At 35.5% G+C, this 214,652-nt stretch overlaps 3 protein-coding genes and 1 long non-coding RNA gene across 7 annotated transcripts; 2 read left to right on the top strand and 2 right to left on the bottom strand.

Moving 5' to 3' along the window:
- Nucleotides 1-9,931: 9,931 nt before the first annotated feature.
- LOC128548402 (uncharacterized) lies at nt 9,932-11,585 on the bottom strand. Its single transcript, XR_008367014.1, has 3 exons — nt 11,505-11,585; nt 10,692-10,887; nt 9,932-10,272 (listed from the first exon to the last, which is right to left on the bottom strand). It is a non-coding gene; the product is annotated as an uncharacterized LOC128548402 (long non-coding RNA).
- Nucleotides 11,586-37,769: 26,184 nt separating this feature from the next.
- On the bottom strand, nt 37,770-50,267 carry LOC123563395 (transmembrane protein 72-like). The gene is made up of 6 exons (XM_045356152.2): nt 50,051-50,267; nt 44,409-44,469; nt 43,147-43,218; nt 40,319-40,452; nt 39,260-39,362; nt 37,770-38,607 (listed from the first exon to the last, which is right to left on the bottom strand). Exons 1-6 carry the CDS (start codon nt 50,136-50,138, stop codon nt 38,484-38,486), a joined length of 582 nt encoding a protein of 193 aa, XP_045212087.1. The 5' UTR covers nt 50,139-50,267; the 3' UTR covers nt 37,770-38,483.
- Nucleotides 50,268-66,295: 16,028 nt separating this feature from the next.
- On the top strand, nt 66,296-89,805 carry LOC123562000 (hypoxia-inducible factor 1-alpha inhibitor-like). Its single transcript, XM_053524669.1, has 7 exons — nt 66,296-66,451; nt 69,087-69,340; nt 70,078-70,226; nt 71,017-71,162; nt 71,984-72,090; nt 73,637-73,700; nt 89,734-89,805. The coding sequence occupies exons 1-7, from the start codon at nt 66,326-66,328 to the stop codon at nt 89,803-89,805; spliced, it is 918 nt and encodes a 305-aa protein (XP_053380644.1). The 5' UTR covers nt 66,296-66,325.
- A 12,085-nt stretch (nt 89,806-101,890) lies between these two features.
- On the top strand, nt 101,891-200,707 carry LOC123562001 (transient receptor potential cation channel subfamily M member 2-like). Of its 4 annotated transcripts, none has more exons than XM_053531197.1 (33): nt 101,891-102,020; nt 105,384-105,530; nt 107,425-107,597; nt 116,858-117,015; nt 119,370-119,955; nt 120,941-121,023; nt 123,430-123,619; nt 126,207-126,387; nt 126,679-126,845; nt 127,580-127,784; nt 128,917-129,082; nt 129,636-129,786; nt 134,011-134,190; nt 135,620-135,754; nt 136,082-136,144; nt 148,925-149,051; nt 156,971-157,078; nt 171,087-171,125; nt 174,195-174,341; nt 174,733-174,832; nt 175,319-175,544; nt 176,023-176,190; nt 178,541-178,579; nt 182,224-182,421; nt 183,153-183,284; nt 184,047-184,210; nt 184,583-184,673; nt 185,128-185,302; nt 185,795-185,954; nt 188,262-188,449; nt 191,001-191,133; nt 194,736-194,882; nt 195,216-200,707. In XM_053531197.1, the coding sequence occupies exons 2-33, from the start codon at nt 105,401-105,403 to the stop codon at nt 195,391-195,393; spliced, it is 5,088 nt and encodes a 1,695-aa protein (XP_053387172.1). In that variant the 5' UTR covers nt 101,891-102,020; nt 105,384-105,400; the 3' UTR covers nt 195,394-200,707. The 4 variants fall into 4 exon arrangements, with proteins under 4 accessions (XP_053387172.1, XP_053387178.1, XP_053387184.1 ...); XM_053531203.1 differs by lacking the exon at nt 178,541-178,579 and adding an exon at nt 179,111-179,134; XM_053531209.1 differs by lacking the exon at nt 178,541-178,579.
- Nucleotides 200,708-214,652: the final 13,945 nt, after the last annotated feature.

A 214,652-nucleotide genomic window follows, 5' to 3' on the forward strand; every position in this document is an offset into this window, starting at 1 on the left:
TTGAATCCTTCGATATAAATGACTTTGGAATTATGGTGATGACACTAAAGAACTATTCGGTCGTAATGATATCAAAGAATGTTTATATGTAACCCCGTTGAATCTATCGATATTAATGACTTTGGAATTATGGTGATGACACTAAAGAACTATTCGGTCGTAATGATATCAAAGAATGTTTATATGTAACCCCATTGAATCCTTCGATATTAATGACTTTGGAATTGTGGTGATGGCACTAAACAACTATTCGGTCGTAATGATATCAAAGAATGTTTATGTGTAACCCCATTGAATCCTTCGATATTAATGACTTTGGAATTATGGTGATGACACTAAACAGCTATCAGATCGTAATGATATCAAAGAATGTTCATATGTAACCCCGTTGAATCCTTCGATATTAATGACTTTGGAATTGTAGTGATGACACTAAACAACTATCAGATCGTAATGATATCAAAGAATGTTTATATGTAACCCCATTAAATCCTTTGATATTAATGACTTTGGAATTATGGTGATGACACTAAACAACTATTCGGTCGTAATGGTATCAAAGAATGTTTATATGTAACCCCATTGAATCCTTTGATATTAATGACTTTGGAATTATGGTGATGACACTAAAGAACTATTAGATCGTAATATTATCAAAAAAATGTTTATATGTAACCCCATTGTATCCTTTGATATTAATGACTTTGAAATTATGGTGATGACACTAAAGAACTATCAGGTCGTAATGATATCAAAAAAATGTTTATATGTAACCCCATTGTATCCTTTGATATTATTAAATGACTTTGGAATTATGGTGATGACACTAAAGAACTATTAGGTCGTAATAATATCAAAAGAATGTATATATGTAACCCCATTGTATCCTTTGATATTAATGACTTTGGAATTATGGTGATGACACTAAAGAACTATTAGTTCGTAATAATATCAAAAAAATGTTTATATGTAACCCCGTTGAATCCTTTGATATTAATGACTTTGGAATCGTGGTGATGACACTAAACAACTATTCGGTCGTAATGATATCAAAGAATGTTTATATGTAACCCCGTTGAATCCTTTGATATTAATGACTTTGGAATTGTGGTGATGACACTAAACAACTATTCGGTCGTAATGATATCAATAAATGTTTATATGTAACCCCATTGTATCCTTTGATATTATTAAATGACTTTGGAATTATGGTGATGACACTAAAGAACTATTAGGTCGTAATAATATCAAAACAATGTTTATATGTAACCCCATTGTATCCTTTGATATTAATAAATTGGAATTATGGTGATGACACTAAAGAACTATTAGGTCGTAATAATATCAAAACAATGTTTATATGCAACCCCATTGTATCCTTTGTTATTAATAAATTGGAATTATGGTGATGACACTAAAGAACTATTAGGTCGTAATAATATCAAAACAATGTTTATATGTAACCCCGTTGAATCCTTTGATATTAATGACTTTGGAATTGTGGTGATGACAATAAACAACTATTAGGTCGTAATGATATCAAAAAAAATGTTTATATGTAACCCCGTTGAATCCTTTGATATTAATGACTTTGGAATTGTGGTGATGACACTAAAGAACTATTAGGTCGTAATAATATCAAAAGAATGTTTATATGTAACCCCGTTGAATCCTTTGAAATTAACGACTTTGGAATTGTGGTGGCGACACTTAACAACTATTAGGTCTTAATGATATCAAAGAATGTTTATATGTAACCCCATTGAATCCTTTGAATTTAACGACTTTGGAATTGTGGTGATGACACTAAACAGCTATTCGGTCGTAATGATATCAAAGAATGTTTATATGTAACACCGTTGAATCTTTTGATATTAATGACTTTGTTGACCTTTTTCCTTGTTTTCGTTGACATTGCTAATGATTTTACCATGAAATGTGAACTGGAAATAAAATGTTCTTCAAGTTTTGCCATTTCTATGGATTGATGCTGTTTGAGGTAATTCTGATTCATTCCGGGATTGTTGACTTCCATGTACTTGCATGTCATTGCTATTGGACTGAACCTCAATCTCATGCAAGAAAGACATCCAGCTGGTACCATGCTCATGCCTGGAGGTGAAAACACCAATTCAAAGTACAATGTACTTAGAATGTCGACCTAAATAATGACGATTTCACATAAAGCTCAACAAATTCAAAACAGTTGATTCATTTGTATAATCATGACTCTTAGGTAGTAAATGTAGTCGAATTTAGAACAGTATGTGTCTCTGAACAGGAAGAGTTATGCTTAATCTCAACAACATTAATTCATTTATAAATCAAAATTAAAAGACTTTAATAGGAAAGATAAAAACTGTCAAAGGAGGCAGTATGCTTGATTAAATATTTCGAATTTTAATATTGAAATAGGGTATCCCTGAGAAAACTAGGGTTGTCACTGGAGTGATTAATATTCCCTGTATGGATGATGATGTGGGACTGCAGTTTGAGTCGTAACATAAATAGAATGAAATTGCTTTGATTTCTAAGTATGAAAGGGACATAATAATGGAATAATGTATTTGTGTCCTATGTTGAACAACTGTGTTAAGTTTGAATCAAATCTGTTTAGTAATAACAGATATTAGAAAGAAATTGCATAAAAAACGGGGCATAATTCATGAAATATTGGTGTGGGAGTTATGGCTCTTAAGTCATCTGATGTGGGTGATGATGAGGAACAATATTTTAAATTCGAAGCAAATCGCTCATCAGCAATATAAGCTCGAAAATTATACGAGATCGAGCACCACAACGAGAACATGGTCATTTATTTATTCAAGCTAAATCAAATAATGAGCTTAGAATTTACTTGACTAACGATGGGAACTAATATGACACACCAACTAATTATCCATAGAAAAATTAACTGCACCTAATAAATTACCTGCTAGTTCAGTCCATCTTGCGGTCAGTGTAATACATGCACAAGTAAATAATAAGGTGGCCATGATGGCCCAATATCGCTCACATAACTCAAATGGGTTTAGGCTGCTTATAGTTCATCTGGTACGGTATACGAAAGGCAAATGTTCATGATTTTATGCTTTCCAGGGTGTAAAAGTATACAACATAATTATATTTGTATTATCAAAGTTTTTAAAACAAGCGGTCCCATTGGAATGGGCCAATTTTGACCAGGGTAGGGGTAGGAGGGGCTTGAACTAACTTTGTAAAGAGCCTATACACAAAGCTACATGCCAAATATCTAAGCTCAGGGCATTACAGTTTTAATTGAGAGGATTTTTTTCCAATATAAATCTATGTGAAACAAGTGAATCTCGGTGTGGGGCCATTTCAACCCCAGTGGTATTATTTGAACAACTCTGGAAGAAGAATTCTTAACAATGTTATTGCCAAATATCTATCCTTGGGCATGAGGTTTTAGACAAGAACATTTTCAAAGTTTTCTTTTACATACACCAAAAAGACCCACATGCAAATTATCTATAACAATTTTAAACAAGAAGAACTCCAGAGCAGGGCCAAATTAGATCCAAGAGGCATAATTTGAACTGGCATGGTACAGGACCACTACACTAGGCCATTACAGTTGTAGACAAGAAAACTGTAAAAGTATTCCCTATTTACTTCTATGTAAACAAGTGATAAGTTTGACCCCAGCTGCATGATTCGAACAAATTTAGTAAAGGTCCACTTTACAAAGCTACATGTCAACCATCTTAACTCAGGGCATTACGGTTTTAGACAGGAATTGTTTTTGAAGTTTTTCATGATTATATAAGTCTGTGTTTAACAAGTGAACCAAAGGGCGGATCCAGTTTTGACACCAGGAGCATGCTTTGAACAAACTTGGTAGAGGACCACTATCGTATGAAAGTCAATGGGAAACAAGTGAACACGAGGACGGGACCAATCGACCCTAGATGCATGATTTTAACAATTTTAGTAGAGGATCACTATGCAGTACAACATGCCGGGTAATCTATTTAAGCTCAGGCGATAATTGTTTAAGATTTCTAAAGTTTATCTAATAGAGGACCATTAGACAATACCTCAGTCTGCGCCTTTGGATCCGGAGAAGACGATTTTGATTTTGATTTTCCACTGCCGTGGCCACCGCACATCTACATAAGAGGGCCTTAATCATAAAAACACCAAATTTTTATTATCATGTTAGAATTTTCTTGCTTTGAGAACAAGATTCAGTCAAAAGTCATGACGTCAGAAAATTTTAAGTCTTCCTTTAAACATTTAATCAGAGATGATACTTTCCAAGTTTTTCGTTCAAAGAAATGTTTACTGTATTAAACTGACAGTAGGAAAGAGATAATATTGATAAACACACCTGCATCATAAAACATAAATTATGAAAAATATTGTTGCGTCATCTGCAGAGGTACTTCGTTGAAAAAAGGAAGAAAAACTTGATAAATCATCCAAAACAGAAAGTTGTAATAACTTTAAAAACATATTGTCTGATTCAAAAGGACAAAAATTTAGCTACTGATTATTAATGTCAGACGACAACCAATTACCAATTAATAAACATAAATAATAATCGTCTGGTTAAAGGTGCAACAAACTATGACACCTTGATAATGATTGATTTTTATTTACATACAAACACTCTACCATTGTAAGACAGTGCAGAATGTCCCTTTTGTGATCTATGGGCAGGCGGGTGAAATGATGTGACATGGCATGCATTTTCTCTGTACTGTCTCTTTTCTGTTTACCAGGTTTCATGAAAACACTCGTTCTTTAGATGTTAGCGCAGGATCCATTTTTGTCATACTTTTAACTACTTGTTACCTTAGAAAACGGGCCTAAGTCGCTCACTTGAAGAGGACCGTGACCATCTGACCTTGTTTCTAACCAGGTTTCGTGTGAAGTCGTTATTATAAAAAGTGTTTTATTTTTAGCCCTAGCCATCCCTAAAAGCTATAGCGGCCTATAAAAGGGACCAATCGCCTCTGAGAGGTGACCTTATTATGATGCTACATACCAAGTTTGATGAAAATCTATGAGAAGAAGTCGTTTAAAGGTATTTCTAATTTTAGCTCTATTGGCCCATAAAAGGAGCCGAGCACCCCCATTGTAATTAGGAGAGGACCTTATATTAATCCTACAAACCAAATTTATTGAAGATCTATCAAATGGTTTATAAGAATCGGTTGTGTAAAGGTTTTTCTATTCTTATCTCTGGAGCCAAGGTGACCCATTTGAACAAACTTGATAAAAGTCAGTGCTAGGATACTACCGACAAAGAATGGTACAATTCTGACCAGGGGTTCAGAGAAAGAGATGTTTAAGTAAAAATGTTGACGCAGGACGATGGACAGCTGTAAGTGAACGACGGACGATCCACCTATACTAATAGCTCACTCTGAACAAAGTTCAGGAGAGCTAAAATTCATAACCAGATCTCTTTGAAAATAATAGCAGACTAGAGTCTGTTCATGAGAGGTAATGGAAAGTGCAACACCTCTCACGCCCCTTAACAAAAAAAAAACGAATTCTATTTATACACAGATATTGAATGGACTCCATGATCCCATAGGAACAGAAAATATAACAACATTTTGATAAAGTATATTTGTTAAGTTACATTTCAGTTGGATTGAGTACACAATGTTCTAATTTTGTTATAGTATTTAAAAGTAAAGAAGGGTCATAACTCCGGAAAAGTAATCAGACTTAAATTTCCATATAATATGTGAATGTCCACTTCATGTTGATGACGTACGAGGGCTGTTCAAAAATAACGTAGACTTTTGCTGTCAAATGTTGCATATTGTGTAAATAATAATGTGACATATATCGTTGTAATTCGGAATCTTTCTGTAATTTGGTCATACATTTTTTGTAACATTTTTGCTGATTGGCGAAGTTCGTCGAACGTTTTTATTACCATAGCTACGCATAACCGGCGCAGTCGCTTTTTGATCCGTCGTGATTTGAATTCGATCGCTAATGTTCGCACTAATAATACACTTGTTTGCCCCAAAATACACCAAAGTGCAGCAACACGTCAGGGCGACATGCACCTAGAGTGTGGCGTCATTCCGATGTGGGAGGCAGAGGAAAACAACGTTTAAACAAAGCGAGTATTACTGTTTATAATGCATGTAATGTCGTCATCGACTCGCACGGATACTAAGACCGTTGCTTAGTTATGGAGAAATTTTGGCGAACAGCAACTGAAATTCATACTCTAATAAACCGGATACGCATCTTTCAAAAATGGTAACTGAATCACTTATCCCTCACCAATATGGGTCCAACTTCTTCGTGTGAGAAAGCTATACAGCTGGCTTAGGTTCTACTGGTGTCCACCCATGCCCGAAACAACGTCAGAAGTGGTAAGTGTGGTCTTCTCCATCGTCAAAAGCTGGAAAGGTCGTCATATGACCTTTATTTTATGATAATATAAGAAAGGATAACTTTATTTTCTGAAGGTTACATACTAAGCGTACAAATACAAATATCATACAACTTATTTCCAGTATGGCCTTCTATTAAATTTCATATACATTCATACATTACACAATCATACAATCAATTTATAATCAAACATATATACAAAAATACATATATCAGAATTTCTTCGACAAACACCGGTCTCAAATTATAGTTACAAAAAGTGTAAGTATAACAGTAGGCCTAGTAACTTGGTTTTAAAAGAAGTCTAGAATTCTTTGTCACAGTCCCCGCATACAGGTATTTGATGCTCATCAGATTTTACATTAAAGATATAAATGTAACAATACCCGCATGTATAGAACAGAAAAGTTGCCATAATTTGTAACCGCAAAAGTTGGATAAGGTTATCGTTCTTGTTTCATCACATATTGTAATATCAAACGATAACAAACATTCGGGCTTTAAAATTCAGACCCTTGCGACATATTTCATGAAAATCTACCTATTGCAAATTTACCACGCGTCACAAGATTAATTCACAACAATTAAGACGTGCAAAAAGGACAGTCTGTCCCATGAAATAATATACATGTTTCAGACTTGGATTATAAGATAATACAATTATTATTATTATTGTTAACCGAATTGTTCAACATTCACGTTCATTTGAAATCCTAATAACATTAATGCAACAGATGAACGTGAATCTTGAATAATTCGGTTAACAATAATATTTTTTTATATATGGCGACAAAGAGGACTACAAATTTTGGTTCCACATCTCATTTACATCGAAATAAAACATGAGGTATGGAATCAAAATTTGCACACCTGTTGAAATCACAGAGTTACTGCAAAACCAAGTGTTAAGACCCTATTAGTCGCCTCTTACGATCATGCAAGGTAAAGGCAGTGGTTAAAAACGTGCATAAATGACCTAAAAGTTTGTGACGCTTACATCTCATAACGTACTTGACCGTTACAAATTTAACGATTTGAAATTATGCTCAGCAAATTAAGTTGTGCAGCTGGGATTTTATTTAGGATTTAACTCCTCAACAAATATGTAGCTTTTATGTTTTTACTCTTTCAGTTTCTTTTATCTTATGTTTCTTGATCATTTTTGTAGTATCCATACCCCAACCTAACCCATCTGTGAGCCGCAAGTAATAGATAAATAAACTAATAAATGAAGGCATAAAGTAGACCCAGTGGCAAGCCATGTACTTACTACAGCTACATAATTAAATATATACGCCTTTATTTTTTTGTGTTATCGTAGAAAAATACACAATAAAATGTTAGCCGTTAAGCGCAGTTTTAATATTTTCTTTAATAAAATGGACTTTAATTATAAGCCCTTCGTGCGTCCGTGACACAGTGACATCATTGTGCTGACACAAGTTAGGCTTTATATAAATATGTGATTCATCAGGAACAATAGAATGCCTCAAATATACTAGAATATAATTTCATATGCATATGAGACATTGATAGACATTTTGTTAATTTTGTTTAATGCTGTCCGGATGTCACAGAAGAAAAGTAAAACAAATTTATCTACATAAAAGTGACATACTTTCTCTGCTATTAAAACAAAGCATGCGGTACAAATATTTGAACCGTACTTCACTAATTGGGCTGTTAAAATCCTTATTTTCAGGGGTGGTATAGTACGTCATCAACAGGTGCGCGCAACACTTCCCGATGCGGCTTTTTTATGTCAAAACACCTCGATTCGGTGAGTAAACTTGCGATTATTTCATTGGTAACAAATAGATTTGGAAATGACATATAGTCTAAAGTACCCGCATGTGTCTCTAGTTTATCACTGACGTTTGCATTTTTCAAGAAAATCTTATGTTTAAGTAAACATTCGAGCACAATGCACTTCATGGAAACACTTCCCCATTCACCACACCATATTATATCGCATAAAAAGAGTTTTCATGCATTTCTAATGACTAAATGCCTTGACGGGTGTTCTTTTCAGGCAAACAGAGGTCAGTGATACCTTAATTAACTATTGGAATCTATAGTTTCAAAGAAATCAGTAATATAGAATTTCGCCTTCCCGGTTCACCAGGTAAAACGATGCACTTCCCGGCTCACCGCCCGTGTGGCATCGTGTTTGACTTAATCATATGTACAGTAGCCTTTCAATTTATTTTGACGCATGGTACTTCGGTTGTCATACCAGCAAAACTAGTATTTAGCAATGAACGTTTATGTCAGTAAAAACAGTGTTTAATTTACTTTTAAGGGCTATATTATGACAGATTTACTCTTTCTTTTTCAGATCACAACAGAAACACCTGAGATATTCTGTTTATCAGAATTAAATTATGAAGCTAAACACTAGGGGTTCAGCAGTATGATATCCGTAGACAGATGAACATAAACTGCATATAGTAATTCATGCATTTCTCGGAATAAAATGACACGTCAAAAAAATCAGAATTGTAAAAAGAACAATACCCCTTGTTGAGGATGTTTGTGAAAAAGTCAGAAATGAAGACCACAAAAGTAGTCGTTGTTTGAGGTTCACTCACTGGCAATATGTGCAGACACCGTTTGAAACAGCTCAATGTTACGTGTGACCACTACCGTACAATATTTAGCCATGAACAGCTTTTGTAGACGGAATTTAATGTGATTTTGCGTGACTTCAAACAATTGTGATTTTTTATTGAAACATGTTTTGTTTTGTCTGTCTGTGTCACAGAGTCTTGTCAGTGTCTCTCCTTTCTTCTAAATAACATCTGACAGATTTTGATGAAAGGCAACAGCAGTATTAAACTTTGTATGAAATGTAGTTGACACTAATGCGCATAACGGGTAAAACACAACAATGTAAATATTCTTGTTATCTCTATGTTTCGGTCAATAAACGTTCACAGATTATACTACATTGTCACTTTATCAAGTTTTGTGTGTTTCTAATGAAATTTCTGAGTTATAATTAGTGTAGTTGCGCAAAACCTCAACATTTTCCAGTTTAATGGTTTCAAGAGTTATTATATTCTGATTTTTGTTGATTTTGAAGTTTAGGCAGTGCATCTTCACTTCGCGTCTTTCTGTCGTGTCTGAATATTTTCAGTTGTTGAGAATATGTGACATAGAGATGTAACACTGCTTCTTGATCGAACAAAAAAATAAAGCATACAATGTGGACAGAATTTGTCATATATGCGATCTTAATGAAACTTAAGGTGAATTTCATTTTTTAAATGCTGAGTTATAAAGAATTACGTCCAAAGTTAAAGAAACGTTTTCATTATACTCGTATTTATAAGTGTGTATAAATTTATAATTGCTACAATCAAGTAATAAATCTACTTTGTTGATTTGTGTAAATATATAACATTAGCTGATAAAAGGAAGATGTTGCTATGTCTTAAAGTGTATGTGCGTATGTTTATGTCACAACGGCTTCCACTGTGTAAGGGTTTAAATAAAAAAATCAGTAAAATTTCCTATTTTAAATATATCTTTTTATACAACAACATTTTCAACAACTAAACAGTTTAAGAAAAGCAAAGTAATTTACATTGCAGGTAAAATTGTTCTACCACTGTTCAAGCTCACTTCGAGTTTTAACATGTAATTGGGTGCACTAAGATTTGCAAGCAAAATCTGAACATTAGTAAAATGTTAAATCCTCAACCGCTTTCTAGTGTAGATTCAATGTCCCATTCTACTACGTGGTAATTATAATTCGGTTGTAGTCACTCTTGGTCTTTCCCTGCGCACATCTAAAACTCCTTAATAAGAACATTTCGTTGGCGCGATACAGTAATTTCTCATTTTTTCCCGAGCAATTGTGATGACCACGTGGCCCTGAAACGTTAAACAAAACTAAATAGTAGCATATCATTAAAAACTAAACTGCATTGGTGCGACTTTATACCTTTAAAAATATATTAAAAGGTTGCTACTTTAAAAATCAGCACATGATAATAATTTAACTATATAATTTTGCTTTACTTAGCATATTATCAATGCATATTCTTATTTGTCTCATCGAGTCTTGCCTTGAACTCAAGTTCGGAATCAAAGCCATCATACTCGACTATTTTCGATGACACGCCATAAATAGTTATCATGAAAAAATAATTAGAGTAACAAGTTAACTAATGGTTTCCAAAATACTTTCTATTAATATTATCATGTGTCGAAGTGCCTATCTAACTATACCCCTTATTAAGGTTTATCTACTGTAACATTATTGAAATTAAATCAGTTATTTATATCCATACCTTCAAACAGCAACCGACATAATCGTGACAAAGTTTGGTACGGAGACCTAGTTGAGCGTTGAAATCCTTGTCTGGGGTAATTCCGTTAGAGGATGTTCTCCACTTCTCAAATCACTCAGCAATCCTTTTTAACATATATTGACAATTCCATTGATGCAGACTAGAAGTTTTGTTTCCTTTTTCATCTTTCATGTACCTAAAATAACAAATATAAGGACATGATAGAACATAATTATATCATACATATGCATGTTTGTAGTATACAACATATGTTCAAGATATGCCTCGTTCTTTCAATATCATCTCCAAATGCTTAAATGAAGTTTACAGACCATCTAGTGCAAGCACTCTAACAATTAGTTATTCGAATTAATAGAACTTCCAGGCAAGTGTGATCACATTTACATGAGCACCAGCCCGATGTTAGTCATGCTGGAAATTGGTGAGCCGGGAAGGACATCAATTCAGTTGGTGAATCGGGAAGGCGAAATTTTAGTTAACTGATTTTTCGGAAAATTTAAATTCCAATGAGTAATCAAGGTATCACTGACATCTGTTTACCATAAAAGAACACCCGTCAATGCTTGGATTTATCAGAAATGCATGTAAACTCTTGTTATGCGACATAATATGGTGTGGTGAATAGGGAAGTGTTTCCATGAAGTGCATTGTGCACGAATGTTCTCTTAAACGGAAGGCTTTCTTGAAAAATGCAAACGTAAATAATAAACTAGACGTATGTGCGGGTACTTTCGACAATATGTCATTTCCGAATCTATTAGTTATCAATGTAATAATCGCAAGTTTACTCACCGAATCGAGATGTTTTGACATAAAATAGCCGCATCGGGAAGTGTTGCGCGCACCTGTTGATGACGTACTATACCACCCCTGGTATATATAAGCCTTTTAATCAATGCGAAAGTATCAAGATATGAAAAAAAAAATATAAATATCACATACACAGAAAAACAAAATAGCGCTGTTGCGCATGTGATATGAAATTATGGATCATAGCACATGCGCAGATATTGAAAATAACTGGGGAATATGATATATTATCCAAGTTAAACTAATGGGAAATTTGCATTGGACATTTATGTGAGGTATAATAAAGAATGTTGATTTAAACATATTTTATTTCAAACATATGTGCATATTACATTTTACAATTTACAATATCAATATTATACATGTTGAAAAAGGATAAGATCCGAAAGCTAAGCTTATAAAGGTCTTCTCCTATATGGGATAACTTACAGTAAATTTGGCGGTATTACATAATTTGTTTGAAATGTATCATCGAACAAACATTTAGCTAATATGCATTGAATAGAAAAAATGACATGAAACAAAATATTAGTATCAAGTTAGGAATTAGCAAATTTTGAAAAGAATCGAGATTAGAAATCGAAGTTTATAGTATATATAACAATAAAAAAATAGAGAAATTTTATGTATAAGAAGATTCCGTCCGTTAATATGAACTCCATAGACAGATAATATTAGTCAAATATAAAGTGTCCTATAGAAATGAGAGGAAAAAGAAATAAATGTATGAGATTTGATTTGATTTGGATTGATGAAGGTTTGGAGCAAACTGGAATGTTAGTTAATGTAGTTTTAAGCTCATGGAAAACGTTTACTTTCCCTGATGTAATTTTGAACTGCTAGGAATATGCTGTTATTGATGTCGTCGCTAAGATTCTGGTCACCATACAGGAGTGTGTACAGAGTGACAGTGCAGAAGCTGGAGGTTGTTTGGAGGAGCCTTCTACGGATATCATTGTAATCTGGACATTCAAAAAAGAAATGATGATTGTTCTCAGTGCTTCCGCACTGACAAAGGGGTGAAGGAGAAATGTTTTTCATGTAAAGATGTTGGTTCAGAGAGCTACACTCGGTACGCAGCCGGGCATGATAAATTTGCCATTTCCGTGCACCAATGTAGAAGTGTTTTGGACATGTGGAGTGTTTTCGCTTTAGCTGTGATTTAAAGGAAGTCAGGGTTGGTGAATTCTGTATTTCTGACGGTAAACTATTCCATTCTCTTAGAGCAGATGGTAGAAAAGAGTTGTAGTAAAGAGAAGTTCGAGTGCGTATACCCTGTATATCATCAACATTGCGTAGGTTGTATCGGGTTGCTTCACCAACAGACGGAGGAACTAGAGCTGAAAGGTAGCCTGGAGAAAGGCCATTTTTCATTTTGTACAGTAGTATGAGTTTATGGTTTCGTCTCCGGGTTTCAAGAGATTCCCAAGGAACTTCTTTATGAAGTTCACGAAAAGAAACTAGCTGTGTAGTTCCAGATACAATTCGAGATGCTTCATTCTGTATTTTGTCGAGTTCTTGTTTCTCATACTGAGTGCAGTTTGAAAAGATAACATCAGCGTATTCAAGAAGTGGTCTGATAAAGAAAGGTATATTATTTCCAGAGATTTCCTATCAAGTTGAAATTTTAATTTGCGCATAATATGGATGCGTTTCCATGCCTTTTCTGTAATATAGGTGATATGCGTGTGCCAAGAACCATCTTCAGACAAGTGAACGCCAAGGTGTTTATGGGAAGTAACAGAGGCTATTGGTTGATTGTGCATAAGAAGGGGTGGATGGAAAGGTTTTGATTTTTTCGTGAAATTATCATTGTTTCTGATTTAGATGGGTTAAATGTGACTAGCCATTTGTCAGCCCAATCTGAGATTTTGTTGATATCGGACTGAAGAATACCTGCAGCAGATACCGGGTGATCAACAATTATGTGAAGACTAGTATCATCGGCAAAGAGGTGAATATGAGAACCCATGTCTTCCACTATGTCGTTGATATACACTAAAAACAGGAGAGGACCAAGGATAGAGCCTTGGGGAACTCCTGCCTTTATTGAAGACCAACCAGACATGGTACCTGGTAGAACAACAGCCTGACGTCTATCAGAAAGGTAATCATGAAACCAATTAAGAAGAGGTCCCTGCACACCAGCTTTCTGGAGCTTGAGAATTAAGCCTTGGTGCCAAACTTTATCGAAAGCTTTGCTTATATCAAAAAAGACTGTGCGAACTTCAAGGCCATCATCTAATGCCTTACAAAAGCTATTATATAGATATGTGAGTTGGTTAACTGTTGAGTCTCCAGGTTTGAATCCAGACTGAACAGAAGAGATTAAATTGTAAAGAATGTTGATATATAACCCCGTTGAATCTTTTGATATTTATGATGGCCTTTTTCCTTGTTTTCGTTGACATTGCTAATGATGTTACCATGAAATGTGAACTGGAAATAAAATTTTCTTCAATTTTTGCCATTTCTATGGATTGATGCTGTTTGAGGTAATTCTGATTCATTCCGGGATCGTTGACTTCCATGTACTTGCATGTCACTGCTATTGGACTGAACCTCAATCTCATGCAAGAAAGATATCCAGCTGGTACCATGCTCATGCCTGAAGGTGAAAACACCAATTCAAAGTACAAATGTACTTAGAATGTCGACCTAAATAATGACGATTTTACATAAAGCTCAACAAATTCAAAACAGTTGATTCATTTGTATAATCATGACTCTTAGGTAGTAAATGTAGTCGAATTTAGAACAGTATGTGTCTCTGAACAGGAAGAGTTATGCTTAATCTCAACAAAATTAATTCATTTATAAATCAAAATTAAAAGATTTTAATAGGAAAGATAAAAACTGTCAAAGGAGGCAGTATGCTTGATTAAATATTTCGAATTTTAATATTGAAATAGGGTAACCCTGAGAAAACTAGGGTTGTCACTGGAGTGATTAATATTCCCTGTATGGATGATGATGTGGGACTGCAGTTTGAGTCGTAACATAAATAGAATGAAATTGCTTTGATTTCTAAGTATGAAAGGGACATCATAATGGAATAATGTATTTGTGTCCTATGTTGAACAACTGTGTTAAGTTTGAATCAAATCTGTTTAGTAATAACAGATATTAGAAAGAAATTGCATAAAAAACTGGGCATAATTCATGAAATATTGGTGTGGGAGTTATGGTTCTTAAGTCATCTGATGTGGGTGATGATGAGGAACAATATTTTAAATTCGAAGCAAATCGCTCATCAGCAATATAAGCTCGAAAGTTATATGAGATCACACATCACCACAACGAGAACATGGCCATTTATTTATTCAAGCTAAATCAAATAGTGAGTTTAGAATTTACTTGACTAACGATGGGAACTAATATCACACACCAAGAAATTATCCATAGAAAATTTAACTGCACCTGATTACCTGCTAGTTCAGTCCATCTTGCGGTCAGTGTAATACATGCAAAAGTAAGTAATAAGATGGCCATGATGGCCCAATATCGCTCACATAACTCAAATGGGTTGAGGCTGCTTATAGTTCATCTGGTACGGTATACGAAAGGCGAATGTTCATGATTTTATGCTTTCCAGGGTGTAAAAGTATACAACATAATTATATTTGTATTATCAAAGTTTTTAAAACAAGCGGTCCCATCGGAAAGGGCCAATTTTGACCAGGGTAGGGGTAGGGGGGCTTGAACTAACTTTGTAAAGAGCCTATACACAAAGCTACATGCTCAATATCTAAGCTCAGGGCATTACAGTTTTAAACGAGAGGATTTTTTTCCAATATAAATCTATGTGAAACAAGTGAATCTCGTTGTGGGGCCATTTCGACCCCAGTGGTATTATTTGAACAACTCTGGAAGAAGAATTCTTAACAATGTTATTGCCAAATATCTATCCTTGGGCATGAGGTTTTAGACAAGAACATTTTCAAAGTTTTTCTCACATACACCAAAAAGACCCACATGCAAATTATCTATAACAATTTTAAACAAGAAGATTTTTAAAGTTTTACTTATATCAGTCTAGTAAAACAAGTGAACTTTAGAGCAGGGCCAAATTAGATCCAAGGGGCATAATTTGAACTGGCATAGTACAGGACCACTACACTATGCTACATGATAAACATTTAAGCTCAAGGCCATTACAGTTGTAGACAAGAAAACTGTAAAACTGTTTCCTAATACTTCTATGTAAACAAGTGAACAGTTTGAACCCCGGGCCCAGCTGCATGATTCGAACAAATTTAGTATAGGACCACTTTACAAAGCTACATGCCAACCATCTTAACTCAGGGCATTACGGTTTTAGACAGGAATTGTTTTTAAAGTTTTTCATGATTATATAGGCTAAGTCTGTGTTTAACAAGTGAACCAAAGGGCGGATCCAGGCATGCTTTGAACAAACTTGGTAGAGGACCACTGTCGTATGAAAGTCAATGGGAAACAAGTGAACTCGAGAACGGGGCCAATCGACCCTAGGTGCATGATTTTAACAATTTTAGTAGAGGGTCACTACGCAATGCTACATGCCAGATAATCTATTTAAGCTCAGGCGATAACTGTTTAAGATTTCTAAAGTTTTTCTAATAGAGGACCATTAGACAATACCTCAGTCTGCGCCTTTGGATCCGGAGAAGACGATTTTGATTTTGATTTTCCACTGCCGTGGCCACCGCACATCTACATAAGAGGGCCTTAATCATAAAAACACCAAATTTTTATTATCATGTTAGAATTTTCTTGCTTTGAGAACAAGATTCAGTCAAAAGTCATGACGTCAGAAAATTTTAAGTCTTCCTTTAAACATTTAATCAGAGATGATACTTTCCAAATTTTTCGTTCAAAGAAATGTTTACTGTATTAAATTGACAGTAGGAAAGAGATAATATTGATAAACACACCTGCATCATAAAACATTAATTATGAAAAATATTGTGTCGTCATCTGCAGAGGTTCTTCGTTGAAAAAAAGGAAGAAAAACTTGATAAATCATCCGAAACAGAAAGTTGTAATAACTTTAAAAACATATTGTCTGATTCAAAAGGAGAAAATTTAACTACTGATTATTAATGTCAGACGACAACCAATTACCAATTAATAAACATAAATAATAATCGTCTGGTTAAAGGTGCAACAAACTATGACACCTTGATAATGATTGATTCTTATTTACATACAAATACTCTATCATTGTGCGACAGTGCAGAATGTCCCTTTTGTGACATATGGGCAGGCGGATGAAATGATGTGACATGGCATGCATTTTCTCTGTACTGTCTCTTTTCTGTTTACCAGGTTTCATGAAAACACTCGTTCTTTAGATGTTAGCGCAGGATCCATTTTTGTCATACTTTTAACTACTTGTTACCTTAGAAAACGGGCCTAAGTCGCTCACCTGAAGAGGACCGTGACCATCTGACCTTGCTTCTAACCAGGTTTCGTGAGAAGTCGTTATTATAAAAAGTGTTTTATTTTTAGCCCTAGCCATCCCTAAAAGCTGTAGCGGCCTATAAAAGGGACCAATCGCCTATGAGAGATGACCTTACTATAATGCTTCATACCAAGTTTGATGAAAATCTATGAGAAGAAGTCGTTTAAAGGTATTTCTAATTTTAGCTCTATTGGCCCATAAAAGGAGCCGAGCACCACCATTGTAATTAGGAGAGGACCTTATATTAATCATACAGACCAAATTTATTGAAGATCTATCAAATGGTTTATGAGAATAAGTTGTGTAAAGGTTTTCCTACTCTTATCTCTGGAGCCAAGGTGACCCATTTGAACAAACTTGATAGAAGTCTATGCTAGTATACTACCGACAAAGAATGGTACAATTCTGACAAGGGGTTCAGAGAAAGAGATGTTTAAGTAAAAATGTTGACGCTGGATCACTCACACGAGTCTCAAAGCTTTGCGATAGGGATGAATCATAGTATAATGTCATCACCACCACATTACCCGACCTGCTACTCAAAAAACAAAGGTGACCCAGTTACAAATTTATCCTATTTATGCTATATCACATGGTTGTACTGAAATCACGCAATGATGACTTTTTAAATCCCACCAGGGCTGAACTGACTTGATTTGTCTTTTGGCCTGTTTCGTTGGGCCCTTACGGGTGTTTCTCTTGATGCTATGTCTTCTGCAAAGGCATTGAGTACAAAAGTTTTTGGTTCTTAAGGTTTGCTTTTTATATAATTATACAGGAGCATTTTTGTGTTTTACATGCCATGCATTGTTTCCATTGCCTGTTCGGGGATTACTTTTATTTACAACGTCTTCGTGACTTTGGAGCAGGGAAGGGGGGAGAGGGGGTTAAGAGTCACAGTGAGGTTGGATGCGCACAATAAACTGTTTTGATCCTTTATTTGTTCGTTTTGTCCTCGTGTTTGCTTTGCATGTGTGTTGGTAGTGTGCATATCTGCATGCTGTACGTTTCATTTTAGGGAGATTGTTAACCCTGTTAGATATTTACGCTTGTTTTTTTTTCAACAGAAATACAGATATAGTTTATTAGAAAAACAGTTTTGTACTATGTTTCAATTACTATGTTTTGGAACGACACCGTCGATACGCTATCTAAACGTTGGTACATGTATGGATAGCGAAAGTTTCACTTTAATCTTAAAGTTATTGGGAGTCACTTCTATTTTTAGTAACAGAGACCTTTAAGTCTACATGTAAGCTACCTCTAGGCATTTAAGTCTACATACAAGCTACCTCTGGGCAAGCTTCATGTTAAAATATTTATATAAGTTCAAGTTTTTGAGCAGACTACTCTTAATACCACCTACATACCACCTAGTCCCAATCCGTGATTCTAGTTACTTCCCCTGACTGTCCATGAAATTAAAGTGATAAAGTATCTGCCCAATTAGTGTTCCCCGAAGTAATTACTAGTTTTAAAACTTGACAAAAACTGTAAGTTTCCTAGCTGAAGACATTTCAAGCCGATTTAAAACCAATAACAGTTCCATTGCAATGCATGAAGGGGTAACATGCATAAATAAGATATGGCCAATGGCTCATCTTAACAGCTCTTCGGAGCTCATACAGGACAAAAAGGTTATGGAAAAAAACAAAACAGAAACATTCAAAAATTGATACCTTTATTGTGAAAAGTACCAAACATTTAATTCATCAATAAAAAAGACAAAAGCGCAATAGAATGGAAACAATATAACATAAGCAAAATCCACCAATTTGTTCTAATGTAAACAAGAGGGCCATGATGGCCCCATATATCGCTCACCAGAGTTGATCTGGCCTACTGACCTAGTTTTTGACCCCACATGACCAAGAGTTGAACTTGACCTAAAGATCATCAAGACAAACATTCTAAAATTCATAAATATTTGGTTACAACTGTGGCCTCTAGAGTGTTAACAAGCTTTTCCTTTGATTTGACCGATGACCTAGTTTTTGACCCCACATGACCCAGATTCGAACCTGACCTACAGATTATCAAAACAAACATTCTGACTAATTCTCATGAGTTTCAAACTTAAATTGTGGTCTCCAGAGTGTTGAAAAGATTTTCCTTTGATCTGGCCTAGTGACCTAGTTTTTGACCCCACATGACCCAGATTCAAACTTGACCTGGAAATGATTAAGACAAACATTCTGACCTAGTTTCATAAGATTGAGTCACGAATGTGGCCTCTAAAGTGTTCAAAAACTTTTCCTTTGATCTGACCAGGTGGCCTAGTTTTTGACCCCACATGACCCAGATTCAAACTTGACCTAGAAATCATCAAGCCAAACTTTCTAAGTTTCATAAATATTTGGTCACAACTGTGGCCTCTAGAGTGTTCACAAGCTTTTCCTTTGACTTGACCAGGTGACCTACCTTTTTTAATCCAACAAGACCCAGTTTCGAACCTGACCTAGAGATCATCAAGACTAACACTCTGACCAAGTTTCATAAAGATTGGGTAACAAATGTGGTCTCTAGAGTGTTCACAAGCTTTTCCATTGATCTGACCTACTGACCTAGTTATTGATCCAACATGACCCAGATTCAACTTGACCTAGACATCATCAATATTAACATTCTGATCAAGTTTCATAAAGATTGGGTCACAAATGTGGTCTCTAGAGTGTTTGAGTGTTTACAAGCTATTCCTTTGATCTGATTTATTGACCTAGTTTTTGACCCCACATGACCCAGTTTCGAACTTGACCTAGAGATCATCAAGACAAACATTCTGACCAAGTTCCATAAAGATTAGGTCACAAATGTGGTCTCTAGAGTGTTCACAAGCTATTCCTTTGATCTGATCTACTGACCTAGTGTTTGACCCCACATGACCCAGTTTCGAACTTGACCTAGAAATTCTCAAGACTAACATTCTGACTACGTTTCATAAAGATTGGGTCAAAAATGTGGTCTCTATAGAGTGTTCACAAGCTTTTCCTTTGATCTGACCTACTGACCTAGGTTTTGACCCCACATGACCCAGTTTCGAAATTTGACCTAGAGATCATCAAGACTAACATTCTGACCAAGTTTCATAAAGATTGGGTCACAAATGTGTTCACAAGGCAAATGTTGACGGACGCCTCATGACTGACGCCCGACGCCGGACAATGACCGGTCACAATAGCTCACCTTGAGCACTTTGTGCTCTGGTGAGCTAAAATTACTAACAAGCACATGGATAGTAAAAGGGTGTTCAGTGCCTTGGTATTTTTTTGTTTTTAATACTTTTATTTCATGTCTTCTTTCCAATACACAATAATCAAGTGAGACTAAATTATAAACTAAATACTGCAGATAGATATTTCAAATAGTTTTCTAAAGAATAAATTATACATGTAAGGTAGAATCAAGGACATCTCTTTTTTGACTATAAAGTATAATACATGTATTGTAGAATCAATGATATCTTTACTAAAAGCATTATACATATATTGTAAAATCAAGGATAGCTTGACTAAAAAGTCTCCAAGGGAGCATAATGGGGGCTATATTGCTTAATCTTTAGCCTGCTGGCAGCAAGTGATTCTGTATTTGCGACCAGTGCAGACCAAGATCAGCCTGCATGTCCATGCAGGCTGATCATGATCTGCACTGTTCGCTCTTCAGTCAGGAAATTTTCAGTAAACACCCCTTCGAATAATGAATGGTATTGCCTAAATTGAAAGATGGACCAGTCCATTTTAGAAATTTAGCAGGGTAAAGGCTAATACAGCAAATATTAATGTTTATCTGACTTGTTAATGATAAGAAAATCTGTAGGTAGTCTAAAATTACCATTTACAGTGTGCATGAGATGCACTTTTTGTTAATTTTGAACAGATCATGATAAACATCTTTTTCATTAGGTTTTGTTAATATCTATAATTTAATACAAAAACAAATTCCAGAATTCAGATCTTTGAAATAAAGTTAATCAGCATAACTTAAATATAAATCCCACACAAATCCAGAGATAACAAGACAAACCACATATTAACATATGGATATCAGATCATCAGCTTTCCTAACAACTAAACACTTAACAACACCTAGACACAAACTAAATGTATTTGTGCAGATAAAAAAAAATATATAAAAGTTTTCCTAAAAAACTGAGCTAGACTATATCTGAATAACATAAATTAACTGATCTGCTTTGAAACATAGACATTTAGGTCATATGGCAACTTACCGCTTTTAATGATGAAAGAACACCAAGGTACCAAATTGGAATAGATTTAGGCTCAGACAGGAACTTGGGTAGAACAGACAACCTATCTGCATGTCAGCTGGATGACTTCCAGGGAGAAGAATTCTACAATCTCCACTGTGGTTTCAAACCTACAGCAATGCGTGCCAAGTGATTTAACACAAGTGTTGTTAACCACATGGCCACAACCTCCACACAAAAAATCAGCATCACGTAAATGAATAATAACAGGTATTGGGTCCAATAATATAACCGTTAATAACATTACCTTAAAAATGCTGATATTTCTGTGGTGATAAAATTAGACACTTCTGATCTTTATTCCTAACTAAGTTTTGAAAATGTCATTAACAGCAATTAATCTATTAGCAAAAAATAATATGTGCAATGGTCACTGAACAAATTTAAAGATTGTTTTCCAGAAGTGTATTTGGGACAAATTTTATAGTAAGGTACTGACAGACAGACAAGACAAAATGAGCCCTGCCATAAGAAAACCAACATAGTGGCTTTGCGACCAGCTTGGATCCAGACCAGCCTTCGCATCTGCGCAGTCTGGTCAGGATCCATGCTGTTCGCTAACAGTTTCTCTAATTCCAATAGGCTTTGAAAGCGAACAGCATGGACCCTGACCAGACTGCGCTGATGCGCAGGCAGGTCTGGATCCATGCTGGTCGCAAAGCCACTATGTTGGTTTTCTCATGGCGGGGCTCAAATCAATATCTCTCTCCCATAGGGAAACATAATTAAGTTCTGGCTAGCAAAAGGATACAGCTCCTTTTGTTCAAATTAAAAGTTCCATTACTAAATGTTCCATTTCAACTTTTAAACTCCGCACAGCACTTTGCTAATATTTAGGCATAGATATAACTTAAACATTATGAAGACGAAAAAATACTTCTGTTTTTTTAATGTCATTTTGTAAAATTGGTAAAATCCTTTTGAGGAAAGCTTTACTTTGACAGGGAAATTAGGAATTTAAATTGAATGAAATTTGACTTTTAAAAACTGGAGATGCAGCTTTTACTGTGTTTTCTTAAACATGTTCATTATTTTGTTTCGTTATAAAGTTATGAAATTAAAAGCAGTATCTTTAACAAGATGATTCCTGAAGTCTTTCTGATGTCTTAAAGCAGAAAATGCATTTGAAAAGCCATAAAAAAGGCAGCCATTAAAATGCATCAAGAAGTCTTAAAGCATCTTAGCTCATTTGCAAAGAATTACTGATTAATTACGTATTGACATTTGAGAAAATGGATAAAACAAGCATTTAGAAATTTGCTGGTTGAAATTTTAATTAAAATTGCATCTTGAATAAACTAGATCCCACGCAATAATCATAAAACAGCCAGTTTAGAAAACATATTCCCTGAAATTATCGCCTACATAAAATGTTATGCACAATTAGAGACGATTTTATTGAGTTACATTACCAAGAAATGCAGCAAAGCCATGAAAAAGGTTTTTAAAGTTTGAGGAAACCATTTACTATTGAAGTACACGTAACCGTGATTTTGACCTGGGTGTCCGAAATACATTCCGACCTTTTGTCTTAATAAATCTTATCTACGTACTAAGTTCAGAGACATTATGTCTCTCAAAACTAAAGATACTGAGCAGACACTATTTTCTACTTTTAGTAACAATGACCTGAGTGACCCCTATTACAATACAAACTTTGACTCCTTATATAAAAGCTATCTAAACACCAAGTTTGGCAACAATACATGTACCCAAACTAAAGTTACTGAGCAGAACTTAATATTTAGCAACAGTGACCCAAAATACAATCCAAAGCAAGTTCTTCTAATCAGATTGCTATACACCAAGTCTATTAACAGTATGTCAATCCTACCTGAAGTTATAAACTGGAAAGTACCTTCTTGATGATCCCAGGTACTTTTTTTTATTTCAGTAAATGTGTCCTTAACCATGACCCTATGGCTTCTTAAGGACGTATGCTAGAATTTGGTGCGAAAATTTTCCCAATAACAGAATTTCTTCAAACTTTGGATATTAAAGGACAATCATCTAAGAAACAAAAAAATGCAATAAAAATCATAGGTCACCGGTATCGAAAAAGACTTATGGTCCTTGACTTAGTTAAAAGTACATGTGAAATGCTTAAAAAATTAATGTTGCCTTTGTCCGAAAAAGATTCACCTAGAGTCATTAAAGGCATACGCTAGAATTCCCTGTATATGAGATGGGCGAAAATTTTCCCAATAACAGAATTTCTTTAAACTTTGGATATTGAAGGACAATCATCTAAGAAACAAAAAAATGCAATAAAAATCATAGGTCACCGGTATCGAAAAAGAGTTATCTGCCCTTGAAAATGGCATTTCCCCCAAAAATGATGTTTTCAAGGGTAGATAACTCTTTTTCCAAATGCAATCCCAACTTTTGTCTGAATATAAGCTATCAGTATGTTTTACTGTTCTTATAGCTGTCAGTTATCAAGTTTGGTAATCTTTTTCCAACACTCCTCCCCCAAATATGATCAAAAGCTAGTTTTTCATGTAAGTTTAGTTTGTCATACACAAAATTAACAGACAGTATGTCAATCCTTACTGAAGTTATACACCTGAATCCAAGTTCTGGCTGTTTTTATTGCGCTAAAAAATGGCCAGACTGGGATTAGAACCACTACCAGTCCCCTGCCCTCCAGAATTTTTCAACTACAAAAAGGTAAAACATACCTAAGCTTTGGGCTACAGTGTCACAGTGGAATTTTCAAAGTATGCACATTAATTAAGTTATGCTGATCTTTGACTTGACTACATGTATATAGTCACAAACTTTTATTTACTAAAAGCTACCCAAGCCAAGTTTTAATTTAATATCTCAACCTAACCTAAAGTTATTGAGCAAAAACCATCTGTCTATTTGGACAATGACATTCACCATTCTAATAACCAAGTATTTCTGAAAAGCTGGTTAAAAAGGACATATACATCAATATCTCCCATTCTACCTTAATTTACTTTAGTTCCTCTAGAAATCCTTCTTTATCAGCATTAAAGGGAGAAAGCTTGTTTTAACAGAATTTATGCAACATTATACAGTAAGTCTAAGTCAGTTTTACAGAACTTAGGCAATACAAGATTACAAATTCAGGTCTTCATTTAATCATAAACTGACCAGATAAGAAGTGTTTTCCATAAAAACCTGATTGATTCAAAAACAGGACTATACAACAATTTCTTAATTTGTACAGAAAGTCTAACTGAAACAAGTGACTTGTCAATCCCTTTAGTACAGTTTCTGAACAAAACTGGGGACTTGGGGAAATTTATTATGACAAAGTGCAACTACTGATTTGAATGCTGTTTAGTTATTTATAAATTTACTAGACCCCATGTTATTTTCTACCAAACGAAATGAAAAACAAAATGCAAGCTGACTAGCTTGCACAACAATCTGTTTCAAACAAACTACAAAGTCATTTTCTTTTAACAAAAACATCCTACTGTAAGCCTTGTAAGCAATGATATGTACTTCTTTTAAATGGAAAAGGGTAATATAATAACTGAGTAACTATCTTTTCTTACATTATCATTTATCTCCCTTAAGTATACATTTCTAAAATTACTGGAGTTGCCCATTTATGTAATTGCTGACAGCTACAGAGGAACTTTGAAATTTGTTTGGGCTACTGACAGTTTCAGCCATGAAAAAACATAGATTATATATGGCTTTTGCCTGGACCTGACAAAGCATTCGAGCAAAGGGTGGTGTCTAAATTATCCAATTTTAAGTGAACAAGTTTGATGGTACACCGTAACTTGGATGTGCAGATTAACTTAGAAATGAAAATATTTCATCTGAAATGGTCAAGTCTCTGGTTTAAAAATCTCTTTAAAAGGGACATATAAAAATTTCAGCGGTATGTCTCTTCTGCTACTGATTAAAAAATTTCATCTTATGATTTTGCATTAAGAAGCACTTTTGAAAAAATATTCAAAAATACATTATTTTGCAAAAGATTTGAACAGAATGGTGATAAGTAAATATAAACTTGTCAAAATGCTTTTATCCATATTCAACAGCAAATTATGAGAAATAAAAGCTGAAGTTTTCCAGGACAAAAATAAAAACATATATCAATATGTTGTAAGAATCTGTTACTCTAAAGATGCAAAAACACAATCTCCTCTTCCCCTCTCCCCACCCACCAAGTAAAATGTATATTGAGGGACGATAAGTTCAACCAGGAAATTCCTAGTTTAGTCAGGCACTTTTACCAGTATATGAATACAACAGTTGATAAAAATATCAGTATAATTTAAACTATACAGAATAGTAGAAAATATATTTATAATATTAAGAGCTGATACAGGAATAGAAAGCATGGCACCATTTTGAATGAATATAATTAACATTTTACAAAATATACGAGTTCAACATATCATTTACAGTGAAACACCGCTCGCTCGAGGTCGCAAGGGGATGAGCAAAATGCTCGAGTTATCCATGGTTTCGAGCGACCCAAACATTGACCAACATACGAAGAAAATTGAAGTTTGTTTTACCAATTGTCATCGAGATCATTTGCAGAGGCAACGGTGATGCGTAATAATAACACACTCGTGACATTTTCAAAAAACGTATTACAAACGTTATTTATGAGAGATCGTAAATGGCACATGTGAAGAAACAGCTAAGACATTTATTTTTTTTTTGAAATACTGCTATCGAATTCCCAGTTTACTTCTCCAAATTAAGATCTCATAATTATCGTCTCTATTTTATGAAAAGGCTATCTATTTCCTTTATTTGCATGCAAACAACTGTTGATTAAAATATTAAGATGTCATAATTATCTTCTAGATCCCGCAGAAAAAAGTAATAATTAATAACAAGTGTGATCAATAAAATTTTTCTTCCACCTTTTCATCAATAATTAATCTCATTATCAGATCAAATATACCGACAAACAAACATTTAAGATAGTCGGGGAATAGACCATGCAATTCTCCCAACGTGCGAAAATTTTAAATTAACCGATACATTCTGACCGCCGAAGGTGTGAAAAATTTTGACACCTCTGCTCGAGTTTGCCATAAGCAACAAAGAGTAAACTAATACACAGGGACCAGGTGTCATGCTCGAGCGATCGAATTATCGATGCTCGACCCAGCCATGGTAATTTCACATAGAAAATAGAAGGAAATCGGCCGGGACCACATGAATTGCTCGAGCGAGCCCGGGTGCTCGAGTCATCGATGCTCGAGCGAGCGATGTTTCACTGTATATGTAAACAGTTTTTTACAAGCTTATTTTTTTGAAGATTTACAGTCATAATGAATAAATGACCCTGCTAAATTAGGCCTGAGTTTAAACGACTATTTGTACACAAAAAATTGAGGTCCAACTTCGGTTTTTATAAAATTACGTTTTAGTGGTTTGTGCTACTGGAATTGGACAAAATTCAAAAATTCTTTTTTGGGATGATGTAAGTACTATGTGATACACAAGAAATAATGATAAATATAAAACTGAAACTGTTAACAGTATTTTGGAACCAATATGCATGCATCAAAAAGCACAAAATGTAAATTCCTTAGTAGTGATGCTAATTTGAAGAAATGATACACTACTTATGGACTGTCGTAAATGTTATAACACATTACCCATTTCACCTCTAAGCTCTTGTTATTCATAAATGATTTACAAGACAAAACTAGAAAATGCTTTTGTAAAAAAGGGCATGTCTCCCCCAATGCAAAGTCCTGTAGGCAAGAAGTCAATAGGGGTCAGGAGCAGAAGTCAAAGAGACACTGATGGTTGGCTGCAATAGGGATCATCTACTTGGCATGTCCAGTCATCCCGCTAAATTTCAACACTCTTGGCCTAGTGGTTCTCAAGTCACTGTTCAGGCTCCTGTGACCCTGACCTTTGATCAAGTGACCTCAAAATAAATAGGGGTCATCTACTCTGCATGTCCAATCATCCTATTAAGTTTCAACATTGTAGGTCAAGTGGTTCTCAAGTTATTTCCAAAAAATGATTTTACATGAACAGGCCACTGTGACCTTGACCTTTAATAGATTGACCCCATTATCAATAGGGGTCATCTACTCTGCATGTTCAATCATCCTATTAAGTTTCAACATTCTGGGTCAAGTGGTTCTCAAGTTATTGATCGGAACTGGTTATCAATGTTCAGGTCTCTGTGACCTTGACCTTTAATGGAGTGACCCCAAAAATATTAGGGGTCATTTACTCTGCATGAGCAATCATCCTATGAAGTTTCAACATTCTGGGTCGAGAGGTTCTCAAGTTATTGATTAGAAATGGTTTTCCATGTTCAGGCCCCTGTGGCCTTGACCTTTAACGAAGTGACCCTAAAATCTTTAGGGGTCATCTACTCTGCATGACCAATCATCCTATGAAGTTTCATCATTCTGGGTCAAGTGGTTCTCAAGTTACTGACCGGAAATGGTTTTCAATGTTCAGGCCCCTGTGACCTTGACCTTTCACAGAGCGACTCCAAAATCGTTAGGGGTCATCTACTCTGCATGACCAATCATCCTATTAAGTTTCAACATTCTGGGTCAAGTGGTTCTCAAGTTACTGACCGGAAATGGTTTTCAATGTTCAGGCCCCTGTGACCTTGACCTTTAATGGAGTGATCCTAAAATCTATAGGGGTCATCTACTTTGCATGTACAATCATCCTATGAAGTTTCAACATTCTGGGTCAAGTGGTTCTCAAGTTACTGACCGGAAATGGTTTTCAATGTTCAGGCCCCTGTGACCTTGACCTTTAATGGAGTGACCCCAAAATCAATAGGCGTCATCTACTCTTCATGACCAATCATCCTATGAAGTTTCAACATTCTGGGTCAAGTGGTTATCTAGTTATTGATCGGAAATGGTTTTCAATGTTCAGGCCCCTGTGACCTTGACCTTTGATGGAGTGACCCCAAAATTAATAGGGGTCATCTACTTTTCATGACCAATCATCCTATGAAGTTTCAACATTCTGGGTCAAGTGGTTCTCTAGTTATTGATCGGAAATGGTTTTCAATGTTCAGGCTCCTGTGACCTTGACCTTTGACAGAGTGATCCCAAAATCAATAGGGGTCATCTACTCTTCATGGCCAATCATCCTATGAAGTTTCAACATTCTGGGTCAAGTGGTTCTCTAGTTATTGATCGGAAATGGTTTTCAATGTTCAGGCCCCTGTGACCTTAACCTTTGACGGAGTGCCCCCAAAAACAATAGGGGTCGTCTACTCCAGCAGCCCTACAACCCTATGAAGTTTGAAGGTTCTAGGTCAAATGGTTCTCCAGTTATTGCTCGGAAATGAAGTGTGACAGACGGACGGACGGACAGGGCAAAAGCAATATGTCTCCTGGGGGAGACATAATTACCCAACTTAATTCAGTTGCCGCATGTATAATTCTGAGACAAATCCATATAAATTTAAATGAGAGTAACATATATTTATGTAAAATTTTCGTTTTTCTTGTTTAAACAAGTGAATGAAGTATTGCCATGCAATACAAAGTCCCCTACTGGAAGGCACCTAATTTTTTCTACTGCAGTATAACATAATGAACTGATATCTGTCAATGATGTATAAACAATATTGTACTACATATACAATATGTTATAACATTATAACAACACACTTGGATTAAAATGTGCATATATAAAAACCCACAGTTGTTTTCATATTGAATTTTTTTGGCTGATTATAAAAATGTTATCATGTAAGTTATTTATAGTAACAACAAAGGGAAATTAATCTTTATAAAAAAAAAAAAAAAAAAAAAAAAAAAAAAAAAAAAAAAAAAAATTAATAATATAAGTCCACAAGAAACTCTTTACCAGGTAGAGATAGGTCAAAATACACCTAAAAATTGGATGTAACATGCATGCTGTACCACAGAAAAGTGGTCTCGACTTTTCTCTACTGCCAGTAATAAAAAAGTTACAATAAAATCTATTTATAGTAACAACAAAGGGATGTAATTCTAAAAACAAGGGTGCCTCATGGTGGTGAACATTTGGTCCAAGCTACATCAAAATCCCTCCATGCATGAAGAAGAAATGTTCCATACAAAGTCATTCTTGAATTTGACCTTTGACTTCTAAATATGACCTTGACCTTAGACCTAGGGACCTGGTTCTTGCGCATGACATGTTGTCTCATCCAGGGGAATATTTGTGCCAACTGATATCTAAATCCTGCTTTGCATGACAAAGTTATAGACCGGACAGGAAAAAAATCCTCTTGACCTTTGATCTCAAAGTGTGACCTTGACCTTTAAGCTAGGGTACTGGGTGTTGCGCATGACATGTTGTCTCATCATCGGAAACATTTGTGCCAAGTAATATTAAAATCCCTTCATGGATGGCAGAGTTATGGACAGGACAGGAAAAAAACTCTGTTGACCTTTGACCCCCAATTGTGACCTTGACCTTTGAGCTAGGGGTCCGGGATTTGCGCATGACACGTCGTCTCATCATGGGGAACACTTGTGCTAAGTAATATTAAAATCCCTTAATGAATGTCAGAGTTATGGACCGGACACGAAACAGACCCTGTTCATGCTATGTTAACATTTGACTGCTAAGTGTGACCTTGACCTTTGAGCTAGGGGTCTGAAAGTTGTGCATGACATATCGTCTTATTATGAGGTACATTTGTGCCAAGTAATATTAAAATCCCTTCATAGATGGGAGAGTTATGGACCGGACAGGAAAAAAACCTTGTTGACCTTTGACCTCCAATTGTGACCTTGACCTTTAAGCTAGGGGTCCAGGTTTTGCGCATGACACGTCGTCTCCTCATGGGGAACATTTGTGCCAAGTAATATTAAAATCCCTTCATGGATGGGAGAGTTATGGACCGGACAGGAAAAAAGCCCTGTTGACCTTTGACCTCCAATTGTGACCTTGACCTTTGAGCTAGGGGTCCGGGATTTGCGCACGACACATCATCTCATCATGGGGAACATTTGTGCCAAGTAATACTAAAATCCCTTCAAGGATGGGAGAGTTGTGGACCGGACAGGAAAAAAGCCCTGTTGACCTTTGACCTCCTATTGTGGCCTTGACCTTTGAGCTAGGGGTCTGGGTTTTGCGCATGACACGTCGTCTCATCATGGGGAACATTTGTGCCAAGTAATATTAAAATCCCTTCATGGATGACAGAGTTATGGACCGGACACGAAACTGCGGACGGACGGAATGACGGAATGACGGAAAGACGGAATGACGGAAAAGAGCATTCCTATAATCCCCAAAACTGGTTTTCAACCAGTAGGGGACTAATAATGATATACATGACTGTGTAAATAAATGAAATTTAAAAATGTACTTCAGTATGCAGACCCTGTTAATGATATTCATGTGTTTTAACCTTTAGCCTGCTGCCGGCAAGTGATTCTGATTTTGTGACCAGTGCAGACCAAGATCAGCCTGCACAGATGATCAAGGTCTACACTATTCTCATTCAGTCAGTTAACCTTCGAATAATAAATGGTAAGCCTGTACTGAATGATATACCAGTCCATTTTAGAAATTTAGCAGGGTAAAGGTTAAGGATGTACATGAGGTTATATCATGTTATGAAAGGCATGAAAACTGCTTTTGTTCAATGAAAACACTGGATTGACTAAAACTTTATAATACTTCATATTTAGTTCAATACTCCTCATCCTAAACACTGAACCATCTGAAAACACAAGGGACAAATAAAGAAATTCAATATTGTCTCAGGTCATGTCAAAATGAAGAACAGATAAAATTTACAGATCCAAGTTTTCTGAAATTTCCTGAAAGACATGGTGCTACTTTAAAAATTCTTATCTACATATTTCAGATTTGACATTTAGGCAAAACTGAAGCAAAGATTTCTGAAAACACACAAAATATGAGGATGTTTGCTAATTATCAGTGTTAATTTGCACAAAAAAGAAAAGAAAAAAAAAAGAGTTACTAAGCATGACAATAAGCAACAATTCCAGTACACATGTACTGGTACCAATTGTTAGCACATATGAGCCGTGCCATGAGAAAACCAACATAGTGGGTATGCGACCAGCATGGATCCAGACCAGCCTGCGCATCCGCGCAGTCTGGTCAGGCTCCATGCTGTTCGCTTTTAAAGCCTATTGGAATTGGAGAAACTATTAGCGAACAGCATGGAGCCTGACCAGACTGCGCAGATGCGCAGGCTGGTCTGGATCCATGCTGGTCGCATACCCACTATGTTGGTTTTCCCATGGCACGGCTCATATATTGTTAAATTGTACAATAACACCCATCTTCGTTCAAAATTTTTTTAACATTATTGACTATATTTTAAAATCATTGTAACACTTACTCAGATCATTGTAGAGCATTATATATAAATAAAATATTACACTTTTAATACAAATACTGTAAGACTTATACATAACTTGCCAATGAACACAAAATGTAAAGGAATTTCCCAACAATAGTCACTAACAAATCAAAATAACATAAACAAGATCATATCCACAAATTTGTCACGAAAAAAAGGTGTACACGAGATTCTATAAATAGAGCAGATGAGATTACTCAAAAGATTCATAAAAATAAATTCAGCTTTCTTACCCTAAAAACACCCCTAACTAAGGACAAGTAAATCCTTTAACAAGATAAAAAAAACTGTCTTGTTTTAAAATTTACTTTTAAATTCATTTTTTGTATATTTGACTTTCAAGGATTTCAGTGCTATACATTTTTTGTACTTATGTAAACGTATTTTAAATAATAGGCACAACGCCTGGTTGAAAGAAGCACAAATCCAACGGTTTTATTTCTAATAAAATCTAAGTTAATGTATCAAGTATCAACGTAATGCATTCTTTTAACTTACTATGTTTTTAAGGAATTTTTAACCCTCAATTCAGTAGCAAGTTGTCTGCAGCTTTGGCTATAATGTCATTTTTATTTTCAAATTTAGTTAGCAGAACTTTTCTTTAAGAACTTAAGTCTGAGAACCAAAAGATTTCTTTTAACTGCCTACCTAAAAGCATGTTACACAAAATATTAGGCAGATATAATGATTCTTACAATGAGTCATGCAAATGAATCACTTGTGGGGAAAAAGCACGAGCATTTCTAACTAGAGAGGTCAAAAGATTTTAATAATTTTAGACCTACTGACCTAGTTTTTGACCGCAGTTGACCTAGTTTCAACTTGACCTAGATATCTATCAAGATGAACATTCAGACCAACTTTCAACAGATCCCATGAAAAGTATGGCCTCTAGAGAGGTCACAAGGTTTTTTATTATATTGACCTACTGACCTAGTTTTTTAAGGCACGTGACCCAGTTTCAAACTTGACCTAGATATCATCAAGGTGAACATTCTGACCAATTTTTATGGAGATCCATTCACAAGTATGGTCTCTAGAGAGGTCACAAGGTTGTTCTATTTTTAGACCTAATGACCTAGTTTTTGACCACACATGACCCTGTTTCCAAACTTGACCTAGATATCATCAAGATGAACATTCAGACCAATTTTCATACAGATCCCATGAAAAATATGGCCTTTAGAGAGGTCACAAGGTTTTTCAATTATTTGACCTACTGACCTAGTTTTTGACGCATGTGACCCACTTCAAACTTGACCTAGATATCATCAAGATGAACATTCAGACAATTTTCATAACAGATCCCATGAAAAATATGGCCTCTAGAGAGGTCACAAGGTTTTTTCTATTATTTGGACCTACTGACCTAGTTTTTGACGCACGTGACCACTTTCGAACTTGACCGAGATATCATCAAGGTGAACATTCTGACCAATTTTCATGAAGATCTCATGAAATATATGGCCTCTAGAGAGTCACAAGGTTTTTCTATTTTTAGACCTACTGACCTAGTTCTTGACTGCACATACCCAGTTTCAATCTTGACCTAGATATCATCAAGATTAACATTCAGACCACTTTCATACAGATCCCATGAAAAATATGGCCTCTAGAGAGTCACAAGTTTTTTGCTATTATTTGACCTACTGACCTAGTTTTTGATGGCATATAACCCAGTTTCGAACTTGACCTAGATATTATCAAGGTGAACGTTCTGACCAATTTTCATGAAGATCTTGTGAAATATATGGCCTCTAGAGAGGTCACAAGGTTTTTTTTTATTTTTAGACCTACTGACCTAGTTTTTGACCGCACGTGACCCAGTTTCGAACTTGACCTAGATATCATCAAGGTGAACATTCTGACCAAGTTTCATGAAGATCTTTTGAAATATATGGCCTCTAGAGAGGTCACAAGGTTTTTCTATTTTTAGACCTACTGACCTAGTTTTTGACCGCACGTGACCCAGTTTCGAACCTGACCTAGATATCATCAAGATGAACATTCTGACCAACTTTCATAAAGATCCCATGAAAAATGTGACCTCTAGAGTGGTCACAAGCAAAAGTTTACGGACGCACGGACGATGGACGACGGACACCGCGCGATCACAAAAGCTCACCTTGTCACTTTGTGACAGGTGAGCTAAAAATAGTTAAAATAATAATCCAAAAAATCAGGCAAATATACTGTCAAGACTCCTCCAGAAACTAAACAAAAATGATATAGTACAAAATTTTACTATTTAAATAACACATTAACATGTATAATAAAAGCACTAACAGTGATGCTAAATTTACAATGTGATACATGAAGAAACAATTTATTTATTTGGGTTTTACGGCGCACCAACACAGTATAGGTTATATGGCGCCAAACAAGACTACAAATTTTGGTTTCACATCTCATTAACATGAAGAAACAATAAATAAAACTAGTTTGCTGAATGGATCAAACTTCTCGAGATCCTACTAAAGCTTAAATATATTACAGAAAATTTCGGAGACTTGGTAATGCTAATAGTAAACTTTCAATTTGTTTGGAAATAGTCAAGTAAAACTTCGGCCATTGTTCAATGTCCCAATGCAAGACTTACATAAAACAACAAGTACATGTACATTTCTTGTACAACACTTGGTTCAGGTGTTTGCAAATATTGGCAAAAATCGAACAATTGAGAATATTATCAAATTTGCAGTACATGTTTATTAAAAGGAAATTCAAGTAGCGTTAGAAGAAATGATTGCCTACAGTTATGAGGTTTGAATATGGTCAATAAAAATACAAAATTCTGTAGTATACAATATAAAAGGCTGCCATTAATATTTCATTCTAGTAATGGATATATAAATACTGCATGTCAATAATATCATGTGACAGAAATAGTACAATACTTCAAAACTGTTCCCAGGTATATTATTCACATCACTGTAGGACATTTTGTAAAAAAAAAAAATGGGTTTTGATGTCTGACATGGTTTGGCAATGGTTTCTGTAACTCAGTAAATGAAACCATGTGCACTCTGTTGAAACTTACAAAATTAATGGTTTTAAACAACAGGAATGCAAGTCTGATACACATCTAATGAAATCTAGATTATCATTCCTGGTCCAAAAACAATCTGTGTACAACTGCCTATACAATTACTACAATAAGCCTTGACAATCTACAGCCAGAATGTACAACATCTGTTAAACAAAAACAAGTAATTCAAAATATGATGCACTTAAACTGAATCACTTCTTCTATACCCAGACTTCATTTGACTATTGTATTTAATATGAAATTTTTTTAAATAAAAATGACAATAGTCCAAATACACAAGTCCATCTTTTGGCAGCTATTTTTGGGTTTGTGTACCCAGTACTTTTTTAATCAAAAACTTTCATAACATTAGCTATTTAAAGGAAAATTCAAATTTTAGCTGTTATATTCCATAGACTAAAATAAAAGATTCAGAATGCAGACAACACAGATTTGAACACTTGTTTTTACTTTCAATAAATTGAGCACTTCAAATATTTGAAGAAAAGTGGTGCAATAAAGACATTTAACTAAATAAAGCAAACTAATCACTTTATAACAACAGAAGTCTACAGTTTCACAACCTTCATGTCTGTTAAATGTCACATTAAACACTAGGTGTAAAAGATATGTCAGAGGAGATAGCACTCAACTATTTTGATGCTGAATATGGGAATATGGCATATCTAAACAAGAGGGCCATGATGGCCCTATATCACTCACCTGTTATCATTGCCTTTCAGGACAAGAAGGTCCTCAGAAAAAATATCTAAGTCCAAAGGACAGGAACAACAAAGGCAAGAAATTTAACCAAAAAGAAAAAAAAAATTCTTATAACGTACAGATATGTCAATATACACCTTAAAATTGGAGGTATCATCCATGTTGTACTGCAGAAAAGTGGTCTCGGTTTTTCCCTACGGCCAATAATAAAAAAGTTACTAAAAATAAGCTATTTATAGTAACATAAAAGGGAAATAATTAAAAAAATATATTATAAGTGAAAAAAAGAAGGATCTGTCAAATAAATCTGTTGGCATAAATGAAATTTCAGATCAGTATCTTCATTAGTTATGGAGATATACCCATTTTAATTTGAAATAAAGTAAGGTAATTTGACATAAAATCAGTCCATAGTTATCTACCCTGATTGTCTCAGTCCAACTAATAACAATAATGAAATTTCAAATGAGTCCTATAAGTACTTACAGATATAAATCCATTTTGATTATAATCAGGGGAGGTAATCGGATATAAAATAACTCTGGAACCTACGATTGGATCTGATTTGTCATGGAATCCAAGATTTTTTGTTGTTGAAGATATTTTGGAAGTTTGTATCAAATAAAACCATAAATGAAGTCTCTATATGGCTGCAAAAGCCGAAACAGCCAATTTTAGACCTTTAAGGAGCCATAACTCTGGAACCCATGATGGAATCTGGCCAGTTGAAAAAAGGAAGCAAGATCTTGTGGTGATACAAGTTGTGTGTCAGTTTGGTTAAAATCAAATCATAAATGAAGCTGCTATTGTGCAGACAAGGTCAAAATAGCTAATTCTGGCCCTTTCAGGGGCCATAACTCTGGAACCCATTATGGGATCTGGCCAGTTCAAGAAAGGAACCGAGATTTTATGGTGACACAAGTTTTGTGCAAGTTTGATTAAACTGAAATCATAAATGAAGCTGCTATTGTGCAGACAAGGTCAAAATAGCTTATTCTGGCCCTTTCAGGGGCCATAAATCTGGAACCCATAATGGAATCTGGCCAGTTCAAGAAAGGAACCAAGATCTTATGGTGATACAAGTTGTGTGCCAGTTTGGTAAAAATCAAATTATAAATAAAGCTGCTATTGTGCTAATTTTGGCCCTTTCAGGGGCCATAACTCTGGAACCCATAATGGGATCTGGCCAGTTCAAGAAAGGAACCGTGATCTTATGGTGATACAAGCTGTGTGCAAGTTTGGTTAAAATTAGATCAAAAATGAAACCACTATCGTGCAGACAAGAAATTGTCAACGCACGGACTGACGACGGACGAAGGGTGATCACAAAAGCTCACCTTGTCACTATGTGACAGGTGAGCTAAAAACTAGAGCTACCCTTGGGAGTGATTTTAATGTCAAATGAGTAATGGCCCTTGTTGAATTTATGTGTGATGATGAGAAACAGCTTAGGTCTGAAGCAAATCCATCAAGTAATAACAGAGATAAATGGAATTGCATCAAAACTTTAGCTCCGTATGCAGTTGGCAACATATAGGCGAGTAAGATAGCTCTGCCATACTTGGTCCAGTCAAGCTTAAAATCATCATATCATAACATCTAGCTGTGTGACAGGTATTTTCAGGCATTCCAAAAAGTAATTTAAAACAAGAGAATAATATTATTCTAACTGATGTCTAATACAGAGCCTGTCTTACTTTGAACAGTCTTAGTTAATATAGGGTGACACAGGTTGAACAGATAAATGCCTTAAGCTGTTTCCATTCTTTTTTTGTAATGACAGTAAAACTTGTACATTAAGAACATTCCTAGGAGAGGCAGAAAGTGGTCTTCATTTACAAATGGTCTTTATTCAAAGTTAAAAAAAGATTTCACTGCCAATGGAGTCATTGGTCTCTGAAGCAAGGTGACCTCTTTTAATGGTGATATTTAGGACAGGTCTGACTGTACCAAAGCAAGTTGACTGGGTTGGCAATATCATCATTATATCCTTCTCATGACTGAAATTATTGCGCTACTACAACATTTTAAAAATATCTTTATCTACTATACAGGGTGGCAACACACATGACATCTGGATACCATACATGCGGAGAAAACGTCCTGATTCTGATAACATTTTGCCTATCTTTAACCAGGGAAACTGTGGTCTAGTGGTTAAGGTGTTGGCCGCTCAACCCGGGGTTGTGGGTTCCATCCCCACTGGGGTCATGACCACCTGTTCTCACATGACACCAGTACTGGTTTTTCCAGGAAGCGGACTCGAGTGGTTCAAATAAGCTTTAAGCTTTCATCACAATCGAGCTAAAATGAATTTGTATAAACATTCAGAAGCAGAAGCTTTGTTTGGAGGAAAGCACTGGTTTTGCTGTCTTTGACGCACTATATCTTCTGAAAATCCGGTCAAGTAATAACAAAAAGATATTTTCGTTATTACTTAACAGGATTTTCATAAGATAAAGGGTGTCGAAGACAGCAAAACCAGTGCTTTCCTCCAAACAAAGCTTCTGCCATCAGTTCCCTGTACTTTCTCAAACACTTTGCCCAACTGCATTTCATGTAAACACTGTTTAGATAATGTACTAAGTGTTTGAAGCATAGGTCATGTACCTGCATGATCTACATAATGCGCTCTATTCACATACCAAGATTTATGAACTTAGCTTGAATACTTCTTGAGTTATCGCAAGATCCAGATTTGCGGACGGACAGACTATATAGTTTCACCAGTAGGGGACTAATAACAAATTATAGGCAAAATGTTACTAGAATTTTTTCTAGAATAGTTTCTCCATGTGTACAGTACCCTACAGTCACACGGGTTGGCCAACCTGTTATATGTATTTCACACAAGCAACTGCAGCAAAAGACAACTTGTATAAACAGATCAATATGATACAATTACGACATATCACGCACATACTACAGTCACTTTCACTTGCAGACTTGTCTGTGACTGGAGCTGTAAAAATTTGGATGGAATAATAATGAGGTTTGGTTAGCACAACAGTGGTTACACCACTTAATAAATCTATGGAAGGTATTATCACACATGGCTGGGCAAAGATATGCAAATGATCCTACACAGGTAAATGAAACATAGATCTAGTCTACTGAGATTATCACATTAATGTTGGTGAACACATTTTCATGTAGATTCAGACTTCGAGAATTTCTTGCTGGTCACCAATATCGTCATCCATGATTGTCATGGTCCCTGGCTGTGTGATCACATGATCATCTTCGTCGTCGTCATCAATTTCTTCCTGTATTTCATCAAATCTGTAACAACATTGTATATCTACATTTATCTAAATATCTACCAATACTATCCTCATCCATTACTAAAATATTTTCTCATAAGGTATTGACTTAAATCTACAGAAACTTCATAAAATTATTTAACTTGTCAAAATATATTCATAAACTATTCCGTCAATTGAATGCGTTTACAAATAGAGAAATGACTACAGTTATAAATTTATTACTTTAGATACCATATTTGGTTAAAGGGAGATGACTACTGTTAACTGCAGGATTACAGATGAGTGACATGAGCATATCTCAAATTTTTCTATCAACAAAATTCTGTGATCAAAAATTTTGTTTTAAATCTAGAAGCATAAATAAGAAATTTAAGTCTGAAAATTTGTTTTTTAAGGAAAGCTTAACCAAATAACACATGTCCAGTAAAAACTTATGTAAAATCATTAATTTTCATGAGGGACTAATTTTTGTGGATTTCGTGGTTGACAAAATCTATGAAATCAAATCCTAATGAAGAAATATAATTCCATTTCATAAATATTAAAAATTTATTTGAAATCATGAATTCATATCCACATGAAATAACAGTTTTGGTATAACCCATGAAATTTTGCTCCCCTGGAATTAAATGATTTAACAGTAGAGTGTATTTTAAACTCATACTTACTTATCATATGAAGGTGTTTGAGCTAATGTTTTTCTCTTTTTATCTACTATAGTTTTAAAAGTTTTCAGCACATAAAATAGTCCGCTTAAAATCATCATCATACCTACAACAGAAAATGAAAGACAAAATGTTGTTGTGAAAATTAAATATCAGAAAACAATAATAAACTTCAAACTTCATAAAACTCTGATTAGAAGGTGTCTACTGTTATGATCCATCTAAATGGTAATTGAGTTTTTTTGTGATTTTTTTTGTGTGTGAATTTCTGAGCACTTTATTATGCAAGATCTAGAACTAAGTCTCCAGTGGTGGTAGCTGCAAGTTTTTATATTTTTAAAGAAACTTTGATTAATTTCAATTTTATAGCCAAAAATTAGTTTCCCTCTGTAAAAGTTTGGCCAAAGCAAAGTCTCGGATAAACTTTTTTTCAAAATTTTACAAGTTTTACATGGAAAAGTTGCTTTTATTTTACCTAAAATCTCTTGACAGTTTTCTAACAATGCATTGACAACAACTAAGGACTAATAAGTGAAATATCAAATATAATTTCACTGATAAGGAACTGCCATTTTAATGCGGAAACCACCCCCCCCCCCCCCCCCCCAAAAAAAACACTTAAAGTTCTTGTCAAGAAATATTTCAGTAAAACATAGACCATTATCATTTCTTCCACGAGTCCCAATTTATATCAAAATGTAATAAAAATCCATTTATCTACAATGTATTAGACCTATATAACCTTTTCCAACATAAACACCACACATGACATTATGTGCAACTTTGAGCAAGCAAAGTCAGTAAACTTTGTTTCAAACCATTGAAAGGGCATGAAATAAGAGTTAGACTGTTTTGTTTAACACCAAGTTCAAACAATCTTTCACTAATATATTTGTATTTTGATCTTTCTGATGAAACAAATATCCTCTACATATTTTTGTTTATTCAACAGAACTGAAAAGCATCTTTCGCAAGAAATATACATGTAGACAGAAAGACTACAAATCAACAAATACTCCTACAAAATACAGGTACTTGCTGTAGAAACAATGAATAACTTACCTCCTATAACCGCTAGCCATACAGCCATAGGTTGTATAAAACATGGTATAGACAAAGCAAAATAAAATACACCCTTCTTCCAATCATCTAACAATAAAACAACATCCCAACAACCTTTCCATCGAGAATCAACACTGAAATAAATGTTAAACATACATATCATTATGGAACAATACAATAATGACAAAACAGTTCAAAAGAAGATTTTTTTTCTATCTGGCTTTATTTTAATTAACACATTTAAAACACACTCACTTAGTTCAGTAAGGAGAGCGCAGATGTAGGATATTGGGGTCGTGAGTTCCATACCTGGGAGCAGCATATGTTTTCTGTGATGATTTGATAAAAGACATTGTGTCTGCTATCATTTGTCCTCCACCTCTGATTCACGTGGGGAAGTTGGCAGTTACTTGGAAAGAACAGGTTTGCAGTGGTACAGATTCCAGGAAAACTGGTTAGAATAACTGCCCGCCATTAAATAACTGAAATACTGTTGAGAACAGCGTTAAATCCGAAACAAAATACATTTAACATACAGAAACCTTTCGGTTATTCTAATGAATCATATCTAATGCCAAAAATTGAATATTTACTTTCCGAAATAATTACACAGAGTAGCCATTTCTGTACAAAAGCAATTCAATTATTATTAGTTTAGTAAGTTTAAAGACAAAGCAAAAACCACAGTTAGGACACATGGCAACTTCCTGGCACCCGACTTAATGCCCGTATACTCAATGACTTCCTTATACAAAAGAAATCAGCCCGACTTGGCCTGAAAGTAACTGGTCTTAGCCACTTGGCCGCAGGGGAATTAGTACAGGGTTCTAGCCAGGCTATTATTGCCTGTCGCGTGCGACATGCCTTCAGGCTTCGAGTTGTATATTCGACATCCCTTATTTCCCCCGTCATCCCTTAATTGCCAAAGCAACATGTCTTAAACGCATTCAAATAAACACCTTGATTAATCCGATAATGTATTCGAAAGTTTAGCACGTGCTCACCCGATAGTTCAAGTAAAGCGATGTCAGTTAAGATATACGATAAACCAATGAAGCTTCCTATGTAGAAATGTGTGACGTAAATTTCATCGTAGCTCAGCCTTTAAATCCTTTGACAGACGGTATCTTGTGATGTGTACATAAGTGTTTTAAGATTTTTTATGTAATCTGAATTAACGACAGATGACTTTCAACAATTATTGTCCGAATGGAATTTCAACAATTATTGTCCGAATGTTTTTCGCAATCAAGGAAAGACAATGGAAGGTACTATGTCAAAAATTTTCGCAACACATTAAAGTGATTTTGAACAATTCTCGGCGTAATATTAATGTATTCACATGAATGAATTGTGTTTTCTCGGGTGGAATATCAAAAGACAATGCCAGAATTAATGTTTTCTGTCGTCACTTTCAAAATAGAACTTGAAGAGAAAAGTTTGAAATATTGTGGATCTATTACTTATTGATGATGCCTGGAAATAAACGTAAATCAGAGAGTGGAACATTGTTAAATATGAAATATTTCAAGAAGCTCCGGAAGGAGAACAGTGTTAGTGACTCAGTAATAGACGAGACAGTGAGATGTGAAAAGCAAGACATATCTGTGAATGACATTCTTCCTGGCCTGAGAAAACGGTCACAAATTCAGAATCCCACCCAGCCACGCCAGATGGCAAAGGAGATCAGGCATTTATCCAAAATGGAAACAAGCGTTTCCCTGGATGACAGTCTCAGAGAACGGTAATTTTAAATTATTTTTAAGTAATCCCAAAAATAATGAACGGTCTATTGAATGTATCATATCAAGCGATCGGTGAACATACTATTTAAAAAAAGTGCAAACTATCATGTTGGAATTCTTTATGATGACACATTATCTCTATTTGTTCTTGTTGAGCGTGTAAATGATGCTTATTAAACATTGAAAATAAAACTGTGTTGTTTTCACTCTGAAATGCACAAGAATGCACCAAAATGAGTTGTAGTAATATAAAATTTTCTAGGGGTGGCCCCCCAGCACCCATCCCTTTGTCGTCTATGCTTTTTTCAAAAATACCCTTCAGCAACATGCCTTCAGAAAAATCCTGGCTAGAACCCTGTAGTACAAATATCAAATTAAGCTAGTAGCAAGATTACTTTATCATTAGTCTATGTTAATCATACTAATTTCGCTAGCAGACAAGAAAAAAAAATTGAATTTTTCCGATTAAAGCGCCAACAATTGTTAAAGGCTTTCGACAAGTTTCAAGACTCATAAAGTGGTTTGTATGTTTGTTTGGTTTTAAGTCATATCTGCAAAGTTCAGGTGAACAATGATACCAGAATCTTCAGTCGACATGGTGGAGGACAATACCAGCATTTTCAAATGACATGGTGAACAACAATGCTAGAATCTTCAAATGACATGATGTAAAGCATTGCTGGGCACTTAGGTATAACCACCAACCTTATGCAAGCTTAATGGTCTCCTCACATAACCCGTGCCAAGGTAGGGCAAGTGGTTCCAGGTCAGCAACATTAACCACTTGGACTCACAAAGATCCAAATTCACAAAATATACAATTATAGACCTATATGTATGTTAACCCTTACCCTGCTAAATTTCTATAATGAACTTGTCCATCTTTCAACTTGGACAGTACCATAAACTGTTTAAAAAGGGTGCTTACCAAAAAGACACTGACTGAGTGGTGGACAGTGCAGACCATGATCAGACTGCATGAATGTGCATGCTGATCATGATCTGCACTGGTCGCAAAGGAAGAATCAATTCGTGTAAAGCATGTTACGGGTTAAAGTATAAGCCCTAATGCTCGCAACTTACCTAACACATAAATCAACACAGTATGTTATAGCAAACACAGACTCTAACAAGGTGATAAGAACTGCTAATGTTCTGAAATGAAAGAAACATAACTAAATATAAATTTATATCTTGAATAGCATTATAAAAGTCAAGAGGAAGGAAATATGCCTAACCCTGTTTAAAATATTTTTGGATCAGAACAAACATTTTCCCTACAACAATATTCACTGCAGAAATATAAACTAACAGACAGCAGCAGAACAGCACTGTAACAGACTGTAATAGATTTCAAGTTATCTTCTAGGACAATATAAACAGAAGTCTTAAGATGTATGTTACAAACCTGTTTTAACCTATTTCTTGCGAAATAATTTAACTTTGTTAAACAATGCGAAAAGCAGCCTATTATCGTGTTTGTACAACTTGTTAATTAGCAGTATACAGCTTATGCTGTATTGTTATGTGTCTTGCCGATCATTACTGAAAACTAAAAATTAATCATTTATTTTATGTGCTTGACACGTTTATATGAGTCGGTCGGCCGTTACGATCTGTAGCATTTTATTTAATTTATTATCATTACTGAGGCTTTGTTTGGGCCAAAACAAATAAAAATGCTTTAAATAAGCAGAAATTATAAGCATTCAATAGGTATAATAGAAAAAAAAGAATTTTGTAACATGTATTTTATCAAGAATTTAATGTTACTTTCGTTTTCCATAATTTGTCACCCGTTTTCACGGCCGTGATTTTCGAACATTTTTAACGAGATTTTCTAGTGCAATCTTAATAAAAAGTCAAAAAAAGTCTGCATTTAAGAAAAAAATGACAACTGTTGCAAAAAAGCTCTTATTTTGAAGCATTTTTCGAGAAAAGGCACCAAACCCCACCCACTTTTCATATATGGCCCGCAATGTATAAAATAAGACAACTTAAAATATGAATTGCTGAAAAACATTTCTTTATTGACATCTTTATTTCGAATTTTGATTTTCAAATTATTTTCATTAATTAAATGGCAGATGTTTATCAAAATAATAATATAAAAATCATGTTTTGCAGTGTTTGTAAAAAGTACTCCATGGCAGAAGAGGGGGTCTCATATGTTACCGGTTGCGTTAACTTAAAAAAAAACATCCATCTAGGTAGGACCACCTGAAATTCTGTTGGACCAACAGTTTGCAAAAGCTGCTGGTCCTTCAGACCACCACTGGAAAAAAGTTAGTGTCTAGTCCTGATATTCAATGCAGACCATGTGACTGTTACACAGTGATACTTACAAAATATAGAAGCCTAGGTAATGCCCATAATATGACGTTTCCACACCAACTCCCCATAGACCTGTTAAATAAAACAAAGATTTATTGAGTAAATCATCAAAATGTTGCACACATTTTTTACCATCATGAAGTTTATCAACATAGCAAAACAAAGTCTGAGGATACCAGAATCTTTTAAGCTAAAATATCTCCTTGGCAATATTACAGTTACATCATGTTCCATCATCTATAAACAAATAAATAAGCATGCAGTCTATCAAGTGATGACAATTATACCTTGTAGATCTTTTGAGCTAAAAGAGGACCTACCTTTTATGACAGAAGGATGGACAGAGTGATGGATGAATTGATGTTTAAAGCGACAAGAAAAAGAGATAATTATATTCTACATATATTGCTTTTTACAAAATGTACAGAATGTCTCAAGTTCATGAAAAAATATTCTTTTTAACTGACAGGACAGGCAGACAGACAAATGGGTGGCCAAGCAGAGAAAATGAAACAACACGCACGTTCTCCACGTTGATTTCTAAATATTTACCGAACTTCATGAAGGGGATCTTCTTTCCTTTTAAATATTGCAGAATCCAGTTTTTTTTCTTCGAAAAATCTGAGTGTTATTCTGTAACTTTCATAATTTGAGGTAGTGAACAAAAAACAGAGTATTAAATTTGTAAAATTTTCTTTATTGAGCTGGGACAAGAGTTTACACCAAAACTCAAAGATAGATTATGAGTCCAAAAACCCCTCATTTATTAAGATTTTTGGTTTTGCTATGACTAGGGAATTTCAAAATTAAATGGTCTCGAACTTTACAAGGTCATGACTCATGAACTTTGGCTGTATGACAATATTTTCTTTTATAAGGTACCCTGGCTACATTATCTTACAGTGAATCAGCAAATCTGTATCTTTGACAATAAGAATTATAAGATCTGTCTTTCATATCAATGTTTTTATAGACATTCTTAAAACCTGCATACAATCCATAAAGTTAAAGACCTTTAACTCAAAAACCCCTGTTTAAAATTTAATGATTTACAGACTGCATTAATAAATGGCCAGTGTTCCCACAACTTTTTTCTCTGAGGGTTTTTTGCACCCCCTATGACTGACCTATTCCAAATTTTGGGGGTTTTCTGTGAAAACTGGGGGTGCAAGCATAAAATATGTAAAACTGTTTGGAATCACAAATATAACCCTTTATTTAGCTTCAGTTGAAATTAAAATAAAGCGAGTCAAAATAAAGAAATAAAGCTATTTCAGAGTTAACTTCTTTGCGTAGCCAAGAAAACAGGTGAGCTAACAGCTTTGACATTTCTTGGTTCTAACTATTTTGGCTGTTCAATGACACTTGATGTACTAGCATCATGTTCACTAGTCACTTTGCGATGGTTCTTGGTGGACAGCGTCGGCGTGCGTGTTTATCTTCCATAACCTGGTCAGCTTTTTCCAGCCATTTTAATTTTTAGACGAAAATACAAGTCATGTAAAACACCTATGCCCCCCCCACCCCTACTGGCTGGCGACCACCAATCCGGACAGTCCCGTAAATGCTAAATTTTGGTCTTTAACCTTGCTTATGTGTTTACGATCAAATGGACGCTTGATTTTCAACAACACAGCGAAGATACAACGGTTAAATTTAAGTATTTTACAAGAAATGCTACATTTCATGTCATCTGCACTTACGAAGCATGTTTACATGTAGGGGGGAAGTCGAAAGTGGCGCGATGCACATGCACAGTATTTCCATAGGGTCCTGCCATCAAATCTAAAGGCCTCATGCAAATTTGAGGTAAGCAGACGAGACGTTTAGCAAACGCTTAAACCGGGAAATACAGATTTGATAATTTAGTGCATGATTTTAATACACTCTAAAACACATTTTCATATCAAAATATCCACTTCTAACAGTGAAATTGTAAAAGATTTTTCGGGACAGATACTATCAAATTATCGATTCAAGAGAGGTAATTCATACAATTCTATGACTTACTGTACGACTACTTTCCCTTGGTTGAAAATAAAGTTTAATTCAATGTTGAACGCAAACTCTCTAAACTGTCAGAAACATGGTACTGTTAGACCATAAAACAACGTGATTCAGTGGCCCTTCGTTCGGGCCTCGAAAAAGTACTTTACCTACTTTCAGAAGTAAACAAGCTAGCTCTTTAGTTGGGAGGAGAACTAGCTTTGTTCACGTGAAATTTAAACCACTACTGGTTGCCGACCCAGATTCAGACAATTTTACAACCTTTTCATCTGTCATATTTTAATTTTTAATTCAGGATTCATGAAATGATACCTGAATCAAGTTCAGTTCTTCGGTGTCGCTAAACACAAATATGTTTGTATATAAAAATAAACTGAACACGTCACTGAGGCCCGAAAGAGGGTACGTAAATTTAACGTTTTCAGCGTGTTGCAGGACCCAGAAATTGGACATTAGGAAAATTCTAATTATCATCACTTCTGATTGGCAGAATCATGTTTAGGTTAGTTTTAATGATAAAAAGACATTTTAGGTATTGTTAACCTTGTTTATATTCAGCTGTAAATGTTTGATGCTGCTGAGTTTGAAAAATCCAGCTGGCCTACATACGACACAAAATTTTTAGGTAAAACAATTTGGTTTAAACGCATTTAACTTGTGGTATTTATGGGAAAACATTGATCAGGCTGGGCACATCTCCCGATCGGGGTAATTTAGCTCGCTCGGGGTATTTAACCCCGATCGAGGTAAAAACCTAACAAAAGAAATCATAAATATCAAAATTATGACCAGGAGCGTGTAAAAGCGATTTCTCTTCCATGTCTCGATGTTTTCTAAGTGTAAAAACAAGGCAAAATAAACTCATGCATGTACATTTTTCTTTCGCATAAAATGCACATTTTGGGTAGAAAAATCACAATTTTTGAAAATACACACAAGAGTGACCCAGTACTATCACTTACGCTGTAATATTAGCCAAAAAATGTTTCTCATTCAATCCAGCATCTCAACAGCGACCATTTTAAGTGAATAAATTTTATCCGTGATGCACACTACAGAATATTCTACTGTTTTGTATTAATTAGTACAGTGTGTGCGCAAAATTATTAAAATATACAATTTAACTTATGAAAAAGAAGTTAGTTACTTAAAACAATGTGGTTATAAAAAATCAACATTTTATGTCCTTTATCTGTCATAACGTTTGAAGTGATATCTGCGACCAACTGATTAGCGAATTCAAAACTCTGTCATGACAGCGGGAGTTTTTTGTGACCAATCAGAGCACTGCATTTTTAAGTACCTGCCAGTTTCAACTTCGACGTTTCTCATTACAGATCAGTGCAGCCGTCAAGCGCATGCCCGGAATGATTTATTGGAGCGCATGGCAAAATTGTGCATTTTTTTTACATGTCCGCGCGCATTTATTGTATAATATGCTTAATATACTGACTAAAATCAATAAATATCACACTTTTTCAGTCTAGAAAGATTTTTGACTGCACATGTCCCAGATGATGCTACAAACTACAAAACTTCGAAGTTTTATCCGGATTTTTTATGGATTTAACGGTTTTATTTTAGTTTAAAGTTTAAGATTTTACACAAGGATTCTATGATAAAGTCCGAGTAAAATGTTATCATTACCTAAATGAATTTTAGTATCATTCCGCAATGTCTCGCACATGTTAAAATTATGGATACACGAGTTAGTGATTTATATATATACCGATATTACTAACCAGTAGCGTCATCGACAGTGACTTGCATTATCTGTCATTGTATTATGTAATTAAATATAAAATATATTAGGAAAGTGTGGAAAACGTGTTATTTAGCATAGTGACGGAGACCTTTAAATAATACAGAAAATTGCTTCAGGTTCCAGAATAAGATAAAAAAATAACATGATGGTTCAATGATTATGAGTACAGGCTGTACTTATTATTAAAAACAATGGAAATAACGGCTTGTGTGCATCACGAAAAATATCCATTCACTTCAAGATGGCGGCGATTGAGTTGCTGCGTTGAACTGTCGAATAATAATTCTCGATCTGTAAGTGTTAGTGATAGTATGGGGTCATTTTAGCCTGTATTTTCAAAAATTGCTATTTTTCTACCCAAAATGCGCATTTTATGCGAAAGAAAAATGTACATGTATGAGTTTATTTTGCCTTGTTTTTACACTTAGAAAACATCGAGACATGGAAGAGAAATCGCTTTTACACGCTCCCGGTCATAATTTTGATATTTTATGATTTCTTTTGTTAGGTTTTTACCTCGATCGAGGTAAAATACGCCGAACGAGCTAAATTACCCCGATCGGGAGATGTGCCCAGCCTGTTGATACTTGTTTTATAACACGCAATTTTCTCGGGTAGTCCGAAATTCTTGGTTGCAACCAGTAGATATAGCGATTTCCCCCCCTCCCCCCCCCCGCCCCCGAGTTATCATGAAAAATATTCCAAAAGTGTACGGTTGTAGGATGCTAGCCAGTACCTTCTGCACACCTCGGTTATTTCAGTTTTGAAAGAAAAGTAAACAACTGGGTGAACAATGGTATATATATTAAAACTATTTAGATCCAAGTTTTAAGTGAACATTGGTTAAGTCTTATTTGTTGTTTCATTTTTTACAAAATCTAAAATGTAAATAACCCTTTATCTCTAGAAAAAGGAGGTCTGTACCACTAGAAACCCCTGACAGGCTTGTCTAGGGGTACGGATCCGTATCTCTAGAATCAAATTCTAGCGGTAAGGATCCATACCCCTAGACACTTCCAAAAAATAAAGCAGTTCATACCCTAAAGCACTGTATCTGTGCATGAGTGAAACTTTGGTTTAGACTTAAATTGTAATTTCAACAGATTTCATACATCCGTCCACAACTCGAGTATTGCTCATCCATCTGGCACCCCTGGCAAAAGTCCCTCTCATACAAAGTCGAAAAAGTGCAAAGATCAGCTGCACGGTTTATCTTTAACGACTATAACTATACAAGCAGTGTAACCCAGTTGATTAACACCCTAAACTGGCAAACTTTAGAACAACGGCGCATACAATCTTCTCTCATCTATTTTTACAAAATCCGAACAAATCATGTATGCGTCGACCATAATCATCTAACTCCGACCAGAAACCTGAACTACCTAATTCCACAGTCCCGTACTCAATACCACATGAATTCCTTCTTCCCCCGTACAATCAGACTATGGAATGGCCTTCCCCAATATGTACAGTCCAGCCCCAGCCTCAACATATTTGCTGAGCGACTGGCCACTGTACATCTGCAGTAACTTCCTTCACTATGTTTTTTAACTTAGCACCTGTAGTAATTTTTATTCTTTGCACCTAATGAGTTTTCTCATTTTTAACACTGCCCAGACAAGTGCATTCCAGTCATAATCGTTAATGATTGTTGGAAGTATCATGTAGATGTAGCATCTATTTTCAGAGAGCAAATTCCTTGACGAGATTACTGCAAGGTTCTAGAATCAGAATTTGATACTATTTACACTTGGTGAATGAATGGAACCAATTTAGCACGAGGATATTTAGGAGGTCTGACCAATGAAATGAAAGATAGGACAGAAGTCAGTACACATGACTGTCATGCTTTTGCGGTTTCTTAGAACTTTCGCTTACCCACTGCAGTTGCTAAACCCCAAATTCGACAGAGCCATTCAAAAAAGTCACCAGCGCAACTTGAACATATATTGTAACAAATTCCCATGTTAAGTGAATGAATTTAAACAATCAGGCCGTGATCAACGTGAATGTCTCATTTGCATCATCGCGTGTTTTGAGAACCATAACACTACCATAAACCTATGAATTTGATTGGTTAGCCGAAGTCGAAAGATTTTAGTTGGAAAGAGTCACCTGCCCCTGGTCAGCTAGAGTCTGCTATCCGTAATCAGGTTAAGATAGTTTAATTAACGGAACCCTTTCTATACTATAAAAGTGTTATTTTCATTAAAATTGTACCAGTAATCTAAATAAATGAAAAAATACCAGTTTCAGTGTGATTTGTTGTAGTCTAATTGACTTTGCTGGTACCCATTTACAGTTGGGTCGACTGAGGCAATTGTGACAAAGTGCCTTGCCCAAGGACACACCGCAAAGGGAGTAGCTAGGATTCGAACCAGGGGCCTTCACCTCCGTAGGAAAGCATCTTAGCCCTCTCAACCAATGCATCCACTTTAAAGATGCTTATAACTTTCTCATTTTTACTCCGATTTTGAAAATTCTTTAACTTCTTTAAATGATTTAAGAAATCCCAGCCCATGAAATTAAGGTAAGAACAACGTTGCCTTTTCCTTTAAAATAAATCTTATCTTATTATCTTATCTTAATCTATAAGGTTTTACGGCCTTTTCAGTAACGGTCGGCGTGACGTCACATCCGGAGCAATCGATTATGCAAATTACCTTGGAGGTGAAAGCAGGACCTCGCAATTCGTAGCGAATAAACTAGCGGTGTGGGTTGTGATGTTTTAATTCTCAAATAAAACAAATCAAGAGTCATCTTTTTTATCATCTGCAGTCCTTACGCTATGGTACAATCTATATATTTTTCAAAAAAGTAGGGTTTTTGTGATAATTGATTTTGTGGCATTTTAAAACGGTCTGGAAAAAGTGACAGATTATGTATTGTCTGCTCTTCGGCGCTACGGATCAGATATAATTAAAACAAGTTCCCAAGCTTCCCAACATTTTCTCAGTTTGCTAAATATATAATCTAAACTAAATATCTGAGAACAAAACATTTTTTTTATTCAACTTCTTTGCTTGAAATCGTAGCAGTTGTTTCTTTCATCTCTTTCAAGTGTCTTGAAATATATATATTTTTTTCTTTTTAAGAAAGAACAGATCAAGTAAATAGTAAATTAATTTTCTGATATTTTTATGTCTTTTTTAAATAAGCTGAATTTCTAAATGTTTTAATGCTCTGAAATAATTATATTGTTGCCATTTTCTTAAATGTACTTTGTGCGATATATTTTATTTAGTTAATGTAAAATGCTATAATGTCGAAGTACATTAAGTATGAAAGTCATTTAAATAAAGTTGAAAACTTATACTTTATTCTATATGTAATCTTATGGCAGACATTTTTTTTTTTTTTTGAAGAAATGTCCTTCCAGCCAAAAAATAGTTTGGTGAATTAATTTTAAAGTTTCAAATGAACTAAATGTTCGGGCATGTGTATTGGTTAAAGTTTTTTTTATGTATTAGCTCTATTAATCCCTTTGTCAATTGACACGCAAATAACAATAATGTGCATCTTCCAAATATCATAAGACCCTGAAGGCATACATCAAACGGATAAGACAGGAAATTACCATAAGGCCCCGAAGGGGTACATCAGAGGAATAAAACAAACAGGAAATCAATCTATTAAAGGCCTAGATTCACTACTATATAAGTGCCCCCCCCCCCCCCCCCACAAATCCAATATACAGCTCCCATCTTATCTGCTGCTTATCAGTGATTATGTAATAGCAACTGATTAGAGGGCAATTAGCACAGCAGGGACCCCAACTAGACCATGAAGATGTGTGCAGTGGAGTTTAAAGAAATTAATTTTTCTTCTGTAAATGTGGAATGATAATAATAATAATTATTATTTTGATATTATGTAGATGATAATAACTATTACTTTAATGTTATTGGTATAGTATTATTATTATTATCATTATTATTATTATCATCATTGGTATATTATTATTATAATTATTATTATTATTATTATTATTACTATTATATTACTTATAGAATGATAAAAGATACAGTAATAATATTGAAAATAATAATGATAATAAACAGGTATAGTGAAAACTTCCTGTCAGCAAGTTTTTTGTGCTGACAAAGAATATTTTTCGATTAGGAAATGGATTTTCTTGTATTCATGTAATCAACATTATTTGAATATAAAATTATTGTGTTCCATCTATATTCAATTTTCATTTTCAGTATGTTGTCAAAAGGGACTTTTTTCATTCTTTGCCTTGTAACTTTGAAATTCACATTCTGTTTTCAATTTAGACAAATGTTATTTATAGTATTCTGCAAGCTTTAGATGAATGAAAGTCACATTTTTCAGAAATATCACAATTCTCCAGACAGAATTTGAAAAAATAAAAATTTGCATGTTTCTTTCAGTAAGTTTCTCATTATTTCATTATTGTGAAAATAAGTTTCTGATTATTTTATTATTGTGTTTGATCAACAAATATTTTTTTTTACAGAGAAATGCAAAAAAACTAGTATAACTTTAAAAATTACCAAATTATTCATTAATTTAAAATAAATTACATTGTTTCCCCTTCTCACTAATAGATACACTTGTAAGGTAGACTGACTCTCTAATAAACAATGACCCTTGTTTATTGGTGCCATACTGTGATGGTCATTAGCCCCCAACTGTGCTGGTGAAGACAAAAATCCCTTGGCCCACTGCCAAAATCTAGGCCTTTAATAAGTGATAGTCATTAGGAACTGGTCAAAACTGATTTTCATCAATATACCACATACTGATTGGTTTCCATAGTGATTTATGACTGGAATGAATGCTTTAATTTTGTGGTATGTGAAAGCAGTCAATTGTGACAGTCTAGCAATTAACAAAAAAAAAATGGATATTGAAAACTACAAGATAGGACTAACATTATTCTAGACAAAGCGTGCAAATTATCGTTCTCAGTTTTAAATAATTGACAAAACAGAGATCAGTATTTTTTTTTTAGCATTTTCGTAATTGGAAGTCATCAATTTATTGATACGTCCTGGCTTTTCGTAAAAAAGAAACTAGCATGCAGTTATTATATATATCATTTTATCTCCGCGTGTAACACGGTAGCTCTAGATGTCATATTACATTTAAAACAATTGTAACATATAAAAAACCGCTTTGTGTTATAAATGCTATCCTGATACCCTTCGAGGGAGAAAAAAATCCCTTCTCCAGTATTTACGCATAATGTGCTATTAAGCTTTAAATTATGACACCTCTCATTAAATTTCATACGAATCAGAATTTAGGTAAGAGGTGTTGATTTGATTAAATTTGGAGTGACTGAATCACTTTTGACACCACAGTGTAAGCTATCTGGCTTTCAGAACTATTTTAATGGCAGGCTACTAAATAAAACGAGAAAAGTGAAACGAATGGAGAAACCTAATTAGATGAAATAGATTTTCTGTTTTATTTACTTTAAAAAGACCTCCGATTTTTTAAATTATAATTTTCATCCAGTCCGTCACAAATATGAGACCTTGCAGCTTACACGGATCAATGATGAATATCACGTCTGAAACCTAAAAAAGAAAGGTTTCTTTCTCGGGAGTGATTTCTGGAACATCATGCTACATTATAAATTCACTGACTTATTAATATTGTCCAAAATTTTACTTTAAGCAAAGAAAAACAACCAGCACTAGTGAAACATGAAACGCTTTTCAATTACAATTTAGCGTTTGCTGTCACCTCCGCTTGTTGCTACGCAACGCGATACGCTGAAGTGCCCGGATATCCGACCTGATCAATACTAGTATGCAAAATTTCCTTCAAAGTAGCTGTCGCAAGACAATTTATGACCACTTTTCCTTGCTGGGGCTTATTTTTGCCATATTTTATCATTTCTAAATTCTAATGTGCACTCGTATCACATACATTTACTGTAAAATATATCCAATCTCACCTGACACCTAATTTGGCAATATTTAGGCTATGAATATGCATTAAAAATACACGCTAAACAATGAAATTGAAATATTTTTTAGTTTCTCTGCAAAATTGCACTAAAATTGTCATTTTCTATCACAATCCGCCCAAACTTTCCCATTTACAACCACATCTAAACAAGTTTCAATTTTTACCCCCAGCTTAAGCTTCTAGGTTACACTATACCAATTCAGTTCCTTCTTTATTTCATAAAAACAATGAATTCTTGAGACATCGTTTTCAATACTTTAGAGAATTTCAATGATATGATTACCATAGATAGCCATTTAGTATAGCATGTCTTCTTACAAAAAATAATATTAAAAATGAATAAAATTAAAAAAATATTGAGATGTTATGTTACATATAAGAAAAGTAATCTGTTCTGAAAAACATCACTCTCTGAAAATGCTCCCATGAACAGGTACGCCTATGTAGACATTTTCTCAAACCTGGAATTTCACAATGAAAATGGCCTAGATCTTTTCACAATAGAATAAGCAATGAAATATAACTGCCACATTCTCATATGACTCATTATACCAGATTTCATCAACAGCATGGAACTACATTTTGGACTATTTCACTGAGTAGTCACTTCCTATTTGGTGTAATCTGTCCATTAGCAAATAATAGACCTGTGACGAAGTTTGTACAGCCCTCCTCTTTTCGCTGAACAACATATTTGCCCAGTTTTTAATGCAGTTTTCCAACAGATAATTTGCATTACTGATAGAATTTGATATTGTGCACCATTTGTCGCAGATATGTTTTTGTATTGTTATGTAATGCATTTTTTTGTCAAGTCTTTCTCTAGATACATAGTCACATGTTATCAATGAATTAGTTCAAAACTATGACTATAGTTTCCTCCCCAGACGTTTCATAGTCTAACATAAATTTGTTTATGCTGTGTGATGGGCCCTCAAACATATCCTTCTCGCCTGTACATTTTGTCCGTATCGTTTATACATCATTGGTGCGTACTTACTCTTATTTTATCTGGAAACTTGTGAATCAAGTCTCGTGCACATTCAATTGTTCTTATAACATTTAATTTCATTGGTTCGTGCAACGTCCAATGAAATCCTTTTTTTTTGTTACAGTATTACTTAATAGTCACTTCTTTTACGGACATTGCCGAACATTTGTTATGTCCAGTGGCTAAGTTTTATGGCCAATGACTTTACATCAGTGTTTCCTCCACGGTAATTAGGCGGGAAAAGTACATAGATATTGTCAGTTTTCATGTTATCTCGTAGAGGAGCTTGGGCGCTGCTTTAAGGGGTGTTTCACCCACTTGTATCTTTTCTTTTGTGAAATATGAATTAATTTACTTTATTGTTTTCTTTTGATTTGTAAATATTGGGCATACATAAAATAACGTTGTAAATATTCAGTAGTTTTTTGCGTGTGAGTCACATCTCTGTGTAACACAAGGGTCGGGATTCGAACACCCTTCAGCCCGTGGTGTTCAAGCTAGGGTATACATTGTCATTGTCGTGTCCAGTTTGTAAGTTCTATGATCACAGTTGTTGGTGACATACTCTGCTTCATTACAAGCTTAACAAAGCATCTTGCCGTGTATACGGAGCACTCTGACAACGGACTTATATTTAAAAGACTTTGTCCGACTAGGTGGTCGCAGCATTCTGAAAGTGTTTCAGCCTTTCTGAAGAATTACAGCAATATAAATGAAAATACTCTTGCTAAATTACAGACAAATTCTGATATTTAAACGTCTTCCACAGCAAATTCCCTGCACAAGGCAATGTTGACCTTTGACTTTATTATAGCTTTGAATGTTGTCGGAAAGCCATTATATATACTTACCCCATTTTCAAATGCAATGCAAGATCCAACATGTAATCTAATGAAAGCATCTAGCCACGCACAAAGTTTGCGGGATGTAATAGAGCTGAAGAGAAATGATGAGGTGTATTTTGACACAATTTGGACATCTGCTGAGATTTTGGCTGTAAACAAAGTGTTACTGTATCTCTACCTTGAATTGCAGGTAGAGAAATGAAACGCATAAACATTCAAGCGGATACATTAAACGATTATTGGCGGTTGAACCTGTATCTCCCGTTTATGGATCACTTACAATCTGAGCTAAACGAGAGACTGTGTGTAGCAAGTTCTAGGCTGTTGGCACAATGTCTTTTGACCAACAAATTTGACCAACTTACCCCTCAGGTCTGGGAAGACATCAACTTAGAGTATGATTCATTTATACAGTGGCAGCTGATAACGAACTTGAAATCTGGAAACACGATATCCTTCATCAAATCTTCATTGGAGATAGGCTTTGTAAGGCTATGGACAACAGCTATCTTTTATTTCCGAATTTGTACAGAAGTATTACTCACAGTGCCAGCTTCGATTGCTACAGTAGAGAGACCGTTCAGCTCATTGAAAAGAAAAAAGATATATCTAGGAATAGTATGTCTGTTCGTAAGGGGACACCGCTTATACACTAAATAGATTCTATGATTACAAAGGATCATAACATATAACAAAACAAGAATAAACACACACACGCGCGCGCACAAACACACGAGGACAAAACAAACAAATAAAGGAACTCAGTGGGGCATCTCTTTTGAACGGTCAGTGGCAAAAACACGACAGGGAAGCTTAAACCATTTTATAGTGCGCACTAACCTCGATCCAACCCCACCAGGTTAAAAAAGGGATAAATATCAAACAGGGAATACCGCGATAAAAAAACCGCATCCTCCTCAAATCCCCGACAGTAAATACTTGCACACCATCACATGACACTTACAGCCTTTTGTTTTGATAGTTAAAGTAACACGGTTGGCACCGCATCGGGACGGTATATGGTAAAAACACCATTTCAGAATGGACTAATGTTTGGAATATCCGAGTCCTTAGAACGCGGTCTCATTAAAACGAACCCCTACAATAGTCTATGTATTGATTTGTTAATGATTGACATATACAAGAAATACATGCCTTGGACAGAATAAAACAATAAGCCAAGGAAAAAACAAATAAAAGACTTAACAGCTCCATACTATCGGTCCTTAAATTAACCACCCTCGTCTAGACAAGGCAGATATGTGCATTTTCTATGATTTGACCTGATGATCTAGTTCAGCGAGAGCTCACCATACCACCATTAAAAGCAGCCAGACTGCATCAAATGTAGTCAATATTCCAGAAAGTTTCCAGGGGAGATCCCCGGTATCCCCACCGACTGGAGGGGAACGCCCCCTCCCGCATCCACCATTTTTCCCGTGCATATAATTCATATCGGCCTTGGCACGCCCTTGTAAATCATGGGTACATTTTGACGTGTGATATAAAACATGAGTACATTTTGACTTCTTGTTGGTACATTTGAAATTAAATTAAATAAAGTTGATTATTTTTTTTTGAAATCTGTAACAACCAAGTTATTGAATCCCAAGACTCAGTCAAGTATTTGGGCCATTTGTTAGATAGTTCACTTTCAGGTAGTATATGTGCCAAAGATATTATTAAAAAGGTAAATACCGGACTTCAATTTATGTATAGATATAGTAATGACCTTGATTTTAATATTCGGATGACACTTTGTAATTCTCTTCTTCAGCGTTTATTTGACTACACTTGTTCTGCCTGGTATAATAATTTGGGCAAAACTTTGAGGTCCAAACTCCAGGTTACTTAGAACAAAGTAGCCAGATTTATGCTGAATATACCTGTTCGGACATCTCCTACTTGTTCAATTTTCATAATATTGGGCTGTTAAAAATTGAGGATAGAGTCAAACAGCTGATTCTAAATCAAGTTCATAAGATTTATCATGACAAATGCCCATCATACATGAAAGATCTGTGCTTCCGAGAAATCTACCCTTACCTATTATCTCTTGTCAGAAAAGCCCATGTTCACAACTATTTTAAAAGGAGACACAAGCTCATTTTTTGTCGAGCCCGCTTGCGGAAGCGAAGACATAGTTGTCCAAATGGCTGTTCGGTGTATGTGCGTGCGGCCGTGCGTGCGTGCATGCGTGCGTCCGTCCGGATTTGTTTGTCCGGACCATAACTTTGACATGCATGGAGCAATCTTGTTTATAGTCGGCATGAGTGTTAACCTCTGTGAGACGGAGTGTCATGCGCAAACCCCAGGTTCCTATCTCAAAGGTCAAGGTCATACTTAAATGTCAAAGGTTAAATTCAATAATGACTTTGTCTGGATCATTTCTTCTTCATGCATGGAGGGATTTTGATGTAACTTGGCACAAATGTTTACCACTGTAAGACGGAGTGTCGTGCGCAAGAACCAGGTCCCTAGGTCTAAGGTCAAGGTCACACTTAGAGGTCAAAGGTCAGATACAAGAATGACTTTGTCCGGAGCATTTCTTTTTGATGTAACTTGGCACAATTGTTCACCATCATGAGAGGAAGTGTCATGCGCAAGAACCTAGAATTACTTCCCTTTGTTGTTACTATAAATAGTTTATATGGTAACTTTTTTATTAATGGTCTTAGGGAAAAATCAAGACCACTTTTCTGTAGTACAACATGCATGTTACATCCAATTTTGATGTGTATATTGACCTATCTCTTCTGGTTAGGATTTTTGTGTGGACTTAGATTTTTTTTAAAGATTTACTTCCCTGTGTTGTTACAATAAATAATTTATATTATAACTTTTTACAACAATTTTTTTTTATTTGGCATAATTGTTTGCCTCAATGAGACAGAGTGTCATGTGCAACTCACAGTCCTTTTGACAGCTGGCGTGCTCGACATGTTGCCCGTGGGCATCTAGTTTGTTCCTTCTGTTGACTCTGCAGCAGCCACGACTTTTTACTATAATAACATTTTAACATTGAATTCACTACCTGAATCAAAACAGTCCATAGGTAATAAAAACTAGATCTAAGAAGCTTATGACAGTTAAATTATTGCTTGTCATTTTGTTTGTGTGATAAATTATATGTGATATGTTGATGTAAATTTGTTGATAGACTAGTAGAGAAATGTCATAAACATATTTAAGTATTGAAAGTATTCATGGCATATTTTTCTTATAAGTATTTTTAAATCATTTGAAGTATAATTGATTTAGGAAAGTGTTTCAAATAGCTGCTTTGAATATAGTACTGATCTTCTTTCCCTTTTTCTTTAGTAGTATAAAGGACCCCACTGGAATTAAGTCGTAAGACTTAATGGGCTAACCTGGCACTGCATGTCAATTTTTTTAGTTTTGATTAATTTAAAATTTCTTTCCAAAATATACTGATAAAGTACATTTGATTTTCACTGTTGGTTATTTTAAAATAGAAATAAGTGTCTGTGATTGTATTCTGTTATGTTTAAATTACAAGTATCATTTATTTATTTTTATTTTTTAAATGCAGAGTAATAAATATTTTTAATTATTTCTTTTTACAGAACAGAAATTTGGTTAAGTCTTATGCATATACAGAACAGCGACATAAACCAATATAAATATAAATAATAGCATGATCATGACAATAATGGCAACAATAGTAATATGACAGTCACAGAATGACAATCAAATTAATGAGAATGTTTAAAAAGTACAAATTTAAAAGGATTACTTGCATAAAACATTTTACACAGTCATGTCGCATTCAATATATTTTGTCTTTGCTTGAAAGCTTTCCTTATGCAACAATGGTTTACTATCAGTTTTCAACATGTATACCGATTTAGCCATACTTGGTCTAACTTTATAATATCTTGGTAAATGAATAATACGTAACTCTTTAAATGTTTCACACTCCAACACAAAGTGATATTCGTCTTCAGCAACTCTTTTATTACAAAGTTCACATACTCTGTTCTGTCTTTCTGTGCCTCTATGACAACCATATTCAATATTAAGCCAAAGAGATGAAATTCTCGGCTTTGTTAAAATGTGCCGATGTTTCTTATTTTCAATTGTTAACAAATATTGAAACATTCTATAGGTTTCTTTCAGCTCTTTAAATAACATTAAGCTAGGACTATTGTTAACACTAGTCCCCATTCAGAAATGTAAGTGTCTAACATTCTACTTTTGAACACATGTATAAATTGTTTAACATCTACCGAGGATGGAAATATTTAAACCATATTTCACCAAATCCTGAAAGGTTTAACATATTTTTTACTTTATAAAGCCAGTTATTATCCCCATTCTCACAGCACTCAAGCATATTACTATATACATTTTGTAAAATATTATTGAAAATGTGTGTTTTGTATATATTACTATGAAATGGACATGTTTGTCAAATAAAACTATACTATATATACTATATTTACCTTTTTATTTTGGGGTATATTTTGGTTTTGGTACGTTTTGACCTACACCCAAGCCGAGCTTTCTTATATAAAAGTTAACACCTATTTTTTCTATAGAAGCGATATAATTCTTTATATGGATATAAGGCTTTGAAAATCTGATATTCTAGAAAATGAAGTGGATTTTATTTAGATTTAACTTTTATAAGGGAAATTACGCCTCTGCGAGACAAGAACTCTCAAATTTTAACTGGGACAGTATTGAGTCCGATGGTATAAACACTTTTTGGGGCAATTTCACATCTGTATTAAACGATTGTGTCAAAGCGAACATTCCTAGAGTAAAGCCTTCCAACAAAACAAAGAAAAAACCTTGGGTTGATAAAGAAACACTATCTGCTTTTCAGGTAAAAAAAAAGGTTTGGAAGCAATACAGTATGTGTCAAACAAAACAAAACTACCAAACGTATCCTGCTAAAAGAAATCAAGCAACGAAGATTTGCCGACAATCAAAGTTAAATTTTGAACGTCTTCTCGCAAAGAACATTAAATCCGATAGCAAATCATTTTGGAATTATGTCCGTTCACAGTCAAAAACTCATAATAGTATTAGCGGCTTGAAAACAGAGGATGGATCATTATCAACATCAGACCGACAGAAGGCAGAACTTCTGAACTCGTTTTTTTTTCAAGAGTTTTTGCCGATGAGGATCTGGATGATGTTCAAGTTCTTGAAGATGGGGGGTTTATTAGCTCGTTGATTAGTATTAATATTAATGCATCTCTTGTAAAAAAAGAAATTAGATGCATTAAAAACCAATAAATCTCCAGGTGTGGATCAAATTAACCCTTTGTTTTTAAAGGAATGCCGTACTGAGATTAGCGACATTGTTTCCAAGCTTTTTGCGACTTCTTTAGAGACTTGGGTCTTACAAGATACATGGAAAAAGGCTCAAGTAACATCTATTTTTAAGAAGGGGGACAAACATGTATGTGCGAATCACAGACCCGTAAGTTTAACAGTAACATTATGTAAAGTCTTGGAACCGTTTGTTCGTAATGCCGTTATGAAAAATATGGAAACCTTTGATCTTTTCACAAAACAACAACATGGTGGGGGTAAGAGTGAGGTTGGGTGCGCACCATAAACCGGTTTAAGCTCCCCAGTGGTGTTTTTGCTACTGACCGTTCCAAGGCGGTGCCCCAATGTGTTCCTTTATTTGTTCGTTTTGTCCTATTGTGTTGGCTTTGTGTGTGCGCACGTGTATGTGTATGTGTGTGTGTGTGTTTATGGTGTACGCGTCTGCGTGCTGTGGGTTTCGTTTTGGGGAGGCTGCGTTTTTGGTACGTGGCATTCCCTATTTGATATTTGTCTTTGTTTTTTTAGGTTAAATAGGTCTTGAAAGAGGTGATAATCTGGACTGCATATACTTATATTTTGCGAAAGCATTTGATAATGTTCCACACAAGAGGCTTTTGAAGTAAACTGTATGCTTATGGTATATGGGGTAATGTGTTAAGGTGGATTGAAAACTTTTTAAACTAAACTGAAAAGTGATATTCCTCAGGGCAGTGTTTAGGCCCAGCATTAGTTCTGATATACATTAATGATTTGCCCGAGGTTGTTCAAATATGGTAAAAAACACAAAGTTGTATCGTGAAATAAGAACTGACACAGATAGACAGTGTATACAGTCAGATTTATCAGCTTTATCAGCTTGGTTTTAATGCCGGAAAAGTGTATGCACCCAGGGAAGGGCAATGCTGGCACACAATATTATATGTCTGATGTCTGATAGTTGTGGAGATATCCCTTTTGAAAATATTAAAAAAGAAAAAGATTTGGGAGTTATTTTCGATGACAAACTCAATTTCAATGAAAATATTGCACAAAAAGCGAAGAAAGTCAATCAGTCACTGGGGATGATCCGTAATACTTTTACTTCCTTGGATGTTGACATTTTTCTTCCTCTTTAGAAAAGTTTTGTCAGACCTCATCTTGAATATGCAGGTGTAGTGTGGACCCCAAAATTCGAGAAAAGACATCATTTCAATTGAAAATGTCCAGAGGCGTGCTACAAAACTTGTGAGTGGAATGAAGGACTTAACATATGAAGAATGACTCAGGAAATTAGGTCTGCCCACTTTATATTATCAACGTGAACCAGCCGATGTCATACAGCTTTTTAAGATAATGCATGGTTGATAAAGCCTACATTCCAAACATTAAGTTTTCAACATCTACAAGAGCACACTGTTACAAGTTATCAAAAAAAATCACGTAAATAGTCTAGTGAGTCAACATAGATTCTCAAACAGAGTGATCAATCAGTGGAACAATATGTCTCAACAAACAGTAAAAGCAGAGGATGTAAATGCCTTTAAGACTGCACTTAACACTACATGGAACGATAAAGATAATAAGTTCACCCTTCAGTAGACTATAATATTTCACCATTCTTAATGTGTGCGTATGTGTAAAATAACTTTCTACTGTGGAAAGCAGATTAATATTGGGCCAACTCGAGTTTCATCTCAAAGACGGCTATCAATATCAAGGTAAATCAAGGTAAATCATTAGACTCTTCCACGCGTTATACTACATATTATCTGTATTTGCTAAGACAGATCAGTGTAACAGACTAGGTAAATCATATAGGCTGATCACTACCAAATAAACAAGTAGTCCAGATATATATATAGTACTCATCTTTTTTCCTTTCCTAGTACATTTTCTCGGCAGCAACATGCTTTCTTTTACCCTACCGTATTTCAGTATGTATCACTTTGCATTCTATTGAAATCGGCATGTTCCTATCGCATGCTAGGTAAAAATGGCGGTGTAAGAATTTAATGACTCGAAAAGAGAAATTGAAAGAAGCGAAAAGTAGTAAATTCAGCGTGTTGTATTTAACGAACTGTAGTTTTCTTATATAAAAGTTAACACCCCATTTTCTTTTTGTTTTTCGAAAGTAGCGATCTAGTTCTTTGTGGGAATTCAAGTCTCTGAAAATCTGATATGCTAGAAAATGTCGAAAAACCGTTATGAAATAAGTGGATTTTATATGAAATAAAGAACAGCTGGATTTAGTGGTGTTCAGCTTATAACTGAGTTTAGTGGTATTCAACCTACAGAAAATTATCGGTATGACTGAATAGCGAAATCTAGTAGATTTCGCGAAATCTAATCAAATTAGCGAAATCTAGACATAAAATTCAAACTTATGAATATTTTTAAAAATCGTTTAAAGCTTTTATTAAAGATATAAATTTACGTGTGTATGCCAATTTTCAAGAAAATATATTTATATTTAAGGTGTTTTTGAAGCGAAAAACGAATACGGGTCTAGATTTCGTCCGATTCTACATGCGCGGAAATCTCAAGTGTCGGGCAAAATCAAGATATAAAATTTAAAGTGATGAATTTTCTTTCTAAATCTTTTTAGGTTTTTATTAAGAATATATTAATAAGTTTACATGTCAATTTTCAAGAAAAAATATTTATATATAAGGTGGTTTTGAAACGAAAAACGTATACGGGTGATGATTTCGCCAGAGTTTATATGGGCAGAAATTTCAAGTGACAAGTAAAATCAAGACATAAAATTTAAAGTGATGATTTTTAAAAAAAATCCTTTAAAGGTTTTATTCAGAATAAATTTCTACGTGTGCATGTCAATTTTCAAGAAAAAATATTTATATAAAGTTTGGTTTTAAAACGAAAACGTATACGGATGTTGATTTCGCCAGATTTTATATGCGAAGAAATCTCAAGTGACAGGCAAAATCAAGACATAAAATCTAAAGTGATGAATACTTTTTAAAATCCTTTTAAGCTTTTATTAAGAATACATTTCTACGTGTGCATGTGAGTTTTCAAGAAAAAATATTTATATTTAGCAAGGTTCTGAAAAGAATATCCTATGCGAGTGTTGATTTCGTCCTATTCCTATTTTGACCGAATGATTACCTGCTGCATTTCGCACCTCTTTAAACGTGTGAGAAAACCACCTTTAATTAAATTATCGTTTACCCCCGCTTAACTAATTGGATTAAATTTAATTTGATTAACTAATCAACTCTATGTGCCGACCAGTGTGACGACCGTTGTATCTTCTGTGAGGTAAGATTAGAAATATTTAACTTACAGAAATCAATTTTTTGTAGAAAATTATAGTCTCTGTATATCAACTGATTGCAGTTCCGTGAAAATTGTTGGAACGAGCGTAAAACACAATCGCATTATTTAGATACATCTGGGGTTATTTTCGTCATGTTGAAATCTTAATTTCAAATCCAAGTGATGTTTAAATATTAGTGTACTGATTATACATTCATAGACTTTTAAAATCGGTCACGACTATAACTGCGATATTTTTAATAATATTTAAATTACACGACTGAAATTTCATTCCTTAAAACTTAAAAGAGTTGATTTTGCCTCTCAGTTGAGATTTTAGCGCATATAAATTCTGGCGAAATCAACATCCGTATAAGTTTTTCGTTTATTAATCGTACTAAATATAAATACTTTTTCCTGAAAATTGACATGCGCACATAGAAATATATTCTTGATAAAAGCTTAGAAGGATTTTCAAAAAATATCCATCACTTTAAATTTTATGACCTGTCACTTGAGATTTCCGCTCATATAGAATCGGGCGAAATCTAGGCCCGTATAATTGTGTTTTTCGCTTCAAAACCACCAGAAATATAAATATTTTTCTTGAAAATTGACATGCTAACGTATATTTATATTCCTGATAAAAGCTTTGTGTATTGTGTTGTATATTGCCACCGCGTGCATTGCATGTAACACTGTCCCACTGCAACATGGTCCAGTTATTATCACACCTTCCTTATTTGATTAAATTACCAGATTATTATGAAAATAAGTAGCAACTTTAAAACCCAATTTAGATTTAATATTGGAATAATTCATCAAGATACACCCGTATACGTTATACAAAACAATACTATTTTTCGACATATAAATGTGGAATTATATAATAAATAATACAAACTTATAATTAACGATTTGATTTTGCTTCCGCGCAGAATAGGATGAAAGGAACACTCTTATAGGATTTTCTTTTCAAAACCATGCTAAAAATTAGTATTTTTTCTTTAAATTGACTTGGACAGGTAGAAATACATTCCGAATAAAAGCTCAAAAGGAGGTTTAAAATAAACCTAAAAAGATTTAGAAAGAAAATTCATCACTTTAGATTTTATATCTTGATTTTGCCCGACACTTGAGATTTCCGCGCATGTAGAATCGGACGAAATCTAGACCCGTATTCGTTTTTCGCTTCAAAAACACCTTAAATATAAATATATTTTCTTGAAAATTGGCATACACACGTAAATTTATATCTTTAATAAAAGCTTCAAACGATTTTTAAAAATATTCATTAGTTTAAATTTTATGTCTAGATTTTGCCTGCCACTTGAAATTTCTGTCCATATAAACTCTGGCGAAATCATCACCCGTATACGTTTTTCGTTTCAAAACCACCTTATATATAAATATTTTTTCTTGAAAATTGACATGCAAACTTATAAATATATTCTTAATAAAAACCTAAAAAGATTTAGAAAGAAAATTCATCACTTTAGATTTTATATCTTGATTTTGCCTGACACTTGAGATTTCCGCGCATGTAGAATCGGGCGAAATCTAGACCCGTATACGTTTTTCGCTTCAAAACCACCCTAAATATAAATATTTTTTCTTGAAAATTGGCATGCAAACGTAGATTTACACTTTTAACAAAAGCTTAAAAGGATTTTTAAAAATATTCATTAGTTTACATTTTATGTCTAGATTTCGCTAATTTGATTAGATTTCGCGAAATCTACTAGATTTCGCTATTCAGTCATACCCGAAAATTATGAACGGTACGAAACGGGTTCATAAAATATGGCTACAAACGAAAATCAAAGTGAAAGTAGAACATCTCCTGTTACCTCATACGATTTCCCTTTAAAAAAGATACCAAAACGTTCTTGTAAAGATCCAGAAGCAATAGAATTTATCAGAAAATCGGTCAGTATCAAGTTTTGTGTCAGAGTCCATGATCTTTATGTAGAAATTATTTTCGTACTCCTATTGATTCGTACCTGGTCAGTAATCATCTATCTATCTTCCGTTGACCTCAAGCCCCTTGCGGGAACGTAGACGTTTTGCACGTCAAAATCATAAAGAGAAAGTATATAGTGATAAAAATGGAAGAGTGGAAGAAACTAAAAAATAACTTTGGCGATATAAAAAGTTTAAATTTGAGTTTGCAGGATAAGTTGAAAACTAGGGCGAGGCGTGTTCAAGGCTGCAAACTGCAGCACTGAACTGTTCTAGGGTAGGGAGATGGGCGACACTGGGGGGGGGAAGTTGGTTCCAATGGTACACTGTTCTCGGAAAATAAGAAAACCTGTTATAGTCAGTGGTTGCAGTAATTCACCTATAACTTAGGGAATGGCCATAGCGGACACATCGGGTCATTGGGGTAAGGTAATCTATGATTGGGGATAGCAGATCATGATGAATCTTATAGAAGAGTGATAACCTAGAATCTATATGCCTTAAATCCAGTGGACGAAGGTTTAGGGAGTGTAGCATATCTGTTACATAAGGTGTCGCACCCCACTAGAATTACGGCCGTAGTCAGTCTTGATCCAACGGGTGGCTCTCCTTTGGACGCTTTAAATTTGAATACGATACAATAACAATGCAATAAATTTTATTTAAAGTCGGCAAGACATGATAACAGAAAACATGAGCTCGAGAAGAGCTTTTATCATCGACTGCAAATCGGTAATACAGATCTTTCGCGCAACTTGAGCATTCTCGATCGGCAGAATTGATTTTACAGGATAATTTTGTTCTGTTTGAAAATATTTCTATTCACAGCCTGATACAGGACTCAAAGCTGCAACCTTCTGCTTGCAAGCCAGATGCTCTACCAACTAAGCTAATTAGACAATCAATATCATAGACTAATTATATACATTATATACACACTGCTACAATTCTTTATAAACTGACAGAACATAGTTACATACTAATGCATCCAATGTTTCCTCCCATTTTACTAAGTACAACATTTTATTTGAACTGCAACATGGATTCAGAGAGTCGCTCATGTGAAACGTAACTCCTACGATTGGTTGTTGACCTAGTCAGAACCCTTGTTGCAGCTAGGCCAGCAGTCAGACCTTATTCACCTTAATTTTAGCAAGGCTTTTGACAAGGTTAGTCACACTAAACTACTTTATAAACTTTATGAGCATGCACGCCAGGTATTTGAGGCTGCACTCTTGATTGGATTCACTCTTTCTTAATACGCAGAACCAAGGTGGTTGTTCTCTAGGGCAAGAAATCTATTGAAGTTCAGTGACAACTGATGTGCCCCAAGGGTCTGTCCCCGGGCCTCTCCTCTTTCTTCTATATATCAATGACTTACCTGATCATATAAAATCCCAGGTCAGACTTTAGCTGATGACAAAGCTGCCTATCTTTCTATTAATAACACAACTGATTGCAATAAGTTACAACTTGATCTTGATGCCGTACGGAAATGGGAAAGTAAATGGGTTATGCACATGCCAGGTTCTTAACACCTCACAAAACAAACATACAATATAACATGATTATATATTTCATGGCCAGATCCTTGAAACTGTAACAAATGCAAAATTCCTAGGTGTAGACCTAACAAACGACCTCTCCTTTAACACTTGTATTAACAAAATTTGCACAACAGCAAACAGAACACAGAACGTAATATCCAAACTAAAAACAAAAACTTTGAAAAAGGCTAAAGGAACAGTATATAAAACTTGTCAGGCCTCAGGTAGAATACTCATCCTCAGTCTGGTCACCCTATACTAAACTTAGTATCAGTAAAACAGAAATGGTACAAAGAAGAGCAATCAGATGGATACACAACAGCTTTTCCACATATGACAGTGTCTCGGATATACAAATTCTCTTGGTTTAAGATCTTTGGAGAACATACAAACTGATGTAAAATTAAAAATGTTTTACAAAGTTGTCCATTTTGTAGTAGCTTTTCCTGTCCCAGCATATTTTGAAAAGCCTTGGAGACAGACTCGTCACACACACGTCCTGGTCTATAGAGAAATCCATACAGTCTCCAGTTGTTACAATTTTTTTTTTCCAAGTAAACTTCCATCTGAAAATATTCTCCTGCCTACGGGATTAGTTTGTGCCCTAGCATGGTATATGAGCATGCGCTAATGCTACTCTAGCCTAAAACAGGTAAAAATTTAACATATGAATATATCATCCATGAATATCATTTATTAATAAAAGGCATGGGAATGTCAGTGTTGTTTGATAATGTTGAAGTCATTTCCTTGACACTTATCTGTTATAGGACTGTAGTGTACAACATTTACGTTTTGCTAAGAAGTACACATAATAGAAAGAGGTGTGATAACAGGGATGAGCGATAGAATATCTATGTTAACGTTTACTTTGCTGTTAAAACACCCCAAGAAAATGACAAAGTCAGCAGTTTTATGCGAGAATGAGTTTACATTCATAACATTTGAAGTCTACCTGGGTTGCTATGTTACTCACTTTTTATGGATTTTTCAGAGAAATTATTTTTCGTCATTTCAAATGATAATAAAAAGTTGTACAAATATATCTATTTCAGGAACCTGTGATATTGACCGATACAAATTTGGTGGCCTCGGCCCTCCACTGGAATCTTCGCTACCTAGCGGATCATATGGGAGATGGAAATTTTACAGTGTACAAATCAAACTCGCACAAGTTCAAATATTACAGTGATAAGAAATGCAAAATGGTTAAAGAGTTTAAACCGCCTACTCAGCAAACAGAGATGACATTTAGCGAGTTTGCAGCGCTGTTGAGACAAAAACAAAAAGAAAAACATTCTAATGAAAGGTAAGTTTTTCATACTCATAGCAGTGACCTCTGTCGTTTGTGATCTATTATAAGAACAGACAGACAGGACAAATTCTTCTATGGGACTTGCTGCCTTTCCACCTACTTTTAATACAAATGTGTATGAAATATTGCCATGTTAACATATTGTCAATCTTGCTCTTAAAAACAGTGATTCCCTATTTCTTTCACTTTTTTACATTACATACATTTATACATAGCACAATCATGTTTTCAATGTATTTAAACACTCCAAAGCAGTTATGCATGGAAAAATTTATTTGGGCAATGTTATTGAAATTATTCTTGAAGAGTATGACCTTGTCATTGTGTTAAAACGTATCAAAACATTGTTCTGCTATATATTATTTCTTAAATGAAAAGTATTAGATTTACATTACCATACTGTTTTGGACATGATTATTATGTTGCCTGATTGCCACCCATACTCATAATGCCAGTCCTCTTTTTTAAAAGGTAAAATCTACAGTTAAGTTACCACTTACAGATTTTATTGCTTATTGTTAAGTACAGATTGTTCCACTCCACAGAAAACACAGCCTATCCAGAACTAAAAGGTACATTTTCTAATTCTCCATTCTTTAGGTCTTTACTGCTTTTATATACAATTTTATAAATTTTAACTTTATTTAATGGAAACATTGACAATGGTTGTAAGAAAACATTTTCAAAATTTAAGCTAAGAGTTTTAATGAAATGTAAACTTTATATTTTAGGATATATTTACAACAGGCATTAAATGACTCTGTAGGAAAGACAATAGTGTATGATTTTGTAAATTTCAACTGGGGCTGGCTGAATGAGCAACAGAAATTAAACAACTGGGGACCTCTGACATCTAACCTCTTACTGGTTGGTATGGAAGGTTAGTATTTCTATTCGCCCTTACCCTGCTTTTCTATAATGGTCATGTCCATCTTTCAATTTCAACAGTACCATTAACTGTAAAAAGGGGTGTTTACCAAAACGATACTGACTAAATGGAGAACACTGCAGATCTTGATCAGACTGCATGAATGTTCAGGCTAATCATGATCTACAATGGCCGCAAAGGCAGAGTTAATCATGTCTTGCATGATAAGGGTTCAGATTTGTCTGCTAGGCAATAATCAGAGAGGTGTTCAGACTATCTGATAATCAATGCAGAGGTAGTGAGTTTGTTCTAGCAAAGCGATATAAAAATCAGGTGCAGATCTGAATATACCTTGTTGAAGGTAATTGTATAGGCAATAACAAGACTGCCCAGTTTGATGGATCTTTATGAAACTTAATACAAAGGTAGATCACTATAGGGTAGCATTTTTCCACTTCATTTTGTAAATAGTAGGGATCAGCAAACCATTTCACGGTCTTGATTTGAGTATATCTGGAAATCAAATATCTTTAACAATACTGTCCCCACAGTCTCAAAATGATGTGTTTGACGGGAGGATATAAATTCACTGAATTTCCTTGTTAGTACTGTCCTGTCACAATTTCCTGAAGACCGATTTCTAGATGTAACTGAAAAACTGTTGAACAATGATATGACATCTGTAAGACAGATCTCCTCTTTCTTCATGTCTCATTCATTTACCACCTTACACTTTTATGCCTGATATTAAGCTAAAGTGACCATCTAATTCTTGTTTTCAAAATATACTGTTTTATTTCAGGAAATGTTACTCCTGTACATTATGATGAACAAGAGAATTTCTTTGCTCAGATTTACGGGCATAAAAGATTTATGTTATTCCATCCAGACCAGTATAAAAACCTTTATCCATATCCAGTCTATCACCCACATGATCGTCAAAGCCAGGTACGTTTTTGAGCAATCTTTTCATTTGAAACAGTCAGGATACAGTACAGTTTTTCAGAAATGTTACTGGGGTCAACCTTTTCTCAAGATAATCAAGCCATCCCTATTTGTTGAAAACATATAGTTGAAACTCGATGTCTCAAGCTCTCTTATCTCTAAATTCAGGCTTTCTCGAAGACATTTTCAAGTCCCGTCCCGAAAACACATACAGAAAATATTAATTTAAGTCAAATTTCGGTCATCTCGAAGTAAAACGCTTGATCCCTAGGAGTTAGAGATACTGAGATTCAACTATATGTACATATATGGAAGACTTCTAAAATCTCCTCCAGAAACTGCTTGCTCAATTTTTCAAATGATTTCACAGTTATGTTCTTAGGGTGACCCTCTACCAGAAGTGGTCAGTTCAGCAGTGAAACAAATGAGTTATCTAAGGCCATCATGGCCCTCATGTTTTCTGAAATAGCTAGTTTGATTTCAGAATAATTTCACACAATTGCTCATGGGTGACCATCTACCAAATTGTTAACACCATTTACAATATGGTTGCCATGATACCTGTTTCAACATGAGGGATCAAGGGCCACGATGGTTCACTTGTGGCAATATGATAGGCAGAAACTCACAAGCAGAAATAAATATAACCTACAAATATTCATATTTAATTCTGTACCTTTAACAACTATGTAATGCTTCAACCTACTTGCATTGGTATATCGTTGTAAATATTTTTTGGTTTGAATATTGTATGAAATCTTCATAAATGATATTGTTAAGCATATTATGAAATTGATTATTTTGAAAATTCTTGTATTTAACAGGTTGATCTTGACTGTCCTGACTACAAAAAATTTCCAAATGCACGTAATTTAACTGGTTACGAAGGTATCGTAGGACCTGGAGATGTCCTCTACATTCCAATGTACTGGTAAGGTTTTACCTAAACACTGTTTTTATGCCTCTCTTACCCCAGCTTTGAAGAAGAGGGATATATTGCTTTGCTCATTGCCTGTTGGTCTGTCTGTCTGTCATTCCATCTGTCAGATTATCAATAGACCATTTGGTTTCTGATCAGTATCTAGAGAAGTCATGGTCTCACAATAGTCAAACCTCGTAAGGTGATTGCCTGTGGTCAGCAGATGACCCCTATTTTGTAGGTGTCAATAAGTCAAAGGTCAAGATCACACTGACCTTGAGACTAACTAGAGCTATCACTAAAGGTGATGAATGTACCCCCCTCATGCACTGACACAGTACATTGCAATTTGACGCACACAAGATTGCATAATTATGTGGACTGTATGTATACAGTATAGTAACAAAAAACAAAGTCCCATGCAGAATATTTATCTAAAAGAACGTAACATGCACCATGCACAACTAGGGTTGGTACTGATCACTTGTGTGAAGTTTCATTAAATTATGTGCGAGGGTTTGGTAGATTAGGCACGCACAAGATTGCATATGCAGACTGTATGTACATAGTATGTTAACAAGAAACAAAGTCCCATTACTCTGCAATTTTTGTCGCTGAAAGAACCTAACATGCCCCATGCACAACTACTGTTGTTACTGATCACTTGTGTGAAGTTTCATTAAATTGTGTCAAGGGGATGAGGAGAGATGGTGCGCACAAGATTGTGTCTATGTATATAGTATAGTAACAAAAAAACGAAGTCCCATAACTCTGCAAATTTTTTTTCTAAAAGAACCTGACATGCCCCATGCACAACTACTGTTGGTACTGATCACTTGTGTGAAGTTTCATTAAATTCTGTCATGGGGATAAGGAGAGATGGTGCGCACAAGGTTGCGTGTACGGACAGACAGACAGACAGACAACCTGAAACCAGTATACCCCCTCTTACAACTTTGTTGTCGGGGGGTACAAAAACAGTTTCAGATCAATAAATCGATAAGGCTTTGATATACTACAGTCTGCATACTTCATAGGATGCTTGCCTGTGGTCAGTAGGCTAAGCTTCTTATTTGGGGGGCCAGTAGGTCGAAGGTCAGGATCATAGTGTATCTTGGTACTGACAGTGAGACAGGCTGCATGGAGGGCATATGTGTTTTACAATCAGCCTCTGTTTTGCATTGATTAGTTGGGCCTGCTTACTGCAGTATTTGTTAAAGTATAATGTCTTTCACTCTCATGTTAGCTTGACACTTGCCTATCAGGGCTGAAATTGTAATGATTCAGAATTGTTACATGTGAGGGATCCATTCAGCAGGGTAACTGAATGTTTGTGGTTCTACTTGGATGCTCTCTTGTGCCTGAAATAATGTCTAGAGAGGCACAAGGTTCCTCAACCAGTGAAATATTGTTCCCTACACTGTATTAGTGTTTCTTAAAACCAGACAAAAATTTCTAATAATACTAACACATGAGACAAAACAAAACATAAGTGAAAACAGATTGATTTAATATGTATATGTATGGCTCATTATAGATATGTGTTTGTTAATTATAGGTGGCATGATGTGGAATCTTTAAAAGATCAAGGGGAGACAATTTCTGTCAACTTTTGGTATATGGTAAGTAAGTCTTGTGAATTTTGGAGTATTATTTGGCAGTGTCTGGCCAGGTATATGTCAGATTCAGGTGCATAATTTTTTTTTTTATTTAAATTCAATAACAGGAGGATTTCTAAGAATTTCTTCCAAACTTTGCAAGAAGCATAATAATACAAAATATAAACTTTTATGTGGAATCAAGAAACAAGTGGAATCAGAGTTTTCAAAATTTCATGGCCCAAAATGACTGAAAACAGGAAAAGGTCCTTTCCAGATCCTCTTTTTAATCCCCCGCCATGGCGGAAAGATTATAGGAATGGTCGGCGTCCGTCCGTCCTTCCGTCTTTCCGCCCTTCCGTCCATAACAAAATCGTGTCCGTTCCATATCTCCTAAACCCCTTGAAGGATTTTCATGAAACTTGGGTCAAATGATCACCTCATCAAGACAATGTGCAGAACCCATGAGTCAGCCTTGTCGGTTCAAGGTCAAGGTCACAACTCAAGGTCAAAGGTTTGAGCCTGCCATTTTGTGTCTGCTCTATATCTCATAAACCCCTTGAAGGAAATTTATAAAACTTGGGTCAAATGATCACCTCATCAAGACGATGTGCAGAACCCATGAGTCAGCCATGCCGGCTCAAGGTCAAGGTCACAACTTAGGGTCAAAGGTTTTGAGCCTTCCATTTTGTGTCCGCTCTATATCTCCTAAACCCCTTAAAGGAATTTTATCAAACTTGGGTCAAATGATCACCTCATCAAGACGATGTGCAGAACCCATGAGTCGGTCATGCCGGCTCAAGGTCAAGGTCACAACTTAGGGTCAAAGGTTTGAGCCTTCCATTTTGTGTCCGCTCTATATCTCCTAAACTCCTTGAAGGATTTTCATCAAACTTGGGTCAAACAATCGCCTCATCAAGGCGATGTGCAGAACTTATGAGTCAGCCATGTTGGCTCAAGGTCAAGGTCACAACTGAAGGTCAAAGGTTTGAGCCTTCCATTTTGTGCCCGCTCTATATCTCATAAACATCTTGAAGGAATTTTATAAAACTTGGGTAAAATGATTACCTCATCAAATCGATGTGCAGAATTCATGAGTCAGCCATGTCAGTTCAAGGTCAAGGTCACAGCTAAAATCAAAGGTTTACCCTTTCACTATCCATAGCAGTGGTGGGGGATTTAGCTGTCTTTCAGACTGCCTTGTTCTGTAATTGATTTATAGTTGAAAAGTTCCTGTTACTTTGAGTTTTTCGGATGATAAATAATAACAGTCATATTGTCAGTTATTTTAAGAAAGGTCTTTGAAACACCAGTTCTGAGCTAAACGACTTAAATATTAGATTCCCTGTCTGGCTTTTAACGCACTTCAGAGTGAAGTGCTCAGGGCAAGCTATTGTAATCACTACTTGTCGTCAGCAACTGTTTACACACTGTATGTTACAATTTTCATCCATTCATTACAAAACTTGGTCTGAATAAATGCCTATATAAGATCTCAGAAGAGTTTGATACTGGGTCACCTGAGGTTAAAAATTGATGTTGCTAGGTCAAAAAAGTCAAAAAAGAAAAACATTTTTCACAATCTAGATGCCACATTTTCTACCTGAACATACAACTAGATCAGACTGTTAGTCTTTATAAAACATAGGTCAAGTTGGGAACTGGGTTGTTTTGGGTCAAAATCCAGGTCACCTGGTCAAATCATAGAAAAACCTTGTTAGTTCTCTATACCTGATATACTTGTAAATAAAATCTTGTCAGAATATTTATCTTTATGAAGTTTAGGCCAAGTTGAAACTGGGTCGTCTGGGTTACAAAAAATCTAGTAAAAATCATTGAAAAACCTCAGTACTGTTAAGACAGCATTTTCTAAATGATCTACATGAGACCTGGGCCAACTGTATGGATTTATGAAATCTAGGTCAGTTTTGCAGGCTGTCAACTGATTCCTATATTCCTATATTTTCCTATATTTTGGATCAAAATCCTATATTCTGAAAAACCTATATTTCCTATATTTTCCTATATTTTGAAAAATATTCCTATATTTTTAGTAAAGTTCTTGCCGATGAATAAGAGAGTAAATCTTGGTTTGATACTGCTTTTGGATTCTTTATTCCATATTACTCGACATAAAATAAGAACATGTACCATTCTTTGTCTTTTATTTATCTCATTGTTATACTGTTAAATGTGTTAAGATCATATAACACATTATGACGAACAAATGACTTAAAATACTTGATTTCTAAATTAATATATTCTACATCTGCTAAGGTAAATGCATCAATAGATCTGAGAAAAACATTGAAAAGTTAAGTTGGCATGTTTTTGGCCGCTCTATCTTCAAGCGAGAGGAGACCAGGCGCAAGCATGAGACAACACGCGATGCGATGACCCCTAAAAACCGCAGACGGCACCCAGCACACGGACCACACCCGAATGTATGACAGCAGACCTCAGCTCACCACGGCTCCGCACCAAAACGATGCCACGAAGCAAGTCAAGAGCTGCTACCAAACACTCAGTGCTAGAAAGCTGTTTAACAAACACCATGCGTCCTGTCTCCTCTCGATTTATTGATTTTTTCCGCCACAATAAATTTTGCAAAAATTTATCCCCCAAAAAATCAACACAAAGAAATATTAGACATTTACAATTTTCTATTAAAGCATCTCTGTGACCGCGGCAAATCTCAAGTAAAATGCAATGAATCCGCGCGAAAGAAATTATAGCGAACGCATAAAATATAGGTAAACATTCAATCCACACGGCAAGCCAACCGCTGGAGTCGAAAATATCACGCGGTGTTACCGAAAGATACTGTAATATTTCTAATACGAATGATCAGTACGTATAGGAAAAACTAATTAAGCGTATTGATGCACTTATCCCTAATAGCATAAATCTGAACAACATTTTACCGGGAAAAAAGTTGCTGTGGCATAACACATTATAGTGTGATTTGGTTAACCGTAAAAATCTTGGGCAAACTAGATCTTAACAAAATAATTCGATGTTAGGTTATTTGTGACGTCAGAACCTCTGAATCACAGTAAGTAGTCATGAAAAATTATTTGTTTTATTTGCGTGTATACATGGTAAAAGTACATACATAGTTTCAAATCACCAAAAATTCGTAATTTCGGATATTGTTTAATAGTTTACCTAAATCAATGAAGAATTGTATCAACTTTTGGCACACACAAGTTTAATTTGAATTTGTGTCCAAATTGTGAAATAATTGTCATAAATTTAAACCTCTAGCATGTAAAGCGTCGGTAGCGATGAACATTTTCTCAGAAACTGCTTGAACTATTTGGTCTTTTGAATGTTTGACTCGGGGGATATTGCCATAAGAAAATAGTATCTTAATATTTCATAGAATCGCGTTAAATTAATGGAATTATGGGCAAGCTACACTGGTTTCGTTTTGTATTTTCAACAAAATAAAATCCCCTTTCTGATTTGTCTTAGAATTTATTAAACGTATAACCAAATACTGTCCGTAAAAGACAGGTCAGCCTCTTCTCTAAATACCGGATCCCACCGACGCTTGAATCTACCAGTACACTTAATTAATCTGAATAGGTCCTGCCAAAATAGGCTAATATGAAAACAACTGTAAACATCCTTTATTCGTAGTTATAATAAATCTGCAATAAAACAGGTTTATGTCTACCGCCGCAAAAATGAATTTGATTCCGTATGACAACCCTGTAATAGATTACTTTAAAACACTCTCATATAAAAACTAATGAAAATAATGCTCGTAAGGTATGATAAATTTTGATGAGAACCCTTACACTAAACCATACGTCATGAATAAACATGATGACGTATTCACTAAGTATAGGCTATACTTTTACCGGTTATAATTGTCGAAATATTTCAAATGCTTTTAAAAGCAGTGCTACACATTATCAGAGAATCGGTAGAGATTTCCGACCAATGAAATAAAATGTGTATTTTATACTTCTTTGTTCTAAATAAAGAATGTCTTGAACTTTTCAATTTGAAGGCGAAGCAGGCCATTTCAAATGCCATTAAAACGACCAGGCACGTGATTGGTTTTGAATAAAATATTTATATGAAGGCACCCAAACATAATCGCTACTGAATTTGATTTCTTTATTCGACAAGTCGGTACCCCAGATAAATGGGGAATAATATAATAGTTCTAGAACAATTCTATCGGAAGTTATGCCACATTTATGCCACGTGTCAGGCAACAGTTTGCGTGACACCAATGACCTTTAATCCAAACCTTCACCCCAAGCATTTGCAGAAAAAACAACTGTTTACCCTGATTGGTAATCCAAAAATAGTCCTAAAAAAAAACAAAAAAAAACGGGTATACCGACTGTAATATCGCAAGAATCCTAGTATTGTTAAATCTAAATAAATCTCAACCCTTATGTGGTGATAGGCTTGCTAAATCAACAGAATGAGCCGGATGAAGCAGAGACGAAACAATCCACATACATCTGCAGTCCTGAATAAAAATTATTCTGTAAAACAATCGTTTTTTTGTTTGTTTTTTTTTTTAATTTACTTTCTGAAGTGTAGTGGTCAGAATTCGGATCACCATCTGTAGGTCTACAAATCAGGCTCTGAACCCCAAAATTTCAATCATTATTGCTTTGTTTTTTCGTTTGCCAACTGCTATCAAATCCTTAAATACATTTAAAGCCGCAAAACCACCTCCAGTAAAATCGTCTAGATAGTTCTGCTGTTTGCCTGATTTCATGTTTGATTTCAACACAAAATTCTTAAATGCCCACCACGACCTAGTAACCTTTTCTTTTTAACCACGGAAACTTCATGAAAATCATTCTTAAATTACAAGTAATATACAGCCATGATGGATAATCAAGGCCCTTCCTTAAATAAATGAGTTTTACAGCTTCGTATGCAAAAACTTATTCAATCAATCTCTTATCATCATAGTTTTAAGAGCATAGCATAGAATGACTACTTTACATTGAAGAAACCAAATGTGTTCGAAATTTAACTTAATACACTAATTTCTGTACATATTGTTACATTGATTAAATATAGTATTAAGTCATTAAACGCCTTGTTTTGGCCTAATCTATGTCACCGTCAACTTGTTACTAAATACTTGTATATTTCAATCTTTTCATGCAAATCATGTAAAACTACCGTCGTGGAAATACAAAAGAATACAGGTATTTTGTGGCGTATCTTTAAATCCTAGCAAATTTTGCAATGTTATCCATTCCTCAAAAGGAAGTGTTGTATCAAAATAAAAACTTTCTGTGTCAGTCCAGTGTTTGTGTTAGCAGAGAAGACTATTAAACGTACTAGACGGTATGCGTTTTGCGTTTTTTGATGACAAGTCCCTTGACCTAGATCTTGACCTATTTTAGAAATTTAACAGCTGTTATTTTGGGTCGATATAGTCTACTTTGACCGGTGAATTTGCTAAGTTAACTATATCGATATTTCTTCTTTTTTTTTTGAGCTCTGAGACGAAATTTCATTTGAACTTCATCTCCGGGCGCGACCCAATCTTGACCCCTAAAATGTCTCTGAAATGTTCTACTTGCAAATTATCCGGGATGTGGGTTTTGATACTTCACTGAAAAGTTATACTGACTGCAGGACACTCCCGAATGTGGAGCGAAGTATGTGCTTTTTTATGGAAAATTTGAATATTAATGAAGTAATTGCACATGCAGTGACGTGTACTCGCCCGAACCGTTTCCGCTGCGTCATTAACCTGCACACATCGCCACCACAAGTCTGTTATGTTTTAAGACCAGGATGCGGGCGATATCACCCGACGCAACTGAAACTGCCCACCGAGCACACGCCATGCTAAAACTTGTACATGTAACAAAGCATTTTCTGAACTTTATCACTGATTGGTTAGATATGTCGCCGCATAAATAATGAACGCTTACGACCACTGCATATAGAATAATTCTGCCCGAGTGTTTTCAGCCTGACCGTCGGTAGACAGTCTAAAATGTCTTTCTTACAAAAAACGTTTTGATAACTAAATGCCCCCTTTGACCGGCAATAATGCCAAATTGATATATTCGTCTCTGAAAATCTGTTCAAGGGAGGAAAGCAGATGTGCGCCAATAAGACACTGGTAAGACTAACAGAAGGTATGATTTAATTGCGCATCTTCCTACAGACTGTAACTTTTTGTTCAATATTAGACATGCTGACCATACAGACGAGCCTAGTATAGATGACCTATACACTTACACCGCCACACCCTCCTTGAAATTTTACCTCTAACCATGACATAGTCTTGTGAAATACCCGAACCATATAAAATACTTAAAAATCAATAATATTATCAATACACCCACCAGCATTATCTTGTAACTGTCTGTTTCTTCCTTCTCGATATCGTTTGCACAATTACCGGTCCCTCGTGTTCCAAGGTCATGTGGAGGTATCTGATTCCCCACCTCGTTCCTGGCCGGCCTTTTGTTTCTCTCCTCTCGTCCTATGGTGATATTCCTGTGGTTGACGATTTTGCTCTTACATTTTGCCTGTGACCTTCGTCCTTCCTTTCCCGGCCTTGTCGTTTAGGTCTAACACGTTCATGCGGCATCTCAATTTAAGATTACTTTAAGTTTATCTTTACTGAACGACATGTAGAAGAACTGTAGATTCTGTCAGTGTATAATAACGGTCTATTCGCCCTTTCAGACGCAATGTGAGAAATCTGCACGGGCTTTTTGCTTTTATATCGAACAACTGGCTGTGTTCTCGGCTCGCTGAACATGCACATCAGTACTGTATTAATAAAACGAGAACCAGTTCAACTGAATAATAAAGGCCGATTAATCCCGAATCCTTAGCAACTAACAAACATTTTAAGTCTCGAGGAATAAATGAAATTATTTTAAGGAAATAATTTATATTATTTTATAGATAAGAAAATTCCCATGTCTGCCACAGCATCACCATCCATAAGATAATGTTGTTTTGCTCTTCTTCATCATCTGTATGGTCACTTTGCAAGGCAGTGAAACAGGACATGGGTCTTTCAGGAAAATCAAAGTCTCATTCAGATGTTTTCTTTCAGATACTCCCCAATGATGAAATACAAGGCAAATCTCTGAGATCTCTGACATCAAAAAAGTATAGTAAAGATGACAAACTGGTGCAGAAGTACCATGTCTGTTTTAGTTATACAGTTCATGCAGTTTTACCAAAATTCAAAGTCTTCATTTACTGAACTGTCAACAGGAAGATTTTCTCAGAGACTTACCTACATACTGAGGGGACCATGCCTGCTCTTCCAAACTGGAATCGAAGCACATAGGCAGACTGTTTGTGCTATTAAAACAATTTTTGTACCCCCTGACAACAAAGTTGTAAGGGGGGTATACTGGTTTCAGGTTGTCTTCTGTCCGTCTGTCTGTCTGTCCGTCTGTCCGTAGACACAATCTTGTGCGCACCATCTCTCCTCATCCCCTTGACACAATTTAATGAAACTTCACACAAGTGATCAGTACCAACAGTAGTTGTGCATGGGGCATGTTAGGTTCTTTTAGAAAAAAATTTGCAGAGTTATGGGACTTTGTTTTTTTTTTTTTGTTACTATACTATATACATAGACACAATCTTGTGCGCACCATCTCTCCTCATCCCCTTGACACAATTTAATGAAACTTCACACAAGTGATCAGTACCAACAGTAGTTGTGCATGGGGCATGTTAGGTTCTTTTAGAAAAAAATTTGCAGAGTTATGGGACTTTGTTTTTTTTGTTACTATACTATATACATAGACACAATCTTGTGCGCACCATCTCTCCTCATCCCCTTGACACAATTTAATGAAACTTCACACAAGTGATCAGTACCAACAGTAGTTGTGCATGGGGCATGTCAGGTTCTTTTAGAAAAAAAATTTGCAGAGTTATGGGACTTTGTTTTTTGTTACTATACTATATATATAGACATAATCTTGTGCGCACCATCTCTCCTCATCCCCTTGACACAATTTAATGAAACTTCACACAAGTGATCAGTACCAACAGTAGTTGTGCATGGGGCATGTTAGGTTCTTTTAGAAAAAAAATTTGCAGAGTTATGGGACTTTGTTTTTTTTGTTACTATACTATATACATAGACACAATCTTGTGCGCACCATCTCTCCTCATCCCCTTGACACAATTTAATGAAACTTCACACAAGTGATCAGTACCAACAGTAGTTGTGCATGGGGCATGTTAGGTTCTTTTAGAAAAAAAATTTGCAAAGTTATGGGACTTTGTTTTTTTGTTACTATACTATATACATAGACACAATCTTGTGCGCACCATCTCTCCTCATCCCCTTGACACAATTTAATGAAACTTCACACAAGTGATCAGTACCAACAGTAGTTGTGCATGGAGCATGTTAGGTTCTTTTAGAAAAAAAATTTGCAGAGTTATGGGCATACATGCCATAATTTTTCAGAACGTTTCCGGGATTCTGAGTTAAAATTTCCGGGATTTTTACCTTTTGTCCGGGACATACACCGTGACATTGGTATTCATCTGTTTCATGCAAAAATATCATAATATACATGTAGTTTCCCGAGACTAAACATTGTTCACTCGCTTGTATTAATTTGCGGCAAATGTCGTCTAGCTTTCTAAGGGAGGTAAATACATGTATACGGGTAATACATCTATAGTTCGGCACGTGAATTTATTGCGTTCCCGAGGTGAACAGAATTAGGAGACTTACTATATACGAAGAATTAACCTGGTCATCGTGATTTAGATTCTTGCTAATTTGGTATCATTCAAAAGCTTAAATATTTATCTAATAATTAAATGAATCCTTAAAGGAATAAAATAAATCTTGTAGATAAAATCGACAATATAAAATATTTGGAGTCTGGTCAATTTTCATGGGTCGGTCGGCAAAGGCATTCAGCATTTTAATTTAAAATATGTGTGACAATCGATCTAGATCTTAAATAATTACAACCTTTTAAAATAATTATCGTTTAATTGACCGTTTTCAATAATCTCTTCCATAAAGGCTACATGTAGCTTTACCGCCAACGTGCTAAAAACAAAGTGATTTACGACTAATTTAACTATCATAAAACAGTTATTGATTGCATAATCCTGTCAGTTCTTAATCAGGGTCATCATAATAACTGACTGTAACTTTATCAGTGTCATCAAAAGATCGTCGCCTGATCAAAGCAGGCTTAATCAACACGTGTCCCGCTCGCCCGCTCGAGGGCATAAAGTGATTAGGAATAAACAATGTGACAACGGGGACTGTTTATTGTGTAAAATTTAACAAATTATAGACAAAAACAAGTTTTTTGGGGGATTGTTTTCATTTGTTCCTGTATTTTTATTTTTCCGGGACATTTTAAGACTGTCCAGGACACCGGGACGAGTATGTAATTTCCGGGACAATCCCGGACAATCTGGGACGTATCACATGTATGGTTATGGGACTTTGTTTTTTTGTTCCTATACTATATACATAGAAACAGTCTTGTGCGCACCATCTCTCCTCATCCCCTTGACACAATTTAATGAAACTTCACACAAGTGATCAGTACCAACAGTAGTTGTGCATGGGGCATGTTAGGTTCTTTTAGAAAAAAAATTTGCAGAGTTATGGGACTTTGTTTTTTTGTTACTATACTATATACATAGACACAGTCTTGTGCGCACCATCTCTCCTCATCCCCTTGACACAATTTAATGAAACTTCACACAAGTGATCAGTAACAACAGTAGTTGTGCATGGGGCATGTTAGGTTCTTTCAGTGACAAAAATTGCAGAGTTATGGGACTTTGTTTCTTGTTAACATACTATGTACATACAGTCTGCATATGCAATCTTGTGCGTGCCTAATCTACCAAACCCTTGCACACAATTTAATGAAACTTCACACAAGTGATCAGTACCAACCCTAGTTGTGCATGGTGCATGTTACATTCTTTTAGATAAATATTCTGCATAGTTATGGGACTTTGTTTTTTGTTACTATACTGTATACATACAGTCTATATATATATACAGTCCACATAATTATGCAATCTTGTGTGCGTCAAATTGCAATGTGCTGTGTCAGTGCATGCGGGGGGTACATTCATCACCTTTAGTGATAGCTCTAGTTATTTTTAACAGCACATGTAGTCTGTTGACATGATAAGATAAATATTTTCAACATTTAAGTTTTGCAGGTGTGCCATAAGACAACCATGTTGAAAAAACCATTCAGCCTGTGAGTGTGACTACCTTGTAATAGTAAGACAATGCCTGGAGGAAAGACACATTAGAATGACAAGTGGCTTGATATAGAAGACGACAATGGTGTTTAATTGTTCAAATGGTGTAAACCTATAAGGAAATACTGAAGTTGCTTACTGCATTTTATGCTGTAAGCAACAGTGGTTTCACTCAGGTTAAACAGCAAATAAAATCAACAAAACACAAACAGTTCTCAGATACTCGTTTTGGTAAAACACTGACCAAAAAGTGTTGACCAAGGGTGACAGTAAAACAGTGACTGCTACAGCCTCTGGAGCATCTAATAAACCAGCTACTGTAGGTTCAAGTGATATTGAGCAGAGGCAAATACAACATGTATTCACAAGTCACCCTTAGAAACATCAAGTCACAGAATCTGAGCTGTTGTGGTGTTTTAAAGTAGCAGCTGCTGATTTTTCATTCAGATCATGTGATGGCCTTGACAAAGTTTCAGAAGATGTTCAAGTGTGATATTGCTGATCAGTTTTCTTTGTCAAGGACAAAAGCATCATAAATAGTTTCAGAAGCCATAAGACCATTTTTAGCTCATCTGATTTTTTGAAAAAAAATGATGAGTTATTGTCATCACTTGAGCGGTTGTCGGCGTCGGCGTCTGCGTCGGCGTTGCCTGGTTAAGTTTTATGTTTAGGTCAGCTTTTCTCCTAAACTATCAAAGCTATTGCTTTGAAACTTGGAATACTTGTTCACCATCATAAGCTGACCCAGTATAGCAAGAAACATAACTCCATCTTGCTTTTTGCAAGATTTATGGCCCCTTTTGTACTTAGAAAATATCAGATTTCTTGGTTAAGTTTTATGTTTAGGTCAACTTTTCTCCTAAACTATCAAAGCTATTGCTTTGAAACTTGGAATACTTGTTCACCATCATAAGCAGACCTGTACATCAAGAAACATAACTCCATCTTGCTTTTTGCAAGATTTATTGCCCCTTTTGGACTTAGAAAATCAGTTTTCTTGGTTAAGTTTTATGTTTAGGTCAGCTTTTATCCTAAACTATCAAAGCTATTGCTTTAAAACTTGCAACACTTGTTCACCATCATAAGTTGACCTTGTATAGCAAGAAACATAACTCTGTCCTGCTTTTTGCAAGATTTATGGCCCCTTTTGGACTTAGAAAATATCAGATTTCTTGGTTAAGTTTTATGTTTAGGTCAACTTTTTCTCTTAAACTATCAAAGCTATTGCTTTGAAACTTGCAACACTTGTTCACCATCATAAGCTGACCCTGTACAGCAAGCAACATAACTCCCTCCTGCTTTTTGCAATAATTATTGCCCCTTTTGGACTTAGAAAATCATTTTCTTGGTTGAGTATTATGTTTAAGTCAACTTTTCTCATAAACTATCAAAGCTATTGCTTTAAAACTTGCAACAGTTTTTCACCATCATAAGTGGACACTGTACATCAAGAAACATAACTCTATCCTGCTTTTTGCAAGAATGATGGCCCTTTTTAGACTTAGAAAATCATGGGTAGGACAATATTTCTATTACACAAAAAAAATCAGATGAGCGTCAGCACCCGCAAGGCGGTGCTCTTGTTGACAGAAGCAATTGTGAAGGAAGTGATAGATGGAAATTTAGGGTATGTTCTTATGTTTGATGAAACTACTATAGCACAGCAATGTAGACAAATGGACATACTGATAAGATTTTGGAGCAATATTGAGGGAGAAGTGTCTATGAGGTTTTTGAAAGCTTTTAACTTTGGCCATGCAACAGCTGACATTGTAAGTTAAGCTTTCCTTAAATTAGGGAATGATTTTGAAGAAGACCTACCCATGAAGAATTTGATAAGTCTCTCATCTGATGGCCCGAATGTCAACAAATCCATTCACAGAAAAGTCAATGAAAGTTTGAAAGCAGATGGCAACCCAGGTTTGCTTGACTTTGAACCCTGCAACCTCCATACAGTGCACGATGCTTTTAGAAAAGGTCTCAACTGTTTCGGAAGTGATGCAGAAGAGTTAACTTTTGACATGTGTCAGTTCTTCAAGCAGCAGTCAGTCAAAAGAGAAGATCTTAAAGACCTTCAACTGGAGTATGACATGGATGAGAGCCTGTTCCTAAGACATGTACCAAGCAGATGGTTGACATTGTTGCCAGCCATGACCAGAGTATTAACAAACTGGAGGGTAAGTGTGGATTATTTCACTGTCCAACTTCCAAAATCAGTGAAATCCAAGTCTGCACGAAAACAGCTTGAGAGCAATGAAAGGTACAGAAGAATATGTTGTGGGCTTTGTAGCAGTCCTCTATCTTGTCTGGATTGTGATGCTGTTGAAGAGAATGGTAGACATTCTAGACATTGATTAATGTAGAAACAGTAAGACAGTAAGTGTACAGGTAAAAGTTGATAGATGTACCGTAACCCCAAAAAATTTACCTCTTTTTCAAAAAATGTTTTAAATTTTAAAAAAATATTTTTTGGAAATATTTTTTAAATTAAAAAAAATCCAATACTTTAACAAAAAATTTTCCCTTTTGGGAAAAATTTTAAAGGAAATAAAAATTTGGGGATTTCTATTTATAAATATAACCTTTAAAAAAAAAAACCCCCAAAAAATTTTAAATTTAAAATCTAATTTTTAAACAATTTCCATCAAAACCTATTTTAAAAATTTCCTTAAAAAAATTTTTAAAAACCTCCATAAAATTTTTTCTCCCACAAACCCCCCCAATTTCAAAAATCCATTCCAAAAATCAAGAAATTTAAAAAAACCCATTTTTTTTTCCCCTAACCCCATAAGTCCCCTTTTTAAAAATTAAACTTTTCAATTTTAAAATTTAAATTTTTGACATTTTTTTTCCCCAAAAATTTACAAAAAAATCTTAAAACCCTTTAAATAATATAAAAAATTTTAATTTCCCAAAAGACATTAAACAATTTTAATTTTAAACCCAATAAAAAAACTTTACTTTTTTTCCTGCCCCAAAAAAACCCAAACCAATTGGGAAAAAACCTAGACAATAAGGCAAAAAAAGTTGTGGGTTTGTAGATTTTTTTTTTTTGTTTGAAAAAGTAGAAAAAGTAAAAGGGGGTTAAAAGGAAAATTGTAGTATAGTACCAGTAAATCAAAAAATATGTTGTTGAAAAAATCTATATTTGCCTCAAAAAATTCCAAAAAACTCCTATATTTGTTGTGGGAAAATATTCCTTTTTTTTTTTTTTTTTATATTTTTAAAACCTGGGTTACACCTTTTTAAAAATTTTTTTCAAAAAATTTTATTTCAATAACAAAATTTGAAAACCCAAAATACCCAAACCCCCACCATTTTTTAAAATTTCAAACCTTTTACCTTTTATTAAGAGGGCCCCAAAAGGGTGAAAAAACTTTGATTCATTTCTTTTTTTTATTTTAATGCGCATTTTTTTATCCCCGGGGGGTTTTACCCCAATCCCCCCCCTTTCACCTTATTTTCTCCCCAAAATTAAACTTTAAATTACACTTTTAAATAGCAAAAAATAAAAAAAAAATTTTTTCTCATAAGAAAAATTTATTTTTCTTTTTGTTTTTTAAAAAATTTAAACCTGAAGAAAAAAATTAAATATTCCTTGAAATTTTGGCGATGATATTGGAAAGGATGCGGTCAATTTTCACCCCGGGTTTTTGATTGCCTTTTTTTTTGGGTTTAAGTTTTTGTGGGAAAAACATTCCCTGATTGGCTGAAACCTTTTTACATTAGTTTTACAAAACTAAAAATACGGGTGAAAAGTCCCAGAGGTTCAACTGGGGAAACCCAGGGGAGACCTCGGGGTAGTTAGTGAACTTTTCATTTGGGAAAAATTTCTACCCAGGAAAATTTTTTAAAATTTATTTTTGAAATGCTTGTAGGTGTATTGTATCTTTGTTTATACAAAAGGGGTTTGGGGGGGAAAAAAAAAAATTTTTTTTTGGGCTTCAAAAAAAAAGTGCCTTAGTTATAAAAACCATGAAATTCTGATTTTTAAAAAGGTTTTTTCCCTGTGTTTGAGGACAGCATAATATTTAAAACAGTAGAATACTAATACCTTTAATAACTAATATGCTATAGTTTCTAAAGCTAAAGCCTTGGCAGATTGTTTGTCTGAATCTAGGGTCAAAAAAAGTAGGTCACTAGGTCAGTTCATAAAATACCTGTGAAACACCAGAGGGCAGCTTTTTAAAACTCAATGTCCGAAATCTTTTAGGGGTTTGTGTTTTTAATCCCCTTTTACGTAGTGGGCCCATCTGTTTTTCGAATTTTTCTTGTGAAACGTAGAGACCCCCTTTTTTGCAATTGTTTTTAATATCATTTCCCACAAAATTTTTTTTAAAATTTTATCTTGGTTTTTTTTTTTTTTTTCGAAAAAAGCCCCGACCCCTTTCCCTGATTTCCCAGGGGAAAGGGCCCCCTTAAAAGGGGGCCAAAAATTTTGTATTTGGCTTTTGCAGCCATATAGAGATTTCATTTATGGTTTGTTTTGATAAAAACTTGAAAAATTTTTTTAAACCGCCCAAATAAATTTTGGTTTCCATGATGTTCTGGCAGACCCCAATCAAAAGGTTCCCGGAGTTACGGCCCCTGATTGACCCTAAAGACCCCCAAAATTTTGTCAGTTTTTACCTTGTGAAAACAATATAAGGACTTTTTTAATTTGTTTTTAAAACCACACTTTCCAAAATTTTAAAGGTCCAAAAAAGGATCTCGGTTTTTTTAAAAAACTTGCTGGGTTTCCCATCAGTGGTTCTGGGGTTATGACCCTAAAAGGGGGCCCAAATTTTTCCCTTTTTTGGCCCCTTTTTCAGCCATATAAAAATTTTATTTATGCTTTAAATTTGATAAAAAACCTTGTACAAAATGTTTATTTTGGGTGATCTCTGGGCCAAGTTTAAAAACTGGGTCATGTGGGGTCAGAAATAGGTCCCCCAGGTTAAAAAAAAAGGAAACTTTTTAAAATACTTAGGTGCCACATTTTGTTTATTTTTAACATAGTTTATGCAAAATACATTTAAAAAACTATTTAAATGATTTTTTTGTTTTTTAACCCTGTGTGGAATTGAATATTCGTCGTTTAAGAATTTTTTAAACGTAAAGGCATGCTTAAAATGACTTTTAAAAAAGAGGGACCACTGATAATTATGAAATTTGAAGTCAGTATGGGAAAATATTGACGTTTCAGGTTACATTGAAACTTATTGGAGTTTTTAAATGAGTATGTAATAATCTGGACTATGTAGGCTCAGACACTTAGTCATTCAGTCAAATAAAACAAAGACCATGTAAACAACTTAACACTTCCTTAACCTGCTTTACACCATGTCAAAATTTTTTATTTTTTTTTTAAAATTTTAGGCAATTTAAAAAAACGGGGGTCATTTTGAGTGAATATTAGGTCACTAGTAGTAGGTCATGTCATAGGAAAACCTTGTTGACACTTAATGCTCCACTATTTCTACCTGATCTGCATGAAATGTGGTCAGAATGTTTGTCTTCAAGTTCAAAATTGGATTGTCATGAATCATAATCTATATTACTGGGTCCAATAAAAACCTTGTAAACACCCTATTTTCATAAACCATTTGAAAGAATTGCAGGGAAATTTGGGTTCAAGTTTTTCTAGAAATTCAGGGAACTGTTCTTTTTTGTTAAAATGATCTTCACAAAACTAGTTTTGTAGGATTCAAAATCTAGGCAGTTCAACAACCCAAGGTCTTCATGGCTATCTTGTTTTACATATTGAAAAACTTTTTTATATATTAAAAGATATGTAGAACAGCTTTATTCTGTCATATTTTTATTTCAGTCAGGGCCAGTAGATCAGATAGAAACCCAAATTAGTGCACAACAGAAGATGGCCAGGGACAAGAAATTTTGAGAAAATGATTTTACAAGCTCTGGGATGATCCAGAAGAGGTTTGTTATATTTTCGATGATTTTTTTAAATTTATAATTGCTTTTGGTTTGTTATTCAAGGAAAATAGAAGATACTGTGATTCTGCAAGTTCCCTTGTTCTCATCCAAAAGATTCAAGTAAGAGTTGGAGGACTATAGAAAAAATATATTGACATGAAGTTTAATATTAAATCCCAAATTTCAAAATTTAGATTGGTCCTTTGGACTCTGGTGTTTCACTTTCTTTCACAAAATTGGATTATATCTTATTTGTTGAAAATGCAAGATTTAAAACATTTACTTTTCCCTTCTTTTTCGGGGGTGTGGGTCTTGGGGGGGGAAATGGGTTAGGGACGGTATACAAAAGTTATCTAGAAAAAAGGGATAAAAAAAGTGACAGAGGGGGGGTGGATGTGGTAGGAAAAGGGAAAGGAGGTGAAAATTTTCAAAAAAAATTTGACTGGGACAAAAATACGATAAAAGGGCCTAAAATTTCCAACATCACCTGCTAAATTTAAACATTTGTTAAAATTTCATCCGGGTTTCTAAAACCTTTTATGCCCCGGAAAGTACCAAAAAAGTGGGCATTTTTTAAATTCGCCTCTCCGTTTGTGTGTGCTTCGGTTAAATTCTTGTCCGGGGCGTAATTTCATCATTCATAGGGGGTTTTTTAAAAATTAATTTGACAAAAATTTTAAACCCATATTGGGGTTTGGTCACGTTTTAGGGCCCCGTGTCTCCAGGCCCGACCCCGGACCAAAACCCAAACCCAAAACAAAATGTTCATCTAACCCCCAAAGTATCCCTTGGGGGGGCATATGTAAAAATTTAGTGACGGGTCTTTTTTACAAAAAACATGGGGCAAAAGTTTTTTTTAGTTTTTTAAAATATTTTTAATGATTTTTTTAAAACTAATGATGGGCCTTTAAACTCTAGCTTGCAAAAAAGTGTTACCCTTTTTGCACAGTCCACGGGCCAAAAAAATTATTCATAAAAGGGTTTTTTGGGACACTGGGGTCGCTTTACTGTTTGAGTAATGTGACAAAACTTTTGGCTTTTTATGCTTATTTTTGAGTCAAGTCCCACCCACTCTTGTTGGCTGATTGAAATCCAAAAAAAAACCCCCAGGTGCAAACTTCAGTGATGAGCTCCCAGTTTTAAAAATTTGACAAAATAATGTGTTGTTTTTCCGGGTTCCCCCATTCTTGCGGGATGCTTTTTTGGGAAGAAAACCATGAACACGGATGATACAACTGAACGGAGGGTTTACTTTTTAAAACATTCATATCTAGTTTTATTTTGTGACATTACAAATCATTTAAAATAACCCAAAAAGTCGCCAAAATAAAAAATTTTTGTTTTTTTAAAATTTTGTCAGGTTTTGTTGGGTGCATTTTTTACGTATTGTAAATTTTGTGATTGAGTTTAAATTTGTTTGGGTTTTGTTTATCTTCGGTCTAAAAAAGCAGGGATTTAAATTTGAGTTTTAAATTTTTTGGTTATAAAGGGAAAGGGAATTTAGTTTTATTGGGGGTTGTCATGTCATTTGTCTGGAAAAGGTGGGAAAAAAAGCCGGGGCTCGGAAAAACAAAATGAAAATTTTTTCATGAATTAATGGTCACCCGGGGAGTTAAAAATTTTTTTTTATTTTTTATGTTTCTTATTTTTAAAAATAAATAAAGATATCAAAAAAAATTTAGAATTCCAAATAGTGTCTTAAAAAAAAGTGTGTTAATGTTTTGGGGCCTCTTTAAATTTTGGGGAAAAAGCTCAAAAAAAAGCAAAATGGAAATACACTTTTTATTTAAACCCTATTATAGATTGTATGTTTTTTTACAACTTCAAGAAGTTAAATTAAAAAATTTCATTGTAAAAAAATTTCTATTTTTGAAAATCTTATCAAAAAATTTTGGGTTTTCCCTTTTTTCCAAACCCTTTTGAAAATTTATTTGAGGCCCAAATCTTTGAAATCAGTCTATCAGAAAATCAAACACACAACCCTATTTTTTTATTTGCAGAATTTCTAAGTAAATTCTGAAGTCTTAAAAAAAAACAGGGTTTCACAAAATCTTCAGTGTAAAAAAAATATGATGCCGATTTGCGAAAATACTGGGGAAACTTAAATTTTTTTGGATTTTTAAAATTTCCCCGGTCTTTTTTGTTTTTAAATTGCTTTTAGTTTCCCAAATTTTCAAACTTTTCCTTTGGGTTCTTTTTGAATTTTTTCTGAAGCTCAAGGGGGAAATTTTTGACTTTCCAAAGGGGAATTTCGGGTGCAAAGAGAAAAAATTTTTTGGGGATGGGAAAATTTTTCATTTTGTTTAATTTATGAAATTTATAAAAGTTGTCTTTAATTTTACCCCTTTTCAGTGGGCATTTATACAGTTCTTTTCTGGCAAAAATTTCAAAAAATTAATTTTTTTGGAAAGAGGTTAAAAGATGGGAGTCACACATTGTTTGCATTTCTTTTTTAACCAAATTATTAGATTGGGGTATGTCGTTGGTCGGGCGGGCAGGCGTGCGGCGTCAAACTGGTGTTTTGGTCAATAACTTTTGTTTCGGTAAAAATTTTGAAAAAAAATTGGTGTGTATGTAGTTTAATCATGACAAAGGCTGGGATTGATTTTGGGGGTTTTTGGGGTCAAGGTCACGTTACTTAAAAAAGAAAAAAAGGGGTTTCCCCGGTTTAATAACTTAACTTAGGAATGGCTATCTGATGAACTTGGGGTATAGAAAAATTAATTTAAAATTGTTTGCCCTTTTTATTGATTTTTGGGGGTTTGGGAAACAAAGGGCAAGGTCATTGGTTTCTAAAGGGGTTTGGGGGGTTTTGGGGTTTTGGGGGTTTGCGTTTTGGGTTTTGCCCTTTAAAATGGTGCGTGTTTATTCAGTTTTCCCTTTTTTTTCTTATGAAAAGTGTTGAAAAATGGTTTCGTGGCAAATTTCCGCGTTTCTTGTTAATATTTTATGGCTGCGCTTGAGTAAAAGTTACCATAAATCTGAAATCTTGTTTTTGGTTTTCATGATTGAGGGAAATTTTTGGGAAAGGTCCAAAAACTTTAAATTTACATTTCGTTTAATGTGTGGTTTTGAAAGTTTGGGAGATTTGTAATGTATTTAAAAATTTAATTCTGTTTAAAAAAAAAACAGTTTTATATTTTTACTGCATTTTTAGCTCGACCCTTTTTTTTTAAGAAAAAAAGTAGAGCTTTTTGCCCCTCGCTTCAGTGTCGGCGGGCAGCGTCCTTTTGGTTAAAATTTTTGTAAAGTCAAATTCCCCCCCCCCGTAAAATATCAAAGTATTTACTTGAAATTACAATAGTTATTTTACTGTTTTAAAATCTACCCAGGAGAAACAAATTTCCCCTAATCTGATTTGAATTTTGACAGTTATACCCCTTTTTAACATAGAATTTTTTTGGTTAAAGTTTTATAAAGTTTTTACTGGCAAAGCTCTTAATTCTGAGTCAAGCACTGAATAAAGTCGAGCGTGCTGTCTTACGGACAGCTCTTGTTTAAGATACCATTCCAGACATGTGCAATTGATTGTTATTTGACAAAATTATTTTTATTGAAATTTTCTTAGTTTAATTTATGTTGGTATTTTTAATCATTTTATTAGCAATAGTAAATTATATACTGTAAGTGTGCTGCTGGCGCTATATCAAGAATTGCAAAAAAGTCAGAAAATTAGGATTTTTATGAACCCCGAATGTTTAACTCTTATCAGGCTGGGGCCCGATTGATTCTTCCTTTGCCCACCAGTGAAAAATCATGATCAGCATGACATCGTACAGTCTGTCATGGTCTGCACTGTTTTTCCCTTTAGTCAGAAACTTTTTTGGGAAGCAAACCCCTTTTAAAAAGTTAAAGGTGCTGGCCCAAAATTTAAAAAATGGACAGTCTTATTTAGGGTTTTGCCCGGGGCCCGATGGGTGGTGTTTTAATTATAGAAATAGAAACGAAAGAAGTTTAAAAACACTGTCTTTTTTTCAACATTCAGTTTTCTTCCCCTGGGGTAACCGGGTTTTAAGGGTGTGGACCTTTGTTTGAGTTTGCTCTTTGTTTTGAGGGGAACGATAAGTCAGTTACTTTTCGCTAGGAGATAACCAACAGATTTTATACATATGATAAATTGTCTGTCAGATTTATTCATGTGCTTTATAAATTAATACCTAAAGTTGAAATTCTGTATCTCGAATTCCAAGAACGTTTTACTTTGAGATATTTTAAACCGAAATTCAACTTAATATGATATTTTGTGCATGTGTTTTCTTGGCGGGACTTGAAAATGTCTGAGATAGCTAGAATATTGAGATAAGTGATTTTGAAAATATTGAGTTTTTTCGTTTCTTTTCAGAGGGTAAAATGTCAGGTAGTTTTTAAAATGTTTAAAATGCTGTAAGCTTTTTGGGTTTTTCAATAAATTTGTTTTTTCAGGCTCGTTAAAAATTTACATCTAGTTCTGTAGTGCCTGAAAAAAAGCATCTTGTTTTAAAGTGCTGATAAAGTATTATCTTGTTGTATATTGCTTATAAATTGTAAATTTGTTGTATGGCAGTGAAAATGCTTTCGTCCTTGAAAAAAGTATTAATTTGTTGTTTTGTGATGATAAATTTTTAGCTAAATTTTATTACGGGGATTAAATTTTTTTAGTTTTGATTATTTATATTTTAGTTGTAAACTGTTAAAAAGTTGTCAATTTAGTTGAGATCTTTGATAAATCATCAAGTAATTGTACAATGGTGGTAAATGGTCAGCTATTTGTATGATGAATTGTCCATACCAGTAAACTGAATACCAGTTTTGAGAACAAACCATTCTTGGCAAAACCACATAGTAAAATCCACTAATTTTCACTTGAGCATGAAGTGCTCATGATGAGCTATTGTGATCACGCTGTGTACATTGTCCGTCGTGCACCTGTCTGTTTTAACAATTTTTTTTAAATACATCTCCCAAAACCCCTGGGTTTATTTGGCCTGAATGTTTCCTTGGGTACTACCAATGTTTTTTAAACGATCTGCTTCCCATTTGGGTAAAATAGAAAAATTTCAAAAACATCTCCTTAAACCCTGGTCGGGTTTTTAAATAATTTATACAAATGGGCCCTTATTTAAAAATTTTACCAAGATTGTTCAAATTATTCTAATTTTTCAAAAAAAAACATTTGGGGTCAAGGGGGTTTTATAAATTTTTCCCATTTTTTGTAAAAAAAAACTTTTAAAAAAAACCCTTTTTTGAAACTGCTGGCCCAAATTTTTAAAAAAATTTCACACCCTTGTGCGACCTTCTACCAAGATTGTTACGTCTGGAGTTTACTGTATTAATTAAACACAGTTCATTACATTACACTGCTGCTTATAATTATTGTTGTGTTATTGGAAATTTTAGAAACTCAATTCCTGTTTAAAAGCATATATCAGCATCATGTTTTACTTTATTCCTGTGTAACAGGATATTTTAAGAATATTTCTAAATGTTTTCTGTTTAACAGGATATTTCAGGACTATTTCCATTTCTTTTCTGTGAAACAGTATATTTAGTAAATGTTTTCTTTTTATTTCTGTCTAACAGGACATTTTTACTTCATATCTTTGTTGCTTATTCTTCTTGTTTCTTTGTAACAGGATATCTTGTTTTATTCAGCTTATTCTTGTCATAGTTAGCTGAAAAGGTTAGAATATGTTTGTATAAATAGTTATGTTAGTGTACATTATCTAGTAAATAAAACTTTCCTGCACTATAAGTTATTTGGTTCTTTGTCACCGGAGAGACACTAGACAAGATCATTGTAATATAAACCACTTGTTTTATTCTTGGCCTTAGTATTATTGCAAGTTTCAGATTGATGAAAGTATATTTAACAGTGGATAAAGTTATAAATGTTCCACTTTTCAAATTATTATACCCCCACTAAACGAAGTTTAGGGGGTATATAGGAGTGAGCTTGGTGGTCGGTCGGTCCGTTGGTTTTCATGGTTTCTGGATGATAACTCTTGAAAGGCTTGACTGATTTAAACAGTTTATGGTACACAGGTGTAACATCATAAAATACAAGTCAAGTTCGACTTTGAGGTCAGTAGGTCAAAGGTCAAGATCACAGTGACTTGGAACAGTTAAACGGTTTCCGGATGATAACTTTAGAATGCTTGGGTCTAGGATCATAAATTTTTGTTACACCTTTCGACTTTGAGGCTAGTAGGTCAAAGTTCAAGGTCACAATAATACAGAACAGTTAAACAGTTTCTGGATGATAACTTGAAAATGCTTGGGCCTAGGATCATGAAAATTGATATGGAGGTTGGTTAGCACCAACAGATGACCCCTATTGATTTTGAGGTCAGTAGGTCAAAGTCAAGGTCACAGCGACTCGAAGATTTAAACTGTTTCCGGACAATAACTTCAGAACGCTTGGGACTAGGTTCACAAAACTTAATAGGGAGGTTGGTCATGACCAGCAGATGACCTTTAATGATTTTGAGTATCAAAGGGCAAAGGTCAGAGTGACCTGGAACATTTAAACCTTTTTTGGACAATAGCTTGAGAACGCTTGGGCCGAGGATCTTGAAACTTCATAGGGAGGTTGATCATGACCAGCAGATGACCTCTATTGATTTTGAGGTCAGTAGGTCAAAGGTCAAGTAAGTTCAGTTTTGATATTGGCTTAGTTCTGTGACAAGGCCATATTGTGGGGGTATAATTCCTCACTCCTGTGACAACTCGTAGTTTTGATTTGTTTTAAAACATGTCCGCCATGGGGAGTTGTCACTTTTTCCCTATATGTATATATTGGAAACTTTAAAAACGTTCTGTCAGAAACAGCAAGCCCAATTTTAAAACAATTTTACACAAATGTTTCTTGGGTGACCTGTCACGAAGATTTTACAAATGATTCTGTTTCATCAAAAGAACGGCTGCTAGGGTTTGTGGTCACTTCTCTCTATATGTATGTAGTGGAAAAATTTTCTTTTTTGATATGTAGTGGAAAAAACTTGTTGTTAGTTCATCTGATTTTTAGCTCGACTATACGAAGTATAAGGAGAGCTATCCTACTCGCCCCGGCGTCGGCGTCTTTCCGCGTCCCCACCTTGGTTAAAGTTTTGGTGCACTTTCTCTTTTTTCGACTTATCTCTGTAATTACATGATGGATTTGATTCAAACTTGAAATACTTATTCCTCATCATCATCCAAATCATTTGACATAAGGGCCATAACTCTGGCACCAATATTTCATGAATTATCCCCCCTTTTTTACTTAAGATTTTCAGGGTTTAAAATTTTGATTGCACTTTCACTCTTCTTTGTTATTACTGAATGGATTTGATTCAAACTTAAAGTAGTTGTTCAACTTCATCACCCCCATCATATGACACAAGGTGCATAAACTCTGGCACCATTTTTTCATGAATTTTCCCCCTTTTTACTTAGAATTTCAGGTTAAAGTTTTTTGGTGCACTTTCACTCTATTTTCTGTTATTACTGAATGGATCTGATTCAAACTTAAACAATTTTACAATATCATTACCCTTATCATATGACACAAGGTGCATAACTCTGGGGCCAATTTTTCATGAATTATTTCCCCTTTTTACTTAGATTTTAGGTTAAAGTTTTGGTGCACTTTCGCTCTACCCCTGTTATTAAAATGAATGGATTGATTCAAAATTAAAAAAAGTTGTTCAGCATCATCACCCACATCATATGACACAAGATGCATAACTCTGGCCCCATTTTTACATGAATTATTTCCCTTTTTACCTAGAATTTCAGGTTAAATTTTTATGCACTTTCACTCTATCTTTATTATTACTGAATGGATCTGATTCAAACTTAAACAATTGTTCACATCATTACCCTTTCATTTGACACAAGGTACATAACTCTGGGACCCAAATTTTTTAGAAAATTATTTCCCCTTTTTTACTTAAAATTTTAGTGTTAAGTTTTTAATGCACTTTCACTTTGTCCCTGTTATTACTGAATTGATTTGATTCAGACTTAAAATAGTTGTTCAACATCAACACCCACACCATATGACACAAGATGCATAACTCTGGCACCAATTTTTCATTAATTATTCCCCCTTTTTACTTAGAATTTTAGGTTAAAGTTTTGATGCACTTTCACTCAGTCTCGATCTGTTATTACTGAATGGATTTGATTCAAACTTAAAATAGTTGTTCAACATCATCACCCACACCATATGACACAAGGTGCATAACTCTGGCACCAGTATTTAATGAATTATGCCCCTTTTTGCATAGGATATACTTATATAGTGTTTTGATGCATTTTATCTTTACCTCTCTTATTACTTTAAGTTGATATTTTTGACATAGACTCAGGCTTTTGTGCAATATCTTTGGCCACAATTGGAGTCATTAAACACTCCAGTGACAGCTCTAGTTTTCTCAGATGTGCACAGTTTCACTATTCAGCATCGAAATAGTCGAGCGCGCTGTCTCCTGTGACAGCTCTTGTTTAAAAAAGGAATGATGAGTTATTGTCATCACTTGGTTGGCATTGGCGTTGGCATTGCCTGGTTAAGTTTTATGTTTAGTTCAGCTTTTCTCCTAAACTATCAAAGTTGTTGCTATAAAACTTGCAACACTTGTTCACTATCAATAGCTGACTCTGTACAGCAAGAAACATAACTCCATTCTGCTTTTTGTAAGAATTATGGCCCCTTTTGGACTTAGAAAATCAGATTTCTTGGTTAAGTTTTGTGTTTATTTCAGCTTTTCTCCTAAACTATCAAAGCTTTTGCTTAAAACTTGCAACTCTTGTTCACTATCAAAAGCTGACTCTGAACAGCAAGAAATATAACTCCATCCTGCTTTTTGCAAAAATTTTGGCCCCTTTTGGACTTAGAAAATATCAGATTTGTTGGTTAAGTTTTGCGTTTGGGTCAACTTTTCTGCTTAACGGTCAAAGCTGTTGCCTTAAAACTTGGAGCAGTTATTTGCCATAAAATGCTGACTCTGCACAGCAAGTACCGAAACTCTACATTGCTTTTTGAAAGAATTATGGCCCCTTTTGGACTTAAAAAATCATTGGTAGGACAATATTTCTATTATACAGAGACAAAAAAAATCAGATGAGCGTCTGCACCCGCAAGGCGGTGCTCATGTTTTATATTGTCATATCACATCATTCCCCCAACTTCTTACTCCACCTCGCCTCTCCAACACACACATTACCTGCCCATATTTATTTAGTAGAAACTTTAAAAATACTCTTGTCAGAAAACACTGGTACTATTTCAATATCATTTCACAGACATTTTCCTTGCATAACCATCTACCAAAATTTTTCATGCAAGCAGCGTAACTCAGATGTGCAATCTACCCCTTTTTTGACTTTATATTCATTCAATTGACAAGACGGTTGAATAGTCAAGCATTGCTGTCCTCCGTCAGCTTTTGTTTCAGTTCACTTCCTTGTTTCTAAGAATCTCTCCCCCATCTCCAGTCTTCTTCTGCACCAGTTTGAAGGAACAGTGGTGGGACCCCTACCCTTTCTAGTCTACATAAATGGCTTACGATCACAATATTAAGCCGATTCTAAAGTTAGCCTTGCATGTTACAGAGCATTATCAACTGTAAGGAAGACTTGGAACAGTTTTAAGCAAATACAGATGACCTACAGCGATGGGAAAATAAGTGGCAATATCACCCTGATAAGTGTGAGGTATTGAGAATAAACAACAAGAGGCACAATGCAATACAAACTTTATTTAATATCAGTTCGTAATATAAACAGAGAACATTGGCTATGTACAACTATTTACTTACATTTGATAATTAAATATTTTCTTTTTAAGTTTAACGTCACACTGACAAAGTTAAGTCCTATGGCGACTTGTCAGCTTTTGATGGTGGAGGAAGACCCCTGGTGCCCCTCCATGCATTATTTCATAATGGCACCTGGGTAGAACCACAGATCTTCTGTAAACCAGCTGGATGGCTCTCTCACATGAAGAATTCAATGCCCCTAGTGAGGCTTGAACCCACATTGGTTGAGGGTAAATGATTTGAAGTCAGCAACCTAAAGCACTCCACACAGTGGCTACAATTAAACATGAGGTATTCCACGTACAATCACAGCATTGGAATAGAGATAGAAAATAAAGACAAAGCAAATATTAAAGACCGGTAAGAATTGCAGTTACCTTGGCCAGATACTTAAATACTTTTCTATTAGGATGAACATAAGACATGAGAGGAAGAAAAAACAACACAATTTTGTATACCAGAAGTAATGAAAAAAGGTAGATCCTTGGAAGGGGTGGGGGTAGTGGTGCAGCCAGCATGTGACCCCTAAAATCCAGCAAGCATACAATTTTGATAGCCTAAATTTGAGATATCAGTTATTTAAGACAAAATTTTAGGGTTACTTAAATTGCAAAAGTTTATATCAGTAGTTATTAACGCCTAAGTGCTTGGAATGGACAAATTAAAAGCTATCAGTTTGGTCAATGACTGTTTGTCCAATATTGCTGTTGTTGATTGTTAACAAAGTTTATCCAATATTCATGCTCAAACTATGTCAGAATACTGTGAAATCATTTAATTTTGTGGGTATAAAATTTCCTGATTTTTGCAAATATGATTACTTCCTTTTGACATGAATTTGTGGATTTTAAACATTAAAGATACACTGAGGCAAACATGAAAATTAATTCCCCACAAGAATTAATAATTTCACAGTCCTTGCCAAAATTTTTCTTAGAGTCATACCACATACACCCACTGAACCCCCCCCCCCCCCCACCCCCACTCCACTCACACACATACATACACCCACTGAAACTCTGCACACCATTTAACAAAAATTCTTGATCTGCTCCTGCTTAAGAAATGTTAAAAAAAAACAACAGCTGTTGTCAACTATTATGAGCATGAATCTCCAAGGCACCCCAATCCATGACCTTCCATCACATGTACATAGTTTTCCTCAGTATGTAACTCTGACCAAGAGGATATATACACACTATTTTGAAAAAGAAGGATAGGAAGAAGGTAAAGACAAAAGATAACATGCATCCTTATCAAGGTCGCAGACTACCACAAACTAGCATTCACTTGGAACTTTTCCTCCTCCTAGCTTAGGACCTGCATTATTTTCATCAGTTTAGTAGTAGATATTTTTATTTTTTCATGAGTAGTATCTCATGTTTTCCAAATTAAGTGTTTCTACTTTAAATGAAATGTTGAATGATTTTATTTAGTGATCTTATACCTAATAGACAAATACTGGTTGCCGACCCAGATTCGGACAATTTTACAACCTTTTCATCTGTCATATTTTCATTCTTAATTCAAAATCCATGAAATGATACTTGAATCAAGTTCAGTTCTTCGGTGTCGCTAAACACAAATTTGTTTGTATATAGAAATAAACTGAACACGTCACTGAGGCCCGAAAGAGGGTACGTAAATTTAACGTTTTCAGCGTGTTGCAGGACCCAGAAATCGGACAGTAGGAAAATACTAATTTTCATCACTTCTGTCTGGCAGAATCACGTAGTCGGTTTTAATGATGAAAAGACATTTTTAGTATTGTTTACCTTGTTTACATTCAACTGTAGATGTTTGATGCTGTTGAGAGTTTAAAAATCCATCTGGCCTACATACGACACAAAAATTTTAGGTAAAACAATTTGGTCTAAATGCATTTAACTCGTGGTATTAATGGGAAAACATTGACATTTGTTTTATAACATGCAATTTTCTCGTCTTCATTTATCAGATTGTAGATGAGTTCCCCTTGAATAATGTTGTGGCGTCAAAAAATGTATGCGCATGCGCACTGAAAGCACATGCAGCTTCCCCCAGCGAGAGCTGTCACAACATTTCGTGAAAAAAAAAATAAATATTCCATTTTTGAAGGTTTAACTTACTAATTTGCAATTATTGCAGATGTTGCACATAATGCAAACGTCTATGTACTTGTCAAGAAATGATAAAAAATTGCGCCAAAATAAGCGTTTACGCGACTGTTCGATTTTCTGGGTCGTCCGAAATTCTGGGTCGCCAACCAGTAGTGTTGATTTAAGTCTTTTGAAGCAATAAGGGAGTTAATTTGATAGTACCGACTTAAGGCTTTTGAAGCAGTAAGGGAGTTAATTTGATATTTTCGATGCTGTAAGCGGTTAGCATAATTGGATACCAGCGAATTGGAAATCAAACAATGGTAAACAATTACATTTTAAGTGTTGTATTCACATTTAAACCACAAAAGCTGATTTAGGTATAAATATTGTTAAGAATTTCATCATTTGTTACAGTTAAGACTTAAACTAAAGCTGACACTTCGCTTCTGGTTGTGTATGCATATTTTTGTGACAAGACCACAGCCTGTGGCACAGGCACTTGGGGTCTGGAACATAGACATTTGGCGCATTTGCTTGGTCAGTAATGATACCATATCTTATAAAAACATTCATAGACAGTCCAGGACCAAAAAATAAATCCAGCGCCCATTTACTATATATAGATTGATTGAAGGTAAACAACTCCAGCAACTCAGCAGTGCTGCATTTCATGGGTGGACAGATTAGCTCAGTGGTTTGTACACTGGCTTTCCAATCCAGAGGTCTGGGGTCCGATCCCTGATAGATGCCTCAGGAATTTTCAGAAATGCTTTTCAGTGTTTCCCACCTGGAAGTGTCTAGGGATATGGATCCGTACCTAGCTCTAGGATTTGATTCTAGAGGTACGGATCCGTACCTCTAGACAAGCCTACTAGAGGTTTTCTAGGGGTACGGACCTCCTTTCTCTAGAGATTTAAAGTTATTTACATCTTAAATGTTTTTGAAAATGAAATAACAAATAAGGCTTAACCAGTGTTCACTTAAGGTAGTAGATGTGTAATAGAGTACCTCCTTTTTGAAGAGTATTCAATTCCTACCATAAACCCACATTTACTGCAATTCTCAGGGGGGCGTAGGTTCAAGCCCTACTGGGACCAAATTTTTTTCCCCCTTATTTTCGATTTTTTCTAGTAAGTTTTTACTTCTTTCAAGACTTATGATAGATTTATTGTACAAAAATGAAAAAAAAAACATTTGCTAAGCGATTTCTTGCTGTTCAAAGTGAATTTACTACTTAAACAGAAGGGGTAGAGTTACACATCTGTAAAAATATTGAGTTACATGTGGTAAAAGTTCTCTATTTTGCTTCCATTCTTTAGATTACATATTGTGGAAGAAATTTAGGTAGGTTTTACATCTGTCCCAAGGTAATTTTTGAATGAAGTAAGCAAAATTCAAAACAGAAACAAGGATTCGACCTTATTTTTTCAGCGTTGAAATAAGAATTCTGTATCATTAAATCCGTTTACTTGAGGAACACTATATAAAATGATATCCACATTTTTATTTTGTGTTTAATAATTGTTTAACAATAGTTTGATGATTCTTTTATTAAAATTAATGGTAAAATGAGTTCTCTGCAAACATTTTATATAGCGGCCATCACTTTGAAATTTTTCTCTTCTTGAGCTAGAGGAGATACCACAAGTTATACAAAATTTAGAAAAAACGGCATGGTAAAAGTTGTTTAAAATTTGCAATACAGTGCAAAACACGGTCATCTTTAAGAATATACCAAGCAAATGCCATTTTGTAAACATTGCTATTACACCTCTACTACCTTAAAACTTGGATCTAAATGGTTTACAGATACCAGCGTTCATCCGATTGTTTACCTTTTCGCCTTCTTTCAAAACCTGAATAACCGAGGAGCTCCAAATGAATACACTGCAGGGACTACCTTAGCCTGGAAAATTAGGGAGAAGTGACTTCTCCCTCCTGTGGAAATAGGGAGAAGTTTTAAAATTTTGGGTGAAGCTCAGCAAACGTGAGACAGGACATTGCTTACATGCATTAAATAACAATAATAATGTTTATTCAGTTCCATTTGTAGTATTATCTTTTTATGACATAGATAAAAATGGTGCAATGTTTCAACAATACAGTACATATTTGCACTGTTTTACTGCAAAATGTTTGACAACTTGACACAAAAAGTCTTTCCTCATATAACCAGTACTTAATATTTCTTGGATTTCTTCCTTCCTAGAGCAGCTTTTTCTCGCATGTGAGCATTTTGAGTTTAAAATTTTTATATGTTGTTCCTTCAATTTGACAAACTACAGAGTTTAAAAAACTCTCAAATTTACAGTGAAATGTTATTTATATTGATCAGTAGATAAAAGACTTAAAAAGGGGCTAAATCAGCGAAAGTTCCCCAATTAATGATGCTACTTATCATTAAAAACTGCATTGAAAGTCAGTTTTTTTAAGGAATTTTGGAAATATGCATATGACATCGGGTGTAATTAGACCCGTGAACGGACATTCTAAACTTATTTTTGCTTTCGAAATTCATCAAAATTTGTGAAGTTTCTTGTTGAAATTACGATATGATCACTAAACAATGGTCTAATTTAAAGTTAGCATGAAAAAATCTTGCAGGGCACTTTCCACATGCTCGATAATCAGCTGCTTATGATAATTTAATAATTGGCGCCTTTTTTGACAGTACACAGGATTCGCTTTATCAATTAATTTCAACACTTCATTGATTCTTGTTACCTATGTGCACTCGCCGTGACGTAACTTGCTGATAAAAAAATCAGCGAGGCATGTCTACAGGAGAAAGGGCGGGATTTAGCAGAGATCAAAGGCAGAAAGGCAGGAGGGCATGACCGCGAGTGTTTATTTTGAATACACGTGTCTATCGTGGAAATAGTTTTACCAAAGGAAATTAATGATAAGAGAAAGGATTATCAAAGGAAAATGCCCCCGGGTCCCGAAGGACGCACAGGCAAGTATTCTGCCGGGTCCTTTGGGCGTCTTTTGAAAATCTCCCGGGTCCGGTCCCGGGTCAAATGGAACCCCTGGGTCCGTATCCCTAGAAAAGCCCATAACAGTCTTGTCTAGAGGTACGGATCCATACCTCTAGAATCAGATTCTATAGAGGTGTACTGGTCAGAAACCCAGGCAGTCCTTGCTTGTATACAAAAGGCGGAAGTTATCTGAACAATACATGGTGGCCTTGTTTCACACTCTATAATTTTGCAACCGAGTCATTGCTAATTTCTGAGAAATAAGTTTTTTAAAATTGAAAAATAAACCGACAAAAAATTGACAACAGCGTTTCAAAGAAACGACCGTGGCTATGCTAATGCCCCAACTAAACAACCGTTTAGAAGCTTCTACAAATAAAACAAAACCACTGGATTAAGAGCCTTCAACACCCTCTTATTCATTTACTTTTAATCATTAATTAGTCTGATAATTAGTCTGATAAACTGTATACTGCAAAACCTTCTCCATGACAGTGGGGTCCTCCATGGCCAAGAGGTTAAGGTTGCAGATCGGTGGTTCCAGATGCCTGCCCGTAATGAAATAATTTCTTAAAGGGCACCTGTGGTCTTCCTCCATCATCAGAGCTGGAAAGTTGCCATAAGACCTATAATGTTAAACCCAGCAAAAAGAAATTCTCCATGACAGTTTGTAATACTTGTTTTCTGTTTTATATTTTGTTACAGATGTGTGATATATTAAGATGAGTAATCATGGTCCATACCAGAGAGAAGAAAGTGTTGCATCTGAAAGGACCCTTGATAATCTAGAGACAATACCCAGCAACTTACCTTCACCTGAATATTCACCAACAAACTTGAGAAATAAAACTGGTAGGTCGCAATATTTTACTGTATACGCGAATATAATCCTCATATACAGTCGAATACCGTTACCTCGATATTCAAGGGACTGTAAAAATTGCATCGACGTATCCGAAGTTCGACGTAACGATATCGACTATCTGGAACTTCTTTGTACTTGTGTTGGATGACTATATTGTCATTATATCCAATGCTTTTTTTCAGAGGGTTTGAAAGGGGGAAGAAAATATATAAAACGTTCATACGATTTTAATTTCATTTACAAGTAAAACATCTTAATTAAATACATACATACAACTTTTTAATTTTTCAAAATATACATTTAAACAGTAGCATTTTTATTCCTTCCCTAAACAAGTCTGAATGCAGCGGTAACGTTCCTAGTTGAGTAGTCATTTTGACTGTGCTTCAATAACAAAAAAAAAAAACAGTTAAATATGCATATTGTTACTCAGTCCTAAATGGCAGATTTTTTCTTTCCGTCAGACAGAAAATATTTCACCCAAATTAGTTGTTATATTTGAAACAGCTTTACTGCTTGCACGGTGTTTTATAATACTAATTATTGGGTATTAAATGCAAACTTCCTGACATTTAAATTGGATAAAAGATTAAATAACAAACAAACAAAAAACACACAAACTAACTTGAATATGATTAATACATCGCCGGACAACAATAGGTTGATTTTCACACCTTACAATTAACATGGATATTTTTTGACAAGCTGTGATATCGACAAAACCAGGTGTAAAAACAGTACAGGTAAGTTGACGGGACTGAAAAATCTCATCGAGCTAAACAAAATATCGAGCTAATCATATCAAGGTAATGAGAAATAATTACATTAAGATAAATAGGGAAAAATCGGGACCGACACAAACACATCGTGCTAACCGGAGTATCGAGCTAACCGATATCGAGGTAACGATATTCAACTGTATATTTAGTCTTACAGGTTTTAGACTGAAGTTGTAAGATCTAGTTTTTTAAAGCTTTTTTTGTGATATCTGAATAGTATTTTAGATACGATAATCAGCTGCCATTTTTAGGCTCTTAGATATATTTAAGAAATGAAATATATATATTTTTTTTCATGCAAATTGAACGACAGAATAGGGTCAGCAAATCCATGAATTGCACTAGCAATTCATGTTGAGTTTGCCTATCCTATTCTGTCAGTCATTTCGCGTGAAAACCAAAAGAAAGTTTCGTTTCTTATATTTATATTCTGTTTTCTTTCCATTTGTTAACAAGATTACATTATAAATTACACACATTTTGTTGCACTTAACATTAAAGTCAGCTTCCCAGCAATTCTGTTCACCAGATGGAACAACTGCGCTGTCATCTAAGGAATGTTCTCCCTGACTTTATGCGCATGTCGTCAAAATAGTGGTCTGTTATCACTAAGCAGCGTTGATGTAACGTTTGTGCCTTTCCTTTTCCTGTTCATACGAAATGAACGTCATTCATAATTCTCAGTGGAAAAGAATAGGGCGAATGTAAATATATATGTTTTTAAAACCTACAAGACTATCCTTTGGATGCATAGAAAACCACCACGCAGGATAATAACATAATGGTGAAATATCTGTTTATGAGAGTTGATGTAAGTGTGCAACAACCATCACCTGCTCCCCCCCTCCCTCTCAGCAGTAGTTAAGTAGAATTCTATAAATACAGAAATGTTGAATGGACTCCATGATCCCAGAGGACCAGAAAATATAACAACACTGACTCCAAGTATGGGGTTTCAACTCTTTTTGGCTACCTTATAGAACTTGCAGACTTGCTGTTGAAAAAAAACCCATTGTGGTATTCTTGTCTTGGTCATTACAAAATATTTGCACATAATGCGTACTTCATGTGCACTTCTTATTTCAATATTTTGTTTGTACAGGTCAGATGTCAAGAAATATAGGCCCTGAGTTCAGGGCAGGAGCTTCAAGACCCCCACACCATGGCAGAGTGAGTCCAATCCCCTTGGAACAATACAACTATGATGATAGAGAGAGGGAAACCAGTAGAGGGCTAGGAACCAGAGTGTCCTGGCAATCGCCAAATGTTGCTGAGGTCAGTTTAACAACATAGGTCAACATATTTTTATTAGCTCGACTATTCGAAGAATAGTCTAGCTATTCTACTCACCCTGGCGTCGGCGTCACACCTTGGTTAAGTTTTTGCATGCAAGTACATACAGCCATCAATTAAAGGCATATAGCTTTGAACCTTATTTTTTCTTTTTCTAGGTCAATTACCAACCTCTCTGGGTCAAGTCCCATAACTCTGACATGTATTTTGAGCAAATTATGCCCCCTTTTGGACTTAGAAAATTTTGGTTAAAGTTTTACATGCAAGTTACTATCTCCAAAACTAATGCAGATATTGATTTGAAACTTCACATGTGTCTTCGGGGTTATAAAACTAGTTGATAGCAGCAAGTCCCATAACTCTGACTTTCATTTTGGCCAAATTATGCCCCCTTTTGGACTTAGAAAATTCTGGTTAAAGTTTTGCGTGCAAGTACATACAGCTATTTCTAAAAGGCATATAGATTTGAAACTTATTTTTTCTTTTTCTAGATCATTTACCAACCTCACTGGGTCAAGACCCATAAGTCTGACATGTATTTTGAGCAAATTATGCCCCCTTTTAGACTTAGAAAATTTTGGTTAAAGTTTTACATGCAAGTTTTTATCTCCAAAACTAATGCAGATATTGATTTGAAACTTCACATGTGTCTTCGGGGTTATAAAACTAGTTGATAGCACAAGTCCCATAACTCTGACCTTCATTTTGGCCAAATTATGTCCCCTTTTGGACTTAGCAAATTCTGGTTAAAGTTTTGTATTTTCTTTCAAAATAGGAACCATCTGAAGTAGTTTCATGTAAATAGTCAACTGTTTTAAATGTGCTCTTAAACTTTTCAATGGCTGTTGTAACAAAATTTATGCCAGTGTGAACCCAGCTTGTAAAAAACAGTCATTTAGATATGTGCGTAAACTTTTAAAGCAGAGTTTACAGTATCATTTATTTATTCAGTATTTATTCAGTCAAGAGGTTTCATTCATTGATTTATTGTTGTTCATGCCAATAAAGATTTTTTATGGCTAGTACACTACCCTTAGAAACTCCTGTCATATGGTGGTATGTTTAGGACACACACTTATGCCTTTTTGCATTAAATTATCTGGTAATAAGATGATGTACGCTCAAGATAATGTCGTGCAGTGGAAATAAGATGTAGTGTGCTTGAGAAAGATGTTGTGTGCTTGAGAAAAGATGTTGTGTGATCACAGAGAATCACGTTATCCTGTACATCCCTGTCCTGTCCTATCCTATCCTGATTTAATTTTCTTGAATATAATTTGAACCCATATGATAAGACAAGTTCACATACCATGTCTCATAACTGACTTATTTTAACAAAATGTTTCTCCTTTTTAGCTCACCTGAGCACAAAGTGCTCAGGGTGAGGTATTGTGATCGCTCACCGTCCGGCGTCCGTCCGTCCGTCCGTCCGTCCGTCCGTCTGTCCGTCCGTCCGTCGTCCGTCCACACTTTCCTTTAAACAACATCTCCTCCTAAACCAACAGGCCAATTTTGATGAAACTTCACAGGGATGTTCCTTGGATGGCCCCCTTTCAAAATTGTTCAAAGAATTGAATTCTATGCAGAACACTGGTTGCCATGGCAACCGAAAGGAAAAACTTTAAAAATCTTCTTCTCAAAAACCAGAAGACCTAGAGCTTAGATATTTGGTGTGAAGCATTGCCTAGTGGACCTCTACGAAGTTTGTTCAAATCATGACCCCGGGGTCAAAATTGACCCCGCCCCAGGGGTCACTTGATTTTACATAAGAAAATCTTAAAAAATCTTCTTCTCAAAAACCAGAAGCCTTAGAGCTTAGATATTTGACATGTAGCATTGCCTAGTGGACCTCTACTAAAATTGTTCAAATCATGACCCCGGGGTCAAAATTGACTCTGCCCCAGGGGGCACTTGATTTTACATAGGAAAATCTTCAAAAAATTTCTAAAAATAAACCAGAAGGCCTAAAGCTTAGATATTTCACATGTAGCATTGCCTAGTGGACCTCTACAAAATTTGTTCAAATCATGGCCCCCGGGGTCAAAATTGACCCCGCCCCAGGGGTCACTTGATTTTACATAAGAAAATATTTAAAAAATCTTCTTCTCAAAAACCAGAAGCCCTAGAGCTTAGATATTTGACATGTAGCATTGCCTAGTTGACCTCTACTAAAGTTGTTCAAATTATGACCCGGGGGTCAAAATTGACCCCGCCCTAGGGGTCACTTGACTTTACAACGGAAAATCTTCAAAAGTTTTCTAAAAACAAACCAGAAGGCCTAGAGCTTAGATATTTCACATGTAGCATTACCTAGTGGACCTCTACAAAATTTGTTCATATCATGACCCCCTGGGTCAAAATTGACCCCGCCCCAGAGGTCACTTGATTTTACATAGGAAAATCTTCAAAAATTTTCTAAAAATAAACTAGAAGGCGTAGAGACTAGATATTTGACATGTAGCATTGCCTAGTGGACCTCTACAAAATTTGTTCAAACCTTGTCCCCCGGGGTCAAAATTGTCTCCGCCCTAGGGGTCACTTGATTTTACATAGGAAAATCTTAAAAAAAAATTCTAAAAATAAACCAGAAGGCCTAGATCTTAGATATTTGACATGTAGCATTGCCTATTAGACTTTTACAAAGTTTATTCAAATCATGACCCCTGGGGTCAAATTGACCCTGCCCCATGGGGTTACTTGATTGTACATAGAAAAATCTTCAAAATTTTCTAAAAATAAACCAGAAGAGCTTAGATATTTGACATGTAGCATTGCCTAGTGGACCTCTACAAAAAGTTTTCAAATCTTGTTTTTAAAGTTACTTAAAGAAAATTTCAACTATATTTTCTCATAATTCTTTTGATTGATTTCTATTATGATCTTTTGACCTTGAAGACTTGTCCTTAAGTGCAATGATAACAGGTGAGCGATATAGGGCCATCATGGCCCTCTTGTTTCAGTTGGAATTGTCCCTGAATTGACATTTGCTTCTGTATTTCTGCAAGCTTTTCATGCATTTGATTGAAACATCTTACAAACCTTTTGAACCTTAATGCAAATTGATACATAAAGTTACAAACTCTGCCTTTTATTTTGAAAAAAGAATACAATCATGTTCTTCTCTTAAAATGAGAAAATGTGGTAAAATTGTTGTTTACCTAAAAATGTTTAGACATCAAGAAATTATTGCTATAAGAAGGCTTTAAAACTTAGTTACTGACAGATTACATGTTATGGAAACACATGAGAATTAGTTGTTTTTACTAATTTTTCCATTTCAAATTGAAAAGCATTTGTAATGAGGTACCAGAGCTGAGCTGCCTTAATTATAAATCTTCATATTTAACAGTTGTCACGTACATTTTCCTCTGAGGTGTATTGGTTATGAATGCAGGAACTTTTTTATTGCCAGGGTGCCCCGGGTTCAGTTCCCAACTCGGGCATGATTTTTTTTTGATTTGGCATTTTTAGCTCACCTGTCACAGAGTGACAAGGTGAGCTTTTGTGATGGCGCGGTGTCCGTCGTCCGTGCGTGCGTGCGTGCGTCTGTAAACTTTTGCTTGTGACCACTCTAGAGGTCACATTTTTCATGGGATCTTTATGAAAGTTGGTCAGAATGTTCATCTTGATGATATCTAGGTCAAGTTCGAAACTGGGTCACGTGCCTTCAAAAACTAGGTCAGTAGGTCTAAAAATAGAAAAACCTTGTGACCTCTCTAAAGGCCATATTTTTCATGGGATCTGTATGATAGTTGGTCTGAATTTCCATCTTGATGATATCTAGGTCAAGTTCGAAACAGGGTCAAGTGCGGTCAAATAATAGAAAAACTTTGTGACCTCTCTAGAGACCATATTTTTCAATGGATCTTCTTGAAAATTGGTCAGAGTTTTTATCTTGATAATATCTAGGTCAAGTTCAAAACTGAGTCACATGAGCTCAAAAACTAGGTCACTATTTCAAATAATAGAAAAAACGACGTCATACTCAAAACTTGGTCATGTGGGAAGAGGTGAGCGATTCAGGACCATCATGGTCCTCTTGTTTTAGATAGTTTAGAAACAAAAATTCCTGTTCAAATGTTCATGATATGACCATTCATAATTATGAACTTCAGTTTTAAAGAAAGATTATTTTTAGCCAATATCTGGAGGTCAGTGCCTTTGAATAGCTCTAAAATCAAAGAAGATATTGCATTGGAACTTGGCATAAATCTCCAGGCTCATAATTTCATATAATGTTGACATTAATCTTGTAACTGCTACTACTTTTCCTGTAAAATAGTCTCCATATATTTTTACATTTTTAATTTTTAAAGAATAACTTGAAATCCAGTGAAAGGGATTCATGTACAATTTAACTTGATATATTTATTATGCATGCCAACAAGAGAAATTGAAAAGCCCAATTACTGTAATTATGCCCTGAATGATGATATCTTTTTGTACTTATTTACTTTAATTTTTAACTTTTAAAGCAATAATTTATGACTACACTGAAGGGAACTTTATGTAACTTGACACAGTAAAAGATAATAATAAATTGAATTGAAGAGCAGAAGAACAATAAATCTATCATGAATTTTGTAGGTTTGAAATATTTTTTTGACAAGGTTTAGAAAGGCCTCTTCATTACACTAGTTAAAAGAAATTGAATATGTATGAAGTTATAAATATTACTATATTACTATAATATGTATATATATATATATTACAGTAATTTGCGATAAAAATGATAGATTTTCCCATGTTTTCGCTATTGCTGGAAGAACTTGTCTTACACTCCGGTTGTAAGAGGACTCTCCTACTGTAATTTATGAATGAATGCTTAAATTTCTATGCTACTATTAGAAAATGAAGCTGAAAAGAAAATCTATCGTTTTATTTTAATTCTTTTATTTAAAGAAAAAGAATGTATCACTGGTTGAAAATATGCAAGAAAATAACTGACTCTCGGGTAACTGTTTTTGCAGTAACTCTGCAGAGCCTTGTTACCACATAAACAGAAGAACAGATATTTCAACTTGCACCTTCACTCAGTGAAAGATTCTTATATTATAACAGAGTTTTGGTGAGGTTTGATATATTATCTGAGAAAATTAATTACAGAAATGAGGCTAAAATTAATCCCCTGAGAATATTTTTATACATGTAGAGGTAAAGGTAAATTTTATTTACCGTCGCTTTGTGAAACAATGAACATAAGCTCTGTAGAACTTTTGAGCCACCCTGTTTTAAGAACAGTTAAAATCAGTTATACTTTACCCCCACTAATTTGCTGGTACCCATGTATACCTCAGGGTTGACTGAGGCAATCGTAATGAAGTGCCTTGCCTAAGGACACAGCACAGTGGGAGTAGCCAGGAATCGAACCTGGGGCCTTCACCTCCGTAGGAAAACATCCTAGCCCTCTCGACCAGTGTGTCCACTTTCTATTTAGTTTCAACACTTAGTAACATTTCTTAACCAATATCTTGATTGGAAAATAGATTATCTCTTTAATAAGTATCATATTTTTATGCCCCCGAAGGGAGGCATATAGTTTTTGAACCGTCTGTCGGTCTGTCCGCAATTTTCGTGTCCGGTCCATATCTTTGTCATCGATGGATGGATTTTCAAATAACTTGGCATGAATGTGTACCACAGTAAGATGATGTGTCGTGCGCAAGACCCAGGTCCGTAGCTCAAAGGTCAAGGTCACACTTAGACGTTAAGGGTCATATTTCATAATAGTGCATTGATGGGCTTGTCCGGTCCATATCTTTGTCATTCATGCATGGATTTTAAAATTATTGGGCATGAATGTGTACTACAGTAAGACAACGTGTCGCGTGCAAGACCCAGGTCCGTAGGTCAAAGGTCCTAAACTCTAACATCGGCCACAACTATTCATTCTAAGTGCTATCTGGGGCATGTGTCATCCTATGGAGACAGCTCTTGTTACTTAATACTTTTGACACAGATCCAATCTTCATCCACATTGGAGTCATTAAAAACTTCAGTGACAGCTTCAGCTTCCCCAGATGTGCCTAGTTTCACTATCCAGTATTGAAATAGTTGACAGCTCTTGTTTTTTATACCCCTGCCGAACCTTGTTTAGGGAGTTTGATAGGAAGCACTTTGTCCCATTGTGTCCTGTACAACCTCTGGAAGCCATAAAGATGTCATGTTTAAGCTTCCAACATGCATGTAGGACCATTAGTTAATAGACCCGGGGTGCGTTTCATAGCAATCTAAGGAATGTTTACAGACATATGTGAAGAAGTTGTTGAAAATTCTGATTGCTTTTCTGGAAAAGTTCTAAGTGCAGTTTAAAGAGTAAAATTCCTAGAGATGCCTCCAAGCACTTCTTAGTGATAATTTTGTGCATCCACCCTTCACCAATTAAATTTTGCAAGACCCAGGTCCGTAGCTCAAAGGTCAAGGTCACACTTAGACGTTAAAGGTCATTTTTCATGATAGTGCATTCGTGTCCGGTCCATATCTTTGTCATCCATGGATGGATTTTCAAAAAACTTGGCATGAATGTGTACCACAGTAAGACGACGTGTCGCACGCAAGACCCAGGTCCGTAGCTCAAAGATCAAGGTCACACTTAGACGTTAAAGGTCATTTTTCATGATAGTGCATTTGTGTCCGGTCCATATCTTTGTCATCCATGGATGGATTTTCAAATAACTTGGCATGAATGTGTACCACAGTAAGACGACGTGTTGCGTGCAAGACCCAGGTCCGTAGCTCAAAGGTCAAGGTCACACTTAGACGTTAAAGGTCATATTTTATGATAGTGCATTGATGGGCGTACCCGGTATATATCTTTGTCATTCATGCATGGATTTTAAAATTATTGGGCATGAATGTGTACCACAGTAAGACGACGTGTCGCGCGCAAGACCCAGGTCCGTAGGTCAAAGGTCCTAAACTCTAACATCGGCCATAACTATTCATTTAGAGTGCCATTGGGGGCATGTGTCATCCTATGGAGACAGCTCTTGTTTATTAACCAGGTTTTCAACGAAAACCTGAGTTATTAGATTGGGGTAGATGTCGGTCGGGCGGGCGGGCGGGCGGCAGTGGCGGCGGCGGCGGCGTCAAACTGGTGTTTCCGGTCAATAACTTTTGTTTCGGTAAAGATATTTGAATAAAACTTGGTATGTATGTAGCTTATATCAAGACAAAGGCTGGGATTGATTTTGGGGTTTCTGGGGTCAAGGTCAAGGTCACTGTTACTTAAAATAGAAAAAGGGTTTCCGGTCAATAACTTTTGTTTCGGTAAAGATATTTGAATAAAACTTGGTACATATGTAGCTTATGTCAAGACAAAGGCTGGGATTGATTTTGGGGTTTCTGGGGTCAAGGTCAAGGTCACTGTTACTTAAAATAGAAAAAGGGTTTCCGGTCAATAACTTTTGTTTCGGTAAAGATATTTGAATAAAACTTGGTACATATGTAGCTTATGTCAAGACAAAGGCTGGGATTGATTTTGGGGTTTCTGGGGTCAAGGTCAAGGTCACTGTTACTTAAAATAGAAAAAAGGTTTCCGGTCAATAACTTTTGTTTCAGTAAAGATATTTGAATAAAACTTGGTATGTATGTAGCTTATATCAAGACAAAGGCTGGGATTGATTTTGGGGTTTCTGGGGTCAAGGTCAAGGTCACTGTTACTTAAAATAGAAAAAGGGTTTCCGGTCAATAACTTAACTTAGGAATGAGCTATCATGATGAAACTTGGTGTATAGCAAACTTATATAAAGTTGTAGCTTGGGATTGATTTTGGGGTTTCTGGGATCAAGGTCAAGGTCATTGTTACTAAAAATAGGGTTAGGGTTAGGTTAGGGTTAGGGTTAGCATATCTTCTACATGCATGGAGGGATTTTGATGAAAGTTGGCACAATTGTTCACCATCATGAGACGGAGTGTCATGTGCAAGAACCAGGTCCCTAGATCTAAGGTCAAGGTCACACTTAGAGGTCAAAGGATACAAGAATGAAAAGTTTGTCCGGAGCATATTTTCTTCATGCATAGAGGGATTTGATGTAACTTGGCACAATTATACACCATCATGAGACGAAGTGTCTTGCGCAGTTCCATTCTTTAGAATTACTTCCCTTTGTTGTTACTATAAATAGCTTATATTGTAACTTTTTCATTACTAGACGTAGGGAAAAATCGAGACCACTTTTCTGTAGTACAACATGCATGTTACATCCAATTTTGAGGTGTATTTTGACCAATCTCTACCTGGTAAGGATTTCTGTGTGGACTTAAAATTATTTTTTTTGTATTTTTTTTTTTTTTTTTTTTTTTTAAGATTAACTTCCCTTAGTTGTTACTATAAATAACTTATATTGTAACTTTTTTTATAATTGACCGTAGGGAAAAACCAAGACCACTTTTCTGTGGTACAACATAGTTGTTACTTTCTAATTTTAGGTGAATTTTAAGGTATCTCTACCTGGTAAGGAGTTTTTTTGTGGACTTAGAAAAACAAAAGAATTACAGTGATTACTAAACAACCACAAAATTAAAATTACATCTGCAAATACAGGTGCTAGAGTAAAGAAATTTGCTGTGACGGGCGTATATTGTGACATTCTGGCACTCTTGTTTATTCTTATGAAAAGTGTTGAAAACCTGGTTTCGTGGCATTGCCGCGTTTCTTGTTTTATTTTAATTTGACTAGAGTCTACATACATTTTTAATGCTTAAGGCATAGATAGAAAAGGCATGTTAACATCTCATGTTTCAACATCAGTGGAAATACCAATTGTTTCAAGTCAACAAAAAATCTGAAGTATAAAATATTAATAATACAAAGGTCGCATTACTTATATACTTATGCCAAATACCTAAAATGAAATGATTAAGCAGTAAAGTACAAATGTAGGTTTATAAAACTAAGACATAAGAAATTCACAGAAACTTATTGAAGAATCATGCCTACAGATATTTAGAGTACAGTGTAGATGGATAAAATTTTCTCTGTAAGATTTAAAAACTTGTTGAGATATAACAGTTTTACTATTTATTCACTAAGTGAAAGTGCATCATTCCAAATCTATGTTTTTGAATTTCAGCAGATAGAAGGATATGATAGGATATATGTTAAATTGAATAAATAAATTTCTTGACAGTCAGGCAGTGGCATGCTGACATTATTTCACATCATTTAGAATTTTCTTTTATTAATTACTTGTATTCTTTTATGTCCGATTGAATAGTGTTCTCTTTTTCTGTCCATCCAGATACAGATAAGCCCAAAAGAAGAGAAACACACAACTAGTCAGTTTTCATTTGATTACAATGGTGAAAATGTGGCAGGGAGTTCTCATAGTTCACCAGAAAGAGGCTCCGGTGAAATGACAAGGGTTGTAACAGGGAGCGAAAGTAGTCCAATCAGAAGGTAAGTTAAATTTCAGAAGTTCTAAGGTGGTTATATCTATTAAGAAATATCAAGAAACTTAAAATCCAGCCTTGTTTTATTCTTTTTTGGTCACTTGAAGTTTACAGTGCACTTTCAGTGACTTGAATATTATGCTATACTGTTAGTGACTTTAATATTTTGGCATACTGCTGGTGACTTGAATTTTACAGCATATTGATGGTGATGTGAATATTATGGCATTCTAAGTCTGATGTTGACTTGAATATGCTGGTGGTGACTTGAATGCTATGGGATATTGATGGTGACTTGAATGTTATGGCATGCTGGTGGTGACTTGAATTTTACGGCATATTGATTGTGAAGTGAATATTGTGGTATAATTGAGTCTGCTAGTGACTTGAATATTATGGCATACTGAGCCTCATTGAGCTTCGAATGTTACAACATAGTTTAAATTACTGGTACCCAGGAAGATGGGAGGCTTGAACTTGATTTGCTATTTTAGTGTCAGCAATGGACCATATTCTGGTGATTTTTATTAGCTCACCTGAGCACGTAGTGCTCGAAGGTGAGCTTTTGTGATCACCCTGTGTCCATCGTCCCTCCGTCAGTCGTCAGTGGTCCGTTGTCCGTCGTCAACAATTTGACTGTTAACACTCTAGAGGTCACAATTTTGGCCCAATTTTAATGAAATTTGGTCAGAATGTTACCATTAATAAAATCTTGGACGATTTTGATATTGGGTCATCTGGGGTCAAAAACTAGGTCACAAGGTCAAATCAAAGGAAAAGCTTGTTAACACTCTAGAGGTCACAATTTTGGCCCAATCTTAATGAAACTTGGTCAGAATGTTATCCTTAATAAAATCTTGGACGAGTTCGATATTGGGTCATCTGGGGTCAAAAACTAGGTCACCAGGTCAAATCAAAGGAAAAGCTTTTTAACACTCTAGAGGTCACAATTTTGGCCCAATCTTAATGAAACTTGGTCAGAATGTTACCCTTAATAAAATCTTGGACGAGTTCGATATTGGGTCATCTGGGGTCAAAAACTAGGTCACCAGGTCAAATCAAAGGAAAAGCTTTTTAACACTCTAGAGGTCACAATTTTGGCCCAATCTTAATGAAACTTGGTCAGAATGTTACCCTCAATAAAATCTTAGATGAATTTGATATTGGGTCATCTGGGGTCAAAAACTAGGTCACAAGGTCAGATCAAAGGAAAAGCTTGTTAACACTCTAGAGGTCACAACTTTGGCTCAAACTTAATGAAACTTGGTCAGAATATTACTCTCAGTAAAATCTTGGATGAGTTTGATATTGGGTCATCTTGGGTCAAAAACTAGGTCACCAGGTAAAATCAAAGGAAAAGCTTGTTAACACTCTAGAGGTCACAATTTTGGCTCAATCTTAATGAAACTTGGTCAGAATGTCACCCTCAATAAAATCTTGGATGAATTTGATATTGGGTCATCTGGGGTCAATAACTAGGTCACCATGTCAAATCAAAGGAAAAGCTTGTAAACACTCTAAAGGTCACAGTTTTGGCCCAATCTTAATGAAACTTAGTCAGAATATTACTCTCAATAAAATCTTGGAGGAGTTTGGTATTGGGGTCATCTGGGGTCAAAAACTAGGACACCAGGTCAAATCAAAGGAAAGGCTTGTTAACACTCTAGAGGTCACAATTTTGGCCCAATCTTAATGAAACTTGGTCAGAATGTTATCCTCAATAAAATCTCGGACGAGTTCGATATTGGACTATCTGGGATTAAAAACTAGGTCACCAGGTCAAATCAAAGGAAAGGCTTGTTAACAATGTAGAGGCCACATTTATGACTGTATCTTCATGAATCTTGGTCAGAATGTTAATCTTGAAGGTCTCAAGGTCCAGTTTAAATCTGGGTCATGTAGGGTCAAAAACTAGGTCACCCGGTCAAATCAGACGAAAAGCTTGTTGACACTGTAGAGGCCACATTTATGACCATATCTTAATGAAACTTAGTCTGAATGTCGATCTTGATGATTTATAGGTCATTTTCAAATCTGGGTCAGGTGGGGTCAAAAACTAGGTCTCTAGGTCAAATCAACTGAAAAGCTTGTTAACACTCTAGAGGCCACATTTATGACTGTATCTTCATGAAACTTGGTCAGAATGTAAATCTTAATGATCTTTAGGTCAATAGGTCAGGTGAGCGATACAGGGCCTTCATGGCCCTCTTGTCATAATTTTTCCTATTGAAGTTGAATTTGTTTGTTTGGTATTAAAGGGCTGTTTGACCTGAAGATATATAATTAACTGTTTTTAAGTAAATGATTACTTATTGTTTTTATGTGTAAAAATATTGTTTAATTGTTAATTTCTTTGTTAAGGTTGAAGAAGAAAGAGGAAGAGAGACCAAGAGTTGAGCGAGAGTATTCAGATGCGTATATAGACAGTATATCTCGTACACCAAGATACGGACTTGGACGTCATAACACATATGACGATATGCTAACCTCTATGAATTCTGATGACCCATTCAAGGGTCAGTATGAGCCATCAGGAAAAACCCCAAGAGAGAAAAGTAAAATATCAAAACCACCAAAGAAAAGGGACCAATCTGATGAGAGGCGAGAACATTTTTTTGATGGGGAACAGTCAGAAAAACATCATAAGAAGAAGAGTAGAAAACGTAAAAAGAAAAAAGGGGACGAGTTGCAGAATGACACAACAGAATCTCACTCATATACCAACAGTGCTTACACAAGATCTCCATCTAAATTGAGGCCAAATGAGTCTGATCACGAGTCAGTAAAGAGTAACGGGACATATACTCTCGGAAATGAGAAAACGAAGGATATACGCTCGAGTATAACCAATATGACTGCTACTGTGCTGAAGAAATCCCCTCACAAAGTGATGTCTTCAGTTTGTCCATCAGTTGTCAAACATAATAGGGATAAAGAGCTGGATAATGTAAGTACTGTTAAAGAAATTGATCTCAAAGTGAATTGTTCACAAATATTTCTCCACAAATGGGATTGTTGCAAGATTTTTTTAAAGTGCACTTTGACTTGACTTGTATATGTACTGTGAAATCATCAGCCCTTATCATCCTGGACACGATTGGTTCTGCCGTAGCGACCAGTGTAGATCATGATCAGCATGCACATCCGTGCAGTCTGATCATGATCTACACTGCTCACCATTCAGTCAGTATCTTTTTGGTAAGCAACCCTTTTAACAGTTGATGGTACTGTCCAAATTGAAAGATGAATAAGTTAATTTTAGAAATAGCAGAGTAAGGGTTAATATTCATGCAGGCCTAATTTTTGTAGTTGAGTCAATCCACAAAATAAAGAACCAAAAAACTAGTAGAATTCCTTTTCATTTTGTGTTCAAAATTCCACAAATTCTTATCTCCAAGAAATAGCTGCTTTAGCCCAAACCATGGAATTACACGATTTCTTAGTAATTTTTTTTCTGGAAATATTTCTGCATAATGTAGATCTATTGTTCAAAGGACTCAACAGTATTGTGTTGCTTTTGAATTATAAATGACAACAGTTGCTGTGGCTTTAACGCATGTTGTGTATAGTTTTCACTTCTGTTTTTTTTCTCAGTGAAGGATATTTATTAAATCAGAATGCAATTTTGAAAACTTGGACACTGTGAATGAAAAGCTTTAACAACATTGTTATTGAATATAAAAACTATTTATGATTTATTTTATGCAGAAAGATCATTGTTAAAGTGGACTTGCCACAGATGAAAACTTCTGTAAGCTATAAAAAAAAATGAATATGATTGATTTTTTTTATAGTATACTACAAAGTATTGTTAAAATTTTGCTTTTTATTCCATAAAATTTTTTATCCTGTGCCATAGGAGGAAAGATATTGCTTATACTTTACAACTTTGCAAGTATGAAATGAAAAAGTTTTGTTGTTGATATTTTCAGAAAAAACTGGCAAAGTTTGTGGCTGAGGGGAACTTCATGCAGAGAGAGTGCAAGGTATATGTCCAGGATCGTAAGTCAGCCAAGTAAGTTTAAGTTTAATAAAGTGTTAGATAGTTGTTGAAAAAAATCAAGTTGGTAATTTTATTTTCAGTTTAAACAAAATAGTTCTTTTTTTTTTTCAAATCTTTCTCAGAAGAATTGGTTAGTTTCACTATTTGAAGATCACTGTTTGATACACCTTTTCTGTAAGAAGGATTTTCCTTGAATCCTGAAAATGCAAATAACTCTTCATTAACCCCCTTACCCTGCTAAATTTCTATAATGAACTTGTCCATCTTTCAATTTGGACAGTACCATTAACTGTTAAAAGAGGTGCATACCAAAAAGATACTGACTGAATTGCGAAGTGCATATCATGATCAGATTGCATGAATTATGTGCAGGCTGATCATGATCTGCACTGGTCGTAAAGGCAGAACCAATCGTGTCCAGCGTGATGAGGGTTAATTAATATCATATAACATTCTAAAGAACTCGGAGAGTTTCAAAATATCTTGATTAGTTTTAGATTTATCTTCAAAAATGATTTCTGTTGTAAATTTCAATAAAAAAATACATTTTTCACTCTATCTTTATTATTTCTGAATGAATCTGATTCAGACTTAAAATAGTTGTACCACATTATCACCCACATCAGATGACACAAGATCCATAACTCTGCCAAACAATTTTTAATGAATTATATCTTGGCAAGCAATTTTTAATGAATTATTCCCAATTTTCACTTAGTATTTCAGGTTAAAGTTGAGATGCACTTTTAGTCTCTTGCATCTGTTATTAATAATATTAATAAATGGATTTGATTTAAACTAAAGCTAATTTTCATATATCATCACATGACACAAGGTTGATAAATCTGAATCAAATATTTCATGAAATATGCCCCCGTTTTCAGGTTAAATTTTTTGTGCACATTCACTTTGTCTCAGTCAAATTACTACTAATAAATGGATATGATTCAAACTTACATACCGGTATGTCTTCCATATAGTTTCCCACATACGACACAAAGTGCTTTACTGTGACAGGAATACTCCATGAATTATGTTCTTTTATACTTAAAAAGTCTGGTTAATGTTTTGATGCATCTGCTGTCTGTGTTAATACTAAATGAATTTGAATCAATCTTAAACTGTTGTCCAACATCATCATCCACATTTAGGGTATAAGTCACACCAGTAGTAGATCCAATTTTCTCAGATATATTCCCTATTTCTATATCAAACTTCAAAATAGTCAAGCTTGCCGTCTTCTTTGACAGCTCTTGTTTTGTCTCATTAGCTCATCTGATTTTTTGAAAAAAAATGATGAGTTATTGTCATCACTTGAGCGGTTGTCGGCGTCGGCGTCGGCGTCGGCGTCTGCGTCGGCGTTGCCTGGTTAAGTTTTATGTTTAGGTCAGCTTTTCTCCTAAACTATCAAAGCTATTGCTTTGAAACTTGGAATACTTGTTCACCATCATAAGCTGACCCTGTATAGCAAGAAACATAACTCCATCTTGCTTTTTGCAAGATTTATGGCCCCTTTTGTACTTAGAAAATATCAGATTTCTTGGTTAAGTTTTATGTTTAGGTCAACTTTTCTCCCAAACTGTCAAAGCTATTGCTTTGAAACTTGGAATACTTGTTCACCATCATAAGCTGACCCTGTACAGCAAGAAACATAACTCCATCTTGCTTTTTGCAAGATTTATTGCCCTTTTGGACTTAGAAAATCAGTTTTCTTGGTTAAGTTTTATGTTTAGGTCAGCTTTTATCCTAAACTATCAAAGCTATTGCTTTAAAACTTGCAACACTTGTTCACCATCATAAGTTGACCCTGTACAGCAAGAAACATAACTCCATCCTGCTTTTTGCAAGATTTATGGCCCCTTTTGGACTTAGAAAATATCAGATTTCTTGGTTAAGTTTTATGTTTAGGTCAACTTTTTCTCTTAAACTATCAAAGCTATTGCTTTGAAACTTGCAACACTTGTTCACCATCATAAGCTGACCCTGTACAGCAAGCAGCGTAACTCCATCCTGATTTTTGCAATAATTATTGCCCCTTTTGGACTTAGAAAATCATTTTCTTGGTTGAGTATTATGTTTAAGTCAACTTTTCTCATAAACTATCAAAGCTATTGCTTTAAAACTTGCAACAGTTTTTCACCATCATAAGTGGACACTGTACATCAAGAAACATAACTCTATCTTGCTTTTTGCAAGAATGATGGCCCTTTTTAGACTTAGAAAATCATGGGTAGGACAATATTTCTATTACACAAAAAAAATCAGATGAGCGTCAGCACCCGCAAGGCGGTGCTCTTGTTTTATGATAATGCTTACATATACATGTGATTACAGATACATGTATGTTGTTGTGTACGATTTTCATGTACTTTAGCATTAAAAGAAAAATATTTTCTAATAATTTTGTTTTATTTACAGGAAAAACTGTCAGTGTGGAAGAAGTGTGGAGTGGCATGAAATTGATAATATCTCGGTTCCTGATTTACACAAGCAGTTTATTGATGGGAAGGAGATTTGGCATCATAAAACACACACGAAGGCCACACCAACGGACTCATTTGGTGTCATACAGTTTCAGGGGTTTGGACAGGAAACATACAACTCACCTGTAAGTTCTTAATGCTTTTTCCATAATGAGTCCAATGAGTTATAATTATTATCAGGACATAAATTCCTTTTTATGCCCCAGGCATCTACTGATGCGGGAGGCATATAGTGATTGACCTGTCCGTCCGTTTGTTCGTCCGTCCATTCGTCCGTCCGTACGAGGTTAACCAAATGGGACCGTTTCGTCTAGCATCAATACCCCTAACTAGAATGACTTGATACTAATGCAGATGTAACCTGTGACCATTCCTCATCTTTGGACATCACCTGACCTCAGTTTGACCTTGACCTTGACCTCATTTTGGACTTAGGTTGCTTTATATGGGCCATCTCTTGGTTAACCAAATGGGACCTTTTCGTCTAGCATCAATACCCCTTACTAGAATGACTTGATACTAATGCAGATGTGTAACCTGTGACCATTCCTCATCTTCAGAAATCACCTGACCTCAGTTTGACCTTGACCTCATTTTGGACTTAGGTTGCTTTATATGGGTCATCTCTTGGTTAACCAAATGGGACCATTTTGTCTAGCATCAATACCCCTTACTCGAATGACTTGATACTAATGCATATGTAACCTGTGACCATTCCTCATCTTCAGACGTCATCTGACCTCAGTTTGACCTTGAACTTGACCTCGTTTTGGACTTATGTTGCTATGTATCAACAAGGATGCCACCGGGGGCATCAAGCGTTTATTGAACGCAGCTTCTTGTTTTTTTTTTCTATTTTTTAGCTCACTAGAGCACAAAGTGCTCAAGGTGAGCTATTGTGACCGGTCATTGTCCCGCGTCCGTCGGCGTGCATCGTCCGTCAAGATTTGACTTGAGAACACATTTGTGACCCAATCTTTATGAAACTTGGTCAGACTGTTAGTCTTGATGATCTCTAGGTCAAGTTTGAAACTGGGTCATGTGGGGTCAAAAACTAGGTCAGTATATCAGATCAAAGGAAAAGCTTGTGAACAGACCACATTTTTGACCCAATCTTTATGAAACTTGGTCAGAATGTTAGTCTTGATGATCTCTAGGTCAAGTTTGAATCTGAGTCATATGGGTTCAAAAGCTAGGTCAGTAGGTCAGATCAAAGGAAAAGCTTGTGAACACTCAAGAGACCACATTTTTGACCCAATCTTTATGAAACTCGGTCAGAATGTTAGTCTTGATGATCTTTAGGTCAGGTTCGAAACTGGGTTCTGTTGGATTAAAAACTAGGTCACCTGGTCAAATTAAAGGAAAAGCTTGCGAACATTCTAGAGGCCACAGTTGTGGCCCAATATTTTTGAAACTTAGAAAGTTTGGCTTGATGATTTCTAGGTCAAGTTTGAATCTAGGTCATATGGGGTCAAAAACTAGGTCACTAGGCCAGATCAAAGGAAAAAATCTTCTCAATACTCTAGAGACCATAATTTAAGTTTAAAACTCATGAAAATTAGTCAGAATGTTTGTTTTGATAATATATAGGTCAAGTTTGAATCTGGGTCACCTAGTCAAATCAAAGGAAAAGCTTGTGAACACTCTAGAGGCCAGTTGTAACCAAATCTTTATGAAATTTAGTCAGAATGTTTGTTTTGATGATCTTTATGTCAAGTTCAACTCTTGGTCATGTTGGATCAAAAACTAGGTCAGTAGGCCAGATCAACTCTGGTGAGCAATATATAGGGCCATCATGGCCCTCTTGTTAGTTCACCTGAGCAATGCTCAGGTGAGTTTTTGTGATGGCTTGATGTTCGGCGTCTGTCGTTTGTCAACATTTAGCTTGTGTATGCGATACAGGCTGTATTTTTCAATTGATCTTCATGAAATTTGGTCAGAATGATTGCCTTGATGAAATTAAGGTCAGGTTTGAATATGAGTCATCTGGGATCAAAAACTAGGTCACTAGGACAAATCAAAGAAAAGCGTTTTGTATGCGATAGCCGATAGACTGTATTTTTCAGTTGAGGTGGATGAAATTTGGTCAGAATGATTGCCGTGATCAAATCTAGGTCAGGTTCGAATGTAGGTCATCTTGGCTCAAAAACTAAATCACTAGGTCAAATTGAAGAAAATACTTGTTTACACTAAGGAGACCACATTTTTGGTCCAATCTTAATGAAAATTGGTCAGAAAATTTTTCCATTAAATCACTAGGTCAAACATGTTTACACTGTTATGGTTTTTTTCTCAGGTGAGTCACCTAGGGCCATCTTGGCCCTCTTGTTAGTTAAATAAATAGTTTTGTTAACTGGTTGGTATTTAATTTCATGGCATCTCTGAATCACAGAATACCTCAGTTTATGCTAATTTGTTTTAGCTCGATTGTGATGAAAGCTTCAAGCTTATTGGAGCCACTCTCGAGACAGCTTCCTGGAAAACCAGTACTGGTGTCATATGAGAAGTCATGTCATGACCCCAGTGGGGCTCGAACCCACTACCCCTGGATTGAGCGGCCGACACCTTATACACTAGACCACCACTCCCCTTTCACAGAATACCTTCAGATTAGTTCCCTAAGAATAAAAGTGATTTCACAGTAGTTTAAAATGTGATTATGATCTATAGATTTTGCATAAATAATCTTACTAGATTGATATTTACTTTCAGTATATTCGTTTATGCCCCACTACAGAAATGGAGAACCTGTGGACCTTGCTTACAGATCACTGGAAGCTCCCGATACCTAAACTGCTGATCTCAGTGACCGGCGGAGCTCAGAGGTTTGACCTTAACCCTAGACTAAAGGCTGTCTTCAAGCGAGGCCTCATAAATGCCGCAACTACAACAGGTCAGTCCAATTTGTCATTAATATGTACCGAACACTTTTGCAACTGTTAGTCATTTTGATAGGTAACCGAAATATAATGTACTTGGCATTATTGCTAATGAAATAAACTCTTTGGAATTACACCTATCAGACTTAGCACATTGCTCATGGTCAGTTGATGACATCTTAAATAGGGATGAGGGTCCTATATGGCTAAGTGGTTAAGGTCCCTGACTTCATAACACTTGCCCCTCACCAATGTGGGTTTGAGCCTCACTCGTGTTGTTGAATTCTTCATGTGATTTTATATAGGTGCATGGATCATAACTGGAGGAACAGCCACAGGGGTGATGCAATTTGTAGGTGAAGCTGTGAGGGACCATCTCATAACGCTCGGAAGCAGTGAAAACAATATTGTTGCTCTGGGTATTGCTACTTGGGGATGTATTGCTAACAGAGAGGCTTTGGATGGAGAAGAGGTAAGACTTAAGAGAGTGTTTCATAGTACTTGGAAGGAGTATACTAGGAATTATATTTCTATTTCTACTTCTTACTCCTGAACAATTGCAAGCTGTTAAAATTAGGAAGGCATAGAGGTCTTACAAGCAGCTATTTGGGAGGCAAGAAAAATTTGCAAGATAGATTCAGATACAAGAGATACCTGGTGTCTTAGCTGTTTGTAAATAGATTTCCAGTTTCTTTAAAATGCTCAGTGTAAATCACTGAAACATGTGAAGCACTCTTTTTCTGGGTAGAACCAGTACTGGCCTGACAGCTGGATGGGAGACACTCAAGAGCATTCCACGAATCCTAACAGAGAGGCTAATTATCTTTAAGCCTGCTGGCAACAAGTGATTCTGCCTTTGCAACCAGTGCAGACCGCTATTCAGTCGTGAACACCCCGATTAAATAATAAATGGTACTGCCCAAATTGAATAATAGACCAGTCCATTTTTGAAATTAGCAGGGTGAAGGTTAACATGGAGAAAGGTCTCGCTTTGAGGAAGTGAAAACAGTAATTTTGCTTTAGGTATTGCTACTGGAGAATGAGAATTTTTTCTAACGGGGGCTTTAATTGGAGGGCTTTATATATGGAAAGAATATTATTAATATAGGTAGAGTGCAGTGTAGATAATAAGCCTCATCTGAAATTGTTGTTACTATTGCTACAAAAAACTTAAAATAGTCTTATTACAATCATCCATTTTTATAGGATCAAGGCTTATTCCCAGCCACATACAGTTTGGAAGATGTGTCTGAGGTTAAAGGTCGTGATGTACCCTTGGATCACAACCATACACATTTTATGCTTGTTGATGATGGAACAGAGGGAAAGTTTGGCAGAGAGATCGAATTCAGGTCCACGTTTGAAAGATATGTGTCAGAAAAAGTCGAAACTGGAGTAGCAGAAACACAGAGTATGTTTATCTATTTCTAACACTTGCACATTCCTGGGACAGTAATTGAAACTGTCAAAAAAGTAGTTTTCTTGTTGTTTCGCTTGTTTTAAATGAAAATTTAGTAATTTGAACAGTGTTGAGATGAGCAGAATAGAACCATCACAGTCCTCTGTTATTTATTCCAAGTACCGTATAGTGGGTTATTTCTACGAGTGGAATATTTCTGCGTTTCTGCGGTCTCTCGGTATAATCGCAAAAATATTTCAAGCAGAATATTTATGAAGCAAATATTTAAACCGCAAATAAATCTGTATTTTTTTCACCACCGTTGTTTCATGCTATGTTATCCGAGGTAATCCGAAGTTAACAATAGGATTGTCTTATTTCTGGAAATTACCGTCGTGATCTATCAGTTACCGATAATGGTACAATTGAGTGTGATGGTCAATTAAAGTCCTAACTGTTAATCCCACAGAAAACTTTTTTGTGAATAAAATGAACTGAGTGAATTTCACGTGACTTGTTCTTATTAATCCCATGTGAAGATCATCCTACCTATGCTTTAGTAACCTTTATATAACCTTTATACCCATATACTGTAGTTTGCAGTTGTAGTTTGTACAATTGTTGTTGGACTTAAAAACGGTAGAATGAGTTTCTTACGATACATAAAGAGAAAGGATACATCTGTTGTTCCTGAAAATGATAGTGGACCAAAGGATTTAATTGGCAAGAGTGTGCTTCAAGAAGTAAATGATAAATTAAGTAATGTAATCACTTCTGCGTCTACCACGGGAACTTCTGGAACTGCAGGGACCCTTAAATCTAGGGGCAAATATGTATCATACACACCATCTGACTCCGCTAGCATTGGAAAATACTGTTCTGAACAAATTTAGTTAATGGTTTTTCACGTGCTAGTAATTCTCACGATGACGCATCATGCAGGGAATTACTTCAAGGGGTCCCCCTTGGTATTGAAAACGCAGAAATTTCTCTTCCTTTTATGTGAAAACGCAGAAATAAAACAAGCAGAAATTTATTCCACCATTTTTGGAACCAAAACGCAGATTTTTTTGACCGCAGAAATAACCCGCTATACGGTACTCATAACCAGTATTTCAGTGTATACTATAAACTTTAATTGCAGGTGTGAATGTACCAGTTGTGATGCTGGTAGTAGAGGGTGGGGTAAACACCATGAAGACAGTGTGGCAGGCAGTCCAGCAGAACATTCCAGTTCTCGTGCTCAATGGTTCAGGCAGGGCGGCTGATTTTCTAGCTTATGGTTATTTACTATCTAAAGATCCTAAAAAGTAAGTAGTCTGGAGAGTGCTGTTTTCATTTTTTTCCCAAAAATAGTTTTTTCAAAGCTTGAGCTTATACAATTCCACTTTATTAATTAAGGCCTTTGAGATTTATATATATGTATGTTATTAAATATGAAAATAAAAGCATTAATTGTTTATTCAGTTTCACTACCAGTATGAGACAAAATAGTACTATTTCAGTTAAGATTCTGAAATGGAGCCAGAAATATGTGAATAATGGCAGGAATGAATAAACGTCAGAGGGAATCCAGTCAGTGCCATAAAACTTATGTATAATACACATTTATGTATGATATGCAACACCATTGGGTCTAAAATTATGGGGACTAAAATTTTTAGGACTACATTTTAGAAAGGAAAAAAATCTGAAAGTAGAAATTTATGCTTCCAGTGATAGACATCATAGTTGGAATAAGCAAGTTGTGCTGTCCGCAGCCCTCTTGCAGATTGTATGTGGGAGGTGAAAGCTTTTGTAAAAAAGTATCATTTTGTTTGTAATGTTTGACATAAGCTGATGATAGATGTTTTGCTGATTCAGTGAGGACAAGTCAAAGTTTCCATCTGACTTTGATATGGAAATGACCCATGTTGCAAGGATGAAGTTTGCATGGAAAGCCACGGATAATATTGACAAAAAAATTGCTGAATGTCTGCGTCAGCTGAAGGATGCTTTAGCCACACGTAAACTGGTAAATAATTCATATGCTTTAGAAATTGGTAAACAAATAATATGCTTAAGACACATGTAAACTGGTAAACAAATCATAAACTCTAGACACACATAAACTGGTAAACATCATATGCTCTAGACACACATAAACTGGTAAATAAATCATATGCCTTAGACACGTGTAAACTGGTAAACAAATCAAATGTAAACTAGTAAACAAATTATATGCTTAAGACACATGTAAACTGGTAAACAAATCATATGCTCTAGACACACGTAAACTGGTAAACATCATATACTCTAGACACATGTAAACTGTTAAACAAATTATGCCCAAGACACAAATAAATTAGAAAACAAATCATATGCTCTAGATACATGTAAACTGGTAAACAAATCGTATGCTCTAGACACATATGCCCTAGACACATAAATTGGTAAACAAATCATATGCTCTAGATACATGTAAGCTGGTAAACAAATCATATGCTCTAGACACATGTAGACAGGTAAACAAATCATATGCTTAAGACACAAGTAAACTGGTAAACAAATCGTATGCTCTAGACACACGTAAACTGGTAAACAAATCATATGCTCTAGACACATGTAGACTGGTAAACAAATCACATGCTTAAGACACATGTAAACTGGTAAACACCATATGCTCTAGACACATGTAAACTGTTAAACAAATCATATGCCTCAGACACATGTAAACTGGTAAACAAATCATATGCTGTACACATGTAAACTGGTAAATAAATCATATGCTCTAGACACATGTTAATTGGTAAACAAATCATATGCTCTAGACACATGTTAACTTGTAAACAAATCATACTCTCAAGACACATTTAAACTGCTAAACAAATCATATCCTCTAGACACATGTAAACTGGCAAACAATTTATTTGCTTTAGACACAGGTAAACTGGCAAACAAATTATATGCTCTAGACACAGGTAAACTGGCAAACAAATTATATGCTCTAGACACAGGTAAACTGGCAAACAAATTATATGGTCTAGACACAGGTAAACTGGTAAACAAATTATATGGTCTAGACACAGGTAAACTGGTAAACAAATTATATGGTCTAGACACAGGTAAACTGGTAAACAAATTATATGGTCTAGACACAGGTAAACTGATAAACAAATCATAGTGTAGTCTTTCTTCATGCACCTGGCTCACATTCATCAGATTTAAATGAAATTGTCCCAAAATGTGTAAAAGAATGCATGTTATTACAAACTTGGCCATATTAACATATCAGCTTACTCCTTTTAAAGCAGTAAACTTCAAAAACAAGTGTTTGAAGAGAAATGAAACATCTTTGAATGAACATAATCAAATCTTGCATGTGTTTATACATTACACTTGAAAATGTTTAATGTATTCATGAGAATCATGATTTATGATGGAAATCATGGTTTAGAAGTTGCAGCTTTGCTTACGTTAAGTTTGACTAAATAAAAAGCATATGCAGTTTACCGAATAGTGGAGTGCGCTGTCTTACAGAAAGCTCTTGTTGTAATGAAAATAGTTCATTGTTTTATTAGCTCACCTGTCACATAGTGACAAGGTGAGCTTTTTCGATCACCCTTCGTCCGTTGTCAGTCCGTCCGTGCGTGCGTCAACAATTTCTTGTCTGCACGATAATGGTTTCATTTATGATTTTATTTTAACCAAACTTGCACACAACTTGTATCACCATAAGATCTCGGTTCCTTTCTTGAACTGGCCAGATCCCATTATGGGTTCCAGAGTTATGGCCCCTGAAAGGGCCAAAATTAGCTATTTTGACCTTGTCTGCACAATAGCAGCTTCATTTATGATTTGATTTTAACCAAACTTGCACACAACTTGTATCACCATAAGATCTTAGTTCCTTTCTTGAACTGGCCAGATTTCATTAGGGGTTCCAGAGTTATGGCCCCTGAAAGGGCCAGAATTAGCTATTTTGACCTTGTCTGCAAAATAGCAGCTTCATTTATGATTTGATTTTAACCAAACTTGCACACAACTTGTATCACCATAAGATCTTGGTTCCTTTCTTCAACTGGCGAGATTTCTTTATGGGTTCCAGAGTTATGGCCCCTGAAAGGGCCAGAATTAGCTATTTTGACCTTGTCTGCACAATAGCAGCTTCATTTATGATTTGAATTTAATCAAACTTGCACAATACTTGTGTCACCATAAGATCTTGATTCTTAGTTGAATCGGCCAGATCCCATAATGGGTTCCAGAGTTATGGCCCCTGAAAGGGCCAAAATTAGCTATTTTGACCTTGTCTGCACAATAGCAGCTTCATTTATAATTCGATACCAACCAAACTTGCACACAACTTGTATCACCACAAGATCTTGTTTCTTTTCTTGAACTGGCCAGATTTCATCATGGGTTCCAGAGTTATGGCCCCTTAAAGGTCCAAAATTGGCTATTTTGCTTTTGCAGCCATATAGAGACTTCATTTATGGTTTTATTTGATACAAACTTCCAAAATAACTTCAACAACAATAATTCTTGGATTCCATGACAAATCAGATCCAAGCGTAGGTTCAGAGTTATTTTATATCCGATTACCTCCCCTGATTGTAATAAAAATGGATTTATATCAGTAAGTACTAATAGAACTTACTTGAAATTTCATTATTGTCATTTAATAGTTGGACTGAGCCAATCAGGGTAGATAACTATGGACTGATTTTATGTCAAATTACCTCCCTTTATTTCAAATTAAAATGGGTATATCTCCGTAACTAATGAAGATACTGATCTGAAATTTCATTTATGTCAACAGATTTATTTGGCAGATCCTTCTTTTGTTCACTTAAATAATTTTTTTTTTAATTACTTTCCTTTTACTTTACTATAAATAGCTTATATTTAGTAACTTTTTTATTATTGACCGTAGGGAAAAACCAAGACCACTTTTCTGTGGTACAACATGGATGGTACCACCAATTATTAGGTGGATTTTGACATATCTGTACCTTGTAAGAATTTTTTTTGTACCCCCCGACATCAAAGTTGTAAGGGGGGGTATACTGGTTTCAGGTTGTCTGTCTGTCTGTCTGTCTGTCCGTCTGGTCGTCTGTCTGTCTGTCCGTAGACGCAATCTTGTGCGCACCATCTCTCCTTATCCCCTTGAAACAATTTAATGAAACTTCACACAAGTGATCAGTACCAACAGTAGTTGTGCATGGGGCATGTTAGGTTTTTTTAGAAAAACAATTTGCAGAGTTATGGGACTTTGTTTTTTTGTTACTATACTATATACATAGACACAATCTTGTGCGCACCATCTCTCCTCATTCCCTGGACACAATTTAATGAAACTTTACACAAGTGATCTGTACCAACAGTAGTTGTGCATGGGGCACGTTAGGTTCTTTTAGAAAAAATTTTTGCAGAGTTATGGGACTTTGTTTTTTGTTACTATACTATATACATAGACACAATCTTGTGCGCACCATCTCTCCTCATCCCCTGGACACAATTTAATGAAACTTCACACAAGTGATCAGTAACAACAGTAGTTGTGCATGGGGCATGTAAGGTTCTTTCAGAATTTTTTTTTCCAGAGTTATGGGACTTTGTTTTTTTGTTACTTTACTATAGACATAGACACAATCTTGTGGGCACCATCTCTCCTCATCCCCTTGACACAATTTAATGAAACTTCACACAACTGATCAGTAACAACAGTAGTTGTGCATGGGGCATGTTAGGTTCTTTCAGCGACAAAAATTGCAGAGTTATGGGACTTTCTTTCTTGTTAACATACTATGTACATACAGTCTGCATATGCAATCTTGTGCGTGCCTGATCTACCAAACGCTTGCACACAATTTAATGAAACTTCACACAAGTGATCAGTACCAACCCTAGTTGCACATGGGGCATGTTACATTCTTTTAGATAAATATTCTGCATAGTTATGGGACTTTGTTTTTTGTTACTATACTGTATACATACAGTCTATATACATACAGTCCACATAATTATGCAGTCTTGTGTGTGTCAAATTGCAATGTACTGTGTCAGTGCATGTGGGGGGTACATTCATCACCTTTAGTGATAGCTCTAGTTTCTTTTTGGTTAAATTTCTTCCCTTTGTTGTTACTGTCCTTTGGACTTAGATATTTTTTCTGAGTCCTAAAGTGCAATGATAACAGGTGAGCGATATAGGACCATCATGGCCCTATTGTTTGTGTATGTTTATATTTTTGTCAAGATAAACATTTTCAACCTTGGTGAGGCAGAGACTAAGGATATAGACAGAGCTATCCTGTATGCTTTATTGAAAGCTAACAAGACAAATGCCAATGCTCAGTTGTCACTGGCTCTCGCCTGGAACAGATGTGATATAGCCAGGCACGAGATCTTCACACAAGATAACAGGCAATATTGGAAGGTATGTACAAAATGAAACAGGTTACAGACAAATATTGGAAGGTATGCAGACGATTACACAAGATAAAAGGCAGTATTGGAGGGTTTGTACAAGATGTATGAAAGAAATGCCATTCATGGAGTATTTCTTACAGCCCTTGTGTCATACGATGTTGGTGATGATGTGAAACAGCTACTCAAAGTTTGAATCAAATCCATTGATAGAGTATTAAAAGTGCATAAAAAACCTTATGAAAGGGGCATAATTCATAAAATATTAGCGCAAGAGCTACAGACACCGTATGACACAAGTCCATAACTCTGGCAGAAATATTCCATGAATGGTACTTCTTTTATACTTAGAATTTTGGGTTACAGTTTTGGTACACTTTCATATTGTCTATGTTATTTCTAAATGCATTTAATTCAAACTTGTAAAGTTTTTTGACAGCTACATCATATGACACAAGATCTATACATCTAGCATTTATATTTGATGAATAATTGCCCCCTTTTTTGTTGAGCCCACTTAAGGTGAGCTCGATATAGTCGCCACTTTTGGCAGTTTGGTGTATGTGTGTCCGTGCGTGTGTCCCTCCTTGCATTCATCTGATTTTGCCCGGACCATAACTTTGACATGCATAGACCAATCTTGTTTATATTTGGCATGAATGCTTACCTCAATGAGAAGGCATGTCATGGGCAAACCCCATGTTCCTATCTCAAAGGTCAAGGTCACAGATTTCAAAGGTCAAATTGAAGTTTGTCCGGAACATTTCTTCTTCATGCATGGTGGGATTTTGATGTAACTTGGCATGACTGTTCACCACCACGAGACAGAGTGTCATGTGCAGGAACCAGGTCCCTAGGTCCAAGGTCATTGTCACACTTGATAGCTGGCATGCTCGACATTCTGCCCGTGGGCATACTTGTGTTATTTTTTTTATGCATTTTCACTATATCTGTTATTAATTGATTTTATTCAAGCTTGAAAGAGTTGTTCCACATCATCTCCCACATCATATGACACAAGCTCCAATACCCTGACAGAAATATTCTATGGATTATGCCCCCTTTATACATAGAATAATGACAATATCCATGGAGTGAAAATGTGCGTAACTTTTTTTTTTTGGTATAGATGAAGATTTGACCTGTACCTCCAATTTTCTCCACTTATTTAAATATATCTTACCAATTCAGAAAATTCACACATGAAATGTTTTGTTTCCTCTGACAAAGCAGGCTTTTTTTTTTCTTTTTTTTTTTGTGGGCGGGGAGGATGGGTGGTATTAATCTATTAATCACTTCAGTGATAGCTCTGGTTTCCTCAGATATGCCCTGTTTCAATGTCCAGCATTGGAGTAGTTCAGTGTTTTGTCTCGTCTGATTGCTGTTGTTGCACTTCCCTGAAGTGACCTTTTAATAAAAGATGTACTGTAATTTTTCAGAATCTCCCACTGTATGATGCCATGTTCACTGCCCTGGTTCAGGATCGCGTTGACTTTGTACATCTATTCATGGAAAATGGTGTGAGCTTGAAGAAATTCCTCAGTATTGAAACTCTGTGGAACCTGTATGGAAATGTAAGTATAAAATATTTTATTTAGCTCTTTGTTTCTGTATGTTCATAAAAGAAAATTTTCCTCTAAATAGGGTTAACTATGCTTAAAAGGGGTCATGGTCTAGCTGTAAGACACTTCATATAAACCTGTGTCAAGGTTAAAAGTGGTTTGGTTTTATCTTGGCTATCCTGATTAATTCTGGCCAGGCACTTTTTCTTATTTCAATACCATGAGTACTTGTTATGCACCTAAATTATCATAAATTGAAAAATTCATAATTATTATGTACATTAAATTAATTCGGTGTGAAGTATTTTTTGTTATGAAGGATTTCTGTTTTATTTTCAGGTCCTCTTGGATACCTCAGACACAATGGCACAGACACTGAGTAACTTGATGTTGTACCTAAAGGTAAGAAGAAGCAATGGTCTTGTTGCAGTGTCATATAATCATTGGTAAAACAGAAGTTGCAATATTTAATAACCCATATAAGCTCCCTGTGTAGCTCTGCTTTTAGAATGACTCCGGTGTTTCAGATCATTGTTAGTCCCCTACTGGTTGAAAACCAGTTTCGGGGACTATAGGAAAGCCCTTTTCCGTCATTCCATCATTCTGTCCGTCCGCAATTTCGTGTCCTGTCCATAACTCTTTTATCCATGAAGGGATTTTATTATTACTTGGCACAAATGTTCCCCATGATGAGACGACGTGTCATGTGCAAAACCCGGACCTCTAGCTTAAAGGTCAAGGTCACAATTGGAGGTCAAAGGTCAACAAGGCTTTTTTCCTGTCCGGTCCATAACTCTCCCATCCATGAAGGGATTTTAATATCACTTGGCACAGTTGTACCTCATAATAAGACGATTTGTCATGCACAACTTTCAGACCCCTAGCTCAAAGGTCAAGGTCACACTTAGTAGTCAAATGTTAACATGGCATGAACAGGATCTGTTTCGTGTCCGGTCCATAACTCTTTCATCCATGAAGGGATTTTAATATTACTTGACACAAATGTTCCCCATGATGTGACGATGTGTCATGCACAAAACCTGCACCCCTAACTCAAACAGGGTGGCCACAGACTCTGGAAAACAGGGAAAAAGGCTAAAAAAAATTCTCTGCATGGAAAATTTAGGGAATTTGAAAATTTTGAAAAAATCAAGGAATTATCAGGGAATTTTTCAAAAACTGAAAGAAAATATTAAAAAAACTGTATAATTATGTCTTGGCTACTGGTGGTTTCTCTTCTTCATAATAGTTACATTTATTTTATATAATAGAGAATACTATACTTAGCAAATGCACTCACTGTTTGATGATTCTAAAACTGTTATTCATCAACTATAAGAGATATGTTTTTGTTTCTAAAATGCAGAGAAGCTAAAATAAAATTGAGCAACCATTGCCCCAGAGCTCAAATACTAATACATTGTACTTTGAAAGCAAGCAGAAGTTGTTGCACAACTAAAAACTAAAATGAATTGAGTGTCGGTACATTACTGACATTAACAGAATGTATACCAACATTTAAATCATGCATTAGAAGTACCTGTGTATTGGTAGTAGTTGCTTGTTAGACTTTTGCTAGTTATTAACAAACATCCACATTAGTCTTGAATAGCATAATTATGAAATGTATTTTTAAAACCATAAAATTAGCAACTTCATGAGAAAACTCTTTGGCTTTGAAACAAATAATGGAATCAAGACTAGCCCCTACATTCTGTGTACTCTGATCAGGATCCATGTTGTTTGTTTGTGCACATTAACTGTAACAGCCATAGGTCTATAAAGTTAAAATGAACAAGATGGTTCCTGATCAGAGTACAGGCTTTTTTACTCCATACTGGCCACAAAGTCAATATGCTGATGTCCCATGTCATGACTTGAGTTTTAAACTCAGTTTACCAGAAAGATGAAATTGTTGTTATGAATGCAAGGAGGTGTTGACAGTAACTGTTGTATGCTAGTTTAGTGGACTAATTCATTTTCGAAGAAACTTTTATGTCAAATCTTGAAGACCATTTGTCTAGATTTAATATTTTTCTTTTTAAGTTAAAAGTTAAAACTGCAGGAAAAGTTATTAGTCCCCTACTGGTTGAAAACCAGTTTCGGGGACTATAGGAATGCACTTTTCCGTCATTCCGTCCGTCGTCTGTCCGGTCCATAACTCTGTCATCCATGAAGGGATTTTAATATTACTTGACACAAATGTTCCCCATGATGAGACGACATGTCATGCGCAAAACCCGGACCCCAAGCTCAAAGGTCAAGGTCACAATTGGAGGTCCAAAGGTCAACAGGGCTTTTTTCCTGTCCGGTCCACAACTCTCCCATCCTTGAAGGGATTTTAGTTTTACTTGGCACAAATGTTCCCCATGATGAGATGATGTGTCATGCGCAAATCCCGGACCCCTAGCTCAAAGGTCAAGGTCACAATTGGAGGTCAAAGGTCAACAGGGCTTTTTTCCTGTCCGGTCCATAACTCTCCCATCCATGAAGAGATTTTAATATTACTTGGCACAAATGTTCCCCATGAGGAGACGACGTGTCATGTGCAAAACCTGGACCCCTAGCTTAAAGGTCAAGGTCACAATTGGAGGTCAAAGGTCAACAAGGCTTTTTTCCTGTCCGGTCCATAACTCTCCCATCCTTGAAGGGATTTTAATATTACTTGGTACAAATGTACTTCATAATAAGACGATGTGTCATGCACAACTTTAAGACCACTAGCTCAAAGGTCAAGGTCACACTTAGCAGTCAAATGTTAACATAGCATGAACAGGGTCTGTTTCGTGTCCGGTCCATAACTCTGACATTCATTAAGGGATTTTAATATCACTTAGCACAAGTGTTCCCCATGATGAGACGATGTGTCATGCGCAAATCCCGGACCCTTAGCTCTAAGGTCAAGGTCACAATTGGGGGTCAAAGGTCAACAGAGTTTTTTTCCTGTCCCTTCCATAACTCTGCCATCCATGAAGGGATTTTAATATTACTTGGCACAAATGTTCCCCATGATGAGACAACATGTCCTGCACAAAGCCCAGACCCTTAGCTCAAAGGTCAAGGTCACAATTGGAGGTCAAATGTCAATAAGGTTTTTTCCCTGTCCGATCCAGAACTCTGTCATCCATCAAGGGATTACAATATTACTTGACATAAATGTTTCCCATGATGAGACGACGTGTCATGCGCATCACCCAGTACCCTAGCTTAAAGGTCAAGGTCACACTTTGAGATCAAAGTTCAAGAGGATTTTTTTCCTGTCCAGTCTGTAACTTTGTCATGCAAAGCAGGATTTAGATATCAGTTGGCACAAATATTCCCCTGGATGAGACAACATGTCATGCGCAAGAACCAGGTCCCTAGGTCTAAGGTCAAGGTCATATTTAGAGGTCAAAGGTCAAATTCAAGAATGACTTTGTACAGAACATTTCTTCTTCATGCATGGAGGGATTTGATGTAACTTGGACCAAATGTTCACCACCATGAGGCACCCTTGTTTTTAGAATTACGTCCCTTTGTTGTTACTATAAATAGATTTTGTTGTAACTTTTTTATAACTGGCGGTAGAGAAAAATCGAGACCACTTTTCTGTGGTACAGCATGCATGTTACATCCAATTTTTAGGTGTATTTTGACCTATCTGTACCTGGTAAAGAGTTTCTTGTGGACTTATATTATATAGATTTTTTTTTTTTTTTTTTTTTTTTTTAAAGATTAATTTCCCTTTGTTGTTACTATAAATAACTTACATGATAACATTTTTATAATCAGCCAAAAAAATTCAATATTAAAACAACTGTGGGTTTTTATATATGCACATTTTAATCCAAGTGTGTTGTTATAACATATTGTATATGTAGTACAATATTGTTTATACATCATTGACAGATATCAGTTCATTATGTTATACTGCAGTAGAGAAAATTAGGTGCCTTCCAGTAGGGGACTTTGTATTGCATGGCAATACTTCATTCACTTGTTTCCCACTGCCTCATATTAGAAACTAAAGTGCTGGATTTGTAATGCTTAAAGGCTTATTTGTAACCTTTGCTTTAATATGCAGTATGATTATGAAGATTGTAGTGTCTTTGTGGCATTGTAAAGGAGAATGTTAAAAATCAGGCTCAGTTCATTTACATTAAAATGATAACTGATTAAAGCTGTAATCACATTGTTAATTTGAATAATCAATGTTATAGGCAGTAAAAGACATTGGAATTAGTATCACAACAAGTTACAAAATAAATAATGGTATGTACTTGTATGTGAAATGTAAGTCATTGCTGCTGAAGTATTGAAGTTTTCTTTTTGGAGTTGTTTTGAGTTGTTACTTACCATGCTTACTACTTTTATTGAAGTTGCTCAATGAGATATTAAATTACCTATATAATTGATTATTCAAACAGGATTCTGGAAATAAAATAAATAATGAATATATTTTCAAAATATGATAAATAAATATAATTTCATATGTATATAAAATAGATGTAAAATAAACAAGTTTATTGGTGGAGAAGGTATGGCTAGAAGGGGAGGATGGAGGCCATAGTATTACTACATTTATATTCACAATTGTTGCTACACCGAACAAAGTATCAGGGAAACTGACTATCCTGTCAGGGAAAATTCAGGGAATTATCAGGGAAATTTACTTCAGATTTTTGGTGGCCACCCTGTCAAAGATCAAGGTCACAATTGGAGGTCAAAGGTCAACAGGGCTTTTTTCCTGTCCGGTCCATAACTCTCTCATCCGTGAAGGGATTTTAATATCAATTGGCAGAATTGTATGTCATAATAAGACGATTTGTCATGCACAACTTTCAGACCCCTAGCTCAAAGATCAAGGTCACACTTAGTAGTCAAATGTTAACATGGCATGAACAGGATCTGTTTCGTGTTCGGTCCATAACTCTGTGATGTTCTCCATGATGAGACAACGTGTCATGTGCAATCCCGGAGCCCTTGCTCAAAGGTCAAGATCATACTTAGAGGTCAAAGGTCTAATACAAGAAGGACTTTGTCTGGAGAATTTCTTTTTTATGCATGGAGGGATTTTAATGTAACTTGGCACAAATGTTCACCACCATGAGACAAATTGTCTTGCACCAGAACCAGGTTGCTAGGTCTAAGGTCAAGGTCATACTTAGAGGTCAAAGGTCAAATTCAAGAATGACTTTATCCGGAGCATTTCTTCTTCATGCATGGAGAGATTTTGATGTAACTTGGCACAAATGTTTACCACCATGAGGCACACTTTTTTTAGAATTACGTCCCTTTGTTGTTACTATAAATAGATTACATTGTAACTTTTTTATTACTGGCCGTAGGGAAAAATCGAGACCACTTTTCTGTGGTACAACATGCATGTTACATCCAATAGTTAGGTGTATTTTGACCTATCTCTACCTGGTAAAGATTTTCTGATTTTCTTGTGGACTTAAATTTTATAGATTTTTTTTTTTTTTTTTTTTTTTTTTTTAGGATTAATTTCACTTTGTTGTTACTATAAATAACTTTTATGATAACTTTTTTTATAATCGGCCAAATAAATTCCAAATGAAAACAACTGTACGTTTTTATATATGCAAATTTTAACCCAAGTGCTTTGTTATATTATATTGTATATATAGTGCAATATTGTTTATACATCATTGACAAATATCAGTTCATTATGTTATACTGCAGTAGAGAAAATTAGGTGCCTTCCAGTAGGGGACTTTGTATTGCATGGCAATACTTCATTCACTTGTTTCTACTGGGATGTAGCAAGAAAACAAAAAAATGGCCATTCATTTGAGGGAAATAACACATGTTTCCTTAGAGAATTTTAATTTTGCTTTTTATTGCCTCAAGAAAAATACCAAGGCAGCTGCCAGACTGAGACTATTGTCAAATTGTGCTTGAAAATAGATACATCCTTGCTTTAGTTAACTTGACTAGGTGCATCTTCTACAAGTTGAGGTTTAACAAAAGCTGTTGTAACTTGTTCTTTAAAATCACTTAGTTACCATAGTTTTCTTTCAGCCCTCAAAGTGTTCTGGGTATAATAATTGTTTGCTTGTAAGCAGTCATAAATTTCATGTCTTCACAATTTTGTTAGCTTTCAAAGTTGTGATTTCAGCCAAACAGCTATTAAGCTGGAAAAGAATTGTGGATTTTACAAATTGTTCATAAGGTGAAATAAATCAGATTTTTGTTTGTCTCTGTATGATTTCTTTAATTCGCAGAAGCATGAACCATAAGAAATAGTTCCCCATGAAGTTTATTGAGTTTACAATAAACCTTTGTTTTTGATTTGTCATAAATCTGTCTGCATCTACATTCTCATTACATTCCATTTCATGACAGAACTTTTATGCTTATTCGTTCCCCACCATAAGTGTGGGGGGCAGGGGTGGGTTATAGGAATAGTCTCCATCCGTCCGTCTGTCAGTAACAATTGTGTCTGTTCCATATAACTTAAACCCCTTGAAGGATTTTCATAAACTTTGGTCAAATGATCACCTCATCAGGATGATGTGCAGAACTTATGAGTCAGCCATGTTGACACAAGGTCAAGGTCATGCTAAAGATCAAAGGTTTGAGCCTTCAATTTTGTGTTCGCTCTGTATCTCCTAAACCCATGGAAGGATTTTCATGAAACTTGGGTCAAATGATCACCTCATCAAGACGATGTGCAGAACACAGTCAGCCATGTCAGGTCAAGGTCACAACTCAAGGTCAAAGATTTGAGCCTTCCACTATCCATAACAGTGGCGGGGGATATAGCTGTCTTTCAGACTACCTTGTTGAATTTGTACTTTTAGATATTGTGACTGGATGCAGTCAGATATGTATTACAAAACATGACCCTTTTTTAAACAGAACATGATGGCATCATTCAAAGTTTGAAAACCTGGTTTTCATGGAATTTCCACATTTATTCTTCTTAGTTGAATTTAAGTTTTGTCTTTTAAACTTCATTTTCAATTTTATTAGCTCACCTGAGCAATGCTCAGGTGAGTTTTTCTGATCGCTCGATGTCCGGCGTCCGTCGTCCGTCGTCTGTCGTCTGGCGTCTGTCGTCTGTCGTCTGTCGTCCGTCGTCTGTCAACATTTAGCTTGTGTATGCGATAGAGGCTGTATTTTTCAATTAATCTTCATGAATATTGGTCAGAATGATAACCTTGATGAAATCTAGGCCGAGTTCGAAAATGGGTCATCTGGGGTCAAAAACTAGGTCACTAGGTCAAATCAAAGAAAAACCTTGTGAATGCGATAGAGACTGTATTTTCATTTCTTCTTCATGAATATTGGTCAGAATGATAACTTTGATGAAATCTAGGCCGAGTTCGAAAATGGGTCATCTCGGGTCAAAAACTAGGTCACTAGGTCAAATCAAAGAAAAACCTTGTGTATGCGATAGAGGTGGTATTTTTCAATTAATCTTCATGAATATTGGTCAGAATGATAACCTTGATAAAATCTAAGCCGAGTTCGAAAATGGGTCATCTCGGGTCAAAAACTAGGTCACTAGGTCAAATCAAAGAAAAACCTTGTGTATGCAATAGAGGCTGTATTTTTCAATTCTTCTTCATGAATATTGGTCAGAATGATAACTTTGATGAAATCTAGGCCGAGTTCGAAAATGGGTCATCTCGGGTCAAAAACTAGGTCACTAGGTCAAATCAAAGAAAAACCTTGTGTATGCGATAGAGGCTGTATTTTTCAATTGATCTTCATGAATTTTGGTCAGAATGATTGCCTTGATGAAATCTAGGCCGAGTTCGAAAATGGGTCATCTCGGGTCAAAACTAGGTCACTAGGTCAAATCAAAGAAAAACCTTGTGTATGCGATAGAGGCAGTATTTTTCAATTGATCTTCATGAATTTTGGTCAGAATGATAACCTTGATGAAATCTAGGCCGAGTTCGAAAATGGGTCATCTGGGTCAAAAACTAGGTCACTAGGTCATATCATGTAAAAACCTTGTGTATGCGATAGAGGCTGTATTTTTCAATTGATCTTCATGAATTTTGGTCAGAGTGATTGCCTTGATGAAATTTAGACCAAGTTCGAAAATGGGTCATCTGGGGTCAAAACTAGATCACTAGGTCAAATCAAAGAAAAACCTTGTGTATGCAATAGAGGCTGTATTTTTCAACTGATCTTCATGAAATTTAGCCAGAATGATTACCTTGATAAAATCTAGGCTGATTTCGAAAATGGGTCATCTGGGGTCAAAAACTAGGTCACTAGGTCAAATCGAAGAAAAACATTGTGTATGCAATAGAGGATGTATTTTTCAATTGATCTTCATGAAATTTGGTCAGAGTGATTGCCTTGATGAAAACTAGGTCGGTTTTGAATATGGGTTATCTGAGGTCAAAAACTGGGTCACTAGGTCAAATTAAAGCAAAATCTTGTGTATACGATAGAGACTGTTTTTTTTCAGTTGATATTTATGAAATTTGGTCAGGTTGATTGCCTTAATGAAATCTAGGTCGAATTTGAATATGGATCATCTGAGGTCAAAAACTAGGTCACTTGGTCAAATCAAAGAAAAAACTTCTGTATTTGATAGAGGCTGTATTTTTCATTGATCTTCATGAATTTTGGTCAGAATGATTGCCTTGATAAAATCTAGGTCGAGTTTGAACATGGGTCATCTAGGGTCAAAAACTAGGTCATATCTAAGAAAATGCTTGTTTTATCGCAAGAGACCAATTTTTTGGTCCAATCTTAATGAAAATTGGTCAGAATATTTGTTTCCATGAAATCACTAGGTCAAACATGTTTTACACTGTTATGGAGTGTTTCTTAGGTGAGCGACCTAGGGCCATCTTGGCCCTCTTGTTTCTGTTGATATATATTTTGGTACAAGTTTTTGTGTTTAAAATTTATTATATGCTGCAGACCAGGGTAAGTTAGCTGTTTGTAGTGAACAATGTATTGCGTGTAGTGAATTGGTCACTGATACATATTCATGTCTCACTACAATGTATTGTGTGTAGTGAATTGGTCACTGATACATATTCATGTCTCACAACAATGTATTGCGTGTAGTGAATTGGTCACTGATACATATTCATGTCTCACAACAATGTATTGCGTGTAGTGAATTGGTCACTGATACATATTCATGTCTCACAACAATGTATTGTGTGTAGTGAATTGGTCACTGATATATTTTCATGTCTCACAACAATGTATTGTGTGTAGTGAATTGGTCACTGATACATATTCATGTCTCACAACAATGTATTGCGTGTAGTGAATTGGTCACTGATATATTTTCATGTCTCACAACAATGTATTGTGTGTAGTGAATTGGTCACTGATATATATTCATGTCTCACAACAATGTATTATATCCAGGTCTGTTTTTACCTTCATTTAGTATGTCAGGTGAAAAAGGCAAAGGCAAAAAGTATGTGCTTATGGATAATAAATGTCCTATTCTTAGGTGAAGATTAAAAAGTATAGAAAAAATAATATTATTTCAGGGCAGAGTCCATGCATCCCCAGAACACCAATTATCTGAATATAGAACATGTCCAAGGGCTGTTTAGACTGTTGTATAATGTTTACATTAAATCTTCTTATTAACTTTAACAATAACCTTTTCCCTCTTAGCTGATAAAAAAAAGAGTCATGTTGAAATTTACATTTCAGATTTTAGATCCTATAAAAATGAACTCGTAGTAGATTTTGATATTCTTCTTACTCATTGGGTTGAAGACAAAACTTTTTCCTGTCTCGTGTACCATATTATAACACAATCAAGGTGAGCTTCTAGCATCACAGTTGTCCGTCTTCTGTCAGTTGTCCATAGTTTTTAAGCCAGTTTCAAAATATTCTTTGGGTGAGCACCTTTCAGATCCCTTCAGATCTAGGCCTTCTGGTTGCCACGGCAACAAAAAGCAATTCTTTAAAAAAAAATCTTCTCAGAAACTGCTAAACCTTGTTCCTTTGATGGCCTCTTCCAAATTCTTTCAAGTCATATTGACTTTAAAAAAGAAAAACATGACTGTCAGGGGATGGGGTTAGTTTTTCCTATTTGACTACACAGAAAACAAAAGTCTTCTCCACTGAAACCACTAGCCTGATTTTAAAGTAATTTCACATCAGTTTTCCTTTGGTCACTCTAAAAAAAACAAGGGCACCAGGCTTTTCTCAATATAGCTATAGGAAACCTTTAGAAATCTTCATCTCTGAAACCAAAGTGTGGCATTCAATATAATTTCACAAAAATATACATTGGGTGTCATTCCACCAAATTTCTTTAATTTTTTTCGAGAACTTGGCCGCCAGGGAGTGGACTATTTTTTTTTTCTCTATATGACTATATGGAAAACATTAGGTCTCTCCTCAGAAACTTATGGTCTGATTTCAAAATAATTGTCCCTTGGGCGACCCACCTGTTTCCTTTAAGCCATGTTGATTTATTAAAAAACATAATCATCTGGGCAGTTCTAGCTTTCTCTATGGCTTTATGGAAAAATTTCAAAATCTTCTACTCTGAAACTAATGAAATGTCCCTTGGGTGACCCTCTGCCAAATTCCTTCAAGGTATATTGATTTGTAAAATCTCTTGGCCTCAAGGGGGCAGGACTAGTTGTCTCTATATGCCAAACTTTTAAATATTTATGTCTCCAACCACACAGTGGTTTTGGAGACATACTGATTTACTCCTCTGTGTGTGTGTGTGTGTGTGTGTGTGTGTGTGTGTGTGTCAGTCTGTCTGTCTGTCTGTCTGTCACAAATCTTGTCCGCACTCTTAAGTCAAACATTTCTCCTCCGATCTTACCAAACTTGAACAAAATGTGTTTTCCAATATGTCCTCGGCCAAGTTCGATAACAAGTCAGATCAGCCCTGGCACTTCGGAATTATGACCCTTGAAACTTGTTTTTAGCTCAACTATTCGAAGAATAGGGGAGCTATCCTACTCGCCCCGGCGTTGGCGTGAGCATTAGCGTCACACAAATGTTAAAGTTTTCGTACCACCCCAAATATTTTCAAAGTCCATTGAGATATTGCTTTGATATTTTGCATACTTGTTTACCATCATGACCCCAGTCTGTAAAAAGGAGGAGGCAACTCTATCAAGCAGTTTGACTGAATTATGGCCCCTTTTTGACTTAGAATAAATGTTAAAGTTTGCGTACCACCCCAAATATTTTCAGAGTCCATTGAGATATTGCTTTGATATTTTGCATACTTGTTTACCATCATGACCCCAGTCTGTAAAAAGGAGGCAACTGTATCAAGCATTTTGAATGAATTATGGCCCCTTTTCGACTTAGAATAAATGTTACAGTTTGCGTACCACCCCAAATATTTTCAAAGTCCATTGAGATATTGCTTTGATATTTTGCATACGTGTTTACCATCGTGACCCCAGTCTGTAAAAAGGAGAAGGCAACTCTATCACGCATTTTGAATGAATTATGGCCCCTTTTCGACTTAGAATATGCTTATTGTAATGTTATAGTTTTACTCATAGCTTATATTATACTATCAAGCACTGAGAATAGTCGGGTGTGCTGTCAACTGACAGCTCTTGTTCACTGATATTGGTGGCCTGGTTTTCCAAATATTTCCTTGCAGGACCATCAACCAAATTTTTGTGCAAGCTGTGAGTCTCATTTGAGCAATATAGGGCCATCATGGCCCTCTTGTTTAACAGCATTTTTTTCTAAATATTGACAGATCTAGTCTAGGCATATTTTTTTTGTAATTGCCCAAACTTTGAGACTTCTTAATAAGGTGAAAAAGAGCCCAGTATAATTGTGAACAGTGTCACTGTGCTTGATATAAATGATTGTACTAACCTGCAGATAGTGTCAGTGGATATTTTTAACATTTTTATTCAAAAATAATGTGTCAAAGATTTATACGTTTGTCTGTATTCACAGAAGTTTAGTTTTATTCAAAACATTTTGCTTGTTCTATTAATTGATTAATTAGCACAATACTACATTACTGTTATTAAAGAACATAATGATAATTTCCTGAAAACAAAATTTTAATTTTGGTTAATATGTATATATATACTTCCCCATAAAATGGTAAAACTGATGACATAAAGTTAATAAAAAATTGACAGCAATGAAAATTATTTAAATGGTATTTAAAATGATACCAGACTAATTTGATTAGCTCGACGTTGGTTAAAGTTTTTGATAAAGTCAAATATCTCTGTTACTATCAAAGCTATCGACTTGAAACTTAAAATAGTTAGTTTCTATCAAAGTCTACACCAGGAGATACAATCCCCATAACTCTGATTTGAATTTTGACAGAATTATGCCCCTTTTTAACTTAGAATTTTTTGTTAAAGTTTTTGATAAAGTCAAATATCTCTGTTACTATCAAAGCTATTGATTTGAAACTTAAAATACTTACTTACCATCTAAGTCTACACCAGGAGAGACAATCCCCATAACTCTGATTTTGAATTTTGACAGAATTATGCCCCTTTTTAACTTAGATTTTTTTTTTTTAAATGATAAAGTCAAATATCTCTGTTACTATTAAAGCTTTTGACTTGAAACTCAAAATAGTTATATACAATCAAAGTCTGCACCAGGAGACACAATTCCCATAACCCTGGTTTGAATTTTGACAGAAATATGCCCCTTTTTATTTTAGAATTTTTGGTTAAAATTTTTGATAAAGTCAAATGTCTCTGTTACTATCAAAGCTTTTGATTTGGAACTTAAAATACTTATTTACCATCAAAGTCTACACCAGGAGAAACAATACCCATAACTCTGGTTTGAATTTTGACAGAATTATGCCCCTTTTTAACTTAGAAGTTTTTGTTAAAAGTCAAATATCTCTGTTACTGTTAAAGCTTTTGACTTGAAACTTACAATAGTTATTTACTATCAAAGTCTACAGCAGGAGACACAATTCCAATAACTCTTTAATTTTGACAGAGTTATGTCCCTTTATAACTCCGAATTTTTTTTACTGGCAAAGCTCTAATTCAGAGTCAAGCACTGAGAAAAGTCGAGCGTGCTGTCTTACGGACAGCTCTTGTTTAATTGATTATAGTGAATTTAGGTCACTGGGTGTTAGCTGTGTGTTTCACCTTGACCTAGATGGCAAAGAATTGTAAAAAAAGAGAAAGAAGATGAATAATTTCTTGAGGTTACACAAAAGTTTTACAAAGCTACAATTTTGTCTATTTTCAGCAAACTTGGGGTGCATACCTGTGTTGCCGCCAAACTCCCACCGGTGTGACTGACCCTGACCTCCTCTGTTTTATTGGAAAACTTATGGTTCATTTGCTGGGAGATGAGAACTTTAATTCATACTCTGGTAATATATTATTCTACTTTTGTCCATTTTTTATATCCCAAGTGGATGTATTGTTTGATCAGTCAGTCAGATCTATCCGTCGTTCTGTCTATCCATTACACATATTATTTATTTAACTCCTGTCGTTTTCATGCAGCTCAAATGAATCTTGATATACATCAAAAGAGCCAGAGCTAAAACAGAGAAAAAAAACCCTTTAAATGACTTCTTCACATGAACAGTATAGTAGATCTTCACCAACCAAACTTGGTCTGTATATCCTTGTATGATCTCTCATATTTGTTCAAATGGTTCTGTATGACCCCAAGGTTGTAAGCTAAAAGTAGATAAAGCTTTAAACAAATTCTTCTTATGACCTGCAAGATGGATTATCACCAAACTTGGTCTGAAACATCCTTACACCTCTTTAAAGTTTGATTGGATGGTTCTGCCAGAGCTAGATATAGAAAAACCTTTAAATTGCTTCATCTCATGAATAGCTTGAAAGATTTTCACTAAACTTGGTCTGTAGCATCCTTAGATAGACTTTTTTAGCTCATCCGAGCGCTTTGTGCTCAGAATGAGTGATGTCTGTCCCACATCATCTTTCAGTCGTCCATCCATCCATCCACACTTTTCTTCCAACAAGATCTCATTAAAATTTTTATTTGGCCTAGATATTCCTTGGATGGTCCTCTGCTGAAGTTTTTCAATGAGTTTTATTCCATGCCGGTCTCGGGCTGCCATGGCAATGGAATAAAAAGCACTTTAAACAAAAACTACTTGTTGATTTCAAAATTATTTGGCAGAAATGTTCTTGGGTGCCTCTTTCCCAAGATTGTTCAAGTTACTCCAATTCATCAAAAATTACAGCCTCTAGATGACGTTGTCACTTTTGCCTGTGTGTAAATAGAGGGAACTTTGAAAGTCTTTGTCCAAAACTGCTTGCCAAAAATCAAGTATCCGGAAAATGATCACTTTTTTCTGATCTTAGTTGCATTTGAAAGGCAAGTATATCATTTTAAAGTTTCAAAATATTCATCTTATTAATCAGAAAGTATGTTCTTTGCTCTAATTTTATATTGTACGTGTAGGTTACTAACTGAGTAGGAGGTGTTCATGAATTGAAAATACGTGCTCGTGCGAATTGTGACACCAAGAGCGCGTAGCGCTCGAGGTGTAACTGCATGAGCGCGGGTATTTTCAGTTCATGAACACCGATCTAAGAGGTAAGTAACTGACTTACACAACGTCATTTAATATTTGTTAGTTTTTAGCCCAACATCATCAGATGGTGGGCTATTCAAATCACTCTGCGTCCGTGGTCCGTGGTCCTTCCGTCCGTCCGTCATTCCGTCCGTCCGTCATTCCGTCCGTCCATCCTTCCTTTAACAATTTCTCGTTATCGCATCTCCTCAGAAACTACCAGGGGGATTTTGACCAAACTTTGTCAGAATGATGTATTGGTACCCTAGTTGTGTCCACCTGAAAATCAGACTGGTTCAACAATTTTTTAGTAAGTTATGGCCCTTTGTTTATTTCTATAATTTACATAGATTTATATAGGGAAAAACTTTGAAAATCTTCTTGCCCAAAACCACAGAGCCTAGGGCTTTGATATTTGGTATGAAGCAGCATCTAGTGGTCTTCTACCAAGATGATTCAAATTATTTCCCTGAGGTCTAATATGACCCCGCCCTGGGGGTCACATGGTTTATATAGACTTATATAGGGAAAAACTTTGAAAACCTCTTGTCCAAAACCACAGGGCCTAGGGCTTTGATATTTTGTATGTGACATCATCTAGTGGTCTTCTACTAAGATTGTTCTAATTATCTCCCTAGTGTCAAATATGGCCCCGCCCCGGGGGTCACATGGTTTACATAGACTTATATAGGGAAAAACTTGGAAAATCTTTTTGTCCAAACCACATAGCCTAGGGCTTTGATATTTGTAATGTAGCATCGTCTAGTGGTTCTCTACCAAGTTGATTAAAATTATCCCCCTAGGATCAAATATGGCTCTGCCCTGGGGGTCACATGGTTCATATAGACATATATAGGGAAAAGCTTTCAAAAACTTCTTGTCAATAACCTACAACATTCAAATTTGGACCACATGTATGGTTTTGAGTGGCAAGATGAATCTTGACATGAGTTGACCTTGATTTTGACCTAGTGACCTACTTTCACATTTCTGTAGCTACAACCTTCAGATTTGGACCACATGCATAGTTTTGTGCACTGAAATAAACTTTGACCTTGACATTGACCTAGTGATCTACTTTCACATTTTTGAAGGTACAGGCTTCAAATTTGGACCACATGCATAATTTCGTGTTCCGAAATGAAATTTGACCTTGATTTTGACCTAGTGACCTACTTTCACATTTCTCAAGCAAAATTTGGACCACATGCATGGTTTTATGTACCGAAACAAACTTTGACCTTGACATTGACCTAGTGACCTACAGGCTTCAAATTTGGACCACATGCATAATTTCATGTTCTGAAATGAAATTTGACCTTGATTTTGACCTAGTGACCTACTTTCACATTTCTCAAGCAAAATTTGGACCACATGCATGGTTTTATGTACCGAAACAAACTTTGACATTGAGCTAGTGACCTACTTTCACATTTTTGAAGGTACAGGCTTCAAATTTGGACCACATGCATAGTTCTGTATTCCGAAATAAAATTTGACCTTGATTTTGACCTAGTGATCTACTTTCACATTTTTCAAGCTACAGCCTCCAAATTTGGACCACATGCATGGTTTTGTGTACCGAAACAAACTTTGATCTTTACATTGACCTAGTGACCTACTTTCACATTTTTGAAGGTACAGGCTTCAAATTTGGACCACATGCATAATTTTGTATTCCGAAATAAAATTTGACCTTGATTTTTACCTAGTGACCTACTTTCACATTTCTCAAGCTACAGCCTTCAAATTTGGACCACTTGCATAGTTTTGTGTACCAAAATGAACTTCGACTTTAAGATTGACCTAGTGACGTACTTTCACATTTCTGTAGCTACAGGTTTCAAATTTAGACCACATGAATAGGATTGTTTACCGAAACAAACTTTGACCTTGACATTGACCTACTTTCACATTTTTGAAGATACGGGCTTCAAATTTTGACCACATGCATAGATTTGTGTTCTGAAGTGAAATTTGACCTTGATTTTGACCTAGTGACCTACTTTCACATTTCTCAAGCTACAGCCTTCAAATTTGGACCACTTGCATAGTTTTGTGTACCGAAATAAACTTTGACCTTAAGATTGACCTAGTGAACTACTTTCAAATTTCTCAAACTACAGTCTTCAAACTTGATGCACATGCATAGTTTTGTGTACAAAGAACTTTGTCCTTGAAATTGATCTAGTGACCTACTTTCACATTTCTCAAGCTACAGCTTTCAAATTTAGACTACATGCACAATGTTGTGTACAGAAATGAAATTTGACCTTGAGCTTGTCAATAAGTCTTGAAATTTGGAACGCACAAAAACGGCACATTGGTGGGCGCCAAGATCACTCTGTGATCTCTCGTAATTAATTAATTTATTTATATGTATTTCCTTCTCCCAGTTAGAAAAAAATGATTGTGGGAATTACTTTGTCTTCAGCAGGTAAATTGATATACGTAAAATGATATTAGAAATAGTTTATGAAAGTTCTGCTAATTCGCGTATGTAAATGCATTTTTGTTAGCCGATTATTTGTTGGGAGATTTTTTCTTTTTGTTTCATTTTACAGAAAATTAAACAAAGCACGACTGTGGTCTCTGTAACATCAATATTTCACTTTCTGAAGTTCACATTCCCATGAACTGATATTTAACAATTATGTTTCCGAAAATGGTATTGTCTGTTTATCTGTTTAACTGAATGAAAAGTCTGCAATTTGTTTCATTGTTATCTTTTAACGCACAACTTCACACTTTGGTTGCATGTTTATAAAACATTTTTCATGATAAACTTAGTTTCGGGCTCTGCATTTACATTTACGGTTTCATCATGGTCATGGTCGTCATCATCATTATCATCTTCTAACAATATTGATAATTATTCTGATTATCATCTTCTACTCCTCCCTTTTAAGTTCTGAGCCGGGAATGTATCTTGTAGATGAAAACATGACTATCGTAATTCAAAGGTCAAAATATACAATATTTAAAAAAAAATAAGTATATATTTTGTAAATGCTACTTGACGCAGGTATTGTCTATTGTCCGTAAGTATTGACCTGGCACTCATTAATCTTCACCAGTTTTTTCAGGGGGTTCCATTATTTTAGGAAATATTTGTATCCTAAAATAACCAATATAAATGACAAATGGCACGGTGACATAGTCATAGTGGTAGCTGTCTGACTGCCACGCACAATCCCACCAGTTCAAAATCACCTCAGACCATTTTTTTAAATTCAATGTAATGTTGTTATCGATGTTTCTTTTACTCTTACAATATCTGTGTAACATATTTCCCGAAATCTGATTGTTTTCTCTTGTAGATCTAGTATTCATTTTCAGGAAACGCTGGTCTTTTTATCTAAGATACTTTTAAATATGTTTTATTTAACATTTTCCATAACGTTTATAGACCATAAGTTATATTCAGATAAGTATATACGAAATATTTATTTCGCTATTTAACTTCAGACTCCCAGAATTGATTTAAAGAAAATATACGGAATATTTTTGAGTGTCCGGTCAATACTTACGGACAATAACCTTGCATTATATAAACATTACAGTTTGAACTCATCTAACATTATTTTCTCGTGCTCAGCAAGCCTCTGTGGCGTACATGCTGTGTATTTGCTGTGTATATGCCGCGAACACAGTAGTATGCCAGAGGAGTACATTTTACATACACCGCATGCCGCGTATTATTTCGACGAGTACACAGCATGTACGCAGGAGGTCACTAGTACACTTCAAGTACGCAGCACAGACTCTGAAAATTTAAGGAGTACACTGCATGTACGCAGGAGGGACTTGTACAAGAAAAATGTACACTGCATGTACACCGCAGATACTTTGAAATTTGTGCAGTACACTTCATATACGCAGGAAAGACTTGTACAATTTCTTTTGGCATTTATACTTAGTTTTTTTTTTATAAGTTAAAGTCTGAAGTAAACTTCATATACGCGGGAGGAACTTGTTCATTTTTCTTTTGGTGTTTATACTTTGAATTTTTTTAGGTAAAAGTCTGAAGTACACTTCATGCAGGAAGGATTTGTACATTTTTTTTTATCCCCCGCCGATGAAATCGGGAGGGGGGTATTGAAATGGCGTTGTCCGTCCGTCATGTCCGTGCGTGCGTGTGTCCGTCGGCAGCCATTTCTCAGTAACTAGCAGGTAGAATTTCATGAAACTTGAAATAAACATGAACCAACATACTGCGATGATGCCCGTCAAGTTTTTTTTTGGATTGGTCGATTTCCCTTAGAGTTATTGCTCTTGATTTAATGAAAAATGCCCAAAAATGTCCGTCCGCAGCCATTTCTCAGTAACTTGCAGGTGGAATTTCATGAAACTTGAAATTAATATGAACCAACATACTGCAGTGATGTGCATCAAGTTTTTTTTTGGATTGGTCAATTTCCCTTAGAGTTATTGCCCTTTATTTACTGAAAAATCCACGTCTGCAGCCATTTCTCAGTAACAAGCTAGTAGAATTTCATGAAACTTAAAATAAATATGAATCAACATACTTTGATGATGTATGTCATTTTTTTTTTCAATTGGTCAATTTTCCTAAGAGTTATTGCCCTTTAATTATTTGAAAATCTACAGATTTGTACATAACAAACCAACCAATTGGTAGAATTTCATGAAACTTCTTTCATTCTTTTCCGTGAACATTTATTATAAACATGTGAAGTTGTGTACCCACACCCGGTCACCACCTTGCTTTCGTCACACCCCCTCCCCCGACCAACCTCCCCCCCCCCCCAAAATTCTTTCCTTTTTATTATTATTTTTTTCAGACTTTCATGAATATTTATCAACATACAAAGTTGTACTGTTCCCCCACCTCACTCCTCCACCCAGTCATCCCCCCCCCCCCCCCCCCCCACATTTTTATTTTTTTTGTCATTTTTAATTTTCCATCCATATTTCAATATTTATAATCAACATCGATGATCAATGACAGTAATCGATGTTTTGTACCCTCACCCAGTCACCCCGCTGCCCCTCCTCCCCCAACCAAAAAATAGCATTCATTTTCTGTTAAATTGATTTTGACAAATGAAATTATTTGCTTCTTTTGCTTCTTAGTAACATCCTTAACTTTTTGCCGGATATATTTTTTTGCCATTCCTGACCACAAACCCTTTCGGCGGGGGATACCAATTCATCGAATTTGCTTGTTTTTTTTTGGAAGCAAGAACTTGATTTCTGAATAACTTTTATCTTAATAGCATAGAATAGTTCAGATTACCGGTATTCTGAACAATGAAAATTTGCCAAACTATTTGCAATGTTCATTTTTGAAGCTTACATCTTAGTGATTTCTGAGCTGCACCTTGCATGCAGTGTAAAAATATATTCTTTTTCATTTTGAATTAATCCTGGAGCTTTCTAACTTGGATAATTGAAAAGCCTTATTTGAACTTTGTTGCATTACATTTTGTAATACATGAAATAATTACCAAGATAATGCCTCAACAGCGCCCGAATGAGAAGAATTAATAGCTCTCACTGTTATTTGAATACTCTTAAGCAAAACACCATTCTATCATGTTTTATAAAGGCTTGAATGCTCATTATGTTGACTCATTAAGGCCTCGCCAAATTAAAAAGTTGTTCATCGGATTTGCCGCTCGTATATTTTCATAACGTTTTTGGCTAATTGCGCTCGCCGCATTGGAAAAAATCAATCCAAAATTTTTTGGTGCGCTACTTTTTACGGACGTAAAAGTGTATAAATGCTTATATAATTCCAGTCCTAGATTGTTCTCAGATGGATTTTAATCAAAATAAATACAGACTACGCACACATCGTCTATAATAAATCATAACACTTATATTTAGTTGCATTAAAGTTGTTTCCCCTTGATGCAGTTACGCCATTTTCTTCAGATGTTTACCAAATTACATGCTACAAAAATTGATTTATTTCATTGAAAAGTGGATGAAGAAAAGCATACTAATTTATTTGATAACATCAATCTACATTATTTTGGTAAGGGTAAATACTTATTGATGCATGTCACTTATCTTTTTTCTGTTTTTTTTTCTGTCCAAATGATCAGCATTTGCATACAAAAGTTGGTGGGGTAAGGAATTTACATTAACACAGCAGTTTCGCTACAAGAGTACACAGCATGTATGCAGCAGGAGTACACAGCATGTAAGTCGCAAGACTCGGGCCAGGAGTACACAGCATGTACGCCGCAGGAGAACGCAGCATGTACGCCGCAGGGGTAGTACACCACAGGCTCATTTGCATGTGAAAAGTGTATGTGCCGCGTACATGCTGCGTACTATTTCCTGCATACTAAATTCCTCCAGCGTACATCATGTGTACTATGTAGTCCACAGCATATACGCAGCAAGTAGTACGCGGCAGAGCTCATTTGCATGTCAAAAGTGTACTACAAACGTTCTATCGGTGTATGTGCGGTGTATATCCTGCGTACTATTTAAAGCCCTTGATTTCAGTACACATCATGTACACATCATGTACGCATCATATACGCTGTATGTACACAGCAAGAGTACACAGCAGGCCTTTTTGTTCTGTAAGGGCAGCATTTTTGGGCATGCTTCGGGGCATTTGTCACCAATAGTGACAGCTATGTTCAGTGCTAAAATATACTGAGTACATAAACATTGGACATATTTTAGAACTCTCGTTGCTTTTTGTAATTGCTTGTTAACAATACATTGATATCACATTGTTTTGTTTAAAGATGAAAAGTTCAAGGTCAACAGAAGAAGTCCTGAAATGAAATGGTTGCCAGGCAACCATGCTGCTAAATTGAATGTTAAAGGTCAAGTTCTGTCAAAATACCGATCAGGTAAGTTTTGAGTGTTATATTGTGTTTTGATTATGTAGCTATCTGTAAAGCTGTTCACATGTGCAAGATTTGCATCCCACATAAAATTTGTGCCACACAAAAGCAAAATTTCGTTATGTGCACCAAGATACAACCCATGCAAAATTTCCGTTGGTTGTATTTTTTTGCACCTGGTAGGTACTAGTTCAAATTATTTGTGCCTGTACAAATTTTGGCAGTGTACTCTTCATCATGTGAACCAGTTCATAGTTCGTGCTATATGACTGGTCAATTTTCAACACATGGTTACTGGGCTAGGAGTCAAAAATTTAAAAATAAAACTGGGAGAATTAATTTATGATGTCATGTAATAGAACACTTACTGAATTGCTTGCAGGTCAATAGTCAAAACTATCGGCCCTTAGTCCTTTGGACTTCAGGTGGTAGTTTTGACTATTGACCTGCAAACCATTGAGTAAGTGTATAATATATAATTGCGCTTATGCAAATGTTGTGTGGTGTAAACATTTTGTAATGTGAACATGTCCTGTGTAACCAGAACACATTTTGTTCCTCTTTTACTTATTAAGAATATTTTCATCGCTGACACTCCTTGAAAAAGTGAGAATATAGATTTTTTGGCAACCTGAGTACAAAGTGCTCACGTTGAGCTTTTAGTGTCATTGGGTGTCCATTGTTTGTACATCTTCCACAGTTTCTTTAAAGAATATCTAGTCTGTCAAGCCAGATTCAACCAAATTTCACAGGAATGTTCGTTGGTTAGGCCCCTTTCTGATTATTTCAAATCTAGATCATCAATACAAAATACTGGTTACTATCATGGTAAACAAAGGGAAAAACACTTTTCTCCTCAGAAACTGCTTGCTTAAACTCAAAATAATTTCATGGTGACTACCAGATTCCATCATATCATTGTGTTTCATTGTTTCGAAGAAAATCTTCACTGAAACACTGACCCAGTTTCAAAATAATTCCATAGCAATATATCTTGGGTGATCCACTACCGAAGTCTTTCAAGTTGTCTTGATTTGCCCGTTGAGTGAACTTCTACCGAATTCCTTCAAGTCATGTTGATTTTTAGCTCACCTGTCACAAAGTGACAAGGTGAGCTTTTGTGATCGCGCAGTGTCTGTCGTCCATCGTCCGTCCGTGCGTCCGTCCGTGCGTCCGTGCGTCCGTAAACTTTTGCTTGTGACCACTCTAGAGGTCACATTTTTCATGGGATCTTTATGAAAGTTGGTCAGAATGTTCATCTTGATGATATCTAGGTCAAGTTCGAAACTGGGTCATGTGCCATCAAAAACTAGGTCAGTAGGTCTAAAAATAGAAAAACCTTGTGACCTCTCTAGAGGCCATATATTGCACAAGATCTTCATGAAACTTGGTCAGAATGTTCACCTTGATGATATCTAGGTCAAGTTCGAAACTGGGTCACATGCCGTCAAAAACTAGGTCAGTAGGTCTAAAAATAGAAAAACCTTGTGACCTCTCTAGAGGCCATATATTTCACAAGATCTTCATGAAAATTGGTCAGAACGTTCACCTTGATAATGTCTAGGTCAAGTTTGAAACTGGGTCACATGCCATCAAAAACTAGGTCAGTAGGTCAAATAATAGAAAAACCTTGTGGCCTCTCTAGAGGCCATATTTTTCATGGGATCTGTATGAAAGTTGGTCTGAATGTTCATCTTGATGATATCTAGGTCAAGTTCGAAACTGGGTCATGTGCGGTCAAAAACTAGGTCAGTAGGTCTAAAAATAGAAAAACCTTGTGACCTCTCTAGAGGCCATATATTTCATGAGATCTTCATGAAAATTGGTCAGAATGTTCACCTTGATGATATCTAGGTCAGGTTTGAAAGTGGGTCATGTGCGGTCAAAAACTAAGTCATTAGGTCTAAAAATAGAAAAACCTTGTGACCTCTCTAGAGGCCATATTTTTCATGGGATCTGTATGAAAATTGGTCTGAATGTTCATCTTGATGATATCTAGGTCAAGTTTGAAAGTGGGTCACGTGCCGTCAAAAACTAGGTCAGTAGGTCAAATAATAGAAAAACCTTGTGACCTCTCTAAAGGCCATATTTTTCATGGGATCTGTATGAAAATTGGTCTGAATGTTCATCTTGATGATATCTAGGTCAAGTTCGAAACAGGGTCATGTGCGATCAAAAACTAGGTCATTAGGTCTAAAAATAGAAAAACCTTGTGACCTCTCTAGAGACCATACTTGCGAATGGATCTCCATAAAAATTGGTCAGAATGTTCACCTTGATGATATCTAGGTCAAATTTGAAACTGGGTCACGTGCCATAAAAAACTAGGTCAGTAGGTCAAATAATAAAAAAACCTTGTGGCCTCTCTAGAGGCCATACTTTTCATGGGATCTGTATGAAAGTTGGTCTGAATCTTCATCTTGATGATATCTAGGTCAAATTTGAATTTGGGTCAACTGCGGTCAAAAACTAGGTCAGTAGGTCTAAAATTATTAAAATCTTTTGACCTCTCTAGAGACCATATTTTTCAACGGATCTTCATGAAAATTGGTCAGAATTTTTATCTTGATAATATCTAGGTCAAGTTCAAACTGGGTCACATGAGCTCAAAAACTAGGTCACTATGTCAAATAATAGAAAAAACGACGTCATACTCATAACTGGGTCATGTGGGAAGAGGTGAGCGATTCAGGACCATCATGGTCCTCTTGTTTTTAAAAAGACATAGCTGCAAGGAGGCAGAGTTTGTTTTCTCTGTTTGGTTATATGGGAAACTTAAAAAATCTTCTCTGAAATTGAAAACAAATTCACACAAATTAATGTTCATGTCAGGAACTTCTACCAAAGTCCTTCAGATGATTATACTATGTTGAAAAACAAAGCTTCCAGGGGGCGAAGGGGCGTCTGTGGCCAAGTTGCTTAGGTCACTGACTTTCAGTCAATTGCCACTCATCACTGTGGGTTCGAACCTCGCTTGGGGTGTAGAGTTCTTTCATGTGAAGAAGACATCCAGCTGGCTTACTGAGGGTCATTAGTTCTTCCCAGTCCCTGCCTGTGCCTGAAATAATGCAAGGAGGAGCACATGAGGTCTTCCTCCACCAAGAAAAACTGGAAAGTCACCATATGATGTATAATTATTGTGTCGGTGTGACGTTAAACCCAACAAAATGAATCTAGCGCGCATGATAGGTTTTCTTTATATGGCTATAGTGAACACTTTGAGAGTCATCTTGTCAGAAACTGCTGGCATGATTTTAAAATAAATTCATGCAAATGTTCCTTAGGTTGCCATCTGCCTAATTTCTTCAGAACAGTTTGCTTCAATAAAAACATTGCCACCGGGGAACATGGCTGTATATATTAGAAGCTTTAAAAGTCTTCTCTGTGGAAACTACTCGCCCTATTAAGGAATACTTCCACACAAACAAAAGTTCTGTTCCTAGGTTGACCAGCTGCCAGTATTGTTCAGCTTGACAATAGATATCTTTAGACCACATTATCTTCCAGTCCCTTGTCTTATTTTAGAATTAATTCACAGAAATGTTCTTGGAGGACCCACCACCAAGATAATTGAAAGTTCTCTGGTTTGTCAAAAAACATGCCCATGAGAGCTTAAAATAGAAATATCTTCAAGTGGTTCGATTTTGAAATAATTCTTCTGTTGATTCATCATAAAACATGGCCACCTGACCTAACAACAAAAAAGTTCAGATGTAATCATCTCTTAAACTGCTAGTCTGATTTTGAAATTATTTCACAGAATGTTCCTTTGCTTACCCTCTACCAAGTTTGTTATCCCCAACCGATGAAATCGGGAGGTGGGTATTGAAATGGCGTTGTCCGTCTGTCACGTGCGTGCGTGCGTCAGTGCCATTTCTCAGTAACTAGCTGGTAGAATTTCATGAAACTTGAAATAAACATGAACCAACATACTGTGATGATGCTCGTCATGTTTTATTTTATTGGTCTATTTCCCTTAGAGTTATTGCCCTTGATTTAATGAAAAATGCCCCAAAATGTCTGTCCGCCGCCATTGCTCAGTAACTAGCAGGTAGAATTTCATGAAACTTCAAATAAGTATGAACCAACATACTGCGATGATGCCCGTCAAGTAGAATTTCATAAAACTTCTTTCATTCTTTTCCATGAACATTTATTATAAACATGTGAAGTTGTGTACCCACACCTGATCACCACCTTGCCTTGGTCACATCCCCTCCCCCTTCGCCTGCCCCCCCCCCCCAAAAAAAAAGAAAAAAAAAAGTTCTTCCCTTTTTTAGCTCACCTGTCACAAAGTGACAAGGTGAGCTTTTGTGATTGTGCGGTGTCTGTGCGCCCGTCCGTCCGTCCGTGCGTAAATTTTTCCTTGTGACATCTCTAGAGGTCACATTTTTCATGGGATCTTTATGAAAATGGGTCAGAATGTTCATCTTGGTAAATTCTAGGTCAAGTTCGAAACTGGGTCACGCGCCGTCAAAAATAAGGTCAGTAGGTCTAAAAATAGAAAAAAATTGTGACCTCTCTAGAGGCTATAATTTTCAATGGATCTTCATGAAAATTGGTCAGAATGTTCACCTTGATGATATCTAGGTCAAGTTCGAAACTGGGTCACGTGCGGTGAAAAACTAGGTCAGTAGGTCAAAAAATCAAAAAACCTTGTGACCTCTCTAGAGGCCATATATTTCACAAAATCTTCATGAAAATTGGTCAGAATGTTCATCTTGATGATATCTAAGTCAAGTTTGAAACTGGGTCATGTGCCTTCAAAAACTAGGTCAGGAGGTCTAAAAATAGAAAAACCTTGTGACCTCTCTAGAGGCCATATATTTCACAAGATCTTTATGAAAATTGGTCAGAATGTTCACCTTGATGATATCTAGGTCAAGTTCGAAACTGGGTCACGTGCGGTCAAAAACTAGGTCAGTAGGTCTAAAAATACAAAAACCTTGTGACCTTTCTAGAGGCCACATATTTCACAAGCTCTTCATGAAAATTGGTGAGAACGTTCACCTTGATGATATCTAGGTCAGGTTCGAAAGTGGGCCACATGCCATCAAAAACTAGGTCAGTAGGTCAAATAATAGAAAAACCTTGTGACCTCTCTAGAGGCCATATATTTCATGAAATCTTCATGAAAATTGGTCAGAACGTTCATCTTGATGATATCTAGGTCAAGTTCGAAAGTGGGTCAGGTACCCTCAAAAACTAGGTCAGTAGGTCAAATAATAGAAAAACCTTGTGACCTCTCTAGAGGCCATATTTTCCATGGGATCTGTATGAAAGTTGGTCTGAATGTTCATCTTGATGATATCTAGGTCAAGTTAGAAACTGGGTCACGTGCCGTCAAACCTAGGTCAGTAGGTCAAATAATAGAAAAACCTTGTGACCTCTCTAAACGACATATTTTTCAATGGATCTTCATGAAAGTTGGTCTGAATAATCATCTTGATGATATCTAGGTCAAGTTCGAAACAGGGTCATGTGCAGTCAAAAACTAGGTCAGTAGGTCTAAAAATAGAAAAAACTTGTGACCTCTCTAGAGGCCATACTTGTGAATGGATCTCCATAAAAATTGGTCAGAATGTTCATCTTGATGATATCTAGGTCAAGTTGGAAAGTTGGTCACGTGCCATCAAAAAGTAGGTCAATAGGTCAAATAATGAAAAAACGTTGTGACCTCTCTAGAGGCCATATTTTTCATGGGATCTGTATGAAAGTTGGTCTGAATGTTTATCTTGATGATATCTAGGTCAAGTTTGAAACTGGGTTAACTGCGATCAAAAACTAGGTCAGTAGGTCTTGAAATAGAAAAACCTTGTTATCTCTAGAGGCCATACCCTTGATCTTCATGAAAATTGGTCAGAATGTTCATCTTGATGATATCTAGGTCAAGTTTGAAACTGGATCACGTGCCTTAAAAAACTAGGTCAATAGGTCAAATAATACAAAAACCTTGTGACCTCTCTAGAGACCATATTTTTCAATGGATCTTCATGAAAATTGGTCAGAATTTTTATCTTGATAATATCTAGGTCAAGTTCAAAACTGGGTCACATGAGCTTAAAAACTAGGTCACAATGTCAAATAATAGAAAAAACGACGTCATACTCAAAACTGGATCATGTGGGAAGAGTTGAGCGATTCAGGACCATCATAGTCCTCTTGTATTATTAGCTCACCTGTCACAAAGTGACAAGGTGAGCTTTTGTGATCGCGCGGTGTCTGTGCGTGCGTGCGTCCGTCCGTCCGTAAACTTTTGCTTGTGACCACTCTAGAGGTCACATTTTTCATGGGATCTTTATGAAAGTTGGTCAGAATGTTCATCTTGATGATATCTAGGTCAAGTTTGAAACTGGGTCACGTGCCTTCAAAAACTAGATCATTAGGTCTAAAAATAGAAAAACCTTGTAACCTCTCTAGAGGCCATATATTTCACAAGATCTTCATGAAAATTGGTCAGAATGTTCACCTTGATGATATCTAGGTCAAGTTCGAAACTGGGTCACGTGTCATCAAAAACTAGGTCAGTAGGTCTAAAAATAGAAAAACCTTGTGACCTCTCTAGAGGCCATATATTTCAAAGATCTTCATAAAAATTGGTCAGAATGTTCACCTTGATGATATCTAGGTCAAGTTCGAAAGTGGGTCACATGCCGTCAAAAACTAGGTCAGTAGGTCAAATAATAGAAAAACCTTGTGACCTCTCTAAAGGCCACATTTTTCAATGGATCTGTATGAAAGTTGGCGTGTATGTTCATCTTAATGATATCTAGGTCAAGTTCGAAACTGGGACACGTGCGGTCAAAAACTAGGTCAGTAGGTCTAAAAATAGAAAAACCTTGTGACCTCTCTAGAGGCCATATATTTCATGAGATCTTCATGAAAATTGGTCAGAATGTTCACCTTGATGATATCTAGGTCAAGTTTAAAAGTGGGTCATATGCCGTCAAAAACTAGGTCAGTAGGTCAAAAAATAGAAAAACCTTGTGACCTCTCTAGAGGCCATATATTTCATGAAATCTTCATGAAAATTGGTCAGAACGTTCATCTTGATGATATCTAGTTCAAGTTTGAAAGTGGGTCACGTGCCTTCAAAAACTAGGTCAGTAGGTCAAATAATAGAAAAACCTTGTGACCTCTCTAGAGGCCATATTTTTCATGGGATCTGTATGAAAGTTGGTCTGAATGTTCATCTTGATGATATCTAGGTCAGTTTTGAAAGTGGGTCACATGCCTTCAAAAGCTAGGTCAGTAGGTCAAATAATAGAGAAACCTTGTGACCTCTCTAAAGGCCATATTTTTCATGGGATCTGTATGAAAGTTGGTCAGAATGTTCATCTTGATGAGATCTAGGTCAAGTACGAAACAGGGTCATGTGCAATCAAAATTAGGTCAGTAGGTCAGATAATAGAAAAGCCTTATGACCTCTCTAGAGGCCATACTTGTGAATGGATCTCCATAAAAATTGGTCAGAATGTTTACCTTGATGATATCTAGGTCAAGTTTGAAACTGGGTCACGTGCCTTAAAAAACTAGGTCAGTAGGTCAAATAATAAAAAAAACTTGTGACCTCTCTAGAGGCCATACTTTTCATGGGATCTGTATGAAAGTTGGTCTGAATGTTCATCTTGATGATATCTAGGTCAAGTTTGAAACTGGGTCAACTGCGGTCAAAAACTAGGTCAGTAGGTCTAAAATTATTAAAATCTTTTGACCTCTCTAGAGGTCATATTTTTCAGTGGATCTTCATGAAAATTGATCTGAATGTTCACCTTGATGATATCTAGGTCAAGTTTCGAAACTGGGTCATGTGCGGTCAAAAACTAGGCCAGTAGGTATAAAAATAGAAAAACCTTGTGACCTCTCTAGAGGCCATATTTTTCATGAGATCTTCATGAAAATTAGTGAGAATGTTCACCTTGATGATATCTAGGTAAAATTTAAAACAGGTTCAAGTACCTTCGAAAACTAGGTCAACAGGTCAAATAATAGAAAAACCTTGTGACCTCTCTTGAGACCATATTTTTCAATGGATCTTCTTGAAAATTGGTCAGAATTTTTATCTTGATAATATCTGGGTCAAGTTCAAAACTGGGTCACATGAGCTCAAAAACTAGGTCACTATGTCAGATAATAGAAAAAACGACGTCATTCTCAAAACTGGGTCATGTGGGAAGAGGTGAGCGATTCAGGACCATCATGGTCCTCTTGTTATTTTTTTAAACCTTCCAAGAATATTTATCAACATGCAAAGTTGTACTGTTCCCTCGCCTCACTCCTCCACCCAGTCATGCCCATCAACCCGATCATGCATCGACCCCCTCGCCCCCATTTTTTTTTTTTTTTTCATTTTAATTTTCCATCAATATTTATAATCAACATCGATGATCAATGACAATAATTGATGTTTTGTACCCTCACCCAGTCACCCCCACTGCCCCCCCCACCTCCCCCAACCAAAAAATAGCATTCATTTTCTGTTAAATTGATTTTGACTAATGAAATTATTCGCTTCTTAGTAACATCCTTAACTTTTTGCCAGATATAATTTTTTGCCATTCCTGACCACAAACCCTTTCGGCAGGGGATATCAATTCATCGAATTCGCTTGTTCATATTATTCCAGTTCTTTAAAACAAAATCTTTTATGTAAATTTTGATTCCTATAAACTTTAAAAATCCACCTGTCAGAACCTGCTGGCCCATTTTCAAACAAATTTCAAAGATATTTTCATTGTACGACCCTCTTAGACTACCAAAATTGTTAAACCTTGCTTTGAAACTCAGGTGAATGATATAGGACCATCATGGCCCTCTTGTTTCCTGTATGCATTAAAATTTTGTCTTTTTATTTTTCTTGAAATTTCAAAATGCATGTTTAATTTGTTGTTTTTATGCTTAAATTGATGCATTCATTGTTAATTTATTTCTTGCTAGAGGCAATTATTACAATGTATACTGAGCTTTGCTTTTGTGCCACTCCCCTACACGTAGTTTTTTCTTAGGGGTGAGCTCTTAGTTTGCCTGTGTCAGCATGTCTGCCCACATTTGTGTTGTGCATATCTCAAAAAGTGTTTGAGCTCCAGTCATGAAACATTATAGATGTGTTAGTCAACATGTGAATTTGTGTACCTGGGGGTTTTGTTTCGGATTTCACTTATCCAGACCAGAGTTGTGGCCATTGACTTGGTTAAAAATACTCATAAAGGGCCATAAAGTTTCTGTTGAACATTTCACAAAAGTTATCATAGAGTCATAAAACTTTTATGGAATATTGTTCAGCATATGAAGTTGTGCACCTGGGGTTTTATTAACACACCACATATCCACCTCCAACCCCAAGAAAAATGAAAGAAAGAAAAAATTACAAAGTCTGATATTTATTTTCTGTACATATTTAGTTTCTTTTTACTTAGTGCTCGATTATTTTCTTCAGCACCTTTATCCCTACCATAAGGTACTGTGAAATCATTAATATTCAAGGATGACTATATTTAGTGGATTTTGTGATTGCACAGAATTAAGTCCCAACAAACAAATTCTCACACATCTTCTCTTTGGAAGTTGAGGAAATAGCCATTTGACCAAACTGCCAACAAGTATTGCATTGTTCACAAGTAACATACAGGATGTGGGGGCATCAGTGTCCTCTGGTTACACATCTTGTTTTTGTGCTATTTAGATATCAGTTTTGTTGTTTTTATGCCACCGAAGGGAGGCATATAGTTTTTGAACCGTCTGTCTGTCTGTCGGTCTGTCAGTCTGTTGGTCTGTCCGCAATTTTCGTGTCCGGTCCATATCTTTGTCATCGATGGATGGATTTTCAAATAACTTGGCATGAATGTGAACCACAGTAAGACGACGTGCAGTGCGCAAGACCTAGGTCCGTAGCTCAAAGGTCAAGGTCACACTTAGACGTTAAAGGATAGTGCATTGATGGGCGTGTCCGGTCCATATCTTTGTCATCGATGGATGGATTTTCAAATAACTTGGCATGAATGTGTACCACAGTAAGACGACGTGCAGTGCGCAAGACCCAGGTCCGTAGCTCAAAGGTCAAGGTCACACTTAGACATTAAAGGATAGTGCATTGATGGGCGTGTCCGGTCCATATCTTTGTTATCGATGAATTGATTTTCAAATAACTTGGCATGAATGTGTACCACAGTAAGACGACGTGCAGTGCGCAAGACCAAGGTCTGTAGCTCAAAGGTCAAGGTCACACTTAGACGTTAAAGGATAGTGCATTGATGGGCATGTCCGGTCCATATCTTTGTCATTGATGGATGGATTTTCAAATAACTTGGCATGAATGTGTACCACAGTAAGACGACGTGCAGTGCGCAAGACCCAGGTCCGTAGCTCAAAGGTCAAGGTCACACTTAGACGTTAAAGGATAGTGCATTGATGGGCGTGTCCGGTCCATATCTTTGTCATCGATGGATGGATTTTCAAATTACTTGGCATAAATGTGTACCACAGTAAGACGACATGTCACACGCAAGACCCAGGTCCGTAGCTTAAAGGTCAAGGTCACACTTAGACGTTAAAGATCATTTTTCATGATAGTGCATTGATGGGCATGTCCGGTCCATATCTTTGTCATTCATGCATGGATTTTAAAATAACTGTGCATGAATGTGTGACACAGTAAGACGATGTGTCGCGCGCAAGACCCAGCTCCGTAGGTCAAAGGTCCTAAACTCTAACATGGGCCATAACTATTCATTCAAAGTGCCATCGGGGGCATGTGTCATCCTATGGATACAGCTCTTGTTCTAATTTATGTTGTTGCTATGCGCTTAACATATCTCGGAAAGAGCTCTATGTATGCTTTATATGTGCCAGTTGTGTTGTTTTTGTAATTATTCATTTTTAGCTTGAATATAGGTAGAGCTGTTGCACTCACCAGTTTGTCCGCATCCTGATTTGTTGAAGTTTTTATGTTTAATCTGATGGAAATGGATTAAGACTTCACACACCTGTTAACAGCAATGACCTTACATAATTGTACAGATTCTTTAGCTCTAGCTATGTGACAGGTTGAGCTTTTGTGATTGCCCTTCGTCCATTGTCCGTCCGTCATCTGTCCATCCGTCAACAATTTCTTGTGAACACGATAGAGACCACATTTTGCAATTGGTTCCAATCAAACTTGCACACAACTTGTATTGGCATAATATCACTGCTTTTTCAAAAACTGGCCAGATCCTATCATGGGTTCCTGAGTTATGGCCCTATGGGCCATAATTTGCTCTTTTCGCTTGTGAACACAGATAGAGACCACATTTTTCAATCAGCTTTAATCAGACTTGCACACAACTTGTATTGGCATAATATCTCGGTTCCTTTCGAAGACTGGCCAGATCCCATCATGAGTTCCAGAGCTATGGCCCCTTAAAGGGCCAAAATTTGCTATTTTGGCTTTTTCAGCCATATAGAGACTTTATTATACCCCCACAAAATGAAGTTTGGGTGGATATATAGGAGTGAGCTTGTTGGTCAATCTGTCTGCTGGTCTGTCTGTCGGTCTGTTGGTTTTCATGGTTTCTGGACAATAACTCATGAAAGGCTTGACAGATTTAAATAATATTTGGTACACAGGTGTAACATAATAAAATACAGGTCAGGTTCGACTTTGAGGTCAGTAGGTCAGTCACAATGACCTAGAACAGTTAAATGATTTCCAGATGATAACTTGAGAATGCTTGGATCAGAAATTTTCGTACACAGGTGTAACATCATGAAATACAGGTCAAGTCTTAGTTTGAGTTCAGTAGGTCAAGGGTCAAGGTCACAGTGACCCGAAACAGTTTCTGGATGATAACTTGAGAACCCTTGGGCCTAGGATCACAAAAGTTTATAGAGAGGTTGATCATGACCAGCAGATGACCCCTATTGATTTTGAGTTCAGTAGGTCAAAGGTCATGGTGACAATAACCTGGAACAGTTTAACCATCTCCAGACGATAACTTCAGAACAATTGGGTCTAGGATCATGAAAATTGATAGTAAGGTTGGTCATGACCAGCAGATCTCACCTATTGATTTTGAGGTCAGTAGGTCCAAGGTCAAGGTCACAGTAACCCAGAACAGTTAAACCGTTTCCTGACGATAACTTGAGAATGTTTGGTCCTAGGATCACTTAACTTATAGGGAGGTTGATCATGACCAGTAGATGACCCTTGTTGATTTTGAGGTTTGACTTTGACATTGGCTTACTTCTGTGACAAGGCTGTATTGTATGGGGTATGATTTGTCACTCCTGTGACAGCTGTAGTTTATGGTTTGATTTGATACAAACTTGCAAAATATTTTTAACAACAATAGATCTTGGATTCCATGATGAATCCGTCAGATCCAATCATAGATTCTGGAGTTCCCTGATAGACGCCTGAAAGAGCCAAAATTTGTGAACACGATAGAAGTGACATTTTACAATTGATTTTAACCACACTTAATCAAGTCACAATCAGATCTCGGTTCCCTTCGAAAACTGGCTAGATTCCATCAAGGGTTCTAGAGTTATTGCCAAAATTTTATATTTTCAAATTGGCACTTTCAGCCGTACAGAGATTTCATTAATGCTTTGATTTGATACAGACTTGCACAGAATGCTTATCCTGATGATCCGTAGGCCTGGTTCGAAACTGGGTCATGTGGGGTCAAAAACTACGTCAACCGATCAGATCAAAGGAAAAGCTTGGTAACACCCTAGAGGTCTTCATTTATGACCATATCTTCATGAAACTTGGTCAGAATGTTTATCTTGATGATTCCTAGGTCAAATTTGAAATTGGGTCATATGGGATCAAAAACAAGGTAACCTTGTCAAATCAAAAGAAAAGCTTGTTAACACTTTTGAGACCACATTTATGATCCTACCTTTATGAAACTTGGTGAAATTATTTGTCTTGATGGTTCCTAGGTCAGGTTCAAAACTGGGTCATGTGAGGTCAAAAACTAGGTCACCAGCTGAAATCAAAGGAAATGCTTGTTAAGACTCCAGAGGCCATATTTGTGAACATATCTACATGAAACTTGGTAAGAATGAATATCTTCATGATTCTTAGGCCTAGTTTGAAACTAGGTCATGTGGGGTCAAAACTAGGTCATCACTGAAATTAAAAAGCTTGTTAACACTTTATAGGCCACATTTATGACCCTATCTTCATGAAACTTGGTCAAAATGTTTATTTTGATGATTCCAATGTCAAGTTTAACAGGTGAGCGATCTAGGGTTATCATGACCTCTTGTTACAAAGTTATGCCCCTTGTATGACGTAGTTACTTTTGGTTAAGTTTTTGTGTGTAACTAAAAGCATGTATCTCAGTAACAACTAAGAGAATGGATTGAAAAATCACATTTTGCTTTTTCATTAACTTACTTTCTGTTTAGCGAATAGGTAGAGATATTGGACTCATTTATTCATCCTCCACAGTGTCCCAGTCCCAATTTGGTTAAGTTTTTGTATGTAAGCTAGTATCTTAATAACCACTAGTGGGAATGGATTGAAAGTTTACAAACTTATTCACTGTGATGAACTGACTTTAACCATTGAGCAGGTTCCATAACTCTCTTTTGCTGTTTTACAAAATATGCCTCTTTTTTGACCTAGCAATTTTTGTTTAAATTTTTGTTTGTATGCTGGAATCTCAATACCCACTAATGGGAATGGATTGAAACTTCACAAACCTGCTTTTATGTGATGATTAGACATGCAATTCACAGGTTTCATAACTCTACTTTGTATTTTTACAAAATTGTGCCTCTTTTTTGACCCTGATATTTATTCACTAGACAAAGCTGTTGAATAGTTGAGCTTTGCTGTCCTTTGACAGCTCTTTTTTTTTTAAATATTTTACTTGTTTCAGTGACAAGGATTTTGGATAGTCCACAGTTGCTGTCATCTAGGAACTGTTGTTGATTAACAATTTACAGACCATTAAATCAGAAGTTTTGTTGTCATTTATATTGTGTTGCTATTAATATGTTGTTGTTATGCAATTTACAGACCATAGAAACAGCTCTATATACACCGGTTCTGTATCAGGTAGTCTCTCCTTTATCTTCTTTAATGCAGTGTACTTACTGACATATTTCACCCCTGCACATTTATATGTGAGATAATCTGTCATGAACACCAGCACTTTCTTCAGTAAAATCAAGGCAAAACCCTTTCTTAATACATTTTAAAGCAATTCAAGCAATATCTGTTTAGAATAGACTTGGGGTGATTTGATTTTGATTAGTCATTTTTAGAATAAATACATTTTAGCTAACCTAATAGGTATTATTCAAATAGTATACAATACTAACCCTACAAACATTTTTGCACATTTGCAACATTGTAAATATGTTTATCTTGAGTTTAAGACTTTTTGAAAGCAATATAAAGGAAATTAAACTAGTATTTAATAAGTTTTATGTTAAGTATCATGTTGCCAAAAATTTAGCTAGATATTACATATCAGTCAACATTTCCATTAAAATGAAGCAGTAACTAGTATTTAATAAATTGTATCATGGATTTGCTAGGGAGGCATGTGTCATATTGTTGACATGGTTCTTGTTCCTTTTGAGCTATCTGTGACAATCTTCCAAAGTTGAAATTTGTCGTACACAATGTGATACTTGTCTACTGGTAATTCTTTTGTATTAATTAATTGAAAACTGTCTTTCAGGATGTAAAATAATATAGAATTAATATGTTGCCAAAACATTTAGTCAGATATTACATATAAGTTAACACTTATATCAAAATAAAGTAGTCCCTTGTTATTTAAACAGAAATTCTGGCTGAAGTTTTACATTGTATGCAGGTTCTCAGAAACTGTCTCAAACTAATCATGTTTTCAGTATTATAAGATGACCTAACATTACACTAGCTTACAAGTCATAAAATTTTTGCCCCTTTAAACTTAGAATTTTTGTGATAGTATTGCATATTAAAGCAGGTGTCATACAAACAATTTGACTGAATGTTTTTACATCACAAGTCTTTGGCATCATTAGCTGATCTCACTGAACAGGTTTTATAACTGTAGCTTACATTTGGCATTTTTTTTTTTGCAATTATGCCCCTTTTTCATAGTTTCAAGTTTATGTGATAGTTTTGCATGTAAGTACACATCATCAGCAGAAGTGGACATGAACATATTTTTATGACTTCTATGTCTGATCATTTTTTCTTGAGATATGGCCTTTTCTTGGATTTTGAAAAGTTACAACTACATCTCTGTATACTCATGCCCTACTACAATTTTTCTCCAATTTAAATGAAACTTGGTTAATATCATCAGCATCAAGTAAACAGGTATTTTGTCTGGAGTTTCATGCAGATTTTTTAAAAATTCTAGACTATGTAACAGTATTCTATCACAAATTTCCAGGGGTTGACTGTTGACATCATTCTTGTTCCTTCTATTGGTAGCACTTGAGTCAATTATTCCGATCTTCCAAACTGTTGAAATTAATCCTACACATTCTAGTTCTCTCATCTTAAATAATTGAAAACTGTCTTACAGGAAATGGAAGTTTCCAGTTTCTTTTATAATATGAATGTGGCATTGGTCGTCAAAAATCTTGGTTTAGGTTTCTGCTTTCTCTTTCACATTTTTATTGATCATGAACTGTCATACATATAAATAATTTGCTTTTGAAAGGCTCTATATGGGATAAATACAAGAAATGTCAAGTTCTGAGAAATATATGAGAAATCATAATGTTGTTTGCATTATACTGTTGCAAAAATAAAAGTGTTTACATGGTCTAAGTACTAATTATCTTGAGTTTTTAAATAATGAATAGTTTTTTGTTATCAATAGAAACAAATTTCAAACTGTAGAGCAAAAATGTTCTAGAAGCTTTTAAAAAGAATTTTTTAAGGTTCTCCTTGGCCTTTGATAAAAATTTACTTAGGTATAATAGTTGAGCTCTCAATATGATTATAGTACGGTAGATACCCATGTATAATGCGCAGTTTTTTGACCCCCTGGGACCACCCACGAATCGTGGGTGCGCATAATACACAGGTATAGATAATTTTCCAACTTCAAAGCAAGTTTGTTACCGATGTTCGCCATTTTGGTAAAGGGAAACTACTCCCCGTGCTTACTGTCTCCGCTAAAATCTAAGATTGCCGTTAAGTTCCGTAAAAGATTGAATTGTTTATTTTTCTTTCAAACAAAATTAATTTCATATAAATTTAAAAGTATTTTGACGAAAGAAATGTTTATAAATCACAAAAATTATGATACTAATTAAAGATCGAGAATTATCTTTAACCGAGATCAAACTGTGAACAACATAATTGACACGAGTTGACATGTTAATTGCCGGTAATTACTGGCTATTTGATCGTGACAAAAAGACTATCACACCTTTTGTTATCAGTTTGAATTGAGAAGCTCATGTCATTTTGAAAGATACCATTCCGAAATATTGAATCAGCTGCTATTTATTTATTCAAAATAGTGAATTAAAAAAGGTAAAACAACAAATATAACAATATTTTACTGGTTTTATTTTCGAGAGAACAAAAATCGATAGTACCACGAGACCGATGCTGCTCTCCGTTGCGGAGATAAAATTTATTACCGGTGTCGATGTAAACTCGACTTTCGTTTTCCATCCACCTCAAAATTGACCAAAAATGTTTTTTTTCCCAGGATTTTGGGCTAAGATTGGGGGTGCGCATTATACACGGGTGCCCATTATACATGGGTATCTACGGTACTAATATTATTATTTCTTTATTATACCCTTCTAATTCAAGTGGTGCACATAATTATCTTCAATTCAGTTCAGTTCATACATCCCATTATTACTTGCTAGTCTGTAGTTTGTACTATTGACTGGTCTATAATTCTACTGAATTGCTTGCCTGTCAGTTGTCAGAACTATTTGCTCTCGGTCTTTCTAGCTTCAGGCAATAGTTTTGACTATTGACTAGCACGGCATTCTCTGATTCAGTGTATACATCTGTTGGAGAAATGGAACAGTTCTAAAGTTAGATTAAATCAAAATGATACTTTTTTAAGAAAATAAAAACTGACTAAAATGTAAAGACTTCTTTTTGGTAATGCTACCATTTGCCTTACTTTTGTGCTTTATTTTTCAGCTGAAAGTGCAAAACAGTTTTTCAAAAGGAAGAGACAAGAGTATGACTTTAACAAACAGGCTGAGAGAGAGCTGTTTCTCTGGGCTATCCTGTTTAACAGAAGAGAACTAGGCAAAATGATGTGGAGGGCTGGAGAGGATCAGCTAGGTATACAGCTTTTTAGCTCACCTGAGCAAAAACTGCTCTTTGTAAGCTTTTAGCTTCTGTAGGATCTTTGGCCATTTGTCATCCGAAGTTTCTTTAAAGAACATCTCCTTAACCACCAAGTCAGTTTCTTTTGAACTATAAAGGCAAGTGTAAAATATTTACAACTATAATGATGATGATGTTGACACCAAAGCAGAGGTGATGTTGATGATGACAATGCTGTTGATGATGATGAGGAGGAGGAGGACAATGATGAATGATGAGATGATGATGATGCTGCTGCTGATGATGATGATGTTCAATTGCAGATTCAGTTCTTTTAGTGTGTGCAATTGTAAGGGCATATGATATTGTAACTGTTATTTGTACTGTTGATGATTTTGTGTTACAGGCGCAGCACTGGTGGCTTGTGCGATCTTGAAGGCACTGGCATCTGTAGCTGATGATGATGAGGAATTAGAACTTAGTCAAGATCTAGAAGATCATGCAAAGTGAGTGAATCTGTTACATTTTAAATCTGAGGAAAACTTTCACTAGTGATGTGAGTGATTGATGTGTATGGTGGAGAACATTTTGTCACATACATTTTAACATTTCTGTGATATTTATTAGTGCTTCTCTTCATAGAAGAAGTGGTATATGGTTTGCTTCGTGTCAGTCTGTTAACCCTAACCCTGCTAAATTTCTATAATGAACTTATCCATCTTTCAATTTGGACAGTACCATTTACTGTTAAAAGGGGTGCATACTAAAAAGATACTGACTGAATGGCGAACAGTGATGATCATGATCAGACTGCATGGATGTTGAAACTGAAAATGGTTAAGGATCTATTGCTCAAGAATGCGGCTGTAAGGGGCAAGTGATTTGCACACAGCCACCTTAACCACTTGGCCATGGAGACCCCTTCTTGTTCAGATGTAATCAGGATATAACTTGGGAATATAACTTTTAGAAAAAACATGTTAAACTTGCAGTATGTATGAAGATATGGCTGTGGGTGTTGTATCTGAATGTTACAAGAGGGATAAGATGATGGCCCATCAGTTGTTGGTACGGCGACTAGAACACTTCGGAAAAACTACACTGTTCACACTAGCTGACACACATACTCTGATGAAGTTTATGGGAAATACTTGCTGTCAGACAAAACTGAATCTCATTTGGAAAGGACGTATGGCGCTGTATACTCAGTCCTGGAAGGTAAAATGATTAGGATATTTTGACTTATCCTGTTTTAAAAGTGAAAGATTTTACTTGTTTTCGGCCAGCCACATTGATAGATATATGTATTTGGCTACTTTGTAAGGTTCATATTAAAAAAAAAATCATACTGAATACTTAGTATAAATGAACCTTAAAATCAGAAATTTTCTCAAAGGATTAATTTTTACCAATTTAGCATTTAAATTGTGGTACTTTACAAAAATAAATCCACTCAAAAACTCAGACTTTAAGTACTGTCACAGAAAAATGTACAGCATATTTGAGGATTAAACCTTGCATTATCTGACTGTTAATAAATTTTGTGAAAATTTTGTTCTTGCAGCTTAATCTGATAATAAAGTAATTAAAATTGTTCTCAACCTTAATATATTTGCAGATAATGTTGGTGGTGGTGTTTTCATTCTGTGTACTAACCATAAAAATTAAAATCATTTTTATCTTAATTCATTTGCAGATAATGTTGTCGCTTGTGTTTCCATTCTGTGTACCAACTATAAAATTTACAACGAACGAAGGGTTGTTGCCAGGGTCTGGTCAGGATAACGATGAGTTTGATGACCTTGACGAAGGTGAAGAAAGCATGGAGCCTCAAAAGGAAAATGTTGTCGTTATTTCAAACAAGGTATACACTAATATTGGGTTGTACTTGTCAAATCTGGTATATAGTATTCAATAGAAAACTAAGAAATGTAGATCTACACTGTCTGTTAGATTGAACCAAATGCTTTCTTTCTTATGTTGTAGATGTAGATAGCACTAAAACTTTATAATACTTTGCAGTGACAATTTTAATTTTGCTGCAGAAGTTTTATTATCTTGTGTCCTTTTTAGCTCATCTGATTTTTTGAAAAAAAAATGATGAGTTATTGTCATCACTTGAGCGGTTGTCGGCGTCGGCGTCGGCGTTGCCTGGTTAAGTTTTATGTTTAGGTCAGCTTTTCTCCTAAACTATCAAAGCTATTGCTTTGAAACTTGGAATACTTGTTCACCATCATAAGCTGACCCTGTATAGCAAGAAACATAACTCCATCTTGCTTTTTGCAAGATTTATGGCCCCTTTTGTACTTAGAAAATATCAGATTTCTTGGTTAAGTTTTATGTTTAGGTCAACTTTTCTCCTAAACTATCAAAGCTATTGCTTTGAAACTTGGAATACTTGTTCACCATCATAAGCAGACCCTGTACGTCAAGAATCATAACTCCATCTTGCTTTTTGCAAGATTTATTGCCCCTTTTGGACTTAGAAAATCAGTTTTCTTGGTTAAGTTTTATGTTTAGGTCAGCTTTTATCCTAAACTATCAAAGCTATTGCTTTAAAACTTGCAACACTTGTTTACCATCATAAGTTGACCCTGTATAGCAAGAAACATAACTCCGTCCTGCTTTTTGCAAGATTTATGGCCCCTTTTTGACTTAGAAAATATCAGATTTCTTGGTTAAGTCTTATGTTTAGGTCAACTTTTTCTCTTAAACTATCAAAGCTATTGCTTTGAAACTTGCAACACTTGTTCACCATCATAAGTTGACCCTGTATAGCAAGAAACATAACTCCGTCCTGCTTTTTGCAAGATTTATGGCCCCTTTTTGACTTAGAAAATATCAGATTTCTTGGTTAAGTCTTATGTTTAAGTCAACTTTTCTCATAAACTATTAAAGCTATTGCTTTAAAACTTGCAACAGTTTTTCACCATCATAAGTGGACACTGTACATCAAGAAACATAACTCTATCCTGCTTTTTGCAAGAATGATGGCCCTTTTTAGACTTAGAAAATCATGGGTAGGACAATATTTCTATTACACAAAAAAAATCAGATGAGCGTCAGCACCCGCAAGGCGGTGCTCTTGTTATCTATCTTGCATCAGAATTATATTTTATATATATGTACATATTTATATATGTAGTGGATAGTAGGTTTGTACAGGGGTATCTTTTTAAAGCTTAAGGAATCTTAAAGGGATTGTTTCTGCCCTGTCCATCCAACATACTTCATTTCCTTCATAGGGTGATAGATACCCCTAATGTTTTTGGGGTCATTCCATCAAAGGTCAAGGTCACAGGGGCATGAACATGGAAAACCATTTTTGATCAGTAACATGAGAACCCCTTGACCCAGAATGTTGAAAATTCATAGGATGATAGGATATGCAGAGCAGATGAGATGAACCCTAACGATTTTGGGGTGATTCCAGGGTCAAGGTTGCAGGGGCCTGAATATGGAAAATTGTTTCCATCAGTAATTTGAGAATCACTTGACCTGGAATGTTTAAACTTCATGGGTTGATTGGACATGCAGTGTAGATGACCCCTAATGATTTAGGAAATCAGTAACTTGAGAACCACTTGACCCAGAATGTTTAAACTTCATAGGATGATTGGACATGCAAAATAGATGACCCCTATTGATTTTGGGATCACTCCATCAAAGTTCAAAGTCACAGGGGCCTGAACATGGAAAACATTTCCTATCAGTAACTTGAGAACCACTAGACCCAGAATGTTGAAACTTCAAAGGATGATTAGACATACAGAGTAGATGACCCCTATTGATTTTGGGGTCATTTGATTAAAAGTCAAGGTCACAGGGGCCAGAATATGGAAAATCATTTCCAGTCCATAACTTGAGAACCACTTGACCAAGAACATTGAAACTTCATGGGATGATTGGACATGCCTAGTAGATGATCCCTATTGCATTTCAGTCACAAAGTCAGCCATCAATGTCTGTTTGATTTTCGCTCCTGTCCCTTATTGACTCCTTGCCTTATTGCTTCTATGCTTTGGGGGGAGACATGCGCTTTTCTACAAATTTTAAAGCATCTTCTAGTTGGACTTTGGGTCACAGGTGCATTTCCTATCATGAGAAGACTTTATTGTTTCCCAATCAAGGTGCATGACTTAGCAAAATTGTTTAAATAGAATTTGTCATCTTTCATGGCCATAAATATCTATCTATACATGTACCATATTTAGGTAAAACCAGATGTTGGGAGTATTGCTGAAAACTATAAGGTACATGTTTTTTTTTATTGTACATGACGTTGTAGTACTGCTGCATGAATTTTGTTTTGTTTTTGTGGTTTTGGTGTTTTGGAAGTCATAGCAGTAACATTAACCTTTTTGTTATATCTGTCATTCTTTGCAGAAAAAAATATTGTCATGTTGATGTGAAATTAGCAAGTACTATATGAGACTGGCTTTACCAGATGGGTTTTGCCGGTATCACCAGTCCAGTGTGCAAGAATGGGCAGTTCAGACCGTAGAACTGTCTTCAAGGTTATAAAACTTGAGTTTTGAGTCCAGTCTTAGAATGCTTTCCTGTCATTGGTCAATATCAAATTTGAACCTAGAATCAACCAACCAGATACTGTAAATTTTGACTGGTCTGAAGACTTATCTTTTTTATCTGGGTTTCTGGTGTTTTTAGAGGCAGACAGGAAAGTTATGCAACACAATTTGTTAGCTTAGAAATATAACGTCATAAATGCTATATAATTTCTATAGATCAATGACCTTATGAATAAGTATAGCTAACTGTTTCAGAGCAAAATTGGATTATGTGGAAAGGTAGTATTTTTTTTCTTTCCCATGGATACTAAAGCTGTGGCAACTTTAAGATTTGTTTTAGATTTTTGAGAACACAGTTTGCAGATAAAGGCATTTGATTTATAATCCTTAATACTAGGAAGAAGAATAAACCATTGATTTTTTTAACCTTCCTTTATTCTGCTAAACTTCTAAAATGGACTGGTCCATCATGCAATTTGGGCAGTACCACTTCTTATTCAAAGGGGTGTTCACTGAAAATTTACAGACTGAATAGCGAACAGTTGCAGACCGTGGTAAGCACTGGTCGCAATAGCAAAATCACATGCCGTCAAAAGCAGGCCAAAAGTTGAAATCAAAGTCTGGAAATTTGAGTGATAAGTTGACACAGCTTTTAGACATTTTGTAATTGTTTTCAAAAATCAGAAATTGTTCCACATATTTGCATGAACCACCTTTGTTTAAGTCACCCATAACAGTTCTCACCTGTTATTTTCTAACAAGTCGTGTGTTATACCCAATATACAGTAAAACACAGATTGCTCAAGAACTCAAGGGGAAGAGCAAAATGCTCGAGTTATTCATGGTTTCAAGGGACCCAAACATTAAATATTTTAGTTTGATTACCAATTATTTCATTGGAACAAAAGAGTGATGAGGATTAATAATTTACATGTGACATTTTTTCAAAAAATGTATTACAAGTTATCTGTGATAGACATTTCAATATGATATTTGTAAATGGCACATGTTAAAAGATAGGAATATTAACTGTTATGGCATCAAAACATAGTCCTAGTGTTGTTCATGATGTGGAAGTTAAACAGTTATCTTCTTGTACATGTTGTAGGTATGTCTCTAAGAGTAACAGATTGAAAATGATAAACATATTTGATAGAGTGTGCTTTAGCACACCTGAACTTTGTTCAGGGTGAGCTTGGTCCTTATATATACCCGTCTTAAATACTCAAAATGGTATCGTTTAGCCTCTTTTAGGACTTTCCAGAGCTAGATATAGAAAAAAACTTTTAAGACTTCTTCCAGTGACACACTTGATGGATCTTCGCCTAAGACTTCTTCCAGTGACACACTTGATGGATCTTCGCCAAACTTTTTCTGTGGCGTTCTGATTACCTTTCTCAAATGGTTCGGCTTGACAGCACCAAAAAGGAAAACCTTTAAACAACTTCTGCTCATGAACCACATGATTGATGTTTGCTAACTTGGTCAAAAGCATCAGCTTCATATATATCTTATTTCAGAATGATTTTTTTTCTTCACACTTAAAAATGTTGCATTTAGTTGTGGTGTGTCATGTCATAAATTTGAAGTTAAAAGGTCAAGGTAAGGTGAGCGCTTTTTTTGGTCATCATGGTCCTCTTCTTTTAAATTGTATACCCAGAAACTTTTCTTTTCTGTAAAATATTAGATGACTAAATTAATTACTTGCATGCTTATAAAGTTTTTGGTTGAATTTACTTAGTTTTTAGCTCGACTATTCGAAGAATAGTCTAGCTATTCTACTCACCCTGGTGTCGGCGTTGGCGTCGGCGTCGGCATCACACCTTGGTTAAGTTTTGCATGCAAGTACATACAGCCATCAATTAAAGGCATATAGCTTTGAAACTTATTTTTTCTTTTTCTAGGTCAATTACCAACCTCTCTGGGTCAAGTCCCATAACTCTGACATGTATTTTGAACAAATTATGCCCCCTTTTGGACTTAGAAAATTTTGGTTAAAGTTTTACATGCAAGTTACTATCTCCAAAACTAATGCAGATATTGAATTGAAACTTCACATGTGTCTTCGGGGTTATAAAACTAGTTGATAGCAGCAAGTCCCATAACTCTGACATTCATTTTGGCCAAATTATGCCCCCTTTTGGACTTAGAAAATTCTGGTTAAAGTTTTGCGTGCAAGTACATACAGCTATTTCTAAAAGGCATATAGATTTGAAACTTATTTTTTCTTTTTCTAGATCAATTACCAACCTCACTGGGTCAAGACCCATAACTCTGACATGTATTTTGAGCAAATTATGCCCCCTTTTGGACTTAGAAAATTTTGGTTAAAGTTTTACATGCAAGTGACTATCTCCAAAACTAATGCAGATAATGATTTGAAACTTCACATGTGTCTTCGGGGTTATAAAACTAGTTGATAGCAGCAAGTCCCATAACTCTGACCTTCATTTTGGCCAAATTATGCCCCCTTTTGGACTTAGAAAATTCTGGTTAAAGTTTTGCGTGCAAGTACATACAGCTATTTCTAAAAGGCATATAGATTTTAAACTTATTTTTTCTTTTTCTAGATCAATTACTAACCTCACTGGATCAAGTCCCATAACTCTGGCATGTATTTTGAGCAAATTATGCCCCCTTTTGGACTTTGAAAATTCTGGTTAACGTTTTACATGCAAGTTTCTATCTCCAAAACTAATGCAGATATTGAATTGAAACTTCACATGTGCCTTCGAGGTTATAAAACTAGTTAAGAGCAGCAAGTCCCATAACTGATATGCATTTTGGTAAAATTATTCCCCTTTTGAACTTAAAACTCTTTTGATATTTAACCTTTTTGGGTAATATTTTCCTGCTTCTGGGACAATATTTCGAATAGTCGAGCTTGGCTGTCTTACGGACAGCTCTTGTTTTTTTCCTTATCACTTCCACTCCACCAACATCAACATCAACACCTTCCTTACTCCTCCACTCACACAAAATCACAAAAATCACTATCAGTTTTCTTGCCATAGTTAGAAAATAATTGAACATCTGTGTTTATAATCAACCATTTTTAAGATAAAAGACTTCTCCATGGAGAAAGATTTTCAGGGACATTAATACAAAATGTCAAGATAATGGGTGCTGCCTTTTCAAGAGGTGTTTGTTCCTTGGTACATATACTAGTTGAACCTGCTGTAGTCACCACCTATATTAAGCCAGCTCTTGTCTTAGGCAACATACTCCATTAATTGATACTTTGTTCTTTTAAGCAGACACACTGTGTTACTCCCTTTGACTGACTTTGCAATACATTAAATACAGGTGAGATTGTATACTAAATGACTGTTTGTAATTTATAGTAATTTTATGTATTTCTTTAACAGGTAATGCCAAACACAGTATCTGGAGAGGGGCCAGAGGAGGAGATCTTTGTACGTTCAAAGTCCCGTCGGGGAAATAAAAAGAAGAAAAAGTTGTACAAAGTTCAGATGTTCAGTGATACGAGAACTGGAAGTATTGGACTTCTGGACGCCTTCTATTTCTTCTATACAGCGCCTGTATCAGTGTTTATCATCAATACAGTATGTATAAGATATAACCTATAAGGAAATCGCTTGAAGCATAGAATGCAACCAAGCAAAAAAGTAGCAGACACGGTTTGTGAGTGGTATTCAAATGTGCAACGCCACTCATGCCCTGTAGCACTGGCCTTAGCAGAACTCTATTTTATATACATAAAGATTGAATGGACTCGATGGTCCCAACAGACTGGAAAATATAACAACACTAGAGTCAAGCATTATTTTGTTTGTTCCTTTGTTAAAATATTGGACAAGATACATTGGTCTTTGCTCATCCCTCCAAACATCTCAAATACATTTTGTGACAAACACGGTAAAATTTGAATATCCCAAACTAAAACTTGTTTAACTATTTGTAATGAAAAGAAGACTTAATAATTTCAAATACTCAGCTTTACCATATCTCATTTACAATAGTTCTAACCTATTTTCAGAAAAAGAATAATGATACGTGAACGGCTGCAGAGCCTGATATTTTGGCACCCTATATTTAAATACAGCGCATTGTCATGGAAGGCATGAGTAGTATAATACATATGCAAAATCATTTAGTCCATAGATTTGTCATTTAATTTTTTCCTCAGTGGTGAAACATATGAGAATAATTGTTTAGCCAAGCTGTAGTTTTTCAAACCTCTTTCTGCCTGCATACTATCTGCAGATAGTATGATAATTTTCTGTTTATTGATTTTGCATTATTAAAAACAAAGAAATTATATTTTTTATTGCAGATATCCTATCTTGTTTTCCTGGCACTGTTTACCTACTTTGTGCTCACCAATCTCTATCCAGATAGAAGATCAATGATAGAGTATATTGTCTGGGGTTGGACAATTACAATGTTGATAGAAGAAATCCGGCAGGTAGGTAACCTTTTATAGCTCACCTAAGTGACAGAGAGTCAGGGTGTTTTCTTTTTTAAGTGGTGGGTATTCTGCATTCTTTGTCGCCCTCTTTGAAAATATTAATTATCAAAATTTGTACCAGTCTTGGTCTGAAGCATCTTTGCGTCAGATTTCTGGTTTCTTTGTTTTGGTTTGATGGTTATGTTTCACTTTACACATAGCTAAAGTTGTTAAAGCATTAACCCTTAGCCTGCTGCAGGCGAATTTAACAGCCTTTGCAAACAGCTTGGAACCAGATCAGACGCCGATTAAATCGGCGTCTGATCAGGTTCCAAGCTGTTTGCTACTCTGACAATATTTCTTCCAATTTTGGAGCAAATTGAATGAACTTTACAATTTTAGCAGACGACAATTTATCTAGCATGCTAAGGGTTAAGCAATTTACCATCACCATTGGTTACAGCTACAGGAGAGACTTGTAGAGCAAAACAAATCTGCATTGTAATAAAAACTGTTGATATTTAAACTATTTCTTAAACATTTTTAAACTTCAGTCTGTATACCATGATACATTTCATATGCTTTCCAATGACATAAAATCATTCTTGTAGTTTAACATAATATCAAACCAGTACTATCTCATGATATTCTTAATTTCTATTTTTCCCTGATATTAAATTTCCTTGTTTTTCATGTTTTGTCTTGTGACAAATGACCTTGACTTTGCGGTACATAACTTTAAAAATACTTCATCAGTGATCTTTGTCACTCTATTGTCAGGTTTTATCCAACGACAAGCGATCATTGTTGTACAAGTTACGAGGCTGGTTTGGATCTATGTGGAATCGGTTTGATTTGGCAATGTACTTGATATTTCTAATTTCTGTGATATTACGGTTTACCTTACCCAGTGAAAAATTTACATATGCCAGGGTGTTTTACAGGTAAGTTTATGTCATTATTGATGTAAAATATTTGGGTAATATACTATGTTGATAGGAACTGATATTTGTCTTGATTAGCGGAAAGATTCTCAGTTGTAACATTATCTGAAAACATTTATCTATTCATGCTTTTAACAGATTAGCACAAGTTTACAAATATCATTTTGATATTTTACAAGAAGTAGAGCAGGTACAAGAATACATGTATAAGTAATAGCTACATCAATTAAGTAATAGTGTTTTGATAAGATAACTTGTATTTACTGAAAGGAGAAGGTTCATTGAACTCGTACTGTATCAGATTTAGTATTAAAGGTAAAAAAAAAAATGTTGGTGTATTAGGTAAGACTGATATTTTTGTTTTTATTTCAGTATTACTGTGGCCATGTATTATTTGAGGTTTATGCAAGTATTCTTTGTAGAAAAGAACATTGGGCCAAAAGTTATCATGATCACAAATATGGTAATTATTATTGTTGATTTACTGATATAATGATATCAGTTCTTTAGCTTCTTAAATAAGAATGACATTATTGTAGTATTTAAGCTGGTAGCTATAGAATAAGAAATATATTTGAGGGATGAACTTTTGTTATTTAATTAGTGCTTTAAGTTGATTTTTCGGGAAAATAATCCTATGTAAAACCTCAGAAAAAAATATACATCCATTGTGAAAATTTAGTAATTGTTCATTATTAAGTTCATTAATATGAGGAATCCAGGCTCTCTTGAGCAAAGTTCTATGTCTTACACTGTGCACAGCTGTGCCTGAAATAATTCTAAGAGAGGCACATGTGGTCTTCCTCCTCAATTCAACAGGGAAAATTAGCATGTGATTTCAGCTGGAGACTTAAAACCCCACAAAAAGCTAAAAACGTTTATGAACTAATAACAGAATAAAATGATGTGTATTTCAGGTGATAGATCTGATGTTTTTCCTTGGTATTTTCCTGTTTTTCCTGCTCAGTTTTGGTATAATGTACCAGGCAAACTTGTTCCCAAACTCCCCAGCTAGCTGGTACCTACTCAAGAGTGTATTATACATACCATACTGGCAGATGTATGGTGAACTTTTCCTCGAAAATCTTGAAGGTATCTAATTTTTCTTAAAGGGTTTAATTGTTTTTGATATTTTATGTTGATTATTGTTGCAAACGGTTTTTATTGTGTAATAAGTGCAAAGATAAGGTTCATTATATAACTACGGAGTCAATAGTTTCCTGTCACATTCTGGACATGGAAATCTGTATCATCTTTGAACAGTGTCAGAGGATGTGATTTCATAAATTTTACATCAATTTTACCCTTACAAGAATGCTACTTCTTTTGAAACATTAAAACCATTAGATTGCCAGTAGTGAAATATTATTTTGCAAAAAAATGTTGAACTCTCAGCTACAGAACTACCCCGGTAGTGGATGGGGCTATATCCGAGTGTAATTAAAAGCCTTATGGCTAGACTTTCTGCATTTTTGGTACATGGTAATAGATATCTCTCAAGATAGTGAGATAATGCTGATTGAAATTCCATTGAAAGTGCCATAGAATGATGGTTTCAATGTATCTAATATTTAAACATTTCAGGTGAACATCCTGCTGGCTGTACAAGTGATGAGAGTATCTGGCGCCCGGCTGGTGGTGCAGATAGATGTCCAGAGCAGAATGCTCTGGTTCCCCTTCTTGGTGCTGTTTACCTCATACTGACCAACATTTTGCTTGTCAACCTTCTCATTGCAATGTTCAGGTGAGTGATACTGCTTGGTACTCAATAAAGACTGTTAGTTGTTGTTCAGGAGTCATGTTTCAGTTAAGTATTTGCTTTATCATTTCCGATCAATAACTCAAGAACCATTTGACCCAGAACATTCAAACTTCATAGGGTGATAGGACTTACAAAGTGGATGACCCCTATTGATTTTGGGCTCACTTGAGCAAAGGTCAAGGTCACAGGAGCCTGAACGTGGAAAACTCTTTCCAATCAATAACTTGTGAACCACTTGGCCCAGTGTTGAAACTTCATAGGATGATTGGACATGCAGAGTAGATGACCCCTATTGATTTTTGGGTCACTTGATCAAAGGTCAAGGGCACAGGGGCCAGAACATGGAAAACTGTTTCCAATCTATAACTTGAGAACCAGTAGGCCCAGAATGTTGAAACTTCTTAGGATGATTTGACATGCCAAATAGATGATCCCTATTGCAGCCAACCATTGGTGTCTCTTTGACTTTTGCTTCTGTCCCATATTGACTTCTTGCCTATTACTGCTATGCATTGGGGGAGACATGCGCTTTTCTACAAAAGCATCTTCTAGTTATTTGTTATACTAGTACTTTGTTCTTTTGAGCAACAATTTTGTGCAAAATTTTCATTTGTCTTCCATGTCAGTTTCATGTGTAGAGGTTATGATTTGCTTGAAATTGATTATAATACCCAGGAAAATGACTTTTGTTTTGAGCCCGCTTGCAGAGAGCAAAGACATAGTCGTCCAAATGGCTGTTTGGTGTATGTGCGTTAGTGTGTGCCTTAGTTCGTGCATCCGTCCAGATTTTTTTTGTCATTCATGGATCAGTCTTGTTTATATTTGGCATGAATAATTACCTCAATGAGATGGAGTGTCATGCGCAAATCTTTAGCTTCCTATCTCAAAGGTCAAGGTCACACTAAGGTCAAAGTTCATGTCGGATCTGGTCTGGACCATCACTTTGACATGCATAAAGGAGTCTTGTTTATATTTGGCATGAATTTTTACCTTCATTAGAAGGAATGAGACCAGGTTCCTATCTCAAAGGTCAAGGTCATAATTCATTTTAGAGCATTTTAGAGCTTGTCCTGGCTTAACTTTGATAAATATGGAGCAGTCTTTTTTATTTGTCATAAATATTCACCTCCATGAGACGGGGTGTTGCAGGCAAACCACCGGTCCCTATCTTAAAGGTCAAGGTTACACTTAGGGGTCAAAGGTCATTTTAGAGCTTGTCCTGGCTGTAACTTTGCCATGCATAGAACAATCTTTTTTTTTTCGGCTTTAATGTTTGCCTCAATGAGACATAGTGTCGCTCATAACTCCAAGACCCCTACCTCAAAGGTAAAGGTCACATTTAAGAGTCAAAGGTCATTTTAGAGCTTGTCCGTGCCATAGCTATGACATGCATTGAGCAGTCTTACTTTTATTTGGCATAAATGTTTGCCTCAATGAGACAGAGTGTCACGCGCAAACCCCTCAAAGGTCAAGGTCACAATTAGGGGTCAGAGGTCATATAAGATCTTAGGCCATAACTTTGACATGCTTTGATAAATCATTTTTAGTTTTGCAGATCCCTTTTTTGTGGACTTACAATTTTTTTATATAAATACAATGTACTTCCCTTCGTTGTTACTATAAATAGCTTATTTTGTAACTTTTCTATTATTGGCCATAGGGAAACATAGAGACCACTTTCCTGTGGTACAACATGGATGATACACCAAATTGTTAGGTGTACTTTGACCTATCTCTGGTAAAGATTTTTTGTGGACCTAGAATTATTTTTTTTTGTATGTGTGGATGATTGTTTCTGTTGAATAACATTAGTTCGGGTCAAGATATTGAAATGAATCTTCTTTTTATTGGCTGAAATGTTTAAGTCATTCAGGTGGTGTGTCAACAACTAATTGACTGGATATTTTTGCTCTTTGGGCTTCAACAATTTAGTTGTTTGTTGTTGTTGTTTTTTTTGTGGGGGAGAGGGTAATACAGATTGGATCATCAAAAGATGGTTGCCAGTTTTATGCATAACATTTATATTTTCGTCTGCTTTTATCACTCTTCAGCCAATGTACAGAATAGCTGACATGTTTAAAAAACCTTGTTTCCATGGAATTTCCACATCTCTTGTATTAATTTTATTTCAAAGCTTTTTCTGTGGTAAGGTTGCACAAGTTTTTTGGCTGTTTGTAGAGGTGTACATCTTGCAGGTTTAGGCTGATGATACAGTCCAGCACAAAATTCTTTATACAGTTATTTGTTCATCTGTTTGCTTACATTATTTATTACAATTCTGTGTTACAGTTACACGTTTCAAATGGTACAGGACAAGTCGGAGCAGGTGTGGAGATTTTACCGTTACAGTCTGGTATACGAGTTCTACGACAGGCCAAAATTCTGTCCACCATTGATCATTTTCAGTCACATCTATAGATCTATAGTCTGGATCACCCGGAGGACTTGTTCCACCCAGAAATACCATAATGAATTCAGTATGTCATTTTCATTCATATGTCACTATTGGCTAGAAATCTGGTACATAATATCAAATGTTATATTGGTGATTAAGTTATTCATTTTTATTAGCTCACCTGTCACAAAGTGACAAGGTGAGCTTTTGTGATCGCGCGGTGTCCGTCGTCCGTCGTCCGTCCGTGCGTCCGTGCGTCCGTGCGTCCGTGCGTCCGTAAACTTTTGCTTGTGACCACTCTAGAGGTCACATTTTTCATGGGATCTTTATGAAAGTTGGTCAGAATGTTCATCTTGATGATATCTAGGTCAAGTTCGAAACTGGGTCACGTGCCTTCAAAAACTAGGTCAGTAGGTCTAAAAATAGAAAAACCTTGTGACCTCTCTAGAGGCCATATATATCACAAGATCTTCATGAAAATTGGTCAGAATGTTCATCTTGATGATATCTAGGTCAAGTTCGAAACTGGGTCACGTGGGGTCAAAAACTAGGTCAGTAGGTCTAAAAATAGAAAAACCTTGTGACCTCTCTAGAGGCCAAATTTTTCATGAGATCTTCATGAATATTGGTCAGAATGTTCAACTTGATGATATCTAGGTCAAGTTCGAAACTGGGTCACGTGGGGTCAAAAACTAGGTCAGTAGGTCTAAAAATAGAAAAACCTTGTGACCTCTCTAGAGGCCAAATTTTTCATGAGATCTTCATGAATATTGGTCAGAATGTTCACCTTGATGATATCTAGGTCAAGTTCGAAACTGGGTCAGTGGGTTAAAAACTAGGTCGTAGGTCTAAAAATAGAAAAACTTGTGACCTCTCTAGAGGCCATATTTTTCAATGGATCTTCATGAAAATTGGTGCAGAATGTTCATCTTGATGATATCTAGGTCAAGTTCGAAACTGGGTCAGTGCAGTTAAAAACTAGGTCAGTAGTCTAAAAAATAGAAAAACCTTGTGACCTCTAGAGGCCATATTTTTCAATGGATCTTCATGAAAATTGGTCAGAATGTTCACCTTGATGATATCTAGGTCAAGTTCGAAACTGGGTCACATGGGATTAAAAACTAGGTCATTAGTCTAAAAATGAAGTAAAACCTTGTGACCTCCTAGAGGCCTATTTTTAATGGATCTTCATGAAAATTGTCAGAATGTTCACCTTGATGATATCTAGGTCAAGTTCGAAACTGGGTCACGTGGGTTAAAAACTAGGTCAGTAGTCTAAAAATAGAAAAACCTTGTGACCTCTCTAGAGGCCATATTTTTCATGAGATCTTCATGAATATTGGTCAGAATGTTCATCTTGATGATATCTAGGTCAAGTTCGAAACTGGGTCACGTGGGTTAAAAACTAGGTCAGTAGGTCTAAAAATAGAAAAACCTTGTGACCTCTCTAGAGGCCATATTTTTCATGAGATCTTCATGAAAATTGGTCAGAATGTTCACCTTGATGATATCTAGGTCAAGTTTGAAACTGGGTCATGTGGGATTAAAAACTAGGTCAGTAGGTCTAAAAATAGAAAAACCTTGTGACCTCTCTAGAGGCCATATTTCTCAATGGATCTTCATGAAAATTGGTCAGAATGTTCACCTTGATGATATCTAGGTCAAGTTCGAAACTGGGTCACGTGGGGTTAAAAACTAGGTCAGTAGATCTAAAAATAGAAAAACCTTGTGACCTCTCTAGAGGCCATATTTTTCATGAGATCTTCATGAATTTTGGTCAGAATGTTCACCTTGATGATATCTAGGTCAGGTTCGAAACCGGGCCACGTGGGGTCAAAAACTAGGTCAGTAGATCTAAAAATAGAAAAACCTTGTGACCTCTCTAGAGGCCATATTTTTCATGAGATCTTCATGAATGTTGGTCAGAATGTTCACCTTGATAATATCTAGGTCAGGTTCCAAACTGGGTCACGTGGGGTCAAAAACTAGGTCAGTAGGTCAAAAAATAGAAAAACGTTGTGACCTCTCTAGAGGCCATATTTCTCAATGGATCTTCATGAAAATTGTTGAGAATGTTCAGTTTGATGATATCTAGGTCAGGTTCGTAACTGGGTCATGTGCAGTCAAAAACTAGGTCAGTAGATCGAAAAATAGAAAAACCTTGTGACCAGTCTAGAGGCCATATTTTTCAATGGATTTTCATGAAAACTGGTCAGAATTTTTTATCTTGATGATATCTAGGTCATGTGCTCAAAAACTAGGTCACTATTTCAAATAATAGAAATAACGACGTCATACTCAGTTCAACACTGAGTCATGTGGGGATAGGTGAGCGATTCAGGACCATCATGGTCCTCTTGTTGTAATTCTGATACAGTAAATTTGGTACCTTGTAATGAAATTTCGAACTTGTAAGGTTGTGCATATGACATTGTATAGAATATCATTCAGTGTTTAAATAATTGAAATTTCAACATTGTTTAGTGATATATATTCATAATACCCTTGTAAAGCCCAAGTCTGAAGTTTAAAACATGAACATTTACATTGTTATTGTTTGTTATGATTTTATATATGAAAAGAATGTAAATTTGCCATACTTAACCATAGCAATTGTTGGTTTGTGATTTCAGAATTGAATCTTGATGAAAAAGATAACAATCGACTGACCTTGTTTGTACGATCAGCAACTGAGAATTATCTTAATATTTCCCAGAAAGCTCAGAAAGAAGAGCTGGGTGCCAAAGTAGCTGACACAGCAAATAGGTATGTGGTGGCAATGGCCTGATCAGTAATTTGATTCACATTCTTGCCACTGGTCTTTTGTCACTGAATTATTTTTAGCTCACCTGTCACGTAGTGACAAGGTGAGCTTTTGTGGTCGTCCGTCCACAATTGCTTGTGAACACGATAGAGACCACATTTTGCATTCAATTTTAATCAAACTTGCACACAACTTGTATTGGCATAATATCTCGATTCCTTCTGAAAACTGGCCAGATCCCATCATAGGTTCTAAAGTTATGGCCCCTTAAAGGGCCAAAATTTGCTATTTTTGGCTTGTGAACACGATAGAGGCCACATTTTGCAATTGATTTTAATTAAACTTGCACACAACTTGTCTTGGCATAATATCTCAGTTCCTTTCGAAAACTGGCCAGTTCACATCATGGGTTCCAGAGTTATGGCCCCTTAAGGAGGTAGGTTACCTTAATATTTGTATGTGCGCATGTCAAACCGGAAGCTAACGTGACGATTTACGACGACGTTTACGACAAACTAAATGTGTTTGTATATCCATTCTTCAGAAAACAAATCCTGAACCTGTCTCCGATCTGATGCTTTATGGTTTAATAATGCAGAAATAATGAATAATTTGCCACAGAAACGCTTCAAAACAGTGTTGCCTTAAAATGATGTCATGACGTTACATGTCAGTTACTGCGCGAAATTAATAGCTCTTAATTTGAAAGTACGTAATTCTGTGCATTTTCTTTATTTGAACTATTTTCAGATAACCATTATTTGCTGAAATATTTTTTATGAGTCTTTTGCTTTTAATAATAATATTTTCTTTTATGTAGTTATATTGAAATCTTACGCGGAATGTAAGAAAATGGATGATGGTAACCAATGTTATTTGGAATATAGTTGAGTGAAAAGTTACTTGTTACGGCTGTTTTTCAAATAAAAAAATCTAGCAGTTTGATTTGTAATACCTATTTTTCAGTTTCCATTGATAATTTGTTACTTATATACTAAAACTAAGATCTAAAATTGTTCAAATTTCAGTAGAAAATTGTGGTTTCTTCAATTGAATTGATGTTACCATGGAAACGAAGCCCGTGACCTATATATCTAAATGTAAAATTCAAAAGCCTTGACACTGGTCTGTTTAAGGAACCCAGCTTCAGCTTTTTATTTTCATTTCAGCAATATCCATAAGAATAATAGCAGCATGCTGAACGATTTTTCCATGAAAAATGCCAGATGAAGGGTACTGCTGTAACTATTTTAAGCTGTGAAATTTGTTTGAATAAATGCAAATAACACGAAAATATAACTTACGTTAGAAATAATGTTTTAAAGCTACACTAACAAGAAAGATAATTTTATTCAATATTTTTTATAAGAAATTACGACAAAAAGCAAGATATAAGCTATTTTAAACATCTCTGTTGCCATGGTTACTTTAAACTTTAAGAAAAATAGGGTGCCATGTAAAGTGCTTGGTATTTTGCTAATAATATTACCCAAATATTCCATGTTGGGCCGGTGGTCTAGTGGTAACACGCTTGACTGTCAATCCAGAGGCCCGGGGTTTGAATCCCTGGAAATTTCTGAGATGCTCATGAGTGTCTCCCACCTAACTAGAGGCCTGTACTGGTTCTTCCCAGGAAAGACGGCTTCGCGTGTATCGGTGCTATACACCGGGCACGTTAAAGAACCAGACTGTCTATTCGAAAAAAGTAAGCCGGACACGTCTGTATCTGAAAAGTTCTCTCTGCCTGTTCTGGGGGCTTTATCTCACTCTGTCCCTCTGGTCAGATCGTTCTGTGTCTGTACTAGTAGAGGATGATTTCGCGCCCTGTGTGGCTGCAGTATATGTAAAGCACCTTTGAACGTGTTTATCATGAAAAGGGTGCTATATAAATCTGGTATAATAATAATAATAATTAACAGAAAGGCACTGAAGCCGTCGAAAAACACCTTTTACATAGTTGTTTAAAAATGAGAGAAAATGCATTACCATGGAAACACGAGCCCCGCAACATATACATTTTAAGCTTATATTAGAAAGCTAACGCGCATACTTGTAAAATTATCAATTATGCAGACTTCTACGGATATCATTGAAACTAAAATACACTGAAAAGTGTTAGATATCCGTATTTTCCTTCTTCTTTCAATGTAAAATACCTTTGGAGGGTCATGTTCTTCAATCCTGGATAAAAATTGAACTTGAAGGGACTGAGATAAATGAAATTGAGCTATTTTGGCTTTTGCAGCCATATAGAGACTTCATTTATGGTTTGATTTGATGCAAACTTGCAAAATATCTTTAACAACAATAACTCTTGGATTCCATGATGCATCTATCAGATCCATTCATAGGTTCCTGAGTTACGGCCCCTGATTGACCCCTGAAAGAGCCAAAATTTGTTAATTTTTACCTTGTGAACACAAAAGAAGTGACATTTTATATTTGATTTTAACCAAACTTACACACAACTTAAGTCACAATTAGAGCTTGGTTCCTTTCCGAAACCGGCTAGATTCCATCATGAGTTCTAGAGTTATTGCCCCTGAAAGTGGCAAATTTTTTAAATTTTGGCCCTTTCAGCAATATAGAGGTTTCATTTATGCTTTGATTTGATACGAACTTGCACAAAATGTTTATCTTGATGATTTCTAGGCCTGGATCTAAACTGGGTCATGTTGGGTCAAAAACTAGGTCATCGGGTCAAAAACTAGGTCATCAGGTCAAATCAAAGGAAAAGCTTGTTAACAACCTAGAGGCCACATTTATGACCCTATCTTCATGAAACTTGGTCAGAATATTTATCTTGATGATTCCTAGGCCAAGTTCAAAACTTGGTCATATGGGATCAAAAACTAGATCACCCGCTCAAATCAAAGGAAAAGCTTGAAAACACTCTGTGGGCAGTATTTATGACCCTACCTTCATGAAACTTGGTAAGAATGTTTTTCTCGATGATTCCCCTGCCAAGTTCAAAACTGGGTTATTTGGGGTCAAAAACTAGGTCACCACTCAGATCAAAGGAAAAGCTTGTTCACACTGTAGAGGCCACATCTATGACTCTATCTTCATGAAACTTGGTCAGAATGTTTATCTTTATAATTCAAAGGCCAAATTTAAAACAGGTGAGCGATATAGGGTCACCATGACCCTCTTGTCTCCTGATACACTTTTTATCCAGTTTGAGCTTTCTTTCTACAGAATGTTACCATAAGATACTCATGCCCCACCAATTAGTCTCATAAATAAGTCTTACTGAAATAACTAAAGCAGATTTGTAAACTGGGTATTTAAGGATGAATATGGAAGATGAAATTGCATATTCTATAAACGAATATCATATCAGGCTTAAAACGTATAATTAACATTTTAACCCTTATCATGCTGAACATGATTGATTCTGCCTTTGCGACCAGTGCAGATACTGATCAGCCTGCACATCTGTGGAGTCTGATCATAATCTGCACTGTATGCCATTCAGCCAGTATTTTTTTGGTAAGCACCCCTTTTAACAGTTAATGGTACTGTCCAAATTGAAAGATGGACAAGTTCATTATAGAAATTTAGCAGGGTAAAGGGGATAATGAAGAGTTATTTACATTTTCAGGATTGAAAGGGTAATAGAAGAGTTAGACAGTATCAAAGAACATGTTAAGCTGTCGAGAGTGTCCCCTATCCTAGATGAGAGTCGACCTGGAACAGCAGAACCAATGCTGATGGATACCACAGATACTATTATTCCATTATCAGCAAGGTATACTGAATAAAATCTAAACTGTCTCATTATTTTACTTTTATTAATTAGGATTTGTATGTATACGTGTTAGAGTGGGTTGAGAGTGTGTATTGAGGTAAACCAAGGATATTTAGGAACTCTTCATTCCAAAGAGTACCTAGACTCCAACAGTAACACTAACTCCTTTCATTTTCTTTCTGTTTAAATCTTGAGTAAGAAAATGGTCAAAGTTGGAAAATTACTAATTTTTGTCATCTGGAGCTCATACATGAAAGTACAAGTGCCTTTTGGCTTTATTTGTAATAACCATATTTGTAATATTCCATTATTTAGTGACAACTTGTATTTTAGGAAATCTTCCAACTTACATGCTACTGTTGAGATGATGCAGGCACATATGAATGATCTTAGTGACCAGGTGGCTCAGGCAAACTTGCAGACGGAGAAAATGATGTCCATGATGCAGCAGATACTGTCGCAGCGAACACCGCGTCATGGGACGCTTGAAATCAGCGAAGTTAATCAGTAATAGACTTTTTGAGGAAGTCCTGTTATAATAAAAAAGTATTTATGTATGATTTGATATTATGACATGGTTGTGTTAAATACAGTGTTGATGAAAAGAGTCTTTCAGTATCTACACTAACTCTGATACAGGTTGTGAAAAATCAACCAGCATTTAATAGTTTATGATTGAGAAAGACATGTATGCAAGTAAATTATTGGTAATAAGCTACTGTATACCTCCCAATATTTGCCCCTGGGGTATTGCTTTATGCAAAGGGAGGGTGTTTATTTAGGAGCCCAGTTGGTATAAAGTTTGGTTGAGTGTTTATTAGGGGATGTATGGTATTAGTGAAATGTAGGGTGAAGGTGCTATATGTTAGCCTTTCAGTTTTTGAATTGATGAATATATATACCGGTACATATGTAAAATTGTGTATATTTTTAGACTATGCTGTGTGAATTAATTTGATTATTTAATGAATTTTTTACTCATTGAAGATATATTATGATAAAAACAGCAAGTATTCTCAGTTCAAAATATTTTACACGTATTTCTTTAAATAGTCTTATATGTAGTATTGATTTCAGCAGTTGTATTATATGATGAAAGTGCCAATTATTTTTATTTAACCTGCAATGTTGTTTGTGATACAACCTGTAGATTGATATAAAGATACTTTTTTTCGCCTTGGCAAAGAAAAGTGGTAAACTACATTGATGTAAAGAGGTAGTTACCAACTTTTTGCACTGAGGTGACAACATGTGTGTCTTGTATTATGTTATATACTTTTTATGTCATTCTTTGTATATCTAACAAAATTTAATGTCACCCCAGAACATTGCTTCTTTTAAGTTCTGGGCCCGTATTCACAACTGATCTTTCACTATTTTTTTTGTGTTTGTGAGTCATAACACATACCAAGAAAAGAATAGTCTTTTTATAAAACTATAAAATGTCATCAATTTTTAGCTCGACTTTTCATAGAATAGTACAGCTATTGGACTCGCCCATGCGTCGGCGTCCCGATTTGGTTAAGTTTTTGTATGTAAGCTGGTATCTCAGCAACCACTTGTGGGAATGGATTGAAACTTCACACACTTATTCACTGTGATAAACTGACTTACATTGCACAGGTTCCATAACTCTATTTTGCTTTTTTACAAAATAATGCCCCTTTTTTGGCTTAGAAATTTTTGGTTAAGGTTTTGTATGTAAGCTGGTATCTCAGTAACCACTTGTGGGAATGGATTGAAACTTCACACACTTATTTACTGTAATAAACCGACTTACATTGCACAGGTTCCATAACTCTATTTTGCTTTTTTACAAAATTATGCCCCTTTTACGACTTAGAATTTTTTGGTTAAGGTTTTGTATGTAAGCTGGTATCTCAGTACTCACTAATTGGAATGGATTGAAACTTCACACACTTGTTCACTGTCATGATCTGACATGCACAAAGCAGGTCCCATAACTTTATTTTGCTTTTTTACAAAATTATGCCCCTTTTTCAACATAGAAATTTTTGGTTAAGTTTTTGTATGTAAGCTGGTATCTCAGTATCCACTAATGGGAAAGGATTGAAACTTCACACACTTGTTCACTGTCATGATATGACATGCAGTGCAAAGGGTCAATAACTCAACTTTGCATTTTACAAAATAATGCCCCTATTTAAACTTAGGAGTTTTGGGTTAAATTCTTATATGTAAGCTGGTATATCAGTACCCACTAATGGGAATGGAATGAAACTTCACACACTTGTCCACTGTCATGAGCTGATAAGCACTATGCAGGTTCCATAACCCTATTTTGCTTTTTAGCTCACCTGTCACAAAGTGACAAGGTGAGCTTTTGTGATCGCGCGGTGTCCGTTGTCCGTCGTCCGTCCGTGCGTGCGTGCGTCCGTCCGTAAACTTTTGCTTGTGACCACTCTAGAGGTCACATTTTTCATGGGATCTTTATGAAAGTTGGTCAGAATGTTCATCTTGATGATATCTAGGTCAAGTTCGAAACTGGGTCACGTGCCTTCAAAAACTAGGTCAGTAGGTCTAAAAATAGAAAAACCTTGTGACCTCTCTAGAGGTCATATATTTCACAAGATCTTCATGAAAATTGGTCAGAATGTTCACCTTGATGATATCTAGGTCAAGTTCGAAACTGGGTCACGTGCCTTTAAAAACTAGGTCAGTAGGTCTAAAAATAGAAAGACCTTGTGACCTCTCTAGAGGCCATATATTTCACAAGATCTTCATGAAAATTGGTCAGAACGTTCACCTTGATGATATCTAGGTCAAGTTTGAAACTGGGTCACGTGCCCTCAAAAACTAGGTCAGTAGGTCAAATAAAAGAAAAACCTTGTGACCTCTCTAAAGGCCTTATTTTTCATGGGATCTGTATGAAAGTTGGTTTGAATGTTCGTCTTGATGATATCTAGGTCAAGTTCGGAACTGGGTCACGTGCGGTCAAAAACTAGGTCAGTAGGTTTAAAAATAGAAAAACCTTGTGACCTCTCTAGAGGCCATATATTTCATGAGATCTTCATGAAAATTGGTCAGAATGTTCACCTTGATGATATCTAGGTCAAGTTCCAAAGTGGGTCACGTGCCATCAAAAACTAGGTCAGTAGGTCAAATAATAGAAAAACCTTGTGACCTCTCTAGAGGCCATATTTTTTATGGGATCTGTATGAAAGTTGGTCTGAATGTTCATCTTGATGATATCTAGGTCAAGTTCGAAAGTGGGTCACGTGCCTTCAAAAACTAGGTCAGTAGGTCAAATAATATAAAAACCTTGTGACCTCTCTAAAGGCCATATTTTTCATGGGATCTGTATGAAAATTGGTCTGAATGTTCATCTTGATGATATCTAGGTCAAGTTCGAAACAGGGTCATGTGCGGTCAAAAACTAGGTCAGTAGGTCTAAAAATAGAAAAACCTTGTGACCTCTTTAGAGGCCATACTTGTGAATGGATCTGCATAAAAATTGGTCAGAATGTTCACCTTGATGATATCTAGGTCAGATTTGAAACTGGGTCACGTGCCTTAAAAAACTAGGTCAGTAGGTCAAATAATAAAAAAACCTTGTGACCTCTCTAGAGGCCATACTTTTTATGGGATCTGTATGAAAGTTGGTCTGAATGTTCATCTTGATGATATCTAGGTCAAGTCCGAAACTGGGTCAACTGCCTTCAAAAACTAGGTCAGTAGGTCTAAAATTATTAAAATCTTTTGACTTCTCTAGAGACCATATTTTTCAATGGATCTTCATGAAAATTGATCTGAATGTTCACCTTGATGATATCTAGGTCAGTTTCGAAACTGGGTCACGTGCGGTCAAAAACTAGGCCAGTAGGTATAAAAATAGAAAAACCTTGTGACCTCTCTAGAGGCCATATTTTTCATGAGATCTTCATGAAAATTAGTGAGAATGTTCACCTTGATGATATCTAGGTAAAGTTCAAAACAGGGTCACGTACCTTCGAAAACTAGGTCAATAGGTCAAATAATAGAAAAACCTTGTGACCTCTCTAAAGACCATATTTTTCAATGGATCTTCATGAGAATTGGTTAGAATTTTTATCTTGAAAATATCTAGGTTAAGTTCAAAACTGAGTCACATGAGCTCGAAAACAAGGTCACTATGTCAAATAATAGAAAAAACAACGTCATACTCAAAACTGGGTCATGTGGGAAAAGGTGAGCGATTCAGGACCATCATGGTCCTCTTGTTTTAAATTATGCCCCTTTTTCGCCTTTCGTATTCATTCAATCAACAAGGCTGTTGAATAGTCGAGCGTTGCTGTCCTCTGACAGCTCTTGTTTCATATCTAATTGCCATGCATACTTTTCTACCCTGATAGTTATTCTATCAAAAGATATATTTTGATAGCCAGAATACTCCGAAATAATTTTATTTTATTAGCATAAAATTTCTTGGTTTTCTTTGAAACAGTTATTTTGTAGGGGCTTAAACTCTTGCAGTTCATACTTAAACTTCACAGTAAAATAGACAGGAGTTTCCTTTGCATGTTGGGATTAAATGAACTGACACAACAACAAAATACTCAAATTAGTCCCCTATAGATGTTAATGATTTCATTGTAGACCTTTCCGTTTATCTGTAAAATTCAGCGTTTTTTAACAGTTAACAAGATGGTCCTCCTTACTACGTTGACTGGATGTATATCTGTAAAAATGATGTTCATACTATAATATTGTAAATTATTTCTCTGTAACATTTTTTACTTTTTCTTACTTATTATTTCAATAGCACTTTTTACTCACAGCTGTGATATTGTCTTTTATATGAAAGTCCGTCCACTGTGTATTGATACCAAGGTTTTACATTATTGATTTCTCTTACTGAACAAGTAGGTTTGTTACATGTTCATAGATATATATATATATATATTTTATATGTTCCATATGTATATTAAGCACATTATAAATATTTTATATGTTATATAAGTATATTAAACACCTGTTGTTGTAGTTTTAAGTAAATTTTAAGGAGGAATTTTATCAAACGCTCATAACTAGACAAGTGTCTTTATTGATAAGCTTTACTTATCATCTTTAAATTGTTTTATTTATCCAGGTCATGTTTTCACAATGAATATAGAACCAATGATGTTTATACATAGAACATGATGATGTTTATAAATTAAACATTCCAGTACTGTGATACAGAAATGTTTCTACTTGTGATTAAGGACTTTTAGTTTGTAATTATTACATAGTTAAAGATAAACAGTCTAAAAGTTTATAAAATGGATGCAATATTGCTTTTAAAAAATGTGTGAAAGGTCTTAATTTTAACTCCTTGTTTAGACTTAAACTAGATTGAGTAGTCTACCTCAGTGTATTTCTATTTTAGTTCTAATTTTGTTTTATTACACAGTTTTTGTATGTTTGTATGGTGTTTTTATTTATTTGGTATGGTAGTTATATTGTGATCTGTAGTGAAACACTACTTGCTGGAGTATCAGTGGATCAAGTACCAAGGCGCACTCAAGCATCAGTGGCTCAAGAACCAGGGTGCGCACGTGCATCAATGACTCAAGAACCAGGGTGTGCACGTGCATCAATGGCTCAAGTACTTGTGACCTTGACTTTGAAGAGAGCCATCTAAAACGGTTGCTCTGCATGCCGTCTCAATGTGGTGAACATTTGTGTCAAGTTTCTTCGAAATCCTTCAAGGAGTTCAAAAGTTACAGAGCAAACATGACATTGCTAACAGAAAGACAGAGACAGACGGAACATTGGCGTCATAACATAACATCACTTTGGGCGTATAAAAATGAGTTTTGCTAAATGATTGAAGATAGAAATGAGATATTATGATAAAACTTTTATATGTAGTTTACAAGATTAAGGTTTCCCACTGGGGGGGGGGGGGGGGGGGGGGGGGCGGCGACATCAGTTTGCAGTTAAAAGCTCATGTTTACTGCATATACATTGATTTGTAGATGTTGAGACATATCTCTGTACAATTTTGTGTATAATATTAATTTATGTATTTAATTGTTTTATAGACAACATTAAAAGAATAGTAAAATAGAAATAAATAATGTTCAGAATTAGCTTGTTTATATTGAATTCCAGACAGGCATTATGCCAAGAAGAGCGATTGTCATACAGCCATTAATATAGGTTTGTTTGTTGTTGCCAAGAAATGTGTAGTATTTACAGCAATACAACATTGACTTACATTTAGAGTGATGTTTCATACCCACACCAGCTAGAGGTAAGGTGATTAAGTGATAGGTCTGTGAGCTTAAACACCTAGCCCCCAGAAATAAATCTTATTTATTTTACCAACACTTTTCAGTTTCACGTTCAACAGGGGCCATAAGTTTTGTACTAATATTTTATGAATTATGCCCCCTTTTTACTTAGAATTTAAGTTTAATTTTGATGCTTTTTCACCAGATTTCTGTTATTACTGCCACTAAATGGATTCTTCCACATTGGAGTCATTAAACACTCTAGCGGCAGCTCCAGCTTCCTCATATGTGCACAATTTCACTATCCTGCAACGAAATAGTCTATATATATGCTGTCTCGTGTGACGGCTCTTGTTTTTAGCTCACCTGTCACAAAGTGACGAGGTGAGCTTTTGTGATCGCGTGGCGTCCGTCGTCCGTCCGTCCGTGCGTGCGTAAACTTATGCTTGTGACCACTCTAGAGGTCACATTTTTCATGGGATCTTTATGAAAGTTGGTCAGAATGTTCATCTTGATGATATCTAGGTCAAGTTCGAAACTGGGTCACGTGGGGTTAAAAACTAGGTCAGTAGGTCTAAAAATAGAAAAACCTTGTGACCTCTCTAGAGGCCATATTTTTCAATGGATCGTCATGAAAATTGGTGAGAATGTTCACCTTGATGATATCTAGGTCAAGTTTGAAACTGGGTCACGTGCGGTCAAAATCTAGGTCAGTAGATCTAAAAATAGAAAAACCTTGTGACCTCTCTAGAGGCCATATTTTTCATGGGATCTTTATGAAAATTAGTCAGATTGTTCACCTTGATGATATCTAGGTCGAGTTTGAAACAGGGTCACATGCGGTTAATAACTAGGTCAGTAGATCTAAAAATAGAAAAACCTTGTGAACTCTCTAGAGGCCATATTTTTCAAGAGATCTTCATGAAAATTGATTAGAATGTTCATCTTGATGATATCTAGGTCAAGTTCAAAACTGGGTCACATGCAGTCAAAAACTAGGTCAGTAGGTCAAATAATAGAAAAACCTTGTGACCTCTCTAGAGGCCATATTTCTCAATGGGTCTTCATGAAAATTGGTGAGAGTGTTCAACTTGATGATATCTAGATCAAATTCAAAACTGGGTCAGGTGCGGTCAAAAACTAGGTCAGTAGGTCTAAAAATAGAAAAACTTTGTGACCTCCCTAGAAGCCATATTTTTCAATGGATCTTCATGAAAATTAGTGAGGATGTTCACCTTGATGATATCTAGGTCAAATTCGAAACTGGGTCATGTGCGGTCAAAAACTAGGTCAGTAGGTCTAAAAATAGAAAAACCTTGTGACCTCTCTAGAGGCCATAGTTTTCATGAGATCTTCATGAAAATTGGTGAGAATGTTCACCTTGATGATATCTAGGTCAGGTTCAAAAGTGGGTCACGTGCCTTCAAAAACTATGTCGTTAGGTCAAATAATAGAAAAACCTTGTGACCTCTCTAGAAGTCATATTTTTCAATGGATCTTCATGAAAATTGGTCGGAATTTTTTATCTTGATGATATCTAGGTCACATATGCTCAAAAACTAGGTCACTATGTCAAATAATAGAAATAACAACGTCATACTCAGTTCAAAACTGGGTCATGTGGGGATAGGTGAGCGATTCAGGACCATCATGGTCCTCTTGTTTATCTGCTGAATTTTTAGCTCATCTGATTTTTTGAAAAAAAATGATGAGTTATTGTCATCACTTGAGCGGTTGTCGGCGTCGGTCGGCGTCGGCGTTGCCTGGTTAAGTTTTATGTTTAGGTCAGCTTTTCTCCTAAACTATCAAAGCTATTGCTTTGAAACTTGGAATACTTGTTCACCATCATAAGCTGACCCTGTATAGCAAGAAACATAACTCCATCTTGCTTTTTGCAAGATTTATGGCCCCTTTTGTACTTAGAAAATATCAGATTTCTTGGTTAAGTTTTATGTTTAGGTCAACTTTTCTCCTAAACTATCAAAGCTATTGCTTTGAAACTTGGAATACTTGTTCACCTTCATAAGCAGACCCTGTACATCAAGAAACATAACTCCATCTTGCTTTTTGCAAGATTTATTGCCCCTTTTGGACTTAGAAAATCAGTTTTCTTGGTTAAGTTTTATGTTTAGGTCAGCTTTTATCCTAAACTATCAAAGCTATTTCTTTAAAACTTGCAACACTTGTTCACCATCATAAGTTGACCCTGTATAGCAAGAAACATAACTCCGTCCTGCTTTTTGCAAGATTTATGGCCCCTTTTGGACTTAGAAAATATCAGATTTCTTGGTTAAGTTTTATGTTTAGGTCAACTTTTTCTCTTAAACTATCAAAGCTATTGCTTTGAAACTTGCAACACTTGTTCACCATCATAAGCTGACCCTGTACAGCAAGCAACATAACTCCATCCTGCTTTTTGCAATAATTATTGCCCCTTTTGGACTTAGAAAATCATTTTCTTGGTTGAGTATTATGTTTAAGTCAACTTTTCTCATAAACTATCAAAGCTATTGCTTTAAAACTTGCAACAGTTTTTCACCATCATAAGTGGACACTGTACATCAAGAAACATAACTCTATCCTGCTTTTTGCAAGAATGATGGCCCTTTTTAGACTTAGAAAATCATGGGTAGGACAATATTTCTATTACACAAAAAAAATCAGATGAGCGTCAGCACCCGCAAGGCGGTGCTCTTGTTTTAAGATTCCATGTATTAACCTAGTATTTCACTCACAATGACCCAGTTTCAAAATTTACTTTGATTTTATTAAGACAAACTTTTTAAGCTTTATGTAGATCAATTAGAAAATATGGCCTTTACAGTACTAGGATTTGATATGTACTTAAATTTCATCAAGACAAATATTCTGGCTTTATTCCTTGTAGACCAAATAGAAAATGTGATGTAGGGGTTTCAACAAGGTATTTTCCGTAACTTGATCTTATGACCCAAATTGTTGACCCAGTCTCGTATTCACCTGTGATTTTGTCATGGGAACAGTGACTTATTTTCAGCGATGACCTTGACCTCTTAAACGACTCTAGTCCCAATGATATAGCAGCACAATTTCCATCTCAACAGCTTTCTGAGAACTATTTCATGGAATTCAACCAAATTTGGCTGGAAGCATCCTGCAATGATGGGGATTATAAAACCTATACCCGATGCTTTGATTAGGCTCCTAATGGGAAAAAAAAGGACTTTAGTTGAAAAGTCTTCTTGTTGAAAAATCCTTGGATAGAATTTAATTGTGGCTTGAAGCACCCTCTACTGTTTTCAAATGATTGGATCCTGGCTCGGTTGGAGGCAAATGCTCATATGGTATATTAATGATTTCCTTTAAAAGTGTCAGCAAGAGACCTTACTTGCTCACCTGAGGACTTTGCCAAAAGGTGAACATCCATTCAAGAGTTCGTGAAAAGTTATCCCAATTTTTAGCTCACCTGAGCACAAAGTGCTCAAGGTAAGCTTTTGTGATCGCCCTGTGTTAACACTTTAGAGGTCACAATTTTGGCCTAATCTTAATGAAACTTGGTCAGAATGTTACCCTCATAAAAATCTTGGACGAGTTCAATATTTGGTCATCTGGGGTCAAAAACTAGGTCACCAGGTCAAATCAAAGGAAAAACTTGTTAACACTCTAGAGGTCACAATTTTGGCCCAATCTTAATGAAACTTGGTCAGAATGTTACCCTCAATAAAATCTTGGATAAGTTCGATATTGGGTCATCTGGGGTTAAAAACTAGGTCACCGGGTCAAATCAAAAGAAAAACTTGTTAACACTCTAGAGGTCACAATTTTGGCCAAATCTTAATGGAACTTAGTCAGAATGATACCCTTAATAAAATCTTGGACGAGTTTGATATTGGGTCATCTGGGTTCAAAAAATAGGTTACCAGGTCAAATCAAAGGAAAAGCTTGTTAACACTGTAAAGGCCACATTTATAACTGTATCTTCATGAAACTTGGTCAGAATGTTACTCATGATGATCTCAAAGTCCAGTTTGAATCTGGGTCATGTAGGATCAAAAACTAGGTCACCAGGTCAAATCAAAGGAAAAGCTAGTTAACATTCTAGAGGCCACATTTATGACCATATCTTAATGAAACCTTGTCAGAATGTTGATCTTGGTGATCTATAGGTCATGTTCAAATCTGGGTCATGTGGGGTCAAAAACTATGTTTCCGGGTCAAATCAAAGGAAAAGCTTGTTAAGACTGTAGAGGCCACATTTATGACTGTATCTTCATGAAACTTGGTCAGAATGTTACTCATGATGATCTTAAAGTCCAGTTTGAATCTGGGTCATGTAGGGTCAAAAACTAGGTCACCAGGTCAAATCAAAGGAAAAGCTAGTTAACACTCTAGAGGCCACATTTATGACCGTATCTTAATGAAACTTGGTCAGAATGTTAATCTTGATGATCTATAGGTAATGTTCAAATCTGTGTCAGGTGGGGTCAAAAACTAGGTCACCGGGTCAAATCAAAGGAAAAGCTTGTTAACACTCTACAGGCCACATTTATGACTGTATCTTTATGAAACTTAGTCAGAATGTTAATCTTGATGATCTTTAGGTCAAGTTCGAATCTGGGTCATGTGGGGTCAAAAACCAGGTCACCGGGTCAAATCAAAGGAAAAGCTTGTTAACACTCTAGAGGCCACATTTATGACTGTATCGTCATGAAACTTAGTAAGAATGTTAATCTTGATGATCTTTAGGTCAAGTTCGAACCTGGGTCATATGAGGTCAAAAACTAGGTCACCAGGTCAAATCAAAGGAAAAGTTAGTTAACACTTTAGAGGCCAATTTTATGACCATATCTTAATGAAACTATCTTGATGATCTTTAGGTCAATAGGTCAGGTGAGTGATACAGGGCCTTCATGGCCCTCTTGTTGTTGTGGCAGCCCCTAAAAGTGCCCAAGTGAAACCATTTGAACAAACTCGAGAGAGAACTGCAAAAGGATGTTACATACCAAATTGGTTTAGATCCATCATGTGGTTCGAGTTGTTTAAAAGCCCCCCCCCCCATAATTTTAGCTCTAGGCAGCCCATTAAAGGGGTGAAGTAAAATCTTTGAATAAATGTGAGAGGACCATGCAATGCTGCTACAGACCTAAAGACCAATTTTGGTGAAGATCTATCTAGTGGTTTATGAGAAGTTGTTTCTTATTGGCTCTAGTTTTAGCTGTGGCAGCCATTGCAAGGGGCATCATTTGAACAAAATTAGGAAAGTCCAGGAAAGGCTGTTTTTGGACCAAGTTTGGTGAACCTCCATCAAAGGGTCATTAAAAATTGATTTATGTAAAAGTTATGCTGGACAATGGAAGCCGGAAAAAGCATCAGCACCACAGCCCACCCTGAACCTTGGTTCAGATTAGACAAGAGCTACCAATGGCCTGTAACTGCACAGTAGCAAGGATACAGGGCTCCCCCATCTTCAGTAATTGACACCTATTATTCAGGGGTCAACAGGTCAAGACAACAATGACCTTGAGACTGAAAATGGTTTCCCCTCAATAACTTGAAGAACACTAGCCTAATTGTAAACTTCAAAGGATGGTAGATGGCAAGTGTTTTGTGGGTTCAGTAGGTCAGTCAAAGTGACCTATACATTGAACAAGAGGGTCATGTTGACCCTGAATTGCTCACCTGAGTAATATGAGCCACATGTTTAAAATGGCAAACTGATGCTAAAATATTAGAAAGTAGGTAAATAGGTCACATTCATGTTCACTGAAAGTCAGTTTTAAGATCGATGTGCAAAACTGTACATGTCATTAAAATTTCAAGGCTGTATCTTAAAAAACAAAGTAGGTCAGTAGGTCAAGGTCACAGTCAAGTAACCCCTAATCGCTTGGGGTCATCAGGTAATTATAATAGGTAGAGGGCCAATAGGGTCTACCATGCGCCCCCCACCCCCAACCCCCAGACTTTTTTTCATAGGTACCAAATTGTTCGGCAGGACCAACCCTTTCGAAATAAAAAATGTTCCATGAAAAAACTCTTGAACTATATAAGAATTCACTGTTTCCATGGCAACCGTTCATTTTTGGAAAATACGACCATATAGAGGATAATCAGTCATATCTTGGTCAGTTTTGATGATAAAACAATAAAAATGGTGTCAAAATGGAGCTAAGACATTGGCCTTCAAAAAACAGCATTTGTATGTTAATCAACTAATTTGCATATTCATGAATATTAATGAGATTGTTACAAAATGACAACATTTTATTAGAAAATAATATTTTTTAAGTTTTAAATCAGTTTAAATGTACCAAACAGTTTTGATCTGTTCTGAAAGTCTCTCAGTGTTTTCTTAAATAGTATTTTGTAACACTGATGGTAACTTTTTTACTCCAAAGTAGGTATGTTTGCATAATATTAACCATAACCACAACCAAAATCTCAGGAAACAAGATACCACTAAAATTTAATAAAATGATATAATTAATTGTTATCAATAAAATATCAATTATGTGAGCTATATTGTTTGGAAATGAAGTTTGAACAGCTTTTTGAAGAAGGAATCAGTATGTAACATACTTTACACATGCTACGTTACCATTTCAATAACCTTGTTTTGTTACATCAATTATTTAGAAAATATAGATCAGACAGCTTTGATCTGGTCTTAATGTCTCTCCTTGTTTTCTAGAATAGTATTTTCTTACTGTGAAGGTAAATAATTTTTCCACATTAGGTATTTCAGCAAATTTGCTGAAATTAACCCTTAGCCTGCTGCAGGCGAATTTAACAGCCTTTGCAAACAGCTTGGAACCAGATCAGACGCCGATTAAATCGGCGTCTGATCAGGTTCCAAGCTGTTTGCTACTCTGACAATATTTCTTCCAATTTTGGAGCAAATTGAATGAACTTTACAATTTTAGCAGACGACATTTCCAGCAGACGACAATTTATCTAGCATGCTAAAGGTTACCGGTAATCTATGCTGGAACAGATAACATGATGAACTAAACTGTGATCAATAAACTTGAGTTATTTAAGCTGAAGCACATGAAAATATAATTAAATACTTATTTGAAGGAGGAATCTGTTTGTAACATACTTTACACATGTTACGTTACCATTCCAGTAATCTTGTTTTATTGTATCATTATTTTCTCAGAAAATGGTAGAGGAATATTTAGTCATCAAGTTGTTAAATACTTCTACAAAATAGTATAGCTCCATACTTTCCAAGCAATGAGTTTTTTTCCATAACGGCCCTTTAAAGTACGTTACCACTGTACTTTGCTGTATTTAGAAATATATATGAAGAAATCTGAACTATTGATTTCAATATTATGATATCATGGATTTGTTAAAACTTTGAAGTATTAATTCTAACATTTTTTCTTCACTTTTGTCAACAAAGAAATCATCTGAAACATTCATTACACATTCGATGTTCCTTTTTCATTTTGAATTAATGCATCGATCAGTTTAATTATACTAATATCTGTTTCTTAAAAATGTTGTTCTTTAATTTGATGGTTTCAATATTGTTGTCAATACTTACATTTTACATTGATTATATATTTTCATGTATATATTCTGTATATATTAATAATGTATACATCCCTGCTATCATTCATACACTGATAATAGGGTTACAATTTTGGGCTTCCTTTCATGGAAATCGTTTTAATGGAATATTTATCTCATTTTGTGTTATTGTGAAGTGCATCAGTGCAGTTATTTACATGAGAAATAAATCATTTTGGTTTTTAGTTTCAGAAACACAGAATTGTACTGAGATATTCATGGGCTTATTGATGAAATATTCACTGTTGAAAAGCTGCACTGAACAAAAACTAAACAAGAGGGCCAAAATGGCCCTATATCGCTCACCTGTTATCATTGCACTGAAGGACAAGAAGGTCAAAAAATCATAATCAAGATCAATCAAAAGAATTATGAGAAAATATAGTTGAAATTTTCTTAAAGTTACTTCAAATAAAATTATTTTCAAATCAGGCCAGTAGTTTCATGCCTGAAGGATTACATCAGAGGAGGTTAGGAGCAAAATTTTGACTGATGAAGCCCAAAGGACAGGAACAACAAAGGGAAGAAATTAAAAATAAATCTAAGTCCTCAGAAAAAAATCTAAGTCCAAAGGACAGGAACAACAAAGGGAAGAATTTAACCAAAATTAAAAAAAATTCTTACAAGGTACAGATATGTCAAAATACACCTAAAAATTGGAAGTACCATCCATGTTGTACCACAGAAAAATGGTCTCGGTTTTTCCCTACGGCCAATAATAAAAAAGTTTCTTAAATAAGCTGTTTATAGTAACATAAAAGGGAAGTTATTAAAAAAATTATTGTAAGTGAACAAAAGGATCTGCTAAATAAAAACAAGAGCACTGCAATCGACGCAAATGCAAAGCAATATACACACAAAACAAAGTCATATGACCTTTGACCCCTAAGTGTGACTTGACCTTGAAGTGAGCCATCCGAAACATGCGCTCTGCACATTGTTTCGATGAGGTGAACATTTGTGTCAGGTTTCTTTGAAATCCTTCAAGGGGTTCAAGAGTTACAGAGCGGAAGGGAAATTGCTAACCAACAGACATACAGACAGACGGACACCGAGGCAATAACATAATATGCCCCTTCGGGCGAATTAAAAGGAATCAAGATTTTATGGTGATACAAGTTGTGTGCAAGTTTGGTTAAAATCAAATCATAAATGAAGCTGCTATTGTGCAGACAAGGTCAAAATAGGTAATTTTGGCCCTTTCAGGGGCCATAACTCTGGAACCCATAATGGAATCTGGTTCAAGAAAGGAACCAAGACCTTATGGTGACATAAGTTTTGTGCAAGTTTGATTAAATTCAAATCATAAATGAAGCTGCTATTGTGCAGATAAGGTCAAAATAGCTTATTCTAGTCCTATCAGGGGCCATAACTCTGGAACCTAAAATGGAATCTGGCCAGTTGAAGAAAGAAACCAAGATCTTGTGGTGATACAAGTTGTGTGCAAGTTTGGTTAAAATCAAATCATAAATGAAGCTGCTATTGTGCAGACAAGGTCAAAAAAGGCTAATTTTGGCCCTTTCAGGGGCCATAACTCTGGAACCCATTATGGGATCTGGTTAGTTCAACAAAGGAACCAAGATCTTATGGTGACACAAGTTTTGTGCAAGTTTGGTTAAATTCAAATCATAAACGAAGCTGCTATTGTGCAGACAAGGTCAAAATAGCTAATTCTGGCCCTTTCAGGGGCCATAACTCTGGAACCCGTACTGGAATCTGGCCAGTTCAAGAAAGGAACTAAGATCTTATGTCGATACAAGTTGTGCGCAAGTTTGGTAAAAATCATATAAATAAAACTGCTTTTGTGCAGACAAGGTCAAAAAAGTTCATTTTGGCTCTTCAGGGACCATAACTCTGGAACCCATAATGGGATCTGGCCAGTTCAAGAAAGGAACCAAGATCTAATGGTGATACAAGTTATGTGCAAGTTTGGTTAAAATAAAATCATAAATGAAACCACTATCGTGCAGACAAGAAATTGTTGACACACAAGAATAGCAAATTCTGGCCCTTTTAGGGGCAATAACGCTAGAACCCATGATGGGATCTGGCCAGTTTTCGAAAGGAACTTAGATATCATGCCAATACAAGTTTTGTACAAGTTTGATCAAAATTGCTTGCAAAATGTGGTCTCTATCTTGTTCACAAGAAATTGTGGATGGACGGACGAAGGGCGATCACAAAAGCTCACCCGGAGCTAAAAAAAAATAATGAAATTTCAAGTACCTCAAGTAATCTTTAGATTTAAACTTATAAAATTGGAAAAAGCAGTAAAGAATGTGAATGATATTAAGTCTGTGAAAACCAAATTGTTAGGAAAACAATCACATAATGCTATTCAAAACTGACAGAAAGATACTGAGTGCTGTATGAACGACACTTCTGAGTTGCTGAAAACATTTTGCAATAGACTCTAAGAAGATCCTTTTGAAGCAAAGATTGCAACCAAGTAAATAAATAGCAAACTCAGTTGGATCATGGCTGTGTGAAGTGTGAAAAGCACCTTACGCCCCCTAGCACTGGCTTAAGAGGAATTGTATTTTAAGTACAAAAGGACCCGAAATCAAACAACACTGAAAGTGAGTACGAGGAGACCATTTAAAACCATCATATGGCACTTAAAGAGTATTTAAGGGATAGCAAATTGTTTTTTAAGAATAACAACACAATTCAGCAAAATAATAGCTGACTTGATTTGATTATGTCTGTTCGTTAGATGTAGTGAAATATGAAACTGCCCTCATACCCCTAGCACTAGCTTAAACAGTGTTCCTTTATAGCGAAATAATTTTATGGATTACTTAAAATTTGAACTTAAAATCAGATGAAATGTCTGCAAAAATATGGAATGCACAAATTAAGAGGCAGTAGTGTTACAAGAATCAAATTCTGCACGTCTTGATTAAGATGTTACTTACGATGTTTTCACTTTAATGTTCCTTAATATAGCATATTTGCTCTCTTGTTGGTTACCTGTTATGAATAATATGTTGCTTTATAGCATATCATTCATAAATTAGAAAGCAAATGACAAAAGAAGATCATAGGCTCTCAAAATCACTTTATTTTTATGAATGAAATTTGATTACACTTTGATTCTGAAGCAATTTGTATCATACTCTTGAGTTTCTTGCTACAGTTTGAACTTTTGACAAAGAGAGGTCATGCCTTTGTCATAACCTTTGGTATCCCGATGTAACTTAATTGATAATCAAACTTTTTTGTTATGATTGATGCATAGTTACTCTTAGAAGAGTTTCTTTTAATGTTACGGTATATCAAGGAATATTCCAACAGATTTAGTCCTTGTCTGTACAATTAGAATACCAAAAAAATATTTTGTACATTCTGTCATTCTTGTAAATGTTTCAAAATGACTACAATAATCTTCTTTATTTCATATGTATAAAGTTTTATATATTTCTTATATCTTGATTTGGTATCGCTAAAATAGTTTTGTCCAGCTGGTTTTAGTTTTAAATCTAAAGTTTTTGCTTTAAATACCAGCATATTTTCTTTTGTTTGTTAGTTTTGGTTTAGCACCGCTTTGCAAAAGAAATTCAGTCATGTAATGTTGAGCAGTTAACCTAACAAGTGTCCATGGATTCTGTACTGGAACTACTCAGTTCTCTGCAGGCAAGTGCTTAGTTCTCCATATTGTACAGGTGGGTGTAAGTCTACTTCTACTAAGCTGACTTTAGACACGATGTCTTTATTTAATCGTCACGGAGAGCAAAGGCCTCATCCAGATATCTGACTCAGGACCCTATGATTCATCCTATAAAGCTAGGATTGGTTTTATATTCTTTTAATGCTACTTTTTCTAAAATTCAAAAAGTACTTTTTATTAAGCTTGACTTCCATTAACAGGAAGACTGAAAATATCAGCTGTATGACCATAATATTATGGATGCACAGATGGATATCATTGCATGTTTTATTGAAATTCCAATTAAAATTAGAGTTACATGGATGGTGCAATAAATATTTTAGGCTATTTCTGAAATAACAGAAGAAAACCTTCTTAAAACTAACAGCTAACAGTTTAAAGGAATCAATATGCGACAATTTGGGCTTCAACTTCTTTTTAAATATCTTTTTAAAAAGCAATGGTAGTGGTAACGTATTTTAAAGTGTGTTACGGAAAACATACCACACTGTCTGACAAGTAAAGAAGTATATTGTATTATTAAAGTACAAAATAAGTAATATTAATCATGTTTATGGAATATTTTCTGAACAACTGATGCAATACAACAAGGTTGAAATGGTAACATAACATGTGTAATGTATGTTACATTTTTATTCTTCCTTTCATAAAGTGTTAATTCTATGTCTACAAGCATTATAGACCACATAAAAATTGGTTTTTCATTGATAACAATTAATTATATCATTTTATTCAGTTTAAGTGGTTTCAGAATTTTGTTCGTTGTTTGTGACACTGGTTCATTTTATGCAAATTAGCTGGGCACATCCAGTTTTGAGTAAACAAATTTGCCATAAAAGTAACAAAATAATATATTACAAAACACTGAGAGACTTTGAGACCAAAACAAAGCTGATTAGTACATTTAAATTGATTTGAAACTTAGAAAATGTTATTTTTTTTACAAAATTTTGTTATTTTTTAACATTCTCATTAATATTCATGAATATGCAAATTAGTTGATTAACATAAAAATGCTGATTTTTAAAGGTCAATGTCTTAGCTCCATTTAGACACTATTTTTATTGTTCTATTACTAAAACTGACCAAGATATGACTGATTATCATCTATATGGTCGTCCTTTTCAAAAATGAATGGTTGCCATGGAAACAGTGAAATCATATATAGTTCAAAAGAGTTTTTTCATGGGAACATTTCTGATTTTGAAAGAGTTGGTCCTGCTGAACAATTTGGTACCTATGGAAAAAAGTCTAGGGGGGAGTGCATGGTAGACCTCATTGGCCCCCGTACTATAATGTAAGAGTCTAGGAAATATGATCTGATAATTTTTGAAGTATTTATTCCTATATAACTCATATAACAAGTGATCCCAGGGCCGAGGACTCTTTTCACCCCAGGGGCATAATTTGAACAATCTTGTTAGAGATCTACTAGGCAATGCATCATTCTAAATATCAAAGGCCTAAGCCTTGAACTTTCAGACAAGATTTTTTTCCCTATACAAGTAGGGCCTCTTTTCACCCCAGGGGCATAATTTGAACAATTTTGGTAGAGGACCACAAGGCAAAGCAACATACCAAATATCAAAAGCCTAAGCCTTGCAGTTTCCGGCAAGAAGATTTTTAAAGTTTTTTCCTATGTAAGTCTATGTAAAACTTGAGAACCCCGGGGCAGGGCCTCTTTTCACCCCAGGGTTATAATTTGAATAATTTTTGTAGAGGACCAAAAGGCAATGCTACATGCCAAGTATCAAAGGCCTAGGTCCTGTGGTTTTAGACAAGAAGTTTTTTTCTATATAAGTCTATGTAAAACTTGTGTTCCCCGGGGCGGAGCCTCTTTTCACCCCAGGGGCACAATTTGAATAATCTTCAGAGGACCATTAGATGATGTCAAATATCAAGGCTCTATGCCTTGTGGTTTTGGACAAGAAGATTTTTAAAGTTTTTCCCTTTGGTTGCCATGGCAACCACCTTACATGGAATTCAATTCTTTGAACAATTTTGACAGGGGGCCACCCAAGGATCATTCCTGTGAAGTTTGGTGTCATTCTGCCCAGTGGTTTTTAAGAAGATTTTTAAAGAAAATGTTGACGGACGGACGACTGACGACGGACACTGAGCGGTCACAAATGCTCACCATGAGCCTTTGGCTCAGGTGAGCTAAAAAGGTTTCAGCTCAAGAAGCCTGCAACCTACTGCCGATGATTACATGTGGCCCTACATGACCCCTTTTACTTCATAGGCCAGTAGATCAAGGTCATATTAACTTCAAGACAGAAAACAATTTCAGATTAATAAAGGATGAATTACCTTTACCTTTTTAAA

The sequence above is a fragment of the Mercenaria mercenaria genome, chromosome 2 (assembly GCF_021730395.1).
Source record: "Mercenaria mercenaria strain notata chromosome 2, MADL_Memer_1, whole genome shotgun sequence".
In the NCBI taxonomy this organism is placed as follows: domain Eukaryota; kingdom Metazoa; phylum Mollusca; class Bivalvia; order Venerida; family Veneridae; genus Mercenaria; species Mercenaria mercenaria.

Bases quoted from the DNA above. Each gene is read 5' to 3' on its own strand.
- LOC123563395 (XM_045356152.2), bottom strand. From the start codon at position 50,138: ATGGGAATTTGTTACAATATATGTTCAAGTTGCGCTGGTGACTTTTTT. The intron at 43,219-44,408 runs GTAAGTATCACT...CTTTCATTTCAG, and splicing joins TACCTAGGCTTCTATATTTT to AACATTAGCAGTTCTTATCA. The intron at 38,608-39,259 runs GTAAGTATGAGT...ATGTTGTTACAG, and splicing joins CAAACACCTTCATATGATAA to ATTTGATGAAATACAGGAAG.
- LOC123562001 (XM_053531197.1), top strand. From the start codon at position 105,401: ATGAGTAATCATGGTCCATACCAGAGAGAAGAAAGTGTTGCATCTGAA. The intron at 175,545-176,022 runs GTAAAATGATTA...ATTCATTTGCAG, and splicing joins TGTATACTCAGTCCTGGAAG to ATAATGTTGTCGCTTGTGTT. The intron at 185,303-185,794 runs GTATCTAATTTT...TAAACATTTCAG, and splicing joins TTTCCTCGAAAATCTTGAAG to GTGAACATCCTGCTGGCTGT.
- LOC123562000 (XM_053524669.1), top strand. From the start codon at position 66,326: ATGGCTACAAACGAAAATCAAAGTGAAAGTAGAACATCTCCTGTTACC. The intron at 69,341-70,077 runs GTAAGTTTTTCA...TTTATATTTTAG, and splicing joins GAAAAACATTCTAATGAAAG to GATATATTTACAACAGGCAT. The intron at 71,163-71,983 runs GTACGTTTTTGA...TGTATTTAACAG, and splicing joins CACATGATCGTCAAAGCCAG to GTTGATCTTGACTGTCCTGA.